This window comes from Netta rufina, assembly GCF_964035555.1.
Source record: "Netta rufina genome assembly, chromosome: 24".
In the NCBI taxonomy this organism is placed as follows: Eukaryota; Metazoa; Chordata; class Aves; order Anseriformes; family Anatidae; genus Netta; species Netta rufina.
In genome coordinates, this window is record NC_140148.1 from 392472 (window position 1) to 641645 (window position 249174).

The following is a 249174-nucleotide window of genomic DNA, read 5'->3' on the forward strand; positions in this document are numbered from 1 at the left end:
GCAGAGGGGGGCGCAGCCTGGGACGGCAGCGCTGGCTTCGGGCCCCGCTTCTGCGTGGTAACGTGGAGGTGACCTCCCGAGGCCCCAGCACCTGCTGAGCCGTGCTGAGAGCTGACGGCGCACAGCACGGCGTGCCCACGGGATGGTACGCGGGTGGCTTCTGAGGTTGTTTTTCCTGATTTCTTTGCAAACTCGAGCTGTTACACCCCAACCCACTGAAGAGGTGGGTCAGGCGAGCAGAAACCGTTCCAAAAAAATTCATCTGTAAAACTGCGCTTCACAAACCCGAATGGATTCTGCGCTGACCTTTGCAACTACTGGTGACCCTGCAGCAGGGTACGGGAGGGCTTGGTGGGAGGATTGCCCTGCAGAGGTGGCCGCGTTAGCCCTTGGGACGGGCATTAGCGGCTCCCACAAGTTCTGCTCCATGTGTGCTACCTCTGGCTCCACCTCCCTGCTCGGGCCTAGGCGCCCCAAGGGTTGCCACAAACCTGTAGCCTCAAGGCTGTTCTTGTTTAGGGAGCTTGGCTTTTTCATTTTTATTTCTTATGGGGAAGAAGAAAAAAGCTGTAAGTCGTTAGAGCTCCGAGTTCCCTTTCTACTGTTTGTGACTGAATAACTGCTTACTGCTTCTTTGGTGTCTTGTGAGAAGGATTTACACAAACGGGGGAAGCTGTACTCAGGGTCAGTGTTTTTACTCTGCAGTATTGCCTTACCTGTCACGCTCACCTCCATTCACATGTTGACTTCTCCTGCCCTGTTGACTCTCGCTGACCTCCCCATAAATAAACCTGAGCTGCAGCAGCATCAGCCTGTTGCTGACCGTGTGCGCCTTTCTGATGCATCCTGCCACCGCGGATGCGGGTAGGCGGTGGCGAAGGAGTTATTGGTGTGTTCCTGCTCGACAGCTCTGAGCAGTTGTGTTCGAGCCCAGTCTGCCTCAGTGGGTTGTGGCCTTTCGTTTCCTGTTGCAGCGGCTCCTGACAGCGCGGAGCACTGCTCCCCTTCGCTGTGGGGTGGGGGTGCCTTCCAGTCCTGGGACCCGTCAGTCCAAGAGCAAGCGTGCAGCCTCCGAGCCCATCAAAGCTCATTTCCAAATGCTTTGTGTCTTCCCCCAGATGTAGGTATAAATTTTCTCCTCTGTTTTTTAATCATGGGGCCTTCAGTGAAGTTCACCCTTTCACATTTTTGATGTGCAGCACTTTATTGTTCAGTGCTGACACTTCTGTAAACAACTCATTTCTGCACCTGCCACCTTCCTTTAACTTAGATTATTTTCTTGTTAGCTGACTGTTTTTAATTGAAGGCTTCAGATCTCCTTCTAAAGCACAGCCTTTGTTTGCTGACAAGTATAGCAGGCTATGAATGGAGATTAATTGCATGTCACATACCCCTGTATCAAACTTGCTGTGTCTTAACAATCTATATATACAGTCTTGAGGCCTTCCAGTGGCTAAGGAGGTTTCTTGCTATGCAAGCTGGGGCTGAAGGAGCTTAAGCTGTTAGCATTTGCAAACTGCGTTACTGTAAGAGTTCTTGAATTTAAAGTAAAACTTGAAGAGTAAACATGTACTATTGTACAGGCAATAATACCTGCTTCCTTATATTATCCTTTGGTGCATATAGTTAAGGACTGTATGCATGATGCCCAATAAACGGGGTCAATGGCTAGCTAGTAATTTTTATGCTGTTATCACTGGAGACATCTCTGAGGTTGCAGTGGTTGAAAGACAAACTCTACGGCTATTTCATGGCTACATTGCAATCCTGCAACACTTATGAATTCTTACTTTATGTTTATGAATAGATGTGGTTGTAACAACTATTACTTTGTTCCACATCAAACATAAGCAATCCAAGTTCTCATTAACACTATGTTGCTTCCTAATTGCATGGGGTTTCAATTTTGGCTCACTCAACTCCCTTTTAAAACTACTCTTGTTAAGGATATTCCATGTTTGTTTAGCACAGATTTCTTCTGAAGGCTAAAACAATGGTTCTTAAAAATGTGATACATCTCTGACAAATCCAGGGTTTCTGTTTTTCTTTGCAAAAGCAAAGGCAATCTGGCAGTCTGATTATTTTCTCCCTTCACCTGCCCTGACTGATCCTCTTCATCTCAGGTAGTACGTCTGGAATGCCATTTTCTTGCTGGAGTTTGGGCAGCAGGAAGGATGGAACAGATGCTGTACTGTGAGACTGACTGCACCTGCAAAGCATAACAAAGCTGGTAGCTGCTGATAGCAAGGCGAGACGCCTCAATGCTGTTTCAAAAATAAACAATAAAATGTTCTGCTTTGCGAAGGCTAATAAGCCTCAGTCAGCATTGATGTAGCATCACGAGTGGGCCCAGAACTTAAATATCGGGGAACTTGGCATTGAGACTTGGACGCTGCAAATTTGGGAAGTTGTTCTCAGTTCCTGCATTGGAGAGGGACCCTATCAGGGAGTGCAGGGATAGGATAAGGGGGTAACAGCTTTCTACAAACAGAGGGTGGGTTTATATTAGATATTAGGAAGAGATTCTTCGCTCTCAGGGGACTGAGACACAGGAACAGGCTGCCCAGAGAAGCTGTGCATGCCACATGCTTGGAAGTGCTCAGGGCCAGGCTGGATGGGACTTTGGGCAATCTGCTCTGGTGGGAGGTGTCCCTGCCCATGGCAGGGGATCAGAACCGGATGAGCTTTAAGGTGCCTCCCAACCCAGCCACTCTCATTCTGTGATTGTCTCTTGCGTGGGGGAGAATGTCCCATTCAGCCCATTGCAGGACGGTGTAGGAATGTTGCTTAGGTTCTAAAGGTTTTCTGACTTGATCCTGTAGAAGTAAGAATATTCATCTGAAAATGTTTGTTCACAGTTAAACCATACGTTCTTTAATTTGCTGAAAAGTTTCAAAAAAAAAAAAAAAGTGTGATAGCTCACAGCTTTTATTTGGACAAGCGGGACAAGGGATGACTCAACTACTGTTCCAAACCCGTGGCTGTCTTGGGTAACATCCTGGAAATATTAATGCAATTTCATGGATGCTTAAGGTATCTGCACTCTGTGTTGATAGGTGCCATAAACTTTTTTAAACTCTTTTTTTTTTTTTTTTTTTTTTTTTTCCCACAGCCACCTGGGGTGGTAAACTGCAACAGAAATTGTGTGAAGCTAAGCATCAGAGCAGATTGGTTAGCTCAGGATTAATTTACGTAGCTGCAGTGCTGTGGGTCAGGGGGACCTGTTCCTCTGTATTTAGGTTTTCTGTTGTTGGCCTTCTGATGGCAAATGAGTAGAAAAGAGCAAAAAAAAAAAAAATAAAAAAATGTTTGTGTGTGCACAGAGAGAATACACATGGCATCTAAATATCTTTCAGCTCTCCTTGTTGAGTGCTGATTAACTCCTAGAATTTAGTGCTGCCATTAAAAGGTTATTTACTGCCTGGACTTCAGCAGTTGTGACATAATTCTTACAATATTGTGCATTGCCTGCAGGATTAAAGTGGCTATCTGCAATTGCTTCTAAAAACCCTCCTGAAACACTTGATGAAATTTCAACTGTTTCTTTTCACCTCACCTTTTTAGCTGCAGGAAACGAAAAGGAGAGTCCTGTAAACTTTCAGAGTGGATCACAGAGAGCAATCTATAAACATCAAGAATATAATGTTACTGACAAGCAGTAAAACTAACATTAGGGTGATTTACTCTAGAGCTGCTTACATATTGCTCTTCCTGATCCACTTTGAGAGTTTATGGTTAGGCTTTCTTTTTCATTTCCTGGTGCTATAAACATAGTGGCTGGCTCTGAAAGGGGCTCTGCCTGGCTCTCAGGAGTGACCATAGTTCTACTATAACTTATCCAGCAGCCGATCTGTGCTGACATCGCGGTAAGTAACTGCCATATTAGAGCTAATCACATACTTGTGGAGCTAATCTACGTTTAAAAAGGACAGAGAGGCAACCGATATTTGCCCAAATTTTGGGGGCAGTTTGTGTTTCTTGTTTTTTTTCTCATTGACTGTGGAAATGCACCCATTCATGCTGTGCAGTTTTAAAGCAGATTTGTATATAATAAATTGTTCCCTTAGCCTCCATCTGTTCTTATAGTAAGCTTCTCAGAGAAAGATGGATCTGTCCTTTGTACTTAGATGTACGTGCTTGGTTATTCTCTATGCGGTGTGTAAGTGGTGCAAGTCCAGCAGTGTTAGGCTTGTCGTAAGGTGGTACTATATCTTGGGTGTACAATTAAAACTGCAAGGAGATGTACTGAAAATTAAATTTAGCCTAAGGATTACAGGATTGGCCTGGGATTTAAAGAGCTTTGCTCAGCTGCTCTAGCAAAGCTTCTGTGTGATCCCAGGCAGGCCACCCAGGGCTGAAGTACTAGCAGGGAACTTGATATTAATGTGCATTTTGGGAGCTCCAGGAGTCCCCTGTCAGGTCAACACTGCTGCTGGCTGTAGGTGTGGGTTCGAGAGCAGTGCTGTGAATTGGTGTCCCTGCCCATCAGCAGAGCTGTGACAACTGTGCATGCCCATGTCAGCAGGGTTGTGCTAGGACACTGATATCCTCAGTGCTCTGTGGGCTTTAGCCTCTGTTTCTTGGCTGTAAAGTGCTGGCTGTAGTGTGGGGCCGTAGATAATGAGGCACAGCTGGCTCAGACCTAGTTCTTGTGCGTCAAGAGCACTCCTGGCATGAGGGAAGGCAGGGAGACAGCTGAAGGAGTTGGTGGGGACTTGGAGGAGTCTGAATTTGGCTGAAATGTGCTTATTAGTGATTGCTCCCTTAGAAACTGGTGCTGTCAGCTGAACAAACCCAGAAACAAGAACAGGAGTGTTGTGGAAACAAGTGTTATTTGGATTCACTCCTCCTTCCGCAGGCTGCTGTGTTGAGAGCTGTCTCTCTGGTCTTGCCTGTGCAGCACTGAGGACCAGGTGGGAAGAGGCCCCTGTTCTTGGGGAGGTGCCCGTGCATTGGCCTTGTTCCGCTCCATGACTGGGCACGGAGCAAGCTCTGTTCTGCCCAAGCTCTTCACTTTAAAGAGCTGTTTTTTCTTCCCTCAAGCTCTAAGCCTTTCTTGTGTTTGTTATAGGTGACAAAAATAAGGGCTCATGACTTTAACAGAAAAGTATATTTATTTCTACTGTGGCATTTTTGATCTTGAGTGTGCTTGCAGGTGGAGGAGCTGTTTAAGGAGCTGTGAAGATTCCTGGGGTGTACTAAACAGTGCTGGCTGTTGTACTAGCAGCTGAAGCATAAGGAGCTGAAAGTCTTGCAAGCAGGATATTAAACTGACATTAGTGTCACAGTATGGAGTGTGAATTAAAGGTTGGAGAGGCCTGTGGATGTACAACACCATAGTTTTGAAGACAGTCTTTGCTAGGGAAAGTTTTCAGTAAAGCTGCTGAAGTACAAGGAGGATACTCTCCTCTACAGAGCAGCTATGATTGGAACTGTCCTATTTTCTAAGACTTTTTTGAGGTTTCTGTAAAGAATGCAAATATTCATGTGAATAGAAGGGACTTCATCTCTTCCAGTTCAGGTTAAAGTTCTACATCTACATATATTTCTACATATACATTCCTCACTTTCCAAGTGAGCGAATACCGTATTTACTTCTGTCCAACTGTCTGCAGAGTAAGCACATACTTTGTTTTGGCAATAGCCTTACAGACGTGATACAAGTACCTGTAGGCTAGTGCAACCTACCTGTTGTTCAGTACTTGTCTCTTGCCAAAAGTGACTTTGTGAAACCCAGCCACAGGTTGGGATTTGCATTAAGTGTTGGTGGATACCTTACCCTGATATTAGAAGTGCTTTGGGTCCTGTGAATGACATTACTTAATGCCAAAAGCCTTTCACAGCAGCATATTTTTACGGTTTGTGGTAGCAGAGTGGAGTGTGGAAGGCATTGGGTATCCAGATCCGTGTTTCTTGGCCAAGAACAGGTATCTGCCTGTGGTTTTAACTTGTAGCTTTCTCTCTACCAGATGCTGAATGTTACCTGGCGGATGGACTGCAGAATGAAAATTTGAGCCCTAATGCAAGGGAGCAGAGAGATGCAATTCTCTTCAGCTTTCAGCAAGTCAAAGCCAGGTATGTATTGTCTGCATAACTTGCCAATGGAAGTGCTTCAGAATAGTGCCAAACCTTGAGGTACCACATGCTGCATTCAAATAATTGGATAATTGGCCTGTGCTCTGAAAGTTAATGGACATTCAGGGCTTGTTATAATGTGAGTGCAGCGCATACTGGTTTGTGCACCCTCCTATTTAACGCTAGCCAGTTACGTTTGGCTGTCTGCAGAGTTGTCATTGCTTGTCCTTGGAATTTTTGTGTTTCAGAGTAAAAATTCTGCTTTGGGCTGTGTCTGTACAGCTCTTTGCAAACTGATCTCTGATCCTGTCCTGTTCTTCCTTCTCCATTGTGCTAGACAGGATTTTGTGGAAGAAAATTCATCGCTTGATACTTAGGCACCTGAATAAATCAATACAGTGAGCAAAGGCTCATGCTGCTGACTTGCTGCTGAAAGTATCTATTTCACAAGTGGCTCCTGACCTTAAACAGGCATTACCTGTACTTTGATACAGTAAAAAGGAAGAAAGACTGCTTTCCAAGTTAAAACTTGGGTCTGAACTGGGTTCCAAAATCTCCTGTCCCTAGGACTGTTCAAACCTTCAAGGAGAGTGTGAGCTGCGTCATTTGGATATGAGTGAAGCACACAAAGGAGGTGCTGTCATGCTCAGGGAAAATCAAGGAACATAAAACAGGAAAACATGTTGCTGGAGGCTTAAATAAAACTTTCAGCCTCAGCTGCATTGTATTTTTGGCTAGAAATGTGATATAGAGCTTGCTGTTAATGCTCTAGTTAAAAGATATGAGTTGTGTCATTTGAAGTTAAGATCTGACAATAAAACTCAGGGTGGCTGACTGATATAAGCATCCAGTTTAAATAAAACTGCTGTCAAATCCCTGAGATGCAGAGAATTTTATCCTTTGGAAGGGCACAGCCAGATTCTATTCCCTGCAGTCCCACTGAAGAACTGTGCAAGATGCCCTGCTGTATCTTAATCGATCTTTCCTGCTGGCTAATTAAGCATCAGTTTTACTCAGCAACTCGGGACTGTGTAATTATCAGCCTGGGTTGCCCTGAATAATTGAAACAAACTGAATGCAGAAGATGGAGGCCTTTGGAAAATGGGTCTGCAGCATATCTAATGGAGGAAAGGTGTGTCTAGCAGTGTATTGGAATACTGGAGAAGAAAATGCTTGATTGCATGGTTACAGCAGGCTGGTGTGGCTTCTCTGAAAAATTCCCCCTTGTTGCCAGGTATTGACTTGGGATGGAAACAGTTAAGTAAGCAGAATTATGAACCTGAATTATTCACGTTGACAAGCTTTATTTCAGCAGTCCTGAGAGCACAAAAAGTGAGCTATTATCTTTGCATAATGCAACTCCGAGTCTGTTTTGAGTGAATTTTAAAAACCAGTATCACAGAATCTGATAAATGTACCAAATACTTGGCAAACTTACCAAATTGTTCTTGCTTTCAGAATCAGGCGTTCTGTCTTTGTGTGCTGATAGAGCTGTGAGTGGCACTTGAGCAGGGGGGTAAGGTGCTGCTGTGACCACCTTCTGGGGGGCCTTTGGCTCCTTAGAGATTCTGTGCAGTTCTGGTGACGGGCTCAAGAAGGAGCAGCCTTTAGAGTCCTGGGGCTAACACTGCGTTCTGTGCTGCAGAACCAGCTAGACTCTTACCTTTTTCTCAGCAGAATAATATAATTTGGGATAAAGTTTTTAGAACAGTGTCATCTCAAATGAGCAGGAAATACAGAGAAGCAGCCTTTGCATCAGGATGGGAGGTGATGCACAAATTCTTCCTGGATGTTCAGGTTGAGATATGGGCTTCAGCCCTGTTGCTTGTTGAAAGAAGGTATTGCAGATAATTCTGGAGGGGAAAGTGAGACCCCTGAGCGAAGGGTACAGGGCGCTGCTGATCTCCTACTTGCATTTTGTTGCTTTGTGGCATTTGGAAATGGTGAGAAGAACAGCGTACAAATGTCCTTCTTCTGACCTGAGCCATTAATGCAATGATTTGTGGTGGGAGATTACTGTAACGATGACTGTATCTTTTATTTGAGAGGATCTAGGCAGGTCTTGCTTCTGGGGATGAGGAGCAGGTTTGTCTCTTCAGGGAGCTTCCTGTGGCTTTTGTGGCGGGGATTCAGGAAATCATCAGCAGTCGCGTTCAGGAAGCAGCCCTGCTTTCTGCCGCTTCGCCTCTGCACAGTGAAGCACAACACAGCGTGCAGGGTTTCATTATTTGGGTTCATAATGGACATAAGTAAACTGCTAAACTACTGGAGAGAGACACATGTGTCTCTGAAAGGGAAGAGCTTAATCTAGTGTGATTATCCTGAGCCGGTCTCAGTAACTGTTCCTGTAACTTGGCCTTCAGGTCTTTATATCGCAGCTCTCCCAGTGGCCTCGTAACAGCCCCCCTCCAGGAGGGTCGCTGATGGCTATAATGTGAACAAGTGTTTGGGCTTTATGTCTCCACGTGCTACCTGTGAGGATATATTGTTCCCATTTTACCACAAGAGGTGCAGGAGCTAGCAGTGGATTGAGTTTGCAGGTTGTAATTTTTTCCCAGGCAGCCTATGGTATTCTTGCTGAAGGAGCCATGTCAGAGGCATTGCAGGCAGCGGCTGTGGGAAGGCTGTCACCATACAGCTGAGTTATGAGTCCCTGTACCATTTTACTTTCAGAAATCATTTGGTTATTTAAAACCAAATGTTCTCTTCAAATGGCTCTGGTCTGCAGAAGCAGTTTCTATCTCCCCTCCCCCTTGCTAACTCAGATCCCGTTTCACTTTCTGATCTCATGTAAATCCAGGCCTAGAGATTATTTCCTAATCTTTTTGGTGGTGTTAATAATCTCTTTTGTTGCTTTCCCCAATCGCTTTGTGTGGCATCTGGAAAAGCAGGCCACAGAGCACCACTGGAGGCTTGGTCCCCAGGAAGGAGCAGCGCACAGGGTGGTGGCTGCAGCAGGGCGGCCTGGACGCCGTTGCTTGCCTTGACCATAGGCTGAGGACGTTGCTCCAGTCCTGAGTGGAAAAGCAAAGTGTCTGTAATGGATCGGATTTGCTACAGTCGCAGCTTTGCACTGGGGGAGGGCAGGGGAAGGATGTGCTGCTGAGGCAGAGTTTGTCTTGTCTTCCAGAAGCCCCAGAGGTTGTTAGTTGCTTCTGTTTTAGGTTGGTTGGTGCTGAGGGTTTGTTTCAAGCTGTTCCTTGAGAGCATTGCTGGTTCTTGTGTCTTAACAAAGCCAGCTGCAGAGCTAGCAGCAGATGTCTGACACCTGGGATGAATCGGATACATGACTCCACTCAGGAACACAAGCTCATTCTTGTCCTTTGGCAAGAGCAGTAACAAAAAAAAAGTTGTCTTGCTGTTAAATGACCTCACCTCACCGTTTAGACACTTCTAGAGCAGTTGCAATGGCAGGGGGTGAGATGGGGAGAATGGGATTTATTTAAAAATGTGGAGATAAATAGTTCCTCTATCTCCTTGGAGTCAGCCAGTTATTAAAACTCCCTGTCAGAAGGCAAGCTTGCACTGATGGATACAAATTATTAGCATTTTTTTCCTGATGCAAAATGTAATAGTGCTGAAAGGAGAGCTAAGGCAGACCTGTTGTATAGCAAAGCAGAGGTGAAGAGAAAGTCTTGATGTTGAGTTTCTTACATCCACTCACTAGCAAATCCAAAATAGGCACTGAAACTCCACCTTTGCTTTTCCCCACTCTGACTTGGAGACCCTGAGGCTCAATCCTGCTGCTAGTAACTAACACAGGACCATTTTCTGTCATTCTTTCCACCATCAGGAGCTCCCATGAAGACAAGGCTCTTCACCTCTAGGTAACGAACCCCAAACCTCATTTTGCTGCCTCATTTTCTAATCCTTCTTAGTTAATGGCAGTATTCCCAGTACGGCTGCTGTGTTATCAGGGAGAAGTCAGCACCTGGCCTCCTAACCAGGCAGCGAAGAGCTCCCAGCCATCTCCTGGCCTGCTGGAGGCAGTGAGCCAAAGCCAGGGCCTTTCCCCAACCGCCACGGCCGCCGTGCTCCCAGTACCTACGTGTGTTTTTCCATGCTCTGATTCATCTGAGCTGCAGGAGTCTTTGTCTTCAGGGAGTAGACTCACTGGGATGGGGTAGCACCATCACCCTGTTTCTGGTATGTGCTTTGCCACGCCTGGCCCTTTGAAGCTTTGAGTTACACAGGTGCAGTGTTACTGTCAGGAAGAAATCAGTCGCTTGCTGCTGTAGCTGGAAGAGGATGGCTTGGCCACAAATGTAAGGATAAACACAGTGTGATCCCCTCTGCTGTGGGGGTCCTTGGAGTTGTACTGCAAATCTCGGCAGGCTGTTGCAGCATGTGGTTAGTGCACAGTCACAATAAGCTACTGGTTTTGTTGGTTTACAAGTGTAGCTGAACTGTGGCTATTTCAACACCAGGGGAACATCACCCAAAATCTTGGGTTGAACTTGATTCTTCCTGTGGCGAGGTAATACTGTAGGACTGTAAAGGGTTCATGAATGGAACTACATCGAAAACTTCATATAAACCAGACTGTTTAGCCTATTTTAATAAACTTCTAAGTGTATTAACTTTCATCTATTACATCGGTTTCAACCTTATTTTAAAGTTTTGCGATTGAAATTAAAGAAAATGCAATTTCAGGGTAATTTTGCTTCATTAGTGTAAATGTACTGACTGTAACTCCCACCAATATTCAACTCATTATGCTGAGTAATGTGCAATACCAAGATAAAAAAGAATTTAAGAATGTGACCTTATGGGCAGATAATTGAGCTCAGCACATTAACACCAGGGCTGGTCTATAGCCCCACCGCGTTGTCCTTAATTAGGCAAAGTGCTGTTCTCCTCCGTGTTCTGCAGAGAGCTGAGATTTATTTGTTCAGCAAGGAGACAGTCGCGCTGAGCAGGATTTCATTCACACATTGGCCATTAAATGAAAAAAAACGTCCCCTTCACTTCAGAAATACTTAGAAATTTTTGGATTTTCAATTTCTGTTCCACAAATGAGCTGCCCAGGATGCTTCTTCCTTCGTGCAGGGGAGGCACTGGCGTGGCCTGGGGATGTGTAAGTGTGCGCCGCGCCAGCTGGTGTTAATGGAGATCTAAAGGCTGCTACCACCCTGCACCAGGACAGCTGTGCCTGGGTGTGTGTGAGCACAGGCATTCCTTTAGCTCGCAACAGTCAAATTTAATACTGACTGTGGTGACTACTTCTTTTTAAAGTCTGGTAAAGTTTCTGTTAGGATGGTCCCAATTTATTCGGTAATCTCAGTAGGGGATTTTTTCCTTTCATTGGGGGGGAGAAAGAGATGAGGAAGGAATTCTCCTGTGTTAAGATCAGGCATGGCAGGGGAACAAATTCAGTTCAGCTGTTATCACAGTCTACCTGCTTTTATACCCGGGGTGAATGTGGCTATTTGCTCTGCCAACGATGTGGTTTGGTGCCTTCTGGGTTAGGCTCCTTTCAGCAATTTGCATCATTTTCCATTCCGGTTGATAAAATTACCCCGGTTTCACCATCCATTTCCTTGTGAATGCATTGTTAATCTGAAACCTGAGGACGGTAAATGATTGAAATTGTGTAACCAGAGTCTTTGCATAGCTGCTGCTGCTACTTCTGTCGCATTTAACTGAGAAATGCATTTGAAGTGGTTTGTAACACACTTTGCTAATGGTGAGCTCCCCAATCCCATTTTCATCTTTTCCTGCTTGAAATCTTGTACAGCATTGATTTTAAAAACAAAATTTTGCAAACATTAAAAAGCAACAAATACTGTGCACCAAACAAATTAGACTGTCTTGAAATACCTAATTTAACAGCTGTGGTGATATTAGTGTTCTTAATTGGACAAGAAAATACAGGAAATTTGATTGAAACTTGATTTTATTGTATGGTTCCTGACGAAATTGAGTCTGAGAGGAAAGTGGGGCTTAGACTCTACAACTTTAAAGCTGCAGAGAGACAATTCTAACCATCAAGCTTGACCCCTGGCGTAATACAGACCATAAGATTTCAAACAGCAATTTTGCTTCTAGCCCCAAATTGTTCTGGTTCGAGTCCTTCAGTGCTGGGATTTGCCACAAGCAGCGCATGTTGGTCAGCGAACTCGAGTGGTGGATGGGAGGAACGGGGGCGCTGATCATGCGTTTTACTGGATTTCTGTGCCATTGATGGAATTTGTGACCCCCACCATGCAGCAAGGGACTGGAGTCCAGGGTGACTTTACTCAAAAGCATCAATTTTACTTCTCCAGCAACAAACCAGTGCAAGGTTAAGATCTGTGGTCAAGGTCCTGAGGCGTCCTGGAAATGTTCCACTCCTGAAGACCAAGTTGTGGCTCTGTGGGAGGCAGCAGAAGGCTCTGGTCGTTCTAGACAAGGCACTGAGACATAAATGTTAGTTGGGGCTGAAAGGGCAGCGGGTTTCTGTTGGGAACAAGGCAATCTGGCAAACTTGACTGTTCTGTGACTCAATTTCCCTCTGTAACATGACAGCATTTTTTCATGACAATTCACCCCTCGCGGTCTGTTTACACAGTTGAGTTGTGATTTTGATTGGGCCCAGTTGGAGCCATAGCTACTACGAGGCTGGTAAATGGAACTGAGATGTGCATGGGTTTCAGGAGCAAAGAACATAAACGCTTCCAGACAAGTGAGACTTGCTTGTGTTTGCTCGTTGTTGACTATGTAACCTCAAAGGCTGAATGATCGCGAAAACTTTGTGTTTTAAGTGGAACAAATCTGCAGCTTTCTGACTAGCCCAAAATATGCACCGATGAGGTGAGAGAGGTGGGTGGTTCATTGCAAACTATGTGAGGGGAATGCTTATAGGATGTCTTTTGTTAAAGTATTGGCAGTGCAACACTCATTCTTTGGCTTCGAAACAGAAATCTGATATTTTGGGGCTAGTTCTTTGCTCTACATATCACATCAAAATTCTCCATAAGTTCCTCTGTGGCTTTGTTTTGCTGAAGCTAGTTAATCACTTGTCACGAGTCTTCCCATCTCTCTCCACTTCTTTAAGGACTAACGTAGACTGGACCTTCACATTTGGCTGAAAGCTCTTTCCTATCCTTGCCTTAAGTGCTGCTCTTCTTAGGGGATTCCACCTCTAGCTGAGGGACAGAAGCTTTATTAAAACAGTGCTTAGAAGGAGCGAGTTAATTGGACATCTCTTAACTGCTAATTCCCAAGCTTTCAGGGTTGAAAGAAAATGAATGAGAAGCTTTTACTCTTGGTGTTTGAGATCTAAGAACTGTTGATCACGGATGAAAATTTCAAACCTCATCCCAAGGCAAACAACCTCCAAGACAGCTTCATCTGAGCAAGGCGCAGACCTCTGGTTTCCAACCTGTACCATCTGGATCAGGGGAGAATTTGTATGGAGCAATTACAAATTTTTACACACTTGGTCCAATAATTTCTCACAGGAAATAACTTTTGGGCAGACCCCCCCCAAAGGTAAAGAACTGCACGCTGTCACTGCCTGTTACGCCCAGGTAAAGGCGCAATGTGCTCATCAGTTAGAGATGTCTTAACTGGGAGCAAAACTCAGAATTGGCCTCAAACTCCATCCAACTAATGCCTTGTGGAGGATTGCCCAAGATGAGTAACCTCGTTCTACCAGCCGAGTCCCTCCTGTCCTGCTGCACAGAAACAAGCTTTATCCGAGTCTGTAAGCGTGCACGTGACTTGTGGCTGTAGATGTATTTAAACTAACCCTGTTTGCTGCCTGGGTTGTCATAACAAAATAGGCATTTTGCCTAAATAATTGCATTTCCTGAGTAGTGTAGGAACAAAAAAAAATATTCTCCCTTAGAATTGTGCAAATATAACTTGCTGAATAAGTAAAGCTGATGTTACCTGTGGAAAGGGAGTGGGAGGAACACATGCTGAAAGTCACCCTTCCTCCCATGCCATCGTAGTCATATAAAAGAAAGAAATCCTATCATTTCAGTGAATGGTCAATACTGCGCTACCATATCGGGGTGCCTTTTAAGCTCTCAAGATAAGTAATTTATCCAAAATTTTCATGCAGTCAGTGGCAGATAAAGGAATTAGGTCATTACTCTTTCATCTTCTGTAAGAACAAGACCATCTTCTCCCACTCCCGATTAAAATTTAAACTAACTTTCATTCTGTGCCTAAGCCTTTCCAGAGTGAAAATGATCAAAGCATGAGATTAAAAACACATCCCGATCTGATGAGATTAGAATTTTGACTGTTTCCTTATGCCTTTTTTTTTTTTTTAAAAAAAAAAAAAAAGAAGAAAGGCAAAGCATCTTTTTGGTATCAACCCCCCGCCCCCCAAATTGGATCAGAGTGAAGCTAACATGGGCTTGCTGGTCCAATAGGAAATGGAACTCAATTTTACATTTTTTTAAACCATTTTACTGTATTAAAAATGACAGAGGTTAGAAACAAAGCTCTTATACTTTTATTGAACTGGAATTAGAAGTGACAGAAAATCATTTTGGTCCTAGTGCAGTAAATGTTATCACTAAAACATGTTCAGGGGAGATTAGGACAGTCTCTCAAGCACAAGAGACAAAAGTTCACCAAACAAGAAGTGATTTCTCTGTCCTTGTCTCACAGCCATCGGCTGGCCAGGGGACGAAAGTGCTGCAGCTCTTGGTGGGCGCCGGACCCGGGGGCCGGGTGCTGGAGGCCCCCACCGTGGGCAGAGCCCGGGCAGGGAGGCTGCTCCTCACCGGGGAGCGTGCTGAGCACGGGGTTCGGGCACAGGGCCAGGGCTTCGGGGCTTCACGCGTTGCAGTAACAGTCCGTGCTGGTGGGAAGCAAAGGGATGGAGCTGCTCTGACTGCTCCCCTGACCCTGGGCAGTAGTGTGGCTTTGGGGATTGAGAGAGGAGGCTGCCGCAGGATGGAGGGGAAAGCCTGTACTTAAAGTGGGGGAGATCTGCCGAGAGTGCCCCAGGGCCAAGAGGTATTTATGGCCCTTTCTAGCTGCAAGGCACGCTGGTGTGGCTCTTTCCAATAGGTCACAGCTGTTACTTATCACTGTGGGAGTCCATTCTCCCAGAAAAGTTTCTTCTGTCTGTGTGTATTCTTTTTTTTTTGTCCAAAGAAAACAAGTCAAATATTATGCCCTTAATCAGAATTCTGTTGTTGTTTTCTAATTAATCTGTGTCAGTAGCTTGAATGTTTGTATTAAATCATTTTCTTCATGAAAGCTTTTAATGAGGAAACAAATTGATTGGATTTTTATGTACTGGATTCTTGCCACTAATGCCTATAGACCAACCCTTTGTTACACATTTTGCCTGTGAATGGGTCATGTGGCTCATCCTCAGTCCTTGATCTGTTTCCAAAATTTGCCAGTGCTGCTCCCGTATTAAAATGGCTCACGTTAGCCAAAGGTGTGCTCTAAATGAGAGACAAAGAAAGAACGGAGGATTTCTTTTTGGCTCGGCTGTTTCTGTGGTGCATGGCCCTCTGAAGTAGTTCTGGTGTTAGTGAGCGTGAGCAAGCTGCTTGGGGCAGGGCATCGCACGCTGCCCGGCACGCGGGGATTTCAGATGCTGTTGCAGGGGAGCCACGAAGCATGGACTGACAATGTGTATCCCACGAGTTTTCATCTGCATGGTTCTGCAGGGAAAATTCCCGGTCTTTGGTCTGTGATCTTCTACACTGCTAAACGAGTACAGAACCTCCACTCAGTGGAGATAAATTTTGAGCAAGAAGGTTGCAAACCAGCGTAATAGAGAGCTGGAACAGGAAGAAAATGAGGAAATGAACTGGAAAACACAGCAAAGATGCTAAAGTTGATCAGGGTATCTTGGTGCATTAACGTGCCTTTTGAGCTTCCTAATGTGACCTGCGTGCACGAGAGCTGCAGACACACCGTGTCCCTGCGAGCAGAGCTCGTGGCGCTGAGGCACTGAAGGGCAGTGTGCCTACTGCCCTCCGCGGGGTTGCGGGAGGGAAGGTGCGAGGTGAGGTTACTGGAGGCTGTGAAGGGAAAGGCCGTGTAAACACCTCTCTTGAGTAGGAGACCTGTTCTAATGGCAGGAAGTTGGGAGCCTTTGGAGCTGTTGAAAAGGAGAAGATCTGAGTAGTGAAAGAGGTTCCTTAGGTAGCAGAGGATGTCACAGGGGCCAGTTAGCATTGGTAGGACTGCCAAGAAACATCTAGAGGAAATTCACAAAACGTGTTTTAACCATTCGCTGGATTCCTGGCAGCTTGTCTGGTATAATTCTTACATCTGTCACTTGCTTATCAGGCCAGAACAAATCAGTAAGAAAATAATGTATGCTTATGCTTTTTTTTTTTGTCTTTTAGGTATCACTTGGAATTCCTGCCCCGAGGTGAGTACACGGCAGTGGGGAAGGAGGCATGATTTCTCCCAGGGTTGGTTGTATGGTATTTTCTATGCAAAGTCAACAAGGAGGAGAGCTACTAATTAAACAAATACGTAGCTTGTGTGTGGCAGTTCTGAGGGATGGGAAGGGGCAAAGCTGGGGTAAGGGCTGTAAAAGGAGCTGGGGTTAGTATTCTCCCTGGACAGAAGTCTGTTTTTCCTTACTCTTGAGAGTAAATGGATGGGGCAACCTGTTCTAGTGGAAGGTGCCCCTGCCTGTGGCAGGGATTGGAGCTGGATGGGCTTTAAGGTCCCTTCCAACCCAGCCATTCTATAAAATAATACAAAAATGTGTGGTGCTAATGTAAACTTTCTGTCCTGGAAAAGCTCAGGAAATTTTATTGCAAAACTCCTGTTTCTAGAAAAGGATTGAAATTCAAAAGGGCAGCATATTCCTGGGGGCATTGACTTAGGAGCAAAGGCTGTTTGGTAACCTTAAGTTGCTTCCAGTCTTGTTGCTTCTATGTTAACTTGAACTCGAAATTAAATCAACCTCCAGGTGTAGACAAATGGCCAGGCTGTAAAGTTTTCAGGACCGTGACCATCTCTTGTTATGTCTGTTAACAAGCTGGGAAATTCTGATCATGACTTTGATCTTCATTTCTGCAATAATGTGGGTGATGATTTAAACTTTCCAGGGTGCCTGCAGGTCATGAGCTGTGTCAGTGAGTATTTCTGCGTATCCAGGACAGTTGATGGATATACATTTCCTCAGAGCTGACCTGGAGCTCCTTTGTCCCTGTATGGGATCAGTGCAGCTTAGCTCTGGTTTCTGATCTGGAGCATTGGGTACAACCATGTTACAGCTAAGGCGTGTAGTTTGGTGGGTTCGTTCGTTTCTTTAAACAATGAGTGTGATAGGTGAGCACAAACAGAAGGATCTGCCAGCGTTCAAACAAGATGGGAGCGGCAACTGTAATAAAAAATCCTTGTGAGTGTTCCAAATCAGCTAATCCTTCATTTACTTCAGGAATAAATTCCAGTATGTTACCTCCTCGATCAGGGCCCACTTCCAGCACATCCTGTCTGTCTGGCAGCACAGAAATGTCAGAAATGCAGCAGTGCTGCAATTCCCCCTAGAACAGTGTTATCACATTTTAATATGAGCCTCGGTGCAGCCTCGGTGCTTCTAATTGCTTTCAAACCATTGTTTTCGTGCGTTTGGTTGATGAACCCAGCATCTGGCATCATTTGAGAAAGTACAACAGACAGCTGTGTTCAAAATTAAAAAAAAAAAAAGTGAGAGAATTAGAACACATAAAAGGGTTCAAAATTAGTTTTTTTTTTTTTTAATTTTGAAAATTCATACAATTTAGTGGATGGAGGGGAGGGATGCTTTTGTTCTTTTTGAAATATTGTGTTCTTTTGTGAAGCTGGAAATCTGAGTAGTATTAGGAACATCGGTTTGTAGAACTGTGTGTAGATTTGTAAATGAATTGAAGTGCACAGCTCATGCAAATGCCTGCTTGGAATTATTGTGCAAGTGTTTAGAGGTATCTATGTACCTGAAGACCCAAACTTGTCCCAGTGTCATTTTGGGGAACCAATGCTATCCTGAAAAAATGCACTAAGGAAACTGGACAATGCAGGCATTAAAACCTGAGCTCAGACATCACCTGGAGAGCCTCAGCTCCAGTTTGATTCCTGGCTGGGGGAAGTGGTGATGAGAACTTGGTGCATGCCGAATGACAAAGAACCAGAGAATCACAGTGTGGGCCTTGGTTTAAAAAAAAAAAAAAAAAAAAAAAAAAAGCAAAACAGAAAACCTCACATGCAGACATATGGATAAGAGGATTGCATAAATTTGCTGCCTAGCTGCGCTGTCAGTGCATTTAAATCAGAGGCTGATGTAGGGAGAGGAGAAGACTGCTTCTTAGAACATTTGGTGTTTTCCTGGGAAGGCACTTCAGCATCTATTAAACAGTATTGCTAAAGGGGGTAAGCAAAACTTGTGACCATATCTGGTAAAAATAGTTAAAATTTCTTAAGTTCAGGGCCATGCTGGGCTCCTTCTGGAAAGTATTACGACCAAAACCTCAATGATTCTAGCTTTCCAAAATTAATAGTCAGTTTTGATATAAACTTCTGCTTGCTGGGAGACGTGAAGCAGTAGTGCAGGCCTCGAGGGTGGGTTGGGTATAGCCGTTCAGTTTCAGGGGGATGTAGCTGACAGCATGTGAGATCTGTAGGACAAGTTGCCTTGCCTAACTCATCCTCCCCAAGTGATGCTGTTGGCTGTAGCGTGTAGCTGCAAGTTACTTTTGCCTTGTTCCTTAGGTGCTTTTTGAACAGAGCACAAGGGTGACACGTGTTGCCTTTTGGAGGAGGGCTGGCTGCTTATGTGAAGCACTGTAGAAACTCCATGTATTTTACTCGTGCCCTTGCTGTCTTGCAGCAACCTCTCCTTTGTGGAAAGAGAACCAAGGAAAGCTGGCAAAGAAAATCTGCATAGGACCTGGTCTGTTGTACCCCTCCCCAAAGTTGCTTTCTGCTGTTCATGGCTCTTCTCAGAATTCAGTGCAGGGGAGATGTTCTGCAACAGCTTTGGTTTAGCAGAAATGAATGGTCTGAGGGAACAACAACAGGCCGGTCTGAGGTACTGCAAGTGACTTCAGGACTAAACGGGGAGGGGGAAGCTGGAGGGAAGTGTAGATGATTAGCTGGGGAGAGAAGGGGAGGGATGGGGGAGTACCGCACAAGGAAGGACTGGAGAAGAAAGGTGTTTGTGTAGCTAAATAAGGGAACTCTGTTGGGGCTGGAAGCTTGACTTTGCTGCAGTGGGACTTTGCACTGAATAACTTCATTGTCACTATTGTTTCAGCTGCTCTGTTCCTAAAACAAGAAGGTGTGCAAAGATTGACAAGTATTAAAAGACAGTATGTCTCTTGGTAGCAGTGAATTGGTTTAAATCATTGTCTATACAGTGTTTGAGATCCTTAGGAGCTAAATTCACTCCTTAATACTCTGCTTGAAGGCATGGGCTTATGGAAACAGAAAATGTGTCTCTGCCCTCGCAGCTGAGGGTTCCAGCCTGGGGCTGACAAAGAATTTATTTTCATTGAGCTTATGGTGACACTTTTTTTTTTCCAATCAAAAATTTATCCCAAATGCTTTTAAAATGTCTGAAGTTCTGTGTAGATGCTTAAGGAACACATGTATTCAGAAAAGTATTCACAAATAGTTGAAATGTGAGAGTGAGGATTGTTCCATTTAAGTTTTGGAAAACTGGGGCTCAAGAAATGTGCCAAAGGTATTAGAGCATCTCCAGGTACATCCAGGACTTGGGTCCAGATCTCCTGATTCTCTCAGCTCTGTGCCTTCAGCCTCAAAATGTCTCCTTCCTGAAGCAGGGAGGAGTAAATATAAACGGGACATGCTGGGACAAAACATGACTTAAAAATCGGGAGTCTTCATGTTCCGTAAAAGGCTTAAGTAACTGTAAGTTATGCCACTTACCTCGTAGTATATACTACTGAGATGAAGTAGGTATCACCTTACCTCTGTTGGCCCTACTTACTTTGGCTCTGATGCGCGGTGTTTCATGGGCCGCCAGTTGTTCCACGGGCTGGATGTCACAGCAGTGCATGAGATATGCATACCCAAGGCACACATGCAGTTTTCTTTCATTAACTGGCATTATACAGTGGCCTCAAGTATTAGATTTATGAAGTAGCTTTTCTATATACAACCTCAAATCTATTGAATTGAACTGAAGCGGAGCTGGATGGGAGATGGAACTGAGCATTTCCCTAACCACTGCTCCCTCGTATTGCATATTTGGTTCATGTAGTTATGACAAGAACAAGTAGCAAATCATTAAAGCAGCAAAAACACCATCTACACTGTAAAGATCTCCTTTGAAGCTGAGGCAGAGTGTTCCTGAATTAATGGAGTGCACAGTGATTTTACTAAGTTTTATTTATAAAAAACCCTCTTTACGTTCATGCCAAGAGTCTCCAGCTCAGTGGTAAGCAGGGTTCATGCACAGAAACCCAGTCTAGATTTATGATGTGTTTGAAAACGCAAGGGAAAAAATATCAAATTGACAATATTTGTAACATATTGTTAAAGTATCTATTCTATCGCCATGCGTGGAATTCCCCTGCTTTATAAACATGAGTGCCAGCTACAGCCCTTGAAATGTCATAACACATAGAAACAAAAAGAAAACAAAAAAACTTTTGTTAGAATGCATTCTGAAGTCCGAGATGTGTTTGGTTGGTGTGTGGAACAGAGTTAATTAATGAAAAATAAAACATACACAAAGGCACATGTTCTTTAACTTTTTTTTTTTTTTTTTTAAAGAAAAAAAAGAAAAGCTTTAATATCAACACTTCTGACAGCTCCCTTTATCAGCACCGAAGCTTTGCTTCCTGCGTCTCTGAGCATGCAGTTCTTTGCCTCTGCGTATTTATTATATTCTGGGCAAACCATTTTGTGTAGAGAGACAGTACTTTTTGCACAAATGTCTCTTCTGTTTTACAGACTGAGCAGCTGCACAGCTTTGCTTTTACATGGACTTATAAATTATTCTGCTACCTAAAGTGTTGTGCACAAATTTTGGAGGCAAGGAATGATTCTAGCGGCGTAGGTGGGAGGCAAGCATCTGTGCTCTGGGAAGGGTTGTATGGAGGTATATGTACGTTTTTATTCACACCTATACGTAGAAAAGATCAAGAGATGTGTGACTTTGTACCTGTTGGTATTGCATTTCAAGTGCATTTCAGGTGTTCAAAAGGAAACCAAGCCCTGATTCGTTACAAAGCTTTGTCGACCTGGGCGTCCAGGTGGAGGTCTGCCCAGGCCACGCAGCACGCCTCTGCTGGTGAGGACAAAACCTGGCGGCGTGCGTTGGTGTGTGCCAGCCCATGCCCAGCATGGGGCTGACACCGTCTCCTGACCCAGCCTGCTTCCATGAGCACCTGTGAATGTGTTTCTGTATTTATCAGAAAAATGGTTGTCAGTGCACAGCAATTAAGGGGGAGATGGTTACCCATGACTGAAGCACTGTATCACAAAGAAATAAAAAGACTTTCCCCTCATTTCTTGAAAATGTTAGGTACTTTGTTTCTTTTTGGGTATACTCATTGCATGAAATGAGGGGAGAACAAGAGAAAAGTCTCCAAAACCAAATATGTCACCTGACTGAAAGCAATAAACCCAGTTTTTCAGTCTTCCCTCAAAGCCAGCAAATGAAGACCTTGCAGAATTTATAAGAGGATTGAAAGAATATGTAGCAGGAACTAGCAGTTGGATTGGGTTATTCTGCAGTCAGCATCAAAAGTTTCCTGATTTCTGTTGAGAAGAATTAGGTTAATAAGGAAGGCTTTTGAACTTCTTTTTAAACCAGCACATTAATTTAAAACTTTCAAACTTCAGGAAAGGTTCCAGGTTTTCATTACTAGGTACTTCTTGGAGAGTGCTAGTTGATTAAGCAAGAAGCGGTGAGTTATGGAATTGCCTGTAGTCTTTTGAAACCCATCTGAATTGTCACACCTTGGGGCAGGGCTTGCCCTCCTTGTGCACTCACATTTAGCAGTGTCCGATGCTTCCCTCCCTGGGGAGGGAAGTTCAGAGCATTCTGGACTCAAGGATGAAGCAATGCACCATAAAGAGGAAAGTATAAAAACATCAGTGAAGAAGCTAGATATACAGCAGTTTGGGGAGCCCCAATAAGTTAAATATTAACAAGTTCTATTGCTCTCATTTTGGTCAGTTAATAAAATACCCTAATTATTAGGTTGCCTAAATTGCCTGATGCGCAGCTTTAGAGATGGAGAGCCTTCTCAAATGAAACCTCTGTGTTTACTGAACTTGTTTGTGTAACACGAATGTGCTACATCTTTCCTTTATAAAGAAACCTCAGGGGTTATTGTAATGTGCTTAGATGAAAATGCAGCTCAGGCATTGCTTTGTGTTCATGCAGAATAGGAGAATGTTCAAGAAATTGCCCTCCCCCCCACCCCCCCCACTGTCGGGGATAATGTATGGGAGTGTTCACGTATACCATTACTGCAGCCTCCCCATAATGGGTAATAGACCCAGTTGCTCCGCAAAAAACAGAAAACTTGCATCGTTTTTTGCCTGGTTTGCCCACTATGATGGTTTGGAGCCCTTAGCAAGAGGAGCGCCTTGTATACTTCTGAGCTCCACTGGGGAGTGGGAAATCGGTGCCCCCTGCTTCCAGAGCCTTCCCTGGGGAGCGGGGCTGGAGTGCAGCGCTGGGTCCCGACTCCTGGCTCTCCCGAGCCTCCAGCTTGTGTGAATCAGGAGTTTTGAGTCATTCCCCCCTCCCCAGCCCCCACCATGACTTTTGTGCAGCCTTGGTTTGTAGAGCAGTGACCCCGTCGATATAATCCACAAAGCAGTAATTCTGCCCTTTAGTAAGACTCCATCCTGAGACACAACTGTAAAATCACCCTCTGCATTATCAGAAAATGCCTGATGGGCATCTCTTCCAGTCCCTAGAGTGCTTGTCATTCTGGTATATGCTCTGGGCTCTTGTCTTTGCATTCACTGTCTGTGCTTTTATTTCCTTAAGAGTGAGTACTGCCGTAGATACGGGCAAGACAGCCTCCTTGTGTCTTGTCATTGGAATATACTTGCTAAACTCTAGCTCCCTTGTGGGTTAGTTCTGCTGCTTGTTCACTTGGTAGGATTTTGGCTGAGAAAATACACTGAACCTACTGACACTGCAACGGACATTCCTCAAAAATACTTGGTCTCCTCTCCTCATTGGTACTAACGATGTAGACATCTTTTTAGATCCTAAGTTGTGTTTGCAGAACTGTTTTGTGAATTATTGCACTGCAGAAGTGTCGGGTGCCACTTCTCAGACGCTGTTTTGCTGTGTTCCTAGCAGAGCTGGTAGCTCAGGAGATGAACTAAAGCGCAGATTGGTGATCTTCCTGTGCCTCAGTGTCCCCCTCCTTTAAATGAAGATTTTGCCTCTTCAAAGAGGGTAACAAGGAATAATTTATTACTGGGCAGAAATACAAATTGTTGGTAGCTTTAGCTGGTTTTGCTCACGTTGGATGGGCTTTGTATTTCACTGATGTGTTACCGGGTCATAAAAGACAGAATAAATCTTGTTTACTTGTTTACATCCCGTGGGAATCTGCCGCTGCTCTGGGTTTCAGGCTTACTCCTAGCCAGGCTGCAGTGCTGTGCTCCCCCTGTCAGGCAGCTGCTCCGTGTTGCTGCTGCCCACTTAAGAGGCAGAATGTGCAGCGCCTTTACTGAAAGGGTGCCAAAGGCTGGGGAGAGGAGCTGGAGGGAGGAAGTTACAGGGGGAGGGAGGGAGAGGGCAAACATACATGGAGAAAAGGAAGGGAAGAGAGAACTGGAGGAGAGCTCAGCTGAGGAGCGACACGAGGGGCTGGCGGGGAAGCAGAAGATAAGGAGAAATGGGAAAGTTGCCGTGTGAGCTCAGCAGCTTCTCTGGCTCCCTAGGTTCGAGGGGGATCTCTAGGCCCCCAGATTTATCAGATTTCTAAGAAAGAGCCTTGTGGCCTTACCCGGGAGACCCGCTGCAGCGTGCTTCCACGCAAGGCCCGCAAGTCGCAAACTTTTTGAATGCCACGCAGGGGGTGGCGGTTTGGGTACGCCGGTGTGATTTGTGTCCAGTACCGGTACTGTCTTACAGTAAACCCATAATGCGGTGCGGGTAGGCTTTGATCTGAATCTCTGCGTGTGACTCGATAACTTCCAGGTCATTTTGTCACAGCAACAACCCCCCCCCGCCCCCTGCTCCCCCCCCGCCCCGTGCCCCCGGCGGGTGCGGGTGCTGCGCGCTGCAGCCCCCCCTGCCGGCAGCTCCGCGCCACTGCAGCTCCCCCCGGCCCCAACCCGGCCCGGGGGCACCCGGGGGTTCCGCGCGCGCCGGGGCCTTGGGTACCCCGTGGTAACCCCTGGGTGCGGGGTTATTTTCTGTCTGTGCGTGGTCTCCCCCACCAAGAAAATACTTGTTAAGCAGGACGAACACTTCGAGACCTGTAGGTGGTAATTTGTCCGTAGTTCGTGAATCGTGCTGCCGGTGTGGGCACGGTCAGGGAGGGAGAGGCCGTGTGCGCGCACCACATGGATGCGCGGTGGGAAGCTGGGGGCTCTCAGGGCCCGGTAACGGGGCCGGGCTCTGGAGAGGAGCTGGGACTGGGGGAAGGTGCCGAAAATCTGCAGGCACCGAAGCCGCAGCTATTCGTACGTTAACGGGAGGGGCAAACCACACAAATCCCTGCGGGTGCTTAGCAGCCGATGAAGCCTTTAAGGCATTCAAAAAGAAACATCTTATGTTTTCTAGCACATAAATGCGTTTAAAAAGGTATATAATTTATAATAGCAGTGTTGACAGAGCTTTAACTACAAAAGCTAAGCTGTGATATATTTACATGTGAGTGGTACTTACTGTGTGGGTGCGTCTCTGTTGATGTGTTTCCATGTGATTCTCCGTAATTTCAGCAAGTGATTGTCGTAAGGGATATTAAGCCATAGTATTGATAATACTTTTACAGCTCTGCTTTGGGAAATGCATTACTGCTAAATTAGTCCCTGAAAATCTAGAGATATTAACACTGTTGAGCATGAAGGCAGATGGGATTTTGATCAGAGACCTTTATTTGTAGCATGATCCTAAACAGTCATTACGTTAAAGCAGGAACTTCGTTTCCTTGAATATTAACTGGAGTTGGGGATTTTACTTCCGTGTTGGCATGAACTAGCTTATCATAAAAGTGTAAATGGAACTCGCTTGGTATTGATTTTTCCTGTGCTCTAAAAAGATGCTTAATGAAACTCGAGGTACCTAGATAAAGACCTTCACTGAATGCAAAGTAAGCTTAATTGCAGTTCCCTTAACAAGCTACTGGAGATGATTTTTTTTTCCCCACTACAAAGCAGCCCTTTCACCTATTTAAATTGGTTCTCTTCCTGTGTGTGCCATGATGCGTTAATTCACTTTTTTTTTTTTTTTAAATTATGAGGGCCAAATTGCAGCTTAAAGAAAGGACTTTTTTTATATACATTTTTGTGTGGACAGAAGTTCTTGAAGAGTTTGATTTTTGAGGTCGCAGGAGGTTTTAGTCTACAAAAAGAGTGATAGCTCTCCCCTCATTTTATATAAGGGGAGAAAGGCACAGAGCCATTTTCTGACCCTGTACAACAGACCAGTAGCAAAATGGAACCCAAACGGAGGTTTTCTTAGCGTTTGTCCTAAGACCTGTCCTCTGCCATATCCTGCCCGTGCTCTGGTGAAGGTGCAGGGCTGCTCTTCTCACACTCCAGCACCGTGAGCTCCAAAGCGAGCCCAGCGAGCCCAGCTGCCTCTGGTGGGCTCAGGCTGTCCCCTGAGATGGCCGCCTTGGCGCCATTCCTGGTGGTGGTGGCTCGTTCTCCTGTAGGCCCTGCTTGTGCTGCTCCCTCGGAGTCCTGCTAATGCTTCACCGAGTTCTTCACGTTCTCTTTGCGGTCATTTTTTGCCTTGCCCTCAGCCACATGGTGAGCCCTTCCCTGCGCTGGGCCTGGCGTCGGCGAGGCGGCCTCAACTGCGTGGCAGCCTGAGGCCAGGCCCACACCTCGCGGCCGTGCCACCTGCCTGGCGCCGCAGTCCAAAGAGCCACCGCCTCTGCTGCTGGGGACACGCACGGTGCTGGGGATGCACGCTGTCCCTCGGCAGTTTGCCTCAATGTATGTAAAGCACTGCATCTGCGTTAATTACATGTGGTGCCTTCAAGCCTCTCTGTGCTGCTGTGCGAGATACTGCTCCCACAGAAAATGTCAGACAATGAGAAGATGGCACAAGTCCCCCCCGCCCCTCCCTTCCCTGTGCCAACACCATCACAAAGCAAGAAAGGGTATTTAGCACACTCAGGGGTAGCCAAACAGTGCCAGGGGAGCCCCTGGGTGAGGTGTAAGCCCAAGAAACCTCTTGCTGTTACCCTTAGAGTCAGTCTTGCATTCGTTCATGCTCCAACGAGCGATAAGTTGGGGAATTTTCCTAAGGATTTGAGTAGGAAGATAGAGCAGCTTTGCGTCAGGTGCAGGGTAATTATTTGCTGGAGTTCTTTGCTATTTGGTTTTTATTCCCTGTGTTTTCATTAAAAGCTAATGAGTTTTTTCTTCATTCAGAACAATAGCTTGGCCCCTGACAAGTTGTTGGTTATTTTTTCTGCTTGGACTCAAGTAGCTGTTGCTGCTCCATAAACTTTATGGAAAAGTGGATTAAAGCACAAAAGTTTGTAAAACAAATCCTCATTCCCTTCCATTTGGATTTGCATTAAGTAGCTACGTGTGCAGAGTTTTTGTTGATCCTTGTCATTGTAACTCTAAGCAGTTTGAAAATATTCCTAATACCAACCAAACCAGCCACCTTTGTGCTGATTTGTGTTGCAGCAGCTCACAAGTCGGAGACCTGCTGCGCTTGGCACAATACATGTATGCACACACTGCAGCCTGTGCATATTGGAGTGGGTTTCTGTAGCCTGCATAAAGTTGTGAAAGCCTGGTTTCTAGTCCTCTGGGTGGGGAGAAAACCTGTTGCAAGAATCACAGAATTTTAGGGGCTGGAAGGGACTTCGAGAGATCATCATGTCCAACCCCCAAAAGAAAGAGCACAGCTGTGGTGACAACCCTGCTGTATGGTATTTCATGCCTGGGAAGTGGTCTGCCGAAACAGAGACCTGTGGCTTGAATCTTTCACATGGTTTATGTGCGTGACAGCTACTCCTGCTGTTAACACCAGTGACTTACTCTTGCACGTAACTTTCCTGATTGGGTCCTTGTTCCTGTTCCAAACGGCTTACTGCATCCATGCATCGATGCGTGAGCTGTTCCTCCCCAGCGAGATGGCTGCACCGTGCCACGCCGCCTCCTGCTACTTGGAAACCATAAACAGTTTGCTCGTTATCGCAATAATGCTGCACCTGTATCTCGTTATAAGGGAACACCTGTTACCTTGATGTTTGTTTGAAAAGCCTGGTGTAATACTGTGCAGTTTGTCTGAAAGAAAATGTTCTTTTAAGGTATCAGGGCTGAATGGGCTCGCGGAAGCTGTCTTCTAATGCTGGCATCTTCACATCACTGCAGACAGTCAAGCCCGCAACGCTGCAGCACAGCACATTAGAATGATCGCTGTTTTCCTACGATAGCGAGCTGTTGCTGTTTGGTAGCAGCTTTTTATATAGGCTTTTTAGAGCCTGTTTATTTGAGGATCTCAAAGTGCTACAGTAAAACAAGGAAGAAACATCCCCTTCTTACACACAGCTGAGCACAGCACTGAAATGACTTCTCCAAGGTCAGGCAGTCAGTGGTGCGCTCACGGATGCGCTCCAGTGGCCAGAGTCTGGCCAGCGGAGCAAGGGATTTGAGTCTCTGCTTTTTAATAGCTAATTGTTTTTTCCTCGTGGAGGTGCATGCGTGAATTTCACGTTGTTTTAGCATAGAGGAACGTGCTTTGCTTATCCTGCATGACTTCCCTAAAAGTAGTCTGTGGATGGAAGACCCTCTGCAGTACTACTTCCACTTACCTCTGATCCTGCAGCAGGAATTAAAGCTTGCCCTTTGGGCTGGGGGCCTGCAGCTTTCTCCTTGGCCTGAGAGGTTGGTAATGCAGATGCTGAATGATGCGCCTTCCAAAAGGAGAAAAAATGTTTTCTGAATTTAATTTTTTTCCTGAATCAGATGTTTTGCACTGCATGCTGAGATGGCTGCTGGAAGCAAGTAAACATAGACTTGGGAAAAGATTTGATAATGACATGCTACATCTGAGGTTCTTACCCTGTTAGGGAAGTTAAGAGTGTCTGAAAGGACAAGCTGCCAGAGGCACCTCTCTTATGTCACTGACTCCCACAGGCCTTTGGTAAATATCACAAAGCCAAATCTTTTTCAAATCTCTCTCTATATCCTTTTAAGACCTTTGAGCTTGTAATATCAGCAAGACTATCATAATATCTGGCACTCATGGTGATCTGGTTTTTTAAGTAACTGTTCTGTGGACAGGCAATCTTGTATGCATTATGCTCTTCACAGCCAGATTGTCCATTTTGGTGAAGGACTGGAGTTCAGCCCTTGAATGCAGACGTAGGGGTCTCAGAGCTCCGTGCTCAGAGAAAGCAAGGGAAGGCTGCAACCTGTGATGTTGAAAATAAAACTTCCAAAATACTATGTCGCCTTTCTTCAGCTGAGGACTTCATAGGGTCTCCACTGCGTTTCTTGCTGGTGGGAGGAAGAGTGTTGTAACCTCCTGCTCCAGGCCTTCAATACCCTTTCATCAGCGCTTGATTTAAACTATGGGGTGCAGTTCCTCTGTTTGCTTAGATAAAACTTGTTTGGAACTTAATTTTTAGTGTTTGAACACAATTAACGTCAGCTGAAAACTCACCTTTCTTGCTGTTTGTTGTGTGTTGAAAGAGTAGCCAGCTGTCTTTACCTCTGTTATCAGCAGTCTGGGGCGTGTGTATTCAGGAAAAAAGGCAAAAGCTTGAAAGACAACTCTTCTGCTTTGTGTGAGCTGTGTAGCATTTTCTTCTATGGGTAGGCTACATGTGCTCTGCTTATAGGAAAGTTTTAAGTTAACATCTTTCATTGTAGTTATCTAAGTGCCTTCTGCATAACGTCCAGTATTGGTAACAAATCCATAGCAAAATGTCTGTTCACAGTAAAATTGAGCCCAACATCTCCTATGGGGAGGTAACTGCTCCTGCCTCCACAGAGATACATTGCTTTGTCAACTTGTATGTTTCTGTAATTACATGGAGTCAGGATTTTTTTTTTTCCTTACTACCCTCTTATTTGAGGATCTCAAAGATTTTTCCTACAGTATAAGAAGATTCTTCATTCTAGTGAATTTGGTAGTATAGTGCTCCTTTTCACAGATGGATCCTTTTCACAGAGATCATGTACTGAGCACAAGAGCAATGAGTTGAACAGGTTTTGGGGCCAAACTACCAGAGCCTAGTATTTCCAGCCTCCTCCTTGTATGCCCTTCAAGTGTGAAATCCGTACATATGCAGCATGAGTGTTCTTGAAGAAGAATATGCTGCTTGTCCCTAAATGATGAATCTGGCCTTATACCTGGAAAAGTGATTTAGGGTTTCATAGAGAATCTCAGTGGAAGGTGAGAGTCAGGAAGAAACACATATCAGCACAGGAAGTAAAATTTGGATTTAGGAATGTCCTCTTCACTAAAATCAAGCTCTCTTCGTTCTAGGAGAGGATCAGCATGATGCTGGCTTTGGACAAGACAGTTCTGATGAAAATCAAAGCTGGAGTTTGGCCCCTTCCATGACATCTGATGTCTCACTTCCATCAGACTTCCTAGATGATGGTAAGTCACTGATGTTTTTTGAAGCCCTTGTGCGAAGAGGATGGAAAGGTAAGTGCAATTTAACGTGACTTGTTCTGTTTCATCCATCTCATAATGCTGGAGACGTTTTTTTGTTGACTGGTGACTATAATCAATGACTGTAAAATGTTATAGCAATCCCAAATTTAGTTTGGTATTGCTGAAGACAAATGCATGGTGCAAGTTGGAATTGGTTGTTCTCTTTTGGATAAACAGCAGTGATGGGAAAGAGCAGAATTTGGCAAGTGGCTAGCATTTTCCAAAGTTAACTTGTAACTTCGGGGTCCATTTCTTCTCGGATGCTCAACCTCGCACTTCAAAGGGGTTATGTCTTCTCATACTTTGTCTCACTCCACCTTTTGAAGATTAGACCCCTTTAAATTGTCTTGGCCAGGAGAGCCTTTTTTGGGGACTTTCTAGAACTTGGGAACTGGGGCTCCCTCTTCCCAAGAGTGTAGAAGCACTCCCAGCTGGGAGGTGGACATGAGCTGGCATGCTAAGGCCAAGGGTGTATTCAAAGCATTGAATGCCAGATGGAGGGGAGGTTTTCTGGGCAAAGAGGTGCTGTGATGTTCGCTTCTGCTTGTGAGTGGTGGTTTAGGAGTGATGAATTTGTGATATGCTATTGAAATTGAAGCCTACAGAGCTGAGACGGTTCTGGTCTTCTTAGGGGTTATCTTTGGTCCCTACTGAAGGATTGACTGTTTTGGTCTCAAAATTTGGATTCTCAATCTCCCCGTTCCCGCAGAGCTTATTTCTTCCTTCTCTTCCACTTCCCTTGTACTTTCCACAATGCTTTCTTACTCCCCTCTCCTCATCCTTTCTCTTTCAGTTTCTCTTTTCCACCTCTTCCTGCTCAATGTACTCTTTCATGTCTACTCCTACTTCTGTTAGTGAATCGTTGGTCATTAGTCAAGAACACAGAGCGATAAGGATTTATTTGGGATGAGGCCATAAGGGCTGATTGGCACCAAAGCTTCCTTGTGCAGTGCAAAGCACTAGGTGTATTTGCCATCTGTATTGATTCATTTAGACTGATCAGAGACAAGGTTGGTCTGATCGTTAGCTAGTAACTGCAGCATGAAAAAAGGTGTGGAGTTGTGACTTCTTCTAAGAGCTGGGCTGCCCTGGGAAAACTGAAAATTGTCAGGAAACTTAAAATTGCCCTCGTTTGAGTCTGGACCCCCACGTCCTGCGACTTGGGCACGCCAGTCCCTGTAACATTTATCTCAGTGGGCTCTCAGTGAGGTGTGCAGCCTGTCTGCTGCAGAACTGTAAAGAAGGCACAATGATTTTTTTAAAAAATGAATATGAAGGCAGTCTCATGAGGATTTACATCGTTACTTCCAAGAAGGTGGATTAAGCTAACGGGTGTATCAAACAGCTTTCATTTCTGAGTTAGAACATCCCTTGTGGGAAAATCAGAATGTTTTAGGATTACGTGAACTGATTTTTCCTCTTTGCAGGTTGTGTTGGCTTCCCTGCATTGGGTTGCCTTCACCTTTCCTGTGCCCCTTCTTGCTGCCACGCTCCTATTTCTGTTTAGCCAGGAAGGTCCCTGGAGCAGGCTCTCTGACTGTGCTAGCAGTGAGCCTGGCCAACCGTGGCTCCCTGGGGTGCTGCTGTCACACACATAAGTGACCGAGAGCTGCTGCTTCTCAGGTAGAACAGGTAATCCACCTAGCTATGGCCAGAAGAATAAATTGGCCCTGTAGGAACAAACTTACAATTCCTGCGGCTTTTTTCCATCCCTTCTTAGCTCTGTTTTGCAATAAGAGGTTATGTTCTCAGGTGCGTGTCCTGTTAAAGGCTGCTGTCTGTTGCGTTCCCAAATTCCCAAACTTTATTGATTCAAGGCTTTGATGGAAGCAGATCTCTGGCTGGGATGATGCTCACTGCTGCCTCTCCTTACCAGGAAAAACGGGGGAGTGCGGGCAGGGGAATGCCCCCACTGTTCCCTTTCATTTTGAAGAGACTTTTCCATTCTTCCCCTGAACTTGTGATGGGAATCTGAGAGAGCCTTTAAAGTTGTCTCTGGAGGAAGCAAGAGGGGCTGTGCGAGTTGGGGATGACTTTACTCAATGAGGCATGGCCCTGCTCTATAGGATTGTCCCTAATGAGTGATTAAGAAGCTAATGTTTGTACAGTGCTGGGAGGCTGTGGAGCTCTGTATAAGTGCAGAGTGCTGTTATGATGATGAGTATTTCTGGTGAGACGCCTCCCATGTCATGCACCCTGCTCAGACCACTTGGAGACTTTTCAAGATATTTTCTCTCTTAATCTGGTAGATCTGTCTGCCGGCGTTCATTGATTTCATTTTGCTGAGGTGTAAGGTACCACAGCTTCCTTGGGGGAGGAGTGGCGCATCTAAAATATTGAGCACTTTGAGATATTGCTTCCTCAGTTTTCTGTCTTTTTCATGGCTCTCTAGCAGTGCTTCTCCTACCATCGCAAAGCCTCTGATGTCTTCCTGGAGGGACACTGAGGCAGGAGCCGAGGGATGCGCCCGGTGCCAGCGCAGCCAGCTCACAGGGAGCTGAGGGGTGAGGGCTGCTGCGGCCCCTGCCCCTGCCCCTGCCTGTCTGTGGCTGTGCTGCTGCTGCCACATCATCGGGAGTGTTTTATTTTGTAAAACAGGCACACGTTAACATACAGCTCCTTCCGTTTTGTGTTTTTGTTTTGTTTTGTTTTTAATACTGTCTTAAAATCAATTCCTTTGGCAAAAATTCCTTTTGCTTTATAAAAACTCGCTAAAAATGGCTTTTATCTTAAAAGCTGCGGTGGCTGGCAGGCGAGACGGTGCTTCACTGCGCCCCAGCGGCGCGGGCGAAAGGGGAGCGAGGGAAAAAGAGACGCGACGCTGACGGCGGGGGCGGAGGCTGCGAAGGGCGACGCGCCCCGCAGTGGTGCCGGCAGCCGGGGCGGGAGGGGAGAAACCGCGGAGCGGGGCTGCGGCCGCGGGGCCGGGCGGGGCCGGGCGGGGCTCGGCGGCGCCCCCTGGTGGCGCGGGCGGGGCGCGGCGCGGGCAGGGCTCGTCCCTCGCCGCCGAGGGACTGCGGAGCCTCGGGAAGCGGCGGCCGCGGGCCCGCCTGCTGCAGGTCTCAGCCGCCCGGCGCGAGGTCTGCCAAGGGGCTGAGAAAAGGCAAAAACCCGTATAAGAAAAAATGCTTAAAAAAAAAACACAACAGTATATATTTATGTACTGGAACTGTAAAGAAGCAGACCTCCTTAACGCCGCGGAGGTCGTGTGCTTCGAGGTAGCGCTTTCTGAATGGCAATGCACCGTAACGTTAGCGCTCTGAAGCCCCGTGTGGTAATGTCTCTGGCACTGTACAAATAAGTTCCTGGAACGGTACTCGGTCTGGTCAAAAGGTTTGGCTGTAGTTTATGCAGAGCAATTCAGTTCACCTTTGTATTAAGTTTTATTAGTTTGGGGTGGAGGGGAGGAGGGTGGATTGCTTGCAGGCTGCCAGAAATAGATGTGTATGTTGCATAGGGGAGCCCAGACCTTTGTAGCAAACAAGCGGTGGGAAGAGTAATGCCACCAAGATTTTCAGCTTTCATTTAAAACAAACCAAGCCCCAACCCAAAGTGGCTTCGTGTACTCATTTGGGATTTTACAGCTGCAGAAAACTGTAGTACAAGTAATCACTGCAGAAATTCTGACTTGTGGCGGCAGCGCCCAGCAGCTGCGCACGTCGAGCTACAGATGCTGATCCTGAGGGCACCCAACCGAGTCTGAGGTTTCATGGGTGCCTGTTTTGAGCTCAGAGTCATTTTTCCTTTGAGACACTCAGGAGTCGGTCTGAGAGGCTGTTGTTGTGCTAAGGGTGTGCAGAAAAGCAGGTGACTGCAAGTACCTTCTCTGTCTCATCTAATCTCCCCCCTTATCTTCCCCTGCACCCCATAAAAGCAGTTCTTCTTTGTAAAGTGTTGAAACCTCAGGCATTGGTGCTGACCGGTGGCAGGACCGGAGGCCGTGTCCTGCTGAGGCTCAGCCCGGCGCTGGGCTGAAGCTTGGCTCTCTCAGGAGGGCCCTGGCTGGTGCCTCATGAGCGCTGCTTTTAGAAGTGATCCTGATACAAACCAGCTTGGGCCCCAAAATGTTTTGGTCCAGCCTATCCTTTAAGCTCCTCCAGCTACATGGAATGCGGTATCATGGTGATTATTTGCAACTGAGGACTGTCAACCTCAAGATTCAAATGCTGGCTTTAAAAGCATGGGTTGTTTTATGCAAAATAATGTGTCCATGGTTCTGTCAGTGCCATTGGGTGTTACGTGCCTTGGTGTGTGGTTTGGAAAGATTTTTTGACTAACCACTGGGATGTTTGGTTTTTAAGCTGAGATTCTCCAGTGATTTCTTGTTTCCTTAAGAGCTTGGGCTCTTACAACCAAACCAAACCAAAACCAAGAAAAACAACAGAAAACACCACCACAACAAGAAAACAACAAAGTGTTATGAAACATGATGTAGAATCTCAGCAGTTTAAATCTGCAGAACCTCAGATGAGTTATAATTCAAATTGCTTAGACTTGGGTGAAATGCTACTACCTTATGAATGCAGATTTCCTAAAGCAAGAGTCCTGACTCCCTCCTGCTTTTCCAACAGGGACAAGCAGGATCAAAGTCTTCCTTGTTTTACAAGTGCAGGATCGGATAGAAAGATTTACTTCCCATACCTCGAGGACAGTCTTTAACAACAAGATGTTCTTTGGATTTTTTAGTAAGATGCTTAACAGCAGAGAGCTTGTGTGGAAGCGCTGGCTTATGGTCGCAGCTCAGAATGGGTTGCAGCGGGAGCTGCCCTCAGCCGCGGGCGATTTCCCGGGAGCGGGCGCAGCGCTGCCGGGTGCACGCTCCGGGGATGTGCCGGCCATCAGCAGCCTTCTCATGGAGAATTGATCGTTGCCCCGTCCAACCTGTGAATTATCAGTGTGCGAGTTACGTGGGGGCTGGGATAACTAACGCACCCGCTTCCGAAAGGCCTTTTTATTCATGAGTATGTAAATCTAAGGCATAAACGCTTTGTGTCTCTACATTTTCCTCAGCAGAGGGATGAAATGCAGGAAATGCAAGTTAACAGAGTGTCGGCTGGAACTTCATTAGAGCTTCTCTGCTGCCCTTTCTAAAAGAAAGCCATTCTGGCTTCCTAAGTTAGCAGGCACTAGAGTATCTCCCTCGTGGAGTGCACGGCACCGCTGCTCAGCGTGAGGCTTGCAGGGTAGAAGGAGAGGTGTGGGGCTCGAGGCTGTGGCTCTTTGCCCCCTGTGCCCATGCAGATGCAGCCCCAGGAGCCAGAGCCCTCGCCCAACTTGGGACATGGTGCTTTGCTCCTGCAGCAGCGCCGGGGGCTGAGCGTGGTGGGACGCTGGGTGCAGGTCTTGTGCTTTCTGCTCTCATCAAATGTATGAATAGTAAGGTAAAATATTTGGTGGGAGGGCTCTGTGTGTGTACCTCAACAGGGACAGGTGTAAGAAATGGTTAGATTTAGATGATCTAAAGGGTAGATTACACACTTGAAGTGTACTGAGGTTGGCAAAGATCCTTTTTTTAAAAAAACAAAACAAAACAAAAAAAAACACAAAACAACTTACTAGAAAATGGAAAAGTGTAGTGACATCATTAGCAGGGGAAGCAAAGGAGGCTCTTCCTCTACTTGAATGACAAGGTGACTTCTCTGAAACCAGGGTAAACTTTTCATTCATGGTAGGACACATTTGTGTGACAACTTGAGGACACAAAGGCAAACTAAACAGTGCTTTTCCCAAATTCCTGGTACCTGTGCCCACAGACCCGTGGGGCCTTTCTCCCTTGTGGGTAAAAGCAAGATATGTTCCAAATAAAAATAGCCTTGTCCTACAAACGAGTTTAGGCTATTGTATGCTCACCTGGGTGGAACTGCCCATGGGGATAATGGTGATTGTGCCAGTGTGTTGCAGGATCAATCTCAAAACACTAACAAGTCCTGAAATACAAAATTCCCAGCTGAGAGAAATGGTCTGGATGGCAATAAAAGCCCATGCTATATATACACATTAACACATGCTAAACTACTACTGACTTCAGCGTGACTTAGGAATGTACATAAATATTTGCTTCAATGTGAGCCACGGGGAATACATTAAATTATTACTCAGGTTATGTAGTGCTGAAAATCACAATGTGCACAAATAAAGCCACTGTCCTGAAGAATTTAATTTTTAAACACTGGTTATAATAAATTCTGAAGTGAAGTGTGTTAAAGGACAACTGGAGGGAAGAAAAGGCCTTTTTTACTTTTCATTTCTTTTATTTCTCCTCTAAATGTAAGTAATCAAGTATAACTTTATTCAGCAGGCTTTTCCCTAGTTTTCCCTAGAGCTGTTGTACCTGCCGGTTGCGTTACACGAGCAAAGAGCCGACGTTGGATGTTCTGTCATTGTCGCTTTGCAAGAAGGCGATTTTGTGTTTATGTGCACATGTGTATTTTAAAGAGTAGCTTTGTTTAAGGCTTACAGTGATGAAGTACTTCTTAAAACAAGTTAAACTTTTATTGTTTAACCCTCTGAGAGATGTGGCAGCTGAAAGAGATTGCATGTCCAAATTGATTTTTGGTCCGTGCTGCAGGGTAGCTGCAAGTGTGTGGGCACATACCTGCGTGCGGTGGGGGCACAGCCAGTGGGGCGCTGAGCAACCACTGGGACTTCACGTTCTAATCCAGTGTCACAGGAAGAGCAGCCGAAACAATCGGCATCATCCTTCACCCTGATAATGCTTTCTCGCCAACTAATAGCTCCTTGTTCATCAAGGAAACGAATGTGTGCCGAGGTGACACGCTCTTCACCCACTGCTCTTTGTTCTAGGGTCCTCCAGACTGATTGTATCAGCTCCAGCACTGACAAATATCCCCCCAAACTTTAACACTATGTAAAATTGAGTTATGGGGTTTTAAGGTTAGACTCCTCTGGCTGAAGGTTGATTGTCTCCGAGAGATAAAGGAATCAGTACTCAACAATAACAAAATCTTTGCCATAGGATAATGCCTGTTATTGAGCTCACAGCTCTCTTTATTTGGTTACAAAGCTTCACCACTATTTTTTTTTCCTTGCACTCATAGGTTAAAGTGGGAGCTGCTGTTTGAAATTGGTGAATTGCTGCTGTTCCTCTATCCACCCTCACTCTGTGCTTGAACAAACACTCTGGCAGATAGATCAATTCCTTCAAACATCCCATCACCCAGGGCTGTGTGTTTGCGGCCTTGGTTTTTAACCGAGTTACCCTCACAGTGGCACCTTCCCAGCAGCAGAGCAGTGCAGAGGTGCCTCTGGCACTTGGATAGCCGTTGGAGAAAGAAGCCTTGACTTCCTTACCGGCACAAACCCCAAGAGCTTGCTAGACAAATCAAGGACTTGGGAAAGGAGAGCATTAGACTACTTTTACAGTAAGGGTCAGTCATTGGAGTAAAAGAAGTAATTCCCACTGTGCTAGGGCTGGTGTGCAGTGCAGGCAAATTGACCCAGGTGGGATAAAGAGCCTGTGGTGTAAGTGGGGACAGCACCTTAATTTTTAGGAGCCTCAAATGCCTCGCTCAGATTCTCTGGCCAAAGAGCCATTCTGCATTTAGTAATGAGATTTGGTCTGCTGTAAATATGAATGGTCTGGTAATACTCTGCAGAGGATCAAAGCATCACAGAGATAATGGAATTTGGGGGAAGGAATCGGAAGTTTATTTCAACTTCAAATGGATAGTACCTGGGGCAAAGGCATTCAGTGCTGAGACAGTCCTACACCGAGGGCAGCAAGGGCCTGCCAAAAGAGATGCCTAGGAGGGGCTAGCAGATGGGCAGAGAAGCCACAAAAACCAAGGGAGGACAAAATTTAGTGGAGGGAAGCTCCCAGTACTCTCTGAACTCCTTCCAGATCCTGGAAGCACTCTGCCTCTCCTGATAAACACCTGATGCATGGGGTGTGTGAAGAAGACACTCATGGTAGGGATGAACTTTCCTTGAAGATTGGGAGCAGTCAGGTGGTTGGTGTCAATCTTTGAATATAGAGGGTGATGCTGTCCACCCCCATAACTCGTCTCTTTGTTTTACCTACTCTTAGTTGCCTAAAAAGACAGAACTCTGCTGTCCCCCAAAGGCTGTGGCCTGCAGGCATCTACTGGAAACACGTTTGGTTGAGTGAAGCTTTCAAATCTGCCCTGATTTCTGCTTCCTTAACTTTATTCAAGATGTTCTCTATAGGTATTTATACCCGTAAAGATCAGTGCTGCACGTGTCACTTAGTGGATGTTATAAAGGTGTGAATTTAGGTGTCCTGTAAGTTTTGAGACTTGTAATTTGTCTCTAGTGTATTGACTTGCTGACTTTGACTCAGACCAGTTTTCTGGCCTTTTCTGGGATGGATACGTGGATGAGAGCTGAGGCTGGCATCTTCAGTGGTAAAACTCTTAGAGAAGTGATTTACTTATCATTGTGCTTCAGAATAAGCCTAATTATTCCAGGGAGCCATGGACTAGAGGATGAGTGCAGACATCTCATGCCCGTGACCTTGGAGGGACACGTCTTCCATCCTGTTCTTGTGCCCGCTGTTTGTGTGCTCAGTGTGAGTGCTCGGTGTGAGTTGCCAAGATATCAGGGTGGATCCAGTGCTGAGATTTAGCCTGTGCTGATGGTGCCTCATTGCCGGAAGAAGCCCACTGTTATCCTGACTCCACTCCTCTCACTTGGTGGCAGAGGTCCCTCACCCTGTGCACGGTGGCACTTTTACCAGGTAACATTCACCTGAACAGACCAGGGCTTCTGATGGAGCAGCCTGGCTCTCAGTGACCCACAATATGCTGCTACTTTTTAAGTGGCCCTGCCCAATTTATTTTTGAGATCGTCAATTACATTGCAAATTTCTATTTATTCCTGTTTGCCTCGCAGCATTCCCTGGTGCTGAATGTGCTCCGAATTACTTTTTTTGTTACCCTGGTTTATTCTTTAGTGGGTTGAATCTCATTTCATTATTCTCTCCATATTCCTAACCTCTCTGTGTCCCCTACTATTATTTCCTCTGCTTTCACTTGATATTTGCATTACCACCTAATTTAGTGTCTTCCTGCTCATTGAATTAATGGACTGTTTACTTGCCTTAGATAAAATGGGGACTAATACCCTGCAGTACCCCAACGCAGACGCTTCTCCCCCACATGACAGAAAGCCATTTATCACCAGCTTTTGTCTGTGGCCCTTGGGCCAATTTTCAGTCTGTGACGATTGCTTCTATCCAAGCTGAGGTAAATTAATTTTTTCAGTGAGATTTGCTGTGGCACCACATCAAACGCTCAGTAAAGTCTCTAGATATATTGCATCTTCCACATTACCCTTCATCTGCTAATTTTGTTGCTTGATCAGAAAGGCTGACCATATGTGCCTAAGGTCATTTGCTCTTTGCAAACCCAAAGGTTGCTTGTTGCTAAGAAAGCAATTATTTCCTAGGTGCTCATAAAGTAATTTACTCCCTTTTAGTGTTTTTTTTTTTTGTTTTTTTTTTTTCATCTGTTCTGTTATTTTATGAGCGTGACATTAGATTTGCCAGAGCATTTTTCATTGTGCTTGGTATTGTGTTTTTAAACTTCAGTCCTACCTTTGATTATTGCCCTCTCCATACTTCTTAGATCTCTGCTATGATTAGAAGGAATCGCTTGTAATGTTTGGAAACTTTATTCTTGTAATTCCTCTAAGACTTCATGTAAATGGAATACATCCATCTGTCCCCTTCAGTGCTTGCACCTGTGTCCTAGCGCTAGCCCAGGGAGCCCGTGGTTACCTGAGTAGTCTCTGTAGGAGCCGTGCATGACTTCTGCTCCTCGAGCTGTGGTGGCATCTCCTGAGTGGGTGAGAATTCTGTGCTGCCCACACATAGCTACATTTGTCATCCAGCAAACATCAGGGTGGTGACACTCCTCTTAAGATGGGTTTCCAGAACAACAAACTTTTCTTTTCAAATGCAATTTGAATAAGGGGATCAGAAACGCTTCAATTTTGTATTTAAGGTCTTTCAAAGCCACTCAATAATAATAATAAAAGAAAACAACATGAGAAAAGAAAAGCAAGACACTTGAAAAACACACACACTTTTGCAATGGAAAACTAACCAGCCCTACCAAGGGAAAACGAGGCCAGACAGCAGCCTGATTTGAATATTCTCCTTTGCTTCTTTTCTTTGATATGCAAACTTGCTGCGGATCAAAGAACTCTGGGAGAAGAAGGACAATAGTGCAGAGCGTGGTGACTTTGGGTTTTGGTTCCTCCGTTTGATCCCATGGTGGCCGGGGTGGTGCTGGGACGGGCGGGCAGTGCGCTGCCCCCCGGGACTTCCCGTCCGCCCCCCGGGCTCACCGATCAGCGGGGGAGCTGAGCTGCCTGCGCGAGGGCACGCGCACAAGCCCCGAGGTTGCAGAAACTGCCATAAAATGGCTATAGCTCTGTTGTCTACAAAGCCTCCATCCCTCCTGGGTACCCCAGTATGCTAAATCTGTGGGTTCAGGCTTGGGGCAGGTGGTAGGATTTGCTCCTTTAATCTTCAGTGTCTATTTATTACAGTGGAGCTCCAGGGCATCTGAGCATGGCCTTTCTCGCCAAGAGACCATAACAAATGGATGCACTACCTCTTTGACACAGAACCGAGGTTTGCGCACCACCTATCTGTGCAATTCGGCGTTGGCTCTTTCCGTCTCTGCTTCTTCTTTTGTTATGATGCTGATAAAACTGGAGAGAGCAGGAAGCGATTTGAATGCAAAGAGCAGCTCCGGTTGACCTTACGCACCTGCCTTCCCCACTGCTTCCTGTCCAGTCCGTGGTTAATATTTCACAGGGGGATGCTCACCTTGTGGATGAGAAAATGCTCTGCCCCAGGCCATGGGACCGTGACTTCGAGTAACCCTTTTCCCTTTGTTTACTCTTAGGTATTGAACCCTCTTGCAATTGCTAATTATTTTTCAATTACCCAAGACAAATGTGAAGGTTAGGGAGGTGCCATTTCTCAGTGACCCTGCTTGTCAATTGCTGCGACTCTTTACTAATGTTGGAGCTGATTTTGTTAGATTTTTTTCATTGGTTTTAAAGAATAAGAGAAAATATCTTGAATTGCAGAGGTAATTTAAGCCTTTCTCTGTCTCCGAATGCTATGAGAAATTAGTAGGCTACTGACAGTTATGGGAAATTCCATCCTCTCATTGCAGCTGAATTTTATTTTAATGGAAAAAAAAAAAAAAAGAAGAAAAGAAGAAAGTGTCTTTAGAGAAGGTGGGGAACCACGGTAAGCCTTATACAAGAAGGCACGATGGACTTGTCCTAGTCTTCTGGAAGATAACTTCATTATTAGAGTGACACTTTGTGGTGCTACCGCAGCATCAAAGCTCTTTTGCACCAGTTCACAGCATTGAAGAGCTCACGGTTTGATAGGCAAGCAGGCAAGGTAAAGGACGAGGGGGAAGATGTCAGAGGAGTGCAAGGTGATTTGACTCTGGCACATCCACCGGATGAGGGTGAGGAGCCATAACCTGGCTGGAAGCGGCCGTTGTTGGCAGCTGGGTGCTCCGTGCTCGGGGCCGGCAGCACCCAGCTCTCCGGCTCCTGGCTGTGGGGCTGCAGCAAGTGGCGCCGGGCTCTGCCTCGGGTTCCCTGCCCTGGTAGCGCGTTTGATCCCCGTGTGAGGGGCGCAGAGCCCCCGGGGGGCTGCAGCGCGAGGCCTCCTCTGAGCGGGGGGCTCGAGGCTGCCCTGGGCCGTGCTGGTGTGGGTGAGCGGAGCCGCGCCGCGCGCTTCCGTCGCGGGGCGCTTGCCCTTCCCACGCAGAGCCGAGCCGCCTGGCTCCCCGGTGAGGCAGGGAGCTGGAAAAGCCCCGTGCTTTTCACACGAGATGTATTTCGCAGCCTGTCTCCAGGCAGCTCGCGACCCACAGGGCATCACTGAACGCGCCTGCAACAAAATAGCAACCGGGGGGAGGGAACAGGAGGACAGAGGAAGATGGAAAACCTCCTATACAATAATTAGAATAAAATTGGGGTATCGAGAATACAGGGGTCAGCTTCTGTTCACACCAATATGGCTTTCACCTTGTAGAGAAAGGCCTGCACCAGGTAATTAGGTCAAGTCAATGATTATATATCTTTAAGCGAAGTGGAAGGGACTGTAATTGTGATGAAATTTGTTTGAAGAGGGAAAGCATGGGGAATTTTGTTTAAAGGTAACGAGTTCAAAGGGTAAATGAAGTTCAAGGTTCAGTTCCTGTTCACTCCTAACAAAAAAAAAAAAAAAAAAAAAAAAAGAAAAAAACACCCACGCACACCAAGCAGCCAATATTTCTATCAGACGAGTTGCTTTATCTTTTGGGGAAGGGAATGGGATCATATCCCTGTAGGAAAACTGGAATTAAAATAGTGACAGCTCTTTAATGGGGCTTTCTTTCTTTAGGAGCCAACAGAAGGGTAAACCTTGGGTAGTTTGTTTTTTTTTTTTCCTTCCCTTTGGAGCACGCTGCCACATGCAGCCACCTTGCATGCAAATGGGTGACATCCTGAGAAGGGGCTCGTCTGTGATATGCAAATACCCACTTTGTTTAGGGAACTTTACAGAGGCAGCTGCCACGGCAGGCCATGAACCATGGGGAAAGCTGCCCATGGTGGGGGCATTCAGCAGGATTTCAGCTTCCCATAAAGGTTTCTGGTGGAACAAAAATGTTCATACTTCCAAAAAGTCTGTTTTCTTCCCGGAAAACATGGGGCCCAGTTGGTGCCAGTGGCTGTCGTGGTGTGATGGGGGGCACGGCGGGCTGCCCGTAGCGCAGGGAGTGCTCCAGCGTGCCTGGGCACGGGAGAAAAGGGCAGGAGGGAAAACAGCCGGGGCTGCCCTGCAAGGGGCTGCTTTTAATTGCTGTATGAGTGTAGAGACGTGGGCTCATCGTTACGGTGAGGCCGCCAGGACCTCCGGCCTGTTCCTCGCAGTGTCGCTACGTGACCGTGGCTACGGGTTTGAGTGAGCCACCAAATCCGCCCTGTGGAACAGAGGTGGTCGGCCTCGGGGGGCTGCAGCCAGGCCGCTGGGGCTGCCGCTGGTAATGGGAGGGCTGGGGGCGAGGCCCCTGTGGCAGAGGGAGGCGATGCCGGCGGTGAGCGCGCTTCTGCTCGCGTGGCCGCGGAGCCTCGCTGCTGGTCTCCACGATGGCTTCATCCTGGGGAGGGAGCCTTGTACTGAGCACAGAGTCACGTCGCTTGGCCTCATCGGGGAAGTAACCTGCAGGGTTTTGGTGCTGACCTACGTGGAGGGGGAAAGATGGGTGTCCACCCTGGCAGAGCTCACCAGAAGTTCAAGGAACAGCGCCGTAGCAATATTAATGACCGCGAAGGGCATGCAAAGTTCAGAGTTCCCCTTCTGTTTACACCACCGAGCTTTTTCTCCCTTTTCCTGTTGCCCCCCGGCCTATCTCCCACGTGCACTCTGTATAACCAGTTCTATTCTGCGACATTTTAATCTGGTTTCGTTTCTTGCCCGGAAAAATGCGCAGCAGCTTTGTGTGGCTGACAGAGGGTGAAGGGTGGGAGCGCGGGGGAGCAGGGTGCTCTCGCGATCAGTTCAAGGTTCACTCTTTGTTCGCATGCAATAAAAAGTCTTCAGTTATCAGGTATTTAAACCCAAATCAGCAGTTCCATATCCGTAACCTGAGCTAAGTGTTCCTCCATCTAATGGCCGTGCGGCTGTCGTTTGCAGCGAGTTGGGTGACACTCGATTTGTACTCGGTGACGGGAACAGATGGGCCCTCATTGTGAGCGCCCGCCTGTATGCAAATGTGAACGGAGTTTCACCCGGGCCCGGGCCTGACCTGACCACGCACAGGCATTTACGCAGCGCGCCCAGCCGGGGGGGGCGGCCAAGGGCGATAAAAAATGGCACTCGGATAGTACCAGCGGCAGGTCAAGTTTACCATCCGTCTTTCAGCGGGACTGAGATGGCAACACAGTTATTTAGTTTCAGCGCTGATGTTCGTTGCAATAAGCTCCATCATTTCACCTGTTTATGAACCCGGCCTCGTACCGGCTCTCTGCAAAACCGAGGCGAGCTCAGGCGAGCGGCGCCTTGCTCCCGCCGGGCTGAGGACGGGTCCTGCTCTCTGCTGGGGCTTCTCTCCCTCGTTTCATCGTTGCGTTTTCCTCTGTGACCCCCCCCCCTTTGTATTTTGTGGTTTTGTTTACTTCTTCAGGAGAAACAGAAACCCGTCTGTGCTGAAATGGGCTTTTTTATTATTTAAAAATTGAGAAAAATGATAATTGATGCCAGAATAAACAAGCAGCATTTTAGGCATCGGTTAACAGTTTTGCATGTACATAGGCAGTATACAATATATAATAAATCTTACCATTTAAATGTGCAACCCTTCATTAGAGTGAAAATATGAACAGCTGTAATCGCACATTTACGCCGGTGACAGAGAAAAATCTGGTTACAGTTGTAATTTTTCATGCTGATGAAGAACTGGGAGCAGGTTCTGAACACTGATTCTGTAACTGTGGAATTTTATTCCTCCATCCCCGCTCTTCTTTCTCCCACCTCCCTTGCCCCCCTGCCGCCTCTCCCCAGCCACATACAGTAGTGTAGCAAATTAGCGTCTTTTGCTCACAGCAATGCTCCATTTTTATATTATTCTCCGGCTCATCAGAAAAGTAGATTTCTCATGCCAATTGTAGAGCCCTCTCGGCTGCTGGCTCCTATGGGACTGACCCCCCAAACTGTTGTTAGGATGAATGGTTGCACTTCTCTGGGACATCTGTTCTTCAAGGGATGCTGTGAGCTGGAGTCTGGAACTGATATAAAAGAAACAGTCACTACAAATACAGTAAAACCTTCTTGCTGCAGTAAATCTTATTTCTTGCAACTTGGCTTCCAGCAAGTGAGCGGCACATCTTGGGAGAGGTGGGCTGAGAGGCCGAATGCTGCTTTTTTTTTTTTTTTTTTTTTTTTTTTCCTCCCCCTCTCTAAAGGTGGAAATGTCCATTTTGTGGAACTGGAGCCTGAAATGCAGTAGCTATAACCATTGCAAAGCATCCTGAAATCTTCCTGTCTTGTTTTTATAGTTTATCGTTCCTCCTGTAGAAAAAACAGAACTCATATATATTTTAGGCAGTTGAGCCCCTGCTCAAATCATCATGGATAGAAATGAATGGCCGGAATTCAAGCTGGTATTTGTCCAGTCGGCACTTGTCATAACTGACAGGGATGATGAAAATAAGGCACTTTGTACATATCGAGAAATTGAGGGCTTCTGAAATGGTTTTATTCCCTCGTTTTTAGTCATTGAAAAGTGGGTAGATCATTAATTTCCTGTCCTGGAATAAGCAACTGCTCTGAACATGTGGAAGGTTTCATACATATATTTGTAACACAAACATACACTTGTGCTCTTGGACGGATGATTGCCATTTGACCTAATATTCTTACCTTAATGCGCCAAGGTCTTTATTAAACCATTACTTAGGCATTACTTGTATGGACTGCGGGTCACGGGCAAAATTCTCAGTGAAGTCAGAATAATTACTAAATAAAACTGAATAAAGACTTCAGGATTTGGCCCATTCTTTGTGACCTTGGAATTGCTCTCCGAGGAAATTCTGGCAGGTAAAGAGAATTGGATTTATATTCTGATGTATGAAATTCTGGTCGTATAGCCTTAACAGAAAACTGACTGTACGTTTGTTCAAATTTATGGGGCTAACTAAAGAATTTGTAAATGATTTTTTTCATTATTTTCTGGAGGAAGAAAAGCAGAGGGAGGTAAAAGATGACTATTAGAAAATTATTGGTCACCTGAAAACGTGGTTTTTTTGTTTGTTTGTTTGTTTGTTTTTTAACCACTGAAAGCAGATTAAAAAGAGATTGGATTAAACGAAAAAAAAACAACTTTTTTAAGCAAGTTGATTTTATTAATTGCTGCCTTATGCAATGCTGCCAAAATGAGCTTAACGGTTTTCTGGTTATCTGCTAGAAAAAAAGGAACTTGATATAAGTCTATTTTATTTTATTATAAAATAGAGAATCTTGGGAAGCTGGAAGGTGCTTCTAGACACAGGAACGTGTACGTGCGTAGTACAGCCGAGTGCCCTTTGGAAAATAATTGCAGAATTCATTCGTCCGAAGTGCAGCAGCTTCTTATTACTGTCGACTACTCGAGCACCCCTTAAAGTGTGACTGTTTCACATTAAATGAGTTATAAAAACAATCTGGCTAATTTTCTCTAAAAGGTTGCAGTGTATTTCCAGAACACTCAAATTTTATTATTTCAGCCTAAGCCTGCAGGTCCCCAATAGGGTGAAGCTGCAGCCGTCCGAAGAGGCACAGTGGGACCCGGCCCTGCAGGGGACTGGATCAGCACCAGCTTCTGAAATCCCCGTGTCCAGGGCCCTCGGGCAGCTCCCCAGGGAAAAGGGGTGCCTCTCGAGTCCTCTGCCTCGCTCCCCTCCTGCTGCTGCTTGCCAGCCTTCCCCTGGAGCCCCACACAGGTGAGCTGGCCCTGGGGGAAGACAGGTGGACTGTGCTGCTGTGAAGTCACGGGAGAACCTTGCTTCCCTGGCATTTCACATGCCCTACTATATATTTTTTATTCTGGCCCACCCTTTTCTTCTTTCCCCCCCATATTATTCCTTAAACAAAAGCAGCGAAGGGCAGTTTTGGGGGAGCTTTGCAGGCACGTTTAGGGAGTGCTCGCCGAAGCAGGAGCTCTTCCTGCCCCGGTGCCACGCTGTGGCTGCTCGCAGCTCTGGTCCCTGTGGGTCTCGGTGCACCCGGTGCCTTTCTGGACTCGGTGCAGACCCCTGTGCTGGCAGCGGCTGGAGAAGGGGTCCAGGAGCCATCTCGTGGCCGTGGTGCCGAGCCGCAGCCACCTCGCTTTGCTCCGAAGGTGGGAGCTCAAGGAGAGGCGAGAGAGGGGGGACCGCGTTCAAATATAAATCAAAACCATCAGTCACTGGGAATCCAGAGAAAGTGGCACGGGATATAAATAGAGGCTATAACTGCAGTGACAACCAGGGCTGCAGTTGTAAATACTCATTATCTTTCTTAATATGACACCGTGTGGATCGGGAGAGCTTGGGAAATTACAAACGGAGGAAAAAAATTAAAACCGGGCGTTTTTAATCAGGCGTTTTTAAACCTAAAATCTCTGTCCGGCTTTTCTGTAACACAATAAAAAGCCCCCCCATTTATATTTGTTATTAATATATATTAACTTAGCACCCTGTCTCCTCCCTAAAGCTGAGTGAAAGCCCCAAAGACATCTGTTTGCATACATTGTGTGTCAGGCAACATCAGATCTGAATAGAATTTATCTAAATTTTATATGCATGGCTTGATGTAAATTGAAATAAATTGTACGGCATACTCTGCGTGGACATATTGGTTTTTCCGTCACTGCTTGAACTTTTAACCTCGGGGTTTGAGCCGGTCACACGCTGACCCGTCTGAACTCTGCTGGTAGAGCCAAGTCTGGAAGGATGACCTTGCAGCCATGGCAACCCCGAAAGATAGTCCAGGCCTCCTCCATCCTCCCCTTCCCCCAGCCCTTAAAACCTCAGACAAATTGGTTGTATTCGGCAGCAGCTCGGGCAGTTCATCCCGCGCCCCATCTCCCAAGGATGCAAAAAGTTTTGTTCTCCCCGAGACTCCTCGTGGTGTCCGCAGCTGGTGCAAGGGCACGAGAAGGAGGATGGCTGCTGGCACCGTGGCACAGCTGGGGCCCTGTTCTGCCTCTGCCAGGTCGCTTCTCTGCTCCCCCTCGTGCTTCGGTTTCCCCATGGGTCACGTAGCAGGAAAGCACACTGACTGTTTTTTAAAGCTTTGAGGGTCCCAGGCAATAAACGTGAGGTACTTGTTTGTGATGCATCTGTATATAAAGTGGTGATGGTTATTGCTGCTTACCTGGCCCGTGTCAAATTCCTTTAAAGCTAGCTGGCAGCAAGCTTTGCTACGACCCTTCTCAGAGCTTAAACAGGAGCGGGCCTTTGCAAACAGCATTCTACCTCCGAGCTGACATCCTGGGCTCAAAACATGCAGTGAAACTCCCAGAACTGTGCTGCCGCCTCTTCCCTGTTGCCATCCAACTCATACAGTGCATTTTGAGTTTTATGGCTATCAAATGCTGAATTTATTTCTTCATTTCCCAGAATTTCCAGAGAGCTGCAGAGTGCTTTCCTGTTGAAATGGGCAACCAGCAATCCGGGCAGCTGCCGAGTGGTGTTTGTGCGCACACGTTCTGCACGCAGGAGTAATTTCTGCTCCAGTTGGAGTTGTGCACTTGCACCGTATGCAGTACGTTATTGTAGATGTATTTATTGCATTATGTGTACACATAACGCTGTAGGGTACGTGCAGGAAAGCACGTGCCAGGGCGCACAGGCAGGGGCCAGCTGCTCTGGGTTAATTGCTGAGGTGCCACGGGTGTGGAGGCTGGGAGACCGCACATTCGATTGCTGCTCTGTGCTGTGCCTCCTACTCCCCAGTGGCCATTTGAGTAATTCACTTCTGTGCCACGACTCTTCCTTGTGCTCCGGAGGAAAGGAAAAGGCTTTCTGTGGCTGTGAGTGGTGCCCAGCACCGTGAGGCCAGATCTGGGTGAAGGGCATCTGCCCCAGCAGCATCAGTCAGTCTCCAAACTGTAAAAGGTCGTGCCGGTAGGGCTGGGTTGGGAAGGCCAGTTGACTGGAGTTAATCTTCTTCCCTTTATCATTCTTGTGAAGCCCCTGTCGTCTCGTGTCCCAGAAGAGGTCTTGATTCAGCTTTTTTGAACTTGAGAAATGCCGGTGTTTGCTGTTGGAAGTTATTTTAAAAATAATTATGCAGTCTCTCTCTGTAAGCTCCAGAACAGAAAATGATTTGTCATCAGTACCACGCGTAAGCATATGCTTAATTGCTTTCCTGCGTTTAGGTGTCTAAAGGGCCTGACTGCGAGTTCCGGAGACCTCAGAACAGCTGTGGAAATACTTGCTCTGAACAATGAAAATACAAATAGGAGTGGCATTATCTACTGGGTCAAAGGCCTTGGGGGTAATGCTGATCCTCATCCCAGCCACAGAGGTGCCTCAAGAGAGCTGAACTCACAAGAGCTGTGCTTTTGTGGCTGCAGTGCTGTCCTTGAAGACATGGCCCAATCCTCCGCAGCACTGCCATCCCCGGGGGAGCCCAGGAACGGGAGTCCCATACCTGCACAGCTCCTGGGGGGAGGAAATAGGACCGAGAGGTTCTGCAGGTACCAGAATAGGGAGTAAGGAGCGGAGTGCGTGTTTTCAGCTTGTATGTGATTCTGCTTCACCTGCAAGACAACCTCTTTGTGCCTTCCCTCTGCATCAGATTTGTTCATCTGTGGACACGGTGTGCCACGTTTTAAAGTTTTATAGTGTCTGAAGTACCCTGGGAACCTTGAGTAGAAAGTGCTGGCACTTTGCTTGCTTCTCTTCCCTACCTGGGCCAAATTGCCAAGTTCCAGTGATGTGTGGTATCTTCCAGACAACAGAACTTACAGATAATTTATTTAATAAATGCAGCTTAAAAAAATAATAATTCTGCTTCTAGCTAACTGAGAGTAACTCGTATTTCATCATTACAAAGCAATAAGCAGGCTATAGATCCCTGTTTATGGCCTATTCTATCAGTATGACTTCATTGTCTTATTTTTAAAAATTGTTGTTATAACCCTATTATTATGAGTTAATAGATGTAGGGCTGTAACCGTAATGTAAAACAACTTTTGCAAATCAGCTGCGAGCTGTGTGACTGAGACCTTTTTTATGCAAGGAGCGCAGGAGGAGATCGCTGGTCCTCTGCTGATGTCTGGTGCCACACGGGGCTGGTAGCGTCAGCGTCTGCATCCCTGCGCAAGTAGGCTGCATGAGAGGCTTCGAGTACAGGACTGAACCCCCGGCAGCTCCACAATACTCTTTCCTTTTATATCTGTTGCGAACAAAATCTTACTCGTCGGCATGCAGGAAAGCAGAAGTGCGCTCAGTAAGGCACACGCTGTTTGTATTTGAGGGCCTTCAGGGTTTCTGTAAGAGAAGTGCAATGCAAGGAAACTCGTAGCAGCGCAGCGTGAGTGCATGCTGCTCCCAGGGCTTCACGAGCTGGGAGTGGGAGGAAGTCAGAGCCCCTGGATGTTCGCTTTGTCCCTTACCTTTTCAGCTGGAGATATGCTAGCAATTGCTTGTAGAGGAAAGCAGCAGACACAGAAACAGCCTGGCAGTTAATGTTACAGCTCCACATTGGTAAAATTTGTTTTTTAAAGTTATTTGCTTTGCCCAATGTATTTTTAATGCACTAAAATGTGATAATAAGTACATAACTATTACAAGAGGCTATTGTAAAGCAGGCTGGGATGTGGGTTGTAAAACATCAGGACTATTTTGTGCAAAAACTCCCTTTGTAGATGCTTCATACCAAGAAAAGCCTTTTCTGCTTTCACCGTAGTTGGATGCATGTCTGAAATGTGCTCTTAGCAAGGAAACAGAGCTGTTGGGAGTGGGCAAGATCCTGTGTGATGCTCTTCTGAGAAGCATCAGAGCACTTTGTGCTCATTTTCTCATGTGCAGAAGGTAGAATCTCTGCCTGGTTTACTTCTGGTTGTCTTTTTTGTTCTTTAGTGGCTGTTTTCCTACATCTTAACCTTATTCTGACTGGCGGGTTAGTCCTTATCAGCTGTTTGGACGATGCTGGAGCATGATGTTTTTCTGAAGCTTGGCACCTCACGGCTCTGGATACAAGCAGACCCATGGCACAAACCCTCAGATTTTTATTAAGGTTTGTGGCAACGTAGCAGTGCTGGGGCAGGCTCCTCACCCGGACAGTGCAGGCATTGCCTCCTGGCGCCGGCTTGGCATTGGTGTCGCTGACCTCTCCACTTGGCAGCTGGTGCAAGTTAGGAACCACATGTATTTCTTTGCATACACTGATTTTTGTGAATCTGTTGTCTGTGCCCAAGACAGGTGGTTATTTTGGCTGTGACAGTGCAGGAGCCAATGCTGAGCACACCAGCCACGGCTGCTTTCGCTCTTGCGGTGTTGCTGGTGGACTAGGTAGCAATTATTTCTATTTTGCAGAGTGAGTGGAGGACTAGGAATTGAATCAGAGAAACTGAGTTATGTTAAATTAAATCCTTAAATGCACTGTAGTCCCTAACGCATGGCATGCCTGGGCCAGTGGGCTATGCCACCTGCCCTTTATTTCATGTGTATTTTTCCTGTGTGTACCAGATAGACCTAATTAGTGCACAGTCCTGTGCGTAATTTCTTGCACACTTAGTTTGCTGACATCCAGCACTTGCTGCAAACATGCACTGCTGCTCAGTGAATCTTTGCTTCCATCTCTTTTCTCTGTAGCCACCATCTGAGTGAGAGGCGAGTAGCTTATGGCTAACGGTTTCTGCTTTTATAAATTAGAGCATAAAATTACAGCTGGTGGCTAGGAACGCTAAATTTGGGGTGAGAGAGAAGTCTCGCCCTGTGTCCTTATTTTATTATGCTCCTTTGTCGCATTGGTTGAGGAGCCCTTCTTCATATGGTTGCTCCTAATGTCAAATTTTTACCTGATTAGTTTCCATAATTTTACTCAATTTTAGCCCAGCTGAAATGCGGATACAGGCCTGTTTTCTTTGGTTGGCATTAAGCAGAGCACTGGTTGCTATTTGCACATTAATATCTGTATGCAACAAAGCGGGTTTTGTGGGTTACAGCTGAGCACCCTCCCATGTCCTCATAGGGTTTGTCTCACAGAAGGGAGAACATTTGCTCAGAATATCCAGCTCAGCATCGTTTCCTCTATCAGATTCCTGACATTACTACTTCTCTTTTGGCCAGCTCCTTACCTTCCCTCTTTCCTTTCAGATTCCATTAAAATGTGGAATCGGTTTTAACACTTGCAATTCCCAGTCCTTGGGACTCAAAGCTGTGGACTCCTGCATATTTTAGGTGGACGGAAAAGAGAAACAAGGGGAGAAAGATGGGAACTATTACCTCTGACCTATTGAGATCCATGTGCAAACGTATAAAACATGGTGGGTTTGTTGCCAGCAGGGAGCTGCTGGAGGTAATAACCCAGCCCTGTGGGGCTGAGAAGGACACTCAGGGTGCCTGATGGAGAACCCCGGGATTCTCTTTGACTCCTCTGGAGAAGCGCGGTCCGTGCGAGCTGGGCGCGAGGGATGTTCTGGAGCACCCCGCCTGAAGCTACAGAGGGAGGAGGCCAGAGGCAGGCACCTTCTCCAGAACGTGCCCATCTTTGACCGAGGCTGAGGCGATGCAGGTCTCTGCTGGCTCCCTGGGCATTTCCTTCAATACCTTGCAGATTTGCACTAAGATATTCCATCGCCAAAGGACTGGAGGTTCGGGGGTTGCTCAGCAAGCTGAAGTACGGTATTTTTACTGCAGGGCACACCCCCAGCAGTCAGCCAGCTCTTTCTTCCCAGCAGGGTCTGAATAAACCCCTCACTCTAACCGAGTAGCTCAGAGGCCCTAGGGTGAGGAATTTGGGTAGTGGGGTTTTTGAGTTTTGGAAATCAACGTTCGTGTGCCAGTGGGTCGGGCGGTGGGTCTGACTTTGACTCAGGGAAGGTCTGACATCCCGCGAGTAAAACGCGCTCGTTCTGGCACTGCGCGGGTGCGGGAGCGATGTGAATTGGGTTTCTGTCCTTATTGTTACTGTGTGAATGCGGGGAGCAGGGAGGGGGTGGGGGAACCAGAGCTCTGCATCATTTTCTTTGCTGTTTGCAAACCCCTCTGAATAGTGAAAAACAATGCGATTAATTTTCTCTAGCGCAATCATGCATAGATTTAATAAGCATCCAAAGGTAGGATCCATCTGTAAAGTACGCACTGCATGCTAAATTACTTCTCTTCTGCAATTTTTTTTCTTTCCAAACCTTAATTAATTGAAGAAAAAAAAAATTGTTTATTAAAGTGGGAACAGGCTAGGCTCTGTCTCTGCATCTCTGGTTCAAAAGTTCATACAATTCCCTGAAGGCTCATCTGTGTGTGTGTGTGTGTGTGTTTGCAGTTGGGTGTGTGCGCGCACATCTCCCTCACTCGCAGTCTTTCTCTCTCTCTGGTAGGAGACAGATGCCCAGAAAGGTGCTGTACTTTAAACAAAGGTTTCTTGTTTTTCCTGGAGGTATCTTAACTTGGTAGGGCACTTCCTTCTCTCCCACCACTGCTTGTCCTTTATCCCTTTTGGCTCAGAAAGGTAAAGTCACATCCAGTGCATATCTTAAAGCATCGTAAGTGAATAAACAGTGATAAGAGACGGAGGATGGGAAGTTGATTCCACAGGTGGACCCACGGTTGGAAGCACCCGTGTGTGCGTGAGAGCAAAGAACAAACAAACAGGCTCCTGTGACAGGACAGGGGTTCGGGCACGCAAGGCACACGTGGGAAAAATATCAGTCCGTGAGTAGAGCTGTGCCTGGTGAGGACATCAGGGAGAGGGCAGCGTGTGCAGCGCCCAAACCCTAACCACGCCGCCGTCTCTCTGTTGCCCTCTCCTTGAGTCCCTGCCTGCGTCCCTATCTCTGTCAGACTCCTTAGGGTCAGCGTCCAGCCCTGCTACGCTGCGTCCCCAACAGGCACCGTCTCCGGCTGCAGTCTCGGGACCCACCGGCTCAGCTCTCCAGGCTGTCCCCTCCTGGGGCGGCCGCGTCCCTTCCCGCTGCCATCCCACGCCCGTGTGCTGGCCGGCACGGCTGGCCTGCTGCCCTCCTGCATCGCCCCCACGAGTTTGCCATTTTTTTCACGCTCTCTGATGTAGCATCATGGGCTGGGAAACCTGGTCTGCTCTGGTTTGCTCTCACCTGGTAAGAGCAGGAGGGCAGGGGGCTGCAGGAGGAGAAGCGCAAAGTCCCAGCGCGAGATGCAGCTCAGCTCGGTGCACCCGTACAAACGCCAGCTGCAGCGCGGCCGGGGGGCTCTGCGTGGTGCTCCTTCCGTGCTACCAGAGCTGTTCTGGTCAGGGCGAGGATCACCTGTCCTCCACCAGCTGCACGCAGAGCCCGGGCTGCACGCAGATGAGGCGGGTGGGGAGCATCTCAGCACTGGGGACGGTGATTGCCGAGACCCCGTGCGAAGGCTGGGAGGGAAAATGCCAAAAGGTGACGCAGGGGCACAACAGCCCCTGTCAGAAGGGGGAGCCGGGGCGGGATTGGTGTCACAGCCAAGTGGCACCTGCCCCTGGCCCGGGTGTGCCCCTGCAGCTCCTGAGAGCAGAGGGGGAAATGGGGTCTCGGCCCTCCTCCCAGCAGAGCGGCAGCCCCGGCTTCTCCGTCCACGACAGGGAGTAAGTGCCCTTCCTGGAAGAGTGGAGGCTCACTCAGCTTACCGTAAAGACCTGCGACAGTTTCAGATGAGGGCACTAGAGTGCACCGTATATTTGGATTGTAAACAGAAAGCAAATACTCTTTTTTTTTTTTCTAATAGCTATATCTGGTGATGTGGGTGAAGTGGCACAAACACTTTATCTGATGCGGTTAAATTTATGCTCAGTCAGATGAGATTTTTCAGGTTTTGATTTCCATGTCCGATCCATTTAAAGTTCTATTTATTGCCAGAGTACTTTAATTTGAAATAATGGCATGATTTTTATTTTATTATTTTCATGTTGACAGTTGGCCAAGGACTCAGAACCACATGCCACAGATGGCAAGTGTAGTGTTGTGTTGGAATATACAAGTCCTCCAGAATAAAAATTGCAGCTGGACTTTGTAAGCCACCTGGATGAGTGATTTGAGAAAGGAGGAATAACTGTTTCACTTCTCCAGTAAATTTAAAAGAATTTTTAAAATAATTGCCATTTGCTTAGCAGAATTTAACAGTGCGTATGTCTGTGCTCAGTAGCACCTTTATGTGGTCCATTTCAAGCCGGTGCTGAGTTCTTCTGAAAATCTTGCTCCAACTGTTATCCCAAGCATTCAGAAACCCGTGAGATTATTTTTTTTAATGGTCTTTCCTCGCTTGGATTCAGGTTTCCTGTCCTTTCCCACAAACAAGGGGACGAGGAATTTGGGAGGAGTGTGAACTGAAAGCTGAGATTCTCCTGTGATTGTATTACTCCAGTTGTTGGGATTCCTGGAATATTCCAAATACAACATCTTCAAGAAATTAGCAAGAGCTGCTTGTCCTGTCTCTAAAGGTCACGCGTCCAGCAGCAGCAGGAGTGTTTTCCCTTGGAAACATCTAGCAAAGCCTTTCGGGGTCTGAAGAAGGAGAACTCGAGGGGTGGACTTGCACAGGGAAGAGAACTGAGCGTTTGTTGTTTTGTTTGCTTGCTTTTTAATTGGAGTCAGGAAGGACGGCACCACGGGAGGGTTTGGATACGCCGGGCACCCGCCGAGAGCCTGCCCGCGCTGCCCCCTGCACCCAGTGCCGAGGGCACCCGGCCGTGTCTGCTGCCCTGCGCCCCAGGGGCCGCGGCCGCCCCGGCCCCCTCCCCACCACCACAGCCGGGTGCTGGCGCTGGGAATTGCTGGTTAGGGCCGGGGGTGGTGAGAGAAGGGGGGAGCGCCGAGGCCGGTGGCTGTAATCATCCTAGTTGCTGTCTATTTCCTCAGACTAATAGCAGAGCGATCAGAGTCGGGGAGTTCAAACAGAGGTTATCTTTCCCAGGTACCATCTCGCCCAACGAGAATTTGATTTTTTTCTATAGGACTTTACTCCATTAGATTAATGAAATTTCAATGAGAGCCTGGCGCCCCCTGAAGCTTTGTTAACAAAACAAATGGTGATTCTGTAGGTGTGACAGCTTGCTAGGAGAGTTACGAGAAGGTGAATACATCCTCGCAATCCACTCAGCCTGCAACACATTGATCTCTATTTAAAGCACCAATCGGATTTTTGTTAATTATAAATGATTGATCTGCAGTTTCCCCCACTCCCACTGCCACGACCACCCGCCCTTCTCGTCTTACATGTGCCGTTCCCCCTCCCTCAGCCCCCAACACAGGCACACTTGTAACTTCTTTGCATGCTGCGTGTGGAGCTTTTTTGTTTCAAAGACAGCCATAGAAGGCAAATTGCAGCAACACCCAATGGCAGTGCTCTGTCTTTACTGTTGCTGTCAGCAGTTTCATTGCAAACCCCATGTTTTTCATGGTTTATCAGCTGAACGTTAAAGCTAACTCTGTGCTGGGCATATTTTACAGGTTTAACAAAAATAAAATAAAAGCCCTTTGAAACAAACTAAGGTGCAGTAATTAAAGCAGGGAAAATACATTTGGCTTCTACAGGGTTCTGATTTTAAATCTATAGGAGCTGGGAAATTGAACTGCCATTCTTAAATCACCATTTTAAACCCGGGGTTTTATAGGGGTCACAGCGGCGCGTGATCCTACATTCGGAGCGAGGAAGAGCCAGTGCCCGCTCGGAGACGAGGGTGCAGCCGCCTCTCGTTTCACCCATGGAGCGAGAGGGCTGAAGTCTCCTTTGGCTCTCATTTATTCTGGTAAAGTTGCTCCGGGTTCTAGCAAAGCTCAGGAGAGCAGACCAGACTCTGACCACTTCTGAAGAGTGTTATCTGGCTGCTGACGCCTCCGAAATGCAGCAGGGTCCTTGCCTTGCTCCCAGGCTGCCCATGCTGCTCGCAAGGGCTGGAGGTGGCCAAAGGTGGCCAGGGCTGGCCGGGCGCTGCGGGGTGGCCCTGAGCCACCCTGAGACCCCCCGGGAGGCTCCGGTAGATCCATGGGCACTGCCCATCTCCTGGGGAGGTGGTTCCACTTCCAGGGCACCGCAGCTCTAGGGCTTCTGTCATCCCCACATTGTCCCTGTTCATGATTTCTATTTTTGCTGTGTCTTTCTGCAGCTAGCTTGGTTTGATTGCTGGCAGGGAGGAGGAGGAGGGTGGTTGCAGCTCATGTTCTCTTTCCTCTGCCAGTTCCCTCTCAGGATGGGGATAAACCTGCACAGGAGCCCGGGAAGGTGCCACGGCACTGCTTGGGACCTGTCCTGTGCCCAAGCCCTTGTGCTCTGAACCCCCTGTTAGGGTTGCTTTGGTGCGTGGGGTGTGTGTGTGTGGTGTTCAACTCTCTTCTCAAATGCTTTGAAAAAGCAAAGACTAAAAAAGGGAGCTATGGTTTCCGTGGCCTTTTTTTCATGAGAACATGCAAAAATCTCATCGTCTTCTCTCATATCCTCCAAAAGCACTGCGATGCTCTGCGTGTCTGGAGCCTGACCAAGCCCGCCAGCCCAAACGGCAGGTTTCACAATTGTGCTTCGTAAAGGTCGGACAACGAATGAGTAACTTAAACTAACGCAGCAACGTTTACCATAATAGTGATATGGATGGTGGAAGGTGTTATTAAAGATGTCCCCCATGAGATACTTAGTCGGGGAGAGTCTGAATTAAATGTGCCATTTTTATTACTTAACGCTCAGATAACAACCGGAGCATGTGCACCTAATTCTGCTTCGCCCCCGGACCCCCCTGCCCGGTGCAGACCCAGCCCTGGTCCGGCACCGGCGCCGCTCCAGCAGCCGCAGGTAGGGCCCTGCCGCGGGGCCGAGCGCTGGCGCCTCCGCTCGCCGTGGCTGGATCACGTGCTCCAGCCTTCAGAAAAGACACACAAGTGTTTGACATTTATTTCTGTAATTAGGAACTAAATTCTGCCTCTACTGATGATGATAAAAAGGTGTTTAATAGTCTGCTCTCCTTTGGAAGGCAGCAGAGGAGCTTTTCAAAAGACTCGGAAACGGGAGGGAAAAACCGTATATTCTGCAAAAATGTTATATAGCTGGCTCAGATGTTTCAGTACCGAGCTCTAATCAGCAATGATGTGAGAAAACAGTTGATTGTGCTGAATTATCAAATGTCTAAGATTTCAAGTATATTAAACAGTTGATTTTAAAATATATTCAGTTCTTTTCCTGTTGGCTTTTTGAATAGCCTAACGAATGATTTTCATTAGTGGGGCTGTAATTTATGTGGTCCCAGTGGGCTCTACCAAGGTTAAATAATTTAAAGAAATAAAACCCTTATCTGATGTAATATAGCTAATGAAGTATATTAGATACTTTGCGCCGGTGCCGTGTGAAATAGATCTCTGAAGCAAAACAGCAGCCTTGTGTGAGGACACAAATCACAACATAAATATCCAAATGCAGCAAGATGCTGCAAATTTTTAAAGATACGCCATAAAACGAGATTAACACAGGGATGCAGCCCCTGTTCTCCTGAATTACAAAGGGATATCATGGGATTGCAAGCGACATTCACATAAATAAAAAATCAATTCTTAATGATGAGGCAGGCTTGTTTTAGCGCATTACCCAGGTTAAATGGGAGCACACAGAAACAGCAAGTCCTATAAGACTAGTGGAATCATTGTATATTAATATGATTTAGAGAGCCGCATACCTCGATGGAATAATTGTTATTATATCTATACAGCCAGATGGCACTTGGTGTAAACAGCCATCGAGTACCTCCGGCACAAGTGCTGTCAGTGGATCTTTCAGGTGTTCGCTCTGCATCCCTTTCACTCATCTCACCGCTGCAATCTGCGCTCCTCTTTTTGGAAAAATGCTCCAAGTCTGCTGAGTAGATGCATTTTTCAGGCGTCATCGACTTAGTCTCCCGTTCCCTTTTTTAAAAATTGAAACAAATTTTTTAATTAAAAAAATCTCTGCTATAAATGCTACCTAGAGAAACTTGCAGAGCATGAATTTTGCCTCTGCTGGGTGGCACAGTGAATAAAGACAGGGAATTCACTGCTGCCTGTTTTTGTTTTACACGTTTACGATGACAGATGTTTTAAAAGCCCTTTCAGCTGAAGAGCTTTGGTCTTTTTTCTTTCCTTGCTTTCTTCACAAAAATACGAAAAATGCACATTCAAAAACTTAATTAGTTTACTTAAAAAAATGAACATTAAGAAATCAAGACTTAAATTGAGAAGGTTCATGTTAATATTAGTAACAGTGCATTTAAGCTAGCCAAGTTGGGTTTTGTATGGCATGGCTTTTATTTTAGTACGTTTTAGCATTGCTGTGTTGTTGGTGGTGGTTTTTGTTTGTTTTCTCTGGGATTTTAAAATGTGCAGTGCTTTACAGGCAGAGGTTGCAAAGGGGTTGTTTTATTTTCCTTCATCCTGTGCCTCCTGCACTCTCTCTGGCTTTTATCTGTGCCCCGAAAGATTCTGTTCTGGTGTCTGAGAACACCGGGTCAAACCTTGTGCTCTTTCCAATCTCGGGTGGCTGAAATATTGCACAAACTATTTCATACCTCGTGCATAGTCTGCTACAGGAATAATTCATTTAAATTCAGTTGCCGAGTCCTTCTGGTCTGTCGGAGTTCATCTGAGCCTGTAACTCTGTGATTCTTTGCCCAGCTGAACCGCTTGTATTTATTGCAGCTGGCCCTGGGACACTTGTGGCAGGAAATGGGGTCTCCCATGTGGAAAGGACATATGTGCTCCATACACAGAGACAGGGTATTTTATTTTTATATCCACTGCGATGAGGGTGGATTGCAAGGAAAGGACCCCTTTCCTGATAGTTTATCTATAGATCAATACAGGATCTTGACTGTAATACAGCGAACTCGCGCTGCCAAGGCTGTATCCAGATGAACGTTTTACATCTGGGCTCTTTGTTCAGCACTCAGCGAAGTCACTTTTTGCCTGGATTTTGTGGTTATTCTGCGAAATAGCCAGGGCTTGAGAGGGCTCTGCCAAGAGAATCACAGGAAGAAAATCGGAGATAGAGACTGATGTTTTCTGCCGATACCGCAGTGTTGGGAAAGCGCCCGCGCGCTTGTGACCCTGGTCAGCCGCGCAGGGCTATTGTTCCAGTGATGGAAGGGACTGTCAGGGGTGAAATATGGGCCAGCGTGGCTGGCTTTCCTGTTTGAGGGAAACAGGAAAAAAACAACCCACGGCCGAGAAGAAAAGTGAAGCCCCTTTTTAATACTATTTACATCTTCGCTTACTTGTAGATCATTTTTTTCCTGTGTGTCTGAGAAGCTTTTATTGAATTCCATCCTTCAGCTGAAGGGAGAAGAAAAATCCCACTGCTTAGGAGGGGATGTCGTTGTTCTTTCTCTTCTGGTTTCTTTAGATAAGGGAATGGTTCTCAGGGATCTCTTAAAGATGTTTGTGTGTGCTCTGCAATGAGCTCTTACTTAAAACTAATTCATTCCCTCCTCCCAGTATTTCTCTTCATTAGATGAACAGATCCTCAGCTGTTGTAAATTGTCATAACTTCATTATGGGGTTTGGGCAATTTACACCAGCTGAAAATCTGCCTGGGAGACTTGTGCCTGGAGGGAGAAGGCACAATTCTGTGCGTGGCACTTTGACCCTGGCATTACAAATGTCCTGGATGCCTGTGATATGTTACCCTGCTTGCCTCATATATTACTGAACTTCAGCAGGAGGACAAGACGAAAGGCTTTTGGTCTTCATTTTGAATTTCTGAGTATTCTCCCTTTTGTTTCATTATCACTAGAGGACGTTTTGTCTCTTATCCTTATGTTTAAGGAAGAACGCTTTGTAGTAAAGCGCTTTTTAGACTGCCGGCCAGGGGAGGGTGGCAGGGCTGTGATTCTCGGCTCCTCGGCATCCTTGGGCAGGAGTCAACTGAGGCACGGAGCAGCTGGCCCCAGGTCAGGACGGGGACGTAGAGCCAGAAACAAGAAATAAGCAAACTGCCCCCTGCCCTTGTCCTGAGCCCCCTCTGCCCCTGCCCGAGAGCGGAGCGCAGAAGGGGAGGTGGGGGCTGCCGCGGGGGAGCTGCCGCGGGGCTCGCGAGTCGCGCTCCCCGGGTGCGTTCGGCTTCCGCGCACTGCAGCTCCTGCGTGCTGCTGCTCTGGGAGGGTTTTGGGGAGGGGCTGGGCACTGCAAAATCTCCCCGCAGAGGTGAGGCTTTTAGTTTAGGTGGAAAAGGTGAGACCTCACACCACCGGTGTCTTCGCTCTGTGAGATTTCTCCCTTGAGATTTAGTTGCTCTCAAAGTTTTCAGAGGAAGGTGCTCTGTATTGGCAGGGCAGGTTAAAGCGTTTTGTCCACAGGAACTTTCCCCTACTTACTAAGACTATAGAGCTGTTGTATTTTTTTTTCTTTCTTTTTCTTTCAAGCGCTTGTTGTGTTTATTAAGGTGTTGCTCGCCCAGCACAGAGCCGGGTCCCACGGCTCTGCTACCCGCAAGCCTGGCTCGCACGACCCGTCCTCCTTAGCCTGTCTGAGCAATGCCAGCCTGCAACTTCTGTGGCCTCAATTGCAGCAAAACATTTAAGCAGATGCTTAAAACAGCCTTTACTTAACAAATTAAGTCAGCAGGGCTTAACCATGTGTGTAAGTACTTTTTGAATGGGATTGTGTTTTTAAAGAGTCAGAGCCTCCATCTATTAAAGGCAAGCCTACCCGCTCCTGCGCTGTTCTGCCGATGCACGTGCTTTAAAGGCATGTGGAGGCGCTGGTCCCAGAATGCCTTCAGAGGAAGTAAACAAGTTGTGCCAACATAAAACAGATCTGTTCTGTTCTAACTCACCTTAGAAGTATGTACTAATATAATAATTGTAATCTAGTTCAAATAATTCACAGCAGGAGTTACGCTATGCAAAAACCCATTTCTGGACCAAAGCTTTTCAGGAGAGGGTTCACGGGTAGATCAGATGCACGTCAGATCCCTGGGCTGTTGGAAGTACCACAGATACGCTGCCATCGCCTTACTGAATGGAAAACAGCAGCTCCATCAGCAGCAGGCAGCCCTACTGTCACGTCTGGGCTCAGTGAAGGAAAATGTAGTTAAAGAAGAGGTAGGGTTTCTTTTTTAAAGCTTCCAAAGGCTAGAGAACAATCACTTAAGATTTCCATTAAAAAAAAAAAAAATCCGTCCAAAATCCTGAAATAGTTTTATTTGCTTTTAAGTCTCTCCAAAGCATCTGTGCGATTCAGCCACTCAAACCACTTGACTCTTTACACATGCCTCCCCCTTTTCACTCTGATTATACCTCTCCATGTGCTCAAGGGGAGGAAACTACTGTTAATTTCAATGAAATTAACTTACATTGTTGTTTTGCCGCTCAGTAATAATTTTTACGTAGTGCCCCAGGGGCACCTCTGTTCCCTGTTATAAGATGTCACAATCTCGGGGATACAGCACTGCTGTTCAGCTTGACTTCTCATTTCTGTTGCCTGGAGCTGTGCTGCTCTCAGGAAACCATATCGTATAAATCGAGGCATCTCTGGGCATTGTATACACATATATAATTTATCTATTTTTTTAAATATTTTATGTATACTTTTAAAAGCTGTGTGTTGCTATTGTGTTTTTCTCACCTCCAATTATTTTTGGAGGTGCCCGAGGGCCAAATTTAGCTCGGTTTTCCACTGCAGCCAGACTGAAGTGAACAGGGTTGCAGCAGTACCACCAAGCACAGAATCTGCCCCAGAATAGCAGTTGAGCTGTGTAACAGCCTGGGTTATTTTCTAGAGGAACTTGGGACACTACATGACGGCATGGAACAACGGAGGGAAAGGATGCTTCATGGTGGTGGCAGTGGACAGGACCTATAAGGATCTGAGCACAGCGTCTGGCGTAGCAACGAATTCTGCATGTGCAAATTATCTTTATGCCTCTGTCCCCACCTGCAAAATGAGGTTCATTATCTTCTGTTTAAAATATAATCTCCTCTGAATATAGACAGCCTTTTCCAACGTGTACATAAAACACGCTGCGTGATAGGACCCTGCTCTGCGGGGACTTCCACTTCCATACTGATATTATTTATATATTGGAGTTTTTATAAGACAGTTGAAGGACTCTAGAGATTAACCATCCTTTTGTGCGATATCTGATATTGCATTTTCTGTCATGCAGCATGTTGACAGTCCTTTAGTTCTTAGTAAGCAAGGGCCATGTGAGCAGCAACGCGTACCTACCGAGGTATATTCTTTGGCTCCAAAAGGGACAGTCCAAAAGGAGGAATGCAATAAATTGTCCCAGCCAATTTTAGCCAAGAGGCTGTGAATGAAGGAGTGCATCACACAACTGGCAGCCTGAACTGCACGGCACTGCTAACCGAGCAAGCACCCAGCCACAGAGCCCAGTCGTTCGCGTCCAGTTTCTGAATCCGTTCATTGTGGTGTGTGCCACCCCCTCGTATGGTGCCGTTAAATCAGCTTGAAATGCTGATGTGCATTTGTATGCTAAAGGAGCAGGAAGCCAAAGCTATACTGGAGGGCAGGGGGGAGGACTCGGTTCTTTTAAACCAGTTTGGTATCAGAAAAATCGGTTTCCAACTGAGGTTAACTATCCCTGTTTAACTACATCTGATACCGTGCCCATGCCTGGGTGGAGTCTGTGGTGCTTTGTATAATGCTAACAGCTAATAATTTGTATTTGATTGCTTTTTGGTATTTGTGTTGCACTTTATTGTGCCTTTCAAATCTTTTAGTCAGGAAAAAAACGACAACTTAGATGAATCTTTGGCAATGTGTTTGAACAAGTAGTCATTGCCTTTCCTTCATCGATAAAACGAGGGGGGAAGATAATTACTGCATTTTTTACAGGGATCCTAGGAATCGGTAGGTGAATGGCTTGTGGTGAGGGCTGTGGAGTTAATGCTTGTTCAGCTCTCTCTATAAAAGGTCATGCAGCTCGCTTTGTATAAACATATTGCAAATATTTAGTTAAAGCAAGAATGCTTGTAAAAAAGCAACTGGATGTTTTTAGTTTCTCTTGTGTGTGTGTGTGTGTATCTGTTCTCTACGAAGGAGGCCGTAAAAATTTGACAGGCTTGTCTTCTTCGAGGGACGTAGCTGATGCAATGGGTAATAGTCAGTCACCTGTCCCAGCCAGGCACAGAAATTAATTCAGGAGCCAGACAGATAGGTCTGGTCCAGGGAGATGTGTTTATCAAGTGTATGCTTAGCTTCATATGCTTATTCTGCAAAGGTTGCTGAGTTATATCTTTTTCCTCGTTCAGTCAGAAAAAGTTACAGGCTTTGCATTGAAGTATTTGGTATTTTGGCTTTGGTGCAATTGCTGGTTCTGGGTCCCAAATAATAATTTGGCATTTATCCCATCTTTGAGGACGGGTGCAGTGGTAAGTTTGTGAAACTGTTTCTCAAAAACAACAAAAAAGCCCAATTGCTCAGGCTAGTGGAATCCCAGCAGAGACAATGTGTGCCTGGTTGCTCTAAAAACGATTGAAGCACCGTTGAAGCAGTGACCGAGGCTTGCCAGGCATGTGGGCTGGCACCGGGGCCCTGTTCAGACGGAGGGCAGCTCTTTCCTTAAACTGGGGGATTCCTCCTCATTTTTGCCAATGATGTTCCGTGAGACTGCAGCAGCTCTTCTGAACAATTCAGTTTCTCCACAGTGAAACGGAGCCACCCTCCTCACGGGCTTCTAACCGCGCTGACCAAAACGGGTACACATCGGCACTGCCCACGCGAGGCGCAGAGGCACGAGAGGTCCTGCGATGTGCCCAGGGCCGCGGGGGTCTCCATGGCAGAGGGGGGCTCGGGCCCGGCCACCCCAGTTCCAGTCTGGTGCTCGCCCCAGCAGACCGTGCTTCCTATCAGCTAGGTTCGAGCTGCTCATGCGAGGCCACGCTGAATTCCAGGTGCTGATGAATTGCTTTCTTTCCAGCAGCACAAAATACACACTTAGGCAGAGTATGGGTGACTGGGTTTGTGGAAACTTCTGGAGCTGGAGTAACTCTAAAGCAACCTCTGACAGACCGCAATGCTTAAAGATGCCCTGCTGGCACTGTTAAATATTAATCCAGCTGTATTTCTTAGTGTCGGCAGTTATACCACCTGCAAGGGCTGCCAGCCACAGGTGTGCTGCCCTGCAGCAGGTGAGGAGCGAGGGGGGAGCCGTGGTGACATTCCTGTCCCAGTGACTTCAGCTGGGGTGACCCCAGGGCCTCGGCCCTAGCTGTGCTTCTGTTCGTTGCCCCGCAGGAATTTGCGCCTGGAGAGATTAAACCAGGAGAAATGTTAACTGCACCCTTTCCTCCCTTAAAATGCCAGAAACTTGTCATCTCGATACTTGCTTTTATCTGGCTCTCCTGAGGGAAGTGAAGTTGGTGCGCACGCCCCAGCTGCCTGCGTGCTGCGTCCTGGCCTTCACTCTGACCGTGAACCTCCCGGCCGATGTCAGCCAAAGCCAGCAGAAGTTGTTAAAAGGAGTTCGGCTCTCACCGTGCCTGTGAAACTCTGGTAGGGAGGAGGGAACCCGAAAGAGCCGTGGCGCAGGGCCTGCAGCCGCCAGGCTCAGGGGGCTGCCTGCACCCAGCCTCCAGCACCCGCGCCTCCCTTCGGGCTCGAGCGGTGGTGCGGGAGCCGGTGGGAAGCTCTCTGCAGCAAGGGCTCTTCCCATGAAAACCTCCCCTCCTGTCAAAATTGTTGGGTTTTGTTTTCAAATGGAAGACTAAACAGTTTTGGTTGGGGAATTGGTAGGACAGAGCACAAATCGCCCAGGTTGTAGTCCTCGGTCCTGGTGTGTGTGTTTTGTTTTCTATTAACTCCAGATTTTTTTTATTAAAATAAAACTTTGCAAGCAAGAAAAACTGCTTCTTCCCTTCCAGCAATAAAGCTCGATGCTACTTTTTAAAAAATAAAATGGATCTTTCTGGCAAATAGTTCATAGCATGGATTAATCTTTGTATTAAAAGCAGGAGAGGTAAATGGCCAGATGTTTCATTTCCAAACAGGTCACAGTGCAAGAGCAGTAAACTTCTTCATGTGAAATTTCATGCGGTTTGCTAGCGCGCGGCCTTGCTGCCAGCGTGCGACAGCTGCATCGATCCAATTCGGAGCTGTTACTGTCTGCTGGATCAATGATCAGCAAAGTAAAAAGTCACTTAGTGCCCATGACACAGGCTGTATCGTTAGGACCTATCGTGTCAAGGAGCCTGGTTTTATTAACTCTGTAATTACCTGTTAAGCCAAATCAGCCAATTTTATTGCACATTTTCTCCTACCTGGGCGGGGACCTTTGCCTCCCTATTAGAGCCCTGAGCGTCCCCTCATTTTTCTCTGCTTCCTCTGGGGTCCCGTGCGTTATTCGCCGTTACCGTGGCCAGGGACACGACGAGCTCTGCACCTTCCTCCTTGCCTAAGAGCTTGCACGTCAGAGCTGGGCTCTGGGGACGTGCCCGGCCGCCCCGGGCTGAGCTCCTGGCCCTTTCTGGAAGCAGGTTTCCAGCGAGCCCGTGGTGCCGCCCAGCACGGTGGATGCCTTTCCCCTGGACTGAAGCCTGAGGATGGGGTTTGAGCAAAGCCGGGTGATGGGAGAAGAGGAATGTTTGCAGCAGGCTGCTGTACAGCGCCTTCGCCATGCTCTTCACCCGGAGAGCCCAGAGAGCAGGGAAGGAGCAGTGGAAATAGGGCTGTGTTTTGGTGTCTCTTGGCCCCCAAGCCTGGTTATAATCATTTACTTATTCAGGCATTCTTTTTAGTATCTTCCTTTCTTCAACTCCAGAGGAGGAGGCTGGGTAGGGAGTCCATTAGCCTGGGTGAAGGAGATTGCTGCTCTGACCAGCAGGCAGACCTCTCCCTTGAATTTCTGCGCAGGTTCTTGGGAAGTTGAGCCACAGCGCGGCTGTGTGTAGGACAGGGATAACAGCACCTCGGCTCGTGGGGGACTGCGAGGGAGAAGACGTAAATGACTGCAAAGTGCTCAGACAGCACCGGCAGTGCTCTGGGCCGTAATGGAGACCATGGAAATACACAGGAGAGAATCGTGATATTGGTTAGCTCACTAATCCTTGCTCTTAACTGTCCCAGCAGAGCCCTACCGTATGGTCTGGGGGGGACAGATCAGGGGGTTGTCCACTGGCGTAGCCTTGGAAACTACAATTCGCTCGGAGGGCAGGTTGTTGAGTAAAAGGGACTGTTTAAGGAATCCATCCAGGGGAATTCACTAGCTTATTATCAAGTATAGCATCTAGAAAATCAGATATTTTTATCGCTAATCTGTGCTTTGGGCATTTGAGAGGACAGAGGAGCTGCAGGCCTGCTGTCATTTATGGATGAGCTAATTCTTGCTGTGCTGAAATTAGATGTTAAAGTAGTCCCGGCTCATACCCAGCATGCATGCAGAATTCCTGTTACGGAGCCAGCTGTGCAGATAGAAAATCTGGGAGACCAGAATTAAATTTCTTGTTCGGACCCAAGAGATTGGAGCAAGAGCCTGCAAACAGCCCTCGCCGTGACGGGCAGCCACATCAGAATATTACGCACTTGATCTTTCGCTGGGTGCTCTGGCCTGGCAAAAAATGACGGATCTGGCAACGCTGAGAAAATCTCGTTAGGGGGCTGGTGGTTTGGTCCAGCTCCTGCGCTGGGAGCACCCAGGTCTGGGACTGTGCTAGCGCGGGCAGGGGAGGCGGGCAGGCACCGCGAAGGGCTTCAGCAGGTGGAGAGCTGCGGGTGCTGGAGCCATGCAGCCCCCGTCGGTGTGGGGCTGCGGGAGGCTGGACGTGCCCCGCTGCCCCTTGATCTCTTTCAGCAGCATCACCAGGTATCTTTTGTCTTGTGCTGCCCACGTCCTCTCACGACAGCAATTCTGTTGGCGCTGGGAGCGGTGTTTGTGGAAATCCCCATGGCCACTTGATGCAAGAGTGCCCTGACATCACGTGGAAATATTTGTGTGGGTCCTGAGCCCAGCTCTGTCACTGGCTGGTCGTGCCTTGCAGGGCGGGATCCGGGGCCTTCAGTAGGGGTTGCTCACAACTTGCTAGCTATTATGTTGGCTTTGGTGCATAGCTGAGATACAAAACAAGCAGGTGAGCAGTCATGTGGCAGTTTCCCCTTGGACGGCTGAGGAAGAAAGGCACGAGTCACCCTCTGCTGTTGGGGAAATGGCTTCCCACCAGCGACCCCAAGTCCATCAGATAGAGCTCGTTGCTCCTAAAGCTCCAGAAGGTTTCTCTAGGACTCCCCCCTCTGATTTTGGCCGGGCTGAGGGGCTGGAGGCACCCGGTCTCTGTGGCTGCAGGGGCTGAGCAGGGAGCGCGGCTCTGCCGTGGGACAGCCCCTGGCCGAGCCGGGTGAGGCTGCGCCAGCGCTGAGCAAACTTTGTGTAGAGTGCAGCCCTCGCTGCCCACCCCTGAGTGTTTACTCTGTGCATGTTTTAGTGCTGCCGGGGTCATTGCCACTGACCCAGGGACTAGTCTATCTAGCACTAATGTCAAGAGACTGACATCCATAAAAAATTAACAAACTCCCGTTTACCTACAGACTATTTCTTGTCTCGGAGTCAGCATGGGAAGTAGGCAAGAGCAACAGAGGCAGAATGCCAAAAGGATGTCCCGTGCCAAAAACAGTGCACGCACTCCCTAGGAAAAGTGAAAACTTTCAAAGATCATTTAAAGAGCTCCTGCCTTAACTGCGGGCTGGGATTTATTTTTTAAGTCAAGCATGTCTGTGCTTTGCTGGAGAGCAATCTGGAAATTAAGGAGAAATGCAATAAAGACCTGGGAAAGGCACCTTCGTGCAGCGAAGCTCCAAGCTTTCCTGTGCTGCTGCTTGTGCCAGCAGGTGGGCTGCGTCCTGCCAGGTGCCACGCAGGCGTCTGCAGGATCCAGCCCTAACGCTGCCTTCCCCGGGGACTTGGCTCCTGCCTCCAGCAGTTCAGCCTCCAACCCATACCAGGGCTGGGAGCGTGAGGGGAGAGAAGCGACTGGCCCCAGGCAACAGGAGCGGGAGCGCATCGGTGCCATCGCTCCTCGGGCACGGGGCCGCGTGAGGGCCAGAGCGGGTCGGGCTGTGCCCCCAGGGGGCAGGGATGGGGCCGGCACCGCCATGACCCAGCGGGAAGCCCCCGCGGGGCGATTCTGTGCTGGGGCCTCTCCTTTGCCCTTCCATTTTGGGTCGCTGCCATTCTGCGCCCAGGCTCTTCTCCAGGGTGTGCAGCCCCCTATCCCTGCGGAGCGAACACGTGCTGGGGGCTCCTCGCACTCCCCTTGCCCCGCGGCCACCTTCCTGGGGCCAGACCCCCGGGAGCCCCCACCCTGTCCCTCGGCACCCAGCTCCCACGGCCGCCCCAGCCCCCCCGGCTTCCCTCTGCCCGGCCTTAATGGGCTCCTCCGCACGGGGGGAGGCTGCAGCAGGGCCGCGTTTGTCGAGTGCTCTCAATGGTCTGTAACGTGCAAGCAAATCTCAGCTATAATGTAAAGCGTAATAAGCAGTTTGCAGGCTATGAATCTGCAATTAAAACAGTTATAGTTAATTTAAATAGTAGAAAATGAGGTTGATTTAATGCTTATTGATTTGGTAATGGGCACCGGCTGCATGTGACCAACTGACTCTGGGTCACAGCGGCTCTCGTAAAATCACATCGTTCTTTACAGTTTATTTACCCCCCACACCCGTGTCGCCTGCATCTTCTCATCCCCCCTCCTGACAATTAAATACACCCAGTTGTTAGGCGACGTGACCCTACCGCCGTTTATAGATGGCTGATAGCCATCAGAGGGTCCCCGACCCCCTGGGCTTTGCATCCAGCCCCTGCATTAATAACGACGGCTGCGCCTGGTGTAAAGCCCTTCCCTGCATATAAATGGTGGCCAGGCTGCGCGCACCGTCTAGCCAACAGCAATGCTAAAAATGACCATGTTCAACATTAAAGTGGTGTGTTTTTAATTAAAATTGATTTTGGACTAAGTCTCTAACTAGTGTTTCTAATGGCTGCCATTTTTTTTCCTGATTGCGAGAACTCGAAGTTTAAAAATAAAGCAGAGAGGGCGAAACGCTGCTAGAGAAGGGGAGAATGGGTGAGGCTGGGCTAAGCAGAGCAGCTGCTTTGGATTTACAGTGTCAGAGCCTAATCAGATAGAAATGCTCTGCTTTTGTTACTCAGGCACGCATTCTGCCCTTTTCCAAGTTTTTACATCGTTTAGGTGCCCTGCTTTCTGCTCCTGGGAGAGGTATTTGTTTGGCTGTGTGAGTTCATGTATCAAAACCACTGATCTGATGTTGCAATGTTATTTCTCTTTTTATTAATTAATTTTGGCAGGGTCTTTATCAGGATTCTTTTAATTATCAACTCTTGGCACAACGTTAATCCTGTGAATATGCCGAAGTCAATTCTCAGGTTATTATGTGCTTTAGCCTGCAGGAACCGAAGCTCAGTTTTAATTTAATGAAAGTTGGGATTTCTCTAAGGTGCCTGTGGGTGTTGGATCTTCACTCCCAGGCAGTTTGGAGTTTGGTTCTGCAGTCCTTGTCCTCTTAAAATAAATGGGAGGTTTCCTGCACCCCTGAGTTCTCGTCCTCTCAGGTGTGTTCAGCCTGCAGAGGAGCGACCCCCCCACGCTGCACGGACAGCTCTGTGGGTACTGGCAATCGGGGCCAGCGTTTGTTTTTAAATGTTACTCATCTAAATGAAGCAGAAAACCAAGAATTTCACGAGCGTGGCCAAATGTATGTGAATGACAATCCTTGTTCCTTGGGCTATCCATGGTTTCATGGGGAGGCAGGAGGGAAATCCCCAAACTTTTAACGGCATACAACAAACAAAGACTGTGGGAAGGGTGGCAAAGAGCTGTTCAAGCAAACGCAGACAGCTTCATTCTCCCCTTTTCCTCCCGTATTTTAAGTGAGTTTTAAATTGCAGGCCGGTCATTGAATACCGCTGTTTTGTGCCTATCGACTCTCGACTTGGGGTTGAGCATTTCTGTGCAGCTCACCACTGCTTCGAGTATTTGGCTAATTGTTAGAACACGTATAACCCAAACAGGCTGCTGCTGAAAATCCGCATGCTGCCGGGCACAAGCATCCCTCTGGTCGTGCCCCAGAGACCTTCAGCCACTAACTCGCTCGCTATTAAGGAGATTCCCCAAAGAATGAAGGCGCGCTGTTGTCTTTATCAGAGTGGAAATGTACTCTTCCACAGTGCAGCCCCCATCCAGCTGATCATTTGCCTGAACTCTCCCGTGGCTGTAGTTTACCAGTAATGGCAGCACTCGGGCGACTCGGTGCTTCCCTTGTCCCGTAAGCGACAGCAGCACCATCGCAGTGCCCCCACCGCAGCACCGGCTGCAGGCAGGGACTGGGGACGAGACGAGACAGATAAACCCTGCTGGGGGGACGGAGGGAATAAAGGGCCGGGTTATGTTCTTACCCACTGCCAAGTAAATTCAGAGTACAACTTAGTTTAAGCCATTGGCGCTGCTATGGATTTGCGTGGGTTCAAGTCAGTCTAAACTTGCTCCTGATGCCTGGTTCTATTTGCTTAAACTGGTTCCTATGCCTGGGCAGAAGGAGTTAATTTCTGAGCTTGTACAGAGGGAGAAGGGGGAAATAAGCCATTCTGCAAACTTGGATAAAGAAGAAAAGATGCAGATGGGTCGGTCTTGCAGGAGGCATTCTGGAGACAGGCCAGCTGCATTTTCCACATGCCGCAGGAGTTAGTCTTTGGACAGATGGGACTCTGGGGTCACCCAAGAAAACTCCAGTGAAAAGGTTACCTTGTAGGAGCATTAGACACACTTCTAGCAAGAGTGCAGGGGTCAGGCACACTCCACTGTACAGCCACCGTGTTAGAGAAAACAAACAGCCAGCGCAGCCTGCAAAATGTCAGGGGCTGTGGGAAGCAACTTTAAAAAAATAATTATAGGCCCCTCCAAGGTTTTCCAGGACATACAGCAGGCTGGAGACATTGCTGAAGTTTCTCTCTGCCTCCTGTTAAGAGGAGTTATAATGCTCGCTGTGTTCTTGCTCTTCCAGCACAAAACAAACTGCACTGGGGAAAGTGGCGTGGGGAAATGGGAGTCAGCTTGCCTTTCGCCATTCAGTTTCCCTCCTAGCGTGGGGACAGCAGGCTGAGCGCTCGCAGTTCAGATGCAGCTTCCTTTCTGGGCTTGGACCTCAAGTACCAAGAAAGAGCGGAGGTTTCTGGAGCTGCTGGCTCTGCCCTGGCTCGGCTGCTTGCAGCAGGAGAGGCTGCGTTTGGTGAAAGTGGCATTCACAATTCAGGCTCCGGCACCCAGTGCCAGCTTTTGGAAAGTCAAACAGATGTTTCCTCATTTAGCTCAGCATAGCTTGTCCGTCATCCCAAGAGGGAAATTAAAATGGGCTCAGGACAGGCAAGGCTCTGTCTGCTGTAGCCACTGAAAAGGGAGATGAAAAGCTGTATTTTTTTTACCCCCATGTTGTGGGCTTGGCATCTGTATTTATTTACTCATCTTATTTTTAGATGGAATGAATCATCTCTTTGGGGCAAGGGACAGAAAAATTCCCTGTCCCACTCCATGCTGCCTCTTCCAAACAATCAAAGCATACTTTGTTGGGTTTTGTTAATTTAGACAACAGAATTCAGTCTTTGTAAGCCACTGGTTCAGGCGGAGCAGCTCTGTATAATAGCAGTGTATTTGCAGCAATTTGTGGGGTTTATTCTCTTTGATTTGGCAGTCTTGGAGCACTAAATAGATGGGTTTTGTGATAAACCCAACTGAGGAGGATTAATTATTCTCCTCATTTTTCAGGTGGGCAAACTGAGGCAGCTGCACGCGTTAGACGTTGGCTGCGTCTTGCAGCGAGCCCATGCGAGGGTGAGAGAAAAGCAGAGACCTCGACGGACTCCTGGTTCTGTTGAGGCAAAAATGCCTCCGGATAGCTACAGACCCTTGATTGCACCTCCATCTCCTGGCCTGGGGCTCATTAAAGTCGGTAGAAAAACTCTCGTCATCTGAAGGCTTTTGGACCAGGCCTCGACTACGAGGTTAAAAAACAGCAAGACTCTCATTTCCCTAACCTTTGTGCCGCTTAATTTTGCTCTGGATTAATAGGTTGTTCTGGTCTATTAGCAGCAGGGCTCGCTCGCTCTTGCCTCATTTTGCTTGGAATAATAAGACCAAAAATTATGCCTCAGCAGAGGAGAGGGGGGCAAACAACAGGCGTCGGGATTTCACGTCCTCTGATAAAGGAGCACGCAGCAGAGAGCGCGGCCGTTCCCAAGCGGTGCCGCGAGGGATGTTCGTGTTTGTTTGGGGTAGAGCAAAAGGCAGCTCCGGGAGGCACAACGAGGAGAGCTTTGCCTCTTCCCTTTTGTTGCTCCAGGCGTGCGGGGTGCAGGGACGGGAATGCGGAGCTCTGTGCTCCCCATTCCAGGGGCGGCCGGGATGCGTAATGTTTTTCTCAAGCTGTGGAGAATGCTTGGGGTTCGGGGCTCTTTGTGAAAGGCGAGCTGTCGCGTTCCTTCCTCAAATGAATTCCCCTAGCCCTAGGCCCATAACCCAGCGGGCAGGGTCATGGCTGGTTTAGATGGTGCGCTCGCTCCCTGCAAACCAGCGGAGTGATGTCTGCGTTTCAGGAAAAGAATGTGTGTTAAAAGGACTAATGGTCCGACTGTCCATCAGGCTGGGCAGCCCTCGAGGTCATCTGGCGGTCAAAACCAAATAATTCCAGCCTGTTCCCGAAGCTGTAGTGCTGATGGCTGCAGCGAGGAGTTCACTGCCTCACGTTGCTTTGGTACCCTGCGAGAGCGAGCTGGCTTGGTTTTAATTATTATTTTAGGCGGTGGAGGACATGGGGGAATGGGGAGAGCGATGCTTTCTCCCTAGCAACTGTATTTGCATAGTCTGCTTTGAGGACTGAAGTGTCTGAAGCACATGCAGTGTTCATCTTTACGGGAGAGAAAGAGAGAGAGAAAAAAAAAAAAAAAAAAAAGAAGGAAAAGGAAAGAAAGAGAAAAAAAATGTCCCCGGGCTGCACACTGATGAATAGACACTGGGCTGGATTCTAACCTCAGGGCTGGGGCGAGTGCAAGGAAAGGCTTGCAGTTGAGTGCTTGAAGGGAACGTTTGTTGTAAAGAAAGTATTTATATGGGAAGAGAGACTTTTCTCTGCTTTGCCCTGTGCAAACACGAGCAGAAACGCTCTGTTGTCAGATGGGGAAGAAACCCGATCCTAGATTTGGGGAAAGAGATGGATAAGGGGGCTGCCCTGCTTGTAAGTGGGACAGGAAAAATGTTGTCGTGTATTGCCTTGGGGTCTTCTGGGGGGTGTTTGCTTGGGGTTTTCTGCATGGCCTTCGTTGCCCTCTGGTGACAGCGGCAGAGGTGTCGGCCGGGTCGCAAAGCCCCCGACGGATGCAGGTGGCAAAGCTGGCGCTGAGTCTGCAGCCAGGATGCAGGGCTCATCCTGCGGGGTGGAGATGCCTGAAATCATCCCCGTGTCCATGTCCAAATTTTGCAAATGTTGGCTGCTTCTGCAGTGTTCCAAGCTCCTGCAGCCAAACTATTTGATACATTTAAAATCCTGGCTCCGGTTAAAAGTGTTTATATTTTAAAATCATCCCTAATAAAGTCCAGTTTAAATTAACAAAACTGCAGAAATAGACATTTCATCTTCTCCTGCCTCCAAGTTCTCAGGCTAAATTATTTTTCCCTGGACAGGGAACAGAGCTGGAGCTGAGGGTCTCGTTGTGCTTTTTTTCACTACTTCATCAAAACCTGGACACATCGCTGTCCAGACCCTGCTGATACCTCCCAGCACAGGCCTGCCTGGACGGTCCCAATATTTAAACAGGGTGATGGAAAGGACCATTCCCAGAAGTATGTGCAGGATTGGGTCTATCCCATTCCCAGGCAGCGGAAAAGACGTTAACTGGAAGAATTGGAAAATGCCCAAAATTAAAGCTAAAGATAATGCTCAAGTTCTGACAGTCTCTTCCAAGTACCTCACAAGATTTTCCTCTAGGGGTCAAAACCTCCCTTTCCTGCTCACTTCGAAATCAGACAATTATTTCTCTCTGCTCTTACACATTTCCTTAAAAAAAGCTCCTCCATCTTCAGCTTATCTCCATGGCATTGCTGTTTTATTCCCTACATTGCTTCCCAGTAAGACCGTGTGCCAGAGGCTGGGAGCGTGCTCCATCCTTTAGCCAGTCCTTTTCAGTCTGTTAATTGCACAGGGAAACCCTTTGGCAGAAAAAGCATTGGGTAAACTGTGAGTTCATCACCGTATTCAATTGATTCTTTAAAATTTATGCTTAATTACAGAATGGATTAGAATATAGCATGACCTCTTCTTGTAAAAGGCAATGCATTAGTTATGATTAAAATTGAATGACTGACTACACTGAAATTACAGACAAGAAAGTCCCAGAGCGGCAGTAGTAATGCTTGGTCTCCTCTACTGCCTTATGTATATCCTGGTGGTATTTTGTGGACTCTGAAAATGTCCTTCCAGGGCACTACGTAAATACAGGTTGTCCATAAAATTTGGTGAATTTGCATGCCCCCATTTTCCATGTCACATGCAGAGTCCAAAGCCAGAGGGAGGTCCCGAGCTCTGCCCCATGTTAAGAAGAGCTTCAGCACTTCAACGGGGTTGACCACAGTTACATGCTCTTATACTGTGAAATTTTAACATTCCCTCCTTCCTGTTCCCATTGGTAAGCAAGCTGCAATGGTTGTGTCCCTAGGCACATTTTTAATACCTGCCCTCTCGCATCTCTTTGCTACCTTGAGGCAGGCCACTGGAAATGAGCATGGACTGAAGACTGGTTGTCTTAACGCTCGGAGTTTTTGTCCTCTGCACAGTGTTGTTTTCCAACTTTCCTTTCAGCCAAGGCCGCCAGAATATTGCTTAAACGCTGGCCAAGATCCTCATGTAGTCTTGTAACTCCAGGAGCTGGGACTCTGAAGGCAGCAAGCAGCACACACGCTGAGCTGGCCTCATCCTCTCCGGGTACCCGCGTGAAAGTAGCACGAGGCACTGGTGAGAAGAGCTGCTCTGAAGCTGCCCAGGTTCCTGAGAAGAGGCAGAGCTGAGATCACAGAATCGCAGAATGGCCCGGGATTACCAGGATCATTGAGTCCAACTCCTGGCTCTACACAGGACCACCCAAAAACCAGACCACGTGTCTGAGAGCGTTGTCCCGCCATACGTGTTGTACGTCCCGCAGGTGTGAAGGATGGGGAGGAACAGGCCAGTCACAGGCCTTGTTCGCAAACAGGCAGAAGAATTAGACATTTTCTGGACAAGACTCTTCACCAGCACAGAAGTTAAGATCTGGTGGCAAGGCTGGAGCTTTCTTCAACAGCACGGCCTTCGTTAGGGTGCACAAAGATTGATGCGGCTGCAGGAATGTGGGGTGCTGCCATTTTAACTTGATCTGTAGCTAGCAAGGGAGACCTTTCCTGGGATATTTGATTTTAAGAATGCTTTGAAACTTGATTTCAGGCTGCATTCTGCCATTTCTGTCACCTGTCAGTCCCACAGCATCCTTCTCCCAACAGCAATTTTCTCTCCCTGGTAGTTAAAACGAAGCTGACTGCCACACAGTTAACGTTGCTGCCTGCTCAAGGTTGCACTTGGTCTCAAGAGTCTCCAGCATTTTATTGGGACCGTGTGCTTTTGGGAAGGGCACAGAAATGTTGGGCAGCTAGAAGACACGTAACCAGCCGTTCACCAAAACATTGCTGAAGAAGACATTATGCTGGACTCTACAGCTAATGGCACAGCGAAGATGGGAAGCTGATGGGCTCCATCACGGTGAGCGGAGCAGTACTGCAGGTAGATACATTTTCTCGTGGCTGAAATGAGATTAATGGTGAAGATGGCTGCTGTCTGTTTGAACTCTGCTGATAAGTTTGAGACACAAATGGAACATGTTTTGCCTTGCTTTGCTCATTGATTAAACGGGATGACAATCTTCAATGTTCCCCTTCCTACTCTCCCCTTTCCCAGGAGTAACTTGTTAACGTTGTTGCTGTGTTTTGATGTGCTATGGCAGGAACTGCCAAATGGAAGGAAAAATTCGTGGCTGAAGAGCTTCTGCTGTGGAAAACCAGCTCATCTCCGGGCAGGCTGCGGTGGCCATTGCTCCTGGGCCCTCTTCCACTGCTCCCTCGGCCCCTCCGGCCCTTCCCCTGGGGCACGGTGTGCAGCTACGCCGGCATGGCACACGAGGGACACCTGCTGAAGACTCCCCTGGCTTTTCCTGGCCCCTCTTCTAAACAGACAAGTGTATTTGTCGTAGTTACATGCTGCTGCATTGGTACCATAGCACTCTTAGTTCTGTGGTTCATCGTTTTCCTTCTCCTCCATCTCTGTACCACCACGGCGCTACTTTGTGGTCTAGCACAGCAGCTTTGGTGCTGTTGCACCAGACCTTGCTGAGACCCAACTCCCACTTCCCATCAGTACCTCGTCTCCCCTCCGCACTCATCAGCCCGCTTCCCACCGCACTTGTCTGCTCCCTGCTCCCTTGGTTCAGGCTCAGGAGCAGTTGTCAGAGCAATTGGTTCAAGGTCTCAGCTGAGTAATTTTGAGCAAATGACTTCGCCTCGCTTCCTCTGTCTGTGGAACGGGATTAATGCCATTAAGCCTCCTCATATAAAGAACCTCGAAACCTATGCATAAAAGCCCCATACAAGAGCAAACACTGTGTAATCCCCGGGTTGCTGCTTTGGCTGCACTAACAGATTTGCAGTGGGAATCCATTTTTCTCTAAAACATCAACCTGTCATTCTTTGCCCATTTGGCAAACCCTGGAAGTTGTCCTGCTCCAGAGAAACACAACCGGGTTTGCTTAAACACATTGCCTCTTGCCACCCATTTCACAATGAGAATGTGTAATGAGCTTCCAGCCAGTCTTCAATCTTGCCCTCCCTTGTCAGCTGCAGGTTCCACTAATTAAAAAAATGAGTGAAGTTGCTTTCCAGATAATGGAGGTGGCTCTGTTATTCTTCCTTTAACACTTGTTCTTCCCATCACATGGTGGTTATTATACGTGTGGTATATCTTTCCCCTCTGTCAGTCCATTTACCCGTCTCCTCTCGTCGTCTGTGACAGATAAATGTTGTCAAGTGTGTCCTCACGCTCCCTCCCGTTCCCAGCCCGACGGCCGCGAGGCCATTCAATTAGGCTGCATCGGGAGTATAATTTACTGACCCCTCTCTCCTTAGCAGGTAAACTAGAAAATCATACACATGCATCTCCCGCACCCGCTGACCTTGGAAGGCAAATTTAAGAGGATTTATTGTTGTCAGCTGCAGGCAAATACCGAAAACGGTACGTTTTGTCTGGAGGGGGTGCCGCGAGGCCTGTGCGCGCATAGCGTTTGACACCGTTTCGTTGCGCTCGCTCCCATTAATACAATTAATGTTAATTACGCCGCAGCGCGAGCGCGGGGGGCTTTTTCTCCGCGGGTCCCCGCCCTGGGCCGTCTGCACGCGGCGCTCGGTAACGAGCCCCCACGTGTCCTCGAGCCCCCGGGCGGCCCGGCAGCCCGCGCCCGGCGGCTCCGCTTCGCCCTCCCGAGGGCCCGAACCGCGGCGCCGCCGGCCGGGACGGAGCCGAGCCCGCCCTGAGCCCCGCGCCCCGCGCCCCGCGCCCGGCGCTTCGCAGGCCGCGGGCGGCCGCCGGCGGGGAAGGGGCCGGGCCCGCGCCGCCACCGCCCGTTCCCGCGCGCCCCCGGCCCCGCCCCCGGTCTGGCCCCGCCCCCGGCCCCGCCCCGCCCCGCGGCGGCGCGCCCCGGCGCGGGAAAGGCGGCACTGCCCCCTGCGGGCCGCGCCGAGCCGGGAGCGGAGGGGGCGCTGCCGGGCCCCGCCCCCGGCCCCGCCCCGGCCCCGCCCCGCCCCGCCCGCGGGCCGGGAGCGCGAAGCCCCCGGGGCTGGAGCCGGGGGGCGGCGAGGGGCGGGCACGGGGGGGGGGGCCCGGACGCGGTCCCTCGGCGCTGCCCCCCCCGCAACCCGCCCGGACTCGCGAAAGGGCCGGGGCCGCGGCCCGGGGGGGGGGAACGGGCTGGGGGGCGTCTCGGGGCGCCGCAGCAAGAGCAGGTTTGGGAGCGGTGGTGAATGAGCGGGTTTTACCCTTTTTTATTATTATTTTTTATTATTATTTTTTATTTTTCTTTAAAAAAAGGAAGAAACGCGCAACCCCCTGTCCTCGCAGGGCTGGGTGGCAGCCCTCCCCAGAACGCCTCCCGCTCGGGTTATTTATAAGGCGGCAGTTTTCCCAGTTAACAGTTTAAATGAAGGGGCCGTTTCTTAAATGCTTTATTCATATTATACAGCGATTACCAGCCACAGCCATATTCCTTAATAACCTGTTATAAAGCATGTTATAAAATCCATTAGTGATGATGCTAGGAAAAGCTGTTAGGAAGCATAATGCACGGTAATCAGGGCTGTGCAAAAGTGACAAAAATGTTTGTCGTTTCATGCCGGGGTTTATATAAGAGCTAAATAATTTATTTTGTGATCAAGGCATTTGGGGTTGATTTTTTTTTTGTTTCATGGAGTGTTTGCAAAATGTCCCTTTTTAACATGAAAAATAAACCCATTTCATCTGCTTAAATATTCTGGCTTTGATTAAAACAAACACTCTTTTTCTCCTCTCTCTCACATAGGATCGTTTGAGAATAAATACATAAATAAAAGGAACTTTTTTTGCTACTTGAAAATTTTTGCATAACGGAGTTTTTGAGTAAAACCTTCCTGTGCAAAATTGAGCCATTTCTCCAAGAGCCGCCGTGTCCCCGTTGCTCAGGTTCTCGGTGTCCTTGCGGGTGCTGGTGGCGGGTGGGCAGACGTGGGCTGCTCGTGCAGGTAGCGCCCGGTTTTTGGCACGGACACCCCGTTGGCTTCTCATCTCCGTGAGTCCATAACGAGTCCCCACAGCACGCGCTGTTTTATGGGGAATCGCTGAAACCCATGGGGGTGAGGGCATGAAGCACCCCCTGCTCCGGTTCTGCTCTGCTCCTTGTTAGGAATCGGGCGCTGGAAATGCCCCGGTGAGTCCGCCTGGACACGGGCAGCCCGGGGGTGCCCCCGCTGCTCGCCCTGCGGCAGGGAGCAGGCTCGGGCGGGGGGCTGAGGGTGCTCTGGAGTTAGTGGGAATTTGAGGAAAGCGTAAATGCCCTGTCTGCTAAATTTCTTTGTAGCTGTGTGAGCTACGTGCTCCCAAAATCGGGTTGGTAAAACAGTCTGAAATGGAGCACTCGTAAGAGAGAGAGGGTTACCAGGAACACGGGAAAACACAGGAACAAGGCGGAGGATTAAAAACAGCTCTTGCAGAAGAGATGTCTGTAAACCAGGCACTTCGGTGTTGCTCTAAGGACCCTTCCCTTGTATTTTCTTCTCTCCTGGGCAGCCCGACTGGCGCTATGGACGCAAGGTGTGCCAGCCTGGTTCAGGCTCTGCCTTTCAGGACGCTTGTGGGAAGAGGGGGACGGGTGTCATGTGCCAGAGCCGCCCTCCAGGTTTGCTCCCTACAGAATGGTGCACATGTGCGGGGAGGACTCTGTGGTGCAAACACCCCGGTGTCCTCACACCACTGCACACTTTGCTGATGCAGATTATGTTTTATTCTGTGTGCAAATCTGAGGGTCACTTGGAATCACCATTTAAAATACCCATGGCAAATTAGTATATTGGGAGGGATTGCGAGGCCACGCTGCTAACCCAGGGACTTTGCAGCTAGAACCAGGGAGCGCAGGAGCTGCAGGCACTGTTTGTGTGCATGTCTCGCCACGTTCTCATTCGTTTTTAAACCAGTTTGTTTTAAAATCTCTTCTGTACAGTTTAGACTCAGCTCTGGTGTTGCTGCTACACAAGTGTAAATCTGAAGCAAAGCTGGTGAAGAAAATAACAATAGGCTGGACCCAGTCCCATTTTTAAATGGAAAAAAAAAAAAAAAAAAGGGCTTCAACCCTCTAAAGGACAGTTTTTTAAATTGCTGATATTATTGAGTATTTGTAGGGAACAGGGACTGGAAGAAAACAGCCCTTTGGAAGGGGCTAAGGTGCTGCACGGGAGGAGGAGTAGCGTTAGGTACCAGGTACTCTGTGGCTAATGATGTGCTTAAGATTGAGGGCAGCTCTAAGGTCCTTTTGCATGAAAGCATAAAGGAGCTTTATTGTACTTGGAAATCAAGTTCAGTATTTTTAGAAGCTTTTTTATGGAGATATGAACAGCTAAAGGCTTTGAAATAATGTCATGCAAAGAAAGTACCAGTGGCATAAATTTTCTTCGTTAGTCCAACAAACCTAAATCCTCGGTAGTTCTTCCGCGGTATCAAATGCCTGAAACAAAAAGTGTTCATTCTCCCCTTGTTGCCCCATCCAGTGGGGTGTAACATCCCCCAGTAAAACAAGCCCTGTATTCAACCTGCTTGCTTTTGGGAGTGAAGGTGAGGGGGGTCTTGAGTTTTAACTTTTTGTCTCGCATATGGCAAGTGAGAACTTTGCTTCCTGTAGTAACAATAAAACACAGTAAATGTCTGTTAACTCTGGGGAACGCGCTCTCTTTTGGTGCTCAGTGTTACAGTAAAATGCTCCATCTTCAGGTTTTCCTGATGCGGCATATGGTTGGGGGGTGTTGGAAATTAAGCTGTGCATTATGCTTCATTGGCTTACAGCTGTGTTCGGGCGCGCTGTCTGTGGAATCAGAAGGGCCGGCCGCGGAGGGCTGCGCTGCTGGGGCTGCCATCCGCTCGCTGCCCGGGAGCAAGGACAGAATCAAACCTCAGCCTGAATTTTTCTGTGTCGAGGTGGTGCCGCCGTGTCGTGTTGTGTGCTCCCCTCTGCCGCGGCGCCCACCCTGCCTCCAGCCCCTCACCCACGGCCGGGGCTCGTCCCTGCGCACCCGGCCCCTGCCCGGCCCGCGAGCGCAACGGCGTCGGTCCCAGCGCCTCGGCTTGTCTGCTGCCAGAGAAACAAAGAAACTGCAGCTAGCACAGTTATTTAAAAGGAGCTGTAATATGTTACTGTTATGGGTCATTGCGGGGTTTTTTTATACCGATATTACCATTATTATCCTCTCCAGCCGTAAAAATTGATTGGTGAGATGAGCAGCCTGCGATACTCTCTGATTCTGGCTGAGGGACTGAATCTCTCCATCCAGGTGGAGCAGAAGAGTGATGGAGACAGCCCGACCCTGCTCCCCCCACCCTCCACGAGGATCTCCTTTGCACACATACATTTTGTTCACATCCGTGCGGTTCATGGCAGCTGCCCAGATCCCCGCAGTGAGCTGCTCCGCGTGGCCGTCAGGTCGGCTGCCTCGTGCAGGACCTAATGCCCAAGATCGTGCACCAGGAGCTTGATGCAGGTCCCACACAGACGTCGTAACGCAGTTTGGGAAGTCAAGTCAAGGTGTGTGGTGCATTCCCAGGTTTTGTACGAATCAGGTCAGCATGAGCGTGTGTGCAAAATGATGAGGCTGAAAGTGCCTTGGGGGAGGCAAAAAGACAGTGCCTGCGACCAGAGCTGGCTGCACGCACACATGTCTCAAATAAGGAGTAAATAGTGGGATGTAGCAACACTCAGATAGTTGTTTTCTTTAACCACACAGTTCCAGCTGCTTTTTCAAGATGACAGTGGGGTTATTTTGTAAAAAAAAGGGAGGCTAAAGTTAGAGAGAAGTGAACTGAATTAAGCAAGCTCAAAAGACACACACAGAGCTGGCAAAGAGTGCAGGCGTCCTGGCTCATAATCCGTTGGACTAGAGCTGATCCCAAAGCAGTGATAAAACTCCGGACTCCTGCCTCCAGGCCTTGTGTGCTGCCTGTTAAACCACAGTGGCATCATACCATGTTTGAAAACTGTATTCTGGCCTGTTCTCCAATTACTTTGGTGGAGTTAAGCCAGTTTACGCCAGCTGATGAGCTGCCCTCCTGTGTGTATAATTATTCATAGAATGAGATCCAGGAAAGTTTAGATTAAGGCTGTGGGTACATGAATGGGTCAACACGAGGCATTTCAGCCTGTCCTGCTTTTTAAGGGTTGTATTCACATAATGCAACCCTTTGAAAGCAATTTAACCCCAATAGTGACAAATCTAAATCCTTGAGGAATTAGGGCTAAATTGGTCACGTTTCCCAGCGTTTGCTTCTCAATGTGCAGCCTGCTCATTTCTCACGCGCTCGAGCTCTCTGCCTGCTGCTGGCCTGTGCGCAGCTGCCACGCCGCGGGTTTGCCCCAGGCTTTTGCCTCGAGTTTCACCTCTCCGGCCACACGGCCGCAGCCTGCAGAGCCGGGAGGCCGGGCACCAAGCGTGGACGAGAGCCTGTGGCGAGGAGCCGCACGGTCGGGCTGCTGGAGTCTGGAAGCGGAGAGGAGCCGATGGGCTCTGCTGCCTGAGCTGCCCCGGGCAGACCGAGCAGCGAGGAGCAGCCCGGGGCCCTGGGCCACTGCCTGGCCCGGCACAGCCCTGGCCACATGGCCCCGGCCTCGCTGGGCTTTTGTTTGCTTCTCTGCGGAAGCAGAGAGCAGCGCAGCCCTCCTGTCGCGTGCTTTCACCAGCAGCTGGTTCCGGCAGCAGCCCTGGGCTGCGCGCGGGCCACGTCGGAAGGCAAATGCCGAAATCTTCCTGACTTCAGTGTGACGACGAACGTTTCTAAACAAAGGTCTCAGCTCCCTCCGTAGCAGATTAAGCCTGGGTTTTAGTGATCTCTGACTTCGGCGCTCTGCTGGTGTCTGTTCCCAGGGCTTGGCTGCTTTTAGTCCCTGTCGGAGATGTTGGTCAGCGCAGCTCTGTGTCTTTGCCAGAATCACTTTTGTTTATTTCTTAAGCAAATTTTTTTTGCAGTGCACACAACTAAGGGAACACGGCTCGTGCAAAAAAAAAATCTTTCCTTGCCTTCGTTGCAGTGACCAGAAGTCAATATCAGGGTTAAAAAATAAAAGGTAATTTCAACCATCCAAACCTGGGCTTGAATTGTGCAGGGCAATTTCAAATTCCATGGTGCTCTAGAGGTGTTGAGGGCAACAAATTAATTATTTTCAGGATTGGGCTTTAATTTTTTAACCTGTCATATTAGTCGAAATGGTATCAGAATATACAGCAATCATGCCTTTCAAACAGGAGGCATGTGTCACGGTGAAACATGCAAAACCTGGTTATTATGTAATGAGGTTTGCATTGATTTGAAAAATATGCTGTGCCAAAACCTTCACACGTTCCCCTGCTTTACAAAAATAAATAAAATAAACGGGGAAAACCTCAGGGAAAAATTTCTGACAGTCCCTGAGTGCTGCAGGGAGACGCCAGCTAGTTAGGAAATATTGCGGTGTCAGTCTGATTTCATTTATACAATTTATTTTATTGAGAAATATTGGCTAAAATAAATTTCCAAAACAAATGTTATGACTTTCCATCCTCGGCGAGCGAGGTGCCTGGATTTCTCATCAGCTGAGCGTGTAGTTCCCGCAGAACGCGTTTCTGTAGGCAGCGCAGTAGCTGCACGGCAGCCAAGCAGGAGCGGGGAGCGGGAAGAAGGGGATTTGAGAGGGGTAGAGCAGGACGGGGCCGTTCCTTACGGATCGTGTGGTGTCTGGTCGTGGTGCTGTTGTTAATATTGCCACCGAGGGCCATGATGTCGAGTGCTGAGACGGGAAGCGCTGCCGCAGCCACGCAGGGAAATGCCTGAGGAGAATCGAGAATCGCCGCCTTCGCACCCTCCCCTCCGGGCGCAGGCCGGGTCCGTGGGCAGGGCCCGTGCTGGGTGCCGGTGGCACGGACCCGGGGGGCACAGTGCCACAGGGCTGTGCTGCTGCCCACGGCCAGACACAACTTCAGTGGCTTTTTTGCATGGTTTCCACCTTCCCCCGAGGCTCCTGCCTCGCTGGGCGCAGGGCAGCAATGCGGCTGGGCGTGTGGCTCTGGGAGCTGCTTGTGCCCCAAGGCCCCACACTGGGGTCCGCAGCTTGGGGCTGGGCCCAGGGAGACTTCATTTCTGTGACGCAGAGGGTCGAAAACTTCGAAGCCTTGGGGGCTGTGTTCTGCTGAAAACTGCTCATCGCCTGGCCCTGCTGTAATTTTCCTGGCAGTACCATACAGCATCTAAAGGAAATACTTAATTACATGCTTAACTCTATGTGTGAAATTCAGTGGGAACTTGTCAGGGCTTTAAATTTCTCGGTGCTTCGGGGCTCAAAAGCAGGCGCAGGCAGCGCTGCCTCTTGCACCACGCGTGGTGGTGCTCTGCTGCTCTGAGCACCCCGACCCCGCACCGGGTCCAGGATGTCAGTGCCATGAGCCAGGCTGGGGGAACGCGGGAGCTCCGGATCGCCAGGCACTCAGGCGGGTCAGGATACAGCCCCGACAACCCAAAGCAGCACACCTGGGGCGGAGCAGCCAGGCTGGGCTGAGCCCCTCGTGGAGAATTTATCCCAGGCAAAATGAGCGATGGGAGCCCGAAAGCCATCCTTCCCCCCAGTGAATTACTGTGCTGCAGCAGGACAAGAGAACGGAGCCCCTGTTGCATAAGTCAAACCTAGAGAAATGTGAAGACATAAAAAAAGAGAAGATTTAAAGTATGCAAACCATACTGAAAACTTGATTAATTAATTACAACCGGTGGACTAAATTCTGCTCTCAATTAACACGTGCAGCCCCATTGAAATTAATGGGGTTGCACATGTGTGCAGGCAGAAATTGGTGCGATAGGTTTATTACCAGTAAATGGCAATTAATAATGGTTCTCCTTTTATATTTTCTATTTTAGCCTATTAATATTTCCAATCCTTGGAATCACAGCGATACCACGACAGCAGTTATGAATTAGGAGCTGGGGGAACCCCCTTATTTTTTTTTTCCCTGAAAGAAGTTTCTGTTACCAAAAGTTTGCCTAGTGTTATTTTTATAGCCGAGTGAGAGAGAATTTACAGGGAGCTGAAATCATTGAAGCTAATTAGCTGAATGGCCCTATTATTTATCCAGGGACACGTAGTACAATAATTGCTATTGCAGGTTTGAAGCATCTCAGGGATATTAATTCCAGAGCTTTCATGTCATCTCAGTACAGTAAAACTTCCTAATGGCACCCTGAAGGTGCATAATCTCATTTTAAAACTACTTTTTCTTCTTTTTTTCTGAGGGAACTGGCAGAATCTCCTTCCATAAAAGCTGAAAAAGGGGAAGAACTCATAATATTTTCCTCATAAGAAAGCAGTTATATTTTCTTATTATTTTTTCCACTCTCTGACCTTTCTGGCTTCCCGATGATGGGCCTGCCAGAGCTCTTCATCAAAAGTTTCCCCGAACTTTGCTCTTCCGCCGTGCTCCGCGGAGCGGTGACAGCCATTTCGGCAGCACCCCAGGGACGGCTGGGGGCCATGGGGGCCCCCCAGGGACCGGGACCGCGGGGTCTGGAGCCTCTCCTTGGCCCCTTCTCAGGGCACAGCAGGGACAGGCAGCACGGCACAGAAGGGACGCCTCGGGCCGGGGCAGAGCACCCAGCGCAGGGTGGCTTCAAGGCACCCCAGGCAGGGCCTCCACCCCTCCACCGCCCCGCACACCCACTGCTCGCTGCGCTTTGCCTCTGCTGGTGCTGAAAGCCAAAGCCCTGGGGTGCCGGGAGCAGGACGTGCTCCACACCGCTTTGCTCAGGCTTCCTGCCCAACTGCTCTGCGCGAGCCCCGAGTTCGAGGCAGCCCCGGCCCAGAGCTGCCCTGGGCCCAAGTGCGCGAGGCCGGTGTGGGTGGAGAGGCAGCGGAGTCCCTCGGGGCCACCCCGAAGCCGCGTGGGGCGAGTCCAGGCCTTGGCGTGGAGCCGGCCCTGCACAGCAGCGGCGTGGCGGGCAGGAAGGACGGGTCCCGCACCCCAGCCCGTCCTGGTGTCGCCAGCCCCTGCCAAAGATGCTTCTCCACAAGCAGAACGAGCTGCAGTGCGAGGAGCCAGGGAGCGCCTCCACAGCCCCTGCGGGTGGCTGTGGGCTCAGCCCGGAGACCCTCGGGTCACGGCGCCTGCGGCCTGGGGCTGGGCACCAGTGGGAATACGTGGATGTAAGCAGCCAGGGTTTGCGATGGAAGCCTTGATGGGACTTTAATTAGAACCATGTGAATGGCGCTGCTTTCACTTTAATTTAGCTTGATTTAAATGACACTCGTGGGCCAGATGAACCAAAGTCACTGGAGCTACACCAATTTACACCAGCTGAGGATTTGGCATTAAAAGGGGGGATGAAGGTGATTCCCTGTACTTTGTTTTAACCCAACAATCTTTACGGCCATCCATTAAGGCACTCCACCAGGCATTTCTCCTTCTGCAGAAGAGGTTTCAGCGGAAGAAATAAAGCTGTGAAGATTCAGTTTTCACTTTGTTTCTCGTAAAGACAGTCAGACTCCAACATAAACAACAATTTACACCCAGCATTTATTCTGGAAATTACAGTATCGTGCAGCTAACGCACACAGATAAATAATGTTTTATGGGATTCTGTGGAGTCCTTTCAGGGTAGCGGATGTTTAGTAGAATTAGAAGACTTAGAAAATGGAGAGCTCCGGCTCTAGCTGTTAATCCTGGAAAACACAAATGCAGAGCAGGCTCCCACAATTAAAAAGATAAAAATAAATTCCTCCCTACATACATTCTTCCTTTAAAAAACATCTTTATTAAACATTCAAGGGGACAAGCCCTCAAACATCCCAGTGCAGACAGAGCAAGCTTTGTGTTTGTCACGTTTCCAGCTCGTGATGGGAATGCTGCTCAGAGCCCCCCGGGAAATGTCAGCACAAACCCCGAGAGGTGTCCGTGGGCCGAGGGGGAGCCACGGCGGCGGCAGGGTGGGCTCTGAGCGCCCATGGGGTGGCTCCTCCAGCAGGAGCTGTGTGTGGGAGCTCCTGGAGCAGTTCCATGCCGGGCAGCACTCCCTAAGCCCACGGGGAAACTGATGCTCACCTACACACAGGTGCAAGCTATCAGGGGCCTTACAATGCTGGTGAGACGCAGCCAGTCCTCATGTCCTTAATACCGGTTTTGTCCTTTCAAAAACGGCCGGTGTGCCTGAGGTGGCAGCTTCGCTTCTGCCAGGGCTCGTGGCGCTTGACTTCCCCATGGACGCGTTGTGGCTTGCGGCTGCTCTGACAGCCCCGGGACCAGCCAGGACAGTGAGCTGAACCTCAGCATCCTGAGGCAGGGCTTCAGTGGAGGAGCGTTGTCAGCTCACTTCATCCTGCAAAGCTCTCACTCTTTTCACCAGGACACCTCCAAAACACAGTGTTCATAAAAGCAAAGGTCGGGGTCCAGTGTAATAAAGCAGTCCAGGGCATCCATTCCCCAGGCAGGACGAAGCCGCATTTAGTAAACTGTTTGAACAAGAGTCCACTTGTCCTAATTAGTGTCAGGCTGTCGCTATTATTATTAGTTAGGGAGTTTTAACTGCTTCACCCGGAATTTGTTCTTTGAAGCACGGCGCCTCACGTCTGATTGCAGCTTTGTCGTGCAGGATTGCCCCCGTGCCACAAACGCTGCAAGGGCCCAAAGCGCTGGCCTTTGCCAAGCCTCTGCTGCTCATGGGGCAGGGGAATGAGCGCATCCGTGTGCTGCTCGGCCTTCGTTCAAGGGCTTTGGTGGTGGCTGTGGGGGCACGGTGCCGTGCTCAGGGCTGGGCTTGCTGCCCCTGCTCCCGGCTGCAGTTCGATGTGCGACCCGCCAGGGTCTGCCTGCCTGACCGCGAGCGGGCGGAGGGTGGCACTGGGGGTTTTAGGGCTTTACGGCACGTCTGCCATAAAAAGGGGACGTGGCAGCGGGCTAGGAAGGGAAACTAATGCTTGGCCTTTAAAAAACAGGGAACTAGGCTGTGCAATTCATAGGCTTAAGGTTTTGTGGCCCAAGCTCTTAATAAGAGTGAGAAAGCATCAGGTCTGGGAATGGCTGCGCATCCATAGATGGGCAAGCTCCAGCAGTTTCTGTACAAGCTGCTCCTCCTGCAGAAATACCCCGGTCCTGTCTGGTCCAGAATTGAATGTTGCAGGCCAGAAAGTGCCTGGTACGATACAAGTTACCTGCCCAGGTCTTCAAACAAGTGGCAAAGGTAGGTGAAAGAGGTGATAGTTTTACCCATTCTGCTCAAGGGAGCATTAATTAAAGAGCACAAAGGTTGGCATTTCCAGTGTAAAGCTGTGGAGTATCAGGTCATCTGGTACCAAACCAGAGAGCCAAACAGAGGCTCTCTGTTTCTGTGTGCAGTAATACAGCAAAACCCGATCTTACTCAATGTCCTTGTGTGCTACCACAATGTAAAATGAAGACCACAGAGATGGGGGTCCACCAGCCCACATCAGGTTCGTGTCCTCGTCCAGGAGTAGCCTGGGCCTAGAAGTGACCAGCAGCAGCTGCTTTGGAGAGCTGCAAGAAAACCCTGTAATGGACAGGGATGGAATAACTTCCCTATATTTAGAAATTCCCTACTGACCCTTCCTGCTTTACGACTTGAAGCATAAAGGTTTATAGTCCTTAACTTTTATCTTGCCTAATGAAGCTGCAGATGTTCACACTATTTGTGTAAATATCTAACCTGTACCAGGCAGGTAAACAGGAGGGCACGTTAATCCTGGCCACGACTCCTGGGACTTAGGTACGCTCATGGGGAAGGGGGTGCCCAGGTCTGGAGGTGGTTTTGATTCTGGCACCACCAGGGCTGCTGGCGGGTCATCCAGGTGCTGCTCCCATCCCATGGACACCTCGGGTGGGGACTTGGCTAGCCCGTGTATGTGACAGGCCTGGGTTTCTCTCCTTTGTGCATGCGGATCCCGTTTTATTTTCATCCTTCCCCTCTCCTTTCACCTCTGCTGTTGGTTAAAACGAACCTCCACAGGAAGCGAGCTGGCCTGGCGCGTCCCAGCTGTGCGAGACGGAGCAAGAGGCATTTACAGCCTGACAGCGAGATAAAGATAAAGATGAATCTGAAGCCTCGGTGGCTGTTAGCGAGGGGAGGAGGAAACGTTTATGGCCCCATCTGCCGGCGTTTCAGTACGATGGGACCGGCTTTATGGCAGGAGCCTCCAGTGCGACTTCCTCCCATTTGGGGCCAGGGATCTGATTTCAGGCTGTTCCTGGTGGTCCCGCTGTTTGGCAGGAGGGAAGGGGGTGGTAGTGGTGCTGTAGGACTTGAGCAGGGCTGTGGGCAAGATTCGCAGCCCCTGCCCCAAATTCAGGCACGTGGTGGCCGAGGTCACGCAGTGAGCCTGAGGAGCAGGCGCCGGGCTGTGGGTGCAAGAGCCGGGGTGCAGGGCAGAGCCATCCTCCCGGCTCCCCTGCAGGGCTGTGAGCACAAATCGTGCCCTGACTCAACCACAGATAAACCAGGAGTGGGACATGTCATTTTGTAGGTGTTTGGTCAGACTCGAGAATGCTTTGGCTCCTTACGTTGACAGCGGGCTGCAGGTTCGTGTTCCTGATCACTCAGGCTGATTCCCTGGTGGCAGTGAGGGCCGTGGCACTGTGGGGCCGAGGCGAGCCTGTCCGCTGCTCGCATTTTCCTTCCCCATCAGCAAGCTTCACAGTGATCAGTGACACCCTCAGCACTAACAGCACTGCACCTTGCGTGGAGCTGCTGCTGTGGGGAGATGGAGGAGCTGAAGCTGGTCCTGCTCCTGGGGCTGCTCGTGCAGGAGAATAAATTCGGCTGTATGACGATAGGCCTCGTGTTAGATTCTCTCATAATAGGGAAAAAATACAGTTGTTTTTCTGTTAGGACAGAGTGCCTTACATCGAAAAATATCAAGCATTTTACAGTAGAGGTTAACTGGTGTTGTCCCTGTTTTGCAGCTGGAGAAAATAGATAGAGAGGTAAAATGGTGTTTTCAGGGTCAGTGGAGAGCCGGGAGTGGCATCCTGGTGGGTTTGGGTTTGCTGCACTTTGTGCCATCGGGAGCTGAGCCCTCTGTACAGGGGCATTTAGCACTTGGGTGCTAGATAGGTTCTTGTTTTAAATAGCACCCCAAATGCTTCAGGGGTTCCTGCATTTTCTGCAAAAGCTCACTGAGAAGAAGCGGTACGAGTTGCTCCCAGCAGATTGTCTCTCCCCTCTCCTCGGCACCAGCTCTGTGCTCCGCTCAGGGGCTCCACAACAGTTTCCACAAATATTTGCTCCATAATATGACAAGGTGCCAAAAGAGACCCAGAGCAGCAAGAAAATCTCAGGGAAAAACAATTATAACACACCTACATTTTTTTTCTCCAGTAACCATAGCAATAATCGCTTGGTATCTTGGGGTTACGAGGCAGCTTTCAGGAGCCTTGGAATTGCAAGCGGCCGAATCCTGCTGGTGCTGAGAGCCGGCAGCTCCCGGGAGGGCAGGGCGGTTGAGCAGCTGGCAGGAGCAGAGCCCTGAATGGTTTTGAACCACATCACCTCCCACCTCGCGGCCTCGGCAAACTCTTTATGCGTGTGTGTGTGTGCGTGCGGGTGCGCGCAGCCCTCCCTTGAAGTGGTTAACTCAGCTGTGAAGCCTTCTATCAGCCGTAATAGCTTCAAGGTGGGGAATAAAAAATGGAGAGTGTTTAAATTGTTAATGGGTTTCATGTTCTTGTCACTGTTGAGGGTTTGTTCCCTTTTATAAACTCATAGTTTTTGGTTGACATTGCTTTTATGTGAGCCATCAGCCAGTTGGTGATGGTGTTCCTGTGTTAGACCATTACTGCCGGATTGTATTTGCAGTAAAGAAAGAGAATGGAGGCCGTAAATCTACAGCCGGAGATTTAGGGCCCTGTTTCTCTGCAGTTTAGGCCCATGTGCTCAGGAAGTCCATTCTCCTCCGGCAGAATTACACCCCTCCGAACGCTCCTGCTCCGGCGCTGATCGACGGCGCTCATTGCCTCGGCCTCCCCCGGGCGCTCGGTGCAGCTAATTCCGCTCGCGCGGCCTGGAGGCGGCAGGAGATGGGGCGCTGCTGCCCTCGGGAAGGCGAGAGCCGGGCGGGTTAGCAGCTACGGGGCTTTTGTTCTGCCTGCCTCAGCCTCCAGCTCCTGGAAGAGACGGGGAGTGGAACTGTCGAGGAGGAGAACTGCTCCGGGCAGGGCAGATCTGCTCTTGCTCAGGGTGGGGTCTGGCACGCGGGGGCCACGCGAGCACCCTGAGCGCTGGGCTCGTCGGTGCACCCGGCGGAGGGGCAGAGGCGTTGGCACGGGTCAGCGGCGTAAAAGTGTCCCGGGCACAGGGACAGGCCCTGGGATGAGACACGGAGGGGCACCAACAACGGAGGGGCAGGTAAACCTGCAGCCGCACGTGAATCGTGGCCCTGTGGCCCTTGAACCTTTCTGCTCCTCGGGTCTCTGGAACCGGACGTTTTGCACCACGGGTTGTGCTGATTGTAATTTGTGCCTTTGCTGAGGCTTCCCAGAAATCCTGGAACAGGGCACCCAAGCGCTTCCAAGTTCTGTTCTTGGCTTTGCCCACTGATTTATTGTAGACTGCGTGAAGTACAAAGTGAAGGTGATGAATGGGTGGGGGCTGTTAGGAGAACTGATTGCCTGCACGGGGCCAAACTCCTGGCCATTGGCATGTTAGCCCCGGGATTCCCCCGGCAGACCGAGGTCTGAGCCAGGCCCTGATGGGCTGGGCTGGGCGCCGGGCTCTGGCGCCGCGGGGAGCTGCAGCAGGCGTGCAGTGCATGAGTGCAGGATGCCTGCACCCCGTCTCTCTGGGGAGGAAAGCTGCCAGTTCTGTGCAGTGGCCCCCGAGCCCTCCCGGGCCCTCCCGGTGCCAGCCGCAGCACCGGTGCAAACGTTTAATGGCACGCAGCTTCCAAACCTGGGTTTGCCCGTGAAGGGCATCAGATTCTCTTTTTGTGAGCTGTCAGCCCAAACTGAGCCTAAAGCCTGCTGCTTAGAAGATGTCATTTCCCTAATTGCACAGGACCCCTCCTGCCCGCCTCCGTCCCGCTTTCCCTCTCGCCACCCATCCGCACGCAGGAGCCGCGCCGGGGCTGGCTCTCGGGGGACTCGGCGCTGCCTGTGCTCCCCGACACTGCGGGGTTCAGCAGGGGTCAGGCCCAGATCCTGCCTCCCGTGCAGGAAGCCTGGGGAGCTCTTGGCCTTCTGTGCCTGCACGAGTGTGCTTTGGGACCGAGGGCCAGCGGCACCGCTAGGTCCTCCTGGAGGAAGGAGGTGTGGGGGCTCGCAAATACAGCCTGGACAAGGCTGTTCCCCATGGTGGGAGTCTGAAAAATTTTCAGCTCAAAGTATCGCAGAAGTCCAAGAGAGCCTTCCCTGCTCTTCCTCTTTCTCTTCCTCCTCCTCTTCCTCCCCCCAAACCAAACGATGATGACATCCTGGCTTCCAGAGCATGTGCTGCCTGGGAGGCGGATTCAGGCAGCACATGCGCACACAGCCCTGCTCCACGCTGGTGCAGCCCTTGGGGCCCTTCGGGTCAAGGCAACGCTGCCCCTAACTCTGAACTGGCATTGATGCAGGCTCTGGCTTTGTTGTCTGTCTTCTGCCTTCTCTTGTAAAGCTTTTCTTGCCTCTGCAAGGAAAATGAAGCTGCACATTGTGTATTCACAGGACTCCAGGAGTACAAGGCTTTAACAGAAACGTTTGCCGTGCTCATGATGAAGTTGCACAAACCGGCAGGCGAGCATCCATGCAGCAGGGACTTCCAAAGCCTTCACTGCCATTAAGGTCGGCCAGAGGAGGAGCTCTGGGAGGTTGGCCCTCTCTAGAAGAGGTTTTGTGCTCTGAGGTTAGGGTGTGGGGGTGCTGCACCCCTCTCAGCTCCACTGGGCGCACACGGGCTGAAGCATCTGACTCCCGTGCAAGCACTGGCCTGCAGGCAGAGCGGGGTGCCCATGTCCTGCACTCGATGCCCTATGTGTGTATATAGAGTGTGTGTGTGCGCATACAGATACACACATATGTATAGATGTGTATATTTATTACCGTAAGTGAAGGTTGAACACATTACTCAAACCTCAGCTTTTCCCTGAAGTCTGTTGTTTACAGAGACAATGCCTGTCCCTAGGGCTCACTCCCATAAAACCTTATTATCATATATTCCAGGGCATAAACTTCAGACGTCAGCCCCAGCACAGTGCTGAGCGGAGGCAGCCTTGTTTTGCCTTCCATTTTGCTCTGTTTTCATTCTTGCTGCTGCAGTTTTTATTTTTGTTATGATATTTGATATGCATGCTGATACACTTCTTATTCTTCTAATAAGACGGGAAATCCTGGGAGACTGTTAATGGAGCCTGAATACCTTTCTCTGGAGCCTGTTAAAGGTTTTAATACTGCACAAGCAACACAATCACCAAACCTGCCTTCCCGATCCACGCACAGCAGCTGCACTTTCCTCCTGAGTGCCCCAGCAAGGACCGGGGCTGTGGGGATGTGGGCGCTCCTGGCACCTCCACGCTGCGGGTGCAGCCGGCCATCAGGCCTGGCTTCGAAGCCCAGAGAACCGTGCTGATTGCCAGAAATCGCTAACGCTGCCCCGTTCCCCAATCTCCATGCTAATGTTATTGATGTCGGTTATTTAGTGATGCTGTTTCCATCCTCCCTTTCACATCCCTGTCACCAGCGCGGGGCTGGCTCACTGCTGCTTTATTGCTGCTGATGACCAGATTTCATTGATGCCCCTGTGTTTTCTGAGGATGTTTTTGCATTACTTGAGTCTCCCTCCCTCTGTAGCAATACCTGATGCCGTGCAGAAAGCTCTCTGTACGGCCTGCAGCCTCCCGCCTTTCTACAGAAGGCTAATCCAGCATTATAATATACTAATGCAAAAAGCCACCTCCTTTTACTCCCCCCACCCTGTTTCATTCTTTTTTTTTTCCCTTTTTCTTTTCTTAATTCACTGTCTAGTGAGTTTCTGATTGACTCAAAGACCAATTAAAGTAAAATTTAATGGGAGAATAGATTAACTCCCTGAGGTTCCCCTGCCATCCATCACATTTTTATAGCAGGAGCTGTGAAGAAGCTCATAACTTCATGCTGTGAATGTGATAATAAAGAGGGCACGGAGAGGATTCCGATTTACTGCCGGGCTGATGTGCACCAGGATGGGATTTACTGCCCCAATCCCTTCCTCCTTTTATTTGGAGGGAGGTGACCGGATCCATGCTCGGCACCGGCTCGCAGAGGCGGGAGGTTGGAGCGGATTGTGAAGGGGTTGTGGGGAAGAGGGAGGGGGGAGAGACAGGAAAAGATGCATCTCCCCTCCTGGGTTTGTGTGAAAAGGTTTGTGTGCACAACAGCGATGAACTGAAGAAGAGAGAGAATTTATCTGGAAATAATAGAAACTATTTGTTGGATTTTCTAGGCTGAAGATCTGGAGTTAATCATTATTCCGTGAAACCCTGAATGATGTTTCTTGCAGCTTTTGTACATAGATAGTGTTCCGGTGGGAGTGCTCCTAACGGTATTTTGTCAGGCACTATCAGCAGTATTGAGCCAACCTGAGCACCCGATTATTAATCCTTTTCTCCCAGTGACATGACGGCAATCGATGGCTGAACAAGCTATTGAAACTGCAGCAATCAACTGGACTCCAGTTAATCCAATGGGATCCTGACTCGGGGCCTGGCAGGAAGAGGGAGTTTTAGGAAAGCTGAGCGTGGTCTGTGCCTGCTTGGCCTTGGGCTGAGCCCTCCTGCCGACACGGGGGCAGCAGGAGCAGGGGCTGTGTCCTGCTGGGTGGCAGGAGGCTTCGGGTGCTGCAGCTCCACGTTTGTCGCCTGCGTTGCTGTTTTCAGGCACTCGCACCTCTTGTTGCCTCAGGTGAGGAAAAATAAGGCAGTTTTGCACGACTTTTATATGCAGTGAGTCCCACGACATGCACACACCAGGGGCTCTCTCTCCACTGTGAGATTTGTATGTGTTAAGGTGCCTTCCCCCTGGCTGGGGGGGGCAGTGCCATCTGCTGGTAAATCTGCTGCGTTTGAGCATGGGATTTCTGACAGGCGAGCAGAGCCGGTGCCTTTCCATGGGCTGGTGCGTGCCGCATGGGTCTGCTCCCACCCGCGTCGCACCCCCAGCACCGCTGCCTGAGCCCCGGAGGGTCTGCCGGCCCTGCGGGTGGTGGTCAGTGCCAGAGGCTCCTCACCAAATAAAATGGAGGAGGACAAAAAGCAAAGGCTTTTTAAAAGCAAAGGCTTTTACTGCCCCTTCCACCCTCGCTGGCTGCCAGGGAGGGGACCAGGTCCCAGCTGGGTGATGCCCAGCGGTCACTGGGGCTGTTTGGCCCCAGTTCGGTTCCTTTCCCCAGCTCTGCTGAGAGCTCAGCATCGGGTTTGTAGCGGAATTTGGGGTCCCCAGTAGGTGAATGTCACTGTGTAGCCTTGTGCATGGGCAGTCCTCAAGTGAGCCGGATGGGAGGGCAGAGCTTGGGGGAAGCCCATCTGGTGGCTCACGGTGTCTTTAGCTGCTGCCCCTTCTGGAACTCACCCACGGCACGAAAAAACAACGTGAGAGCCATGGGCGCTGCTCAGACAGACGGTGAGCTGCAGCCAGGAGCAGGGAGGCGCGGGCAGAGAGGAGCCGTGGTTTCAGGATCGGCCGGGTGTCCCCGCTGTCAGGGCAGGAGAGGGCAGGGGCAGCAGCTGGGTCTTGCCCCGCCGTGCTGGTCGATGCTGGGTGTGCAGAGGGGTGGGGATGCCTCGGGGACCCGTGGCTCTTAGGTCCAGAGCTGACACCCAGTGTGGCACTGTGCCGCCACCGCAGACGGGGCCTTACGGATGTGCCCGAGGCTTTCGGCTGTGCTGGAGCCGTTCCCCCTGGCTGGCAGCTGCCCCACGGTTCCCCGCCGGTGCCCACCCTGGTGTGGGGCCAACCCCGAGCTCCCACCACACTCTCCTGTTTGGGGGGCAGCCGGTTTTGGGGAGCGCGAGGGCGGCTCCCGTGCCGCCGCGGGCTGACAGCCCCGCGAATGGTTACTAATAAGGTTGGCCATTAAGGTGGGTCAGTGATGGATGGGCTGCGTTCCCCTGCCCCAGCCCGGCGTGTGCTACGACACTCCCTGACCAGCAGCTGTTGTACTGGCTGCCTTGTTAAGGGTCTCTCTCGGTGACATCAGCTATACATCAACCTGGCTGATGCCTTTGATTATTTGGACAGCTCGTGGCATGATGAATCGTTGGGATTGATCTGTCTTTTCTTCACGTTCGCTCCTTGCCCTGTCTCTCCCAACTCTCTCTGCTCTTCAACCACAAATCCTTTAAAGGTTAGCACCTTCCCGGGTGTCCTGCCGGAACGACTCCGGGCTGTAAGACGCGGCGCTGAGGAACCTGGATGCCGTGGTACCGTTTCTCAAAAAGGCTGAGCCGGGACTGCAGGGAGGCACAGAGAGCTCTGAGCTGGTCGTGGGGAGCGGTGGCAGCTAGGGCACGGCACAGCCACGGCGTGGCCGGCTCGGGGATCCACGTGGCACGGCTGCCTCAGGAAGAGGCTAGGAACGAGCGTGTACCAACTGACCTTGTGGGTACTGCAGCCCAGGGAGCGTAAAGCACAAGGTGCTTTCTGGGAACCTTTCCCCTCCTCCCTGCTTAGCAGTAATTACCCCTTGCAGCTTTCAGTAATCGCTAGGTGTCTGTTCATCGCCCGGCGGGGTCCTGTGATGGCGGTGCCGGTGGATGAGCGTGAGTGCACTCAGTGCCCCGCGTCTGCCCGCGGCACCCTCACGGCTGCTCCGGGTCCCTGTGGGGAGCTGCGTGCCCCCGGTCCCCCAGCAGTGTGCAAACCCTCCCAGGAATTGCCCCCTGCTGCAGTTAGCTGCCTTGTCACAAAGGCGCTGCTGCTGTGTCCCTGTCAGCAATGCAGAGCCTCTTAAACGTCCCTCTGACCGATGCGTCCCACAGCACGGTTTGGAGGAAAGGGGAAACTGCCTGTTCTGGAGGAGACAGAGATGCTCATTGGCATTTCTGATTCCATGCTATGAGCTTTTGGCCTTGTTTTCTGTTGAACTCCTTTATGCATACATGGGTTTCGTTCTAGCTATGTTCTCCAGGGCCATGCTGTAGCAGCCAGCCTCCGGTGCCTATTTTGCTCATTCAGCTGAGTTTTTACCTGGTGCGTGTGCTCTGGCAAGCCCCATTCCCTGGCCTCAGTCACTAAAATGCTGCAGGTACTGCCCAAATGCATCACAGAGTCTCCTGCAACCAAGACTGGAGAAATCGGTGTCCCTCCACCACGACCCCTAGTAGACAGAGCTGCTCCCGGTGTCACGTCCCTGGTGATCTGGCAGCCCGGTGGCCAGCCTCGCCGTGTGCGATGACAACGCTTGCATGCATGTTTAATAAACCACAGCACTCCTCAGCTGGGAGACCCTTTGTCTCTGTGCTGGGAGGTGCTGGGCACCAGCACCCTGCCGGCAGTGTGGTGGGGCTCCGAGGCGTTCCCGGCTGGCAGAGCGGAGCCCTGGGGCCACCTCACCCGCGTCCCCCTGTCCCTGCCCTGGGCTGCAGCACGGAGTCGGGGCTGGAGCAGGGCGGCTGCTGCCTGCGGTGCCTGCTCGGGGCTGGGAACTGGCTCCCTGGGCACGCCAGCAGCCAGCACCGGCCGTCTGCGCCTCGCTCGCATCGCTTTGAACTCTTATCTGTGGCGTCTCCTGATTTTCGCTGGAGCAGACGTTGAGCCTCATGTGGGCCCTGATAACCTTTCTCTTGTTCATTAAGGACCCACTTAGTGCTCTGTGGGACTGAAGCGAGACAGTCTGGAAGAGGGAAGCAGCCCAGAGCTTTTAGCCTGGGTAATGCAAAACTTCATCAATAATCTTACAAGCACAAACCCAGAACTGAAGCACAACCCTGTCGCTCTCCAAACTACCACCAAAGAAAAACAAAACAAAACAAAACAAAAACAGGTTTAAGACACCTGTGAGCTGCTTGTGAGCTTCTGTGCTTGGAGGGCGAGTTCGCCCAGCTGCATCCCCAACAGCATCGCGGGTGCACGTGCAGGTTAACTTTGGGGTGAGGACCACGGGGGGGACTGAGGTGGTTTTTGCTCTGGTCCTGCAGCTGGGGCAGGTCGCAGGGCTAAGAGCCTGCATGACAGCTCTGGCGAGGCAAGAGCCAAATGATCTGGTTCAGCATTTCAGCAGCAGGGCACAGATTTACCTCGCCTGGCTTGAGGCCCGTGCTTGGGTCTGGGCTCCCTCTGCCCTCGTGGTGTCTCAGGGGCGGCTGAGGTCCCGGGTGGGCTGTGGGGCTCCCAATGTCCCCACTGAGAGGCTGAGGGGAGCTGGGCTACGTATCCCCCTCTCAGGAGACTTGCTCTGTTTTTCAGCCCAAAGAGAGTTGAGCCAGAGGCGGGGGGGGAAGGGAAACACCCCTTAAAAATTGGCTAGGTAATGGAAACAACCTTAAACTATCATATTTCAAGCATAACGCCGTAATAAAAGTAACAGGATAATGATTTTTTTCAGTCCAGATATTAGAGGCCCAGATATTGATTGGTTGTTTCCCTTGTCGTTCCAGCCTCTGATGGAACTGCATTTTTTGACAGAGAGTGCAATAAAATGTACAGTTTCCAATTTGAGAGCCCTATAAATGTCATCTCTACATGCACGGTTACAAATTCTTCATGATGTTCCTTTCCCTCCCCTCAGTGCCAAGAGGGTCTTCTGAGACACTGAACACGAGCTCTCTCCCTTCCTGGAGGAGAAAGTTTGCAGGAGCACAGAACCCATCCCAGCGCCTGTCTGTGCTGTGAAGATGAAAAGAGGCTTCGTTCCCGTGGGGCAGCTCTCTTGGGGATAGGAGGACTGAGGTTACCGAGTTAATATATCTTGTAGTTTTCAGATTTATAGATTCCGGGGCAAATTACCAAGCTTTCTGCTGCCCCTGCATGTTCAGAGCCGTGCTGTCGGGAGCTTCCAGTTTGACTCCATTGGCTGGAATATTATTGTTAATGTTTTTACTAAGAGACCTTGGTACATTTTGTGCAGAGGTGTTAAGAAAAGCTGAAAATTTACAGGGATGTCCAGGGAGAGACGGGTGGGGTGGGGGTGGGTGGTATGTGAAGTTACGTGCGCCCTTTTTGCTCCGTGCTCATATTTTTGGAGGTTCAATTTGTTTTAGTGCCCCAACTGTCTACCCTGGCATGGGTTTCTTCTTTGGTTTAGAAAGATAGGATTTTCAAAGGAGGCTAAAAAAGTGAGTGCTCACATCATAAGAGATAAGGTATCTCCTGTGGAGATAAGCCCTTTGCATCTTACCCCAGACATGTTTCGGGAGGATACAGCCTAAGTCCTTGTGCATTTTAGGGTCAGCTGAAGTGCCTGTGCTGAGGCCTCATGTGCCCCACACATGAGAAAAGGGTCGAGAAGAGGGGGCAACGCTGCACAGAGAGGCCAGGTGGCAAAAGGGTACGCACTGAACGGCCCTGCTCGTTACCCCTGGTGGCTGTCGTGTGCTGTTTTTATGTTGGTTTTAATCCCCGAGCACATTCGGGGCTGGATGCAGGTGCCTCCAGTGAAGTAACCGAAAGTGGGGGGAGGCGGGGTGGCCTGATGAATGTGCTGTTCCTCCACTGCAAAAATAACAATAATCAGTTTTATATAAATCTCCCTTCCACAAAGAGACTTGAAACCACCAGAACCATCCCCAAGGTGCAGGGGGGTACCCCGGTATGGGTAATGAGGGCAGTCACCTTCCATGAGATACGCTCGCGCTGTGACCTTCCGTTAGGTTTAATGCAACCTTTTTATTTATTTCCAATAACTCTCCAATCAGTCAGCACTCTGCCAGGTTTCCTCTAACCTCAGATCACAGTCTCATAACCGGTTTTGGGCCTTTTATTGGTCTCCAAGGTAGCTAGAGCCATTAAGCTCAGTGTTTTGATTTGATGAGAGACGTTTCAAGGGTCTCAGTGTCTCTCTCACCTTTGCCTAAACATTTCAGCCTTGTCTCTATGCTGGGAATTGTGATTGCAGAGCCCAGCCCTGGTACTCCTCAGCTCCCCCTCTGCCGGGCAGAAATTCTGTGGTTTAGAATTAAAGGGGCTCAGAATTTGCCTTTTCCTCCCCGTTTCCATAGAGCAGGTTACGTGCGGTCAGTGCCAAATCCCCGACCCTTTACCAGCGGGGTGCAGGAGGACGGGGTAAGGTCCGAACAGCGCCCGTGGGTCCCGAGCTGCCGAGCCTGCCTGGATTTGTAGCCAAGGACACATCTGATTAACCACATTCGGTGCTTTTTATAATAAACTTCTGATCTCCAGCGTCCTGGATTTATCACCTGGTGGGTATCCGAAATGTAATAAGCAGCAGCTTCTTTTTTGGACCCGGCATTCTTTATGCAGCCCTGTCACTTGTTCTGTCTCCCGCGGTGGGATGCAGCCAACCCGGTCGATATTGTGTTTTATCTCCTTTTACCAATAATTTTTTTAATCCCGGCGCGTTCCTCCCGGCTCCCACCGCTGGGTAATGACCGCTCCGGGAGCAGCCGGCGGGGGGGGGGGGGGGGGCGGCGAGGCACCGGGGGGAGCCCCCCGCGGCCCCCGGCCCCCGGCCCCGGCCCCCGCCGAGGGCCCCGTGGTCGCCGTGCCCGCAGCGGGGGGCTCCGTGCCGCGGGCCGGGGGCCGGGGGGAGGCAGCGCCCGGGGCCGGGCCCGGCCGCGGCTGCTCCGCTCCCAATCCTGGGCCTCTGCTGCTGCCTTGTGGCGGAGCCCCGCAACGGCACGGCCCGGCCCGGCCCGGCCCCCGGCCCCCGGCCCCCGGCCCCGGCTCCTGGGCCTCGCCCTGCCCGCGCTGAGCTCTGCGGGGCAGAGCCGGGGCCGTGCCCGGGGGCCGTAAATCCGGGGGGGCGGCTGCTGGGGGCGGCTGCTGTCCGCCCCGTGCGTTTTTAAAGACCCGAGCGGTAACCCCGGTGTCAGGACGGGCACTCGCGGGATATTTATGGCGTGAAGCTTTTTGCTCGCTTCCTCCTGCCGGTGCCGTCGCTGCTCGGGGTTAAACGGGGGCGGCCCCGTCCCGCCCGCCCCCGCAGGGTGCCCCCGGGGCCGCCGCTGCCTCCGGGGCCGGGCACGAGGAGCCCCGCCGGGGCCCAGGGCCCTGCCCGGCGCTGAGCAGAGCGGGAGGGTTCCTTCACATGGCGCAGTAACGCTAATGCTGTTTGTAGGGGGCTGGGTGGTGCCTCATCCCCCCGCACTGACTCATGCTCAGCCCCTGAACCCCCAGATCCTGCGCTCTGCTCCTGCCTGGCAGCAGGGGCTGGGGCCGGCCGGGCTCAGCAGCACCGGTGGGACCGCACCGTGCCCCGGGTGGGCCCTGGGCGCTTCCCACAGGGGCACGGGGCAGCGCGCGGCGCCTTTGGTGCTCTCGATGGGAGGGTGGGGGCACGGGTGACCCCCCGCCGCCCTCCTCCGCTTGCTCACTCCGGGGCTGCAGGGTGAAAGCTGAAAGTTGAAGAGTACAAAACCATCAACCCCTGGCTCTCAGCTTGTGATGGGAAATGAAAATATTTGGATAAGCCACGATACGGAGCTGCTGCTATTTACAAACCTTGATCCTGTGGCCTGCACATCAAAAGGCCTCCTTTTATAAAGCGCGCTCTGCACTCCTGGCTCCGTTTTCAGGCTGTCAAGGGCATTATTTGATGTTCCTCTTTTGTTTGTTTACATTAATTAAGATGGGCAAATCCATCACTGTGACTTTCTCCCTCCATGGCGGCAGGGCAAGAGCGGCCGGGGCACACGCCTGCTGCAGGTGTTCGGCGGGTTTTGTTCGGCGGGTGATAAAACACACATTTGTTCTCCAGGTCGTGTGGACAGACTGACACTTTCCCGATAAAAGCCCACCCCTGACACCCACTCCGCCCCACGGTGACAAATGATTTTCTTATCTGGAACAAGGAAAAGCAGTGGCCAAGTTTCATCCCCGCTTCCCGCCCGGATGCTGAGGGCAGCGAGGAGCCTCGCGTCTCAGGCACCGTGCGGGCTGGTGCCACCACGCTCGGCTTTGCCCCGTGGGCAGCTTTCAGGAGAGCACGTAACCGGCTCTGCACGGAGCCAACGTCTGTTCCCCAGCTCCCTATGCAGCTGCTCATGCAGTGGGCAGAAAGCACTGAATTTCCTCCTTCTTTTGCCCCACTGCAGAGAAGTGCCCCCAGGCCCTTGCCTCCAGCATCTCCAGTGCCCAGAGGCACAGCAGGCATTGCAAGCCCCCTCTGCGGGATCGTGCCTCAGGGGAACTCGGCGATTTAAAGTGCCCAAAATGGGAAGCCCAAGGCCCGCCACAGCTCCTTGTCTTGGCATGGTCTCGTAATGGAAAGGCTGTAAAATGCCAGGGGTCCCCCTGCTCTCTGTGTGCAGAGGTGCGTGCTGCTCACAGCCCCAGGGGGGCTCACCGGAGGCCCCCCAGGCTGTGCAGGATCTGAGCGTGGGCTGGGGGGCCGTGGTTCAGGGGGGCGAGCGGGTGGAGCTGGGTGCATGGTGGGAGCCAAGCAACTCGTGCCTGCTGAGCTGGGCCAGTGCGGGCACGGCGGCTTATAAATTTCAGTCAAATTAGTTGAAAGATGAGAGGCAGCGTGGTCTAATGAATTTTGCACGGGACAGCGATCTCTTTCCTGTGATTTCCCTCGTGTCCTTCAGAAGTTGTCCAAACTCTGCCAGGTCCAGCTCCCTTCGGCGTGGGGCCGGGGCGGTGCAGGCGGCTGTGCCCCTGTCCCAGGTGCGCACGGGATGCCCGGCTCCTGTCAGCAGCAGGCGCCCTGTGTGCGATGTGCTCTGGTTACACCTCAGTGCTCCCTAAAAGCTTGTCCCGACTTTATCTTTGCCCAGATGCCTTCCTTTAACACACATCCTCGTTATTTTATTAAATACTCCGGTTTTCTAGAAATGGGTTCGCAGGAATGATTTGCTGATCCTTGAATTCCGGCTGTTTTTTAGACAGGGGACTTGGGAGCCCAGAGTCTTTCCAAAAGGAAGCAGCTTGCTCTTTTTTCCTGTGTGTTTTTTTTTTTTTTTTTTTTTCCTGTAGGAGGTAACTGGCACTTCATTTATCTGGGGGTTTGTTATGACTCCGAGCTAACAGATACCACACTTAGCAAACTCTCACTCTTCACTAATGGAAGATACTTTAATCTAATTGCCCCATATCATCCCGCACCAGAGCCTCCTCCCACGTCGCAGGCACAGCGCTCATCCTCCACCACAGCGAGCTGCAGCTCGTGGGGACGCTTCCTCCTCTCCCCGTCCCGCATGGCTCCGTTCCCAGCTCAGCCACGAGCAGGGAGAGGGACGAGGGTGCCTGGAGGACTCGCAGGCACCAGGTCTGCTTGTGTCAGCCTCGCCTCGGGGCGCCAGGCCCTGGAAGGAGCTGGAGAGGGAGAACTGCAAAGGGGAAGCTGAAGCAGACTGGTTGGGATGTGGAAGTTGTGGTGAAAATGGCGTTGGTTGCCCGGACCAAGAAAAATGAGGTGTGAAATCCTGGGTTACGCTCGCTGCGATGAGCCCCGTCTTGGTGCCAAGGCCCACAGGGTTGTGCACTCTCAGTCTGGGGAGGGCAAAGTGAGGTGGTGCCTCCCCCTCTGCCCCCGCTGGGTTTCGGGGTCTTCCCCTCCCTGGCAGCTGTGACAGGGCTCCAGCATGAGCAGGGCCAAGGGGCCCTCGCTGCGGCTGCCTCCCTGGGGAGCCCGGTCCCCTGCCGCCGGTCCCAGCCCGGCCGTCATCCCCTCCCCTCGTCCTACCCCACCACCCAGCCGAGCAGGCGCCCTGGGCACTGAGTTCTCCCGAGCTGCACCCACTCCAAAAGGCTTGTTAAGACTCAATAAATAAATAAATAAATAAAATAAACAAATAAATAAATACAAAACCCCCAAACTTGTTGCCTGCCAAAGTTTTAAAGGAGCCATTGGACCCAGGAGAATCCAAGAATCCAAGTAGACCTAGAGTTTCTGGAAGGTCACACAGTGGTGTGGTGAGGATATTTTCCTTAATGTGATATATTCCAGCAGTTTATTTCACATTCTCCTACAGAGCCAGAAATTGGAAAGCTGCAAAAGGCAGCCCCTGATTTTGTTCAAAATTTAGAAGAGGAAGATGAGCTTTGAGAGGCTAAGAACTGCCAACTGGAAGGATGTGATAACCAGTAGCCCTTATCTCCATCCCATTGGTACTGATAATACTTCCTTTGTTTAAAAAATCAGTTTTAAATTGAAAAGGGTTTAAATATTTTTTCTTATATATCCATCAAGTTAAAAGTAAATTTATTTTACCAATAAAATTCAAAACATTGCTTTTGTACATTTTTATTTCAATTTCACTCTCCAAGCATATACTGTTTGACATTAGCTGTGAATAAAAGTTAATAATTGCTTCCTAAAAACTGCATCTTTCACCATTTTGTAACATAATACAAAATTTAAGTACCCAAATAAATGTTTGTTAAGCTACATAATGACCGAAATATTTCTGCATAGAAATAGTGTGTTCTGCTGGTTAGCTAAAAGAAATGTTAAATTTACCATAAAAGCTAACTTTATCAACGTGTTTTAATGGTTACCAGCTTTCCTTAAGAAAGTGAATAAAAAAGTACAAATGCAAAACAACATTAAAATGGATGATTTCAATCAAGATGTCTTGCTTGATGATTTAAATCATCATTAAAATTGGCGATTTAAATCACTCTGAGTTAAATCAACCCACCCAGGGCTCCAGTTCCTGCATCTTGCTGCTGGCCGCTCTGCTGGGACCGACGCCACCCAGAAAGCTTCTTTCATCACTTGGGCTCCCGACCGCAGGAGCCTGATGCTTTAAAAGGAAACATCTTTGTCCCAGACAGGCGCAAAGCAGGATCCTCTAATGAGCTCCAGACGCTCCCCGTGCCGTGCTCTGTCTCCTCGCGGAGCTGCACCGGGAGCAGTGAAGTTGAGTGAAGTCCTGGGAAGGCGGGGGACTTGGGGCAGGAATTACTCACATCACCTGCCCCTGGCTACGCACCCCAGGCACTCTTTGTACTCAGTGGAGAGAAAGTGCCCGTTTCTCTCCTCGGTTACCAAAGAGAGCCGAGGGAGTTAGCTGAGATGTCTGCGTCTGTTCGGATGAGGCCCACGCTACGCCGCCAACGTAGGTGGGAATGCAACCCGGCCCCGACAGCCTCGCTCAGACTGAGGCAGGAACGTGCCCAGAAACTGCTCGAGCTGTGTCAGTGCTGCAGAGTTCCCATCCCACAAAAAGCCCCGAACACAAACCCGAGCGTGTGCTGGGAGAGGACCCTTGGCCCTGGGCGCAGCGGGGGCACAGAGCTGCCCATGCCACCTCCGCCCCACACTTCTGTCCTGTATCAGGCCCTTGGTTTGGGCTCACGCCTCATCCACACGTGGAGTTAATTGTGGCTGTGGATAGACAAGATACTAAAACCCCGTGTAAGGCACTTAGGACTGAAAAACGCATGTGGTACAAAGCCTCCTGTCAGTATGAATTGCCTTTGCCGAGTCAAATTTGTGCAGAAATAATCCTGAGGTTAAGAATGATCTGAAATTCATTTGGCGGCTCTGGCCTTCGTCTCTCCCCTCGCTGGCAGTGTCTGGAGGCCGCCCCCGGCCTCCCCTGCCCGGCTCCCTCGGCCACGCTCCCGACACCCCCAGGGGGCTCTGAGCAGCCCCGGGGGGAGCAGGGGAGGATGGACCCGGTGGCTGCACGGGGCCGCAGCGGAGCAGGGCGGCAGTGGGCCGGGGCCAGGGCCCGGGGCCGACAGGGAGAAGGCCGCGGCCGCGCCGCCTGCCATTCAGCGAGGTTTGCTGGGGGGGTTGTTCCTCCTGAACAACACAGCTGTATCCAGATTGGCAGCTGCTCTAGCACATCCATTTTGTAGAAAGGCATCCCTAAATGGGAAGAGAATAATTTACACTGACATAAAGCACCTTTATTTGGATATAACTATCTACATTAAGGAGGTTGGATTGCTCTTACCGTATCAGTACGGTGTAGTTGAAGCTCTATTACTCGTATATAAGCTGTTCCTGGCTCTGCTCCTGATTTATTTGCCTAGCAGAGCTAGGCTGGGTGTGTCTAGATTCATGTTGTGTTGATATCAGAAAATCAACGTTTCTTTCGTAATCCAAGGTATGTGAGGTAAATCAACAGGGCTCCAGGGAAGGCAGGGGCATTTTATCAGTGTAAAACGAGAGAAGTGAGCCCAAGGGGAGGATTTGCCAGGGAACGTGCTTTTATCATTTTACGACCTGTTGATTTTACTTTTCTAACAATTACTCAGAAGTAGGAAGCAAGGGAAAAATAGACCTGGGCCTAGATGAAAGGGAAGCGGCAGGATCGGGCCGCCTGTTCGAAATGAGAGCTCAGCCATACGGAAGGGCGGCTGCCTCAGGCGCCCACATGGCCCTTCCGACCGCCACGGGGCTCGCACAGAGGAGGCAGCAGTTTCCAGCGCAGACCCTGGGCCTTTAAACTGTGCTGCTGCTGGCTGGGGTTTGGGGGTTTGGTTTGCCATAGCCTCCATCAGCTGCTGCCCGAACCCGCAGCACCGCACCGACCTACGGGCCCAGCTGTGACCGAGGGACATTGCTGCCGCTGGGACGAGACACTGTGGTGGCTTCTGTGATCCTGTGACTCTATCCAGCACATAGCAGGCTGCTGTTGTGCCCCCACTGCCCTGCCGGTGGGTGCCGGCTGTCCCTTCCCTTCCCACCCCCTGCATCCGCTGCGTACACAAATGGAGGTCTCAAGGGAAAGTTGTTCTTCATGTGAGACACGGCTCTGCAGTTACAGGAGAGAAACCAAGTAACAGTGAAAACCCTCAGGGAAATCATCTAATATTTCCAGCCTTCTCACATGGGTTCTTGACACTCGGGTCTGCGGAGGGGAAAAACTGATTTATGCCGTCAGTCGTTAGACAATGTGGAGGTGAGGTCAGGCGCGGGCATTCCTCATCTCTTCCCTGGCGCTCAGAGATCCCCTGGGCAAGGTGGAATCAAAGCATTTCAAATGGTAGAGGTCATGAGAGTGACACTGTAAGAGGTAAAAGAGCACAGCCTCCTGCCTCCTACAGAATGGCTGACACCTATATATCTTCATATTGCCATTGTTTCCGCTTGAAAAATTGCATGTCGTTTGTTTTACTTTTTCCTAACCCTCCTCTCTCCTTAAATCCTCTCGATTTTCCACAGTGATCTATAGGAATCATTTGTGTCAAGGCTGACGATTATGTGGTTCAGAATTTTTATAGGAGTAAAGGCCTGAGCCATACGATGGGCTTTAGCCAACAGGTGTCTGGTCTTTGTGCAGCCTCGCCAAGACCCGGTAAATTAAAATCACATCTGCCTTGGGGGAATTCTCCTGCGTTGATTTGTGGCTGCTGCAAGGGGCTCGGGTCGAGCGCTTCTCGCACGCGGTCGTGCTGCAGGGCGGCCGCACGCAGCAGGCGGGTCGGAGCGTGAAGCAGCCTGGCTCTGAGAGCCAATATTGCCCCAAACCACCGGCAACAGCCCGGGGCGCTGCGGTGAGCACTGAGGGTCTGTGCCAGCTGCTTGAGTCCTTTCTGGCACTCCTGGCTCTGGCTGCTGCTCTGGTTCCCTTCATCCCCGTCAGTTGTTGCTGTCAGGAAAGTTCTGGGATGGAAGGCATGGAGAGGACCCTGGGTCCAGGTGGCATGGGAGGGCCCAGGATTGCCGTGCTCGGCGCCTCCTGGGGCTGCCACAAGCTGGTGCCACCAGCAGAGCGCAGGGCCCTTCGTGCTGCTCATTTGGCACTTGCTTGCTGGGGACGTGGGCAAAGAGGGGGCTCTGGGGTTGGACCCGAACCACAGCTGGACTGACGTCCTACCACACCACAGGCCTCTGGGCGTGACGAAGGTCAGATGAAGGTGAAAGGTTTCCAGTGGGGAACTTCTTGGTGGGAAGTTTCCTTCCATTGGGAACGAGGGGAAACCCCAACAGCCCCCTCCGATGTGCGCTGCAAATCCCTTGCCTGTATTCAGCCCTGTTAGCTCCGCAAGTGAGTGTTTAATGGAGCCGGAGAACGGTTCCTTCTGGCAGAAGGAGCAAATGTTGCTTAGCTGCACCCCGCATCGATAACCATCGGTGCCTTCGCTCGGGGAGTGACCAGGAGGAGAAGGATTGGGCTGGAGCACGCAGCGGCAGGGCTGCGTCTCCCTGTGCTGTAAGGCTCCCCCGGCACTGCCGTCCTTTCCCCACTCTTCCGCTGCTTTGGTTTTAGCTCATCCCAGGGAAGGGGAGAGGAGAACCGTCTCTAATGGCACCCCAAATGCGCATCGGGGGGCAACATGCATGGCACCACACATCCAAAGGGACCTTCGTTCTCCTCGCCCAGCACATCCTTTAGCAGGGTCCCAGCTCGAGGCTTGAGCTGCCGGCACTGCCCTGCACGCAGCGGGACATGTGAGGGAGCGAATTTTGGTTCTGTTCCAGTAGAGTCCTCTTGTCGGCAGCCCCACGATAACAAACCCACGAGTGCAGTTAATGGATCAGATCTGCAGCTCCCGTTGAACCCAGCGGTACTTTTATGTTGGCAAAGATGTCAGGATTGAGGTGGGAGGCAGTCAGCGGACGGCGGTGCGTGTTATTGCATCCCTACGGCTCCCATCCCCAACCCCCCCAGAGCCCTCTTGAAATGCGCTGCAGGGGGACAGGGACCAGGAGAGACAGTCCCACGCCGCGAGCAGCCAGCCCCGCGGTGCTGCCATGCGGGGGTCCTCGATAAGGCCTCAGATGACAGGCTTAGGTTTCCAAGGTGGTGGTGTAACATCAGTGAGAAGCAAATATTTGGCCAAGTGCACCCTGAGGTAAGCTGGTATCCGGTGTAACCGCACAGCGTGCCCATATGTTATTACTTATCCATCAGCCTCTTTGAGTAACGACGTACAGGGCCAGGGCGAGAGTTAGCTTTTGTCAAGCATATATTTCAGCGGCGTTTAAATAAACTCATCGAGCTGCACGTCTCGTGAACTTTCCTATTCCATCTGTCTGCGCCGAGCCACCCGTGGAACGAAATGGATGAGGCCTTCAAACCTTCTCCAGTCCCCGGAAAATGAGCCAGTCCAGTTAACAATAAATGGTGGCCGGTTGGAGCACACATGACCAGTCTAGTGAGGAAGAAAAGAAAGTTGAGCTTAATGAAGTCCCTGTGCCCGTGTCCCTGTGCGTGGACAGGAAAGGACGGGTGGTTTATAACTGTTTATTGGAGTTAATGGTAATAAATTCCTCACTTGTGATGCATTAACTTTAATGTTTTCATTACGTGATGATTTAGGTTTTCCCTTTTCACATTGTAAATCATGTTGTCCCGGTAGCACAGCAGGTCGAATGTCTGACATAATGTTATGTTTGGGGGAGAGAAATAACAGGGGAATGAGTTGCACAGATTATATATTTATATACTTAATACATTGCGCTTTTTTTTCAAGGACTTAAAAAAATTATGTCCTGATGAAGTCTGTGGACGGGTGGACAGACAAACCCATCTGAGCACAGATTTGCAAGTTGCTGTTGCAAAGCCCTGCAAAGGGCTGGTTTCCATGGCAACTCCCCAAATGCACTTGGTGCTGAAGGGTTTTTTCCCTCCCTCTTTGCTGAGTGTGAGCCCTTAGCTAATGAGCTGTGCAAATAGATATTGAGATTTAGTGTTTTTTATTTTGCAATTATAGACTTAGTGATTTGGAAGGAAACTTTTGGGCCAAAGGCTCTGCCTCCTCTTTGAATGCCTTTTTTTTTCCCTTGGCGAAGTTGGTTTAACTTCAAACTTGATGTAAGATTTTCCAGACAGAATAAAAAACACCAGTAAAGTTGGAGGCTTTTTTCCACCCTCCCAGGCTAAATCCTAGTCTGCAGTCAGCTGTTTGCCACCGACTGTCTCTTCTCTTGTTTGCTTATCAATCATAAAACCACATTCATGGACTCCTCTGAAAAAACAACAATGAACCCAACGTTAACTTGGCATCCAACAAAGGTCCATCTGTACACCCCGTATTTATTTCGGTTTGGTCATTAAACGTGGGCCAACAAGAGCTTTAGGGGCAGCAGAGTTAATTAGGCACCGCTCCACCTCAGGTGAGAATTGCCGTTTTCTTGAGTGACTTCCATGGATTTTGTGTTCACTCCTGGCTGTCAGCACTTGTCAAAGGCCTCCGCAGTTGCTGGGGACCAGTTAATCTTGGTTCCTGCCTTCAATACTGGTCTGTGCTGGCTGCTACAAGAGAGCATTCAGAAATTCCCCGCAGGCGCTGTCCCAAAGGAAGCTTTGGGTCTGGCTGAAGTTTTGGGATGGGCTCTTTGGGGGCTGCTTCGCCGCCTGCAGTGCCTCGTGGCACCGTAGGACTCTGAGCCTGAGGAGCACCGCTCCTGAAACCGAACGGGGAGATTGCAGCTGATAATTTCCTCCCAGTGATTTGTTGCCATTGATTTCTAACTGCCTCCTGCTTGCTGACTAGCTTTCAATCTAGGTGGTTATCCTGGAGTGGATGCCTACACTCTGAATTTTGCTTACTAGTCTCTTCTGAAAAGTCAAGCTGAAACCCAAATAAATCTTCTCTACCGTGCCTTGCCTTTTCTTCATCTACTTTCTTATTTTCCCACTCAAAAAAATGCAATAAAATTAGTCTGGCACAAGATCTATTTCATGTGATCCATGGTGACAATTGTTTAGTTCCCCATTTCCTTTGAAGTGGTTGCTCATTCCATTCCCGTCTTCATAAATGATCCCCGGCCGTTCCCAAGGCGCTGAAAGGTTTGGCGACGTTCCCGAGGGGCGGAGGGAAGCGTGTCCGAAGGGTCCCGAGGTCCTGGGGCTGCCCGGGGGACGCGCCGTGAGCCAAGCAGAGGGCAGGGAGCAGGGTGACTGCGCTGCCGGCCGGCGGCTCGCTCTCGCTGCGGGGTGCTGTGGGTGCAGGTGTCGGACGGGGTCTGTGGGCCGCCCGCGCTGCTTTGCCAGGCTGAAGAAGCGCGGAGCCAGGGAGCGCTGGCACGCCTCACCCGGTGCTGGATCTGCCAACCTCCATCGGCAGAGCAGGGAGTCGAGGCACCGAGCCTCCCCATCCTCCCGGCCTCCCCCCGGGATCAGAGCAGGGGGCAGAACGCAGAGAAGTTACAGGGAGAGGGCTTAGGGGCTGCACCTGCCTTCTGCGCAGTGCAAGAAAGCAAAGCCTCTATCTCGGTCTTGGAAAAGGTGACGGTGGTGATTTAAATTTGGGAACGAGGCTCATAAACAGCTGCTCGCATTCCCATGTACGAAACGTCATCTGGGCGAGCCCAGCAGCGCTGCTCAGCAGTGCCCGTGAGCGCTGTTGGCCCGAGCAGCCGCATCGGGGTCCCGTGTGCCATGGCAGACCTTGGTGGCGGGTGGGATTTCCAAAACCTTTCAGCTAGCCCAGCTCGCTTTGAGGAGGCTGGGAGGGGTTGTTTGTCTAGTTCTGATTGTTTTTATTCTCATTAGCTTCAATGGAACAAAAGCGCAGCCACCACGGAGGGCTCTGGGAAATCGCAGCCAATTGTGCTCTAGTTTGAAATCTATTTGGGTGTTCCCAGTGAAGTCCCCAGGAGCAGAATCTGCTCTTGGCACATTTGAGCTTGGTGAATAAGCTGGAGGATCGGGAATTAGCTGTAACCGTCGTGCCTCCGTGCTCCATCCCTTTGAACAGTCAGTTAATGTGACAGCGTGGGCACCAGCGCGGCCCCTGGGCTTGTTTGGCTGCAGCTGCTGTGACATTTCGTGCAGCTGGTGTGCGTGACTCAGAGACCAAAGGGGCGAGAGCTGAAATCCAGAGGTCCTTGAGGACATGGCGAAGACGGGATGGAACAGGCACGGGGCTCGGCAGCCAAACTCCTAGAAACTGCCCAAAAGATGCTGTCTGGCCAGCAATGGCGGAGGCTCATTGGGTGACCTGGGCAGAAATCGTTCTCCTCGTCCGCCCATGTCAGCCTGGCAGAGGGAAGCCTCTGAGGCCAAGAGCATCCCCTGCGGGGTGCAAGTCACTGCAAAGGCTGAGGGGCAGGAAGGCAGGGAAAGGAGGGAGCGGGTGTCTGCTCCTGCACCTGTGGGCGCGGGTTGCTGGCCCCAGTCTTCTCCCCCTCCTGAAATGCTGCAGCTTTGTGTCCTCTGCAGAAAGCAGTCTCCGAGCTCCCAACACAGAGCTATGCCCGGCGCTGCCAGCCTGCAACCGTTCCTGCACAGGAGGCTCCAGATGCAGCGACGTGTCCCGGGGGTCAGGAAGCTCATCTGGGGGAAAATCCCTGGGGAGCAGCTTCCAGAGCCCTCAGGAGCCAGGCTGGAGAGGAGGGTGGAAGAGAGGCCAGGAGGGGTCTGAGGTGCCGGTGGCTGTGAGGTGGGGGCTCAGACGGCTGAGCTGCGGCAGGCGGTCGGTGCCAGAACCGGCATTTGGCTGGGCACAGGAGGGGCTGGGGCCGGCACGAGGGTGGAAGGGACCCTCGGGACCGTGCAAATGCAGCCACAGCCGCAGCCCCGCTGTGCAGTGGCAGGAGCCACTGGAGAGGGGCCGTGTCCCTGGGAGGGCACAGATGGTGCTCTCAGATGAATTTAAGGCCTTTTCTTTTCCCTCTGTTTTTATGAATGGTGAATGGCCGTTAGTGGTCAGAGCAGATGACCAGCCGATGGGCTGGCTTTTCCATTGCCCGGAGCCCTAGAAGATGCGGTGAGCTCTGGTTTACCTGCAAGCTGTGTGGCCCTGGGCAGCGGCGTCTGGCGGAGGCTGCCTGGCCCCTGCCACGAGCACCCGAGCAAAGCCCTCGGAAGCCAGAGAGCTTCCATTAGGACACTTTAAATGAATAAAACCCCCGGGGATGTATTTGCAGGTTAATATTGCCATTTGCTGCTAGCAAAAGCCATCTGGATTGTCGCTGTGGGCAGGCTGGGGGTGTGGGGCGGGCAGGGGACCCCCAGCCCCAGCCCGGCTGCGTATCCTCGCCCAGCTTTAACCTGCATGGCTCCAACTGGCAGGGCTGTGCAGGGGAGGCTGCGGCGTTTGTGTCGTATCCTGTAAAACTTCACATTTCCAGAGCTTTGTGCAATCTAATCAGTCCTCTCAAGCCCTCCCTAACTGTGTTTGCTTCTCTGAGTAGCCACCGAGTATTTAAGGAGTCTCCTCTCATCCCGATCTCCTGCTGGGAAGCTGAGGCACCTCACGCACCTCCTGGGAGGGACGCGGGCTCCTGGCGGTGTCGGGGCGATGCTGCGGAGGTGCCGGGCCCAGGGGCTGCCAGCCTGGCAGGTCCGGGCCCCCAGGGCACCACGGCCTAGGGATCTGAGAAAGGACGGGCAGAGAGAGAAAACGCGGGGCTGGCCAAGGCTGCTGCTGGCTCCTTCCACATCTGTGCTGCTTCCCCACTTCAGTTTCTCCTTCTGGTGCTTGGGAGGCCCCTGCAGCTCCCCCGGGTCTCCCCCTAGGCTGAGGAGAGGAGCCAGGGCCAGGACGTGGGGCTGGGGGGACACCTTGGCCCTGCCCTGGCTCCAGCGGCAGCAGCGAGCGCGGCGGCGATTTCTGTAGCCGGCTGTCTTGGGGGAGCGGGGGCAGAGGGAAGCCCCATGCTGGTAATGTACTGGAAGTAAATGAAATTAAATAAGCGAAGCAGCACTCGCAGCTCCTGCCTTCCCCCCTGGGTAATTCAATTCGAGCGCTCGTGCTGATGGGATCTCACCGGGGCTGCCTCTGTCACCCCGCTGGGGCCTGGAATCTTAACGTCTAAATAAAAGTTTCACTCAAGCATTTTTTATGCTCCTGCCAGCAGGATCAGCGAGCTGGCGTTGGGCACATTAATGTAATATTCATACTCGCAGGGTCTCCCTGTGCATCCGGCAGCACCGTCCCATTTTCATAATTATAAATGTCCCATAAAATGACATTTAGATTTGCATTAACAAAAGGGGTTGGGGCTTGGGTTCGAGAAGAGAACGTGCCTTTCTATGAGTCTGAAGCTAGAGAAAAGCCTGAGCTCACTTTCCTCGTTGTGCAGGTGCTTCCACGCGCCTCAGGAGAGGGAGGGCCCCCAGCCCAGCCCAGCACCCCAGGAGGTGGCCGCACGGCCAACGTTGGGCCCCTGCTGGCGGCTGCTCTGCGGGCCCCTGAGGGGCCGGTGGGCCTCCTGCCACAGAGCCCTGTTGCTGAATTTGGGAGCGTGGCAAGCACTGCTGGAGGCCAAGGCAGCGACCGGCCCCGTCTCTGGCAGTGCCGGGGCCACCTGTGCCCAAGGAGGCTGCGGGAGCAACACGGGACATAATTCTGGGCTACCCGCCCTGGGAAAATCCCCTGAGCCTTGATACAGCCCGGCCTGAACCCTGACACAGACTCTGGGTCCCATTCAGCATCCTCGTGTGGTTTTGTTGTAGGAGCAGCAGTAAGAGTGGTGCTCAGCACCAGCTGTATGAAGGGGATTCCCCCTCTGCTCTCAGCTCCCCGTGGCCAACCGCCCCTTTCTCATGTTCATGAAGCAGCTGCCCTGCACTTCTCTGGAGTTAGGAGCAAGCTCAACACGACTCGAACTCGAGAGAAGTGGGATTTATCCCTGCGGGAAGGGGCTGCCCACGTCCTCCAGGCGCTGTGCGAGGCCCTGGCCATCGGCTGCTGCAGATTTCCAGCCAGCAAAGAGCAGCAGCAGGAGACGCACGTAGGGGAGCCTTCCACCAAACCAAACTTTGTGTGTCTTTGTGTCTGCCGCTCGCCCCGAGAGCCATTTGTGGAGGATTTATAGCGAGCACTGAGTTCGCAAACGATAAAACACAAAAATGAAAATAGCCTGTGAGTGAGGGAACTGACAGGGGATGGATTGGGCCGAGAGCTGGACGTCAGTGCGACGCGCTAAGGAAACGAGAGAAGCTCTTGTGACCTGGGATGCTGGGAAGTTATTCATACTTAAAAGGCTGCCAAGGCCAGCCACCGGGGGGATGATTAGTGGTGTTTCGTTAGTCATTTTTTATTGTCTTTCAGTACAAGTTATGATGACAGAAGATGAGCGGCAGAGAAGGGGGAGACCACAGCAGCAGGCCGTGGCTCAGGGGCTTCCCAGCCATGCCACCTGCGGGGCCGAGCTGCAGCCAGCGCGATGCAGAGCACAGCGAGGGGCAGAGACCCCCCGTGGGCCGAGTTTGGCCAGGTGTTGGCCAAGGGCACCACGAGTCCGTGAACCTGAGCGGATCCTGCCTGCTGCCAGAGGCCCCCAGCGACCAAGGGAGCCTTGGTGGGGGGGCCGGGGCTTGGCAGCAGCCCCAGGAGCTGCGGCGGTCTCAGCCCTCTGGGGACGGGTCTGCGTAGCTGTGAGAAGCGTGAGGTTTCCTTGAGGACTGCTTCTGGAACCTGCAGCCAGGACTGGGAATAGCTCATGAGGTTGAGCTGGGTCGTGTCTGCACAGGGGCTTGGGAGGACGCGGTAACGTGCACGATAAATGTGCTGGTTGTGGGGGAGACCCTCGGAGAGAGGAGGGACTGAGCTCGTGACGAAGCTCTTGGCATCGGGGCGGGCGTGCTGCTGTGCCCTGTTCTGCCTCCTGCAGGATGGTGCCTGTCCCCTCATGGGGGAGGGCTGCAGCATGGGTCCAAGCACACCCTCAAAATGCCAGTGCGTGGGGGGTACACAGTTCTGAGGACTCACGTAGGTGGTGTGATGTCTCTGCAAGGATGCTTCACAGCTGGGAGAAAGGTCTCTGGAGGGATCTGTGCCTCTCCATTTGGACTTCACGTGCATGTGGGTTGCACGGTGGAGAGGCACTGTGTGAACTGGAAACGCCAAAGCTTTGCTTTGCTCCCTGCAGGACTGGAGGAAGTCACGCCGAGGCCTGTTCAAGACACAGGGAACATTCTGAAGCAAGGGTATCTGGAGAAGAGGTCCAGAGGTAAGGCCTGACAAGTACATCAAGTCTGGGGGGCTCAGTTTGGGCTGTGTTGTTATTCTGCCTGACAAGGTAGAGGAAGATGGTGAGTGAGATGGTGGGGGATGGCTTTTGGTGGAGGAGCTGCTATAATTTGTGACCACCCTGAGAAGCACAGTACACCCAAGTCACTGCTAGTAAAAGAGGTGGTCAGCTGGAAGGGGAGGTAAAAGACATTTAGGTGTTTGGTGGTTCTCACAGTGGGATTCAGAAAGCTGCCGCTGTGGTTTAGAAGTTCACATCCCTTTGACAGACTGAGGGATTTAAGCACCTGGCTCTTAGAAACAAAACTCTCCCCCATCTCCACCCCCTGGGTTTGGCACCTAGGCCAGAAGCTGGCTGGGGGCTCTCCACCACACCTCAGCACCCAGAGCACCCTCCACCCTGCCTGAGTGCTCCAGGGACTCCACCAGCAATTCAGGACAGCTCAAAGTTACCAAGAATGCAAAATTTTAGGTGAAGGACAAACAGGAAAATAGATCCTTTTCTGCAGATTTGTCAGCAGACACAAGCAGAATCTTTTAGGCTTTTCTTAGGCATCATACACAAAAGGAGAGCACAGCCTTTATTCACTTTTGTAGATCATCAAACTCCACAAAGATTAAAACCCAGAAATTGCATTAAGCAGCAGCCTAGTCCTCTAAGGCAAGATGTGCCCTTCTAACAAGCAATACCTAATGAGGATAAAATCCCAGTGAAGACAAGGTAGTTCGTAGCATCACACACATTAGCAAGTTGAGATAAGGATTGTGAGTCAGCCTCAGGTTTATCTTGATTTTACTGACTCTTGTGAAAGCTACAAATTATTTCCTCATCAGTCAGATTTTATCTTGATTTATTTACTGTATGACAGGTGGGATGAGGTAAGAACAACCTTTTTTTCCTCATGATCACCAGCTGAGGTGCATAACTGTTCCTTTGCATGTTGTAGCTTGCTTCAATTACAACATAAAAGACAGTTGCTTAAGCCTCAATTAGAGAGGTTTCACCCCAAAGCTGTGTTTTCTCCAGCCCACCAGACTGGCTTGCTCTCCTTTACTTAGCTGAGGTTTTGTATCTAAATTTGCTTGCCTAAATTTGGTGCCAGAAATCTGCAGGATTTTGTTGGGAGTAAGAAAATCTTTACCTGCCGGCGTGTTCATCTAGAGAAGCATTCAACAAAAGAGCAGGACTTCATGTTTTTTATTCCCTTGTTGTCTTTTTCTTTCTAGACCATAGCTTTTTTGGATCAGAGTGGCAGAAGCGGTGGTGTGTCCTCAACAAAAGGACCTTTTACTACTATGCCAATGAGAAAAGTAAGTGATGAGACATCCACCCCTGGTCTCCAAACTGTGGACAGGGCTGGGAAGGAGAAGGGGAGAGCCCTTGCTAAAGGGCAGGCTAGGACCTGACAAGAGAAAAGCACAGACAGTGGGCTGTTTCCTTATCTTCAGCTGCTGGGGTTTTAGGTATGAATTTGGCTGAAGTAATTTTAATTCAGTCATTTCTTACCAGGACAATGCACGATGCTGCCTGGAAATGCCCTGCTTTGGGAGGGGGCAGCCTTACAGGCACCTGGTCCCCAGGAGCCCCCTGGGACAGTGTGTCACAAAGGAAAATTATTAGGCAATTAGTGTAAAAATGAGCAAACATACCTTTAGTGCTCATTTCAAGTGAAGCCGAGATGTTGGCTGCAATTTCCAAAAGCACTTAAGGGAGCTGGATGTCATCTCATCTTGCTCCTGCTGAACCCCCAATTTCTTTTCTTAGACATATGATAAATAAGAGGAAGGCTGTAATTCCCTATCAAGGGATAACATGTAGGTTCTCATAGAAAGGTATATCTCAGCTTTTTAACCCTCAACATCTTTATAGGTAGAGAACAAGAGAAAGACAGGAACAGAGCAGTGTGTAAATAAAATGACACACCAAGTTTTCGATTAGCCATCAGCTGGGCTTCAGCCCCCTAAGTGACTGTATATAATCCACGTGTCAGTGTGTATAAATATTTTGCAGTCATGCTCCATCAGGTACATATAAACAGACAGCTAATATCTCCAACGGAGTTAGGCGTGATGAAATATACGGCCTTCCTTACTCTGTTCCACCCATCCAGAAACTCAGCAGGTTAACTGCTTACAGAGCACACGGGTACATCCTTGGCTCTCAATGACCAGTCTGCAGCTAGGGCACAAGCAAACTCCAGTGGCTCCTGGGGATGAAGCTGGGTGTCTCTCCTCCTTCTACAGCTTTTGAGGATCTTGAATACTTTTTCATGAAGGTTTGCAAAGAAGCTTCCTATCAGCCAGTGTGGCTGAGGTGTATTCAGGGGTATGAGTTGCTTGGGAATTTTGAGCAAGATATTAGCAGAGGCAGGTACTGAAGGTAAGAGCTGATATTCTGTTGTTTCTGTGGGAGGCAGGCAGTTGTCAGCTACCAAATGGTCTCCAGAAGGTAACAGAATAAAGCAAACCTGTTATGGGTGGTCTGGAATCATTTTATAGGGCTTGCCTTTGTCTCTGGAAGTTTCTGTGGATGATCAGCAAATCAAAAAAAAAAAAAGGTTAAGAGGAACTGGCTGAGTCACTGAGTCATACTCCCACACTTAGTCAAGAAGATTGATAAGGAAATAATGAGCTGGGTATCCAGCTGGGGTAAATAAAAGCGCCTCAGATGACAGCAGTGAAGTTCCCTCTCTCCACCCTGGCTGACAGGGGCCGTGAGCGCGCATCCACAGGATCCATAGGCCAATTCTCAAAGGCCCCGCTAAGTATTTCTTTCTGTATGCCAGCCCGCTAATTCCTTACCAGTGGAAGAATTGTTGCTATCGTATTTCCCCAAGTACACAGTGGTCTCTGCTTCATTATGAGCAGCTCATCTCGAGCAACCTTGTGACCCTGGCAACCTTTCAGTGGCTGTTCACAATCTCTCGAGGCTTACAGTGACATCCTCTTTACTGTGTCTTTGTGAAGACCTTATAATGTTCTCTTTGGGTTTTCTGGGGGCAGAGGAGATGCTTAGATTGAGTCTTTCTTTGACATCTCCCCTTGGCACATGGTGTGCTTTGGCCTCCCTATGTGGGCAACAGACGTCTTCCGCACCCAGTAGTGCTGCAGGTTTGATAAAAAGTTACAGACTCAAGAGTAATCACATTTCTCTTCTTCCAGGCAAGCAACCTAAAGGCACCTTCTCCATTGAGCAATATAGTGCCCGGCTGGCTTTCCATCTCCGCAAGGACTCTCGCAGAAGATGCTGTTTTGAATTAATCTGCCCTGGCAAACGCACCTATGAGGTAGGAACTGGGAAGAGAAGAGGAGCCTTTGTGCTGGTTGGCCACAAGGCACAGGAGCACGTGCTCCCAGGTCCAGGACACGGGCTGGACCTGAAGGGTCAGGGAGGCTGTGGATCTCCAGACCTCGGTCCCTGGTAAAGCAAACCAAGAAGCACTGCAGAAGGTGTTGATGCTTCTCCTTCTCAGCTGGTCCCTCAACATGGACCTTCCCTTGGCACAAGAGTGACCCTGGGCTCTCTTTGCACTTGAAAATCACAAGAGTTAAGTGAAAACGTGGGTTAGAAGCAGCAGAAGATTGGGTGTGGAAAGCCAATTTTTAAATAAGCGGTTCAGAGCCGTGTTAAATTTAAATCTTCAGTTTGTTGAGCATCCATCAGGGATCCTACAAACTGGTATAATGAAAAACCCGGCCCAATCCACAAAGTGTATATGAGAGCCTTCCAGACCTTCAGGGAGATCTTGGATCTAGAGCCTTTGTTCAGAGTCAGTGTAGTATATTCAGCAGGGATTGTGGTTTTCATCTGAATTCTTTTAATGAATTAGGCTTGACAGCCTTCCTCTGGGATAGTCTAGCTTTGTTCCGCTTGTATTTCCCTGTTTGGAACAGGGAGATCAAGAAGTGAGATGGTTTTCCCAAAGTCCACAGGGTACAGAATGGTAGATCCAAAAGCTAAATCTCTTATTTTAGCTGGAAATCTTTTACATCTTTGTACATATAAGAAACAGCATGGTAACAGGTGAATCCCTCTCCAGTTCACAGCCCCAAGTCCGGCAGAGGCTGAAGATTGGGTGGATCAGATCCAGTTCCTCCTGAAGGGTGAGTCTGGCAGCTTGGCCTGAGCTGCTGTGCCGCATTCACTGGGGCAGATCCCAGCAGCCCTTCCCTTGGGCAGCTCCCTGCAGCAGCGTGTGGGCTTGTGCTCAGCCCCAAGACCTTGCTGGAGACACAACAGAGCTGAGAAGGGAATCGAGAATCCTCCTTTCTACTCCTCTGCTGTGAAGTTGTGCAGTCAGTCCCCTCCCCAGCCCTGGGAGTGGAACCCAACCCCTGTTACTCCTGTGCATCTGCTCTTTGCAAAAAGAGAGGTTCTGGGGCTTTGCTCTTTTGAGCAGCCAGTTAAAAAGAGGTGGTTGCTTGGAGCCCATAGGTGTTTGGTTTCACCTCCAGCACTTTTGACTGTTTTTAGAGAACAGTGTCCTGTGATGTCCCAAAAGCTGCAAGTGCTACCAATTAGGACAAGAAAATTACAGGAATTGCTCCGTGCTGCCATAGATCTGCTGTTCTCTGCTTGGCTGATGAGGGATCGCCCAGCCCCACTGGAGTCATTCCAGTTTGAAAACAGCAAAACTGAAAAGAAACTGCGGTCCTGTATACTGAAACCCTCCAGAAACCATAGACAGCTGCACGATTTCAGACCGAGTGGTGCTTTTCCAGTTTTAAATCATGTTCTTGCAGATCGGTTTTGTTTAATTCATTGTATCAAACCCTGTGATTGCACTTTCTTTCTTTTTTGTCTTGCTGATGTCAACCTTCCCTGAAACACCCAGGAATGGGGTGAGGCTCAGTTCCTGGAGGCGCTTGAGTTTGGCTGGCTCTCTGGCATTTGCCATCCTTTCTTGGGCTTTTAATTTGTTTTAGCCTACTCTCAGCTTCCACCCCATTTTCTTCACACCAGATGCTCACGGGCTGAGTGTGGGGACAGTTCACCCTCTGCAAAGTCCATAGTGAGCGCCAAGTATCGTTGCACAGGCTTTGTTACTTGATTTCAACTCACTGAAAATACCAGCAACCTGCTTGGCAAAGTTTACTCTTTTTCACCATGCTTTTGCTCTCTGCTTCCTGCAGACTTGAGTTCCCTCACTATCCCGTACGATGAGGAGGACGAGGAAGAGCTCTACAATGACGTGGACAGTTCTGACTCGGTGACCACAGCATCCCACAACACTACCCTGAATCCGGATGATGGGATGGAAGAGGATGACGTCTATGAGGTTTTTCCAGGTATGCAACCACCTAAGGTTAAAACTCGAGCCATGCCCTAGCTTTAACCCTGCAAATGTGGCAGGAAAGCATGGCCTAACACATTGATGGGAATGAACATCTCAGGCTCTGCTGAGTTTAATAAGCCTGTAACTCAGAGATGCTACCCTGTTTCTTTGTTCAGACTGGTTGATGGACTGCGAGAGCGTGCCTTTCTGTTTTGGTGAGGTGGGGGCTTTGTAAATTCAAGTGAGGCAGCTTTTAGAGGTTGTGCTCCATTCAGCTCCAGTAATATTAGGTTTGGTGAGAGTGGAATCTCTGGGCTGTGTTACCTGGAAAATCAGAGTTAGATGATGAAAATGCTCCCTTCTGGGCATGCAGTCATGGCTGTAACGCGATTACTGGCCTTCCAAGTGATGATAAAATAACTGCATTAAAGACTAGTGCTTGTTCCCTAACAGTGCAGGAGGCCTGGAGGTAGCAGGGCAGTGGCTGTCAGTTAAAGGAGCCAGAAGCAATCTTCCTGGCACAGAACCAAACAGCCTGAAAGGGTGACACGGTCTGCAACGTTTCTTACAGCAGAAATCACAGTGTGACATGCCCCAGGGCACCGGAGCCTTACTCAGACACACGTGCTGTGTTCTGCCGCTGCTGAGGTTGGGACTGCCCAACCCTGCACCCCATCCCCTCGAGCAGTGCCCCTTGGTGCCTGCATTCAGACATGCAAAATAGATCCTTGTTTCTTCTTATTTATTTCAGAACTTTATATTCATAGTGATTAAAAAATATATTAAATGCACCAGAAATTTTTATGGTGCCCAAGATCTTTGTCGTGCTATTGCTGCCAGAGGAAATCTCTGCTCAGCGGTTTCCGAGTGGCATCCAGACAGCTGCCGGGAGCGGAGCTGAGGCTCCAGGGCCCCGGGCTGCCAGCACAACGCCGGGTACAGCCTCAGCTTCTGTCCATCTCTCATCTTTCCTTCTTACCTCTGTTTACATCGTCAACTCTTTGGGCAGCAGCTGCTCCTTCCTCCAGGCACACCTGCAGTGATCCCTGAGCTCAGCGGGAGCCTCTGCCCTGCGGTCCCTAGGCGGGTGCGTGGGAAGTGCTGACAAACTGTCAGGCCAAGGGCTTTCAGTGTCCCTGGCTGCTTTGGCAGCTGCGTCCAGCTCCTCGCTGCTGCCACCACCCACAGGGCAGATACCAGATGTGAGATTTGTTCCACGTGTGATCCTGGAGTGATCCTGGAGTGAGCTTGTGTGGAGTTGCCCTAGGGACAGACCCTTTCGTTGCCCCTGCTCTGAGATGCAGTGTGTCAAAAGCTGCAAATCCGCTGCGGGAGCGCTCTGTGGCCTTCAAACGTGTCTGAATGCCCTCCCCCGGGTGCAGGGCGTTGGGACCCTTCACACCCTTGGCCCCCATAAGCGTGGGAGGGCATCCCTGTCCAGCTGGGGTCTCCTCTGGCCCTGCTGCCTCCCTTGTGTCCCGAGTGAAAATAGAGAGAAAGAGGAGAGAAAGAAGGGGGGGGAGATGAAGAGATAATTTCCTCAGCAAGTCATCGTCGTTAATGAAGTTTTACAAAAACAGATACAACCAAGGAAAAATAAAATTTCACAGGTGATAAATTTTTCCAATTTCCCTGGCAGAATTCGATAGGATTGTTAAATTAAGAGTGAAGGTGTCTGTTAGGAAGCAACGAGCAGTGATGGGTAATTTTATAGAGTGGAAAATTGAATCAAATTGCTACATTAAAACACAGCTCCTCTGAGAATCTGCCCAACGCCCAGGCTGCTCCAGCGCAGCAGTGGGGCACGCGGCCCACCGGCTCCCTGGCCGTGCCCAGGGCTGGGGCTGGGGTCTGCAGGGGGGCCCTGGACCCCAGTGGGGGTGACAAGGGGGGGCTGCAGGATTGTGCTGCCCTGGTAACGGTAAAGGCATCTTCCCAGGGGCGGTGGGGCTGGGGCCGTGATGCTCTGCACAAGGAGGCAGCATGGGGGCAGAAGCACAGGCCCCAGGAGGCGCATTTTTCAGCATTTCCCTCTAATTCGTCACTATAAAATTCTGATGGTGACCGAGGTATCTGGCCCGGGCCCTGGTGGGGCAGGGCTTTGCTTCCAGATGATTCAGAAGAGCACCTGGCAGCAACAGACAGAAGGGCAGCCATGTGGAGGGGAGCGTTAAACCGGTTCCTCCGAGCACCTTTTGCAAGAGGCACAGCGCGAATCGTCAGCAGGGCAGGGGCTTCCTAAAGGAGGGGAAACGGGGGCACAGGGGTCTGGGAGGAGGTTTCCTGAGGACAGCCCAGCTCCGGGGATGGGAGCGGAGCCTGCAGGAAGCAGCACGGCCGCAAGCCAGAGGTGTGTGAGGAGCACGGCCAGGAGCTGGGGTGGCCGCGGGTGCTCGGCTGAGCCATGCACGTGCCCAGGAGCGGTGTGGGCGCGCTGTGACTGCAGATCCCATCGCACACTGGGGGACGTGGCCCCATCCCCTGGGGGCTGCTGGTTTGCCCCACCTGGGGGTGGCTTTGGGGTCTCCGTGGCCTGGCACGGGACTGGGTGTGACTGACCCCCAGTTCGTGCCGAGACTGGATCAGGGGCTGGGGGCCCTTGGTTAAAGTACAAAGGAATCCAGATGCGGGGCTTCGGGGAGCATGCATGGGAATGATGGAGGCAGAGCGCTGCTGCAGATGCATTTACATTCTCTTTTACAAATGCAAAGAGCAGGCAAAAGCCACTTTCAATAATTTATTTTAAAATCAATGCTAATGAGGTTCTGTCTCGTCAGTGGCCGAGTTTTACAATAAAGTCTGATTTATTTAGAAAAGATCTTTGGTGCCGCTTCCCGTCTAATGGGGGAGCAGTCACAGTGACCCTCCAACTCGGGATCCAATTTGTAATTCACAGCGGAGGCCTGACCTGGTTTGCATTGATCAGGGCCGGGTGGGGGAGACGGCTGGGGCAGGGCCGGGGCCGTGCCCTCAGCAAGTGCCCAGCGGCAGCACTTGGCCCGCTGCCACTTCTCCTGCTGCCACTTGGCCCGTTGCCTCCCGGTCGCCTTGCAGGGGATCAGCAGAAGGCCACCCGGGGGCTCCCGGCGGCTCTGCCCCACGGTGAGCGAGCCCCGGCCCTGCGGCCGGCCCCAGCCTTGGCATCGTGGTTGCAGGAGGAGGCCTGGGCCATGGGCGCTGCGCACCCAACTCGAGCAGAGCCCAGCTCGGGCTGGGGTTGTTGTGTCCTGGTGTTAATTCTCCTTTAAACCTGCGCACAGATCCTCACTGCCGACAGTAACCGGCCGTTTTCCCATGGCTTCCCCGTGACCTGCAGCCTCCCTGTCCTTGCTCACACTTAAACTTTTCCATGCTATCATTTCTTAGTATTTTCTTGGGCTCTCTTTCCTAATCTCGCACAGCTGTGCCAGTGTCTCTGCTCTTTGCTGCCTGGGGTCCCTTCTCCTCTGTAATTTCTGATTCTGTCCACAATCCTTCCGTGCGTTTCTGTCCTGGCATTTCTCCTCAGCGTCTTGTTTTCCCGAGGCTGCAAGTTCTGCACAGGAAGCATCTCTTCCTATAGGGCACTTGGCAAAGTGCTACATAAATTTATGAGGCTATAATAAGTGATTTGTTTTTACCAGTGTTAACAACAATTTATATTTTTATGCAGCATGTTTTAAAATATTATCTGTGACTTCCTCCCTTCCACTCTTCACAATTAAGCCGGGAATTTATTATTCTGACAGTCGGATGCTCTCACAGCCCAAGCCCGCTCCTGCCTGCGGGTTTAGTGCAGCACTAGTGATGGCCTGGCACCATTATGTCTCACGCAGTAACACTCACAGCCTTTTCACTGGCTTCTCTGCTCTGTTTCCCCCCCAGAGAAGGAGCCCTCCATCCCAGAGGACAGCGAGGATGCCGGGAGCGGACAGAGAAATGGTGAGAGCCCGCCCCGTGTTGGCCACCCCAGGGGACCCAGGGGTGGTGGCGGTCGAGGGATCCGGGGTGCAGGCACTGATGGACGAGGGCACAGCCGAGGGGCCGGGGAGAGGAGCCAGGGCAGGAACAACAGGAGGCTGAGCAGGACGTGAGTCAGGGCCGGTGGCCCAGAGGAAGCCGCCACAGGGAGGGCTCCGGGCGCGGGAAGCCGGCCGGACACCGCCACCACCCCAGGAACCAGGGCCGCCTGCCCAGCCACACAGAGCGGGCGGCCCAGGAGCCTCCCCATGCTTGCCAGGGCCCCCGCCCCTGCTTTTTCCTTAAGGACCCGCACTGTGGGACAGGAGCGGAAGGTCTGTTTCCTCCCCAGTCCCACCTGCTTCGCTTTTCCATCTCTGCTTCCTCCCCGGCGCAGGAAAGCAGCGCTGGTGTCCAAGCAGCCGGGGCTGGGCTGGCCGGGGGATTCCTGCTGCCTCCTGCACCCCAGGGAACTTGGCCTGGCCAGGAGAGCTCAGAGGGGACACGCTTGAATGGGGGGTGCCCGCCTGGCTGGGGACCCAGGGGGACAAGGCAGGAGTCCTGGGTGTTGGGTGATGGAGGCTGGAGGGGCTCAGTGGTGGCCACTGCGGGTAGCAGGTGCCTAAATCGTGGGGTTGTGCTCCCTTGAACGCATGCACACAGGCACACGAGTGCCCCAGGCATTGCTCAGCTGGTTGCTCCCCCAGACTGTGGCTGTCTGTCCCACAGCCCCTGTGCCCGACTCCCCTGACGGTTCTGGTTAGCCTGATGGACACTTCCCCTCAGCCAGCATCAAACACCTTGGACGTGCCTTGGGTAGTGCCCCCAGGAGGGCACCAAAACATTGGTGGCACTGGGCCCGCAGGGTGGAGTCCCAGCTGTCCCCAGCACCAGGGCAAGTCAGCATTTCTCCACCCCTCGTGGTCTCGCAGTGCTTGTTTCCCACCCGAGCCCTCCCCACATGATGACTTATTTGACCACTGGAGCATGTGGCAGCTACAGCAGGTACGAGCGCCCAGAGCTCGGAAAAAAGACATCCTGATCCTTACAAACCATACCGTGGTCGTCATGCGGGGCTGCACAGTCATCCCTGGAGACTCCTCGGCACGGGCTAAGGAAAGCAGAAGGAGCTGGGACACGCACACACACACGCATTTTTCTTTGCCTTCCACGAGTGTTCCCAGTGTTTAAACATCCAAACATCCACGGGCAGAGAAGCAGCCCCCGCGCCCCCTGGATGGGGCTGGAGGCTCGCAGGAGCAGAGCGCAGCTCCGCGGCCCCCCGGTGCCAGAGGTGTCGTGGGGAGCCAGCACCCCAAGGCCACCCTGGGGATGTTGGCTTTCGCCTGTCACAGTCCTGCCAGGCATTTTAATGCCCTGCTCATACTCATTAGCATCTTCCTGGCAGTTGTAATTTTTGTTAATTGTTATAACTGCTTTAGTTATTAGTGTTGTCATGATCGCTTTAAGTCCTGTGTCTGTTTTTATGCTAAATAATATGTTAGATTCTTGCCTCTGAAATGCTGGGCTGCATTTCAAGAGGGAAAGGTTATCGCAGTGCCAGGAACCCCAGCCCTCGTGCCTCTTGCCTCGGTAATTTGTGTTTCCGTCCAACCGGACGAAGGGTGAGCAAGAGATGACAGGAGTCCTTGAGCAGCGCGCCGGGCTGCAGGGAGGGAGGGGGGGCTATTTCTTAATTATATCAGGCGGCCAAAGTGCCAGATGAGCATTTGGCTAATGGAAAACTATTGTTTCTAATTTCTAAGAACCACAAGGATGCCACGAGGCTGGAGCAGCCCTGGAAATCCCGCGGAGAGCTGCAGGCTGCTCCAGCCAAGACACCCATTCGCTCTGCTCTGCTGCTTAACCCCTGCCTTCTGTGCTGGACAGGCTGCGGGGCTGCTTCTGCAGCACAACCTTACCAGCCACATGCAAACAGCACGCATCCTATCTGCAGAGAAATAACAGAAGGCCGGGAGCCTGCCTCCTTACGCAGTCCCTGCACTGAGCGTGGCGGGAGGTTTCACCGAGCACAAGCACAGCAGCGAAAACCGCTGAGCTGCTGACGCCTGTCACTAGTATTCAGCATCAACAGGCTTCTGAAACAACGAGCCCAAAGCAAAAGGACGGGGGCAGAGCGCCTCCCCCACGGCCCTGCCTTGGGCTGCCCGGGCTGCAGAAGAAAATGAGGCAGTTGTCACGTTCGGCTGGTTTTCTTAATGACCCCAAGGCCCATAAATGTGGGAGCAGGCTCTCGTCCCACTTATATCAGTGTAAATCAGTCACACTGAAATCACGTCTCTGCCCTGGGTGCAGGTTCACGTATCTAGCCAGGGCGCCTGGGACGTCCACCGTCCCACGAGGAGGTTGCAGAGCGATGTTCTCCCTTGCCTGGCCTTATCTTCAAGTGCTGAAACGGGAGCCAGGATCCCTGTTCTGCGAATGGTCTTAATTTTAGCAAGATATTTTCAACAGCTTGCACAAACATCTTGCTTATGAAACTGTGGCTAGGGATTAAACGCAGAGCCTGGCTGTGCTCTCAGTGCGAGGCATCTTCAGCTGATGCAATTAATTTTGACCTTTTGAAGGTAGCATTGGTGGGAGGGGTGAGGCCTTCCATCCAACCAGCCGATGTTGTGGGAAAAATAAACTTCTGGGAGCACAAAGCTTTCTGCTGGTGGGGAAGTTTTCTCCCTTTGTACTCGGGGAGTTGCACGTCCAGGATCCTGGGCACAGCTTCCGTGGAGTCTCTGCTACCAGCACCTTCTCTTTTCTCCACTCCTTGCTGACAGGGTGGCAAGATGCCTCCAAGTTCTTCTCATCCCTATAAAAAGCAGGAAAAGCAAACGCAGGATGGGAAGCTGAGACAAGCTGCTTTCAGCATCCGCCCTGCGTAAGGGTAAGGTGGCCCCGGGCAGTGCTGGGGAGGGGAACGGGCCCCTTCATCTCCAGAGACCTCTTGTAGGAAGATTTTCTGTGTTAACCCAGAACCCCTTCCCCTCCCAGCACGTCAGTGACACAGAGCATAACTCTGTGACAGGAGCGCAGGCTGACGGGGGGATGGCAGTGTGTGAAGCCCTTTGGCAGCTAACCGTAATGCTCCGTAGCATTACAGGGTTTTTAGTTAGCCCCTGAGCAGCCTTCCCCCGGAGTCCAGCCCTCCCATTTTGGTGCTGTGCATCCCTCCCTCCCTCTCCGGTCCTCAGCAGGTGACCGTGGCTCACGGGGGACCCAGCAGGTCGGTGCCAGGCACCGTTCCCCCCTGCTGGGTTGTTCTCTGCATCCCGCTGTTGTCCTCACATCCTCCTGCAATAACCTTTCCTGGTGGTTACACAATTTACTGGCTGCTACCAGAACTGCTGCTTGCTTTGTCCTCTTGCTCCGTGCCTGCACACCCTGATATTTCCTTTGCCTGCAGTTCATAACCTCTGGTTCCTGCACTTTGTACAAGCTTAAATAACTCAGCAGCTCCTACTCCTTCTATTCCCTTCACAATCTTTTCCTCACCACTGCGTGCTCCCCCTTTAATACTTTCCAAAGGATGCAGACCTACTTCTTTTTTTTTTTTTTCCCAGCCTTTCTATTTAAGTTCCCCAAGTCCCTGAGTCATTCCAGTTGCTCCCTGCTGTACCATTATCCATCTCTGTAATGTCCTTTTTCATATTTAGGTGATCAAATCCGGGCACAGTACTCCAGATGCACCCTTATCACTCAGTCCCTTATACCATATTAGAAACATTTCCTCCAACATGTGCTCGATATTTTCTATTTATGCTTTCTGGGCTTGGTTCAGTCGCATGGCAGAGCAGCGCAGTCCGTTGGTACAGCCCTGGTGCTCGACTCTCCCCCTGCAGAATGTGGTTTTATTGGGTTTAATTGTCCCTGGGGGCATCATCGCAGCGGTGTCCTGTCGTGACATCGGGAGTCACCCTCAGTTTGGTGCTGCACCATCAGAACAGTCTCCCGACCGAAACCTTTGGTCCAGGTGCATGTTTTAATGGTTGTTTTGCGTGCTTGAAAGCTGCGAATCTGTTTTTTGGGTGGTTTTGTGATGGTTTGGGAATGCTGGGACGAGTTTTGTCCCCAGCCTGCAAAATGGATGGAGCAGCATCTCCGTCAGCCGCGGGGCTCTTGGAGCGCAGGACATGAGCCTCCTGGTCCCACTGTGCAGCAGGATGCTCTCAGCCCCATGGGGACCCACTTTCCATGGTCTCTGGGCCAGTTTTGGATGGGAAATGGCAAAGATGGCAATGTTTTGGTCTGGAAATGCTGCTGTGACACTTTCCATAAAACCCACGCACACATTTTGCTGAGGGCAGCCTTGGCACAGAGTTTGCTGGCGGTTTCATCATCCCAAACCCTCGGCTTCCAGCAAACAAACCATTTGCCTCCCCCTAAAAGGAGGAAAAAATTGAGTTTGCTGGTTGACGTGTTCCCTTCCTTTCTGCACAGCCTGTGGTCACAGCTCCCCGGCTGAGGGCAGGAGCGGAGGCGCAGCCTTCCCCACCCTCAGGCTGCATCGCGCCTGGCGCTCTGGGACCTCCTCTGACCGCCCGGGAGCGAGGGATTGAGGCAGATTTTGCTCCCTGCCCTCCTCCCATCCCTGTTCCTGCTCTGGGCAGTCCTGGCTGAGAAGTCAGTGCCGTTTGATTGCTGAGTGGGCCCTGCTCAATCGGCTGAAATCCCCTGCATGGCTTCTTTAATGAATAAACAAACTTGGCTGTCACCTTCCCCCGCAGCACCCTCCCAGAGGCCCCGTGCAAATACCGATGCTAATTAGTGGTATTCCTCTTCCATGCCTCTGGCATGGCCAATAAGCAGCCGTCACTGGGGGGACGCTGCCCGGCTGGTGCCACGTGCCCCCTCCCAGGGCAGGGGCACAGCTTGGAGAGGGCCCGGGGAGGAGGTGAGGGACTCGGATGGCTTGGTCCACCTGTGGTTTGTAGCCAGCAGCTTTAGTTCGGGTCTCCTGAAGCTGAAGCACGTGTCAGTGTGCTCGCACGTTTTTACTCATCGTGTTTCTGCATTTATTTATTGACCAGCCATTTTTTCTTGTGGTATTTTCAGGCCTTTACTTTTCAGCTGAAACGCAAAATAACACCAATGTTTTCTTGTCTTCCCCCAAATACCAACCGGCTGCAGCCCCTTTCTCCAGACACCTCACACCATGACCCCAACATTTCCCCATGTAATCCCCTCTCCCCAGTATTTCCCCATGTAATCTCCCTCACCTTTCCGCTTTGCTTCCCAGGAGGCCCCCAGCGAGATTACGCCAATTACTACCAAGGCCTGTGGGACTGCAGCGGCGAGCACCCCAACGAGCTCTCCTTCCACCGTGGCGACCTCATCTACATCCTGAGCAAGGTAGGGCCCCGCCAGGACCCCCACGCTTGCCACCGTGGGGCTGTGGCTCAGACACGAGCTCCTGAGAGCTGGGGAGGTCGGTGAACAGAGAAAATCGAGGTGCAGGGTTATGTTCAAGTAGTGGAGGGGGCAGCGAGATGCCAGGGTCCAGCTCCCACTTGGGACCCCAGCATCCTGCTCCCCGCTCTGTGCCTTCCCCTTCCCACAGCCAAAGGAGCAGCCAGCTCGTGTCCCCGCTGTCACCCTGGTTTTGCCTGCAGCAGTCAGTGCCGCTCCTGTCCGTGCCTCCTGCATTCACATGTGGCACTTGAAATGCCCCAAAGCAAGATTTTTTTCACAGTAATGGAGTCTGTGCGTGCTGTTGCTCAGGTATTACAGGGGTAATTGAGTTGCTCAGCCAAGTATGACCAGGGCTCTCTTCGGCAGGCGCACGCAGGTGAATAAATTACCTGTTTGCACTAGCAGGTCCGCAGGGGTGAGAGCAGGGCCACCGGCAGCCATCGGTGCCTGTGACCCTGCCAGCCCCACTCGTCCCCGCAGGGCCCTGCCCTGGCTCCAAGCCGCCCCCCACCTGATTGCAGTGGCCCCGGCTGGCAGCGGTGAGCGGGGCCGGGGGCACTTTGTGGGAGGCATTTCGCTTCTCACCCTGATTTGGCACGGGCACAGTGATGCAGTGGGGGGGGCTGCGTTACGCGGGTGGTTTTGCAGTGCACCACACAACCCGACTGCACGCTCAGTGCAGCTCTGGCAGCAAGGAGGGAGGAACGACGCCATCAGCCCTGCGCAGAGCATCCCTCGGCCGAGGTGCCAGCACAGCAGGTGCCTTTGGCTTCCTGCGCTGTGTCTCTGGCTCCAGCCCCCTCTCCAGGGAGGTTTGGCAGCCACGTCTCAGTGCTGAGCATCACCCACGCGCTGAGCATCCTCCGTGGGGTGGCAGGGGTGGGGGCACGCTGCAGTTTGCTGGCTTACAGGGGGCTGTCGTGCCCCAGCTGCCCACGGTGGGCACCTGCCTGGGGGAGGCTGAGCAAACCCGAAGCAGGGAAGGGCAGCACATGCAGCGGTGGGTTACAGATCCTTGGGGATGAAGAGTCTGAGGCTTGCTAAGACCAACACCGTGTTTTACAGCTGAGAAAAAGAACAGGATTTAATTTTGCCTCCTGGTGGTAGGCACAGGATGTCACCGTGGTAGAAATAGGTGACCGGCCACTGCAGCAATGGGCAGGGGAGTGGAGGCAGCAGCGTCAGGCCTCCTCTTGGAGGCCTTCTCTGAGCCCTTGAGGCTGGACCCTTGGCACGGGCTCCCAGTGTCCTGCCGGGCACGTCTGCGCCGTGGCGGGGCCGGGACTGCAGCCTGCAGCTCCCCCGGCGGGCCGCGAGCCGGGCACCGCTGGTGCCGCAGCAGCCCCGAGCCCGGTGGGGGCCGACCACCGGCAGCTCGTCCGCCTCCCCACGGGTTCGCGCGGCACCGAGCACGGCACGGCCCAGCTGACATTTAGGGGTGGGTTTGAAGCCAGCTCCTGTGCATCCCCGTGAAGGCAGCTGCATCTTTGGCATCAGCAGAGAGCGGCTTTTATTCTTGGTGTCACTGTGTCTTTCTGGAAGGCTGAGAATTTCCCATCTGTGGATCTCAAAGCACTTTACAGCGGCATTTACCAACTCTGCCCCCCGCTGCTTTACAGCAGCGAGACGAGGCTGACGTGCTCCGGGCCTGAACCCAAAGCCTGGGCTTGTCACCTCGTTTATCCGGGGGGGGGTTTGCCAGGAACAGCTGACGGACGTCCCCGGGGTGACCCCCGTTGGCCGCAGCCCCGGCTCCCCCCAGCCTGTCCCGCCGGCGGCCGAGCGGATTCAGCAGATCCCGTCCGGGTGCGTGGGAAGAGCAGCACGGCGCTGCCCCGCCAGCTCGGGGACACAGCTTGGAGTCACGGCAGGGTTTTTGCTCTCTTCAGTGGCTCCAGATTGCGACTCTTGTGCTGGCTTCCTCACACGTAACCGATCGGTCCTGGGAGCTTTTCCCCCGTAAATTACTTTGCGCGACGGATGCTCGCGGCCGCAGCAGAATTGAGGCAGCACAGGGCGAAGGGGGGAGAGGAGGGAGGCGAGCGGAGGGGAAAGGTGTTTGAAAAGCCTGTTCACTCAGCTGCATTTTAATTTCCTTTTCAATCTTGTCCCAATTAATTTCGCAGAATTAATCTCACAGAAGCAAACTCGGCAGCATCGAGGCTGCAGTTTTAGCGGTGCGGTCGCTCTGTCTGAACATGAAATAGTAGCTAATATAAAAATCCATCTGGTGTGTTTGAAACACATGCCGGCTGCTGCTCGGGTCCTGTCTGACATTTCGAGCATCAACAGCGGGGAAAAGTGATTTGGGGGTTAGTGGACATCAGTAGCTGGCAGCAGCCCAGAGCACTGGAGAGGGGGCTGCGGGCACGGGGTGGGTGGGAGAGGCCGCCACGGAGGGGACGCGCGCCCCAGCCCGGGGACAGGGCGGGTTTGTCCCCGAGGTCCCTCCTTGCAGCGGTCCCTTCGCTGCCGCGTCCCCCCGGCCTCCATCCCTCACCTGGCCGCCCGTGCCAGCGTCCGGGAGGCCTTGGCTGGGGGTCGGGGGCCCGCGGCCGTCGAGGGCTTTTCCTGGGCCCCCGCTGCAGGGTGAGGGGCGAGCGGGGAGCGCGGCTGCGCCCCGGGGCAGCGGCTGCCCGCAGCACGGACCCGCAGGAGGAGGGAGCCGGGTGCGGTGCCGCGGGCCGGTGGCGGCACGGAGCGGGGCCCCCGGGGCAGCTCCGGTGATGCCCCCGCAGCGCCTCGCCGGGCCCTGGGGCTGCCCCGGGGCTGCGGCCGCCTGCGGGGCCCCCGGGTGGCCGGGGCCGGGGGTGCCGCGGTCCCGTCGAGGGGCTGGCGTGGCGGCCCCTCCGCGGCCCCGTGCCCGGTACCGGCCGTGCCGCAGCGCCGCCTCCCGCTCGCCGCGAGCCGAGCCCCGACGCCCCGCGGGTCCCGGCGGCTCCCGGCGGCCGGCCCCGAGCGCGGGCGGGTGCTGACACCTAGCGGCACGGCACGGCCCCGAACGGCCGGCGGGGAGCGGGGGCGGCGGGGGGAGGCCGGGGGGAGGCCGGCGGCGGGGGGCACGGGGCGGGCGGCCGGGGTCAGCGGGAAGTCAGCGGTCACCCGCCGGTCACACCGGAGCGAGGCCATCGCGCGGCGGCCGGCCCCGCGCCCCCCCGGCGGGAGCCAATCGCCCAGAACGAGCCCCTGGCAGCCTCATTCCTCCCAGGTAATTTGTATAAATGAGGGGACGCCCGGCGCAGGCGAGGACAAAAGGGGGCCGGGGCCGCCGGGGCGCAGCGCGGGGCTCGGAGCCCCCCCGCCCGGGGCCCGGAGCCCCCCCCCAGGCCCGCGGCCGCTGCCGGTGCCGGCACCTGGTCCCGCTTCGGCGTGGGGGCTTCGGGCGGCCCCCGGCATTTATTTTGCCCTGAAATTCATAATAAATGCGGTTAAAGGCTTCGTCTCTGACAGAGGTAATAATAAATTCACTGCTAAAGACAGTAGTTTAATTCCTTATACCCTCCAATACTGCGCAGAATAAACTATATTCATCACCGAGTAATTTTTTACCACATAAATCTTTAAAACTAACCGTTGTAGGCTGTTGAGGCTGAAATATTGTGAATTTATTAGATATGCCCATGTAGTATTGGATTCAGAGGTTTCCATTCGAATATATTACGGGGGAAATTTGTGTCTTTAAGTGTGACAATGCTTCCATTTTCCAAAGCCACCGTTATAACCAGCAGCTCCTCCAGAGTCAACTCTGCCTTTATGAGACAGAGATTTAGTAACGAGCCCCTCGCTAAGCTGCCGGGGAGGTGCGGGGGTGACATTTGCGGCGGTGCCCTGCTTCGAATGGGTGGCAAAAAAGCGCTTTTGTTTCCAGTGTAACAAATGCCTGGTGATTTCCCAGATTGCTTCGTAAATGGAAGTGGAAATTTCACTTGGGGTTGCGGAGCCGGGAGACACTGAAGTGGGGTGTCGTTGGTAAACCCGTCCCTCCCTGGCCATAACTTTCTCAGGCTGCAGTCGGGTTAGAGATTTACGTGTTATATACTGCATACATACACACAAATGTGTGCAGAGAGACGGATCGGAGTCCTTTTTGTCTGGAGAGTGGTTAATCTGCAGTAGCTGGCACCCAGGCAAAACAGATCACGGAGGCTTCAAAATTGGCACAGACTTGCCAAAATGTGACAAGCCAACACCTCGGCCGTCGTCACAACTTCCTTGCGTATTTTTTTAATATTTTAGCCTGTTGAGCGCCTGTGTTTCAAGTACGCATCCTTGTTTCCTTTGCTAATGTGAAATACCAGCAGACAGTAGAAATCTTTGTTCGTTAGAGAGAGACGGAGATAATTATAAAACCATCTCCCGGTTCATGAGGCGCGGGTAACATTTAAACCAATTGATGTGGTAACATTTAAAGCAGTTATATTGCAAAATGTCACGTACGGTCTAGTTTCATTAGAGACGAGTTAAGAGATGGATGGAACTGAAGCTCCCAGTCCTGGGCATAAAACAAAAGTTTCCTTTGCCGTAACTCTGTCTCAGGCTGCGGCGCGTGCCCCAGAAAGGTGACGCCGTGCCCTTCCCCGGGACCAAACCCCCAATGTCTGAAACTTCCAGCGCTTCTTCCTCTATGGAGCAGTCACAAATCAATAGTTAAAAATTAAAACCGGGCTATTAACTGCTAACAAAAGCGCCGTGCCCAGAAATCCCACAGCTGGGGATCAGTTGTGCCGAGGAGCCCGGTTCGGAAGATAAGGGGAGCGCACACAATTAATGTGCAGCATCTCCCATTTGCAGCCAGAGACGTGCTCTCCTCCACCCGAGGATGCTCACAAGCCACGAGTGTTTCGTGCTCGCTTCCGCGCTGCCTCTCCTTTTCTCCCTTTTTTTTTTTTTTTTCCCAAGCTGCTCCATCTGTAAATGAACAAACATCTTGATTTTATAGCCTTTTGCTTTGTAACACTGAGGGATGGAGGGGAGGGGGTAGAAGTAGTGGAATGCCTAAGTAAGACTTTAATTCCAAATTCATTTACGCTATAGCGATGAAGTTGTCACAAACCATAATGCAGTATTTAATTAAAATAACAGAAGTGTATCTAGATATGTCCTGGGGTAGCTATCACCAAATTATAGCCTGTGCTATCCGTATTGTATTTATGAAGCGGCGGTGTCTAAGGTACAGCCGAGCGGATGCAGAACGTTTAAAGCATCCTTCTCGCAAGGGCTGCGAGTTTCTCTCCCTCCTCTCCCTCCTCTCCCTCCTCTCCCTTCCCTGCTGAGCTCTCCGCAGACCTGGGAGCGTCGCCTCGGCTGTGGCTGCGTGGGGCCCTGGGGGTGCTGCTGGGCCCGGCTCCTGGCCTCCAGCTCCTGACCTGCGCGGTTGTGGCAGGACCTGGGGCCGGGCTCCCGGTGACCCCTGTCCCGGCCCTGGCAGCCCCGCAGCAGCGCCCACCCCTCCGCGGGGGTCCCGGCCCCGCGCCCCTCCCCGGGCCCCGCCGCCACTCCTGGGGAGGGATGCCCGGTTCGGGGGCTTGCGTTACCCATCAGCAGCGTGCTGGTGGGGGATGAAGCCGAGACTTCTGTGCTGGCCAGGGTCAGGCTCTGCACTTGGCACAGGAGAACACGATGGGCCCTCTGCCAGGCCCTGGTGAGCTCCTGGTGCTGCTCCTGGGCCCTGGCCCCGCTGCCAGCCCCCGGCCCCCCGCCCGGCATGGGTTGCGCATGGCCCCGCTCTGCCGGGGGGGCTGACTGCAGCGACCTTCGGAGGGAGGCGGGCAGGGGGTCCTGTGCGAGGGATTGGGATAAACCCATCCCGTAGCTGCCCCACACGGCTCCCCCCCGCGCCCCCGGCACCCCTCGCAGCCTGGGCAGTGGGGAGCGGGCGGCTCCTCGCACACGCGCGTGCACACGCATGGCCGCAGTTCTTTCGAGCCCTCTTCACAGGTCACAGGCAGAGTTTAACTCAGATGGCTGCTAATTTTCATCAGGCGTGAGTGTTCAGGACTTTAAAGGCGAAAATAATTGGCTGCAGAACAAATTTAGGAAATGGAGTGTGCGATAAAGCAAATAAAAATCCCCCCTCCTCGTGGCGGGGAGGAGGAGGAGGAGAGGGGAAGGAATAGGTAGAGGGGAACAGGCCTCAGCTTATTTTACCTCCCTTGCAACTTTGCCATTAAAGTTGCACCTACAGCTAGGAAGTTTGTCCGTGAAAAATGGTCATTTTGTTTCCCCTGCTCAAAGCACGTTATTAAAATGCTAATTTAAAAGAAAAAGGAGTTAAATATCTAGCAATGGTGCAGTCTAATTGCAGCCATAATGAGCTCTCTAAATGTGAGTGCCCCTGACACACAGAGAGCATAAACAGCCAGCAAACACATCATTAGTGCTCGCGTTCATTTATTCTGGCGACCTGACGATGACCCCGCGAGGGTCGGAAGGAGCAGGTGGATCCGGCTGCGCGCCCCGCGGGACGCAGGAAATGAAGCCGGGGCCGCTGCCATGGCAACGCCGGGCGGGCACCGCTGCGCCGGGCGGGGCGGGATTGGGATTGGGACTGGGATTGGGATTGGGATGGGGACTGGGATGGGATGGGGACTGGGATGGGATGGGATTGGGATTGGGGACTGGGATGGGATAGGATTGGGGACTGGGATGGGATGGGATGGGGACTGGGATGGGATGGGATGGGATGGGATGGGATGGGATGGGATGGGCCACCCCACCCCATCCTGCCCCATCCCATCCTGTCCCGTCCCCTGCTGCCCCCCCTCCGGGCTCACTCGGGCACCTGCTGGCAGCAGGAGGGGGCACTCAGGAGAGGAGCGAGGCAGCCGAATGCGCAGGCAGACGGCTGAGGAAGGAGATTAATAAAAGTGATTCTTTGGAAGTGATTTTTGCTCTATTCCAGCCCGTTTGCTTCTAAACAGCCTCGCTGATCACCTCCCAGCAATGGCACAATAACTTCGCTCTGATTCTCCCCCCTCGTTTCTCCCTCCTCTCTCTCTCTCGCCTGTCCGAGGGGCACAGGAACACCATCCCTGGGAAATATTTTAAAATAAAAAATCTCCCAGCCGACACCCCCGTCCCTCACCCTCCCCTCCCTGCACCCCCCTCCTCCCGTGCACTCTCGATGAACCTGTGATATTGTAGCAATGGCCCTTGAAGTGCAGTGGGGAGGTGATTTAGGAGAATATTAAAGGCAATGTGGAGATTCGAAGGCGCCTCTCTCAGGGAGATCTGGAGAAATACGCAGCACAGATGGGCTGAGCAGATTAAACATTTCCGTCACATTGTTTTCAAATTGTGTTTGCGGTGCCTGAGGGTTGGTACTGCGGTCAGAGCGCGGCGGAGCCGCGCAAAGCTGGGAGCCGCGCGCTTTATGGAATAAATATTAATACGGCAGTTTCACATCAGCTCCCAATCCCATCAGCGCCGCGGCTCCTGCCGCCGCTATTGTCTCTGAACTCGCCGCTGCCTCCCGCGGCCCCGCTCCGCTCGCGGCCCTCCTGCCCCGGCGGCTGGCGGGGCTCCAGGCGCTCCCCCTGCCCGCGCCGCGCGGGGTCCCAGCCGTGGCCATCTGTGCGCGCCCCGCGCGGCCCCCCCGGCACAGCAGCCGCTGGGGGCCGGCTGCCCCCACGTCTGCCCAGCCACCGCCACCCCGGGGCTTGCTCGTCGTAGGGTGTCCTAGCCCCTGGTGCTGCCTCGCTTGGCTGGGTGCTTGTGTTTGATGGAGAATGGCCGGTGGGCCAAATCCTGCACGGCAGCGCCCAGACCGGCCTCCCCGTGCAGGCCTGGGGACGTGTCCCGAGGGAACCCGCTGTTTGCCCTGCCAAAGCTCCCCCTGCCCGAGCTCCCCCCGCTGGGAACCGCCACGCTCCGCTCTGCTCCCAGCCCCGGCTCCCCCCGGGTTGGGGCGCGTGGGCCGGGGGAGGGAGCAGGGCCTGGCCGCGCGTCCCCAGCTCCTCGCAGCAGCTGGGAGCTGAGCCACGGGAGGCAGGTGGGAACCATTTGGTTCTGAAAGGATTCACCCTACAAAAGACCAATGTGCTGGGGGTAAGGGGAGGGCCGTGGGGTGAGCACCTCCTGACCTGCTCTGCCCCGGTGAAAGCCCCTCTGGGCACCAGCCCAGCTAAGGGAAGGCCACTCCCAGCCGCATCCCTCGCGGGCTCTGAGTCCCTGCGGACAGGCAGACCCCCGGTTGCAGAGCTCGCTGTGGCTCCGAGCTGGTTTTCGAGGTGAGTCGATGTAAAGCTGACCTGGTATAAAACTCCCCGGTGTCAGCCGACCCCTCGCGCGCCCGCCGTACCTCGCTGTGAATTAGATTCCTCCATTTTCCTAACAATAATGTATGACACACAAGCACTAATAATGGGGCCGAGCAATCATAAACCGATAAGTCCCTGACTGATTGGCTTTTCCTTCGGCATCCATCAAAGCGTCATTGATCTTCTGTGCGAGGCAGGGTGATGAATGGTGCTCCTGGAGCCCAAAGGGGTTGTTTACGAGGGCTGCCAGAGGAGCGCGGTGGCAAGAAGGGCTTGGGAGCACCCGTGGGGAGTGAATATTGTCCCCACAGCGCTCGGCAGAGGAAGGGAGCCCACGCTGCCTCGGCGAGGGGCCCGGGGGGTGTTCAGCGGGATGATTTGAGCTTGCCAAAGAGCCTGGTGTGGCAGGGCAGGTGCTGCTGGAGAGATGTGGCTGCGGGTTTAGGGTCCCATGGGGTGCCCATCTACACTGGGCTGGGGGGGGGCAGGGGGCGGTTGGCCACGTTCTTGTCACTGTTTGGGCTGTGGGGACACAGGGAACCTGCAGCTGAGCCATTTGGGGTCTCAGCCTGCCCCTCCTCGGCAGTGTTGGCTCTCCCAGAGGTACGGGGACAAACCGAGCGGTAGCAGCCAGACGGGAGCGGGTTTGGGGTTGGGGCTGGGACGTCAGCAGCTCTGACCCTCTGTGGCAGCAGCGTGTGGAGCAGGGACGTGGCCAGCCTGCAGCACACGAGGCAGCACAAACACAAAGCGGCAGGAAGAGCCAGAAATGAAAGGCAGCCTCCATCCAGCGGGGGCTGCAAGCGCTGCCCAGGCTCCCCCGCCCCCTGCCCCCGGGGAATCCGCTCGGGGCTGCCTGTGGCCGGGAGATGTCCCCGGGCTGGGTTTGTTCATGGGTTTGCTGTTCCTTCTGGTTAGGTGGTGGCGGTTTGGGGCTGGGTTTTTGCTGTTTTTTTTGTTTTGTTTTGTGGTTATAGTCTTGGTTCTTCCCCCCCCCCCCCTTCTCCTTTTCCCTTGCTGATGGAGCTTAGCAGCATAAATCCTTTTACAGCCCCGTGCACCAGCCCGCCATAAAAGCCCCGATTGTTGGCGATTATCTGAACGAGCGTCTGCTTTTGGGTTCGATTGGCACCGGGGATCTCGGGAATTAAATGCAGAAAGTGCTTTGAGGGTTTTTCTTCGTTCTGGGAGTAAATCTGAGAGTTGCAGCAGGAGTGAGATGAGAGGAGCTGCGTCTCGAGACCGGGGCAGGGAGCTTTGGTGCCCAGAGCTGGTCCGGGGGGAGGGTTTGGTGCCAGTCCCTGAGTTTGGGGCTGAACCTCGGCACCACGGCGTGTGCAGGACGGCCGGGCAGGTGCCTCGGTAGGAAAGGGGCAGCCTGGGCACTGCGGAGGTGGGTCAGCGCTGGGGGGGGTGACCCCGCACCCCGTTCCCTGCCGTGTGCCAGGCTGTGAGGGGCTCCCAAGCGGCCGGCACGGCCCTGCCACAGCACAAGGCTCTGCTCTTCCTCCTGGCCACTGCCCGGTGCCCTGTGTCATGGCCTGGCTGGGTGCTGGGGACCCCCCGAGGCCCCCGGCGCGGCTCCCAGCGCCTGTGGGTGCTGCCCCCAGCAGCACCCCCCGCAGAGGGCCCCGGTCCCCCCCCACGGCGCCGTGCTGCACGCGCAGCGCCCACCAACCCCGCTGGAGCAATTACCTCCCCGATGAGCGGTTTCCAGTCCCTTCTGTAAAGTCTCAGCTAAATTGCTTCCCCCCCCAGCCGGGTCCGTGCAGGTACCGAGCGCAGAGGCCCCATTAGTGTCTAATTAGGTAGATTCCAGTAAAACCGTCCTCGAGCTCCCTCCTTCTCCTCTCCCCCCCCAAAACCCAGGCACGCAGCAGCCCCGGTAGCAGGCAGCAGCACGTTAGCGAGATGTAAATTAGCACCTCCAGACGAGAGCAGAGTTCACCCTGCACTGGGCTCTGCCTTGCTGTGCCAGTGCACTCCTCGTTTTAATAGTTTAATAAAAATTAGCATAATTAACGAACATCTGTATGATCCAGAGTGGTGCAATTTGGCACTTGGAAACGAGGACTTAAACATTATTGCTGGGAGTTTAATGTTGTTTTAATTCTTTTTGGCACTGTGCAGTGAAATAAACGCTTGGTGCCGCGAGTTCTCGGCTGGCTCTCATTTGCATTTTCCTCCCTTTGATTATGAGCAATCGCGGACTACCCGGCAATTCATCAAAGCAGAAATTATTTTAAAATACCTCATCGTGTTCGGGCTGTGGCGGAGCGGGGGCTGGGGGCTCCTCCTCACGCCTGGGGTGCGGCCCCAGCCCCCGCGTCCTGGGGAGCTCGCCCAGGTTCCAGGCTGCAGCAAAGGGACGAGTTTTTTTCTTCTGGTTTTGCAGCAGGATTTTTCCTGCTTGTCTGGAGAAGATGGCAAAGCACGGGGGGCGTGAGGGAGCAGGGGAGGTAGCCCCTGTCCCCCCCCACGCCGTGTTTTCCATCAGCATCCTGGGGGCTTGCGGGGGCAAGGGCCTGGGACACAAAGGGGAGAGCAGGGGAGGAGGGAGGACAGGGCTGAGGTGCAGCCCAGCAGGATTTACAGGGGAGAGGTGGGTCTGGGGGATTTTCTTGGTGTGGGCTGCTCTCTGTGAATCCAGCCACCAAAGGACGGGAGCGGGGCCGTGCCCGCTGCCCCGGCACTAACCCCCCCCCCCCCCTGCTGTGCCTCCCCAGGAGTACAACATGTACGGCTGGTGGGTCGGGGAGCTCAACAACACCGTTGGGATCGTCCCGAAGGATTACCTGGTGGCTGCCTACGACCTGGAGGAGTGATGAGGACCGTGGCACCCAGGTGAGAGGCGGCACCCCAGGGTGCACCTGCAGGGAAGGGCACGGAGGTGGGTGCTGAGGAGGGGGCTCTGCTCTGCCCAAGCCTCCAGGACCGTCTGGCTCCATCTTCTGGTCTCTGCTTTATGTGAGACCGCGAGGCCAGCAAACACGGGCACAGCTCAGGGAAGTCCCCACCATGACCAGGGGCTGCAGGGCTGGGGGTGCCAGGGGCGCTGCCACACGGACCCTCAGGCGCCCACCTCGCACTGCCCCACGGCTCTGTGCAAAGTGTCCCTCCTGGCAGTTTGTGTCCTCGGGTCACAGAGCGGGGCTGGGGCAGCAGAGGGGCGTGCAGTGAGCTGGCAGCAGTCCTGGCACCTCCCCGGGGCTGGGAGAGCTCCGCGTTCACCCGGTGGTCCGTGGGTCGCTGATGCTGTGGGGCTGGGCTGTGTCTCAGCAGCCTCTTCCCCACCGTCAGCGTCTCTCCCCCTCCCCAAATCCAGGTGGATCCTGCACAGACCGACCCCAGCCCCAGGCGCCCCCTCCTACCAGAACCTGCTGCACCAAGATCCCAGTGTCCCGGCCCCACGCGGGGTCCTGGAGCCCTGCTCTGCCCTCGGCACCCGCTGCAGCCCCAGGGCACCCCCAGCCTCCCCCACCCAGACCCACGGGGATGGGGTCGAGCTCTCCGGGGTGCGGGGGTGCTGGCAGCCCGCAATAAAGCCATTTTCCTCTCCGTGCCTGGCTGCTCTGGCCCTGTTTCAACTCTGTCACCGGTCCGGAGCCAGGGCTGGGCGCGGGCAGCACCGGGGCAGCCGCTGGCCCCCAGCCCCAGCTCGGAGCAGCAGCAGCAGCCCCCGGCCCAGGCTCGTTCTCCTCGCCCCGCACTTGGCAGCAGGGCCGCTAGGTGGTGGTAAGCTCCTGCGCTCGGCAGCTTCCCGGGGGGGGCCCGAACCCCCTGGGCGCAGCCCCACGCAGCCGGGGCAGCGTCAGCAGAGACGTGGGGATGTTTGGAAGAAGGGCAGAGCCGGGGGGGCCCTGTGAGACCCCCCCCCTCCCTGGTGTGAGGCTGCAGGGCCAGGGATGGACACAGCCTGGTACCCATTTCCTCGGTGGGCTGCTGTGCAGGGCCTGGCTCGCAGCGGCAGGGGCACCTCCTGGCCGGGCATTTCTTGGCTGTCAAGGGCAGATTTGGGCTGCCCGGGGCTCAGCTCGGCTGGGAAGGGCAGCACAGCCCCCTGCACAGGGAGCTGCAGGGCGGGGAGAGGGGGCGAGGGCTGCCTCACCCACCCCAGGGCCAGGAGGAGCCCACGCAGCACGGCAGCCCCTTCCCTCGCCTTCCTGCGGCCCAGCTCCAGGGCTGCAGAGCCCTTCCCTGGGGAGCTGCTGTGCTGGAGGCCGGCCCCTGCTCGCTCCTCTTGCTGCAGCGTGGTGGCCACCCCGCTCCGCACCAGCTCCTGCAGAGGCCTCGTCCTGCCCTGGCTCCACCGCGATACCTGGGGAGGGGGAGCCGGGCGCAGGGTGCTCGGGGCCGCTCCCAGAGCCCAACCCTGGGGCGCAGCCGGAGTCTGTGGCTTGTGCCGGGGCTGGGGGGGGGGCCACGTGCCGTGGGTTGTTTGCACAGAGCTGAGACAGAGCCCTCCCGGGGGGAAGCTGAGGATGCGCTGTCTGGAGAGCCTGGCCCACGTCCAGGCAGCGAGGCTGTTCCTGGCAGGCAGCGAGGAGCAGAGGGACGTGCCAGGCTGTGGGGGCACGGCCGGGGGGGGCCCAGCTGCCCTCCCCTGTGCCGGGCAGGGGCGCCCACCTTGAGGGGCACCCACGCAGCCCCTGCCCCGTACCGGTGCCACCCGTGCCCCGGCAGGCTGCCCGGGGGCAGCGGCGCCCACCCCACGTCAGGCTGGGGGCTGAGCCAGCCTCAAGCGTGGCAGAGGGGCCCGGCCCCCCCCGGCTCTGCAGAGAAGGAGCCCTCTGCGTGCTGCCCCCGGGGCTCCCAGCAGCCCTGGAGGGGGGGGGCAGCGCTGCTCAGCTCCCTGCTCCCCCCGCCCTGCCTCTGAGTCACTGTTTTCCCGACAGCTTCGCGAAGCTGATCAACACCGCTAAAAATAATTTCCGCCTGGCTCTGAAACGCAGCCAGCTTTGGGGCAGCAGCTGCGTCCCCGGGGGGAAGGATGGGCACCCTGCAGCACAAGGAGGCACCAGCGCGGCACCAGGACCGAGCCCTGGCTCCAGCGGCTGCCCCAGCCCCAATCCCCCTCAGAAGGAAGCCCCGGGGCCGGCTCCTGGCACGGCACGAGCAGAGGGTGCCCCGAGCAGGGCAGCGGTGCCGGGCTGAGCTCCTGGCTCAAACCACGCTCAGGGGCTGCAGGGAGCCAGGGCAGGACACGGCCCTGCCGAGGGAGCAGCGCTGCGGGATGCGGCACACGGGCGAGGGCCGTGCGTGGGCGAGGGCACGCGTGGGCGCAGGAGAGGGTCGGTGGCCACAGCTGGCCTCACAGCTGCGCCATTTGGAGCCGCACGCTCATGAATAGCCATGAATATGGATGAGGGAGGGCAGCCAATGGCAGCGGCGCTCCGGCGCACCGGCAGCTGCAGCCTTCGCAATGAACTTCTCCTGACATTTCGGCTGCGGCGCGGCGGGCTCCCAGCCCTCCCCCCCCTCCCCAAGGAGCCCCCTCCCCATGCGGGTGCAGAGCCCCCCAGGCAGGCCCAGCACCAGGGAACTCGCCCCAGAGCCACGGCAGAGCCCCTTCCCCCCGTCTGTCCCCTGCCACCACCCCGCAGCTCCCCCTGCGCCGGCTCGGAGACCCTCGGGCCCCTCTGCTCAGGGCTGAGCTGCCCCCGGCAGGGTCGGGCCCCTCGGCGCAGCAGCCCCGCGGCAGGCGAGGTGCAATCAGCGGCTCTCTGCCCCGAAGCCATCGAGCTCCAATTAGCCTGGCTCCCTCCACCCACGCAGCGAGGACAGACGCTGCCAGCAACCAGCAAGTCTCTTCTACTTCGTTTTATTTCAAGTCAGAGCACGTCGGCTCTGCCTCCACCAGTGCTCAGGATAGAGGAAAAGGTGCAGGAGAGCACAGGGAGCAGCAGCAGGAGTAAGCAGAGCCCAAGCGCTGCCAGACACCGACCCCGAGGCCGTTGCACGCTGCTTTGCCCCCAGCAAACTGTGCCCTGCCTGTGAGACCCCCAGTCCCTTCCCCTTGTCTCTCCCATTCCCCACCGTGCGTGGCAACCCGTGCGCTGAGCTCTGCTCTCCTGCGGGATCCCAGCTGGAAGGGGCGGCCCCGCAAACACCTCGGGGAGACAAAAGGCCCCCCAGCCCCGGGGGTCTCACTGCCGTTTGTCCCAGCCGTGAGCAGCCCAGGGGGCAAACACTGCCAGGAGCCCCCGGGTGTGGGCAGGGGATGCAGCCCGCGGGTGGGCTCCGTGCAGCTGAGAGCAGCGCCCCAGGAGCTGCACGGGGCAGCTCTCAGCAGGGCAATGCAGCCTCCAGGCAGAGGGGACAGGGGATGAACCCATCCGAGGCTCCACACGTCTCCCCCCTGCCCTGGGCCAGGGACCTGCCCGGAACCTCAGGCCCTGCTGCCACTGCAGCCTGCCCAAGCTGCTGCTGCTCCGTGCAGAGAGCAAAGGCCGTGGGAACAACAAACAGAGGTTTCACTAATCACTAGATCTCCTCTCAGAAGAGAAAAGCCACACGAACACGCTGCCTGGGACATCGAGGACAGCTGAGAGGCAGCAGGGAGAGAGCCCAGGAGCCCCAGACCCCACAGAGCCAGGACCAGGCCGCGTTCCCAGTGCAGCCCCGGTCCCAGCCCGGCCATCCCTCCGGCTCAGCCGGCGGGCCCTCCTCCAGCGAGGGCTGCAGGTCCCGGGGAAGGCAGGCGAGGTCGCTAGAGCCCTTCACTGCCCCTCCTGCGGTCCGCCCAAGGGCTCGGCCGGCTCAGCCGGGCTGTCCAAGCGGCTCTCATCCATGCCAAAGTCGCTCCAGTGCGGGAGGGGCTCCAGGCAGCCGGGCCCCTGCGGGCCCCCCAGGCTGGCACGGCTGAAAGGAGAGCACGGGGGAAAGGTCAGAGCGCGGGGACCTGGGGAAGGGGCAGGGCGCCCACTGCTCCCCACAGCCCCGTGGCACTGCCAGGGCGGCTTCCCCTCACCGCAGCGGGGTGCAGGCGGCCGCACGGAGCCACGCCACGCACACCCACAGGTAGCCTGGGCTGCTGCCCTCCCCCAAACCCCTCCCTTGAACCAGAAGTGCTCTGTTTAGGAACGGCTCTCATGCCGCAGGCCCCTCTCTCTCCCTGTTTGAGGATCCGCAGGTTTGGTGCAGGAGCCCAAAGCTTCCTGCTTGCCGGGTGCCTCATCCGAGGGGCCCCACAGCACCTCTGTGTGGGGGCAGCCCCCCGGGAGGTGCCCGACTCGTCCCCATGGCCCACTCGGGAACACGTGCCCAGCTTACAGACTGCAGCAAGGTCGGGACAGGCAGCTCAGAAACACCCAGGGGGCTCTGCAAAGCCTGGCAGCTCCTCGTGTCACAGCAGGGGCTGTTCCCTACCGGGGCAACCCCTGCACGGGCAGCGACCATTCGAGCCGGGCTGCAGCCGGCCCTGCAGGCGAGGGGAGGTGCAGGCAGCAAGTCCCCAGCTGCCTCACAGCACTGCCAGGCACCAGGTCTGCTCAGGCCAGCACAAAGCAGCTCCAGGCACCGCAGGGGACCCAGGCTCTGCCCCGCCGCGTGCCCTCGGCTCGGCCTCTCCCTCCCCTGCCCGTTACCTGCCGCGCAGGGCCCCCCCCGGCAGCAGCGCGGGGCGGCTCTCCTCCTCCTGCGCCCAGCCGCAGTTGGACATGGCGTAGTGCAGGATGGCGTCCGTCACCGTCTGCGTGCCCCGGCCCTGCACACACGCCTCTATCTCAGGCACCGAGAGCTGGCTCTGCAGGAAGAGGTGCAGCCGGCTGTCCGAGAGCAGCACCACATTCTGCACGACCCTGCGCGAGGAGAGGGCAAGGTGAGCAAGGGTGGCCCCGGGGAGCACACGGAGCCTGCCCGACGGCTCACGCGCCCCACGCTGCCAGGGTGACCCCCACGGCTCCGCCACACGGCCAGCAGCATCCCCTCCTCTGCCCCGCCCAGCCCTCGCAGAGGTGTGTGCAGGAGCCTCACTCACTTTTCCAGGAACTGCTGCAGCCCCTGTCTCCGCTTCTCAATAAATTCATCCGTGCTGCCCACAAAGAAGGCGGATTTCCCAGGCAGCTCTGGGACGGGCCTGCAGGAAGAAAGGTGCCGCAGCTCAGGGTCAGAGCACGGAGATGGGACACGGCTGGCAGCAGCTGGAGGCCAGGGCTGCAGGGTCCCGTGTCTGTGTCCGGGGAAAGCCCCCCCCAGGTCCATGGAACCAGGGAAGGGAACAGGGAGCCCACGGCTTACACCAGGCCAGCATTTTTCTGGAGCTGCCGCCGCAGCCACACAAACTCACGGTACCGGCGCCGCACACATGAGGTCTTGGCAGTAAAGGCCTTGCTGTTGGTCTGCAAAAACAGGAACAAAAGCACGAAATAATCCTGAGGGCAAGGAAGGCTGGGGCAGGGTCTCAGCCGCTCAAACCCCTGAGCTCAGTGGCTATGGATCCCCTCGCAGCACTCGGGGAGTGCTGAAGATGTGAGAAGCCGATCTCCAACCACGCGGGGCTGCCGCAGAGGCAGGGAGGGGCTGGGTGAGGGCTCCCCTGGGGGCAGGCAGGGCCCTGCTCCTCCCGTCCCCACTCAGCACCACCACACGGGGCCTGGCAGCTCCGCTCCCGAGCCTCCCGCCCGGCACGACCGAGCTGTGCAGCCCACCCCACCCCACCCCACCCCCCTGCAGCAGTCACAGCTTACGTGGAGGAAGATTTTATAATCCACGTAGGAGTTCCAGGAGCCTTCGTTCTGCACCCGGGGGTCTTGGACGCGCACCGTGGTCAGCTCCTGCGGCACAAACGCTGCCTGAGCACCCAGAGGCTGCCCCAGCATCGCCCCCCTCGTGGGGGTCGGTGCCCCCCGCCCCGTGCTGCTTGTCCTGCCCCCGGCCCTTTCCGCCCTCGGCACCAGCTGCCCCTCGGCCCTGCCCAGCGCTCAGCGCCCCTCGCCGTGGTGCTCAGCCCGGGGCTGCCCAAGCCGGGTCCGAAGGCCCCTTACCTCCTCCGGGCCCTCCAACATCCTAGAGCCAGAGCCCAGCGGGAATCATCTGCACGGGGACAGGGAACTGAGTCAGGCGAGGCCCCGCGCCCGGCTTCGGGCCCTCCCGAGGGCTCCCACGGCCCCGTCCCACAGCGGCAGCTCCCGGGGCCCAGCCCCCGCCCCAGCCCCCCCCAATTGCCGGGGGTGCGGCAGCCCCCGGGGATCTGCGGCCCCGCGGGGATGAGGCCCCCCCAGGGCCCCCCCGCGCAGCCCCCGCCGGGCCGGGCCCGGCTCCCGCTGCTGGGTGGGGGGGGCCCGACAAGGCCGCACCGGGGCTGGGGGCACCGGGGCCGGGCCGGGCCCTCCCCGCGTCCCCGCCCAGGGCTCCGGGGCCCGGCCCGGCCCCACCGAGCTGCCCCCGCCCCCCCCCCCTCACCTCCTCGCGCAGGACGCGGCCCCTTTAAGCCGCACGGCGGCGCGGCGGCCTTATAGCCAGGGCAGCGTTTCCCCTTCCGGCGCAGGGTGTGATGGGGGTTGTAGTCCTCACCTCAGGTGCCGGGGCGCGGCCCGCACCCTCCGGCCACCGGCGGCCGCTCCGCGGGGCCCCGCCGCGCTTCTCCGCGCCCCTCCCGGTGCCGGCCGCCCGTCTCCGCGCACGGCGGCGGGGCGGAGAGTCCCGCGGCGCGGCGGGCGGGCGGCGGCGGCGGACTACAACTCCCGCGGCGCCCCGCGGCGCTTCGGCTCCTCCCGCCCAGCCCGGCGGCGGGGACTACAGCCCCCAGCGTGCCCCGCGGCGGGCGCGGGTCGCGGCGCAGGCGCGGTGCGCGCGGCGGGCAGCGGGGCTGGCCGGGCTCTTTTGTTCGGCGGAGGCGGACGGCGCGCGCCAGGCCCCGGCCCGGCCCCCCCCGGCCCCCCCCCGCCGCCCGCAGCCGCTTCCTCGGAGCCGTCGGCGGCGCTGGGCGAGGTGCGAGGGGGGCGGGGGGGGAGCGGGGGGGGCGGCACCGGGACGGGGGGGGGCGGCGGGGCCGGGGGGGGAGCCCCGAGGGGCCCCCGGGGGGCTGGGGCCGGGGTTGGGGCTGGGGGGGGGGAGGGGCCGGGGGAGGGGGGATCGGGGGCTGAGGGGGGGTCCGGGGGGGGCGGCCCCGGGGCTGGGGGCGGCGGCTCCGTCCCGGGGCTTCCGAGACCCCGGGGGGGGGGCCGGGGGCAGCGCTGGGGGCGGCCTCGAGGCCCCGGTACCGGCGGGGCTGGGCCCGGCCAACGGCCCCGGGCAGCCCCCGGCGGGTTTGGGGCCGCCCCAGGCCCGGGGGCCCCGCGCTGGAGCCCGGCGGAGCCCCGCAGCCCCCCCCCCGCCCCCCCGAGCTTTGCCCCGGTTCCCCCCCCGGGCTGGGTCTCCCCGGCGGTGCCGTGGCTGTGCCCGGTGCTTGCGGCTTTTGGGCGCTTTGGGCCCCGCTCGGAGGCTCCGGGCTTTGGCTCAGCCCCCCCGCGATGTTTTGCTGCTGCCGTCAGTTCTGGGGCTCCGTGCGCTGCTCCCCGCTGCCGTCCCCGGCGTGTGCGGGATGCGCTCGGCGAGCTCGGAAGCCCTCAGAGAGAGGAGCGCCCCTCGGCCAGGCAGAGGCGGGCAGGAGGAGGAAATGTTTTAAGTTCCAGACCCGTTAAAGCCGAGCTGTGCCGTTAGCCCCGTGAGATGCGGCTCGCGGAGCTGCTCTGAGCTCAGACCGAGCCTCTGGGTCCCCGCGCTCCCTGTGCCTGGGTCTCCCCTGAGCTAACGGTGCCGGGCAGCTCCTCGCCCCCCTCACAGCATCGCTGTGGGGCCGGGGGCCGTGGTGCCGCCTGGATGTGGTGCCCCAGGGGACCTGAGCCCAGGGACGTGCTCTCAGCTCTGCCCCTCGCTCCCCTGCCCGCTGCTCCCGTCCCGAGCAGGCTGCTGCGTGCACCTCGGTGCTGGGCCTCCTCCTTCCTGGCTCTCCGCTGCAGTTTGAATTCTTTTCAAGTGGCTTAGGTGTGTCCCGGATCCTTTTCCTCCTAGCCGCAGACCAAGAAGTCATTCTTCCGATCTTTCCCTCCTCTGTTTTCCTCTTCACGAAGGGTTTCAGCTGTGCCTTGGGCGTTAGGTAAGAAGCAGCAGAGGCAAAGGGAAAGGTTTAGGGCAGGAGCAGAGATCAGCCTTCTGGAGCTGAATTCCGGGAAGCAGCGTGCTGCTCGCAAGGTCCCTTTTGGGCCCAGGATCCACCCCCAAATTCTTTAGGCGTGAGCGGTCCCGGAGCCAAGAGGAGCTCCCTGCCCTGTTCAGACGGCCCAGGCAGGGCCACGGCCCAGTCCTGCACCTCCGTGAGGAGCTCGGTGCCAGCTCGAGGCACTCTTTAGGAGCTCCGGGGCCAGGAGCCCGCCTGCGGCCGGCCCTCCCTGCGCTGCCTTCCCCAGTCCCTGGGGTCTGTCCGGGCTCTGCTGCGTTCTCCGGGGAGCAGGCGCTGGCCGGCACTCCGGGTGGCTGCGGCGTGGTGTTACTGAGGTGGGTTTGGGGCTCTGGGTTCGGCTGTTCCTGGTGGCAGAAGGCTGAAATCCCTCCTGGCTGCTGGCCCCAGGGCTGCTGTGGGAGCAGGGCCAGGAGCACGGCCAGTGGGGCAGGAGCAGGAGCGGGACATAGGAACAGGACCAAGAGCAGGACATAGGAACAGGGCCAGGATTGGGACATAGGACTAGGAGCAGGGCCGGGCCCAGCCCGTGCTGCACAGAGCGGGCCCGGAGCCGCCGTGTGCTCGTGGCCTGGCCGCTGTGGGCAGCCCCCTGCAGTTTGTCCCTGCCTCCCTCCGGCAGGACTTCCCCAGGGCTCCTGCCCTCACGTCTGCATCTTCCCTGCCCTCCCCGCAGTAAGCGGTGGCTCCTTGGCACAGTTTGTGCCAGCACCGCTCTGAGCCCCTCTGCTCCCCCTTCCCCTGCCTGCTCCCTCGCTGCCTCTGGCCCCGGTGCCTCCCCCTGCCCGCGGCTGGGCCCAGTGCTGGGCATTTTCGGGAAGGTGCCCGGTGCCCCACAAACCCTGCCGGGACAGGGCTGCCACGAGGAGCCTCCTCAGCCACGGAGCGGGGAGGACAGGGGAGGAAGGAGCTGCCAGGAGGGGAGGAAGGAGCCGCCGGAGGAATTCCAGAGTGAAACCCGACCCCGGCTTCCTGCGGCAGCGCTGGCTCCGGCCTGGGGATTAGGCGCTGGCGTTGGCTCCGCATTGTTTGGGCCCCGCCGCACCCGGCCCCGCCACGGCCCGGAGGGGGCCTCGGGAGGGGAGAGCCCCTGCAGCCCCTGCACGGCCCCGGCCCGGTGCCTGCCGGCAGCGTTTGCTTTTCCCCCGAGGGACCGGGCAGGAAAACTTGGTCACCGGGAGCAGGGGCAGGGCGCTCTGGGCCCCGCTCCCTCCCAGCTCTTGGGGGGGCCTCAGCCAGCAGCTCCCTGCCGAGCCTCCCCCTGGAGCAGCTCCGACGGCTGCACCCCCAGAGCTGGGACTGCCCAAAATCCGGCTTCTCCCTCAGCCGGTGCAAACCCACAGCGTTTGTGTCGTGCCTGGTGAAATAGCCCCGATTTGTGTAGGTTTTATGCAAAATTTATGCAGCCTCCTGGCCCTCGGGGCGGTCCAAATCGGTGCGCCTTGCTCGGCGTGGAGCAGAAGCTGCTGCTGGGGCTGCAGGTGGGGGGCTCTGTGCTCCTCCCGAGCCCGAGGAGCGTCCTGGGGTGCCCGGGGTGCCGGGGGCTGTCCCCGTGCTGGCTGTGAAACAGCTCAAAGACAAGGAGGGGGCTGGGAAAAAATCACCTTCAGGGGCGGTGAGCGAGGTGGGTCTCCTCGCGTGCGTGTACCTGAACCCCCAGAGGAAGGAACGAGGGGAGCTCAGGACCGGGGGCTGTGCCTGGTGTTTAACGGGGATCAACCGTTCATTAACCCCTAATTAATGTCAGCAGCGAGCTGCAGCGTGGCTCTGCGGGGTTTGTCTGAGCTGAGGGAAGGGCGGAGAGCTGAGGGGCACAGAGGGAAGAGACGGGGGGGCTCAGCAGGGTGGGGGGCAGCTGGCAGGGGGGCTGCCTCGCTTCTGGGGGCCAGGGGCAGCGCTGGGGTGTGAGGGGTGTGTGGGAAACGAGGACAGCGCCCGACGGGGCACGGGGAGAGTCGGGCAGGGGGTGAAGGAAGGTGTGGGGGACACGGGAGGGCCAACGCTGCGTCAGGAGGCACCGCGTGAAGGCAGCAGCTCCTGCTGGAGGTCCCCGATTGTCCCCGCTGGGCAGGGCCCTCCTGGCCCATCACCGAGCGCGTTGCCTGCCGTGTGGGCGCCTCTCCCCTCCGAGCACAGCTGGGGGCTGTGCTGGGTCTGTGCCCGCCCAACCATGACAGCCCCGTCTCGTCCTCTCCCCTTCCAGCAGCGTCGCCCACAAGCCGAAAAACTGGCCAGCACAATGGGAAAAAAACAGAACAAGAAGAAAGTGGAAGAGGTCTTAGAGGAAGAGGAGGAGGAATATGTGGTGGAGAAGGTCCTGGACCGGCGGGTGGTGAAGGGCAAGGTGGAATACCTGCTGAAGTGGAAAGGCTTCTCCGAGTAAGTGGCTGCGGGGCGGGCGTTGGGCTGTGCTGCTGTGAGCAGCTGTGCTGTCAGCTCCCGGAGCTCTCCGAGCAGCTGGCTCCATCTCCCCGGGCCTCCTCGTCTGTAAAATGGAGCTGCCAGGCCAAGAGCAGTCAGAATTAGACATACAGTAACAAAAAGGCAGTGCTAAACGGCCTGAGCTGGAATCAGGGTGCTGTGAGCACAGCCTAGTGGGGCTTCCACCCCTTCAACGGAGCGTGAAACAAGCGGCTGGATAAAATGAGCTGCTTCTCCCTTCCTGAGAAGGGAAATGCCTGCCCTGGCCCCTGGCATCCCTGCCCTGTTCCGTGGGGCGAGGACACCATCGTCCTGCTGCTTCCCTCCGCGTTTCTGCTCGCCCTGGTGTCCGGGGCTTTGTGTGTGGTCCCTGTGTGCAAACCGAAGCCGTTGTCTGTGGTTGCAGTGAGGATAACACATGGGAGCCGGAGGAGAACCTTGACTGCCCAGACCTCATCGCTGAGTTCCTTCAGTCCCAGAAAACCGCCCATGAGAGCGAGAAGTCCGAGGGGAGCAAACGCAAAGCAGAATCTGACACGGAGGATAAAGGGGAAGAGAGCAAACCAAAGAAGAAGAAGGAGGAGGTGAGAGGGGATGGGGTGTCTGTGCTCGGCTCCCCAGCTCTGCACTTGGCGGGGTGTCTGGCACTTGGAGTAGCCACGCTCTGGAGCCTCGGTCAGGCTGCTTTGCGCAGGGGGGAAACTGTTCAGTTCTGTGAGGCACAGCCAAAGCGCTTCTGAAGAGCTGAAGCTTTCAGGGGAGGCATGGGCTGGTCTCTAGGCCGGGCTTCTGAGAGAACCCAGAGCTGGTGCTAGCACTGAGAGGGCAGTTCTTGAACCAAAAAAGCCTGGAGCCGCAGCTGCTCCGGAACATCTGCACAGGGGATGAAGCGGGAGGCAGGGTTGCCCCTTCAGGAGAGGGAACGAGGCGAAGCAGAGAGCCTCGCAGGGCGCTCGTAGCTGCCTGGGACAAGGCCGTGCAGCCTCCTCTGCATCCCAGGAGCTGCTGGATCGTGGCCAGCCCGGGTTTGAGTGGCCAGGCCTGGGCAATCCGATCTCTGCAGTGTGAGCAGGGCGCACCATCCCGGGGCAGCTCAGCTGAGCGCAGTTGCACCCACATTGTCTGCTCGGCGCCCCGCTGCCCTTAGTCCATGCAGCCCGAAGCTCGGCGCCTTTGTGAGCAGCCCGCGGTGCGTCCCTGAGCTGGAGCAGGGCTGTGGCTGCCGCCCCTCGGTGCTACAAGTGGGAACTCGTCTCTTGCAGTCGGAGAAACCGCGAGGCTTCGCCCGGGGCTTTGAGCCGGAACGGATCATCGGTGCCACGGACTCCAGCGGGGAGCTGATGTTCCTGATGAAGTGGTGAGTGTGTCTTGGTGTCTGTCATTTCTTCACTTATTCTGTGCCAGAGAGGGAAGGACCTGCGCCTGGGGAGTCCCTGCTACCTGGCATGAGATCTCTTGCGATGGCGCTGCTGCCTGAGGTGACCCTCTGCGCTGAGGCTAACGTGGATGTGAAGCGAGCAGGTAGGGCCCTCGGGGTTGCGCGGCTCTTAAGATGTCCCCCGCAGCAGGCGCGAGCTTGGGGCGAGAGAGGGGCTCGGTGTCGTGGTGCGGGCCGCAGCTCGGACGGCTGCGCCCCAGGAGAGCCGTGACGATGACCGCGTCCCCGTCGGCCGTCGTGGAGCTGGGCTTGGCGCTGGCGCAGGTGGGAGCCAGGGGAGCCGCCGCCTCTTGTGGTGCCTCAGGAGCACGGAGCGGCCGGGGCAGGGCTGCGATTCGGCTGCTGTCCCCGTGCCTGACGACGCAGAGCCCAGGCTCAGTGCTGCTTCTGGCTCCAGAGCCGCTCAGGAAGGGTTTGCCGGGATCCCCCGAGCGGCCCGGGCACCGCTCGGTTTTCCAGCTGCTTCTTGATGTTCTCCGGTCTCCGTTTCTGCCTCCTCTCCTCGGCAGCCCCCTAACTTGCACCTCTGCTCTGGCCTGTAGGAAGAACTCTGACGAGGCCGACCTGGTCCCTGCCAAGGAAGCCAACATCAAGTGCCCCCAGGTGGTGATCTCGTTCTATGAGGAGAGGTTGACATGGCATTCCTACCCCTCGGAGGACGATGACAAGAAAGAGGACAAGAACTAACCCCTGGCGCCCGCTCTGGCCAGCCTCTGTGTAAAGATCTGAACTGTGGGTTTGAGCAGGAGGGAGAGAACGCAGCTCTGCTCGGTCGGGAGCGTAGAGATGGCTGGAGAAGATGCCCTTTGAAGAGACCAGTATGGTTTCTGTGCCCTGCAGCTGCTCAACGGCTTTGTGCGGCTTCATGCTGCGTACAGATTCCAAGCAGCCCGGCTCACTGGGGGGGAGGGAAGGGCGGGGGGTGCGGGTGCAGATGTTTTTTTCCAGGCTGTCCATTCTGCGGCTCGTGGGAGAGGAGGCAAAGCCCCTTCCATGGAGGACTGGCACTGGGGGTGGGTGGGCTGGGGAGAGGGAGTGCAGACGGATACTGCTTGTTCTTCAAAGACCATCTCAGCAACCCACAGCCTTCTTCCCAATAGTGTTAACTCTGCATTTTTACGGCGTAGCATGTGTGTAGATTTTTTTTTTTTTTTTTTTTTTTGTTCTTTTGCTATTTACTGGTGTATCGGTTTGGGGGGGCTGGGGGGAGGGATGTGGGGAAATCGGTCTCTTGTTTAATTGGGGAGGGAGGGAGATGAGGTCTGGTGACAATGTTCCAGATCATTTCCAGATCTTTTTTAGAACCTGAGTTCAAAAAAAGAAAAACAGGAAAAAAAAAAAGAAAAGAAAAAAAAAAAAAAGAGCCCAGTATTGATGACAGAACTAGGGAGACAGGGACACTGACACGAGACTGAAACTGTGAATGTCCAAAGCTCTGGAGCCAAGGTCCTCAAAGCCCTGGAAGCAGTTTTTAGGGGGGGAGGGGGGAGAGGGGAGACTTGTGAAAATGCAAACTTGTGATTCGTATTGTCCTGAAGCAGAACTGCCAGTTACTGACACATGCATTGTATGTGGGGGGCGGGGGGGGTGCGGGGTAGGAAGGGATTTTTAACCTCTTAAAAGCCTTTCTACCCTTCTTTCCATTACAAGGTGCTATTTCTCAAAATCGGGGGGAGAGAGACTTCTGACTACTTGTTCCTTTTCTCACCTTAATTTGAGCGTCCAGCCAGCAGCATGGGGAACCCTGCAGTTTTATCGCATGGGGGAGAGAGGAAACCAACAGCAGCACAAGGAAAATCAATTCCACGTTCTCCCATACCAAGTGATTGTAGGAAGCCAGACGTTGGTGCTGGTGCCAGATGAGTTACCCTGAATCTTCTGAGGGTTTTTTTTTTTTTTTTTTTAATCCAATTTATTACAAATACTGAACTATTTAATGTCTGGAGTCATGAGCCCCACCAGACTCCTGGCACCTCCTCGTAGGGTGGTATGTATCTAGACTTGCATTGTACAAACCTTTTTTTAAAAGCATGTGTTTAGGTTTCTGTGAAAACGTTGTTTAAATGTAAAGTACGTGTTTGGATTTTAACTTCATACCAAGCTCCGTCAGTTTTTTGTCTCAATAAAATTTTAGATTTATAATCCTGATTTTTTTCTTCTCTACCTTGCTCCTTCCTCCAGCTCTTTGTGCGTGAGATCAGTGACGAGGTGTAGAGCAGGTCACGGAGGGAAGTTAGCCTGCAGTCGCGGTTCGTGCTGAGCAGGGGTAGCGCTGATGCAGCCCGAGGTGGCCGCTGGCTCTGATCTAGGTGTCGGCAGCGACGGGAGGTTCGGAGCAGCCGGCGGCAGCTTCTGCCTCACTGTGACCTCCAGCTGAAGAGAGGCCTCACAGAGGAGCTCAGTGTCTAGAGGCCCGAGTCAAGGAGGCTCCTGGAGGCCAGAAGAGCAGCGCTGATTTGGGACCCGTTTGAAGTGCTCCAAATTCCTGCTTGAACGGGAAGCGTGCGCTGCAGCTGCCCCGGCGCCAGGCTCACCTGCGGGGCGGGTAAGTGCCCTTTCCTTCGGTTCTTGGACATTGAGCAGACTCTGGCACTTTGCTTACGGACGGGTTTTCAAAGCTCTGGCACTGGTTCTGGTGACTGGCTGAAGATGGCAAGGACAGCACTTCATGCTTGGTTTGGCCTTGCTGGAAGGCCACAAGCTCCTGTGGAGGGACCCACCCAAACCCACCCAGCCCTGCCCTGCCTGTGCGGTGACAGCGGCGGGGTCAGAACTGTCCCGACGAGGACGGTGCTTTCTGGCACAGAAGGTTCCAGCATTCGCAGGGTGGGGGACAGAGCAGGGAGCAGCAGGGAGGTTTTGGGTGGTGTTTGGCCGCTCTGCCAGCGCCTGCCAGCACTTAGGGCTGCGAAACTATGCAGCCCATTGAAACCCGGGCTCCTCGCATGGCCCATACCCAGCGGTGCGGGGAAATGCCTGCCCTGCCCCAGCAGCAGCAGCAATTAAACCCGTATTAATCACTAGAGTTGGAAGGAGTAACGTCCACTTAATTGAACGTAAGAGGGCTGCGGCTCCCCGGGGAGGCGCGGGGCCGATCGATGGCCACGGGAAGCTGCGAGCGGGGCCCCGGCACCACGGCTCTGGCTGGGGCAGGGGGCGAGGGGGATGCGGCAGCGCCTGGGGAGCTGGAGCTGGCCCCGTGGGCACTGCGAGTGCTTTGTGCCTGGGAGCTGGGTGCGGGGTCTGCCCCCCTTGGCTGCGGGCTCCTCGCTATGGGCTGGGTCGGGCCGGGCCTGCTGCTGCCTGCGCTGGGGGCGCCTGCAGCCGGACACTCGTTAAATCCAGGGCGCTCGCTGAGATCAGAGGCAGGAGGCCCCGCTGGTGGCTGAGTGCTTCCTGCCTCGGAAAATGAAAGGTCTGCTCTTCACCTGATTAGGGGCTGGCAGGCAGCCTGCGCCTCCGACAGCGCGGGGCACGCCGGGGAAGGGGCAGCGCTGCCGCGAGCCGCTCAAACGCGCGTCCGGCCAGCCCCTCACTGACCCTGACGGCCGGGGTCGGGGTCCAGGCAGGGAGCCAGGGCCCAGGGCGGCGCACGGGGACACCTCTGGCTCCGCCGGGCAGCTGCTGTGGCTCACAGCAGGGCTGGAGGTGCAGAGGCGTGCGGGCGAGGGCGGGCTGCCAGCAGGAGCAGACACAAAGGTCCCGTTCTGCAGAGGCAGAAATGGCACCGCTGCCCCCACCGCGCAGGGCTGGGCCCTTCCCTCAGCGCCACTGGGGCGGGGGAAATCCTCCGGGGTTTTTTTTTTGGTTTTCTTTGCAAGCCGATACTAAGTTCTAAAACAGGCCCTGAAGTAAGAGCTGAAATAAATCCCCCAGGGCCCGGGAAGAGACTGGAACCACCTCCGAGCGAGTATTTTAATGCTTTGCGTTCCCCTTGGCTGAGCTGTTCGCTTGTGTGGAGCTGGCCTGGGCTCAGCGCCCAGCTCCCGGCAGCAGCAGGCGAACGGCTCCGTGGAATGGAGGCAGGGAAGGGCCGGGCCTGCAGGGGACGTTCAGTCCCGGGGGAACCGCGTTTGCCCCAAGAAGGCCTCGGTGGAAGGCCCAGAGGGCAGCAAAGCAGCACCGGTCGTGGGTGTGGGCCTGGGAGGGGGGGGACACGGCTTTGGTGCCCCCCAAGGGCCTTGCTGCCGAGTTCTGGCTTTCAGGGGTGGGCTCTGTGTGGTTAAGGCTCGTTTAGAGCTCAGGAGCAGCTGCACCTAATGCTGCCCACCCATTAGAGGCCAGGTGAGGGAAAGGCAGTGCCTGCTGCCAGCGGGGTGGGGTACCGGGGCCTTGGGGGGGGTGGCTGGAACTAACACCCCACGGCTCCGGGTGCAAACTGCTCAGTGAGCCCCAAGGCAGGGGCCTGAGGCTTCCCCACCAGCCCAGCCCCTTGTGGGGGGGGCTTGGGATGTGACCGAACCCGGGGCTGCAGCCGGGTGCCCGTTTGTGCGCCCTGGGGAGAGCCCCGGAGCTGCCCCTGAGAGCCTGGGGCCATGGGGGGGCTGGGGGGGGGCTGCACCCCCTCTGCCTCCAGCCTCTTTCCCTTCCACAAGCGAGGTGAGGCTTTCCCCTTCCCCTCCCCGAGGCCGGTACAGAGGCAGACCCAACCTGCACCCAGCTGCAGCACAGCGGAGGGAGCCAGGAGCTGCTGGGGGTGGGCAGGACCCACGCAGAAAGGGTTTGGTTTCCCTGACATGCTTCAGCTTAAAAAAACTACTAATAGGCAAATAAAAACCATGAACCAAATGCTTGTACAGTGAATAAGCCGTTTTATTTTTTTGTCCTGTGCTCACACAATCTCTCTTCTTTCCCTGACAGGTCACAGATCATTAAAATAAAGTATATAAGAGTAAAATAATTTAAAACATACACGCAGGGCTCCATTCCAACCTCCCCACACCCACATCGCCACCACTTGTGCTTCATCTCACGCGTAAGTAAAGCTGTTGGGTCGCAGGAGTCCGGGATGGGGGAGCCCCGCCGTGGCTGCCATGCGCCCTCGGGGCCACCCCGAAGGCAGCGAGTGCCCGCGGCCCCCCCACGCCGCACCCCGAGCCGCAGCTCCTTTCCCCACAGCCTGGAAAAGGTGTGCCCACGCCAGACGCCTTCCTTCTCAGCAGCCCTGCGCTGCCCCGGGCTGCTCCAGCCCCCCCGGCAGCAGCTCGCTTCCTCTGGCATTACCAGGTTTCCTCCGTTACCACCCGCGTCTCCGCGCCGCTCCCCTCAGCGCTACGCCCTCACCCCGTATCACATGCACAGGACTGGCTCCGAAAGCCATTTTAAGCTTTTCAGTTGCTGGTAAAGTCGGTACACTCCCAGCTGTGCTATATTGTAAATACAGCTTCTAGGATCGTCTCCATGGCGGAGACCAACAGTGATCAAGGCACTACCCCCACCCCCCTCCTTAAAACAAAGGAAGTCAGACCAACACCTAGGGACAGAAGAGAATCCTATAATGTGATCACACGGTTACACTGAATCTTTATGGCAAAGAGAACATTTAGCAGCTTTGAACGTTTGGGCTTCTCCCTTTTACTCAACACAAGCACTCTAGACCCTATAGGGAAAACAGGGCGGAAGCCCTACAAAATCAAAGCGCGGGTAAGGAACAGGAATCCTACCAGATGGCTAGTTCTAGAAGTGACAAGCCCGCGGCCTGGGGGAGGAAGGTGCCGCTCCTCGGGCTGTACCCGCCCTGCGCCCGCGGGCCCCGGCTGCCCCCACCCTCCCCACGTCCCCCCAAAGCGGTTCCTCGGCCAGTCAGTGGGAGAAGGCAGCGGCTGCATGCAGGCTACTGCGGTGCCTTCTCAGCTAACGCATCCCAGCACGGGGCTGGCGCGGCAGTGACATGCTCTGTGAGTGTGGTGGGGATGCGCAGCGCACCGCTCCTCTTAACCCTTCCCAGCCCCCCCCCTCCTGCCCCCCAGGAGGGCCTCACAGCCCCGCTCGGTGCCCCCAGGGCGTCACAAACCATGCATGGGGAACCCTAAACCCATGGGGAACCCTAAGCCCATGGGGAACCCTAAGGGCTCTCCCCCCAGCCCTGCCTGAGCTCCCTCAGACTGGAAAGGGTTAATGGAAGTCGCACCACTTGTGTGTTTCCATGTGTGCACTGGTCTGATCTAGGAAGGGATGTTGGTTAATCTGGAATTAAGTCAGGTCGAATCACACACACCGATGTCAAAACTGGTTCAGGAAAAGAAAAAAAAAAAAAAAAAAAAGAAAAACCCAACTACCTGAAATCACAGAACTTTGGAAGTTCAGAAAAATGTCTCTCCTATAGCTTAAGTTCATTTGCTTAAATCTCTTTCTTACTTAAAGCCAGTTTCTAACAGTAGTTTTTCCGCCTCTGCTGATCTCCCCACCAGTGATGCCAGCTTGATTCCTGCGCTCAAAGGATTCCAGGCTGTGGAAGGTGCTGGGCTCGCCAGTGCACTGTCCGCTCCTCCCCGTCCCTCCCTGCAGGGAGCCCTCAAACGCCGCGTGCAGCGCCCGCAGTCCCTCCTGTACACTGACCGGCAGCAGTCATGTTTGAGAAGATATAGTGGATAAGAAGGCATGAAAGTTCCTCTAAGCACTTCCAGGCTCAGCCCTTCTCCAGTTCTACCTTGAGCGAGTCTCCCGCTCCTCCCGCGTGCCCCCCTCACTTCCTCCGGTCCTTCTGTTTCCTCTCCTGCCGCCTGGCCTGCTGGTCGGCCAGGGTGCGAGGTATCAAGATGACGCTGCCGTCGCTGGCGTACTGCAGGGCGTACTGGTTGGGGGAGTAAGGTTGGCCGTTCTCGTCCCGCAGGCGGCCGAACACTTCCTGGTAGAGGTTCTGCACCTTTTGCTTCATCTGGCGGATGGACTTGAGGAACTCCACCTTCTCCCTGAGCAGTTTGGACTTGTCCCTCTGCAAGTCCTCCACGTCCCGTTCCAGGTTCAGGATGGTGTCCAGCTTCCTCTTGCGGCAGTTCTGCGCAGCCATCTTGTTCTTGCCTCGCCTCCTGATGTCTCGGATGAGGCTCAGCTGCGCCTCGCTGAGCTGGTACTTGGAGAGCAGCTCGTTGAACTCCTCCACGGGCAGGTTGATGATCTTGTCGTTGGTGAAAGGGATTTTCATGGCTCTGGCTCGATGCTCGTCCCTGCTCATCTGCTTGTCCAGGAACTCTGACGGTTTCTCCTTGCTGCTCTTCTTCCCCGCGCTGGGCAATTTGGGCTCCTCGGGATCCAGCGCCCCCGGTGCCATGTTGTAGGTGTGGTTGTGGCCAACGTGCTCCAGGTAAGGCAAGTAGTGGAGCTGCGACGGGTCCTGATAGCTCATGCGGCAGAACTTGCTGTACTCGGGCTGGTACCCAACTGCCCCTTCCGTTTCCTCAAAGTCCACGTTTTCGGAGTCTGAGCTGTAGCCGACAGCTCCTTCCTCGGAAAACGAGGAGGAGGAGGAGGAGGAAGAGGAGGAAGAAGAGGAGGAGGAGGAGGAAGAGGAGGAGGAGGCTTCTGAGCTGCTGAGAGAAGCAGGACTGTGGCCAGAATCCAGAGAAAGACCTGAGTCAGAATCAAACTCCTCTTCCAGCTGCGAGGCCTGCACCGGGTTGAAACCTTCCTCAATAGCCAAGTCCATCAGGCTGATCTCATCCAGCATGGCTTCGTCCAGCAGGCCGCCCAGCGGGTCGGGCAGCTCGGGGCCGGCCGTCTCGTTGACTGTGCTGTTCAGCTGCGGGGGGAAGAAGATGCCGCTCAGGTTGGTGGAGCTGAAGGTGGTGTTGAGGCCGGTGGAGTTGTCCGGCGCCAGCTGGAGCAGGGCTGAGCTGCCAGCCATGGAGGGGCTTTCGATTTCGGAGCTGAAGAGGGAGAAGTCCTGGGAGCAGCTGCCCAGAGAGGCCTGATGCAGGCTGACATTCTGATTGATGGGAGTGTTTGGAGCGAGGCTGTAGTTAGAAGCCAGCAGGTCCCCGCCTGTGCCGTTGTACAGGGTTTCAGCGGTCGTGTTGTTCACTTCCATAGCCTGAAAGAGACGGGAAGCCCTCGGTGAACAAACCTCGCTCGAGCCCTGCCTTTTCCAGTGCCCTTCACCACCAGCACAAGCCGAGGAAGAGAGGACAATGCTTCTAGATCCCAGGGAAGGAGCTGGAGCTATGTCTCCAGTGACCCCAGCATCGTCTGCCAGCTGCAGGAGGTTTACGACGCTGCCAGCAACACCCACACGGGCACACGGTGTCACTGCACAGAGCGGGGCAGAACCAGAGCAGCTGCTGCTAACCCCAACCTGCAGCTCTCCGGGAATCAGGTGCTGGAACAGCCACTGAAGCGACTTTAAATGCAGCTGAGCCGTAACGCGCGCCTGGAAGGACAAACACCTCCCCACAGACACCCCTCAGGATCCCCCCCGGCTGGCAGCAGCCGCCTCCGGACGCTGGTCCCACGGCACGGCCGCGGCGAGAGCTGACCTGCATCTCCATGATAGACATCAGGTCCTGCCACTGCTGCTCCAGGTCGAAGGGAGACTCGGTCTCCGGGAGGAGAGGAGACAGCAGGCTGCTCTGGATGCCCGCGGGCCGGCTCTCGCTGGGCACAGCTTCGCTCAGGGTGGAGACATCTGCAGCTGGAAACTAACCACGTGAGGCACAGTCAGTCCCCGGCTGAGCAGCCAGGAAGGCAGCCATCCCCGGGTGCCCTTCCACCTCCGCGCCGGCGACTGCTGCTCCTTTGTTCAAAGCGAACCGGTTGCAGTTATTCCTCCGCAGTTCGCTATGAACTAATTAGAAGCAAAGCCAGAAGTCTTTAATTAATTGTGACCACCCCCCGCCCCCCGCCGCTACTTTTGCGGGCGTGATGCCTGGAGCCTCCTTACGCAGCCTAACCCAATTTGCTGCCCGTTCTGCGGTCTGGGCTGGGGGTACGAGAGGCGCTGAAACCCCAAGAGCTAACGAGCACCATCCGCAGGCTGCCGGCCGTCGCCCCCTCTGCAGCCACCGCCGCTCACCTCCGAGTTCTCCCCGAAGGGGAAGGTGGCCTCCAGCAGCCTAAGGCACTCCTCCAGGGACAGAGCTGTCTGATCCTCCGCGCCAGGCACCTGATGCAAAACACAAGCGATCGTAGCCCCAGGATTAGGGAGGTGGTGATGAAAAACAAGCTCCTACAGCACAGCTTTATTGCAGCGCATCCAAAAAGAGCCGGAGGCCCCACCCAGTGCTTCGCAGCCTCCATCCTCCTGCTCCGGAGAGTGTCAGCGCTGCCCCTGAGCGCGCCGGGGGAGGGAAGGGAAGGGAAGGCGCTCCCCGCGAGCCTCACCCCCTGCCAGCGCCAGCGCTCGGTTTCAGGCTGGAGGGGACTGCGCCTGCCTACGCTGCACCACGCCACTGCCTCGCCACGCAGCCCAGAGGCACAGCGCGAGCCAGCAGCCCTCGTCCTAGCGCCACGCCGCCAGCACCACGGCCGTCACCCTGCCCGCCCCGCCGCAGCTCCCCGGCCCGGCAGGCAGCCCAGCCCGCGCCTCCCTCCGCCGGGTCCTCCTGGGCAGCCCTCGCCCTGCAGAGCCCCGCACAAAGTCACGCTCAATGCCACGCTCAATGCCACCGCACCGGGCCGCGGAGCCGGGCGCTGCATCGCCGCGGGCACGGCCGCGGGCGTTACCTGCGCAGGGAAGCTCTCCCCGGTCTCGCCATCCACTAGCAGGTTCCTGTCCAGGCCCTGGCTCCCCGCGCTCCGCCAGCCGTCCCCGCGCTCCCTCCCATCGCTCAGCTCTTTGTCCACTTCGCTCTCCTTCTGCCGGTGGCTGTAGTCAAAAATCTCTCGCCCAGCGCCGAGATCGATATCCTGTCTCCACAGGATGTCAATCAGATCGATGTCCTGAAAGGCACACAAGGTTTCCTGGGGCAGGGGCCGGCCCGGGGCCCCCCGCGCCCGGCCGGCAGCCCCCGGCCCCAGCCCGTTCCCGGCCCCGCTCCCGTTCGCACCATTCCTGCGGCGGGGCGCGGCGCCCGCTGCCCATCGCAGCCCGGGGCGCGGCCTCCCGGGGGCGGCTCTGCCCCGGCCCCGGCCCCGCTCCCGGCCCCTGCCCCTGCCTCTGCCGCTGCGGCGGGGCCGTGCGGGCGCGCTCCCCATGGCGGGGGCGGCCCCGGTGCGGCGGCGGCGCAGGGCGAGGGGGCGGCCGGGCCAATGTGGCGGCGGTGGCGGCGCGGCGGCCGCCTTGCATCAGCCCCGTGGTGCGATCCCGGCCATTTGCATACGGGGAGGGGACGGGCGGGGAGGGGACGGGGGGGGGGGCAGCGCCGCCGCCCCCAGCCCCGCAGCCGCCGCCGCCACCTGATGCAACCCGGGCGGCCCCGCTCCCACCCGGCCCCGCCGCCCCCTCGCCGGTACCGGCCGCACCCCCCCCCGGTTCCCCCCTCCCCCCGGTACCTTTCTCATGGCCCCAGCTGCCGCCCGGGCCGCGGCGCGCTCCGCTCATGTTCCCCGGGGGGGGCGGCGGGCCGGGCTGCCCGGGGCGCGGCGCCGCGCTCGCATCCCCGGCCGGCGGCGGGAGCCGCTCCCCGCCGGTGCCGCCGGCCACAGGTGCCCCCGGCCCCGGCCCCGCCCCGCCCCGCGGCCCCGCTCCGGCCCCCGCCGCCCGCCCGGGCCGGGCTGCGGCGCGCCCCGCCCGCCCCTCCCCCGCCGTTACCTTGGCTGCGGCGCCGCCGGGCCCCGCCCCGCCCCGCCGGGATGCGGCGCCGCCGGGCCCCGCCCCCTCGCCGCGCCCCGCCCCCGCCCCGCTCCCCGCCGCCAATCCCCGCCGCCGGCAGCCGCCGCCCCGCCCAATCGGCAGCCGCGCGGCGCGGAGCCCCGCCCCCGGCCCCGCCCCTCCCCCCGTGGCGCAGCGGGGCCCCGCCCCTCCGGTGACCGGGGGGAGCCGCCCGCCCCCCCCCCCCTCCCCCCCTCCGCCGCCTCCCCCGGCTGCGGCACGGCCCGGCCCGGCCCCACCCCCCCCGCCCCGCGGACGCCGCCGCAGCCCCGGGGCCGCGGCCACAACGGCCCCGCCGCGCCCCCCACCCCCCCCCGGCCGCACCGGGCGCGGTGACCTTGGGCCGCGGGGAGGCCCCGGGGCCGGTTGGCGGCGCGGCCCCGCCCCGCGGTGTCCCCGCGGAACCGCTCGGGGCCGGGATCCCCGGGACCGGCCCCACCGCAAGGGGCAGGGAGCGGCCGGGCCCGGGCCCGGGGCCGGGGCTTTGTCCCCGCAGAGCCCCGCGGGACCGGGAGCCGACCCCGGGAGGCCGCGCCCCGGCCCCGGCCCGGCCCCAGCCGCCGCCGCCCGGAGCCAGCCCCGCACCCACCCGGCCCCACCGGGCGCGGAACGGGGCCAGGCCCGGCGGGGGAGGGGTGGGGGGGGCACCGGGGCAGGGCCCTGAACCGGGACTCGGGGCTCTGGAGCGTCCCGGCAGCAGGCACAGGCCCAGCCCCGGGGGGAGGCGGCGCCGTGCCCGTGCCGAGGTGGGGGGGGGCCGGGCAGGACCTCCCCATCCCGGTGCCACCGGAGCCTCCCCGGGCCCTGAGCCTGGAGCTAAAGACTGGGAGGGGGAGGGGGGCCGGGCAGGGCGGCACAGCCCCCGCGCCTCAATGCACCCGGCAGGACGGACACACAGACGGATGGACACACAGACGGACAGACAGACGGACACACGCCCAGACACACAGTGGCCGTGCTCCGCCCGCCTGGGCTGCCCCCGGCTCCCCCCCCCGGGAATCCCACCCTGAGCCCGGTTCCTCCGAGGCTCTGGGGCAGGCGCGGCCCCAGCCAGGAGCCGTGGGCAGGGGAGGAGGAGGAGGAGGAGGAGGAGGAGGAGGAAGGGCAGGCGGCGGCACCGTTCCGCAGGCCGCACGTGACCTTGCTCAGGGCACTCGGAAGCTTCCCCAGCAGGGAGCTGCCGCCCGGCCCTGGGGGCGCCTCCCGGGACCCCCCCACACAGCGGGCGTGAGGCCCCGAGGGGTTGGGGCTCGGGCCCACGGCCCCGGCCGCTCGCCCTGCGGCAGCGCCCCCCGAAGCACCGGCCACCACTGGCTCACGCCGCTGCCTTTCCGCGGTGCCCGGCCTCCTGCTCAGCCACAGCCCCGTGATGGGCGCTCACAGCAGCCCCAGCAGCCGCCCGCAGAGCCCCCGGCACCCTTTGGGGACAAGCAGCGGGGTGGCTCCTGCCCTCTCCCTGCCCCAACTCCTCGGCAGCTCCCCTGAGCCTGGACCCGACCGATTTCTGAGACAACAGCAGCGCTGGGAGCGGCCGGCGCTGCAACGCGGCACCAACGTGCACACAGCGTGGCCGGGGAGACGTCGAGGCTGAGCGCGCCGCGACAAAGAACCCGTGCCAAAAAGGAACCAGAGGAGCAGCGAGCAGGGACCAGGGCTCGGTTGCGTCACAGCGTCTGAAAGGTTATGCCCAGGCAGAAAAATAAACCACTTTCCAGTTCACCTCTCCCCACCCCTCTGTGATGAAAACCAAGCCATAAACATCTCAACTGGACGAGCTCCAGAGCCGAGTAACCCAACCACCCCGCCGACACCTGGGCCGGGGCTGTTACCCAACGCCTGTGTTTATTTCCCGGCGTTGTTTTATCGGTTTCACAACACAGAGCTACGTGCACACGACGCGGCGCTGGCCCCGGCCCGTTCTCCCCTTCCAGTACCACTCAGACCAAGAACGAAGCCAACAGAAAGGACAAAAACAGCCCCACGCACACCCAGGACCTGCACCCACGCTGTGCCTCAGCCCCACCAGCTCCTGGGCAGGAGCCCGCCGCTCCCACGCGCCAAGCACACGCAAAGCACCGCTCAGCTCCGACGGACACCGAAGCAGCGAGGGCCAGCCCGGCCCGAGCTCCCCAGGAGCTCCCCCTCCGTCCCCCCGCACGCCCGGGGAGCCGCCTACCTCTTTGGTCAGGTCCCCGTTCACCGGGGGAGCCACCGCTCCCAGGTCCTCCAGCTCCTCCCCGAAGCCCTGCTCGGCCCCGCTCTCCCTCACGCCGCCGTCGGGGCCGCTCCCATCCTGCAGGCCGCCGCCGTTCTCGAGGGCGATGCCGGCGCTGGGCTGGGTGCCGGACACGGAGCCCTCGGGGTCCCGGTGCACCAGCCAGGCGCTCACCTCGGTGGTGGGCACCTGAAACCTGTCCAGGGCCCTGACCTGGTTGAGCAGGCGGCGCGCCGTGAAGTAATAGTCCAGGTCTACGCTCTTGGGGTGGATGCCATAGCCGTCCAAGGTGTTGCGCAGGTTGTGGAACTGGGTCTGGGTGTAGGCCGAGCTCTGCCCGAGGATGATCTCCCGCAGGGGGGGCAGCTGCGAGGTCAGGTAGGTGTCCACGTCCACGCGGACACCGATCAGGCTGAGCAGGATGGTGAACTGGATGAGGCCTTCAGTGAAATATTTCTTCAGAGAAAGCATTTCTGGGGGGGGGGGGGGTTTAAAACAGAACAACAACAAAACAACAACAATCAAACAACAACAATCAAACAACAACAATCAAACAACAACACCGCCACCACCACCGGGCCCCCCGGGCCGCCCCCGCCCGCCAACAGCCCGGTTTGGGCCCCCAGAGCTCAGCCCCGGGCCGGCTCCTGCGGGCCCCGCCGGGCACCGGCACCGGACAGGGCCGAGCTCGGGGTGCCCGGGGGGGTTCCGGGGGGGGGCGCCCCCGGTCCCGCCGCGCTCCCGAGGGGCCGAGGGCAGCCCCGGGGCCTGCTCCCGCGGCCGGGTCCCCACCTGCGGCTCGCGGCCGGGCCCCGCCGGGGCTCCCGGGCCTCCCCCCCCCCCGCGGGGCACCGGGAGCACGAGGCCCCCGCGGCCCCTCCCCGCCCCGCCCCGCCCCGCGGCCCCCCCCAGGCCTCGGCCCCGGCCCCGCGGGCCCCGCCCGGGCCCGGCCGGGCCCTCCCCGCCCCCCGCGGCCCCCCCGCCCCTCGGCCCCGTCCCCGCGCCCCCCCCGCCCCCCGCTACCCGCTCGCCGCCGCCGCCGCCGCTCGCTCCCAGCCCCGCCGCCGCCGCCGGCCCCGCTCGCGCTCCCCGCCCTGGCCCCCGCCTCCCCCTCCCGCCTCGCGCGGCCCCTCCGCCAATCGGCAGCCGCCGCGGGGAGGCGGGACCGGGCGGCGGCCCAATGGGCGGTGGCGGCGAAGCGTCGCTCCCGCCCCCGCCGCCGCCGTGACGGGCAGGCGAAGCGACCAATCGGCGCGCGGAGAGAGACGCTGGTCCCGGAGCTTCGCCCGGCGGCGGCGCGCTAGACCAATCGGCGAGGAGCAGCCACCCCGAGAGACCCGCCCCTCGCGTCGTGACCGACGGGGCGGCCGCCCAACGGAACGCGAGCCTTCGGCCGAGCGACAGCGGCAGCCGCCAATCACACGGCGCTCGGCAGCCAGCCGCCGGGCCGGCGGCTTGAGTGACAGCCGTGCTCACCAATCCCCGCGGCGCGGGCACCGCCCCGCCGCCCCGCTGCCGTTGCCATGGCACCGCCCGCCCCGGGCCCTCTCGGCCGAGGCCTGCGGGGAACCGGGGCCGAACCGGGCCCCGCCCCCCCCCGGTTCGCTGAGAACGGCCCCGGGAGGCGGCCCCAGCCCCAGCCCCGGCCCCCGGTGCCGTGAGGCTCCGCCGCGAGCGGCTCTCCCCCGGGGGGGGCGTCCCGGGGGTCCCTGAGGCCCCAGCGCCCTGTCCCGGGGCTCCCGGCGCAGCGCGGGCACGGCCCGGAGCCCGCCCGGAGCTCCCCCGAGGCCTCCCCAGGCCGCCGCGGGGCCGGGCCCGAGGGGCGCTGCCAGCAGCAACCCGACCCCCCGCGTTATTTTTAGCCCCCCGCACGAACACGGCCGGGGGGGGGCAGGGGGCTCGCGGGAGCTCCCCGGGGCTGGGCTGCGAGCGGCAGGGCCGGGCCCCATCGCCAGCCCCGTTCCCAGCCCCGGCAGCAGCCCGGGGCGGTTGGGGCGCAGCCGGTGAGTCACCGGCAGGGCACGGGAGCCCGGGGCAGGGCGGGACCCGGCGCTGTGCCGTCCCCCCCCCCGGCCTGCAGCGGGGGCACCCACTGGGGGAGCCCAAACCCGGCACCCCCGGAGTGAGCCCAGAGGTGGGGGGGGGGCTCCTCACCCCCCTGCACCCCCCCGGTCACTGCCCTGCCCCAGTGCCGGTGTTCGGGGGGGAGTCCCCGGGGAGCGGCCCCCCCATAGCAGCCAGGCACTGCAGCACCTTGGGGTGCAGGATCCCAGCCGGGGGGGGCCCCGTGCCCACCCCTCCCCTGCTGCAGGCGGCCGGGGGGGGGTCAGGGGGACACCGGCTGCTGCCGGGACAAGGCCGGGGGCAGCGGGGCCAGGGAAAGGGCCCGGGGGGGGCCGGGCCGGGCTGGGAGAGGCGACGTCAGCGACGGGGGGGGGGAACGGGGGGGCTGCCCGGGGCGGCCGAGCCATGGAGCCCACGGGGCTGCCGGTACGGGGGCAACGGGGACAGCACGGGAACTTCGTGCAGCCAGCGCAGGACGGGGAGGAACGTGTGGGAAAGGGAGGGGGGAATGGGGGGGGGCAGGGGAATGGGGGAACCCCAGAAACGGTGGGAAATGGGAAAACTTGGGAGTGGGGGGGTGACATGGGGGGAGAGGGGAGGGGTGGGGAAGTGGGGAGAGTAGGTGGGGGGGGGGGGGGGCAGGGGAGTGAGGGAAGGTCCCAAAATACAGAGGGGGGGACCCCAGGGGGACAGGGGGCTGGGGGGGCACCGGTGCCCCCAGGCAGCGCCAGGCAGGCCCCAGCTGTGGCCGGCCCGGGGGGGCTGAGCCCCTGCGCCCCCAGGAGCCCTCCCTGTACACGGTGAAGGCGCTGCTCGTCCTCGACAGCCGCGGGCAGCGGCTCCTGGCCAAGGTGAGGCCCGGCCCTGGCCCCGGCCTCGCTGCCGGGGCTTCCCCGCTCCCTCCGGGGGGGGTCGGGGGGCTGGATCCGGTCACCGTGCTGACCCCCCCCCATCACCCCCAGTACTACGACGGCAGCTTCCCCACGGCGCAGGAGCAGGCGACCTTCGAGAGCAGCGTCTTCAGCAAGACCCGCGGGGCAGGCGGTGAGCACGGGGGGAGCCTCCGAGCCGGGGGGGGGCTGCAAAAGGCCTGGGGTGCCCGGGGACATGGTGGGGGGACAGAGGGGACACCGTCCCGCATCCCCCCAGGGGAGATCGCCTGCCTGGACGGCCTCACCGTGGTCTACAGGAGCAGCAGCGACCTCCTCTTCTGCGTGGTGGGGGGCCCCCGGGAGAACGAGGTACGGGGGGCTTGGGGGGGGGGGCCGGACCCTGTGGGGCTGCGCTGACGCCGCTGTCCCGCAGCTGATGCTGTCGGCCGTGCTCGGCTGCCTCTGCGACGCCCTCGGCCTCGTGCTGCGGTGAGTGCCCCCGGGGGGACCCCGAGGTGGGGTGGGGGCAGCTCGGCCCGGGGGATGCCGCGGGCTGGGACCCAGCGCGGGGACCCGTGTGGGGACATCCCGGGGGCTCGCCCGCAGGAAGGACTTGGAGAAGCGCTGGCTGCTGGAGAACCTGGACGGGGCCCTCCTGGTGCTGGACGAGATCGTGGACAGGGGGTGAGGCCGGGGGCAGCCCGGGCCCCGTGGGTGCTGGCAGTGGGCGGCTGTGGGGTGAGCACCGGGGGGGCTGCAGGACCAAACGGGGGGCAGCCCAAATGCGGGTGCCCAGCTCGCCCCGCTGCAGCAGCCCCATCCCTGAGCCTTCACCCAGGCCCCAAAAAACGCCCGGCACGGGGAGGGAAACTGAGGTAGGGTGAGGGAAACGGGGGGGGGCACAACCGGCACCCACGGGACGGCGCCGACCCCGCTGCCCACAGGGTGATCCTGGAGAGCGACCCGCAGCGCGTGCTGCAGCGCCTGGGCCCGCGGGTGAGTGCCGACCCCCCCCGCTGCCCCCCACCCCCCACCTCCTCCTCGGCCCCCCCCCCACCCTCAGCCTCTCCGCAGGCCCCCGATCCCGCTCCCTACGGCTTCGTGCTCTTCGACTACCTGGCGGGCAGCCGCGAGCAGGGGGGCACAGGTGGTGCTGAGCCCCCCAAGTAGAAGCACCCAGGGGCTGCAGCCCCTCCCCGGCGACCCTGAGCCAGCTCCCACCCCCGGCGGTAAGAACAGCGAGGGAACCGCTCAGGATCCCGAAGGAGACCGGGTTGGCCGCCCTCCTGCCCCCCCGTTGGGCCCCCGTGGATCCCAAACGGCTCCAGGCTGCCCCGAATAAAGCTGCTGCCCCCAGCGCCCCCATCCCCGCCTCTGCCCCCCTCATTCTGGGGGGGCTCAGCCCTGCTGCGACCCCTGCACGGCCACGGCTCCCCGCAGGCTCACGGCCACCGCCCGGGGCAGGGCCGCACCGCGGGGCTCCAGCGGGACCCTGGGGGGCTCGAGCCCCACCGGGGGGTGCCCCCAGCCCGGTGGCCCCTGGCCGCCCACCTGTAGGTGCCCACCCGTGGGGGTCTGTGGGGTGAGCACCGGGGGGGCTGCCAGTGGCTGTGGGGTGCCCAGCCCGGTCTGTCACAGCCACACGGCACCGGCCCGGGCCCCCCGGGTCCCCCCCCCCACCCCGGGACCCGGTTCCCCCCCCCCCCCCCCCCCCCCCCCACTGCTGCCGCCTCTCGCGCGACGCCCCCCGGCCGAGCCCCGGCGCTGTTTTGCATAGCCCCGCCCCTCCCCGGCCCCGCTCCTTATATGGCTCAAGGCCCCGCCCCCTCCTCGCCCGGCCCCGCCCCTCCCCGCCCGCCCATTCGCGGTCCTGCGGCGCCCCCTGCCGGCGGCTCGGGGCAGTGCGGGGGGGGCCGGGCCGCGCCCCCCGCCCCGGGACCCCCGGGGCCGCCCCCCCCCGGCCCCCCCTCCCCCGGCCCCGCGCAGCTGCTCCGCGCCCGCCGTGATGGATGGCCCCGGCCCGGCCGGGACGCGGCGGCCCCGGGCAGCAGCTGGCGGCGCTGCCCCTCCGGGGGGCGGCAGGTGGCCGCGCACAGCCCCCCCCCCCCCCCCGTCCCGGGGACCTGGCAGGGGGGGTCTCGGACCCCGCGTCCCCTCCCGGGGGGCCCCGGAGCTGGGGGGGGCGGTGATGGATGCCCCGGCCCCGCCTGGCCGCGGTTTCTGTCCCGGGGGGGGAGATTTGGCCCCCGCCCCCCCCCCCCTCCCGCAGGGCACCGACAGGGAAACGGGGCCGGGGGGCGATCCGGGGGGGGGGGGGCAGCTCGGGGCAGGCCCCAGCAGAGGGGCGGCCCCGGATTGCGAGCAGTTCTCTCACCCCTGACCCCCCAACACAAAGACCCCCCCCCCCAGGGGCACAGCAAGACAGACACAGGGACGGGGCCTCGGCTTTATTGAGCAGCGCCCAGCCCGCGGCCACCGGGAGCTGGGGAGGGACAAAGCGGAGGGGGGGGCCCAGGACCCCTCGGGGGGGGGGCCCAGGACCCCTGGGGCTCACAGGCAGACCCCCATCAGGTTCACCGGCCGCCCGCCGTAGCGCTTGGAGATGTCGGCCTCGATCTGCAGGACAGAAGCTGGGTGAGGGGGGGGGGACAGAGGCAGGGGGTGACAGAGGTGGGGGGGGGCAGCCCCCCAACCCCCCTCCATCCCTCACCAGCCGCTGGAGCTCCCTGGTCGTGTCCAGCAGCCGGTCCAGTTTGGGCTCCAGGTTGCCCTGCTCGGCCAGCGCCTCCTGCCGCTTCTGGCCCAGCGCCTCCCTCTTGGCCAGCAGCAGCTCTGCCTGCCTCAGCTTCTGCTGCAGCAGCTCGCTCACGCGGTCCACGTACCTGTGGGGGGGAGGCAGCCCCTCTGTCACCCCCCCGTCACCCCCCGCTGCCCCCAGCCCCAATCCCTGGCTCCCCCCCCTCCCGTTTCCCCCCGCTGAGGCGACCTGGGGGAGGCGAGGATGGTGAAGAGGTGCTGCATGCGCCGGGTGCCCAGCTGGCCCAGCAGCGCCCGGGTGCCGGCCAGCAGCGAGCCCACGCGGGCGCTGCTCTGGCCCTGCAGCGCGGGGGGGGCCAGCTGGAACTGGCTGGCGGCCAGGACGTCGGCCTCCTCCTCCATCTCCGCCAGGCGCTGCGCCAGGAACAGCTCCAGCTGCGGGGACAGCGCTGCTGGGGGGGGCTCTGCCGGCACCCCCCCACCGCGTGGGGACGGAGCCCGAGCCGCCCCCGCCCTGCTCACCTCCATCAGCTCGTCCAGGAACTGGTTCCGCGTCTCGGCGAGCTCCAGCACCGTCAGGGCCTCAGAGCCGCAAGCGACCCCCTCGGGCACTGGGGGGGGGGCAGAGAAGGGAGTGCTACGGCCCCACAGCACCGCTGGGCCCCTGCCCCCCTCCCACCTCCAGGTCTGCACCCAGGGCACTGCAGGCAGGGGGGGCAGGGGGTGTGGGGGGTGTGGGGCCCCTCGTGGCCGTGCTCACCCTCGGTGCCAGCCTCCAACACCGCGATCTGGGCCCCGTCACCGTCACCATCACCCCAGTCAATGCCATCGTCCTGCTGCAAAACAGAGGGCACCCAGTGAGGGGGGGCACCCACAACGCCCCCGGTGCCCCAGCAGGGCCAGAGCCTGCGCCCAGACATCACCTGGGGGCTGGGCTCCAGCGCAATGCCCCAGTCGATCTCGTCCTGCGCCCCCCCAGTGGCAGCACCGTCGCTTGCCCCGCTCGGCTCCAGCGTGAAGTCTCCCCAGTCGATCTGTGGTGAGAAGGGCAACGACCCCCTGAGCCCCCCTGAGCCCCCCGAGCTGTCCTGCCCCTTCCCAGCTGGGAGCCTCCCCTGTTTCTGCTGGCAGAGGCTGCCCCACAGCCGCCCCCGTCCCCTGGCCACCAGACAGCCCCGGTCCTGCCACTGCTCCCCAGCAGCAGGATCAGAGGCTGCAGGAAGGCAGCGGGAAGCTGGGGAGAGGCAGATCTCTGCTGGTCGCTGCCGGCCTCCCCAGCCCGCTGCAGCAGCGCAGGGCCGCACGTACCGCGTCCTCCTTCGACTGCTCCGGCACCTCCTGCACCTCCGGCCGCTCCACGCGCACGGGCTCCAGCCCCGTCCTCCACTCGTACACGGTGGTGTTGCCTCTCCTCCCCACGTGCCGCAGCAGGGGCAGCACCGGCTCTGCCGAGCTGGGGGGCACCGCAAAGACTTCAGTGTCAGGTGCAGGGCAGGGAGCCCCCGACGCCCCCCGCCCCAGCAGGGTCCCACTGGGAGCCACCCCCGGGTGTCGTGGTCCCGCACCCACCTCTCGCAGACGAACTCCACGCAGGCCTCGTACAGCTCAATGGCCTCGGTGAGCGCGCTGGCTCCCGCCCCGATCTCGGAGAGCAGCGAGGGCAGCTCCTTCACCAGGGCCAGCAGCTCCTGGCGCACGTTGTCCCCCTGGGGGTGGAGCAGGGATGTGTCGGGGTGGGGAAGCAAAACCCAAACATCCCCAGACAGCTTCGCCCCCTGCTCCCAGAGCTGGGCAGGGGCAGAGGCATCGCCCTCCACCCCCAGCTCCCCCCACGGGCAGTGCGGTGCTGTGGGGACACCCCTGGAACACCCCCAGGACACGGGGCCGAGGACTCACGGTGATGCCGTACTGCTTGCAGGAGGCGTAGAAGCGCTCGCGCAGCTCAGCGGCCGCCAGCTGACATTCCTCCTCACGGCGCGCGAAGTCCTGCTGGGCCTGCTGGCAGCGGCTGATCTGCTTCCGCAGCGCGGGGGCCTCGTAGCTGACGCTGCGCACCAGGAGGCTGGCGAGCTCGGCTGCGGGGCGGTGGCGGGGCCCTGAGCTGCCACACGGGCCCCGGGCACCCGGAGTCGGCTGCGTGCGGCCCATGGCGGCCCCCCCCGTGCGCCCCCTCCCCAGGGCTCACCCAGGTAGGTGTTCTCCTTCTCGTAGAGCGCCACGATCTCCTGCCAGTCCTGCGGGGGAGCAGAGGAGGGGGGTGGCAGGGCCTGGGGCTGCTGCCAGCCCCTCCCGGTGCCGGTCCCCGCTCACCTTCATGCGCTGGGACGAGTAGCGCCCGAAGAGGTTCCTGGTGGAGGCCTCGGTGCCCCGGAGGATCTCCACGATGCGCAGGCAGTGGAAGTAGTGCAGGGCTGCGGGGGGCAGCGCCGTCACCGGGCCGCCCCCGCACCGGGACCGGGACTGGGTCGAGCCGTTCCCCGCCGCACGCGCGTGGTCTCACCGCTGCCCGCCAGCAGCTGCCGGATCTCCGGGTGCTCGGGCATGTCCCGCAGCGCCGCCTCCATCCTCTGCCGCACCAACCGGGCCTGCGCCTGCCACCGCCGCCCGCAGTGCCGCCGGTCCAGCAGCCAGTCTGCGGCACAGCAACGGGCTCGGCGGGCGGCACCGGGGGGGGTGGGGGGGGACGGCCCCGTGACGGCCCCGGTACCGGGACGGCCCCGGCCACAGCCCCAGCCCCCAGCTCCCAGCCCCAGCCCCGCCGTACCGAGCAGTTTGCTGGTCTGGATGTCGATGGGCACGTCCCGGTAATCCTGCGGCGGGGCCTGCGGGCGGCACGAGGGGGGAGGGCGGAGGTGGCACCGGGACCGGGACCGGGACCGGGACCGGGACCGGGACCGGGACCTTGCCCCTTGCCCCCTCCCCCTCCCCCTGTCCCCTGCCCCTGCCCCCAGTCCCGCCCCCCCCCGGCTCCCCACCTGCATCGCTGCTGCCGTTGCCGCCGCCGCTGCCGCCGCTTCCGCTTCAGCTCCGTCCGCCCCGCCCCCCTGGCAGCCAATCCCCGCTCGGCTCCCGCCGCGCAGCCAATCGTGACGCGCTCTGCCCGGCGAGCTCCGCCCCACCGCCAATCACGTGGAGGCGGCTCGGGGGCGGGGGGAAAGAGAGCCACGCGCCGCTGTTCTGATTGGCGGAGAGGAGGGGGAGCCTGACCAATAGGAGCGGGGCTCCGCCGGGAGGTGCACTCAAGACGGAGCGGAGCGCGCAAGCGCAGTGCCGCGCGGGCGGCAAGGAACGGGCACGGGGCAGCACCGGGATGGCCCCGCCCCCATCACGTATGGCCCCGCCCCAACCATTCAGGGCTCCGCCCCCGCTCACTCAGGCCCCGCCCCTCCCGGCCAGGCCCCGCCCCTCGCCCCCCGCTCCGTGCCCCCTCCGCTCGTTCCCCCCCCCCTCCCGGTGCCCCCCGGTAGCGCCGCGCTGCGGGGGGGCCCCGGGGGGCTCCGGGGGCTCCCTCCGGGCCCTGCCCGGCCCCAGCCCCGTGCCCCCGGCGGCCCCGCGCCCCCCCCGGCCCGCCCCGGCCCCGTCCGGTACCGGGGGGCCGAACCCGCCGGGAACCGGCCCGGGGAGCCCGGAGCGGGGCCGGGGCTCGGGGCCCGTGGCCGCCGCTCCCCGTCATGAATATTCAGCGCTGCGCGGCCCGGCCCCGCCGCCTGCCCGGCGGGAGGGGTTTGGGCGCGGGTTCACCTTGAGTCGCGGCGGTGCAGCGGCAGGTGCGGGCCCTGCCCGGTACCCGGTACCCGGTGTGCCCGGTGCCCGGTGTGCCCGGCCCACGGCGGGGCGGGAGGCGCAGGTACGGGCAGCAGCGAGGCTCTCGGGGGGGCGCGGGGTGCCACCAGCCCGGCCGTGGGCACCTGCCACTGGCGGTGCCACCGGGCACGACACGGCCCCAAGGCGGGGGGACCCAAAGCACCGGGGGTTTGGGTCACGTCCCGGTGCCAGTTAATGCGGGGGCCTCGAAAGCCAGCACCAAAAACACCGCTGGGGGCACGGGGGCAGCGCTCGGTGGCTGGCGGAACCGGGTGGGGGCCATGGGACGGGTGCCGGTGTGGGGGGGACAGAGCCCGGCACGGGGAACCCCCGTGGCCACCCCGCTGCCACCCGCAGCACCGGGGCTGGGACACGAGGCCCCGGCCCCCAGCGGCTCCCGGCTGCTTCCCGGTTCCTGTTTGCTCCCAGGGCCGCCGCCAGCCCTGCAGGGGGGCAGCCAGGGACACGGCAGACCCCGGTGCTGCCGGCCCCTTCCCGGCCGTAACCCCCCCGTCCCCCCCAGGCGCCCCGCGGCCATGGCCGAGAGCCACAGCTGGTGGAAGCTGACCTTCCTGCGGAAGCGCAAGTCCATGCCCCAGGTGCTCTACGACAGCCCCGACGTCCACGCCGGCGACGGCCCCGAGGGTAACGGCGAGGGGGGGACGCCCGAGTACACCGCCCGCCTGGAGAAGATCGTGGACAAGAGCAGCAAAGGCAAACACGTGAAGGTCTCCAACTCCGGGCGCTTCAAGGAGAAGAAGAAGGTGCGGGCGACGCTGGCCGACAACCCCGGCCTTTGCACGGGCAGCGAGCGGGAGGAGAAATGAGGCCGGGAGGGGGCACGGTCCCGGTGGGTCGCGGCCCCCCTGCCCCCTGCAGCCCCCCGTCCTGCTCGGCTCGGGGCCGGTGACACGATGGAGCGGGGGGGCTCGCTGCGGGGCTGGCCGGACCCCCCCCAGCACCTTGGCAGGAGAAGTGACTCGGGATGGACTTTATTGAAGCAGAAAGCCACGAGCCTGGGGGAGCTGCAGGAGCCCTGGTCCCGGGGGTGACACCGGGCAGAGCCCTGGGGCTGCCACCACCCCGCGCTCTGGCAGCTGCTGACACCGGGCCCGTTGCTCCCATCTGGATCCAGCCCCGGGCCCGCCGGACGGAGCAAACCCTCAGGGAGCAGCTCCCGCGGGGTCCTGTGAGGGCCGCGGTGTCCCCACAGTGTCCCCGCGCTGTCCCCGCTGTGTGCTGCCCACCCCAGGACCTGCTCTTTGCTCCCGGAAGGGGAGAGCCGCGCACAGCCGGTGGCCGGGCCGCCCTCGCAGCCCCTCTGCGTGTTTGTTTCTTTTCCTGGGAGCTGCGCCCTTTGTGAGCTCTCGCTGCTGTTCCGTGTCAATAAAGCAGGGCTGGGAACAAAGGCAGCGCGGTGCCCGGTGCGGCTGCCCTGGGGCACGGGGCCGGTGACGGAGCTGTGCCACGAGGCACGGGCGGTTCCGGGCCCCGGGGCTCTGAGCCAAGCTCCGGGGCTGCTCCGGGGAGTCCCCGGCCCCAGGGAGGCACAACCACACCTGACCGCGCACGGAACGGGACCGGGACCGGGCAGCCCCGGCACGCTGCGGGCTGGGAGGGGCAGGGGGGGCTGCCAGCGGTGCCCCCAGCCCCGGGGGTGCACCGGGGGCTCGCCCTCCCCCCAGAACGGGGGCAGCCACACGCCTGCAACAAGGCCTCGGCCCTCGTAAAAACCGACCCGCACCAAGCCAGACCCCTTCCCTGGCACAAAGCCCCTGCCGGGGCAGCCCGGGCTTCCCAGCAGCTCCCGCCCCGGGGCTGTTTGCTCTCCAAACACGCTCACAAGGTGCTCTTTGTGCTCTTTGTCCCGTGCTGGCAGCACCCAAGGGTTCCTGCCCCAAAGGGATGGGAGAAGGGGGAGGGTGCGTGGCCGGCACCCACCGGCTGGTGCCACCCGTTATGGTGGTGCCGGGGCTCCCAGCGCCGTGGGGGCACACAGGGTGGGAGGTCGCAGTCTCGGGTCACCCTCTGTGGTGGGCACCCAGCTGAGCCCCCAGCCCCGCACTGGGACACAGAGCCAACTCCTGGAGGTGCCACCAGCCCCACGTCCCCTCCTCCCTACCCCAGGCTGTCAGGCACTGTGGTGCCACCATCCCCATCCCAATACATCCTATCCCACCCCATCCGACCCCATCCCATCCCGCGCCACCCAGCCGGGCTTGGCCCAGCTCCAGGGGGTTCCTGGCTCTGGCACGGGACCCGAGGTGACAGCAGCGCCTGAGCCCTGCGGGGACATGGGGCAGCCCCAGGCTGGGCACAGCCGGGGAGCTGCCGAGGGGCAGGGGAGGTGCCGCACCCCACCGGGGGCTCTCCCCCCTGAGCAGCCAGCAGGCTCCCACAGCCCCACAGCACTGGGGGCTCTGCTCCCCCCCAGGGGACCCCCCGGCTGTGGGACCCCCGCAGCAGGCCCCAGGGACCCTCCTGCCAAGGCCGCGTGTCCCCACGTTGCCCCTCAGCGGGGCCCGATCCTGCCCTGGGCGCACACGGCTGGAGGGGGCGAAGGTTTTGGGCCCCAGTTTCGCTGGGACGCGGCCCAGGAGGTGGCGCGGGGCCGGGCAGGGCGGCAGCAGCCTCTGCTGGGGAGCGCAGCCAAGCCCAGCTCTGCTGGGTGAAGATTAACCCACAGCCACGCACGGCTCCGCTCGGGCAGCATTTATTGCTCCCGAGCCGGGAGGAAGCAGCGCAGAGCAGGCAGGGCACAGGCGGGGGCCCAGCAGCACACGGCCGGCCACCAACACCCACGGGGACAAAGCCACAATTAAGTTAATTACTGCACGGACTGAGCGCACAGCGCGGCTCCAGCTAAAACACGAGGCTCGATTGGTCCCAGCAGCACAAGACGATGGCAGGGGATTCACGGGGCTCTTTCCTGGCCCCCACGTCGTTACCATAATTAATAAGTCATCACCATGATTAATTAGCCACCAGCAGCCCCAGGAGCAATTGCTCCCCACGTGCCGGTGGGGGGAAGCAGGGGGGTTGTGGGACGGAGCAGCCCCCGCCTGCGGCAGACACGAGGGGGCTGCAGGGCCCGGGGGCTCCCGGGCACCCCAAAGCCCACCACGAGTCTCTCCGGTGGGGCAGAGCGAGGCCACCGCCCCCGGGGCACGGCGGGGACATGGAGGGGACACGGGGGGGACACACAGCGGGCTTGGCGCAAGTAACGGGGCAGCCTCAGGGGGCGAGGCGCTCGAACACCCACTCGCCCTCCCCGCGCCGCGTCATGGGCCCGGGGGGCTCCGCGCCATCCCGCAGGCGCCGGAAGACGATGCGGTCGTGCAGGCGGCTGGTTTGGCCCTGCCAGAACTCCACCACGTCGGGCTGCAGGATGTAGCCGCCCCTGGGGGGAGATGCGGGAGGTGAGGGGGCCCCGCACAGCCCCGGGCTGCTCCCGGATGCCCCCGGGCGGCTCACCAGTCCTCCGGCTTCGGCACCGGCACATCCCGGTACTTCTCCTCCAGCTCGGCATTCCTCTTCATCAGGTACTGCGGGGGAGGAAGGGGCCGGGGCTGGAGCACGGCAGGGGCAGGGGCAGGGGCAGGGGCAGGGTCCCGGCTGCTGATGGAGCCCCGGCCCCACCGCTCACCTCCCTGTCGGGGATGACGGTGCTCTGCTGGCTGGCCACGGCCCCGATCTGGCTGCTCCTGGGCCGGGAGTGGAAATACTGCTCCGACTCCTCCTCGGACAGCCGCCTCACCGAGCCCTCGATCCGCACCTGCACGGGGCAGCCTCAGGTGGGCTCGGGCTGCCCACGGGCCCTGGCAGCCCCCAGGCCCGGCCCTGTGTCACCCCCCACGTCCCCACCGCGCGGACACCCCCGTCCCACCTCACCCCCATCCCATCTCACTGCACGGGGCCCGTCCCTCGCAGCCAGGCAGAAGGGGCCAGGACACATCCAGAGAGCCCCAACCCCGATGCAGGAGCCCCGAATCCCCCCCCCAGTTTGGGGCTGACACCGCGCCGAGGACGCGGCCCCGTCCCTCCGCCACCCCCAGGACGCACCTGGCGGTTGAGGGGCTCCCAGTAGAAGACGAGCGAGGCGAAGGAGTTGGAGTCCTGCGGCGGGGCAGAGCCGTCAGCGGGCGGGCGGCCCCCGGGAGCACCCCAACACGGGGGGGGGCTCATCCCGCAGCCCCCCCCAGCCCCCGGTGCCCCCCAGTGCTCACCAGCTCCCTGCCCTTGCGGCTCTGGCGGTTGGTGAAGAAGCGGAACCCGTCCTGCCCGAAGCCCTTCAGCAGCACCATGCGGGCCGAGGGCTTCCCGTCCCTGCGGCGGGAGGCGGCGGCGGTGAGCGGGCGGCAGCCGGGCCCCCCCCGTGCCCCCCCCCGGCCTCACCTGCTGCAGGTGGCCAGGCACATGGCGTTGGCCTCGCCCACCGCCGGGCACCGCAGCGCCTCCGCCAGCCAGGCCCCGAACTGAGCCACCGGGTCCCGGGAGGCCAAGTGCCGCTCCTCGAACGCCTGGGGGGGGGGACGGGGACGGGGCCGGTGTCAGAGCCCTGAGCACGGGCACGGGGCCCACCCGGGCCTGGAACCCCACTGACCCCAGGTGACCCCAGGTGACCCCAGGTGACCCCCCGTACACCCCAGCCTCCCGGTAACCCCCCGGTACCCCCAGCCCGCCCCTGTTGGCCCCGGCCCCCCAGGGGTCCCCCGGTGACCCCAGATGACCCCCGGTACCCCCCAGTACCCCCAGCCCCCCGGTAACACCGCAGTAACCCCCCGGTACCTCCCCGGCCCCGCTGCCTCCCGGTAGCCCCCATTACCCCCGGCCCTCCCCCATTGCCCCCATTGCCCCCTGGTACCCCCCAGTTCCCCCAGTAAGCCCCCAGCACCTCCCCAGCCCCACCGCCCCAGGCCTCCCGGTGGCCTCCCGGTAACCCCCCGGCCCCCTGGCGGTCACCCGGTGCCTCCCGGTATCTCCCGGTAACCCCCCGGTACCTCCCCGGCCACACCGGCCCCGACCTCCCGGCAGCCCTCCGGTACCTCCCGGTTGCCCCCCGTCTCCCGGTGCCTCCCGGTGCCCCCCAGCCCCCACCTCCTCGGCCCCCCGGTACTCCATCCTCATGGCCCCCAGCTCCATCCCCGCCCTCCGAGCGGGGTCTCCCCGCACCGCCCCCTCCCCCCGCCGCCCGCCGCCGCCCCGCCCACGGGGCGTGGTCGCGCTCGGGCCCCGCCCACCGAGCAGCCAATGGGGAGCCACGCCACGGCCCCGCCTCGGCGGAGAGTGTTCAGCCAATCAGGATGCGCGGGGCCGGAAGTGGCGCCCGGGTGTAAACAACACCGGGGGGGGGGGCCTTAAAGGCGCAGCGCCCCCGGCGGGGGGCACCGGGGGGAACCGGGGCCGGGCCTCGGCAGCAGCCCCGCCCCCTCCCCGGTGCAGCCCGCAGTGGGGGGAGGGCTCCGCGGGCACAGCCGGCGTGGAGCAGCTCCGTGGGGCCGCACAGCCCCAGCTGGGGCTGGTGCAGCTGGAAATGGGCCAAAAACCGGGGATTTGGGGACAAAACCGGGCTCGGGGCGGAAATAACGGGCCGGGGGGGGCAGGGGGGGGCAGGGTCTGGGCTGAGGGAAACGGTGCTGGGGGAGGGGGAGGAGAAACGGGGGGAAAAATAAAGGAAAAATAAAACCGGGGGGAGGGGAGGGGGGGGCAGGAGGGAGCCCCCAGGGCCCCCCCCGGTACCGGGCCCCCCCCACGCGCACGGCGGCCGCAGCAGGGCCCGGAGGGCGCCGACCTGAGACAAAGGGGGCGGGGCCGGGCCGTATTTATACAATTTATAACTTTAAATATAAAGTAGGAATGTGCTGCGGGGGCGCTCCCCGCCGGGACCGCAGACCCCCCCCCCCACTCCTGCGGGCCTGTCCCCGCCGGGCTCGGGGCTCGGCCCCGGGAGTCCCGTGAGGGGGCGGCCCCCGGAGCCCCTCGCCCCGGGCAGGCTCCGCGCGGGGCCCGGCGCTGGCCGAGGGCGTCCCCGGGGGCTGTGCGGGGGGGACGCGGCCGGGGGCCGGGGGGGGGCCTGGAGTGCTGCGGGGGCGGCGGGGGCCCGGGACGGCGCCCGGTGTCCCCGCGCGGCGGCCCCGTGAGGGCTGTGCACGGGGCGGGTCCCGGCCCTACAAGTTCTTGGTGACCAGGTGGGTTTTGTAGTGCTTCGTCAGGTGGTCGCTGCGCATGAAGCGCTTCTGGCACTGCGCGCACTCGAAGCGTTTGTCACCTGCAGGGACGGAGAGCAGCGGCCGTCAGCACCGGGAGGCCCTGGGGACACCCCCACACCCCCCCCGGTCCCGGGCAGGACCCCCTGGGAGGCGGTGAGGTGCCCGCAGGTCCCCTGGGCAGCCCCCCCGCCACCACCACCACAGAGCCCGGAGGGAGCCAACTGCCCCCGGCTCCCCGGTGCCTCCCAGCAGCTCCACCACACCCCACCAGTGGCTGCTGGAGGCCCCAGCTCAGCCCCGGGCTCTGCGCCTGGGACCCCTGCGAGGCCGGGGGCTGCCGGGGGCTGCCCTGGGAGGGGGGGAGCCGCGCGGCGGGGCCGCAGACCTGTGTGGGTGCGCGCGTGCCGCTGCAGCTCGTCGCTGCGTGTGAAGCGCTTCCCGCAGAACACCCAGTTGCAGACGAAGGGCCGCTCCCCGGTGTGCAGGCGCACGTGGGCGCGCAGCAGCGAGGTCTTGCGGAAGGTCCGGCCGCACTCGGGGATGTGGCAGATGTGCTTCTTCTTCCCCTGGTCCCCCGGCCTGGCGGGCAGAGCGGGAGGGCGGGCGTGAGGCGCGAGGCGGCGGCGGAGAGACCCCCGGGGGCCGCCCCGCGCCCCCCCCCTCACCTCTTGTCGCCGTCCTTGCAGTTGGGGCAGGTGCAGGCCATGCGGCGCCGCTTCTCCCCCGGCTGCGCCTCCCCCGCCAGCGCCTGCTCCATCTGCAGCTGGATCTGCGTGGGGCTCAGCCCGCTGATGGTCAGGTTGTTGCCGGAGACGTTCTGCACCGTCAGCTGCTGCTGCCCTACGGGGGGAAACGGGGAGTCAGAGCCCAGCCCCCGCGGGGACGGGACGGGACGGGACGGGACGGACCCCAGGAGGGCTCCCCGGGCCCCGGCGCCCCAGCCCCGCATGCGGCCCTGCCCCGGCCCCGCCTCGTGCTGGCCCCGTGCCGGGCCGGTAAGTCCCTTTTTTTCTGAATATACTGTGCGGTTTTTCAAAGTTTTTGGTTTGACCCATTCGGGGTGGGGAAACGGCCAAAGAGGAAACGAAAAAGAAACTTTGAAAAAACGTGCAATATATTGACCAAAAAACGGGACTTACCCCGGACCCTACGGGCCGCTCCACGCCCGGGCGCTCACGGAGGCGGCAGGGCCTGGGCCTCGCACGGCACCCGGCGGCCGCGGGGGGGCTGCAAAGAAGAAGAGGGGGTCAGCGACAGCGACAGCGAGCGCGGGGGGGCAGGCGGGGAGAGGCTGGGGGGCGGCAGCCGAGCAAGGAGGGGGTGTGCAGGGGGGGCAGGCAGAGCAGAGGCGCCTCCATGTCCCGGAGGCTCGTGGCGGAGCAGCCGTTGGCCCCCCCAAAGCCACCCCAGGGACTGTGGTGCGCTGAGCCCCGCAGGGCTGTGCTGACCCCGCTGGGCTGAGCAAGAGCCGGCGGCTCCTGACCGCCAAAGGGACTGGAGCCGGGGGGGCACCAGCAGCTCCCCGCATTGCAGAGCAGATCAAGGCACTGCCCGGCCGCAGCCGCCAGCTCGGGGCTGGGGACGTTCAGCCAGGGCAGGACGGGGGGGGCTGCGGGGACGTGGGGCTCGGGGCAGGTGCTGGGGAGCGGGGTGTGCCGGGTGTGCCGGGCGTGCCGGGGGCTCGAGGGCCTGGGGCTGCTGTGGGCTGCGGGAGGGAGCAGCCCCGGGGAGCCGAGGAGCCGGGTTTGCTCCCAGGGAGCGGCGACGCCTCGCGGCAGGGCATGGCTGCGACAGGGCTGCTTAGGGGGGGGCTGCAGGCCCTGAGGAGCCCCCACTGTGCTGTGCCCGCTGCCTGGCTGGGTCCCTGCCCCCCCCCCAAGGCACACAGCTCGGCCCCAGGGCCAGGCTCAGCCTCCCCTGTGCACGGCTCAGCAGCTCGTGGGGCTCCCAGGTGCCGCTCAGACCCATCCCACAGCCCCGTGGGACTGACACCACCAGTGGGGGCTGCAGCAGCTGCCCCCCCTGGCCCTGCAAAGCCGGAACGCCCCCCCATGAAACACCCGGAGCCTCCAGCGAGCAGCTGAGGACACCCGGTGCCCAGCAGCACCCAGCCTCGGGTCATGAGGCACCCACTGATGGAGCCGCCGCGTCCCCGCTGCCCGTTGTGCTGCCGGGGGTCTCCGTGCCCCCACCCGGGGGCTGCCCGCGCCCCCTGCCCCCTCCCACCCCCCCGCCCGGCGCAGCACGCGGCCCACCTCCGCTGTTGGTGATGGTGACGGGCACGCCCTGCACTTGCACGCCGTTGATGTTGATGGTCTGCATGGCCTGCGCTGCAGCCGCCAGCTGCGCCGCGCTCAGGCTGATGACGCCGCCGGCGGGGGCGATCTTGGGCAGCGGCCGCTCCTTGCGCCCCGCGGGCTTCTTGCCGCCCCCCCCCGGGCTGCGGGACACGGGGCTGCCGCACGAGGTGCCGGACGGGGCCACGGGCACGGCTGGGGCTTCCTGCAGCAGCACCGTCTGCAGCTCCCCCGACGGCGTTTTGAAGTAGACCTGGTGGGAGGAGGGGAGGAGTGAGGCCCCCCCTGAGCACGAGGGGCTGCCCGAAGCTGCCCCAGCCCCTGAATCCCGCAGGCCTCCTGCCCACACGGTCTGGCCTCGCACGGCAGCAGGGGGCTGCTCTGGCCCCGCAGCCTTTCCCAGGGCAGCAGCGCCGTCCTGCAGCCCCCTCCTGCCCCTCCCTGAGCTTCTGCACGGGCTGGGGACCGGTCCGAGCCAGCGCCACAGCAGAGCCCTCGAGGACACGGCGCTCCTGCAGGTGCCGTGAGATGAGGCAGAGGGGATGAGAGGCTTCACAGAGCCCCCACGGGGAGCAGCTGCACCCCCAGCCCCTCTCAGACACCAGACAATCCACGTGAGCCGTGCCCGAGCCCGACACTGAGCCGGGGCTGCCTGGTGGCTCCCAGAACCCCTCAGATCCTTAAAAGCTGGGTGAGGGCTGAGGGACACGGCAGGGGACGGCGTACCTGCGTGGGAGCAGGGTCCGTGGTCTGGATCTGGAAGTTCTGGGAGGATTTCTGGGGCACGGTGGGCAGCGTGGCGGAGGCGGCCTGCACCACGCGCAGCGCCTGCTGCGGGATCTGCACCACCTGCGGCTCCTGCTTGGGCTGCACCACCTGCACCTGCTGCACCACGGCCGGCTGGCCCGAGCCCGGGCTCTGCACGATCAGCAGGTTGTTCCCCGCCTGGATGATGTTCTCGGCCGTCGTCTCGATCAGCACCGTCTCCACCTGCTCGGCCACGGCCACGGCGGCGGCGGGCTGGCCGGGGGACGCGGCTTTCTTGCGGGTTTTCCTGCCGGCCTTGGAGGGGCTCTCGGCCACCACCTGCGCCTGCGCCCCCGGCTCGGCCGCGCCCACCAGGCTGCCCACGGGCAGGGCGAGCGCCACGTTGCCGCCGCCGGGCAGCTTGACCACGCCGCCGGCCCCCTGCCCCGGCGACGCCGCCCCCTTCTGCGCCGGGGCCGGTTTGATGGGCACGGGCTTGTGGGAGGCGGAGGACGGGGCGAGGATGGCCTGGTTGGTGCCCGGGATGATCTGGATCTGGTTGGCGAGGTTGGGAGGCACCTGGATGGCCGGAGCCCCCGGCGGCTGCAGCTGGGGCACCGCCTGGTACTGGATGTTGGCGGCCGCGCGCGGCCCCTTGTTGATGACGGCGGGGTTCTGGATGGCAAAAACCAGCTGCCCCCCGGCGTAGGAGGCGCCGAGCTGGGAGCCCTGCAGCTGGAAGAGGTTCCCCTTCGATGACAGGATCCCCAAGTTGTTCTTCCCAGAGCCCAGAGGGAGCGGAGCAGGTTTGATGGGGACGAGTTTGCGAGGCGTTGGCTGAGGAGGGGCGGGAGGAGTCACGGCGGCTTCCACGGCGGGGGGGCCGATTTTGCTACATGTGGCTGCCAGGAGGGCCAGGGGGGACGGCTGCGAGTCCTGGGGGGGAGATGGGCACGGTGGAGACGGGCCGGAGCCGAAGGGGCCCCAGAGCACTGAGCGAGGGGAAGGGTCCGCGCCCCTGGAGCTAACCCAGCCCGCGCCCACGGAACACCTCGTTAAGTGAGCGGCTTAATTACCCGCACCACGTGAGCCCTGCGCTCACCCCAGCCGTGTGGCTTTTAGCCACCGGGACGGCGGCTGCCTTGTAATCGTGTGTCTGCGCTCGCAGCCCCGTGGAGCCGCACACGCCCTGCACGTCTGGGGCTGCCCACACCTCCCCTGCACGCCCCTGCAGCGCCTCGAGCCGCTGCCATGCCCCCACCTCCTCCCGGCGGCCGCAGCTAACGCGACCCCGGGGGTCCTTAGGGCCACACAGCAGGGGCAGGAGGCACAGCCCCCACCACGCAGCCCCGAGGGAGCCAGCGCAGGGCTGGGAACGTGCCCAGAGCGCGGCTCCCCGGCCCGTCCTGCCAGCGGCCTCCTCCCGTGGGCAGGGGGGGCGGCCCCGGGGCTCACCTGTGCGGAGGAGGCTGCGGGCTGCAGGTACTCGCTGGGGCTGACGGCGGCTGTCGCAGCCATGCTGTCGCTCGGTCTGCGGGAGGAAGCAGAGAGGGGAGTGAGCCCCGCAGCGACCCCGCGGCTCCTCGCAGCGCCCAGCCCAGGCCCCCGCGCCCGAGGGGCTCCCCCGGCAGCGCCCAACCCCCCCAGGCCTGCCTCCAAACGGGGCCAGACAAACCTCAGCAGGTCACCGCCTCCCCCCTGCGCCTGCCTTTGGCCTTCACTGGCCACCGAAGGCAAATGGTGGCCGCAGCGAGCGGCCAACCACAGGGCAACGGGCACCGGGCTGAGGCCCTGGTGTGTTTGCTCCCGTCCCCGCAAGGCCCTGGGCTGTCGGGGAGCACCACAGCCCCCCAGACCCTCCCCTGGGGGCAGCCTCCCGGCACCCAGCCCACACCGCGCCCCTGCCACTTGGTTTTTCAGCTCAGGGAACCTCAAAGGACCACGTTTTGGTGCTGGCTGGTGTTTTTCCAGGCTGGAAAAGCCTCGTTTCACTTATTTCGGCACGCTGCTGGTGCTGAATGTTGGCGAGTCGTTGTGTAACCAGCGCTCACTGCCAGCGGGGCCTGGGGAGGCCGAGAGCAGCCGGCGGTGCCGGGGGCACGGGGCTGGGGGCACAGGGCTGGGGGCACGGGGCTGGGGGCACGGGGCCGGCAGCGCCTCGCTCGGAGCCGTGTGCCGGGGCCGTGGGCTCAGGGAGCTGCGAAACCCCAGCGGGGAGCCCGGGGCCTCGAAGGCCTCGTGCCCTGCACCAGGGGACGCTCCCCTTCCCCGCAGCCTGCCCGAGCTCCAGGGCTGCGCCCTCCCAGAGCAGAATTAGGGCACGGCCGAGGATTAGCAGCCCTGACTACAAAGCGGAGCGGGGCTGAGCTGGCCGCAGACATCAGAGGGACGGCAGCAGCCGCACAAACAAACCCGGGCCGGGCCGGGCAAAGCCCCGTGCGAGTTCCTGCCTCCTACACCTCGTGTCCATGCAGCGGGGACAGTGCCCGTCCCCTCCTGTCCCATCCTGGGGCCGTAACGTGGCGCTCACAGCCTGGTGGTGCCAGGAGGGCACCAGAGCCGGTGGCTTCCCTGTCCCTGAGCCCCCCCGGGGTCCTCTCACTGAACTCAGCCCAGAACCGCCGCTGGCTGCGGGCACACACAGCTCCCCAGGGCTCACACCGAGCAGCCCGGGCCCAGCTCGACCCCGTGGCTGCCACCGCCCGGCACCGGGGCGTCCCCCGAGGCAGCCCAGGAGCAGCCACTCCCGACCTCCCCTTCGTCCAAGCCTCCTCTCTCCTTCCCCTGCCTGTCCCGGGAGCCGTTCTGTGCCTCAGCCTCCCCCCTGCCCGCACCCCCGGTACCGGCCGCCTGCCCGCACCCCGAGGGGCTCCGGGGGCCTGCCGGGAGCTCGGGGCACACGGAGGGAGCCTCCCTCAGGGGTTTGATCACCGGGGCGGTGCCGTTACCGGCGATACCCCACGGGACACACGGGGGGGGGTTCCCCGTGCAGCCCGGGGGCACAGGGAGGTGGCTGCGGGCGGCCCCACGGCTCCCGGGGGCTCAGGGGCAGCTGTGAGCACTCCCTGACTCCCAGCCCTATCGCGACAGCCTCGTATCGCGATAGCCCCGTTACCCTGAATGAGCCACCCCGGCAGCCCCGCCCCGGCGGAGGGCGCAGAGCGGGCACGGCCCCGGCCCTGCCCCCGCCTCCCCCGGGACCGCCCCGGGACCAGCCGGGACGGGGGGGGGCAGCCCCGGCCCGGTGCTCACCCGGTGCCGGCTTCGGCAGCCGCAGGGACCGTTACCGGCGGGCACCGGGCGGGTTCTGAGCCCCTGGGGGGGGCAGGTCCCGGGGGGGAGGTCCCGGGAGCCGCCTCGGCCCGGGCCTGCCCCGGTTCGGCGCCCGCCGCCTGCCCGGGACCGGGACCGGGGGGATGGGGGGAGGCGCCGACCCCCCCGGCCCCGCCCCGGCCCCGCTCCCGTTCCCGCCGCGCTCCCCGGGGGGGCGGGACCAGCCCCGGGCCCGCCCCCGCCCCCGCCCCGCCGGGCCCCGGAAGCGCCGCCCGCCCGCCCGGCGCGGGGAGGGCGGGGCGGGGCGGGCCGCGGGGGCCTCACGCCCCTTCCGGGCCCGGCCCCGCCGCCGCTGCCGCCCCCCTCGCCCCCCCTCCCCTCGCCCCGGTGCCCCCCCCCCCCCGCGGTCCCGCTCAGACCGGCCGGGGCGGCGGCGGCGGCGGCTGCGACCCCCTCACGGCGCCATCTTCCTCCTGCGGGGCCGCCCGGGCACCGCCCTGCAAGCCCCGCCCCCTCGGCGGCCTCCGGCCCAATCCCCGCCCGGCTCGGCCGAGCTGCGGCCAACGGGCGGCGAGGGGCTCGATCGGCGGCCAATCCGCCGCGCCCGGCCGTTTGACGGGCGGCTCCGCCGAGCAATGGGGAGCGGTGATGGAGGGACGGCTCCGCCAATGGGCGCGGATCCGCGGTGTGACGGACGGAAGAGGAGACCCAATGGGAGGGCGGAGCTTTGATTGACAGCTCGGCCGCTCAATGAGAGCGAGCGCAGCGCGTCCCAGTCCGCGCACTGACTGCCAAGCTTCCGAGGCGCGGAGGCGGGCTTCCTCGGGGGCGGGAGCCGCACGACAGTACCCTCTCTGATTGGTCGAAGCGCGGCATGACCGACAGGAGGGAGAACCAATGGAAGGAGCGGGGCGGGTCCGCGCCCCCTGGGATTGGCTGCGTGCCCGGGGCGGGGGGCGGCGGGGTCACGTGATGTGCGGGGCCGGCAGCGGTGGCGGCGGCCGGGGCCTGGCGGGGCCTCGGGGCGCCCCCCCCGAGCCCCCCGACCCCTCCTGAGCCCCCGGCCCTGCCCCCCGGTGTCCCCGTGGCTCCCGCCCCTCCCCCGCCGCGGGCCCGGCCTCTCCCGGTGCCGCTGGAGCCGGGGAGTTGCCGGGCGCTGCGCGGTGTCTGCGGCCCCGCGGCCTGCCCCGTGCGGCCAGCGCCGCCCCCGGGCTGCCGCCAGGCACCGGCGCCGCCGCCACCCCCCCCCGCCCCGGCTCCTGCCGCCCCCCCCGGCCCCGTGCGGGGGTTCCGGACCCGGAGCCGCCCCCCCCCTCCCCGTGCCGGGGCCAAGAGCCTGGGGCCGGGGGGGCACCGGGGCTGGCGGGAGGCCACAGGGCAGCCGCCCCCGCCGCCTGTCCCCGCCGCCCGCGGTGCTCGCGGTGCCGCTGCCCGGGCAGGCCCGGTCCTGCCGCTCCCTGCCTCAGTTTCCCCGGGCGTGCAGCGACGCCGGCTCTGGGCCGCGAGCCCGGTGTGGACGCGAGCGCAGGCACGGCTCGGCCTGCCTGGAACGGGGCCGGCCCCGCTGCGGGCGCTGAGCCCCCCCCGGTGCCCCCCGGAGCCGGGAGCGGGGCCTGGGGAGGTGCCGGTGCCGGGGATGTGGGGAGCGGGGCAGCGCCGGTGCTGCAGCCACCGCGCGGCTCTGGGTGTTTCCTGTCCCCTCCCGGCCCTGAGTTTTGTTGCCAAATACCCAATTTTCGTGGGTTTTCGCTTGGCAGGGAAAGGGGGTTCCCTGGTGCCCCCCCAGCTCCAGGGGTTCCCTGGAAATGGGGTTTGGCAAACGGGGGGGCACCAAGGGAACCCCCAGCCCTTCGCCAGCCCCGGCACGGCCTCGTCCCACATCCCTGTCCCCAGCACCTGTGCCTGGCTCTGTCGCGTGTGTGCTCGTGGGGACAAGGGGCTGGGCAGTGGGGTGGGGATACAGGGACATGGGGACATGGGGACCCAGATCCATGCGGCAGGGCCCCAGCCAGGTTGCGCCAGGAGCCCCGCAGGGCCTGGAGCTGCGACGTGGGCCCGTCCCCACAAGTCCCCGTCCCCACGGGTCCCGTCCCTGCCCTCCCCTCCCCGGCCGTCCCCGAGCCCGGGGCTGCTGGCGGCTGCTCAGAGCCCACACGCAATTAAAGCAATTAGGGCACCTCCGCAGCCCGGCAGCCCATCTCTGCCGAGATCATTAACTGTTCTTAATGATTTCTTCGAAGAATTAGCAGGCGGTTTGCAGAGCCCCTGCCGGGGGTGGCGGGGCCGGCGTGGGGACGGGGACGGGGCCGGTGCCGTCACCGCTGCCCGGGGGCCCTGACGTCAGCCCCGCGCTGCCTCCGCGCCTTTGATCCCCGGCGGGAGCCCAACCTGCTCCTGCGCCAACCTGGGGGGCTCCGGGCACCGGGAGGAGGCGGCGAAGGCACGGCCGGGTGGCGCCTGGCCTGGCCTGGCCTGGCCTCGTGTCCCCGTCCCCGGCACGGCCGCAGGTCCCCAACCCCAGTACAGCAAACGCGTCCCCATCACAGCCACACGGCCCCGTGCCTGGCACGGCCAAATGTCCCCAACCCCATCACAGCCAAATGTCCCCAACCCCATCACGGCCGCACGGCCCCGTCCCCAGCTCATCCGCGTGCCCCGACGCCGGTGCGCGGTGCCGGGAGCTCCCCCCCGCCGTGCCAGGGCTCTCCCCGCACGGTGCCCGGCGGCCGGGTCGGGGCAGGCGGGTGGCGGTAGGCAGGGAGCTGGCAGGGGGGTAATTAAAAGCCGCGGCTGAATCACGCCGAGCTGTCAGCTCCCTCGGCGGGGCAGGGGAGGCCGTCGCGCTGCAGCACTCGAGTCCCGACAGTTCCTGCTCGGGTGAGAAACGCCGCCCCGGGGCGCGCCGCGACCGGGCACGGCCTCGGGCAGGGGAGGGAGTCGCGATAATCGCGCTGATAGCTCCGCCGGCCGGCAGCGCGGCCTCCCGCCGGCCCCGGGCATCCTCGGGGCGGGGGCCGGGGTTGCGGGGGGCCGGGGGGCAGGAGCGGGTCCCCCCGCGCCCCTCGGGGGGCTCCGGCAGCGGGGGTCGCGCCGGGCCGTGCCCTCGGTGCCGTGCCCTCGGCGCTGTGCCCGGCACGAGGACGGGGACGGCTTCGGGCCCCCGTGCTGCGGGTGCCGGGGGTCCCACGGGGTTCGGGCACCCGTCCCCCCCCGGGCCCTCGCTGGGCTCTGCGCCCCCGGTTTGCCCACCCGTGGGTGCGGGGGACCATGGGGCTGCGGCACCCGCTCCCAGACCCGTTTGCCCCCGGCCCCGCGCCGCGGCTGGAGCGGGGCCACCCCCGGCAGGCTCGGGGCCCCCCGGGGCCGTCTGGGCGCGGGGCCGGGGGCAGCCCCTTCCCGAGCTCGGGGCTCGCTGCCAGGGCGCCCGCGGGTGGCGGATCCGGGCGCCTGGGCTCTCCCTGTCTGAGGCCCCGAGGCCCCCCCGGGGGCTCCCCCCGGGCCGCGCTGACCCAGACGGCGCAGCCCCGCGGGCCGAGCCGGGGCAGGACCGGTTGCCATCGCCCCGTGGCACCGGCTGCGGCCCCCCCGGCACCTGCCCGCGGGCACCCGGCCCCCGCCGAGCTCAGCACCCACAGGCGTGGGCAGGCGCAGCCACGGGGGGGGGGGGCACGCACACACACACCTGGCATCGCCGTGCAGGTGCGCGCGCGCACACACACACACACACACACACACACACACCAGCCCCCCCCGTGTGAGCCCCGCGCCCCCACACACACCGTTCACACCACCCGGCCCTGCCGGTGCCCCCGTGCCGGCCCCAGCCCCCCCGGCAGCGGGGCCGGGCTCTGGGGAGCGGCGGGGGCCGAGGGCTGGGTGCGGGGGCTCGGCTGCCTCCCGCCCAGCCGCACAGCGGGGGCCCGGTGCCGTTTTGGGGACGCCGACCCCCGCTGACCCCCTTGGGGCCCCTCTGGGGGTGCCAGATCGGCTCCTGCTGCCCCGGCACACGGAGAGATTTGAGGCATTCGCCTCTCGCCTTGTAATTTATGCAAATGGGCTCTGTAATTAGCTGTAATTTCAAGGCACGGCTCGGGGTTTCAGACGCTCCACGGCGAGGAGATGCCCCCCCGCCCCCCTCCTCATGGGCACCATTCCCCCCATGGGTGGTCCCAGCAGGGGCCCCAGCGCTGCTCCAGGTGGCCCCAGGAGCCCCCAGCCCCACGCAGCCAGGCCCCTGCCCCCAAGCCCCTGCCCCCAAGCCCCCCACCTGCCCCAGCACCCCCGGTCCCCACAGCCCCACGGCCCCGTGTCACTGGGGGCGAGTGGGGGCTGCACCAGCGGCCACCCCCCTGGGGGCGGTGGGAGAGGAGCCAGAGCAGCCGCCCCCCCCCTGCCAGGACCCATCTGCCCCCTGCTCCCCCCAGTCTCACAGCACTGGGGAGACTGGGACGGGCCCCTGCTGAGATGTGCCACATCCCCGCCACGTGTGCAGAACGTGGGGAAAGGCGCAATTCGTGCACGGGGCGTGGGGACGGGGACGTTTAACACACGGGCCGTGGGGACAGGATCACCCTCAGCTCCGCGGGGTCCCCGCTCCTCACAGCGCCTCGCAGGGGTCCCCGCTCCCGGCCCCACACAGCTGCCGGGTCCCCACGGGGCGGCCGGGCAGGGGGGGGCTCTGCGCCACCGCCCCCGGCTCCAAAGGTGCCGGGCACCCAGGGGCTGGAACATCCTGGGGGCACGGTGCCCGCTGTCCCCCGGGGCTCCCCGGGGTGCAGGGGGAGCCCCGCATGGCAGGGACCCCGCAGCCCTCCTGCCTGCTCAGGGAACCGGGGACACCCCAGAGTGATGTGGGACGTGGGGCTGGGGTCCGGCTGTGCCCCCCCGTGTGCCCCACGGAGCGTGTGGGTGCCGGCTGCGCCTGGTTGTGTCCTCGGGGACCCCGCTGCCCCCTGGACCCCCCCCCCAGCAGGGTCCCCGAGCCCCAGCACGGCAGAGCCGGGGGCCGTGCTCCACCCCACCCGCAGCCGCGTTTCGGTGGCGGCGGAGCCGTCCTAGCCCTGCGCGCTCGCCGGGACCCACGCGATGATGAAAACCAGGAGAGTTTCCCCCAGGGCGAAGGAGTTCCCTCGCCCGCCGCCCGGCCGGGTGCTTGGCAAGCGCCGTGGAGCTGCGGGCTCCCACGCGCCGGGCTCGGCCGGCCGGGCTCGCGGGGCTGCGGCCGGGGTCCTGGCTCCAGCGGGGCGCCGGCACCGGGGGACGCCCTCCCCCAGGGCCCCGAGGCTGGGGGGGCTCCCCCAGGGCCGCCGCAGCCCCCCGCAGCCAGCCCCGCTCCAGCCGGGGGCTTTGGGCGCAGGAATGGGGCCAAAAGGCCCAAACGGTCCCACGACGGCCGAGGGACCGAGGGTCCTGCGTGGGGCCTGGCAGCTGCTGGGGCTCCTGGCAGCCTCCCCGGCTTGGGCTCCCCGGGGGCGGGGGGGCGGAGATGGGGCCAGGAGGGTCGGACCCCCGCAGCTGAGCGGGGTCGGGCTCGGCCCGGACCTCCCGGGCCCTTTGGGCTGTCCCGAGCCATTTGGGTAAGGGGGGGCTCGGCTCTCAGCTCCCCCCTCGGTGCCACCACACCTCCGCCCCCAGCCCGGGGGTCCCCCGAGCCCTGCACTTGTCCCCGTCCCCTCGACCCCACGGCAGGGGGACAATGGGGCCAGGCGGGGCTGAACCCCCCGGGACAGGGGCACTGAGCCCCCCCAGGACAGGGGCACCGAGCTCTTCTCAGAACGGGGGCATGGAGCCCCCCAGGGACAGAGGCATTGAGCCCCCAGGACAGGGGCACTGAGCCCCCAGGACAGAGGCATTGAGACCCCCCGGGCCGGGGGTGGGAGCGGGGCGGGGGCTCGGCGCCACCCCCGGGGGGCTGCGGGGCCCGGCCGGGGCTCGGCCGCTGCCGTCGGGGCGCGGGGGGGGCCGCGGGCGCGCAGGGAGGCGGCGGCGGCTTTCTTCTTTAATTAGCGCCGGTCGCGGTGTCTGCTGCGAACTTCCCGTCCCCTCCCTCCGCTTTCAAGCGCCGGATCCCGGCCGGGGCCGGGGCCGCCGCCACCGCCGGGCTCTGCCTCCAAGGGTTAAAAGCGCCTGGGCCGGGCTGGGCCGGGCCGGGCCGGGCGGGGAGGGGCAGGGCGGGAGGCGGCGCGGGGGGGAAGAGCCGGGAGCGCGGCCGGGACCCGGCCATTCCTGCTCGCCCGGCCCGGTGGGTGCCCGCTCCTGGGGAGCCGCGCGGGTCCCTCGGGGTCCCTCGGCAGCCAGCGCCGCCCGCCCCGCCGATGAGGACGGAGCCGCCGGGAGCCCGCCGCCGCCGCTAGACCCGTAGGTACCCGCGGCGCCGCCGCCCCGACGGCCGGCACGGGGGCGGGCCCCGCTGCCCGGTGCCGCGGACGGGACCGCGCCGCTCCCGGCTCCCGGCTCCCGGCTCCCGGCTCCCGGCGCGGCCCGACCCGAGCGAGCCCCCGCGGCCGCCCCCGGTCCCCGCGGGTCCCCGCGAGCCGCGCGTGGAGCGAGCCGCGGCCCCTCCGCACCGCCCCGGCCCGGGGAGCCCCCGCCCGCGGCACCCTCCGAGTCCCCCCCGCGCTCCCGGTGCCGGTGCCCGGCCGGGCCGAGCCGAGGGCAGCGCCGCCCGCCCGACCCCGCCGCGGGGCGAGGCACCGGCTGGGCTGGGAGCCTGCCGAGCCGCCTCTGCCCAGCCCGGCCGTGACTCACGGCGCGCATCAGCCGCCGCTGCCTCAGTTTCCCCGCGGTGCGGTGGGCAGCGCGTCGCCGGGCCCCGCCAGAGAGGGAGGGGGCAGCGCCGGGCCCCGGGCTTCTCCCGTCACCCCGGTGGAAAAACGCCCCGGGAGCCCCGCGGGGCAGGGGCAGGGCGGCGGGGACAGCGCCGGGACCAAGGGGGCCGGGGCTGGGGGGGTCGCTCCGGGGGGCACCGGGGAGGGACCGCGCTGGGTGGGAGCTGCCCGGGCCCCCCCGCGCGTCCCCTCTGCCGCCGGCTCCTTCCTTCAGCCTGGGGGGTCGGGGGCTGGGGTCGTGCCTGGCGGTCCCCTCCACCCCCCCTCCGTGTGTCCCCGGGATGGGACACGGCCGCGGGGAGTTGTGGCCCTGCTGCAGCACCCACGGGGAGCAGAGGGGGTGGCGGGGGGCTCAGGACCCCGCTGGGGGCTGGCTCAGGATGGGGCGATGTGGTGGCCTCGCACCCGCTGGCTGCTAACCCTCGCCCCCCCGCCTGGCATCCCCAGGAGCCCTCCAGTGTCAGGGGCAATCGGTGCCGACCCCCCCAGGGCAGGGGTGCGCAGAGCCGAGCCCACCCAGGGGAGCAGCACCCCCTTACCCGGGGGCTCCTCCTGCTGTGCCCCCCAGCCCTGCAGCGCTCAGCTCGGTGCCTCTGTAGCGCAGGTGGAGAGGGGTCCTGCTGGGGGGGATTTTGGCACCCCCAGCCCCTGCCTTCGCCATGGGGTCCCCCTGTGCCTGCCCACGCACTGCCCACCAAAGGAAAGCGGTCACCCCACGCGGCTGGGTGCTGCCGGGGGCCTTGAGCACTGGGCCCTGCTCCTGCCCCCTGCTCGTAGTGCTGAGGGTGGGGGGCTCTGGGGGCCTGGCCCCAACCCCAAAGCGCCGGCACCCCCCTGCACTTCCCTGGGGGTCCGTCCCCATCCCACACAGGCCGGGGGTGCTGGGGGGCGGCGTGGCCTCGCACCCGGGCTTCTGCCACGGGGAGAAAGGGGGGAGGAGGGCAGGGGTCTCGGCCACCCCCCCCCCCCGCGGCGCCGGTGGGAAGTCGGGGGGCGGGAGCTGGTGGCGGCAGGTGGATTTCAACACCGGGGTGGGGCCCGGCCCCCGTGGGGTTTGCACAGCTCCCGGTGAGTCACGGCCGCGCTGCGGGGAGCAGCAGGTGCCTGGGGCCGGGGCTGCGTGGCCGCAGGCGAAGGCAGCCCTGAGCCCGGCTTCAAAGCGCTGCCGCTGGCTCGGCCCCGGGGCTCCGCTCCCCTGTCCCACTGCCAGCTGGCCCGGGGGGGGGCTGCGGCCCCACAACAGCTCGGGGGCTCCCGGGGGCTGTGTCCCAGTGCTGTGGGGCAAGACCCCAGGGATGGGCCGGGAGTGGGGCGGGGGCTTGGGGCTGCTGCTTGCTGCCCTACAGCCCCTGGGGGACCCCAGCAGGGGTCGGTGCCCCGGCCGTGTTAGGGGGGTTAGGGCAGGGAGGGTCGAGGCAGAGCCCTGCGGCTCCCCCGGGTACAGGAATTCGGCCCCAGCCCCTCTGGGCCACAGACGTGACCCGCTGGGTCCACACCGGGGGCTTGCGCTGGGTCTGCAGGGCCGGTGCCCCCTGCCTGGGGGCCGAGGGGGGGGTGCCCCTGCCTGGCCTCTGTCCCGCTGGGCTGTGTGGTGGGGAAATGTCCTCAGGGGGTGGGCGCTGGGTGACGGGCACTGGGGACACTGCCCTGGGCTGGACACTGCCCCGGCAGGGCTGGCACCCGCAGCACGGCGCTGAGCCCACACGGGCACTGCCGCCTGCCTCAGTTTCCCCGCGTGCTGCAGGGCTCTGCCCGGGGCCAGGAGCCGGGGCCGGGGCTGCCGCCGGTGACAGCCCCCCCGGTGCCAGGGCGGGCGGCCGCGGGGAGACCCTGGGGCGGGCAAGGGGGGGGGGGGGGCCGGAGGGGCGAGGGCGCCCGCAGCCCTCTCTTCTCACGGCTCCTCTCTCCCCCGCCGCCCCTCCTTGGCCCTGCAGGTCTGTCTGCGCCACCGCCCGCGCCGCCGTTCGGCAATGCTCACAGCTGTCTGCGGCTCTCTTGGGAACCAGTCCTCCGACGCGCCCCGCGCCTCCCCGACCCACCTGGACCTGCAGCCGCTGCAGCCCTTCCAGCCCCACGGCAGCGCCGCGGCGGGCGCCGACTTCGCCTCCCCGCTGCCGCCCCCGGAGCTGCCGCTGGCGGGCCCCGACGCCGCCTTCGCCGCCCCCGGCGCCTACGAGCCCCATGGCCCCCCGCGGCTAGAGCTGCCCCCCGACGGCCCCGCCGCCCCCGGCTCCTACGCCAAGCTGCTGCAGGCGGCCCCGGACATGGCGCACCCCTACGAGCCCTGGTTTCGGCCCCCCCACCCCGGCCCCCCCGGCGAGGAGGGGGGCGTCAACTGGTGGGACCTCCACGCCGGGGCCAGCTGGATGGAGCTGCCCCACGGGCAGGGGGGGCTGCAGGTGCCCGCGCCCCCCGGGCTGCAGCCGCCGCTGGGGGGGTACGGCGGGGGCGAGCCCCAGCTCTGCGCCCCCCCCGCCCACCTCCTGCCCCCCGCCCAGCACCTCCTGGGGCCGGAGGGGGCCAAGGCGCTGGAGGGGCCCCCCGAGGCGGAGGGGGGCGGCCGGGCCAAGGGGGGCCGGCGGGCGGTGCCGCGGGGCGGGGGGCAGGCGGCGTGCCGCTGCCCCAACTGCCAGGAGGCCGAGAGGGGGGGGCCCTGCCCCGACGGCGCCAAGCGCAAGCACCTGCACAACTGCCACATCCCGGGCTGCGGCAAGGCGTACGCCAAGACCTCGCACCTCAAGGCCCACCTGCGCTGGCACAGCGGCGACCGGCCCTTCGTCTGCAACTGGCTCTTCTGCGGCAAGCGCTTCACCCGCTCCGACGAGCTGCAGCGGCACCTCCAGACCCACACGGGCACCAAGAAGTTCACCTGCCCCGTCTGCGGCCGCGTCTTCATGCGCAGCGACCACCTGGGCAAGCACATGAAGACGCACGACGGCGCCAAGGACGGCGGCGAGCCCGAGGCCAAGGGCGCCGGGGAGCCGCCGGCCGCCAAGGGAGGCAAGCGGGAGCCCGAGGGGGGCAACGCCGCCCCCACAAACTGAGCCGCCGGGCCGGGGGCCGCTGCCGGCGGGGGGGGGGGGGACGGACCCCGGTGCCCCCTCGGGGCTGGTCTCCGAGGGGCGCGGGGATGCGGCGGGGAGGGGGGGGCCGGGCTGGCACCGTGCGCTCGACGTGCCGCCGGAGGGAAGGGGAGCCGGGCGGCGGCCCCCCCGTGCCCCGCAGAGCCGGGGGGGGGGGGGGGGCGGCAGGTCCCCGTGCCCCGCCGCCCACCCCGCAGCCCCCCCCCCCCCCCGCTGCGGCCGTGCCCGGGTGTGGAGCGGCGCAGCCGGCGCTGCCCGCGGCAGTTTCACTTGTCCCGCGCCCGCTCCCCCCGTCCTCCCCCGGCTTCCCAAATCTTTTTTCGGGAGGCCGCTGGCAGGCGGCGGGGCTGTTTGGGAGGAACATCAAGGGGAGCCGAGGAGCCGGCGCTGCCTGGGCTTGTCCGGCCCGAGCGGGGAGGAAGGAGAAAGCGAGAGGAGCCCCAGAGCCCTCGCTCCGGGAGCGTGGCCGCGGCCCCGCAGCCCCCGGGCGACGCCGCTCCCCGGCCCCCTCCCCGTCAGCCCCCGAGATGCTGGGGGAATCGCCGCCCCCCCGGCTTTTGGTGCCGTTTGCTCTGGGGACAGCTCGGTGCTGGGGGTGGGGGGCTCCTTACCCCCGAGGGGGGGGAATCCCGTAGCCTGCCCGTGGGACCCCCACTTGGGGCTCGGGTGCTACGGCTCCCACCCCCCTTTTTTTTTTTTTTTTTTTTTTTTGGCCCAAATTGAGGCCAGAAAAAAAAAAAAAAAGAAAAAAAAAAAAGAAAAGAAAAAAAAAAGAAAGAGAAACCCTGCTTGAATGTGAGTTGTGGCAGGGGGGTGCTGCGCTGGGGGCGGCATCCCCGGCCGGGGGCCGCGGCGGGCGCGTCTCTCGCTGGGCACGCGGTTGCCCAAGCGCACGCCTGCAGCTTTCCCACACCCACCGCGGCCCCGGGCGGGAAGCGCGGGGCGGCCGCGGCCCCGGGAGAGCCGGGACGGCCGCATTCCTCCGCCCGCCGGTCCCCCCCCCCATCCCCGCCCCCCCCCTCCCTCCCGCGGCCGTCCCTCCCCGGGGACCCCGCAGCTGCGGGCACCCCCCGCCCGCCCCCTGCATGCTGCCTGTCCCCGGGGACCCTGCACCTGCGGGGCCCCCGGCTGTCCCCCCCCCCCGCCCCGTGCATGCTGCCCATCCCCTGGGGCCCTGTAACCGTCCCTCCCCGGGACCCCCTAGTCCGGGGGGCATCCACCTGTCCCCCTGTGCATGCTGCCTGTCCCCCCGGGGACCCCGTCTGTCCCTGCCCAGGTCCCCGTATCTCCTGGGAATGTCTTGGGGTGTCCCCCCCAGGGACCCCACAGCTCCCCTCCTCTGGGGCTGTCCCCCTTCCCCCAGGGACCCCCCATCCGTCCTTCATCCCCCGGCTGGCGGTCCACGAAGTGCTCGGGTTTTCGACCTTTTGGGTTTTATCCCCCCGGTTTTGGCAGAACCCCTTCGGCAAAGGAGACGGGACCTGGGAGCTGGGGGGGGGGGCTGGGGGCAGGGCGGGCTGCTGGGGGCACCGGGACCACCGGCTGTGCCCCGCAGCCGGCACCAGTTCACACCAGTTGGGAATCCGGGGAGGGGGGAGATGGGGGGGGGGCCCCGATCCTGGGGCTCCGGGGGGGGCCGTGTCCGGGGCTGCCCGGGCTCGGAGCGCCCCGGGGTCCGGGGGGGAAGGGGTGGAGGTGAAGTCGAGCGGGGTCCGTGCCCAGAGGGCGCCCCGCAGCCTTCGGTTTCGATTGTTTTATTATTATTATTAATTATTAATTATTATTATTAATATTATTATTTTATTAAGGTGAAGCCAGGCTTTGCTACCCGGGCAGGGTGGCAGCCTCCGGGTGAAGCTGTAGCCGCGGCCCTTTGTGATGGGGGGGGGGGGGGGGACACGGGACCGGCGCAGGGTCCCGACCCCGTCCCCGTCCCCACCCCGGTCCCGTCCCGCCCCGCGCCCCCCGGAGGACCCCTCCCGAGGTGAAGTCTCGCTGGGGCCCGGGGCCGCCGCAGCCCCCCCGCCGCCGTTCCCAGCACGGAGCCGCCCCCCCCCCTCCCGGTACCCGGTACGGTGCCTGTCGAGGGGGTTGGGTTTGGGGGCGCGGAGCCCCGGGCGGTACCGGGGAGGGCCCGGGGCGGTACCGGGTGATCCCGGGGGGGGTGGGTTGGGGGGGGGCCAGGTGCTCTCGGCCCCCGCCCCTGCCCGCCGCGATGGGGCAACGGAGGCTGCGGAACCGGGCGGGGAGGCCGGAGGCCGGCCCCCGCCCGCCCGAACCAGTCCGGCCGGCTGCGGCGTGGGGCTCCGGCCCCGCGCTGCCCCCGCGCCGCGTCCCCCCCCCGGCACCGCCCCGGGCCGGGGAGGAACCGGCAGCGCCGGCCCCGGGCTCCCCCGCCCAGCCCCGCCCGGGGGCCGGGGGCGCTGCGGCCGGGGGCGGGCGGGGGGCGGCGGCCGCGCGGGAGGAGGCTGCGGGGCGGGGGCTCGTTTTGTACCGGAATAAACCGCGAGTTTTCCACGGCCCGGCGCTCCGGCTCCTCTGTGCGGGGATGGGGGAGGTTGGGGGGGGGACCGGGAGGGACCGGGAGGGACCGGGAGGGTCCCCGGGGGTCGCGTCCTGCACCCCGCGGCCGCCCTCGGACCCGGCGGGGGCACCGGGGGCACCGGGCCGGTAACGCCGTCCTGCGGCCTCCGGCCACGGGGCGCCGCCGTCGGCCGCACCGGACGGGGCGGGCGGGGACCGGGGGGGGCGGGACCGGGCGGCAACGGCGGCGGCGGCGGCAGCGTCGGCAGGTCCGCGGGGTGGGGGCGTCCCGGTAACGGGGCTCGGGCGGGGCGGGCGGGAGCCGTGATCCGTGCACCTGGGGGGTCCCGGTAACCGGGGCTGTGCGTGCGGGGGGTCCCGGTGCCTGGGGTCGTCGAGGGTGGCCCCGGTCGGTGCGGACCCGCAGGGCCCCGGGGCAGGAGGCGCCGGTGCCCCTCTGACCGAGCCAGCCCCGGGGTGGGGGTCCTGGGGCCACGTCCAGGACAGGGACGAGGCGGTGACGCCCCCGTCGGTGCCCCCCCGGGTTCAGGATGGCGGGGCAGGGTCCCGCGCCCTCGTCCTGCGACTGCTTCGTGGCGCTGCCCCCGCACACCGCGGCCCCCGCCGTCATCTTCGGCAAGAACGCTGACCGGCCGCGCCACGAGGTGCAGGAGATTGTCTACGTCCCCGCCGCCACGCACCGCCCCGGGGACAGAGTCCAGGTGAGAGCACGGAGGGCACCGGGGCCCTGGGGGCGGCGGGAGGAGCGCCGGGGCTCAGCCGCCGCCACCCCCGTGCCGCACAGTGCACCTACCTCGAGATCGAGCAGGCCCAGAGGACCCACGCCGTGGTGCTGAGCCGCCCCGCGTGGCTGTGGGGCGCCGAGATGGGCGCCAACGAGCACGGCGTCTGCGTGGGCAACGAGGGCGTCTGGACCCGCGAGCCCGTGGGCGAGGACGAGGCGCTGCTGGGCATGGACCTGGTGAGGTGAGCACCGGCCCCCGCCGCCCCCCGCGACCCCCCGGGGCGCGAGGCCGACCGGGTGCCCGCGGCGCTGCAGGCTGGGGCTGGAGCGGGGCAGCTCTGCCCGGGAGGCCCTGGAGGTGATCACGGCCCTGCTGGAGCGGCACGGCCAGGGCGGGAGCTGCAAGGAGGAGCCGGTGCCCTTCGTCTACCACAACACTTTCCTGCTGGCTGACCGCGCCGAGGCCTGGGTGCTGGAGACGGCCGGCCGCTACTGGGCGGCCCAGCGGATCCGAGGTGAGCGGGCACTGGTTATATTGGGTGGTGGTCCCGCCGTCGCCTCGCTTACCCCAGCTTCGGGCTGTTTTTTGGGAGCCCTGTCCCCTCGGGCCTCCCCTTCACCTGATCCTCCCTGACCTCGGCAGAGGGCAGCCGCAACATCTCCAACCAGCTCAGCATCGGCACGGACATCACGGCCGAGCACGCGGAGCTGCGGCAGCGAGCCCGGAGCCAGGGCTGGTGGAGCGGGGCCGGGGAGTTCAGCTTCGCCGACGCCTTCTCCCTGGAGCAGCAGCCGCCCCGCATGGAAGCTGCCAAGGCTCGCTACCGCGCCGGCAAGGAGCTGCTGAGGCAGCATGCAGGTGGGCACGGGGACAGGACCGGGGGCGTGGGGACAGGACCGGGGCACGGGGACAGGACCGGGGCACGGGGGCGGCCGTACCCGTCTCGCCCTGGTGTCTCCTCGCTCCCCCTGGCCGCAGCAGCCGTTGTGGCTCTGCCTCCCCTGCCAGGGCACATCACGGCGGAGACCTTCATGGCCATCCTGCGGGACAAGGCCAGCGGCATCTGCGTGGACTCGGAGGGGTTCCGCACGGCGGGCAGCATGGTGTCCGTGCTGCCCCGGGACCCCGCTGTGCCCTGCGTCCACTTCTTCACGGCCACCCCGGACCCGTCCAGGTGAGGACGGTCGGGGGGGGGGCCCTGGGGTGGCCGAGCCGTGCCCTGGGCCGGGTGTCGCGGCGGTGCCACGGCCCCGGCTCCTCTGCGGCAGGTCTGTCTTCAAGCCCTTCGTCTTCGTGGCCGGCCTGAAGCCCGCGCCGCAGGTTTTGTCTCCCAGCTTCAGCGACGACCCCGCCAGGAAGGTGCCGCGCTTCCAGAGCACGGTGGATCGGCGGCACGAGCTGTACCGCCGGCATCAGGCGGCGCTGGAGCTGATGGAGCGGGACCAGGTACTGCAGAGCCCTTCCCGCGGGGACGGGGAGGCAGTCGGGTGCCCTGCGGGTGCCGGGCCTCAGCTCTTCTGCCCCTGACCCCGCCAGGAGCAGGGCCAGAAGCTGCAGCAGACGCTGCGGGACCTGGAGAGGCAGGGCCTGGAGGCGGTGAACGCGCTGCTGGGGGGGGACGTGGCCCCCCGCCCCGAGGAGCTGGCTGAGCTCTTCTTCGACTGCGTGGATGCGGAGATGAAGTTTTACAAATAAACCCGGCGCAGGTGGGTTGGGAGGGCGGGGGAGCTGAGCCTGGGCTCCAGCTCGGCCCCCCCCATGGCATCGCTCCCTGCTGGGGGCTGAGAAAACCTCCCCCCCCCCGGAGCCCTGCCCGGCTCCTCGCCTCCTCCTGCTCTGGAGCAGCCTCCCTGTGGAGCCCCCAGCCCCGTAACGTGCCCCAGTAAAACCAGTGCTGGAAGGGAGGGCCGTGGCCTAGAAGGGGGTGACAGGGAGGGGGGGCTGCCCCCCCCCCAGCCCCTCCGTGTGCCCCAGCTGCAGCCAGAGCCCTGTAGGAATAAAGAGCCTTTAATCCCCACTGCTGCTGCGCCGGGGCCGGCTCCTTGGGCTGCTGCCTGCTTCTTTGCTCCTTTGCTGCTCGTCTCCCCTCACAGGGCCGCGCTGCGGGGGGGCGGCCTGCCCTGCCCCGGGGGGGGGACGCGGCCGTGCCCCCCGCTTCACGTGGGGACGGGACTGAGCCTGCCTGGGGCCTGGGGCCGGGGCTGTGCCCCCCTCCCCGGGGCTGGGGGCTCGGCAGGGCTCGGTGCCCGCTGAGCCCGGCGGGGGGGGCAGCAGCAGCCCCCGCAGCTCCTGCAGGCGGCTCCGGTGTTCCTCCAGGGCCTCCCCCCGCCTCCGCCGGGAGCGCCCGGCCAGCTCCTGGTGAAGGTCTGCAAAGAAATCTGCCCGGGAGGGAGGGGAATCACGGGGGGGGCCTGGCACAGCCCCCCGAGCTCCCTGCCCCCTCCTGGTGTCACCCCTGGGGACAGGGTGACCCCGTGCAAGCTGTGTCCTGCTTCTGCCCGGGCACCTTTGTCTGCAGTGAAGGGGGCACTGGGCTCAAAGAACAGCTCCTCGTCATCCTCGCTGCTGGGAGAACCTTCCTCCTCCTCCTTCTCCTCCTCCTCTTCCTCACCCGGGGCAGGGTCGGTGCAGCCGCGGAGGGGCCAGGTGTCCAGCTGCAGGAGGTGGGGCAGCGCTCCCACCACCAGCTCCCTGCAAGCAGCAGGCGAGCAGCAGCCGTGACCCCGCCACCGTGACCCCGCAGCCCCCTCACTGCGCCCCCCAGCCCGGGCAGAGTCAGGCTGTGACCTCCTGGGTCCGGGGGAGGTGCTGAGTACGTCCAGGGGCTGCTTTCGCTGAGGGGCTGGCGGGGTTGGGGGGCTCCTCTCCCCCTTCATCACCACCAGGTTCCCCCGACCCACCTGTACCCGGGCTGCCGGGTGCACGCGTTTCCCGTTAAGTCCAGGAGCCGGAGGCTGCGGGGCAGCTCGTCTGCACGGGGCGAGGGGAGGGAGGGAGGCTGAGAAGGGGCCTGAGCCCCCCCTGCCCCACGGAGCTGCGCGTGCAGCAAGCCCCTGAGCGCCGCCACCTCCCGGGGCATTCAGACACATTCCTGAGGCCACGGCCCCGCCGTGGGAAGCAGCCTCGCGCCTCCCAGCTGGGCGAGCTGAGGGAACGGGTATTCCTCACAGCCCGACAGTGAGAACAGAGATTTTTTCCCTTCCCAGACTGTCACTGTTCCCTTTCTCACCCGTCTCCAAGCACAGCGCCTGGTGCCACACCAGAAACACTAGAGAAGTGCCAAGGGAGACGCCCCTGGGTCCCTTCCCCTTTTCCCCTTCTGCCGAAATGCACCCATGGGAGCCTCCTGGCAGCCTGGGGCAGCGTGAGCCCGACTGCCTGACCTCTGCTGGGCAGGGGTCAGAGGGGAAGCAGACTCCTGGGCTCCCAGTGCCCCACAGGGATGTGCACCCCAGGCACGGGGCCAGGCTGTGCCGGTGCCACCCCACGGCCTGGGCACTGCCCGGGCAGAGCGAGGCCAGCGCCGGGTCCGGCCGTGCCGCCCACCTGTGTCCAGCGTCTGGATCAGGTTCTGGGACAGGTCCAGGACGCGCAGCTGCTGCAGGGGCCGCAGGTTCTGCACCCTGCGGATGCGGTTCCCAGCCAGGGACAGGAACCTGCGGAGCACAGGGGCGGGGGGGGGGGGGGGGGGGGGGTCTCGTGCCCAGCTGCCGGGTTCCGGCCGTGCCTCGGAGCCCCCCGGTCCCGCGGGGTCTCCCCGGTGCTCCCCCCACCGCGGGGGCCGCGCGTACCGCAGGTTGGGGAAGCAGCACAGGTTCTCGATCTTCTCGATTCGGTTCTGGGGGAAAAAAAAAACAAAAAAAACAACAACAAAAAAACAGCAACGTGAAAACAGCAACGTGAACCGGGGCCCAGCTGGGGGGGGCCCGGCCCGGTTGCCCCCGGTGCCTCACCCGCTGCAGGCCCAGGCTGCGAACCCCCTGCAGGCCGCACAGCTCAGCCCCGGGGCGGGCCCGGCCCCGCCCGGACATGGCGGGGGGACCGGGGGGGACCGGGGGGGACCGGGGAGGGCACCGGGGGGCGGCGGGGCCAGGGCCGGGCCGGGCAGCGGGGGGCGGGGCCGGCCGCAGCGTGCTCGTTGCTAGGAGACGGCCGGGCCGGAAGGGGCGGGGCTTCCGGCGGCCCAGCAGGCTCCGCGCGCCCGCGGCCAAGATGGCGGCGCTCAGCGGCGGGGCCCCGTGGAGGACGGGTGAGAGCCGGGACCGGGACAGGGAAACGGAAAACGGGACCGGGACACGGGCATGGGGACGGGACCGGGACCGGGACCGGGACTGGGACTGGGATCGGGTCCGGGACACGGGAAACGGGACTGGACCGGGACCGGGACCGGGAAACGGGGTCGGGGTGAACACCGGGGGACCGGGGACCGGGACGGGGATAAGCACGGGGTGAGCGGCGGGGATGGGGGCACCGGGACCGGGGACGGGGACGGGGACGGGCACGGGGAGGGCCACGGGGTGGGCAGGGGCAGGGGGAGGCCCGGTGGGGGAGGCCGGTCCCGGTCCCTCCCGGTCCGGTGCCGTCCCCGATCTCTGCCGGCCGCCCCCAGGCTGGCTGCCCGCCCTGCGGCTCGCCCGGCGCAGCTCCAAGGCGGTGACGCGGCACTGGAAGGCCGTGCACCTGCAGCGCCAGAAGCTGATGGCCCTCACCGAGTACCTCCCGCCGCGCCCCCCCGTCCCCGAGCGCTGCCTGCGGCCCCCGCAACAGCCACAGCAGGAGGTAACGGGGGGGGCACCGGGGGCACCGGGCAGCTGTGCAGCGACCGCCCCGTGTGTGGGCCCTGGGGCGGGCACAGCCCTGCCAGGGGTTGGGCCCGGGGCCGTCCCGTCTGCCCGGTGCCCCCCCGGTGCACGGCAGCCCCTCGCTTCACCGGGTCCGGCTGCAGGGTGGGGGCAGCCCCCAGCCCCCAGCCCCCGGCCGTCCCCATCGCCGCGCTCCCCGCAGGATAACGGGTACGCCCGGCTGTTACGGCGGCAGGTGGAGGAGGTGTTCCGGGACAGCCGCATGGTCGCGGTGTGCCAGTACAACTCCATGCCCGGGGAGGACGTGGTGCTGATGAGGCACTACCTGCGGAAACACAACATTGAGGTCAAGTTCGTCCTGAACGAGGTGGGGCTGGGGGCAGAGGCGGGGGTGAGGGGTTGCCCCCGGTGCCGCCCCCGTGCTGCGCCCTGAGGGCTGCCTCCCGCAGATCGTCCGCCCCGTGCTGTCCCAGTCCCGCTACAGGAACCTCCTCCCGCTCTTCGTGGGGCGCAACATCCTGCTGGTGAGCCCGGAGACGAAGGCGAAGGAGATGCTGCGGGTGCTGAAGGGAGTGCCGCAGGTCAACCTGCTGGGTGAGAGCCCCCCCCTTGCCCCCACCTCCGTCCTCCAGCGCTGAGCTCGGGGCTCCTGCCCGCTGCTGGGGCTGGGGACAGGGGGTCCCTCTGCTACGGGGGTCCTCTGGGACAGCTTTGGGTGGCGGCAGGGAGGGGAAGGATGCAGGGAGCTGCTGCTGCGGGGCGGAGGAGCGGGGAGCACTGCCTGTGGTGTGGGAGCTGTCCCCCATCCCCTGGTATCATGGTGAGAGTCCCGGGAGGCTTCAGCACGTGGCCCTGCAGCACTCGCAGCCTCTCCTCGCAGCCCCGTGCTCGTCCCCAGCCGTGCCTCCCCCTCTCTTCCAGGCGCCTGCATCGACGACACCATCCTGAGCAGGCAGGGGGTGGAGAACTTCGCCAAGCTGCCCTCGCTGGAGGCCTCGCAGGGGCAGACGCTGGGCGCGCTGACGCTGCTGCCCTCGCAGACGTGCTCCCTGCTGCAGCACGGGGCCGCGCACCTCACGGCGCTGCTGGACCAGCACATCCACCAGCTGCAGGACGGGGCCGGCCAGGGGGGGACCCCATCGGGGCCAGAGCCCCCCCAGAGCCCTGGGGCACCCTGAGCCCGGCCCCTGTTTGGCCCCGTGCGCTGGCTGAGGGTCGGCTCCTCGCTCACGGGCCAGGGCTCGGAGTTTTGCTGTGTGCTGGCCGCCGGCAGGGGGCTGGGGGCAGTGGTGGGCCTGCAGCCCCCGCCTCATCCCTTCCCTCGGCTCCCCCTGCCCGCACCAGCGGCACCGGAGCTGCCCCGGCTGCGTGTGGGAGGGGGGCAGGGGGGGCGCTGGGGTGGGCGGGAGGAGGCAGAGCCGGGGCTGTGCCCCCCTGGAGGCCCCCCAGGGGCCGAGATGTGCGGAGGGGAGCTCGGAGCTGGGGGAGCTGCGTCTGCGGGGCTGCTGCCATTAAACTGAGCCCGTGGGGGCTGCGATCCCTGAGCCTGGCTCCTCTCTGGGGGGGGCGGGTGGGGGGCTCCTGCCCCGTACTGACTCCTCGGGGGGGGCTGAGCCGTGCCCTGCTCTCCTGGAGCAGCTCAGCGGGGCGGGGCGTTGGGAGGGAGCCCCAAAGCCCCAGAGGGGTGCCCCTGGGGCCGGGGGGGTGCGGGGTGTGGGGGTCGTGACCGTGGCTCGGCCGTTCCCGAGCCCCCTTCCCCGGGGTGAGGATGGGGGGGGCGCAGGGTGGGCGCCCCGGGGCAGCTCCGGCTCCCGGCGCACGAAGCCGCCGGGGCTGGGGCCGGGGCTGCGCGGGGGGGTCCCGGGGCTCCCCGGTGCCGCCGGCTCCGGTCCTCCACGGTGCAGGGGGCAGAGCCGAGCGGCTCCGGCCCGGCGCCTCCGCCCCCTTCCGTGTTCCGCTTCCTGCAGCCGCCGGGCAGGATGCGACCGGCCCCGGCCCCGGCTCCGCGCCCGCCGCCCGCACAGGTGAGCCCGGGGGGACCGGGACCGGGACCGGGCCGGGGGCGGCGGGGACCCCCCGGGGCCGCTCCCTCGGGGCGCGGCGGGGACCCCCCCGGCCCCGGCCCCTCCGCTCCGGGGCGGATTCGCGGTCGCTGCCGCCCGGTGCCGCCGGGGCTCCCGCACCGGGACCGGGGTCCCCGGTAGCGCTGGAGGTGGGGGGGGGCGCGGAGGGGGAGCCCCCCCCCCGGGGCTCCGTGCGGGCGGGGGGGGCCCGGCACGGCCGGGGGCTGCGGGCACGGCCGGGGGGGGCTCGGCGCTGCCGGGGGCGCACGGGGCCGGTCCCGCTCCCCCCGCCCCAGGGGGCGCTGCCGGGACCGGGACCGGGGCTGGGGTCGGGGGCAGGACCGGGGCCGTTCCTCCCCCCCCCCCCCGGTGGCAGCGCCCCGTGGGGAGGGCGCGGGGCCGGACTCTGGACCCGGCGGCGGAGGCGAGATAAGGCGGGGCCGGGGCCAACCCTGCGCCCGGGGAAACTGAGGCACGGGGGGGGCCGGGGGGCTGCGCTCTGCATCCTCCCCCCCCGCCGCTCCCTCACCGGGCGCCCCCTCCTCGCAGCCGGTCCCCCTGCCCGGGCCGTGAGGGCCCAGCTGGGACCGCCAGCCCCCCGGTACGGACCGGGGGTGGGGGGCTCGGTGCGGCCCCCCCCGGCCATGGGCAGCCACGAGAAGGACCCCGCGTCGCCCCGGAGGGCCCCGTCGCGCTCCAACAGCACCGTGTCCTCCAAGCACAGCAGCGTGCAGCAGGTGGGGGGCTGCGGGCGGGGGGCTCCGTGGGGCCTCGGGGGATAAAGAGAGGCCCCGGCACCCCCGGGGGACCCCCGTGGTGACGACCCCTCCCCGCAGGGCTCGGAGAGCTGGGAGGTGGTGGAGGAGCCGCGGGGCCGGGGCAGCCCGAGCAGGGAGCCCCCGCGGCAGGAGGGATTCCTGCTGAAGAAGAGGAAATGGCCCCTCAAGGGCTGGCACAAGGTAGGGGGCGGCTGGGGGCACGGGCAGAGTGTGCCCAGCCCTGGGGGGATTTCGGCCCCTGGAGGAGGGGGCTGCAGGGATCGCCCCCTGTCCCTGTGTCAATCGCCCCTCTCCGTCCCCAGAGGTACTTTGTGCTGGAAAACGGCATCCTGACCTATGCCACCACGCGCCAGGACGTGAGTATGGGCCTGGGCGGTGTGCCCGCCACCCCCCCGCGGGCACAGGGTGGGAGAGAGCCCGGTTCCCCTCCCAGAAAGGGAAACTTCCCCCTGACGGCGGTCCCGGGGCCCCCCAGGTCCTGAAGGGCAAGCTGCACGGCGCCATCGACGTCCGTCAGTCCGTCATGTCCGTCAACAAGAAGGCGCAGCGCGTTGACCTGGACACGGAGGACAACATTTACCACCTCAAGGTCTGCGGGTGCCCGGTGGCTGCTGGGGGGGGCTGGGGTGTCGCGTCCCCCCCCCCCCCCCCCAACCGGCTCCTGTCCCGCAGATCAAGTCCCCGGAGCTCTTTGCCAGCTGGGTGAGCAGCCTCTGCTCCCACCACCAGGGCGAGAGGCCGGACCCCCTCGCCTGCCCCAGCGGGGGTCTCGCCGGGACGACCCCTGCCGCTGCACAGGTCGGTGGCACCTTGGGGTGCTGGCGCAGGGCCGTGTCCGTGAGCAGGGCTGCTGAGGGCGTCCCTCTGTCCCCAGGGCCCGTGGACACGGATCCTGCCCTCGGGCAGCGCCCCCGCCCTGTCCGCCCTTGCCAGCTCCCGGGACAAGGTGGACGCGTGGCTGAAGGACAGCGAGGGGCTGGAGCGCTGCTCGGCCGGTGAGGGGGGCTCCGGGGGGGCACGGGGACGCGGGGCGCCCGTCCCCATCCCTGACCCGGCTTCTGTGCGCCCTGCCCAGAGCTGTCGGCGTGCCAGGAGCAGCTGCGGGAGCTGACGGGGATGCTGCAGAGCCTGGAGTCCCTGCACCGCATCCCCTCCGCGCCCCTCATCTCCAGCGGCCAGGTGAGCGCCAGGGTTTGCGGCCGAGCCTCGCGGCCCCCTCGCCCCGCGCTCACCACCCGCCCCTGCCCCCAGCCCTCAGCCGCCGCCGAGAGGCCCAAGAAGGGCAGGAGGAGCACCAGGATGTGGTGCACCCAGAGCTTCGCCAAGGACGACTCCATCGGCAGGGTGAGGCGGGCGCGGGCATCCTGCCCAGCCCTGGGGTGCGGCCCGGGGACGGAGCCCCCTGCTGAGCCCGTGCCCCCCGCAGGTGGGCCGCCTGCACGGCTCCGTCCCCAACCTCTCGCGCTACCTGGAGCCGGGCCAGCTGCCCTTCAGCCTCCCCCCCGAGTACAGCCAGCTGCAGCGGAGCTTCTGGCTGCTGGCCCAGAAAGGTGGGACCGGGGAGGGGGCACCAAGCGGGGTGTGGGGGTCCCAGGGGGGGTACGTTATGTGCTGCAACCCCCCGCCCTGCCCCTGCCCCTGTCCCCGCAGTGCACGGCTCGCTCAGCAGCGTGGTGGCGGCGCTGACGGCCGAGAGGGCTCGCCTGGAGGAGATGCGGCAGGCGCTGGACCGGCGGCGCTCAGCCCCCCGCCCGGGCAGCGCCGGCCCCACTGGGGTGAGGGGGTGCAGGCTGAGCCAGGGGGGTGCCGGGGGGGACCCATGGGTGCCATGACTCGGTGGGGCCTCGGCCCTGCGCTGGGGGTCTCTTGGTGGCGAGGTGATCCATGACCCCCTCGTGGGCTGGGGTAGGGGGGAGATGGGGGGGTCCCGACCTTGGTCGTGGCCCCTGCCCCAGCTCAGCCCCCCCGCAGGCCGCCCTGCCCAGCCTGGAGGCGCGGGACGGGCTGCGCCGCTTCCACTCCCTGTCCGTCTCCTCCGACACCACCCTGGACTCCTTCGCCTCGCTGCACCCCGACGAGGTGAGGGGGCCAGGGGCCGGGGCTGGGGGGCTCCATGGGGCCGGGGCGGGGGCTGAGCCGCTGCCTGCGCCCCCCCAGCCCGACGCGCTGCCCGCCAAGGGCCGGGAGCAGCAGCGCTCGCAGCGCAGCATCGCCTCGCTGGCCGACTCGCACACCGAGTTCTTCGACGCCTGCGAGGTTTTCCTCTCCGCCAGCTCCTCCGAGAACGAGGTGTGTGTGTGGGGGGCTTCAGGTGGGCTGGGTCAGCCAGGGGGGGCTCTGCAGCCCCGCTCAGTGCCCCCCCAGCTGCTGCTGTTCTGTCGGTTCACCTCTTTGTTCTCTCTCCCCTGTCCCTCCCCATTAGCCACCCCAGTAGCAGTCCCCCATAGCCCCCATGCCCCCCCAGTGTCCCCTGCAGCCCCCCGCAGCCCCCTCAGCAGGGTGCTCTGGGGCTCCACAGTCCCTGAGCCCATCGGTGGGGGCCGGGTGCTGCCGGTGCCCCCCACTGCTCCTTTCCCCTCCCGTCCTGTGGTGTCCCCCCCGTCCTGTCCCCGTGTTGTGCCCCAGACTCCCCAGTCCCATCCCGATCTCCCCCGGGGGTGCCACCCCCCGGCGCAGCCCCCTGCCCCCGTAGCCCACCCGATGGCCGCTGTGCCCATCCCCAGGCCTCGGATGACGAGTCCTGCATCAGCGAGGCCACCAACAGCATCTGCGAGGACCCGGCCGAGCCGGGGGGGCCCGGGCACCCCCAGACAGGTAGAGGGGCTTCCGCGGAGGGGCGACGGGTCTGGGGTGCCGCTGCGGGGGCTCCCGACCCACGTCCCCCCTACCCCTGCAGGAGCGGACGGCCCGGGGGGGGTGGTGGAGCCGCCCCCCCTGGAGCTGCCGGGGCCGGGCCCGCAGCGCCGCAGCCGCCTGCCCGCGCCCCCCGCGCCGCCGGGGGACGTGAGCCTGTGGGGGCTGCTGCGGAGCAGCGTGGGGAAGGATCTGTCCCGCGTGGCGCTGCCCGTGCAGCTCAACGAGCCGCTCAACACGCTGCAGCGCCTCTGCGAGGAGCTCGAGTACAGCGCCCTGCTCGACCGCGCCGCCCGCGCCCGCGACCCCCGGCAGCGCCTGGTGCGGGACACTGGGGGGGGGGGGGACACGGTTTGGGTATGGGGTGGGGGGGACGCATCGCCGGGGGGGCCTGACCCAGCCGTGGTCGCCGCAGGTCTTGGTGGCCGCCTTCGCCGTGTCCGCCTACGCCTCCACCTTCTACCGCGCGGGCAGCAAGCCCTTCAACCCCGTGCTGGGAGAGACCTACGAGTGCGTGCGGCCCGACCGCGGCTTCCGCTTCATCAGCGAGCAGGTAGCGGGGGCGGGGGGCTGCGGGGACGGGGACGGGGACGGGGACAGGGATGGGAATGGGGACGGGGACTTGCAGCTCTTCCTCCCCCAGGTCTGCCACCACCCCCCCATCTCCGCCTGCCACGCCGAGTCCGACAACTTCGTCTTCTGGCAAGGTGGGTGCCGGGGAGGGGGCTGTGGGGGTCCACCGGGGGCGCGGGGTCTCACCGCCTGCCGCCCCCAGACATGAGGTGGAAGAACAAATTCTGGGGCAAATCCCTGGAGATCGTCCCCATGGGCACCGTCAACGTCCAGCTGCCCAGGTGAGCGCCCGCACCCTCTGACCCTGCACCCCCCCCCCCCCCCCGGCTGTGCCCTGCGCCCCCTGACCCCGCGCTGTCAGGTCCGGGGACCACTTCGAGTGGAACAAGGTGACCACCTGCATCCACAACGTGCTGAGCGGCCCGCGCTGGATCGAGCACTACGGGGAGGTGCTGATCCGCAACACGCGCGATGCCTCCTACCACTGCAAGCTCACCTTCTGCAAGGTGCGACCCTGTGATCCCCCAGCCCCGCCCACCCCCTGGCCACGCCCCTGTTGGGTGCTATTTTGCATAGCCATGGCCTGGCCCCGCCCCTCCAGCCCAGGCCCCGCCCCTTTAGCAACGTGCTCACCCAATCATTGCGCCATAGTTTGCCCTGTCCCTATGGCCACGCCCCTTCCCCATGGCCCCACCCCTTCTAAATGGCCACACCCCATCACCACGCCCCCCATGGCCTCGCCCCATCCCATTGGCCCCACACCTTCCCCATGGCTCCACCCCCCCACTATAGCCCTGCCCCTTCCCTATAACCCCACCCTTTACACGACCCCACCCAATCAATGGCCACACCCATTCCCTGTAGCCACACCCCTTCCTATAGCCCCGCCCCTCCCCGTAGCCCCGCCCCCTCCCCGAGGCCCCGCCCCCACGGTGCGGTGCTGGTGCCCGCAGGCCCGGTACTGGGGCGCGGGGGCCAACGAGGTGCAGGGCGCGGTGCTGAGCCGCAGCGGCACCGTGGTGGAGCGCCTGGCCGGCAAGTGGCACGAGGGGCTGTACCGAGGGGCCCCCCCGGGGCACTGCGTCTGGAGAGCCAGTAAGGAGCGGGGGGGGGGTGTGGGGGGTGCCCTGCTCCGGGGGGACCCTACCTGGGGGGGACCCTACCCGGGGGGTGCCCTACCCGGGGGGTGCCCTGCCCCAGGGGTGCTGGCAGGGTGCTGAGAGTGTGCCCCCCCCCCAGACCCCATGCCCCACGACCATGAGAGGAACTACGGCTTCACGCAGTTCGCCCTGGAGCTGAACGAGCTGACGCCCGAGCTGCGCCGCGTGCTGCCCTCCACCGACACCCGCCTGCGCCCCGACCAGCGGTGAGCGGCACGGGGCTGGGAGGGGGGGTCCGGGCTGGGGGGGGGGATCCGGGGCTGCACGGGATCCTCACCGCGGGGGCCCCGCAGGTACCTGGAGGAGGGCAACGTGCCGGCGGCCGAGACGCAGAAGCGCCAAATCGAGCAGCTGCAGCGGGACCGGCGCCGGGTGATGGAGGAGAACAACATCACGCACCAGGCGCGCTTCTTCCGGTGGGCACGGGGGAACGGGGGCACCAGGGGCACTCGGGGAACGGGGAAACCCCCTGGACGAGGCGTGGGGGGGGCCCTGAGGGCACCCCAGGGACGACCCCCCCCCCATCCACAGGCGGCTGACGGACGCCAATGGCAAGGAGTCGTGGGTCACCAACAACACCTACTGGAAGCTGCGCCTCGACCCCGGCTTCGCCCACCTGGACAGCGCCGTGCTCTGGTAGCGGCCCCCCCGGGGCTGAGCCCCCCCGGCTGCTGCCCCCCGAAGCCCCCAGATTGGGGTGCAGGGCCCCCCCCCCAGCTGGCTGCGGGCAGGCAGTGCCCGGCCGCGGCCCCTCGCAGCCGCTGCGCCTGCGTTCAAGCAAAACTGTGATCCCAAATAGCGGGGGGGGGGAGCTGGGGGGGCACAGGTGGTGCCCTCCTGCCCCCCCTGCCCGGCCCCAGGGTGGCCTCACAGCGGGCTGGGGGTCCCAAGGTGCCCGCAGGCGGGCAGCCCCCTCCAGCCCCCCCGGAGGCAGAGGGGGCCCCTCTCCAATAAAGTCTGCAGAGAGCCGCGGTGTGCAGCGTGCTTCCTCCCCCCCCCCGGGCTCAGGCCGTGTCCCCCCCCTCCCTCCGAGCCCAGGGTGTTTGTGTCCCCCCCCCATGTCCCGTAGCACAGACACCGCCCCCTCCCTGCCTCAGTTTCCCTCCCCGTGTCCCCCCCCCAGAGGCGAGCGAGGCGGTGTCACCCGCAGCGTCCCCTTTATTGCGCCGTGTGCTGCCGCCCCCGCCCCACGCGGGGCTCAATAAATACTTCAGCATCAACCCCCCCCCCCAAAAAAAAAAAAAAGAACAAAAAAGAGGGCCCTGGCCACCCCCCCACCCCCCCGCCCACCCCCGTGGCCCCACCTGGGTGGCACTGGGGGCTGATTGTCTGAATGCACCCCCCCCCCCAAAAAAAAAAAGTCTTCCCAGCACTGGGTGTTCAATGAGGGGGGGGGTCAAGGGTGCCCTGCGCTGGGCTCCAGCCCCTGAAGGGTTTTTGCTGCCGTGGCTCCGGGGTGCCCGATGTTTGTTGGGGTGCCTGGTGTGTTGGGGGGGGGGGGTCTGCGTGCTCCCCCCCCCCCGGCTCAGTTCCCGTAGAAGCCGTAGTAGCCGCCGTCGGCGCCCGGCTCCTTGTCGTAGAGGTCCCCGTTGCGGGCCGGGGGCGAGCTCTCGGCGCTGGAGGGGTACGGGGACACGCGGCGCCGCTTGCACCCCCCCTCGTACAGCCCCGGCTCCGTCGCCTCCCCGGGCTTGATGGGGGGGGGCTCGGGGGTCCAGCCCTCCGCCTCCTTGCCCTTCTCCTCCCGGGGCTCCCGGTACCAGCCCAGGGTCCCGGGGCTGCCCTTGGGCACGTACTGCCCGGGCCCCCAGGCCCCCGGCCCCCCGAAAGCCGCTGGCCCCTCGGGGTAGTAGGGCAGGGGGGGGGTGTGTGGCGGGGGGCAGCGCGAAGGGCTTCACCCCGTAGGGCATCAGCTTGCCCCCCCCGAACCCCCCCTCGTAGCCGCCGAACTCCAGCGCCCCGGCGGGCGGCTGCTGGGGGGCGAAGTACCAGCGGGGGGGGTCCTTGGGGGGCAGGGGCAGGGGGGGGGCCCCGCTCCCCGTTGTAGAAGCGGCCGGGGGGCAGCGGGTACTGCTCCTGCAGGAAGGGCTGCAAGCGGGGGCCCGGCAGCAGCTGGGGGCAGCCGGGGGCGTCCGGAGGAGACGGGGTCAGGCGGTCGCCCTCCGAGGCCGCGTACATCCTGGGGGGGGGGGGGACACACGGTGGGTGTGTGTGTGGGGGGGGCACGCTCCTCCCAGGTGGGGGGGCGGTGGGGGGCGCAGGGGGGTACTCACGAGTCAAAGTTGTCCCGGAAGCCTTTGGCGAAGGGGTTGTGGTCGATCTTCAGCTGCGTGATCTGGGGGGGGGTGGAGATGTTGGGGGGGGGGGGCAGGGGCTGCTGCCAGCCCCCACCTCCAGCAGGGCTGTGCCCCGGCCCTTTTCCAGCCTGCAGCCCCCAGGGTGCCCACCCCAGGGCCCATGGTGAGGGGGGGGCTGATGGGGACCTGGGGTGCTGGACGGTGCTGGGGGGGCACTGGGGGTGCTGGGATGCGGATGGGATATGGGGGGGGGGGGGTGAGGGCTGCAGGGAGTGCCGGGGTGTTGGCAGAGGGAGGGGTCGGGGCAGGGTTGGCTTTGGGGTTTCTGTGATGCTGGGGGGCCAGGGGGGCACCGGGGGGGGTACCGGGGGCTGCTGTGATGCCTGGGTGTGTTTGGGGTCCCTGTGAGGCTGGGGGGCGCTGCCTGGGGAGGGAGGGGAGGGGGGTGTCAGGGGGGGGGTCTCGCACTCACGTCGGCGTTCTGGTAGGCGGTGACGGCGATGAACTGGGTCTCGGGGAAGGCGAAGGTGTGGGTGTGCGGGGAGGGGCAGGGCGCCTCGCCCTCGCCCTCCTTCACCTCCGTCACGTGCAGCCGCGGCTGGTACTTGTGCAGCGACTGCAGCACGATCATCTGCGGGCAGCGGCCGTCAGGGGGGTGCATATCATTGGGGGGGGGTCAGGTGTGTGTGTGCTGGGGGGGGGGGCCGGGGGGGGCCCTACCTGTCCCACGTTGTTGGCTGCGCCCTTGTTGTTGGTGAGCTTCAGCTTCCCGAAGGACACCTCCTGCCGCATCCAGTGCGCGCCCGTGTTGGGCGAGTCGGGGTGCAGGTAGAGGCGGTTCCCTGGGGGGGGGGGGGCACACATGGGGGGGGGGTTACCCCGCTCACAGGCACCCCCCGGGGAGGGGTCGGGGGGGTGGGACAGGGCCCGTGTTGCCGTACCTGGCATGTTGCCCTCGGCCTTGCCGCACTGCACCCACTTTCCGCCCTGGTAGCGCCAGTGGTGCTGATCCACCAGCACCACGTCCACGCAGACGCTGTAGTGGGCCACGGGGTTGAGCCCGGAGAGGTTGAAGCTGAGGAACGGGAACATGCGCCTGGGGGGGGCACAACGGGAGCGTTACCCCCCCCACCACAGCCCCGCTGCACCCCGTGCGGGGTCGGGGCACAGCGGGCGCGTTACCCCCACCCACTGCGGGGCCGTGGGTCCTGCTCTGCCCATGGGGGGGGGAAGCCACCACCAGCCCCCCCCCTCATGCCCGGGGGGTGCCATCGGTGCTGACTGACCCTGGCAGCTGGGGGCTGCTCTCCGGGGCCGATCCCCCCCCCCCCGGCACCTTCCTCCCCCTCCCTGAGCACCTTCCGGTTCGGAAACCAACACCGCTGCTATTTCGGGCTGGGCGCCAGCGCCAAGGGCAGCGAGGGGACGGGACAGGACGGCCGGGGGGGTCCCTGCGGTCGGGGGCTGCATCTGTCCCCCCCCCAGCACGGCCATGCCCTGTGCACTAAGGGGGGGACGACCCCAAACCCTCACCCCCGGGTTCAGTCCCCACTGGCCCCAGCTGCAGGTTTGGGGTCGCAGCAGGACCTCGAGCTGGGGACGCTGCTTCAGGACCCCCCCCAGCCAGAGTTTGGCTCCTCAAGGGGGGGCATATTTTTTTTTTTGGGGGGGGGCATCTCAGCACCCGCTGGAGTTTTGGCGAGCCCCAGTCCAAGCAGCGCCGTCAGCCCGTGCCGCTGCCTGGGTGCTGGTGCCCAGCGGGTGAGGGCGGGGGGCACAGGTCAGGGTGTGTGTGTGTGTGGGGGGGCTCGTCCCCTCTGCTCTGGTTTCCTCCTGGTGCCCCCATTTCCCAAAAAGCAGGGACCGGGGCTCCTCCGAACGGGCCCCAAAAGCCGTGAGCAGGCAGGGGCTGGGCAGCGGGGTGGGGTGGGGGCCCTGCTGCTCCCCCCCCAGCAGCCGGCCCTGTCCTGGCTGCAGCCCTGGGGTTTGCTTTGCCTCCCCGCTGGGAAGGGGGGATCCCTGGGGGGTCCCTGCCCCTGCCCCCCCAGCCCTGGGGTTCTCGCCCTGCCCTGAGGCAGAGCCCGGCGGAGTTGGGACGGCACCTGCAGGGTGGGGGCTCCACGGCCCCATCCCGCTCCTCTGCATCTGCTGGGGGTGGGCAGGCAGAAATATGGGGGGGGGGGGCCGGGGCTGGGGAGCCCCCGAAGCTGCCGGTGGGCTCCGGGGCAGGAAGCGCTGCTTGGGCAGGGGCCGTGGGGCCGGGGCCGGCAGCGGGCGAGGAGCAGGGGAAAGAGTGGAGCATGGCAGGGGGCTGGAGACTCAACATTGCCCTTGTGAGAGAGGGAGGAAAAGAAAGAAAACGAAGAAGAAAACAAAGAAGAAAAAAAGAAAAAGAAAAAAAAACAAAAGAAAAAAAAGAAAAAAAAAAGAAAAAAGAAAAAAAGAAAAAAAAGAAAAAAAGAAAAAAAGAAAAAAAGAAAAAGAAAGCAGCGCGCTGCCAGGAGCCGCGCACGTGCTCAGTGCTGGGGCCGAGGCAGGCGGCAGCCCCCGGCACCGCAGCTCTGGGGGGGCTGTGGGGGGGCCGACACCCGGCCCCCAACACACAGCGAGCCCTGGGGGGGGGGCCCCGGGCTCATCCCTGCCCGGCCTCGGCTGGGGTTTGGTCCCCAAGAAGCTGCCGCTTCGAGGCACCGGGGCTCCCCCCCCCCCCCCGATAAAATCCCGACCACATCAAAGGGCGGCAGCGAGGGCTGCACCGGCCCCGAGGCACCGGCAGCACCGGGCTGCACCGGGTCCCGGGTGGCCCCCCGGGAAATGCCCCCCCCAGGCTCCCCCCCCGGCACCGGGTCCCGGTGAGCACGGAGGCCGCTCAGCCCTGGTGCAGGCAGGCGCGCTGGGTGCCGCACCAAGCCCCGTGCTGCAGAGAGCAGGGAGGAAGAAACGAGCATTTTTCTGGGGTTTTGCACTTTGTTTGCTCCACCACAACCGTCTCCCCAATGCTGTGCTGATGGGGGAGCAAAGAGAGATTTTTATTTCAAATGCTGCCGTGGTGCAAACCACAGGGCTTGGCCGGGGCACTGGAGGGCGGTGGCAAGACCCGAAACCACGCAAGCCTCGCATTTATTTTTAAATCCACCGGCGTTTGAGCTCCTGGGGCTGCTTCTCAGGCAGGACTCGGCTCCCCTGGGTTTGGCCCCTGTGGTTTGGGAGGTGCCACGGGGGGGTGCGGGACCCCCACCGGCCCAGCCCCGCGCTCACCCCGAAGCTGGCGCCAGCCTCCTGCCTCTGCCCCTCTGCAGCTTTGTCCCTGGAGCTCTGCGGGGGGCTCCCGGCTGCCCCCAGGTGCCCCTGCAGGAACCCCTTGACTCGGGTGTCCCCCCCCACCAGGGCCCGGTGCAGCTGGGGGGCCAGGGGGTGCACACATCCAGGGGACAGGGCTGCAAGGACGCAGGGCTGCAGCTTGCACAAGAACCTGGGCACAGGGCGAGCAGGGAGCTGAGGATGAACCCGGCTGGGGAGGCGAGCGGGCGGCCCGGGGGGAGCCTTGCTCAGGCAGCCCCCGGAGCCCACACACCGGGGGGGGGGGGGGGGCTGCCAGCTTCCTGAGCCGCCTCGGCTCCCCATGGCAACCCGGCGCGCCCCAGACGAAGCGGCCGCAAGAACCGCGGCCGCGTGGGAGATCGGCGCAGCCCCTGCAGCACCTGCCCCAGCCCCCACCCCACGGCACGGCACAGCACGGCACGGCACAGCATGGCGTGGCACGGTGCGGCACGGCACAGGGAGCTGGCCTCGTCCTCCCCGTGCAGCCGCCTGGGAACACCGTCCCCATCCCCGTCCCCATCCCCATCCCCATCCCCATGCAGCCACCAGCGAGGGCGAAGCAGCCCAGGGTCCCCCCGGAAGGCGAGGCCAGCCCCGCAGTGCCCCGTTGTGAGGCCACCTCCTCGGTGTCCCAAAGCGGAGCCAACCCCTGCATCCGCTCAAAGCCAAACCGTCCCCAAGTGCAGATGGCAACTGGAAAGTGTCCCGGGTCCCCCCAAAAGGTACCACTGACTCATGCGTCCCCAAATACAGAGCCACCCCTGCACACCCTGAAGACAATGCCACTCCTCGTGTCCCCGAAGGCAAAGCCGTCCCCGAGGGCACAGCCAGCCCCCGAGCCCTCCGAGGGCACAGCCAGCCCCGGCTGCAGCAAAAAACGGTGGCAGGAATTCCCCAGCCCCTTTGCCCCATGGCCCATGTGGCAGTGGTGAGTCCTTGGGGTTTTCCGCAGAAATCCTGCCCTGGCCGAGCCCCGGGCACCGCAGAGGAGGGCAGGGACCCACCGGGGAGCCCGGGGGGGGGGGCATTTTTCCACCAGGGAGGAGAGGGCACAGGACAGCGTGGGCAGGCGGGGGACGTGGAACGGAGCTGGGGCAGGAGCGGGCAGGAAGGCGCTGGTGGGGTAAATCCCCCCGCCTGGATCCACGGCGAGCTGGGGGTCACTCGGTGCAGCCCCCCCACCTGGCCTCAGCTCCTCTCCAAGGGGGCAGTGGCCAGGAGGGAGCCGTGGGGCTGCACAGCCCAGCGGGGGGGTCCTAACCCCAGCAGGATGCGGCCCCCGTCCTGCCCCAGCTCTGCCAGCGGCACCAGCAAGGCCACTGACAGACCCCAAAGCCCCCTCCCTGAGACAGGAGCCCCCCGGGGAGGGCAGAGCGCCCCAGCCCCCGTGCACCTTTCCCTTCGTGCCCCCGCTTTGGGTTTTTTCCTGTGTTTCAGCAGCGCTGCAGCCAGGCCCTGCACAGAGATTTTTGCAAAAGCAGCTCAGGGTCTGGGGAAGCGGATGTTTTGTGGCTCTGGGTTTTGACATCTCCCCGGGGCTGGGTTTGGTGTGAGCCCCCCCAGCGCAGACCACACATCCCCCAGACCCCGGCTCCTCTGCAGAGCTCTCACAGGGCACGGAGCCAGAGGAAGAGCCCCCAAAAAGCCTGGTTTTGGGCAGGAGCTGGTGGCAGGGCCAGACCCAGCAGCGGGGCAGGGGACGGGGGCTCTGCGGGCACCGCGCCCCCAGGACCTGGATGGGGGTGGGCAGGAAACACCCCCAAGGCACTGACACCCCCGGCCCACGGGGGACACGGGGGACACGCTGCCCATCCCCGGCGGTGACAGTTTGCTGCTGCACGGCCCCGAGCCCAGCGGGGGGGAGCCGGGGGGAGCAGGCCCGGGGAGGACGGTGGCAAACCAAGCGGCCCTAACGCGTTCAGACTTCCAACACATTAAGCAGGTCGGTGCCAGCATCGAAGTGACACCGTCTGTCTCGGCCGAGGGAAGGCGGAGGGGGAGGCAGCAGAGGGGCGCTGCCAGCGGCCCCCGGCCCCGACGCTCACCCAGGAAAAGGGGCTGAGAGCGGAGTGAGGCTGGGGGGGGGGGGACAGCAGGGGGGGGGTGGCTGCAGCAGGGGAGCTGGGGGCTCCGCCAGCCACAGGCAGAGCTGAGCCCCGACCGCAGGGACACGCAACAGCAGCTGCTGCCGGCCTCCCCCCCCCACCTGGTCCAGCACAGCCGAGCCCTGCCACGCACACCAGACCCTGCCTGCCCCCCCCAACACTCATGTTCATGCTCCCCTCCTCATTTCAGCACAAAACTCCAGCCTGGAGCCAAAGGGCAAGCTCTGGGGGGTGGCTCCATGGCCCCCACTGCACCCAGTGCCCGTGAGCAGGAGTGTTGGCAGGGGCAGGGGGGTCTCAGCCCCCCCCAGCGTGCTCCCCAGTCCTGCCCCAGTCCTTCCCAGCTCCGGCTGCGGCCCCACTACGAGCACCGCGGGCAGGAGGGGACAGCGGGTGCCCACCCGCAGTGCCCCCAGCAGCTGTTTTGGTGCCCTGAACCTCACCAAAGTGCCCCCCTCACACACACGGGGGGCTCCCAGCCTCTGCATCCCCCCCAGAGGAGCGCAGGCACCTGGGGTGAGCAGCTCAGGTGGGGATTCCTGTGCTGCAGGGGGCTTGGGGCTGTCGCCCACCCCCTGTGCTCGTGGCCTCCCCACTTGTTGCAGCACCGAGCTCTGGATCCAGTCCCTCTGCTCCCTGGGATGATCGCCCCGCGCTCCCCGGTACAACCAGTGCCTGTGTCCCTGTACCCAGCCCGGTCACGGGAGGTCCTGAGCCCCCGTTCCTCCCTCACGGACACGGGGACACCCCCACGGGACCCCAAAGACGTCCCGCAGAGCCTGTGCTGGCAGTGGGCTCTGTCCCCTTTCTCTTTGCAACCAGCCTCCGCTCCCCTAAAAAGTCACACCGGGGTGGAGGGGCTGCTTTGCCCCCATATTTTTTTTCCTCTGCACACACAGAAAGACGCCCCCAGAGGCTCGGGGACCCCCCCTCACTCTCACAGCCCCGACACATCCGCCCCAGCCTCCTGGGGAGGGCAGGGGAGGCAGCGCAGCCTCAGCCCCCGCCGGCCCCGTCCCGTCCCGGTGCCACCGCCCCGGCAGCCCCATCCCCGGCCCCCCGCAGTCCCGGAGCCCCCCGGAGCCCCCCGGAACCCCCCGGCCCGGCGCTCACCTGCCCTGCTTGGTGATGATCATCTCGGTCTGGTGCTTGTGGAACTTGGCCCACAGCGGGAAGTTGTTGAGCATCACCTGCACCTTGCCGGCCGCCCGGTACCCGGGCAGGGCGCAGAGCGGCCCGGCGCGGGGGCACAGCGGGGGGGCTCCCCCGGGGCCGTAGGCTCCCTCCGCGCCCCCGTACAGCTCCGCGCCCCCGTAGCCCTCGCCCGCCGCCGCCGCCGCGTATCCGCTCCCCGCGCCCGGGGCGGCGGCGGGCGGCGGCGCCCGGTAGGGAGGGCACGGCCCGAGGAAGCGGCCGCCGCCGCCGCCGTAGCCGCCGGGCACGGGGGGCGCAGCGTAGGGCAGCGGCGGGACGGGCGGCTCCGGGGCCCCGGGCTCGCCGTAGTAAGCGGCGGCGGCGGCGGCGGCGTCCCGGGCGCCCGGCGGCTCCTTGGCGAAGCTGGCGGCGCCGCTGAGCATGGGGAGGGCGGCGCGGGGGGCTCCGGCGGCCGGCTCCAGCGCGCCCATGGACGGGCGGCGGGGACCCCGAGCCCGGCCCCGCCGCCCCCGCCGCCCCCGGCGCCCCCGAGCCTCAGCGGCGCCCCCCGCGCTGCGCGCCCGCCGCCCGCTCCATGCCCCGGGGAAAGCCGCGGGGGCCGAGGAAGGAAAAGCCCCGGACTCGCGGAAAGCCCCCGAAGTGCCGCCGGGATGGGAGGGGGGTACCGGGGGGCGAGGTGTGGGGGGGGGGGGGGCCGCCCTGCCCCGCTGCTGCCGGTGCCGCCGCCCTCACCGCACCTGCCCCATCCCCGCCGCCCGCGCCTCTTATCCAAAGAAGCGGCTCCGCACCGGGAGCCCCGCCCGGGGCCGCCCCGTCCAACCCCCGCCGGGGCGGGGAACCGGCACGGGGCGGGGCCGCGCGGCACCGGGACACGAGGGGGGGGCCGGGGAGCGGGAGGGGGGTGGCAGCCGGGGATGGGGACCGGAGACCGGGGACCGGGCACGGAGCGCCCGGCACCGACCGGGGGCCGGCCCAAGCCCTGACCCCTCGGTATCCGTTAATTCGCCGCCTGCCCGGTGCTGGCCCCGTGCCCCCCGCACGCCCCCACCGCACGCTGGGTGTTTGGGGCCCCCCCGAGCCCCCCCGGGGTCACAGCTCGGAGCTGCCCCAAGACAGAGCCGCGGGGCCCCCTCTGAGCAGGGGCTTTTTGGGGCTTTTTGGGGCTCACCGGGAGGAAACCGGCACGGACACAGCCCGGCTCCTGCCGGGGATGGAGCAACCTGGAGCTCAGAGCGGGGCTGGGGGGTGCCTGGGGGGGCAGCTGGGGCCTGTCCTGCTCCTGGCCCCGCTCCCCTTGTGTGGGTCCGGGTGGTCCGAGCCCCCTGGGGCCACCTGGGTGACAAACGCTGCCCACCCCGTGCCCCTGCCCGCTCCCAGCCCCTTCCCCTGCCTATCCCAGGGCCAGGCCTCGACCTGGAAGTCCCCGTGTCCCCTGGAGCCGTCCCCAAGGTGTCCTGCCCCAAGGGGGGGGCCGCTTCCCTTGGGTGCTCCTTGTCATGGGAATCGGGGGCCACCCTGCGCACGCTGCCCCAACCCGCACCCAAGGACGAGCGCAGCCACCGCCGGCCCATCCGCCCCCTGCCTGGGGTCCGGGCCCAAACCCTGGGCTCAGGGGTGCGCACGCACACTCACACTCACACTCACACTCACACTCACACTCACGCTCACGCTCACACTCACGCTCACACTCTCACTCACACTCACACTCACACTCACACTCACACTCACACACTCTCACTCACGCTCACGCTCACGCTCACACTCTCACTCACACTCACACTCACACTCACACTCACACTCTCACTCACGCTCACGCTCACGCTCACACTCACACTCACACTCTCACTCACACTCACACTCACACTCACACTCACACGTGTGCACCCCTCCCTGGCACCAGCCCTTCCCGCTGTGCGCAATGCAGGGGCTGCACCCAGGGCAGAGCACAGCAGCTGCCCCCCCCCCCCAGTGTCCCCCCAGCTGCCAGGGCGCAGCTGCCCCCTCCCCTCCCCTCCCCTCCCCGAAGCAGCGCAGGAATCACCCCACTGAGCTCCTGAGTGAGAACGAGAAGGAAAACAAGGAAATTTCCAGAAATTATTTATAGGAGGAAAAATAAAGGCTGGAGGGCGTGCAACAAGGGGGGAGCGCCTCATTAACGGGGGGGGGGGCAGAAAGTGCTGCAGCACATGTGCTCCCTGACGTCACGACGTGCTAATTCGCTCCCGTTAGGCCATCGCCGGCGAGGATAAATTCACAGCCCCCCCCCCCCCGCTGTGGGGTCAGTGCGGCAGTGCTGGGCTCCCCACTGTGCCACCGCCCCCCCAGCACGGGGCCCGACGGGGCCACTGCGGGGCGAGGGACCCCGACCTTGGAGATGTGGCTCCGTCCCCAGGATGTCCTTGAGTCCCCGCAGTAAGGTGACACCGGGGACGCTGCCCCCCCGGGAGGCACAGCGGGACTCCAGCTCGGCACCTCGGGACCGGGAAGGGGGAGCCCGGAGCCCCCCCCCCCGCTGTCACCCCGGGCAGCCCCCCACAGCCAGGGACAGGGGACCTGGGACCCCGGGAGGAAATTCCGTGCTTCAGCCCCTGTGCCTCAGTTTCCCCCTGCAGATGGTTGAGGCATTTCGGGACTTTGCACATCTGAGGGGGATGGCGGGGGGCTGAGCCCCCCCCACAAATGGAGACCCCCAGCAGGAAACAACCCCACCAAAACCAGCCCCAGCGAGGGGCCAAGTGCCCTGGGAGTCGAGCACGGGCTTGGGACCAGCCCCAGCATCGCCCCCAGCCTCAGCATCGCCCCCAGCCCCAGCCTCCCCCCGCAGTGGCAGGATCAGACCTGCCCATCTCTGGGGTCTCCAGCCTCTGGTGGGCGCCCCCTGCCCCATGTCCCCTCTGGGACATCTCCACGGGCGTCACCGCAGCTGCACCCAGGACCAAACCCTGGCAGGGGCTTTCTTTGGTGACCCCCGTGAGCACAGGGCAGGGCTGCTGTCCCCAGGTCCTGCTGTCCCCATGTCCTGCTGTCCCCAGGTCCTGCTGTCCCCATGTCCTTACTGTCCCCATGTCCTGCTGTCCCCCCGTCCTGCTGTCCCCACGCTGCCACCCCGGCAGATGCTGCTCCGGGGGAGCGGAGCGGATTCACTTTTCCGGCAGGAATTTGCTGGCTGGGGACCGAGGGGAAACCTGGGGGTTATTTTCTCAGTAAATCTCATTGTTCCTGTTTTCATTATTAAAACGAGCGCAAATGCACCGGGCACCCGCGGGGGCTAAATTTGGTCGCAGGGAAAAACAAAAATACTCCCCCCACCCCGGAGGAATTTGCATCTCGCTGCTGCTCGAAGGCAGCGCGCTGCTGAGGAGCTCGCGGGGGCATGAAGGCAAAACCGCAGCGCGGCGAGGCCGGGACGGCCACCTGCGGGACCCCAGCGCCGGGCCTGGGGGGGCTGCGGCCACGCTGTGGGACACGCGGTGGTACCTGTGGGGCTGCCCCCCCCACCCTGGGCCACCAGCTCGGGGGCAGCCTGGCTGGGGAGGGGTCGGGCTCAGCACTGGGCAGGGCTCGGGGCAGACCCAGGCTGGAACCGGGTGCCCCGGAGCAGGGCGGTGATGCTGGATCCCACCCCCCAGCACCAGAGCCCCCCTAACACTGATCCCCTCTGATGCCTGCCCTGGCCCTGGCTCCTGCTCTGGGGCTGGCACGGCCTCGTGCAGCCCGGAGCGGCCGTCCCATGGTTTGGGGCAACCCCCGTGTGCCCCCCCCCCCACCAGCAGGTGTCCCATGCGTCACGCCGGGCGGGGGAAACCGAGTCACGGGCAGTGACGTGTCCCCCCCCCCATGGGAACGGTGCGTGGCTGGGGGCCAGGAGCTGGCTGGGGGTCTCAGCCCCGCTGTAGCAAACCCTGGCCCCCGCCCACCTGCCCCCAGCCCCGGCCCCCCCTTCCTGCCCCAACCCGCAGTGCCGTGGCCGTGCGCCACCCCGCAGCCACCTCTGTGCCCCAAACCCCATGGGGGGGGGCTGGGGGGAGCAGCAGCACCGCAGGGCTTCCCCCAAGCGCCCTGGAAAGCAGCTCCCCATCTGGCGGGGGAATCCTGGCTGGGGCTGGGAGGATGCTCAGCACCCATGGGAGCTGGGGACAGATGCTGGGTGTCAAGTCAGTGGCTGCTCCGGAGGGGGGGCAGTGGGGGGGGGACACAAGCAGTCGGCTCCTTAATCTCAGGGAAGGAAGCAGGCTCTGGTTACCGAGCTGCCCTCGGTGTAAAAGGAGAGGAACAGGAAGAAAAGTCATTAACATAGCTCGGTGCCATCCAAAACCCTCCTGGTGCTCGCCCGCGCCCTTAACCCCCCTGCGCAGCCCCCGCCGCGACACCCGGCCCCGGAGCCTCCCGTGGGCCGGATCCTGAGCACCAGCACCCAGTGCCCTGCCCTGAGACCCCTGGGAGCACAAACCCTGGTTCAGCTCCGGGCCCTCTTCCTCCTCCTCCTCCTCCTCCTCCTCCTCCTCCTCCTCCCCGCTTGCCCTGGCCATGGGACTCGTCCCCAGCCTGCTCAGAGCAGCTCCCCCCGCGTCCCCGTGTGGGTGCCAGCACCCCCTGGGCACGGGGCAGGATGAGCCCATGGGGCTGAGCATGGGGCTGAGCGGGTGTGCAAGGGGCCGGGGTGTGCACGGCGTGCACGGGGCCGCTGTGAGCGCGGCGGTGCAGGATCACCGCTGTCTGCGTGCTCCAGCTCTGCCCCCCCTCAGTGCCGGGCCCCCGCCGGTGCCGCGGGGCTGGGGGAGTCCGTTTCAGCCCCCACCCGCCTCCCCCTGACCCCTCGCCCGATTCCTGTAGCACCCGATTTGCTTCAGCGGGAGCCAGATCTTCCCTGAAAAGCCGCGGTTCCCTCCGGAGCGCTCGGGGGCCGCAGCCCCTGTCTGGCCGGCTTAGCGTGACGGCGGCGCGGGGGGCTCGGGGCGCAGCCCCCGGCCCCTCGTCTTCGCCGGGGCGTGATGAGCGCTGACCGGGCGGGGCGGGGGGGCCACGTGCGGCGTCTGACAGCGCGGGGCTGCGGTGCAGCGGGGGGCCGGCGGGCGGGCGGCCACGCAGTCGCCTCCGTGGCACCGCGGGACCGGGCGGCGCAGAGCCACAGACGGGGACCCGGCCACGGGACAGGGGTGCAGGGGTCCTGCGGGCCCGGTGGCACAGCTGCCGTGGGGGCGCGGGGGTCTGGGCCCCTCCGGGATGGGGATGTGGCTGCTGCAGCCCAGAAGGGAGAGCAGTGGGGAACCCTGCCCCGCTCCTGCAGGTCCCATCCTGCCCCACCGGCCCCATCCTGCCCCAATCCTGTCCCATCCTGCCCCAATCATACCCCAATCCTGCCCCAATCCTGCCCCAATCCTGCCCCAATCCTGCCCCACCGGCCCCATCCTGCCCCATTAGTCCCATCCAGCCCCACTGGTCCCACTCCATCCCAGGGGGTCCCAGCCTGCCCCCCAGGACCCAGCCCAGCTCCGGAGGGCCTGATCCTGCCATGGGGGGCAGCAGCCGGAGGCAGGGTGTCGGCGGGGGGGGGCTCGCCGCGTGCCTAACGGAGGAGCCGGGGGTTAAAAATAAGCGTCGGGGCCGTGCCAAGCGGAAGTGGAGGTGTCAGCGCCGGCTGCTCGGGGACGGGGACCGCACTCGGGTGTCCCGGCCCCCGCAGGGACCCTCCCGCGCAGCACCTGGGACCACAGGAAAGGGCCGGGATGGCGGCACCGACAGCTGGGCCTCGCGGCGGGGACGGTGCCGGGATATGGGGACGGGGGGACGGTGCCCAGCGCACTGCGGGCAGGGCACGGAGCGGCTGTGGTGCGGCGGAGACGGGCACGGGAATGGGGGCAAAGCCCGGGCGGGCCCCCCGTGCACCCGCTGTGCCATCCGGGGGGGCTCCGGGAGATGCGAAGTGACAAATGAGGCCCCGCGCGCCTGCACTGATGTGACGCGGGGCTGACACCGCGGCCCCACCAGGGGCCGGCGCGCGGGAAGAAAATCCAATCAAATGTTAAAAATAGGTCAGGGGGAAGGAGCCGGAGCCGTTTTAATTTCAGCAGCTAGTTAAAAGCATCTGCCCGCGGCTGCAGCCTGCTCAGCGTGAGCCCAGGCAGCGACACAGGCACTGAAAACAAGGGGGGGGGGCTCAGGGGGCAGGGGCTGGCGGCACCGGGCAGGGGGCCCAGCCCCAAATCCCACCTGCCCAAACCCCAGCAAATCCAGAGCCCCGGGGCTTGGCCTCGGACGAGGGTGGGTGTCTGCCGGCACAGATGAGGTGGGATTTGCCCCCAGATGCCGCTCTCCCAGCCCAGAACTGCCCCGTGGCGGCTGTGGGGCTTTTGGGGGGACGCTGAGGGTCCCCGCAGGGATTTCCGCAGCTCCAGCCGATTCCTGGCAGGGGCGGTCGGGGTCCAGGTGCCCGTGACGGTGGCCCCGGGGTGGCCGCTTGGTGATGGTGGCAGCGCCGCCCGTCCCGGAGGGTCACGGGGAGTTGACGCGGACACGGGTGGCGCTGCCCCCGGTGGCTTTGGGGCTGCCGGGCAGCGGACCCCCGGGGCAGGTCGTGGCCACCGCATCCCCCGCGTCCCCTCGGTCACGGCTCGAGCTCCCTGCCACCGCCGGGGACGATCCTGCCGCGGGGCTGCTGCCGTGGTGCCCACCTCCGCGATGTCCCCGCGGCGGGCAGGGGCTGGGGTCTCCCTTTCTCCCCCTCTACCTCACCCCAGTGCCCCCCTCAACCCCCCAAATATCCCACCCTGGTGTCAACTGGGGACAAGGGGTGCCCGGGCACGGGGGGTGTGTGTGTGTGTGTGTATGGGGGGGGGGCTATTTTCCAGCAGCCCCCCCCCGTGCTCGATCCAGGTGACCCCGAATTTAACCCCACTTACAGCGCCGGCAGACGCTGCCCCCAACGCAGATCGGTTGTGACAGCCGAGAAGTCCCCCCCGGCGGGCGCTGCCGAGGCGCTGGCCGCGGCGGGGGGGCGCGAGGCCCTTGTCAGGGCGCGTTGGCTCCGTCACCTCCCCGCAGCAAGATCGCGGGCCCCGCACGCTGGGCCGGGCCGGCTGCCGGCCCCCGGGGGCCCGGTGGCACTTGTCGCTCCGCAGCATCCGCGGCGGCGCTGGGCACATGGCAGCCGGGGCCGCCCCCCCACCGTCATCTGAGGTCGCTGCCCCCCTCGTGCTGGGGAGCAGGGAGGGGGGTCCCCGCTGTAGAGATGATGATGAGGAGTTGATCCCTCTGTGTGATGAGGAAGGTCGGGGGGGGACGTGCCACCTCCCCCCTGGGTGGCAGGGTTGGCCCCGGTGCGCACGGAGGGAGCTCCCCGGGGCTGCGGACGCCCTCCCCGAGTCCGGGAGGGGAGGCACGTGTGAGGGGCTCCGGGTGTCCAGGAGGAACATCTGCGAGGGGCAGGCAGCTGCCGGCACACCTGGGGCAGGGACGAGCTGCGACGGGGCCCAGCTGGACCCAAGGGGAGCGTGGCCATGGCCCCGTGGGGCTGGGGGGCCGCGCACCCCGCGGTGGTGCGGATACTGGGCACCCCGGGATGGGGCTGAGCTGAGAACCCAAAATGCAGCAGCCCTGGGGAAGACGGGCTGTGCGCTGTGCCCAGGTCGTCCTGCATCCCCTGGGTTCCTCTTGACGTGGGCAAAGCCCCCGCGCTGGCCAGGGTCCCGTCCCTGGCTGGGCAGCCCCCCCATTTCTTATAAACGCCTCTGGTGGTGCTCCCCCGTGACACAGCAGCTCTGGGGCTTGTGGTTAAACCCCAGGGCTCTGGCTTTGACTCACACCGGATCCGTGGCAGAGAGGGGCCTTTCAGCGCCCACGGCTGGAAAGAAACGCTCACCCGGGCAGGAGCGCCGGGCGCTTCCTCGCAGCACCGTTTCCTATAAACCCGAGGAGGGGACCCGGGGCCGGGCACCCTGCAGGGCTCCCACCTCCTGCCCCAGTGCCGGGGGGCCCGGTGGCCGCTGCAGCCCCTGCGGTGGGTCAGGGGGCACCTGGGGCCCTGCTCCCGGGGTTGCCCAAGCCCTCAGTCCACCCCGTGCGCGGGGCTGATCCCAGGAGCTGACGGAGCCCTTGGGTCATCGGTGACAAATGTGACACCGAGGCGGCTGGCTGGAGGAGAGAGGATGCCGTGAGGGCAAGGTGTCAGCTCACCCCGCGCTACATCCGCGTGGCCCCTCCATGGCGCAGGCCCCGTTACTGCCGCCCCCCCCCGCCTGGAAGCAGCCCCCGGCGCCCCCGTGCCACCGGGACCCTGCTGCCACCAGCCCCTGGCAGGCGGAGCAGAGAACCGAAGCGGCACGGGTGGCTTCATTTTTCCCCTTACCGATAGAAATGCTGAGAAAAAAAAAACTGAAAGCCTGCTGGAAAAAGAAACCTTTCAACCGGCCCAAAATAAGAGGGGGTTTTTGGTGGGAAAATAAAGAAAGTTGCTGCATAGGAAACACAGAGCTGAGACCCACTGTGGGCCGGGGGGGGGGGCGCGGGGTGGGCACGGCACGGAGCCACGCGAATCCCACTGGGGCTGGGGGGAGAAAACTGGTGCTGGGGGGGGCGCTGCCTGCCCGTGGGTCCAAGCAGGGGGTCAGGAGCCAGGGAATGAGACCCCCACCCACATCCCAACATGGGGTCTGCGCCCTCACCCCCCTGTGGGACCCCCCCGGCCGAGGTGGGCAGGGTCTGGGGAGGGGTGCGGGTGGAAGCGCTGCAGCCCCGGAGGGTGAGGGAGAGCCCCAAGCCACAGCCAGCTGTGGTTTGCAGCACCCTGCTGCGAGCTGCCAGGGCGGCAGCAGCTCTGGGGGGGGCAGAGGAAATGGGGCTGCCCCCCCCGCACCCCCTGCCCTGCGCCTGGGGAAACTGAGGCAGGAGGTGGCCGGGGTGCGGGTGGCACAGCGGGGCCCGGCTGCCCCGTGCCAAGGGGGGGGCTGGGGTTAAGGACAGCTCCTGCCCCAAGGGGTGCGGGGGGGACACACGCTCACGTCCCATGTGTGGCACTGGCATCTTGGCCCCGCAGGCGGAGGCACGGCACAGCCACCGAGCAGGGCAGCGCCGGTGCCACCACCGAGGTTTGTGGTGTCCCCAGAGCGGAGCAGGAGGAGCAGCAGCCGGGGCAGCATCGCCTGCAGCAGCTCGGGGGCCTGCTGCGGGCTGGGGGCACGGCACAGCCCTGGGGAAGGGGGGCTGCAGCGGGGAGGGGGTCGGGAAGGGGTCCGGGGACCCCTGGCCCCCCCCCAGGCTCGCGCCCTGACTCATCGGCAGCCGCCCCCAGAGGAATCGGCCGCGGGATGAGTAACCGCAGGGCTCGCGCCGTTTGAAATTTATCACGTGATTTCAAAAAAAGAGAGAGAGGAGCTGGGGGCAGAGTGGGCGGGGGGGGCAGCCCCTGCACCCTGCCGAGCCCCCGCCCGGCACTGTCCCAGCACAAACCAGTGGGAGACTGGTGACTGAGGCGGGCTGTGGCAGCCAGCCCTGGGCATCCTCAGCACGGCCCCGGGCAGGATCAGTGCTGGGGGGTGTGGGTGGGGGGCAGCCCCCCCGCTTGGCTCCTTTGGGGACCCTTCCCTGGAGCCGCGCATCCCTCCGGGAGCCGCCGCGGCCCCGCTGCCCGGGCTTCCCGTGCCCGCTGGGGGCCGGATCCGTCCCGTCCCCGCAGGTGCTGCTCTTCCTTCCCCCGCCAGATGCAGAGATCGGCCCCCGATAACGCGCGGCGCAGCTGCTGCCGCTGGGGCGCAGGCGTTGCGGAGCCCGTATCTGCTTCACACCATCGCCGCAGCCCCGAGCTGCCTGCCGGGGCCACCTCTCGCCCCGCTGATGCCGAGCTGTGGGGAGCAGGGATGGAGCCTCCCCCCCTCCACCCCCGCCTCCTGCCAAATTTTGCCCTGCTGAGCTCTGGGAGCAGCCACAACTCAGCGCACTGCTGGGCCCTACGGGAGTGGGGCCGGTGGGCTGGGCTTTCCCGAGATCAGCCAGGCTTTAGGGTGTCGTGGCTCCAAGCTTGGGCACCCTGCGGGGCACAGAATTGGCTGAGAGCCCCCCCACCATGGTCCGCCCCCCCACCATGTTCCACCCCCCCCCAACAGCGCACAGGGAGGCTGCAGGCCTCACTGGGGCAGATTTGGGAGGGATGGAGTCCCCCGGTGCGCAGGGCAGCCCCTTCCTCCGAGCCTCGCCTTTGGGTGCGCAGCCACTTGGCTGCAGCTGGACCCCACGGCCCCCCCCCCACGGCTGCTGCCCCCCAGGACCCCGACCCCCACCCCGGGCAGGGTTTGCAGGCACCGTTTGGCTGCTATCCAAGCTGGGGGCCAGCAGCAGAGGTGCGAGCGTGCCCGTCGGGGACTCTTGGCGACCTTCCCCCGGTGTCATGCCCGAGGGTGCCCCCCCCGCGCCCCGCGGTGCGCCCCCGCCCCAGCCGCGTTGCGCTCAGCGGCACCTCGCCGGCTGCCGGCTTCCGCTGCGGTCTGGGCCCCGCCGCGCCGGGGCCTCGCAGCTCGCCCCTGAGCTGCGGGCGTTTCTCTCGCCCCCTCCGCCTGCCCCACACCGCAGGGCCGGGGCTGAGCGGAGCTGCTCGGAGCTGGGGGTCCTGGCGGGGCTGGGGGCCCCCATGCCCGTTTTACCCTCCCCAAGGACCCGCGGTGACGCTCGGCACCATCACAGGGAGCGGCTCCGGGGGCTTGGGGATGGTGTTTTGTGCCACCAGCCCCTCGCACCCACCCACCCACCCCGGCCCCCCCATGCACCCAGAGCCCCCCCATGCATCCACAGCCCCCCAGGCCTGGAGCAGGATTTCCCCACTGCACGGGGACCCTGATTGCACTGGCCCGGCCACAGCACCGCTGTCAGCGCTGTCCCCGTGGGGCTGGGGCTCGGCCGTGCCATCACCCCTGGGGTTCACGGCGGTTTTGTTTTGGTTTTGATTGTCCTATTTCTTCGTGCCTGCCACAGCAGTAAACCCGAAACATCCCGCCGTGCTGGGAACGGGGCCATCTTAGTAGGTTACTCGCAACGGGCACCCCGAACCCGGTCACCCCACGGGCACCAAGGCAGCGCGCCCCAATGCAGGACACCTGCAGCCCGTCCCCCTCGTCCCCGGGGACCAGCAGAGCGGTGGCAGCTTTGGCTCCCAGCAGTGTTTTGGGCACTGGGGAAGGGTTTTATTGGATTCGGCGGCGTTGCACAGAGCGCGGGTCCCCCTGCGTGGGGACCCCGAGGGAGCAGGGGCCGGACCCCGGCCGAGCCCTCGGGTGCTGCGCGTGGACGTGCGCACCGTGGCACGGGGGGGGCATGCAGCGCGGAGCACGGGGGGACGGTGCCGCAGACCCCCCCTCCCGACGTCGGGGGCCTCTCGGCAGCTTTGAGGTAGATTGAACGTGGGGGGTGCGGGTGGGGGCCGGGGGCTGCGGGGCCGGAGGGGGCGGCCACACGGCCCCACAGGGCCCAGGGGTGCCGGCGGCCGCAGAGCTCAGTGCAGTGGTGCGGGATGTCCATGCTGTGCCATGGGCCGTGGGGTTTGATTCTCAGCAGCATCGTTGTGGGGAGAAGGGAGAAATGGGGACGGGGGGGGGGGGATGCTTTTAATGTAAAAGACTGGAAAGATGCTTGAACTGGTGGGAAGAGGTGGGGGACCGAGGACAAGCAGCCTCCCACCCCCAACCAATTCTGACCCAGTGAGCCCCAGAAGGGGCAGCCCCTTCCCTTCACCTGCTTTCTGGGGGCCAGATCCAGGACCCGGTCCCTCAAATCCTCCCTGAGATCAAGCAGAGAAACCCATGGGTGCAGGCGGGTCCCCACCAGCAGCCCCCGGACCCAGCCCAGAGCATCCTGGTCGGAGCATCCGAATTCTCCGTGGACGCAGGGACGGGGCAAGGGGGAGTGGGGAAAACCCACCTACACGCGAGGCCAGGAGGGGCCTGGGGCTCCTGTGGGGTCAGTCCCTCCGCAGCTACTGAATCCTTGGAGGTATTTCGGAGCCGTGTCACTCCTCGTGTTCTCATGCAGCATCCAAAGTCCGGGGAGGGGGCAGCCCGCGGCCGGGGGGGTGCGGCGCGGGCGGGGGAGCTCAGATCTTGCTGTTCTCCAGGTGCGAGTCAATGTGCTTTATCAAAGCATCGTCCGGGTAGCCGATGGGGAAGGCCAGCTGGCACAGCGGGCAGCTCCGGATTTCCGAGTCCACCGTCTCCATCAGCAGCTGTGGGCACAGGGGCAGCCCTGAGCCCATCTCTGCAGGGCCTGGGTCTGATCCTCGCCCCCAGCCCCCTCCCACCATCGCGCTCCTCCGCCAGGCACAGGCCGGGGAGCCGCGGGGGGAACCGAGGCACGCTGCAAGACTGCCAGGAGGGGGGGTCCCGGCCCCCGCCTACCCCCACCCACCACCCCGCACCCTGGGGCGGGCAGGGGTCCCCCTTACGTTGATCGAGGGCCAGGACTGGGCGTGCTCGGTCCTGGCATAGGCGGCAGCTGCCCGGTGCGCGGCGGTGTCGGGGATGGGGAAGCCGGCGCAGAAGGAGGCGCAGCGAACGGCCCCCACCTCGGGGCTGGGGGGGCTGGGGACCGCCCAGTCCTCTTCGTCCGACGACTGCTTCTCGAAGCGCACGTGCTCCTCGAAGGGCTCGCGGGCGCTCAGGGGGGCCCCCGTGCCCCCCAGGTACACCTCGCCGTAGGGCCGGTGCTTGGGGAGCGTCGAGGCTTCGGGCTGCAGCCAGAGCGAGCGGCTCTGCTGGTACAGGGCCACGTTGCTCACCTCCGAGTAGCTGCGGCGGCCCTGGAAGCCGGCCTTGATGTGGCGGCTGGAGGGCTTGGCGTAGCCCAGCTCCATCCTCTCGCCGGGCAGCCGGTGGGGGGACGCCGAGGCCGGGGAGGGGCAGGGCGGCGGGGCCGGGGAGCGGCGCTGCTGGGCGGGCGAGGGGCTGGAGGTGGGCACGGGCGAGCGGCGCTGCTGGGCCGGCGACTGGCAGGGCCCCGGGGCGGGCGAGCGGCGCTGCTGGGCGGGCGACTGGCACTGGGGGGCCGGGGAGCGCCGCTGCAGCGCCGGGGACTGGCACTGCGGGGCCGGGGGGCGGCCGGGCGCGGGCGAGGGGCACTGCGGGGCGGGCGAGCGGCGCTGCTGGGCCGGCGAGTGGCACTGGGACAGCGGGGAGTGGCGCTGGCCTGCAAAGCACAACAGGAGGGGGGAGACACAAAAAATGCCCCCGTCAGCTCGGCGGCACCCGCGTGCACCCCGGATGGATGGGGGGAGCCTGGAGAGCAGCAGTGGGAGGGATGCTCCCGGGATGGATGCCCCTGAATGGCTGCCCAGGAGCGCTGCAGAGCCTGGAGGACAAGGGCAGGCAGCGTGCTCTCCATTTTTTGCAGTGCCCCCGGCCCTCTTACCGCCGTTGAGGCTCTTCTCCTGCAGCAGCGCGCGGAGGATTTGGCTCTGCAGGGAGCTGAGGTTCCTCAGGCGGCACAGCTCCTCCGTCAGCTCCGTGTAGGCCAGCGCCAGGTTCACCCTGCGGCGGGGACAGCGCGTCACCGGGGGCAGAGCGGCCCCGGCCCCCAGGCCAGCAGCGCCCTCCCTGCTCCAGGCACCGTGGGCGCACCCAAAACGACCCCAAACCGGGCTCCTCGACCCAAAAAGTAAAAGTTGGAGCCGTGCCTTGCCGCCCAGGTGCCGGGAGGAGCAGGAGCGCAGGCACAAGGCGCTGCAGGGAGGTGGGCGCTGAGCTCACCGACAGCTTTCAGAGGCCCTGACAAAGTCATCAATTCTCCCCCAACTTGGGTGTCACTTTTAAAAAACATATTCTCCGGGGTGATGTGAAGGGAGAACCCATCTCCGGAGGTTCCCGCGGGGCTGTCAGGCTCGGCGCGCCCGCCGCGGCGCAGGGCGAGTTGAGCTGAGCCGTTGTGACACCCCTGGGACCCGGGAGGCGCCGCTCGTAACAGCAGCCGACAGGTCTGCCCCGCGCTGCCTCCCCTGCGATCTTATCACGGGCAGGAGAAGAAAAGGAAAAGAAAAGGAAAAGAAAAGATGAAGTTTCCCCAGCTCGGTCCCGTGTCACGGCCCCAGAGGCCCCACAGCCCTGCGGGGTGGCTCTGGGGGGGGGGGGCACAGGGGACGTTTCCCCAAACCCTCGGTGCTCGTGACCCAGCTTCGAGCCCAGGCAGCGGCAGCTCGAAGCGGGGGCCCGGCTCCGGCTCCGGTGCTGGCTTTGGGCTGACCGGAGCACCCCCTGCCCCCGGGGCCACCCCGCTCCTCTCGAAGTCACGCTGCAGCGCAGGGAGGAAGTGTGAAAGCCGCAGCACTGGGGTGGGGGAGAGCACGGTGCCGGGGGAGCAGGGCGATGAGCAGCCCCCAGCCCCGCACCGAGCCCGGAGCCCGGCCAAAGCACCGGGACGGGGGGCAACCGGCAGCCCCCGAGGGCCCCTCCCGGAGCCAGGACAGCCACCAGGTTTTTGGAGAGGATCGGTGCAGCTCCCCCACGCCCTGAAAAATTGCTGTTTCAGGATAAAATGCGAGTTTTGATACGCAACTGCAGATAAGACGTGAGAACAAAACAGCTGCCGAAAACCCAGCCGCCCACAGGCCCCGAAGTGCCGGGGAGCGACGCTGCTCTGGCGGGAGCAGCCGGATCCCGCGGGGCTCCCGCTGGCCCAGGGGTGCCCCCCGCCCCCTCCCCGCTGTCCCTTGGTGTCCTTGGGGGGCTGCCACGGCCAGGAGAGGGCCGGGGGCAGCGGTGGCGGAGGGGCCGGGCAGGATGGGGCAGGGCTGGGAGCACAGCCACGGTCCCCAGGTGGTGGCTGGTGAAATATGGGGGAGGTCAGGACTTAAGGGCCCCCCCTTCCCACCCCGATAAAGGCACACAACTTGCAGGGGCACCCGCAGCCCGTTCCAACCAAACCCAGCACCGATTTGTAGGGAGCAGCCCCCCCCCCCCCGCTGCACAGCCCCGGTCACCTTCTGGAGGAAGCTGGGGGACCGGGGGGGGGGGTTTGGGGTCGCAGCTGCCCCATGGGGACAGGACCCCACATCCTGCCCAGTGCTGTGGTGGGGCCATTTCGGGGGGGGCAGTGCTGCCAACCACATCACATTGCTCCCACCCGGCTGCAAGGTGCCCCCCAGTGCCCCCAGCCCCAGCCGGGTGTGGGGGGCTCCTCCCTGCCACCGGGGTCAGCGCAGGCCCCCGCTCGCTGGGGAGCTGGTGGGTGCAGGAGCAGGACACGGCCCCCCCCAGCCAGGCAGGGGGTGCTGAGCACGGGGGGGGCCCTGTCCTCCACATGGGGCCTGCGGTTGCCTGGGGAGGGGGGAAGGGGTGACCTCGAGCAAGTTACGCCTGGTAAACAAGAAGGAGCCCTTAAATAAAAGCACAAACCACAGCCTTATCTGCTATCTGCGCGTGGGCAGGGGGTGGGCAAGGGGGGAGCGTGCACCGGGGCTGCTGGGGGCACGGCCGGGCACTGACCTCGCCCCCCCGCCACTGGGACGGGGTCCAAGGAGCTGGGAGAGGGGCGCGGGGACATCCCGGCACTGCCACCGAAGAGGGACAGATCCTGCTCCCCTCCTGCTTGCTCTGCACCCTGCTGGCCTGCGGGACATCGGGGACGGAGAGCGAGGCTGGGGAGGCTCCTTGCAGCAGCTGCAGGAGGCGTGGAGGCCGGCAGGCGTGGCAGCAGCACCCATGGGTGCTCAGGGTCAGACCGGGACCGAGCACCGGCTGCTGGCCCCATGGGGGGGCTGGTGTCAGCCTGCAGCCACCGGGCACGTCCCCAAGGTGCCACCGTGCCCCTGTGCACCGAGGGGATTGTGCTCAGCCCACCCCATGCTGCACAGGGAGCCGGCCCCTGAGATTCATTAAAACCCACAAAAGCCCATCAAAATTAATGTGGCAGCGGGGAAGCCGGCAGGACAGGAGGGCAGTGGGGATGTGCCCCCCACAGCCCGCACCCAGCGCCCCTTGCTCCCAGCACCTCCACTGCTGGAGATCTCACAAGGGACAGATCCCACAGAGCATCCCCAGGTTTTGGGGCACTGCCCAGCATCTCCCTGCCCCCCCAGATCCAGCCCCACACTGGAGGTGTCACCGACCCCATCTGCGCCCAGCCCCAGCCCCTGGGGCTGCGCCCGCCTCTCTGCACCCAGATGGGAAAGGTGCAGGTGGGAGCGGCCAGGAGCTGGGAAGGGACAAAAAAAGGACAAAAATCAAGGAAAAAATAAAAGCTCGGTGCTTCCCTCCACGCTGCTGAGGTCACTGAAGACACTTTGCCGTGGCTGCAGCAGGAATTGGCTCAAAGTCTCCTTTCCCCCCGAAAAAGGAGCAGGCACAGTAGCGGCGATCGCGTGGCCGCCTCCACAACAAAAGCAAGCGCTGCCATCGAAGGCAGTGAGTCAAACCCCAACCCCTCCTGCCCTTGCGGGCGCACTACAGAGGCAGGCTGACTAATTTGGCAAAAGAAAGAAAGAAAAGTCACCCAAAGATGAAAAGCAGAGATAACGTGCCCTTCACGCCGAAAAAAAAGTGGTGGAAAGGAGCAGGTTACAAAAAAGAGCCTTATTTACAAGAAAAGACAACACCGTGGAGGAAAAACTTATTCTCCATCCCAGCCCTGAGAAAGGGCTGAAGGGCCCCAAAAAGTGAGGTTTGCTCTGCTGCTGTCCCCGGGCAGAGGGCACGGAGCCTGCGGGGCCTCAGTTTCCCCACCCCAACTGCAGAGGGGCTGGGGATCACCAACAGGGAGCTGGGAGCTTTGCTTTGGGGAGGGCTGGGAGCTGGGTGGCAAGGGGGGGACGACACCTGCCTCTGCCTCTCCTGGCCGTGGTGGGGCTGAGCTTTGCCAAAACCAAAGCGAATTAAAGGGAGGGAGCCCGGGGGGTGAAGGGCAGCTGCCGGGACGCGAGGCAGGGAGCCGGGGCTGCAGCAGCCCTCGGTCGGCCCCAGCCTCGGGGGGAAATCCGCGCGGATCAGGACGGCCCCGCTGCCACCGAGGCGCTGATTTACTCCAGGGAGACAACAAACGGCGACGGCATCCGTCACGGCGAGAAAAAGGAGGGGAAAAAAATCCCGGCACCTTCCCGTCCCCACGCCCCACGAGCCCCACGCGTCAGCTTTTATCTGTCCACAGCTCGGCACGGCCGGCCCCAGCACCTCACCGCCCGCCCGGAGGAGACGCAGCGCTGCACGATGTGGGGGGCGAGGGAACAGAGCCCCCACCGTGTCCCGAGCATGGGGACGGGCGCCTGGGGCTGGAATGAAGAGGAGAGCGGCACAACGGGGCTGCCTCCTAACGGAGCGGGCCGGGGGTGGCTGCTGCCAGGGGAGAGTGTGGTGCTCGGGGGGACATCGCCGCACCGTGCCCCGCGTTGGCCTGGCCCAGCCCGACAGCTCCCCTGAGCCTGCTCCAAACCTGGGGGGTTCTTGGACCAACCCCCCCCTGAGGCTGGGGGTTCCCAGTCCCTCTCCTGGAGCCAGGCGGTGCCCCTGGGGCTCAGCGCGGCAGCAAGGGGGAGGCCAAGCAGAGACCCTGAGCAGGGACCCCCCCCCCCATTGCTGCTGGCACTGTGGCAGCTCCGCTCCCAGCTGCACTGAATTAAAATAAATCGCCAAAAACTGCTGGTGGGGGTCGTGCAGAGCTGGTGGCTGTGGGAGCAGCCCGGGCACGCTGCTGGTGCTGCCAGATGCATGGCACGGCACGGAGCAGCACAGCATGGCACGGCACAGAGCAGCATAGCATGGCACTGCACCACATGGCATGGCACGGAGCGGCATAGCATGGCATGGCATGGAGCAGCATGACATGGAGAAGCACGGCACGGCACTGCACGGCACGGAGCAGCACTGCCCTGCCCTGCACAGAGCAGCACGGCTCGGCTCGGCTCGGAGCAGCACCGGAGCATCACATCACATCACATCACATCACATCCCAGCCCAGCCCAGCCCAGCCCAGCCCGGCCCGGCTCGGCTCAGCCCGGCCCGGCGCGGTGCCTGCGCGGCAGCAGCGCCCTCTGGAGGCGGCCCCCGCTCCCCCCGCTCCCCCCGCTCCCCCCCCCCCCCGGCGCGGCGCCCCCCGCCCACCCCCCCTGCAACGAGGCAGAGGAGCGGTGGGGCAGGGGCAGCCCCCCCAGTCCTGCGCCCAGGGAGGGCGATGGCGCAGCGGGTGCCCCCCCAGCACCCCCCCCCCCGTGCCCCCCATCCTCCCGGGGTCCCCCCCACCCGGTGCCCCCACCCCCCACGCACCCCAGGCACTTACTGGTCGTCGCCCATCTTCTTCACCCAGGCCATGTCCCGCTCCGACTGCTCCTGGGGACGGGGCACGGCCGTGAGCCCCCGGCCCCCAGCCCACAGCCCCTTGGCCGCCCCCTGCCCGCGCCGTACCTGCTGGCGGGTGTCCTGCAGGTGCTTCAGCTCGGCCTGCAGCCGCTCGCACTCGGCCTTGAGGTGCTCCTCGCGGTGCTGTGCGCGCTGAGCCTCCTGCCGCGCAGCCTCCAGCTCGGCCTCCAGCCGGCCCGCGGCCTCCATCCCGCGGCTCGGCCAGCCCGCGGGGCGATCCAGCACTGCGGGCAGGGCACGGCTCAGCGCCACGGCCGCGGGGGGCTCTGCCGGAGGGTGCCCCCTGAGAGAGGGGAGCCATGGGGTGCGTGCGGGGGGCTCACCGTGGCTCAGCGCGGGGTTGGGGTGCAGGGAGAGGAACGGCACCTCCTGGCCCGGCAGCGGGGCGCCGAGGCCGGGGAAGGCGCCGCCGTCACGCTGCCGCAGCTGCTGCTCCAGGCTCCGGATGCGGCTCAGGTGCGTCTCCACCAGCGCCCGCTGCCGGGGGGGCAGAGGGGTGAGCCCCACCACCCCCCAATTAATCCTGCCCCCGCGCCTCCTGCACACCCAGAGCTTGGCACCCCAAACCATCAGCCCCCAGCCCCGCATCACCGCATCCCTGCCAAGTCCCGGTGGTGACACCGACGGCAGCACCGAGGCCACCACAACTCGCCAGGGGGAGAAGCGATTTGCCCAGCGTGGGGAAGGGGCCCCCAGTGACTCCCCCGTGCCAGTGCCCCCGCCAGCCGCAGGCGCCCACCATCTCGCCCAGCTCCGACTCCAGGTCTGCCTTCTCCACGCACAGCTTCTCGTAGGCCTGGATCATCTCGTCCAGCTGCTCCTCACGCTCCTTGCTCTTCTGCAGCTGTGGGGCAGGGGCGGGGGTCAGCACACGGCCTGGGGAACCCCACGATCCCCGGTGCCCCCAGCCCCGCTCACCTCGTGCTGGAACTGGTTGAGCTGCTGCTGCAGCGACGCCTTCTCGCTCTTGAGCAGCGACGTCTCCTTGGCCTCGTAGACAGAGAAGATGTGCTCCTCCCCGAACTCGCCGATCAGCGGGTACTGAGGCCGTGGGGCAGAGCCGTCAGGGGGGCCCCCCAGCCCCCTGCCACCCCCCCAGCCCGCAGCCCCGGGGCCCTCACCTTGACCTCGTACATCTTGAGGCGCCGCTTGAGCGTGGAGTTCTCCCTCTCCAGCCCGGTGAGGCGGTTCTTGATGTCGTCGTAGGCGGTGATGAGGGCGAAGTGGGAGGCCGAGCACATCTCCCCCGAGAGGTCGGTGTTGGGGCTGTCCAGCCAGTCCTCGTCCGGCCCCAGCGCCTCCTGCGTCAGGATGCTGATGTCGTCCTCGAACATGGAGTCCATGGCGCCGCGCGAGTCCTGCCTGGGGGGACGCGAGCACCCCGGGGTGAGGCGGGGACAGAAGCGGCCGCAGTGGCTCAGGAGCCCTCGGAGCTGCAGGGCTGCCAGGGACACAGGGCACGTGTCACCTCTCCTGCCCACAGAAAGGGGGGAGCAGCAGGGGAGCAGCCCCCCAAGATGCTGGGGAGGAGCAGGGGAGCCGGCACCAAGGAGCCGGGACGGCACAGAGCATCCCGGCGGAGCAGCCCCAGGGGGACGCGGTGACTTTCCCAACGTCCCCCAGGGAGCGAGTGCCAGAAATAGCGGCCGGTGCCGCCGACTCCCACCCCGCAACGCACGCGAGCTGCTTTCCGCCCTCCCACGCGGCACGGAGCCCGCGCGGTGCCCTATATACCGGCGCTGCCGCTCACCCCCAGGAGCTACCTGGCTCAGCACAGCCCCAGCGAGGCCTCATCCTGCCCGGCCCGCTCACAGCCCCGGCACCGCAGGGTTTGTCCCCAGAACAACGGTCACAAAGCCACCTGCGAGCAGGGTGCTGGGGCCTAAGAGGCTCCCGAAAGGCTCTGCTGCCCGATGCCCTCCTGCACTCACCGGGGGCCAGGCTGCTGGCAGCGCTGTCCCCGCCGAGCTGATCGCTATTTCGAGGCACGCAATTAACGGGAGCCCTGCGTGTGGTGGAGCAGCCACCCAGCCCGTGGGGAGCGAGGAGATCACACCCGGAGCTGGCCAGGAGGCAGCGGGGGCAGCTCGCCCCATCCCACCCGCGGGCAGCGGCGCAGCCTCATCCGGGAGCCGTGGCCACACAAATAATTCATGGCAGCAGGCAGGGAAGGAGGCGAGCTCCGCGGGGGGGCAGGCGGGGACAGCTGGGCCCCCCCCCCCCAGCCACGGCCAGAGCCTGGGGCCAGCCCAGTGCTCTCGCTGCCCCAGCCCTGGGTGCAGAAGCCCCGGTGCTCCCCGTGCCCCCAGCTCCTGGGAAGGTCGGGGGGGGGGCGAGGCAGCCCCTCGCTGGGATGAGGAGCATGAAACGCAGACAAAACCCCCAGCACCACAGCCCCTCCTCTGTCCCCATTCGCTGTACTCAGGGCTCTAAATCCACCCCATGGGGCAGTGACAGAGGGGATGGGGCACCCCAAGATCCCCCCCCTGCTTGGGCAGGGAGGGCACCATCATCATTCCTCTGTGGGGAAACAGAGGGCCCCCCAAAAGATGCAAAAGCCAAGGCTGGACTCCCCAAGCCCCTGGGGGCTCCCTCAAAGCAAGACCCAAGAGTCCTGGGGGGCACCATGCAGGGCAGGGGGAGGCTGGAACCAAGCTTCCCAGCAGGGTATCGAGCCTGGTGCCTGGCCCTGCCGCTCCCTGCGCCGTGCCTCAGTTTCCCCAGGCCAGACCCCTCCTGACACCTGCCTGGCAGCGGGCCCCGGGCGCGGGGCGATGCGGTGCGGGCTGGGCAGGGCTGCGGTGCAGGAGCCTCAGGTGTGGGCAGCGAGCTGCGGCCGGCGGGCGCTCGGCGGGTCGGCCGCGAGAGGCTCAGCGCGAGGCGGCGGCGATGGCATCGGGCTCCATGGAGGCAGGAGGTCCCCGAGGCTCCGGGTGGCTTCGCTCCCTCCTGGCTGCCGGCAGCCGGCCCCTCCTGGAGGCCTGGGGACGCCGTTAAAGAGAGCGAAACCGGGGCTGCGGCCCCCCCGGCACGGCCACGGGAGCGGGCAGGGACGGGGCCAGCTCCGGCACCCGGCTCCCCAGGGCTGGGGGGCTGCGGGGGGGGCTGGCGGCCGTGCAGGTACGAGGGGGGCGAGCGGGCAGGGGGCGCACCCCGGGAGAAGCGGCGAGCCCGGGGGTCCCGGAGCGGCGCCGGGGAGCGCCCCGGGGGCGCGGCGGGCACGAGGCCCCGGTGCGGCGGCGCGCACGTGCGTGTGCACGAGGCTGGGGGGGGGGGGCACCCCGCGACCCCGGGGTCTGCGGCTCTTCGGCGCCCCCGGCAGCGCGCCCCGAGCCCCGGCACGGTCCCGAGCCCCCCCCCACGCTCCCCCCGGCCGGGGCTGCCCGGGGAGCCCGCACGGCACCGGGGGGGGGCAGGGGGCGGCAGGGGGAACCGGGGGGGGTCGGCGCCGGGGATGGAGCCGGGGACAAAGGCGCAGGAGGGGTCGGGGCTGGGAACGGGGCGGGGATGGGGACAAAGACGGGGCCCGGGGGGGGCGAGCGAGGATGGCGGCGGGGCCGGGGAAGGGGCCGGGAACGGGAGGGGGCCGGGCCGGAGGAGGGGGCGGCAGCGGGGCCGGGAACGGGCCCGAGGAGGCCGGGAGCCGCCGGGCAGCAGCGGGGCCGCGGCGAGCCCGGCCCGGGCGGGGGGAGCCCGGTTCCGGTTCCCTCCCCCGCTGCCCGCCCCCGGCCCAGGCCCCGCACTCACCGGGAGGGGCGGCGAGCACCGGGAGGCGCTGCGGCGGCGGCGCCCGCCGGGATGCGGCTCCTTCCCCCCGGCCCCGGTCGCGGTGTCGGTGCCGGTGTCAGCCCCGGTCCCGGTCCCGGTCCCGGTCCCGACCGCCCCCGCCGCAGCCCCGGCCCCGGCCGCCGCCGTTTCTTCCGCTCCGGAGCCACCGAGAAACCACGTGGGCACCGGGCGGCCGCCAGCGCCCTCCCCCCGGGCCGCGCCGGTACCGCCCCGGGCCGCGCCGGTGCCGCCCGCCGGGACGCGGCTCCGCTCCGGGGCCGCCCCCGCCCGGCCCGGCCGCGGTCCCGGTGCCGGTCCCGGAGCAGGGCAGTGCCCCCCCGGGGGCGGCGCGCCCCGGCCCCCGCCCGCTGCAGCCCCCCGGCTCCCCCCCCGAGCGGCGCCACGGGGACCGGAGCCCCCCCGGTACCGGAGCCCTGGGGCAGTGCCCGGGGCTGCCCCCGGCCCCCGTTGGGGCAGGGGGCGGGGGGGGTGGGGGGGCTCCTTTCATCTCCCAGCACGGCCCCGTGGCGGTGGGGCCGAGGGCTGAGCAGAGCCGCAGCCACATGCTGTGGGGGCTGGGAGAACATTTTATTCCCTGAATTGTTCCCTCGGAGCCGCTTCCATTATGGAATTGCGTTTTTTTCACTTTGCTGCACATGGGTTATTAATAGCTGCTCTGCTTTTGCTGCTGCCGCTGCCTCCGAGGGCACCCCCAGCGAGCTCAGCCCCGCTCTGGGGGCAAACCCCGGCAGCCCCCGGCTGGGGGAGTGGGGCCCGGTGCCAGTCTGGAAGCTGGGAGCAGCCGGACGGACCCACAGCACCACGAGGACAGACCCACGGCACCACACGGATGGACCCACGGCACCGCCGCCAGCCCCCCAGGCGTGCAAATCCCTGCCAAGGCCCTCGGGTGCGAGATGGAGCCCAGGAGCCGCATCCCAGCTCGCGGTTTGGGCGGCTCCGCTCCCATTCAGGCGCTGGTGACGGAGGCGAGACGGAGACGTCAGCACCAGAACCATCCCCGGCCCCTCCATCTGCCTCCACCGCGCGACGGCTCGTGCTGGGGCTGGGGGCAGAGGCGTCGGGGCAGGGCAGCGGCAAGGACAACGCCGTGCTTTGGGCTGAGCGCGGCAGCCCCGTCCCCACCGAGAGCAGACAGCAGCAAAAGCCCTGGCAGAGGCACTCCCGGGGGACCCCATCCTGCCCCCCCTGCGCAGCCCCCCTCCCGGCGCTATGTATAGCGCGGCTGCATCAGCGCCTGGATGCGGCTCGTCGGTGATTCAGCGGACGTCACTCGGCACCCGGGAGCTTCGCTCCTGGAGCGGGAGAGGGGTGGTTGGCAGCGGGGCCGGACCCCCGCCACCCTGCATCAGCAGGTCCCGTGGGGAATGCCGAGGCAGCCCCAGGGCTGGAGCCAAAGCTGGGCACGGTGCTGGGCCTTCCTGAGCCAAAATCGCAGCGTTAGGCCCCGGAGGTTTTTGGAGATGGATGCGCTGCCGCTGCCTCCCCCCGCTCATGCTGCCCCGCAGCCAGGACAGGCATCGGGCTGCTAATGGGCTGCTGCGAGCAGAGCAGAGCCATTTCCATCTGAATTTCTGCCAGGAAGGCAGCGCGTCACGTCTGGTGCATGGCCGAGAGAGGAGGAACAGGGCCCGGGGGGTGCCCCAGGAGAGCCCCGGTGAGCCCAGGAGCGGTCACCCTGCGAGGGGCAGCGGGAGCCACGGGGCTGGGCTGTGCCGCAAACAGGGCCCAGAAAAAAAAGGAGCACCAGCTCAGGCTCTGCTCATGCTCACAGATTGCTGCAAAGCACTTTGAAGTGCAAATTAAGGTTTTCCATCAGGTTTGAAGTTAATTTTGACGCAAAGAAAACAGCGAGGCCTCACCCATGCGTGTGTGCAAAGGCGGCAGGTGCCGTGGGGGCTGCGCAGCCCTCACGGGCGGCAGCACAGGGGGCACAGCCTGAGCCCCCCCAGCCCCACGGAGGGGCCGCGTGCAGGGCTCGGGCCCAGGCCATCGCTGTGTGTTAGGGAAGAGCCTCGCACAGCGCCTGGGCCGCTGCCCCTGGGACGAGCAGTAATTTGCCCATCGCTTTTTGCTCGCTCACAAGGGTCTAGCGCAGGGCTCTGGAACTCAATTTACACCAGCAGCCACAGCCACGCTGGCAGAAGCGCTATTTTAAGCAGCGAGGTTAGACCAGCGCAGATGCATCATTGTGCAGAGAACCTAATCACTCTGCCACACGGCCACTTAGAGTGGAAAACCTCAGATCGTTTTCCACTTGGCTTATCTGTGCCCGTTGCGGAGCAGCACTTGTCTGAAAGAAGAGCACCAGGCATTCGAGAGGCCGACGCTGAGCTCATCTCCCTGCCACGCAGGGCTCCGGTGCTTTGGGGGCATCGCCCGGTTCTGGCCCCTCTGCATCCCCAGGAGAGCCCGGGGCCATGGCAGGGTGGGTGGAGGAGGGTGCCCAAGTCCCCTGCAGACCCTGAGTCCCTTCATCCACGTGCTCCCATCTTCGTGCTTGGTCCAAAGGCGACGTTTGTGTTGTCAGCCCATGGAAGCTGTGACCTGGGGGGCCAGGATCTGCCTGGCAGGGCTCTGAGCTGCCCCAGAGCTGTGGTTCCAAGCACAAACCTCGCTAAGACGCGGCCACAAACCTTTGTGTCAAGCCATCACAGCTCGCACCAAGAAGGGCAGCAGCAGCAGACATTCACCATCACAGCTCTGTGGTTCCCGTGCTGCCCTCGGGCTCAGGTGAGGCCCCGTGGCTGTGCAGGGGGGCGCAGGGGCTGGGGGAGAGCCGCACCGCACGGCCGGGGGGCACAGAACCCCCCCGGGCCCCGCAGAGCCCAACCTGGCTCCGGGCACCTGCAGCACGGCTTCCTCCAGCGCCCCGGGTACCCGACAGGAGGGGATTCACCAAATTCCCACTGCTGCGTGTTGAGCTCCTGCTCCGCTTGCAGCCAGAGCCTTGGGAACAACAGGGCTAAAAAACGGCTAAAAAATGGTGAAACGGGGAACGGCTCAGCCCAAAGCGCGGTGGCACCGGGGAGCGAGCGCCAGCTGCTGAAGCCACCAGGCCCTGAGCCCGCTGGGTGCCAGGCAGCATCCCCGTGCTGAAACGGGGCCAGGGCCCCGCTGTCACCCCCGGGAGCAGAAAGCCGAGCGCCTTCACCTCGCTCCTCTCCCAGCCCCGAGCAGGATTCGGGCATCTCCTGCCCACAGCTGCTCCCCGGGGCCTGGTACCCGTGGGGCGGATGGGGCCGAGCACTGGGAGGAGGCCGAGCACCGTCCCCGGGAGGCATCGCCCAGGGCCCCGCTCGCCCCCCGTGTGCTCGGTGGCACAGATGGCAGCCGCCACGCTGCCGCCACGCCACTGTCACCCCCGGCTCCCCGCAGGAAGCGCGCGGCCGCCGCACACCCACGCCGTCTCAGAGCACCGCGGGGGCCGCGGCTGGCGGGGGGGGGGGGGGGGAGCAGCAGCGGCTCTGTCAAACGAAGCAGCAAAAAAGTAACGAAAACCAAAATAAAGCGGCTCTTATTTAGAAGGTAAATAAATCGGGCCTACCGGTTTGCTAGCGGCTGGGTCCTCCGCAGGCGCCGTTAATGTCGCCGCCGATCAGG

The 249174-nt window shown here is 59.9% G+C and overlaps 16 protein-coding genes across 26 annotated transcripts; 8 read left to right on the forward strand and 8 right to left on the reverse strand.

Moving 5' to 3' along the window:
• The first annotated feature begins 24321 nt into the window (after window positions 1-24321).
• Window positions 24322-142661, forward strand: SKAP1 (src kinase associated phosphoprotein 1). The gene is made up of 11 exons (XM_084301252.1): window positions 24322-24461; window positions 29669-29785; window positions 116185-116265; window positions 117513-117596; window positions 119448-119572; window positions 120326-120389; window positions 121419-121574; window positions 125426-125482; window positions 130752-130864; window positions 141909-142026; window positions 142508-142661. Exons 2-10 carry the CDS (start codon window positions 29743-29745, stop codon window positions 142005-142007), a joined length of 822 nt encoding a protein of 273 aa, XP_084157378.1. The 5' UTR covers window positions 24322-24461; window positions 29669-29742; the 3' UTR covers window positions 142008-142026; window positions 142508-142661.
• Window positions 142662-145009: 2348 nt separating this feature from the next.
• Window positions 145010-148642, reverse strand: SNX11 (sorting nexin 11). 2 transcript variants are annotated; one of them, XM_084301246.1, is made up of 7 exons: window positions 148585-148642; window positions 148167-148215; window positions 147870-147956; window positions 147421-147521; window positions 147161-147259; window positions 146769-146981; window positions 145010-146043 (listed from the first exon to the last, which is right to left on the reverse strand). In XM_084301246.1, exons 2-7 carry the CDS (start codon window positions 148185-148187, stop codon window positions 145902-145904), a joined length of 663 nt encoding a protein of 220 aa, XP_084157372.1. In that variant the 5' UTR covers window positions 148188-148215; window positions 148585-148642; the 3' UTR covers window positions 145010-145901. The 2 variants fall into 2 exon arrangements, with proteins under 2 accessions (XP_084157372.1, XP_084157371.1); XM_084301245.1 differs by lacking the exon at window positions 148585-148642 and having other exon boundaries at window positions 148167-148519.
• Window positions 148643-148994: 352 nt separating this feature from the next.
• CBX1 (chromobox 1) lies at window positions 148995-155101 on the forward strand. Of its 3 annotated transcripts, none has more exons than XM_084300957.1 (5): window positions 148995-149112; window positions 152547-152719; window positions 153168-153345; window positions 154024-154118; window positions 154742-155101. In XM_084300957.1, exons 2-5 carry the CDS (start codon window positions 152580-152582, stop codon window positions 154884-154886), a joined length of 558 nt encoding a protein of 185 aa, XP_084157083.1. In that variant the 5' UTR covers window positions 148995-149112; window positions 152547-152579; the 3' UTR covers window positions 154887-155101. The 3 variants fall into 3 exon arrangements, with proteins under 3 accessions (XP_084157083.1, XP_084157082.1, XP_084157084.1); XM_084300956.1 differs by having other exon boundaries at window positions 149000-149112; window positions 152544-152719; XM_084300958.1 differs by lacking the exon at window positions 148995-149112 and adding an exon at window positions 149589-150259 and having other exon boundaries at window positions 152544-152719.
• A 3886-nt stretch (window positions 155102-158987) lies between these two features.
• NFE2L1 (NFE2 like bZIP transcription factor 1) lies at window positions 158988-168270 on the reverse strand. Of its 3 annotated transcripts, none has more exons than XM_084301234.1 (6): window positions 168182-168270; window positions 167120-167631; window positions 163857-164072; window positions 163207-163296; window positions 162671-162832; window positions 158988-162228 (listed from the first exon to the last, which is right to left on the reverse strand). In XM_084301234.1, exons 2-6 carry the CDS (start codon window positions 167627-167629, stop codon window positions 160885-160887), a joined length of 2322 nt encoding a protein of 773 aa, XP_084157360.1. In that variant the 5' UTR covers window positions 167630-167631; window positions 168182-168270; the 3' UTR covers window positions 158988-160884. The 3 variants fall into 3 exon arrangements, with proteins under 3 accessions (XP_084157360.1, XP_084157361.1, XP_084157359.1); XM_084301235.1 differs by lacking the exon at window positions 168182-168270 and adding an exon at window positions 167951-168025 and having other exon boundaries at window positions 163857-164039; XM_084301233.1 differs by lacking the exon at window positions 168182-168270 and adding an exon at window positions 167951-168025.
• A 1335-nt stretch (window positions 168271-169605) lies between these two features.
• Window positions 169606-171453, forward strand: COPZ2 (COPI coat complex subunit zeta 2). Of its 3 annotated transcripts, XM_084300904.1 has the most exons (8): window positions 169606-169648; window positions 170005-170073; window positions 170185-170266; window positions 170372-170463; window positions 170528-170583; window positions 170701-170778; window positions 171039-171090; window positions 171169-171408. In XM_084300904.1, the coding sequence occupies exons 1-8, from the start codon at window positions 169628-169630 to the stop codon at window positions 171262-171264; spliced, it is 546 nt and encodes a 181-aa protein (XP_084157030.1). In that variant the 5' UTR covers window positions 169606-169627; the 3' UTR covers window positions 171265-171408. The 3 variants fall into 3 exon arrangements, with proteins under 3 accessions (XP_084157030.1, XP_084157028.1, XP_084157029.1); XM_084300902.1 differs by lacking the exon at window positions 171039-171090 and having other exon boundaries at window positions 171169-171453; XM_084300903.1 differs by lacking the exon at window positions 171039-171090 and having other exon boundaries at window positions 170029-170073; window positions 171169-171453.
• Window positions 171454-172537: 1084 nt separating this feature from the next.
• CDK5RAP3 (CDK5 regulatory subunit associated protein 3) lies at window positions 172538-175881 on the reverse strand. The gene is made up of 14 exons (XM_084300941.1): window positions 175827-175881; window positions 175616-175673; window positions 175352-175483; window positions 175162-175262; window positions 175037-175085; window positions 174748-174926; window positions 174421-174557; window positions 174160-174304; window positions 173775-173885; window positions 173612-173687; window positions 173374-173462; window positions 173081-173286; window positions 172805-172976; window positions 172538-172710 (listed from the first exon to the last, which is right to left on the reverse strand). The coding sequence occupies exons 1-14, from the start codon at window positions 175830-175832 to the stop codon at window positions 172645-172647; spliced, it is 1527 nt and encodes a 508-aa protein (XP_084157067.1). The 5' UTR covers window positions 175833-175881; the 3' UTR covers window positions 172538-172644.
• Window positions 174927-178044, forward strand: PRR15L (proline rich 15 like). 2 transcript variants are annotated; one of them, XM_084300943.1, is made up of 2 exons: window positions 174927-175040; window positions 177179-178044. In XM_084300943.1, the coding sequence occupies exon 2, from the start codon at window positions 177192-177194 to the stop codon at window positions 177480-177482; it is 291 nt and encodes a 96-aa protein (XP_084157069.1). In that variant the 5' UTR covers window positions 174927-175040; window positions 177179-177191; the 3' UTR covers window positions 177483-178044. The 2 variants fall into 2 exon arrangements, with proteins under 2 accessions (XP_084157069.1, XP_084157068.1); XM_084300942.1 differs by lacking the exon at window positions 174927-175040 and adding an exon at window positions 176401-176698.
• A 1340-nt stretch (window positions 178045-179384) lies between these two features.
• Window positions 179385-181816, reverse strand: PNPO (pyridoxamine 5'-phosphate oxidase). Its single transcript, XM_084301248.1, has 7 exons — window positions 181753-181816; window positions 181051-181175; window positions 180882-180981; window positions 180718-180771; window positions 180302-180430; window positions 180130-180200; window positions 179385-180055 (listed from the first exon to the last, which is right to left on the reverse strand). The coding sequence occupies exons 1-7, from the start codon at window positions 181795-181797 to the stop codon at window positions 179890-179892; spliced, it is 690 nt and encodes a 229-aa protein (XP_084157374.1). The 5' UTR covers window positions 181798-181816; the 3' UTR covers window positions 179385-179889.
• Window positions 181817-182485: 669 nt separating this feature from the next.
• SP2 (Sp2 transcription factor) lies at window positions 182486-189670 on the reverse strand. The gene is made up of 7 exons (XM_084300911.1): window positions 189601-189670; window positions 187364-187439; window positions 185888-186844; window positions 185120-185414; window positions 183530-183704; window positions 183250-183443; window positions 182486-182923 (listed from the first exon to the last, which is right to left on the reverse strand). The coding sequence occupies exons 2-7, from the start codon at window positions 187424-187426 to the stop codon at window positions 182823-182825; spliced, it is 1785 nt and encodes a 594-aa protein (XP_084157037.1). The 5' UTR covers window positions 187427-187439; window positions 189601-189670; the 3' UTR covers window positions 182486-182822.
• An 8308-nt stretch (window positions 189671-197978) lies between these two features.
• On the forward strand, window positions 197979-199052 carry SP6 (Sp6 transcription factor; the record flags this gene model as incomplete). The annotated part of the gene is made up of 1 exon (XM_084301339.1): window positions 197979-199052. One exon carries the CDS (start codon window positions 197979-197981, stop codon window positions 199050-199052), a length of 1074 nt encoding a protein of 357 aa, XP_084157465.1.
• Window positions 199053-201841: 2789 nt separating this feature from the next.
• SCRN2 (secernin 2) lies at window positions 201842-204368 on the forward strand. 2 transcript variants are annotated; one of them, XM_084301241.1, is made up of 8 exons: window positions 201842-201883; window positions 202165-202336; window positions 202420-202601; window positions 202675-202874; window positions 203003-203218; window positions 203369-203534; window positions 203629-203806; window positions 203897-204368. In XM_084301241.1, the coding sequence occupies exons 2-8, from the start codon at window positions 202166-202168 to the stop codon at window positions 204053-204055; spliced, it is 1272 nt and encodes a 423-aa protein (XP_084157367.1). In that variant the 5' UTR covers window positions 201842-201883; window position 202165; the 3' UTR covers window positions 204056-204368. The 2 variants fall into 2 exon arrangements, with proteins under 2 accessions (XP_084157367.1, XP_084157368.1); XM_084301242.1 differs by having other exon boundaries at window positions 203903-204368.
• LRRC46 (leucine rich repeat containing 46) lies at window positions 204368-206391 on the reverse strand (the record flags this gene model as incomplete). The annotated part of the gene is made up of 6 exons (XM_084301091.1): window positions 204368-204738; window positions 204867-205051; window positions 205261-205330; window positions 205907-206016; window positions 206152-206198; window positions 206314-206391. 6 exons carry the CDS (start codon window positions 206389-206391, stop codon window positions 204368-204370), a joined length of 861 nt encoding a protein of 286 aa, XP_084157217.1.
• Window positions 206392-206541: 150 nt separating this feature from the next.
• On the forward strand, window positions 206542-208639 carry MRPL10 (mitochondrial ribosomal protein L10). The gene is made up of 5 exons (XM_084300901.1): window positions 206542-206609; window positions 206970-207139; window positions 207365-207529; window positions 207612-207756; window positions 208084-208639. Exons 1-5 carry the CDS (start codon window positions 206573-206575, stop codon window positions 208338-208340), a joined length of 774 nt encoding a protein of 257 aa, XP_084157027.1. The 5' UTR covers window positions 206542-206572; the 3' UTR covers window positions 208341-208639.
• A 497-nt stretch (window positions 208640-209136) lies between these two features.
• On the forward strand, window positions 209137-215547 carry OSBPL7 (oxysterol binding protein like 7). Of its 2 annotated transcripts, XM_084301349.1 has the most exons (23): window positions 209137-209186; window positions 209775-209962; window positions 210062-210184; window positions 210307-210360; window positions 210480-210593; window positions 210677-210802; window positions 210879-210999; window positions 211080-211183; window positions 211256-211348; window positions 211431-211554; window positions 211655-211779; window positions 211976-212083; window positions 212162-212293; window positions 212728-212818; window positions 212901-213178; window positions 213273-213410; window positions 213501-213564; window positions 213633-213711; window positions 213792-213936; window positions 214384-214525; window positions 214670-214796; window positions 214884-215006; window positions 215122-215547. In XM_084301349.1, exons 2-23 carry the CDS (start codon window positions 209870-209872, stop codon window positions 215228-215230), a joined length of 2613 nt encoding a protein of 870 aa, XP_084157475.1. In that variant the 5' UTR covers window positions 209137-209186; window positions 209775-209869; the 3' UTR covers window positions 215231-215547. The 2 variants fall into 2 exon arrangements, with proteins under 2 accessions (XP_084157475.1, XP_084157474.1); XM_084301348.1 differs by having other exon boundaries at window positions 211080-211348.
• Window positions 215548-216115: 568 nt separating this feature from the next.
• TBX21 (T-box transcription factor 21) lies at window positions 216116-223938 on the reverse strand (the record flags this gene model as incomplete). The annotated part of the gene is given in 8 exon segments (XM_084301036.1): window positions 216116-216454; window positions 216456-216617; window positions 216619-216769; window positions 216864-216925; window positions 217360-217518; window positions 217608-217729; window positions 217829-217983; window positions 223427-223938. Coding segments are annotated over 8 exon segments (1662 nt in total).
• Window positions 223939-235075: 11137 nt separating this feature from the next.
• TBKBP1 (TBK1 binding protein 1) lies at window positions 235076-244630 on the reverse strand. The gene is made up of 10 exons (XM_084301007.1): window positions 244526-244630; window positions 242904-243140; window positions 242701-242823; window positions 242522-242626; window positions 242106-242259; window positions 241828-242006; window positions 241703-241752; window positions 236852-236970; window positions 235890-236629; window positions 235076-235670 (listed from the first exon to the last, which is right to left on the reverse strand). Exons 2-10 carry the CDS (start codon window positions 243123-243125, stop codon window positions 235542-235544), a joined length of 1821 nt encoding a protein of 606 aa, XP_084157133.1. The 5' UTR covers window positions 243126-243140; window positions 244526-244630; the 3' UTR covers window positions 235076-235541.
• Between the last annotated feature and the right edge of the window lie 4544 nt (window positions 244631-249174).

Excerpts from the sequence above, each read along its gene's own strand:
- SCRN2 (XM_084301241.1), top strand. The coding sequence starts at position 202,166 with ATGGCGGGGCAGGGTCCCGCGCCCTCGTCCTGCGACTGCTTCGTGGCG. Across the intron at positions 203,219-203,368 it reads GCTGCTGAGGCAGCATGCAG|GGCACATCACGGCGGAGACC; the intron begins GTGGGCACGGGG and ends CTCCCCTGCCAG. Across the intron at positions 203,807-203,896 it reads AGCTGATGGAGCGGGACCAG|GAGCAGGGCCAGAAGCTGCA; the intron begins GTACTGCAGAGC and ends TGACCCCGCCAG.
- TBKBP1 (XM_084301007.1), bottom strand. The coding sequence starts at position 243,125 with ATGGACTCCATGTTCGAGGACGACATCAGCATCCTGACGCAGGAGGCG. Across the intron at positions 242,627-242,700 it reads TCAACCAGTTCCAGCACGAG|CTGCAGAAGAGCAAGGAGCG; the intron begins GTGAGCGGGGCT and ends CCTGCCCCACAG. Across the intron at positions 236,630-236,851 it reads GGAGAAGAGCCTCAACGGCG|GCCAGCGCCACTCCCCGCTG; the intron begins GTAAGAGGGCCG and ends TGTGCTTTGCAG.
- NFE2L1 (XM_084301234.1), bottom strand. The coding sequence starts at position 167,629 with ATGCTTTCTCTGAAGAAATATTTCACTGAAGGCCTCATCCAGTTCACC. Across the intron at positions 164,073-167,119 it reads ACGGGGACCTGACCAAAGAG|GACATCGATCTGATTGACAT; the intron begins GTAGGCGGCTCC and ends TGTGCCTTTCAG. Across the intron at positions 162,833-163,206 it reads CCTTCGGGGAGAACTCGGAG|TTTCCAGCTGCAGATGTCTC; the intron begins GTGAGCGGCGGT and ends TCACGTGGTTAG.
- CDK5RAP3 (XM_084300941.1), bottom strand. Across the intron at positions 174,558-174,747 it reads GCAAGCAGTACGGCATCACC|GGGGACAACGTGCGCCAGGA; the intron begins GTGAGTCCTCGG and ends CTCCACCCCCAG. Across the intron at positions 174,305-174,420 it reads GTGGAGTTCGTCTGCGAGAG|CTCGGCAGAGCCGGTGCTGC; the intron begins GTGGGTGCGGGA and ends GGTGCCCCCCAG.
- PRR15L (XM_084300943.1), top strand. The coding sequence starts at position 177,192 with ATGGCCGAGAGCCACAGCTGGTGGAAGCTGACCTTCCTGCGGAAGCGC.
- COPZ2 (XM_084300902.1), top strand. The coding sequence starts at position 169,628 with ATGGAGCCCACGGGGCTGCCG. Across the intron at positions 170,267-170,371 it reads CAAGACCCGCGGGGCAGGCG|GGGAGATCGCCTGCCTGGAC; the intron begins GTGAGCACGGGG and ends GCATCCCCCCAG. Across the intron at positions 170,464-170,527 it reads GGGGCCCCCGGGAGAACGAG|CTGATGCTGTCGGCCGTGCT; the intron begins GTACGGGGGGCT and ends GCTGTCCCGCAG.
- SNX11 (XM_084301246.1), bottom strand. The coding sequence starts at position 148,187 with ATGTTGGAGGGCCCGGAGGAG. Across the intron at positions 147,957-148,166 it reads TGTTGGAGGGCCCGGAGGAG|GAGCTGACCACGGTGCGCGT; the intron begins GTAAGGGGCCTT and ends TTTGTGCCGCAG. Across the intron at positions 146,044-146,768 it reads GGGGGGGCCCTGCGCGGCAG|CCGTGCCAGCCTGGGGGGCC; the intron begins GTAACGGGCAGG and ends CTCTCCTTTCAG.
- CBX1 (XM_084300957.1), top strand. The coding sequence starts at position 152,580 with ATGGGAAAAAAACAGAACAAGAAGAAAGTGGAAGAGGTCTTAGAGGAA. Across the intron at positions 152,720-153,167 it reads AAGTGGAAAGGCTTCTCCGA|TGAGGATAACACATGGGAGC; the intron begins GTAAGTGGCTGC and ends CTGTGGTTGCAG. Across the intron at positions 153,346-154,023 it reads CAAAGAAGAAGAAGGAGGAG|TCGGAGAAACCGCGAGGCTT; the intron begins GTGAGAGGGGAT and ends CGTCTCTTGCAG.
- OSBPL7 (XM_084301348.1), top strand. The coding sequence starts at position 209,870 with ATGGGCAGCCACGAGAAGGACCCCGCGTCGCCCCGGAGGGCCCCGTCG. Across the intron at positions 211,000-211,079 it reads GCTGGAGCGCTGCTCGGCCG|AGCTGTCGGCGTGCCAGGAG; the intron begins GTGAGGGGGGCT and ends CGCCCTGCCCAG. Across the intron at positions 211,780-211,975 it reads GCAGCGCCGGCCCCACTGGG|GCCGCCCTGCCCAGCCTGGA; the intron begins GTGAGGGGGTGC and ends GCCCCCCCGCAG.
- SKAP1 (XM_084301252.1), top strand. The coding sequence starts at position 29,743 with ATGACATCTGATGTCTCACTTCCATCAGACTTCCTAGATGATG. Across the intron at positions 116,266-117,512 it reads TCTGGAGAAGAGGTCCAGAG|ACCATAGCTTTTTTGGATCA; the intron begins GTAAGGCCTGAC and ends TTTTCTTTCTAG. Across the intron at positions 125,483-130,751 it reads CGGGAGCGGACAGAGAAATG|GAGGCCCCCAGCGAGATTAC; the intron begins GTGAGAGCCCGC and ends TTTGCTTCCCAG.
- PNPO (XM_084301248.1), bottom strand. The coding sequence starts at position 181,797 with ATGGAGCTGGGGGCCATGAGGATGGAGTACCGGGGGGCCGAGGAG. Across the intron at positions 181,176-181,752 it reads AGTACCGGGGGGCCGAGGAG|GCGTTCGAGGAGCGGCACTT; the intron begins GTGGGGGCTGGG and ends CCCCCCCCCCAG. Across the intron at positions 180,056-180,129 it reads GTGCCGAAGCCGGAGGACTG|GGGCGGCTACATCCTGCAGC; the intron begins GTGAGCCGCCCG and ends ATCTCCCCCCAG.
- SP2 (XM_084300911.1), bottom strand. The coding sequence starts at position 187,426 with ATGGCTGCGACAGCCGCCGTCAGCCCCAGCGAGTACCTGCAGCCCGCA. Across the intron at positions 186,845-187,363 it reads CCGCAGCCTCCTCCGCACAG|GACTCGCAGCCGTCCCCCCT; the intron begins GTGAGCCCCGGG and ends TCTCCCCCCCAG. Across the intron at positions 185,415-185,887 it reads CGGACCCTGCTCCCACGCAG|GTCTACTTCAAAACGCCGTC; the intron begins GTACGCCGTCCC and ends TCCTCCCACCAG.
- MRPL10 (XM_084300901.1), top strand. The coding sequence starts at position 206,573 with ATGGCGGCGCTCAGCGGCGGGGCCCCGTGGAGGACGG. Across the intron at positions 206,610-206,969 it reads CGGGGCCCCGTGGAGGACGG|GCTGGCTGCCCGCCCTGCGG; the intron begins GTGAGAGCCGGG and ends GGCCGCCCCCAG. Across the intron at positions 207,757-208,083 it reads GCCGCAGGTCAACCTGCTGG|GCGCCTGCATCGACGACACC; the intron begins GTGAGAGCCCCC and ends CCTCTCTTCCAG.